The 231,024-nt window shown below is 38.9% G+C and overlaps 1 protein-coding gene and 1 long non-coding RNA gene across 9 annotated transcripts; both read right to left on the reverse strand.

The window, feature by feature from the left end:
- Nucleotides 1-1,183: 1,183 nt before the first annotated feature.
- Nucleotides 1,184-53,617, reverse strand: LOC130921558 (uncharacterized). Its single transcript, XR_009064373.1, has 3 exons — nt 53,508-53,617; nt 52,858-52,914; nt 1,184-1,430 (listed from the first exon to the last, which is right to left on the reverse strand). It is a non-coding gene; the product is annotated as an uncharacterized LOC130921558 (long non-coding RNA).
- Nucleotides 53,618-56,024: 2,407 nt separating this feature from the next.
- chl1b (cell adhesion molecule L1-like b) lies at nt 56,025-159,314 on the reverse strand. Of its 8 annotated transcripts, XM_057845838.1 has the most exons (29): nt 159,020-159,314; nt 97,562-97,750; nt 92,353-92,461; nt 91,961-92,151; nt 89,580-89,702; nt 89,170-89,340; nt 88,957-88,986; nt 88,717-88,828; nt 88,372-88,553; nt 86,123-86,254; nt 85,282-85,422; nt 83,016-83,127; nt 81,315-81,481; nt 81,061-81,226; nt 80,816-80,940; nt 80,389-80,490; nt 79,922-80,119; nt 79,626-79,696; nt 77,225-77,447; nt 74,427-74,462; nt 74,035-74,150; nt 73,610-73,814; nt 73,339-73,461; nt 69,943-70,122; nt 68,270-68,341; nt 63,239-63,370; nt 62,352-62,424; nt 62,180-62,260; nt 57,676-57,813 (listed from the first exon to the last, which is right to left on the reverse strand). In XM_057845838.1, exons 2-28 carry the CDS (start codon nt 97,668-97,670, stop codon nt 62,200-62,202), a joined length of 3,462 nt encoding a protein of 1,153 aa, XP_057701821.1. In that variant the 5' UTR covers nt 97,671-97,750; nt 159,020-159,314; the 3' UTR covers nt 57,676-57,813; nt 62,180-62,199. The 8 variants fall into 8 exon arrangements, with proteins under 8 accessions (XP_057701816.1, XP_057701814.1, XP_057701815.1 ...); XM_057845831.1 differs by lacking the exon at nt 62,180-62,260 and having other exon boundaries at nt 56,026-57,813; nt 159,020-159,312; XM_057845832.1 differs by lacking the exons at nt 62,180-62,260; nt 159,020-159,314 and adding an exon at nt 114,639-115,179 and having other exon boundaries at nt 56,026-57,813.
- Between the last annotated feature and the right edge of the window lie 71,710 nt (nt 159,315-231,024).

The following is a 231,024-nucleotide window of genomic DNA, read 5'->3' on the forward strand; positions in this document are numbered from 1 at the left end:
AATGAGTAATGTGGAACTCCAACAGGGATCCATCTATTGCAATTTAATTCTGAAAGGCTAGTAGGTTTTCTCTTCACAGTAACTTTAAAGTGTTTTATTTTATTATAATATTTCTTATTATGTATTTTAATATTATTTGTGCATTAAAGTCAATTGACTGAATAGGGTTGCAAATGCAAGCTTTTTTTGGTGGGGGTGGGGATGAGGGTGGGGATTCGCTAATTTAACATTTCATAAAAATTTTTCCCCCAATTAAGTCCTGTACCCACATTGGAGTGTTCATAAATGTTTTCCTCTCTGCCAAAGCCAGTTAAAATGTAATGTTTCAGACCCATGTCAAGTGATGTGGTCACGGAGGTAGCATTTACAGAAGAAGGACACTTGCATAAGAATCCATTAATATAAAATAAGACCATGGGAAGTGGGAATTAATTTAAATTTGCCGATGCCATTTATTTACTTGCAGGCAACTGTATTTATGTGTGTGTGTGTGTGTGTGTGTGTGTGTGTGTGTGTGTGTGTGTGTGTGTGTGGGAGGGGGGGGGGTGTTTATATATGTGAACATTGTAGTTTTAATATATTGAATGTAGTCCAGTACACTTTCTTGTCTGAACATTGTAGATCTAAAAACCGGTTGGGAAACGTGTATGCTGAACTTGTATAATTGGATTTGGTAGCACTGGATGTGTCAACGACCTTTGCTGAGAGTCTTCTTGTTTAAACTGGATATACTCTAACCTTTGACACCTTTCAATGTCAAAAAGTATGATGACAGGTACAATAACTACCCCTTACAGGTTAGACTGGTTATTTTAGCTGTCGGCAAGTGAATGACCTCTGTCAGAAAGAAGGGTTTCTCTACACTATACACAGAAGTGTCTATAACTGGTCTATAGCCAAGTTTTACTTAAAAACATTTTAAAATTCTGGAAACATTTCTTATTTTGCACAGTTCTCAAACAGTAATAGCCAAAAAAAAAAATCAAAGCAGAGTAGATTTTACAAACCTAACTTTCTAATTATTAGATGAATAATTTGTCAAAAGGCAAAAGTTACCCACACTACAGTGGAAGTGCTAACATGTCCCAAAACACAGATATTCTAATACTGACAATAAAAAAAAAAAAAAAAAAAAAAGGTTTTCAATGTCTTTTTTGACAGCCATGAATAAATGTCTGCATGTCCTGCTCGTCTTTATATTAGAAAGTAAAATCAATATGCAGCAGCAAAGAAGCACCACTGAGGGTGGAGGCTCAGCTCAATGCTGTGATTGTCCACTCACACAAAGTAATGAGATCATCTCGGGTGAAGCGATGCCGAAAATGAATCTTCTCCTCTTAGTCTGACAGCACAATGGTCATTTTTCTCTTGAACCTTGTAGTCTAGCGCACATCACCTCAAGATGCTTCACTTGACACGCAACCCGAATCCTTCAAAAAAGGTGAGATGAAAGATACATGTAATAACAAATTTCTGCATTCTTACCTGCCCCTTCCCATGCGTGTACAATAACATTGAGTTTTACAACAGTAAACTATTGCAACCAAAGTCCAGATATACTGTACAGTAATACGTTGACAATCAATGAACACTAGATATGGGAAACATTCTCTCAAATCACAAATAGATCTCAATCACACACATTTTGCGCCTTCAACTTAGAAATTAGGAAATATATAATTCAAAGTCTGAACCTCAACATAATCAAAAAACCCCAGGTGAAGAAACATGAGGATTGAACGCAAAGCTTCAGAGTGTTCCCTATTAGAATCTTATGAAGAAATAGCAAATAATTTGGAGAGTTCTTTAAAAAGAAACAGAAAAAAAAAATGTTCTAGATCAAACAATTTTACAGCGAAAGACACTTTCCAAATGGCATTTTGCAAATTTTGTGACAGGTAGCAGACCCATAAACATTTTAGTAGGGACTTTTTTCTTGTTAGCGGAACGACCGTTAAACTTCAGATTTACCATAATTGAGATTTCCCATGTAAATAACTCCGGCCAAACGCATGTGCACTACACCTCATAGCTCCTCTTGCAGGCATGATGAATTAATACCGTTTCCAATCACATCTGGGAGCGAAATAATACTTTATTAACATGAGTGACATAAGGCTTGATTTGTTAAGGGAATAGTTACTTTTCTCGCACACACCATATAACTGTTTGCTTGACTCTAACACACTTAATACAATCAATCAGGGAATAGTACCATTTCTCATATGTACCGTAGGATTGTTTGTACTACTCTAACACACCTAAAATAAATAGCACACCATAGTTTAATGAAAAGAAGCAGAATAGATACACAACGCCATCTTATCACATAAGCCAAACGCGTGCGTCACGAGCAAGAATGACGCACCAACTCTTGCAATCAGTTCTCCCGGCCACTCCAAGGACAAAGAGCAGGGCGCTCTGTCCTAAAACAAGTAGCTTCTCGCCCAGCCTGGATAACAAGTTGATAGCGGGCGCTTGGGACATCAAGACTGGCGTCGGTCGCTGTGGCAACCACATCCCAGCCACGAAGGAGGACGCACGAACCTAACCGCCCAAAACCGACCACAGAAGGGATGATCCCAAAACAACACCCAGCCACACCTTCGGCCCGACCCACTCCACTGCAGCCTTCAAAAAGACTGGCCACTGAGATAAACGGTTCGCTGCTCAGAAACATTGCTATGTAGCCATTGTTTTGACCACCCTGGATCCAGAATTGTCCCTTCGTCATCTGTTTTTGCCTTGTTTTTTGACCATTGTCGACGAATAAATTGTCAACCGGTTTTCGGTGAGCCTTTTTCAAACTTTTGGAACATGGAGTCAGTACTAAGGGTTAACACAGGAAGGGAACGCGCGGAATGTCGGCCCCCACCTGTTGACTCACGGAGGCGGCATCAGCAGAGCGGCACTTGGCGGGGAGGCCGAATTCCTTCATTTGTTAGTGAAAAGAATATTCCAAATATCGATCAGTATAAACAAATAAACATTAATAGTGTACTGAATTAATAAAAATGTCCTGATTAAAAAAATGCAACAAGGCTGATTTTTGTTATAATGATAAAAAATAACGGTCAAAACACAAATACTTAAAAATACTGAAATAAAGATTTGATTATTCCTGATTTATTCCCACCACTAACCACCACCTTCTCACCATAAGCATAATTAACTAGAAACTTTGCAAATCATTACAGATCGATGTTGGCCCGTGTAATGTGTCTTCATTATATTTTCACAATTTAATTATTAAACTTGGCATACAGCCTTAGGCGCCTGACAGACACATTCACAAAATTTTAACCAAGATCAGTACCAATACACAATTACCATCAACCTAACATAGGCCCGTTATCATGCATCGACTGAGCATACTTACAGAACATGTGCAAATGTCATACCCACCCCCAAACAATTTTGAAACCCCTCTGTCCCTGGAAGTCATATTGTCTTGAAATCATTACTATTACTTATACTAACACTTTCTTGTTGCGAAATAGACTACATGTATTAGTCCAGATACAGAGGCTAAAATAATAAAGAAAAAAAAAATCAAATTTGGTGAAATTTTTACAAACATGTTTCCTGTTGAGAGTGTTACAAAAACAAAAGAACAGTCGTCCGAATAAAATAATGATGCATTCTCGCAGTCCTGAAATTAAAGGGAAACAGCAGTCGAAATCCATTAGCCGCTGCAAGATGCTTTCACGCGGCCAGTTCTTAATTTAAAACATATTGATGAAATTCTCCTTGGGGAGGTTGTTTACAAAAACACACACACACGCACAACAAAGGAAATAACGAGGTTCCATGTGGTGGTGAAGATAAATCTTAATCTATCACAACTCTGAGTACACGAAGAAAAGGTGTTTAAAGGTTTGAAATAATCAGAGATGACAAGTGCTATTTTCCTCAGTGTAAGAGTGAGTTGTCTTGGAAATATGATGTCTTGAGGAGCTGTTCAGTATTGTCAGAATAAGTCTGGGAGATATATTACAAGTCAAGGGGTCAGATGACTGACAGTCACACGAGATACAATGAACACAGTCTGCTAGAGGGAGAATCATTCGAGAGGACAAACAGGCCTGCAGATGACAAGGAGTAAGGATCACTATAAACAATTTAAAGATGCACTTGTCTTCAATTTATTTATTTTTTTTTTACATTATTTTTCAAAACATTAGATGTTATTTTACAAAGTTTGCACAAAAAATGCTCTGAAAGTGCCAAGGGTGTCATTTTTTCAAAAGCCAATTTAGTTGGTCCTTTTTGGACTCTTCTGCAAAATTGCAGATTCTTATTACTATGCGGCTGACTGGAGCTAATTTACATACTCTTCACTCTGATTGGGCGTCAGTGGAGGAGACTCGTTGTTTATGCTGAAGCTCGTGGGCAATGCGTGTGTGTGGTGATTGACACATCACGCAGACGTGATTACTTTTTGAAAATTACACCTTGATTCCCTATTTCACATTTACCGTATTTTTCGGACTACAAGTCGCACCTGAGTATAAGTCGCACCAGCCATAAAATGCCCAACGAAAAGAAAAAAAATACATATATATGTCGCACTGGAGCAGGGGTCGCGTTAAACGAATATTTTCCGTCGTTGACCGATTTTTTAAAACGGTGACGGAAAAAACTGAAGTCCATCTGTCAATTTGACAGGTTGCAATTCACACCCCAGACCACAGGGTGGCGAGTGAGCATATTGATTAGCTATTGTCTCTCTTGATGCATGACGTTTGTTGGCCTTACTCTGAAAAATGTCAAGGCAACTGAGTGTCCGAAGTTTCTTCAAAAAGCCCCAAGACGACGATGGTGTTGATAAAGAGGTGAAAAAAGAGGGACTGCACAAGCGGGCACGCAATTGAAGTCCATGCACACCAGGAGGAGAGTGTGAGAATGCGTTCAGGCCACAACAGGTGAACTGTTAATTTCATTGTTCCATATGTAGCCTAGCTACTAGGGCCACAGTCAGCTGTTTTTGTCAGTGCGGAGAAAAAGTTACATATTCATCTGCTTGATGTGTGATGGCACGGTGTGGATTCTCTGTTAAACTTGTTCGGACAGAATATTAATTTAAAATGAATGAAAACTACATACTATTGAATATGTTGAAGTGGTATGCAATGTTAAGAGTCTTGTTAGCTCGAATTGCTGTGTCCAGCCGCTGTAGCTCTGCTGCTCTCTATTCAAGCCGGAACGCGCGCGGCTCTTAAGTGTCTGTCACGTGACTGTGTCGTAGCCGGTAACGCGCTCGGCCAAATGGACACACAAGTACGGAAGGTGAATTATGCCAAACAAATGGTCACCACAATGTCATTATCATCATTTTAAAAATTTAAGTGACGGGTAAAAATAGATTATGACCGGATTTTTATGACCCTGTCAGTCAAAATGACAGACAACGAAAAAGTCTAGCGCAACCTCTGCACTGGAGTATAAGTCACATTTTTGGGGGAAATTTGCTTGATAAAATCCAACACATTGAACAGATATGTCATCTTGAAAGGCAATTTAATATAAAAATACAATAGAGAACAATATGCTGGATAAGTGCATGAACAACGAAATGCGAATATACTGTCCTCACCAGGACGCTACGGCTCGGTCCTGGCTATACAGCAAGCTAAACTCCCAAATGACAATGCTGGACGTCCGTATGATTTGCTGAATCAATTTTGTCCTCGATACCAAACAGGTTGGCATCAACGTAAATATATGATAACTAGGTGCTATTACAGCAATGACACAAACGGTAAGCATGCGTTCGCTAGCATTAGCACATCGCTCAAACAACCACACTATTGGCTCTAAGGCTACGTTCATACTACAGGTCTTAATGCACGAATCCGATTTTTTGTCATATGTTTTTTTGGGGTGCCCGTTCAGACTGCCTTTGTCCATTGAGACCATTCAAGTATTACGCATGCGCACTAATTCGCAGTCCGACAAGCGCGGAGCAAGACGACCCACATGCGCAGAAGAACCAAAACAAATGACCACACATGCTGGCTGTCATCTCCGTCATTCCAGGGATATCATATTTTGCTTTTTAAAAAGAGGAAACTAATAACAGACATAAATAATCCCAGTTTAGGCTTATATTCAAAGTATATGGATCAATAGCATGCACACACTGTCCATGCATGTCACACACACATACGCGCAGTTTGCCCCGACTCTCGGCCGTGTAAGCAATGTTGAAATATTGCTTATATGGAGCAGACAGAAAACCAATCATTCTCAGGCTTATCCTCAACCCATTTTTATTTTTTTTATGACTGTTGTCAAGTCCGACCCTTCCTAAAAAGCCGTGTTCAAGGCAAGCTAGGTGCTAATAATGCACAGCTGCACCGGTGGCGTCTCTCTCACTTTTTGATGATGTAATTGCTGCATGAATTCCGATTTGAGAGACTGGACAGTACAGACCGCCGCGACAGTCTGGAAAAATGTGGCCCAGATCGGATTTGAACCACATACGAAAGTGACCCAGATCGGATTTGAAATGGTCCAGTTCTATGCGACTTGTCACGTTCAGACCGTCAAGTTAATGCCTCACTCGAGTCGGAAAAACACGAAAAATCGGATTTGTGCATTAAGACCTGTAGTATGAACGTAGCCTAAGTGTCCGATCGCGGGTGGAAAACACACAACCAGGGTCCCCCCAGGATTGATAAATCTAAATTCAAGAATTTTAAGACCTTTTTTAATGCCATTTCAACTGAAAATTAATACTTTTCTCGCACCCATTATTTAGATTTTAGTAATATGATTCAATATTAAGCACTGAACATCAAATTAAACCTCAATTACTAAGTGTGTTTGACAAAAGAATGCACATTTATTGAAGATACAATTAAAGCAAATTTAAATATAAGGTCTTTCAGAATTTTTTTCCCCAGGATAAAATGGATTTTACACTAGTATTGTAAAGCAACTTCAGAAATTACATTTGCAATACAACAGGTTTCCCTTTTAAGAGGACCTAGTCAAGGTGGTAGGTAGGTGATTGTCCAGTTGGCCACCTTAACTGTAAAGTGCTTGCAATTGGCAGTGAAAGTTTAAAAAACAGCCACTAAATGGCAGCAGTTTACCATTAATTACCACAAAATAAAAAAGCTACACATGACCATTTCCCTTGGTAATTGTTTTTTTCTAATGACATTACAAGAAGTATAAAAAACACATGTTAATCCTTTGTTAGCTATTGAAGACATTTCTTTTAATCAGATAAAGAAAATCCATACTCTTATTTAATCAAGAAAAACATTTAAATATACCAGGTAGTGTTTTACCATCACCTACATCAGTGCTTCTCAATTATTTTCTGCTACGCCCCCCCAAGCAAGACGTAAATGTTTCGCGCCCCCCCAAACTCTCTGCCGCCACTGTAAATAGTATTATTTGTCTATAAAATTACTATTATAAATAAGCATCTGCCTAATATTGTGTCCTTTTTTTCTAATAAAGAAAAAAAGTAACATAGATCAACTTATAATAAAGTATAACTTTATTAACATTGTTTTGTTTGTAACAGAGAAGACTTGAACGTGCATCAATTTGCCTAAATTAAAAAAAAAAAAAAAAAAAGTCATATTCAAACTGTAAAAATACACTCAAGGTACATTTTTGACCATTTGATACAGAAAAATAAAATGTAATAAAATCAGTAAATAATAACAAATTCAAATTGATTAGAAACGTTCACTCATGAGGACAATATGCCAAAAAATTTGACCGAAAAAACAAAAATGAATAAAGGAAAAAAAGAGTGTCCTTGGACAGAAGGACAGTTTTTATTTTTGCTGCTCACACTCAGTATTACCTCCTTTGCAATGGTGTGGAGTCATTTTGCAATGAGCATGCTAACAATGCTCACTGGTTTACTGATATAACACTGACAAAGCAGGACGATTGTTGGCAACATTCGGCACGTTTTCGCTGAAAAACAATCAAGCGGCTTATCAATGAGATTGGGGTCGAATGTCTTTAAGTGGCGTCTTAATTGATTTGGCTTCTGGCGGTCCGCTATAATTATTTTTAGACACAGTAAACAGTCTTTCCTCATCACCCACAGTATTAAAAGTCAAAGCTAAAAGGCAAACGGCACGAACAAAGCGCATTCTCGGCGGCCGAGGTAGAACCGTAGGTGAGGGCGGTCGTCGTGACGATCCCAAGCCGAAAATGGCACTTATCGGGCGGCGGCGTGAGAACCGGACAAGACAGTGGGTCGCTGCGTGAGTGAGTCCGGTCGGAAAACGTCTTTCGAAAACGGCGGCGGCGCACTGCTCTTCATATTTGTTTTCTGTGTGATGAGTGCTCTTCCTTAGTTCAAAAATACTGCACACACTCTGAAAATGAGAGCGCCACTGCCACCCACTGAGTGGATGCGCAAGTACACTTTATTCCAGTACGGCAGAAAAAAAAAAAAAAAAAGCATGTTCCCCGAGGTCACACGCGCCCCCCCTGGCATCGCTCTGCGCCCCCCCAGGGGGGCGCGCCCCACTATTTGAGAAGTACTGACCTACATTATAATTTGCCTATCACCATGCCATGTTACTCAGATCAACGTTAGTACGTTACCCCGCACTCGTTCCAATAATAGACAGTGTCAACCGTGTTGTGTATCTTGAGAGTGATGGTGAATCTACGACTCCGGTTTATCCATGCTAAAGCTAGTGCACCTGCCAATACCCCATTGAACATGGCTAACTCTTGAGTTAAAACTGCGAAATTCACATTCATTCGAAAGGCAAACCGTGCAGAAATACATTATTGCATCTAACACATTTTAATTGGAGAAACTGGCAACTTACTTTGAAATGTTCAGCAGGTCCACTGCCTTCGCATGACCAATAAACTGTGACCCAAAGTATCTGGATGCGACTTGGTCGCCGATCCAATACCTCACATTCTGGTCCAACGGTTTGTACTCGGTTGTCTTGTTGAGGCTTTCGTCGAACATAACAACTAAGGCATCTGAGCAGTTCCTTGCGTTAGCACACAGTACTGTGCGATTGCCTGATGTTGTGATGCTAATGATGCTAACGACGCGCACGCACGAGGTGCAGCGCATCGTAAAAATTCTACGCGTCATCTTCGTTATGGATTAAAAAAAAAAAAAAATCGTCACGGATATAATTTAGGTTGCACTGAGATGTTCTTGAAAATTAAAACCACGGTGAAAAAATTACAGACTTATGACAGCTAATTTAATGCTTTTAATACCTTTAATAATGGAAAACTAAATTCAATGCTTTTTTAATACTTTTAATAACCCGCGGGTACCCTGACAACAACAACAACAGAAAAGATGATACACATGGGCGTTGCCTCTGTCGGCATATTTTACAAGCATAAACAATGAACGTAGGTTCGCAGCCGTGTTTCTCTTGCTATCTCACTCAGAGCTGCGTATCTGTCCGTCTTCTTCTGGCGTGTGAGCGCTCTTCTTCATGTAAACAAGTGCGAGTGCGCCCCCACGTGGGTGTGAAAGCGCCACAAACTAAAAGCATGCATTTCAATATAAAAAAGTCAATTGAACACACATTGGCAAAGGCAGAACGCAAACGTGGCCATAGCTATTAAGAGTTATTCAGATAACTATAGCATAAAGAACATGCTAACAAGTTTACAAAACCATCAGTGTCACTCAAAAACACCAAAATAACATGTGAAATGATATCATAATGTGTTAATAATTTCACACATAAGCCGCTCCTGAGTATAAGTCGCACCCCCAGCAAAACTATGAAAAAAACTGCGACTTGTAGTCCGAAAAATACGTTACACAAAATAAAATATTCACTCACTTTACACTCCAATGGAGTTCAATGGCGTTGTGTTCGTGCGTTTGGGCAAAGAGGTGTATTTGAGTCTGTAGGCAAGCTTTCCCTTGAGACTTCCTAGTTATAAAATCATTAATTCTAATTAAATAAAATATGCCAAAACACTCACACAGTGCGTGGAAGTCATTGTTGTCTTGCAAGTGTTGGGGGACAACGCACAGGAGTGGGTTAAAATCGATCAGGCAAATATGGTGACTTTTTATGGTGATGAAACCAGCAAAATGCCTCTCTTCAGCTAGGTTCAGACTAGGGGTTTGCCATCTTTGGCACCCCACGGTTCGATTACGATTCAGGGCACTACGATTCAATTGCTGAACGATGATCGCGATATTGACAGTAATCGCGATTAATCCAATTATCGATGCATCGTGCAGTACTGATTAATAAAGTAGCCAAACTTATGTCAATTATTTATTTAATATATACTTATGATTCAACAGGAAAGATGGAAACATGCCAATACAACAAAAAGCTGCCCTTAACGAGCATGCGACACGAGAAAAAAAGTCTTAAACGGCATCATTATGTGAATTAGAATCATATTTTGAGACGATTCGACTATATACAACAATTTAGCAAAGCACAGATGACGAGAAATTAGCCTTTTAATCTGCCGGTTAGCCACGCCTACCATTATAGACCCTACCCACGTGACTCCTTCCTCCTGACTGGTGCCGCCCAATTGTCCGTCAACACATCATGTTTCCCTGTTACGGCTACGTACATTCCTCCTATTTACGACGTGTTTTTCTGCTCGTTAACATTAATAATCAAAATGGTGAAGGCGTGTGTGGCTGTCGGTTGCAATAACAGAGAAGATAGACGGAGAAGACGGAGAGACTTGAAGTTCTACCGGATTCCGAGAGACCCGGAGAGAAGAGAGCGAGATGGGCTGCTGCAATTCGACGAGAAAACTGGGCTCCAAACGATTACCACAGATTATATAGTAGTCATTTTATATCTGGTAAGATGCATTTAATATATATTTAGAGGGTTTTGGGCTGACAACCACAATTAAGATCATTGCTAGGCTAATCGCCGACAACATACACATATGTATATAGTGAGAGTGCTATCGCTAAACCATATAAACATTAAAAGCCCTAACTCCATTGACAAACGACATGAAATACATTAGACTTGACAGTGGATGTTAGCAATAACAAAAGATTTTGAATTGAAAATTTCGTAACTCACCTTTCCAAGCACAAGATAGATTCCTGCCGAATTTTCGTGGACGAGGACCTGTTTCACCCAACCAGCAACGAAGTATTTATAAGCCTCCAAGCTCTTAAAGTTTTTCAAACTTTTGTGAGAATAGGCTGATTTTGTGTGGACAAGATAGTTGTACAGTTCAGGGTAGCTAGCAGATGTCAGGCAAATACGGCGGAGACAGCGGGTCGAAAAACATCGATTTAGGCATCAAATATGGATCTGGCGAATGGATAAACTGAAGCTTTTCCACATAACGCCTTTTATGCAACGCATCAAGTGAGTTTACGGCATCCGAAAGCACCGGGTCTTCCATGAAATGCATTATAAATTGCTCGATCAATTGAGACCATTGATAATACAGACACAAAATGACGGACAAGTGGACGGAACCATACAGCGAGCACGTGATTTTGTGACGTCGGTGGGTAGGGTCTATAGGGCTTTAGCGTCCCCAACAGGTGGATGACGTCAGCGGTAGACTGGGCTCATCGATTTTACTATTCAGCCCATTGAGGGGGAATTATTCAGAACGAGGAAAACGCGACGAAGAAAGCCGCAAAATGTCATTGTTTCAGTCTCTCTACTCCAATATTTTTACAGGATATTCTTTTTATCCAAGTATTTTTCCCCAATAGCAATATAAATGGCTTGAGAAGGACCAGTCAGCCCGTCGAGGGGGAACTATTCACAATGAGGAAAACGCGACGAAGAGAGCGGCAAAATGTCATTGTTTCTGTCTCTTTACTTCAATATTTTTACAGGATATTCTTTTTATCCAAGTATTTTCCCCAATTGCCAAATAAACGGCATGGTCATGACAAATAACAGTCTTGTGCTGAATGGAATATGAAATAATAAAAATGCATTTATTCAGGACGACATGGCAAAATTACTCCATATTGGTCAAAACTGTCGACTTCACCTTTACTGTCGCACCTCCCGAACTATATTTTATGACACCTAAATCGAACATATGTCATTTCCCTTCCCCGGCTTCGGAGAATGTAAACAAACTTTACTTTGTAATCGCTGTATTCGTATTTGACATAATACAAAACAAGATGTTTACTCACTTCCTCGTAAGTCCAATGGTCCCACAGTAAATATCCACGGTGAATGGGAACCTTCTGAAACTCCAAAAAGGCGCATACGCCTCTCCCTCATACAGAATGATTTTTCTGCAGCCGTTTGGCTGGCGTGATGCGAAAAATAAACATATTAATCCGCAAAATCAGCTGAATCCTTCGTCCCCATACACAACAGTACGCTGTATAGTGAAGAGGACGTCTTCTACCGTACACGTCACAGCGCCCTCCTCCTCAATGCAAGACCGAAGCCGGAAGTCACTCATTTTCCTGGCGCGGGATTAAAAAAACTAAATAAATATAGCGATCGCTTCCACACACATCCAAGCGGTCCATATCATTCAGGAGCATAAAATACCGCGTGTATTATGAAATAAACATACTTTTTCGTGTCACAGGCACTTTAAGCTGCCTTTTTTTTTTTTTTTTTTTTAAACAAGAAAGTGCAAAAATATTAACCATTTTAAAGGGAGTACTTAATTCTCTCAACAATACAATAAAATGTACACTGGTGGAATGAATTCCAAATTTTCTGGACACAAACAAAGTGTCTTTAGAAATTAGACTTATTTTAACCAATTTACTCTGTTTTCACAGTGTTACCTTTTGGATTGACCGGTGAAATCACAACTAGTCTTGACACCACCACAAACACACTCATTACAACGTGCACACTTTCTTCTCTCCCTCTCTCCCGCAACAACAAATTTATGTACTATTTCCCATGTTTGTAGTGTTACCGCTGTACTTAATCATGGTTTTGCATGCTCTGCATATGAAGTACACGTTCGTGAATTAGCTATTTAGCTTAGCGATCGGCGCTTACTATTAACATCTAAACAATAATAAACAACAAATAAACAACAATAAAGCCTAAACAGTACAAGAGCGTTCGTGTACTCACCTCTTATAGACACACACAGGTCTTAGCAACAGATTCAGGACTTTTTTCAATTGAAATGCCTTAAAACTACAGCTGGAAATCTGAAAGACAAGGAGCAACGAACCATCTCTCTTCCCCTCTCGCTCTAAAAAAATAACTGCCTATCTCATACACAAATTTACTTTCCAGTCTTTAAAAAAAGGAGTAAATCTCTCTCCCAGTAACTGGGAGCATCCATCATAACTAGGGTGACCATATTTTGATTTCTAAAAAAGAGGACACTCAGCCCAGCCTCAAGATATTTGAATTTTACTCGAAGTTCACTCAAAGATGCCTATATCACTTTAATATATTTAAAGTGTGCCCCCTCACTCTGGATGGAAAAATGCAGTTTGAAAAAAATAAATAAATAATGACTTAAAAAAACAAAAAAAAAATATATATATATATATATATATATATATATAATGCAGACCCATAGAAATGTAGTCCAGTCAATACACATACACACAGTAGGCTATGTGCCAACTAAACATTTTTATAAATTACTATCACGACAATTGTCCTTGACAAATTGTTATTCCCATTCAATTGATGTTCTCATTCAATGTTCTAGATTGCACACAAACAAAAACCGAAATAAACTGACAAACTATTCAATCAGCATGTTTCCAAACGTAGCAGTTCAAAACTACGTTTCCCATAATGCCTAGCGCGGTTTAGCTTACTGATAGCTAGCTGAGGCAAAAATCAAACTTTGCTATAAAAGTTTACAATCATCGGCAGCGCGCCGATGCGACACCAAACGGGATTTTACAGTCAAAGCTCCGACAGAAGTCAACAGTTGCCATTATATACGTATTTATCATTACAAATTTTTTTTTTTTTTTTAAACTTCAGGCATTGTGGCCAAATCGTCAACCCAGTAGATGGTGGTAATGCCTCATGATAGGGGTGAACTGCCAACAAAAACAAGAAAAACTGCTACTTCCCTCCATTCTCGTAGGAGCCATGTCAACTGCTGCCACCCAGCGGTCGGAGGGATTCTCTTCAAATTGGTCCCGTGAAAAATCAAAAAATCATAAAAACCGGACATTTTTATGAATTTATAAAACCCGCCCGGACCATGAGGACACTACGTGAAAGTAGGACTTGTCCGGGCAAAAGAGGACGTTTGGTCACCCTAATCATAACCAATGTTCCCTCTAATTTTTCATGTGTCTGAGCAAACACACAAGCTCCCTGAGCACAATGCGGCCCACGGTGAGCAACATCAGATGTGTACCGTATTTTTTGGACTATAAGTCACACCGGAGTATAAGTCGCACCAGCCAAAAAATGCGCAATGAAAAGGTAAAAACATATATAAGTCGCACAGGCGAATAAGTCGCATTTTTGGGAGAAATTTATTTGGTAGAATCCACTACCAAGAACAGACATGTCCTCTTGAAAGGCAATTTAGAATAAAAATACAATAGAGAACAACAGGCTGAATAAGTGTACGGTATGCTAATATTACCGGACTCATAAACAACGAACTGAGAACATGCCTGTGAATTAGTTCACACATAAGTCGCACCAGAGTATAAGACGCACCCTGTGCCAAACTATAAAAAAACTGCAATTTATAGTCCGAAAAATACGGTACATGGCGGCCACACACCAGCACCACGCCTCTTCACGCCGATTAGCATTTCTACTGCCTGTAAATTATCTAGTAGTAACAGCATTTTATGATATCCGTTATTAAAAAATCTTAATGTCTCCAAAATACACACCAATCTGACTTAAATTGTACCTTATTTTTCACGTTTAACATATAGGACTCGCATTTTGTGTATTGATATGTCAGTGCTCTCATCTACTATCAGTGTGTGCCAGGGTGCATTTTAAACACTGCACATAGTCTCATTCTCCACTATCTCATTGATTGAGTTTACAAATGCAAAGTCATAGTTTTTACTTCGCCAGCTTTTTGGTATACTCACATACTTTGCCATGTGATTGCGTATTTGTTGAACTGACACCATTAACGCATTCATTTTGATGGCAAGTAAAATATTGTCAATGAGAACTTCAACTTGCTCTGGGTCAGATTTTGTTTTGTGGGACAGTTCGTTTCTCTTCTGTCGGTCCTTTGCATTCTCCGGCAATAATGTACCAATCCCCTGTCCCATCTCGAGTCTTCGTAATTTTCAACAGCTTTCAAATGACTTTTCTGCTGAATATGACGCATGATGTAGTCCAACTTCCATTCAGTCCCTCTGAAAACTCACTTGGTACTTTGGCTTCGCTGCAAATATAACCCAATTTCACCGCTTGTTCGTCTATGTGCACATGCTCCGACAGCCACTCCATCTTAAATGAACCGCATTTCTTTTTTCCTTTGGCTTGGTGAGTGGATATGCCGTTGTCATATGACAGTCGCTTCCCGTTCGTTTCGCCATGATAAGGGGTTGGCCTTTGAGTCTCCGCCGCCGCACTCACGCACTGTCAGCTTGCTATTGCTAACCTACAACGCGCGTGTAGGCTGGGCAATACACAAGCAATGTCAATGCTATGATTGGCTGCGTAGCGGAAGTGAACCATATCGTATCATTGGCTGGACACCTGTCACTCACTGAGTTACAACGCAATTAATACGTTTCTGTTGATTTTTTTAAAAAATTTTTTTTATCGTGAGCAGCATTGAATTTCTTGTGCGCAGAGTATGTGCCAGCTGTGCGCGATTGCGCATGCGCGCAGCTTAGAGGGAACGTTGATCATAACGTTGTGCGTGTGTCCGTTAATGGTGTCTGGATGGCAGACGCGTCTTGAATTTCATTTCGCTACGAGTGGCTGTCATAAAGTTATGAGTGAAAATCATCGTTTTTTAATCTTTATGAATCGTTATCGAATTGTCACGTGTCGAATCGCGATGCATGTTATAATCGATTTTTTGGAACACCTCTAGTTCAGACCGCAGGTATTAATGCACAAATCCGATTTTTCGTGTTTTTCCGACTTGAGTCAGGCATTAATGTGAGTGTCTGAACGTGAGAAGTCGCATAGAAGTGGACCATTTCAAATCTGATCTGGGTCACTTTCGTATGTAGTTTAAATCTGATCCGGGCCACATTTTTCCAGAATGTGGCGGCGATCTGAACTGCCAAGTCTCCCAAATCAGAATTCATGCAGCAATTACGTCAGCAAAGAGCGAGAGCGGCAGGCAGGACAGCAGCGACGTAGCTGTGAATTAGCATTAGTGACTAGCTTGATCCCGGCTTTTACTTAGAACGCTGGCTTGACCACAGTCATAAAAAATAACGAAGAAAAGGATAAACCTGATAATGCTCTTTTTTTTGTGTGTGTGCCAAATACGCAAAATTTCAGTACTGCTTAAATGGCAGAGTCGGGGCAAACTGATGCACACACGTAAGACTTATATGCATGGGAGGATCTACTATTCAGGTGAAGTAGGCCTGCTTAGGCCTTAGGCCCCCAACCAGTAGGGGGACCCCAACCAGCTGCCCTTGCCCCAACGAGCAACAGCTTGGGCCACCGGAGCCAGCAGCACCCCCAACTATTCGTCATGCACAATTATGTCAGTATACCAAACAAACAAATAACAAAACAAAAAAAAAAGCCATTTGAATGCTGCAATTATATTATCTCTCCCCCACACACACGCACTACAATGCACTGTTCCACGACGACGGACAGAGTATCAGTCCTTAGCTTCATTTAGCGCCGTTTAGCTTCGCTTAGCTCCACTTATCTGTTCGTTAGCTTCACTTAGCTCTCCCGCGGTTTTCACGCCACTAACTCGGTAAGATGCCACGGCGGTGTGTGGCGATGTTCTTTTCTTACTCATACGAAAAGTTGTATGTGGCCAAAGGATAGCAGGGCACGTAAATGGACATCTTTCGTTCACACGAAGCGAATGAATTTCACGCCATCACCGAGTAGTGTTCTCTGCTGCAAACACTTCGAAGATGCCTGCTTCCTTAACCGGTCTGCTTATGATCAAGGATTTGCCAAAAAGTAAGTGTGATTTGTGGAGAGATGACTGATGACTTTGTCAAAGCAGAGCTGCCAACTGTTGTGGAATAAAATGTATAAGCTAGCGACGTTAGCCGAAAGTTAACTCGTGGCAATCCCCGATCATAGTTGTTGTTGTGTTCGCTAGGTTAAGCATGTTTAAATTGTGCGTCATCTACGATCTTGTCCGAAAGGGTTAATCCACTGTCAATCGGAAAAGTGGTGTGAATGTGCATATAAGCGGGTCGGCGTCGCGGTAATTCACGGTCACGTTGCAGTAAGAGACACACCGCCGGTGAGTTTGTGCACATTTAATTGTATTTGTATTATGTATTTCCACCTTCATGCATCAACCATTGCATTGCATTTGTACGGTTCGGCGTTTCTTTCGCGGTGATCGCTTGATAGCCTTCTAGTTTGTGTTTTACTGTACGAGAGCCGTTGACAGGTGACCCCCAACAAGCGTGTGTCAGCGAATCAGCGAGCGCGCAGGTCACGCAGTGAATCATGGGAAATGTAGTCTCGGGACAACACTGAAGTGGTGCTTTGTAATCTGTTCGCTTGTGTGAAAAAACTACATTTCCTCATGCCATTAGACGCCACTTCCTCCCGAGAGCCCCGAGCTGTGTTGTACTGTTAGCTCCATGTGTTAATAAAGAAACAAAGTTGTCAGCACGTCGTGTGTTCGATACATTTGTAAAGAAAAAGCTCATAACAAGACACTATGCACGATCCGTTTAAGAGACGCTGGAGTAGTAGGAGGCGAGGAGGAGATCAGCGAGTAGCAAAAACTTAGCGGTCGAATGTGGCGGCAGTCTGCTATTATTTTGTTTTCTTATTATTGCCACAATAAAGTGGAGAAAGCCATCAACGACTCATCTTCTTTCCCCCCAATGTTTTTATATTATTATTTTATATGCACGAGAGCTGCCGGATCTGCCAAAATGAACATAAAGTCTGATTTTTTTTTTTTTTTTAACAATGTCATCAGATAGACAAAAACATAAAATTATGTGCAAATGCCTGCATCTTCAAATCATGAAAATAATAACAGCCTATATCTTACCAATCTTGTAATCTCGATGGGTCTTGTATCCATTCCATTTCAGGTAGTCTAGACACATTGTTTGCATCCTGATTAGCGTCTGGCTAATACATGTTAGGTCCAACATAAAATTCCAAGCTCCTCTTCTTCCCCCAACTCTTCAAAAACTTTGATCACCTCCCTTGCGCTCGATCTATCGCTTATATCGCTGTTTGAATCATTGTTTGAAGGGCTTTGTATGGCGGCTGTATGTATGGAGCTGCCATCACTGTTCCCGGTGTGACGTATCACTTCCGAGTTCATCCCCTTTCAGGCTCGAACTTCTGAAACGCGGTTATTTTGTCAAATATACAACATATAAATTATTTTTTCATGCTTTATTTGTTGGACAATGTTTAATTACTTTAATTGTGACCCTATTTGGCATGTTATGAAATTACTTCACATTACTGCTTTAAGTGTTCCAAAATAGTTTTGTGAATAAATAAGCGTCAACAAAAATTTCATTGCTAAATTAGTAAAAAAAAAAATTATTAGATTAGTCGATTAATCGTAAAACTGGTCGGCTGACTAACGAACATTTGTCGATTAGGACAGCCCTAGTGGACCAGAACATATTTCCTCCACACTCCTCTCACCTTTTTAACCCCTGACCCATTAAGAGGGCCCCTGGATATGTTCGCCTTAGGCCCCAAAATTGCCAGGTCCGCCACTGCTTGTATGCATCCTGCGCGCACAGTGTGTGCATGCGTTCTGTCAATCCATATAAACTTTGGGGGTGGCAAAGACAGGAACTGGTCGTTCAATGAACGTATTGCACTAAACCACAGCAATTGCACCTGTATAAATTTAAATAATATATTTATTATTGTCACACTGTGGTGAGATTTGTCTTGTCACGGTCATTTCCTGCTTTATTCTGTAAGTCTTTTCCGCCTTGTTTCAGAGCACTTGCCCTTCCTCATGTCCTCCCTAATCACCAATTAGTTCCACCTGTTCCCCATTACCTTATGTGTGTATATATAGTCAGTCTCCCCTTTGTCTTGTGCCAGAGTGTCATCGTCTGCCGTCGTGTCACCCGAGCCAACGTTTGTCCACAGCCATAGATCGTGAATCTTGTGTAAGCATTTTAGAGTTTGTTTGCTACTTTGTGTTTATGATAATATTTTTGCCTTCCACAGTGAAGTGACCTTTTGTTGTGCTATATTGTCCAAACCAGAATCCATTGTAAGCATTTTTGAATATTTTGCTATTTTGTTTTTGGTAAATGTGTTTGCCTTCCTTTGTGAAGTGATTTTTTTTTTATTTTATTTATTTTATTTTTTTTAAACAACCTGCCTTGTTTGTTTTTTTTTACCTTGAGAGAGACATTGTTAAATAAATCTTTTTGAAAACTGTGCATTTGAGTCCTGCCTTGAGTCCAGCCTGGCATATATACCGTATACAGGAAGTGGCAACATCCAGACGGCTCTGTGCTCTTGATAATCGTGGGCGTGAAACATGAAGAGGGCGCGTATTTGCAGAAGTTTCTTAAGTGTGACAACTTCAGACAATTTCAAATCCTAGCATCTGCAGGAGGATTTAATTTTCCCAATGTGATTGCTAAAAAATTATATCTATAATGGGGGAAAACACTCAGGTGACTTGAAGTTCCGCTCTGAGACCCCTAATTTGGCCAAAATTCAAAATTGTCCGATATGCATGTGTGATACATCATTGGAAAGCTAAAATTTCAAGAAACATTTTAAACGGGAGGGCATTTAAATTTTTTTGTTTTTAAACAGCAAAACCCTAACTGGAGGTGAGAGCATGAAAGAGAAGAATTAAAGACGCCATGATTTTAACAAGATATCGCGTACTTACCTTGTTTCGATCCAAAAACTCCATGTTGCATGTATCACTGAGTGTCAAGCCACAGCTGTGACTGGAGACAGCTGAATTTTGGGGGGATTTTATGGGTGAAACATAACAAGGTTCGTTGATGCAGAAATCGCAGACATCAAGAAGTGGTCAAGATTCTTTTTCATACATTTCCCTTTTAAACTTTTTTTTCTTTGTTTGGATCGATTATTTATCATCTAACATATCAGAGAAAATGCGAAAGTAACACAAAAAATACAATTAAGCGATAGTTATGAGGTAAATATCCGTGACTTTTTTACAGACACCATTTTTTTCATTGTGACGTAATTTGTTTAAAGATTAAAATCTGTGTGAATAATTTTTTAATCTTTTTTTTTTTTTTAATAAATATTAGACATCAATTAATGATTCGAAGCTAAAATTGTCAGAAATGTTCAATAATATAATTAATTGCCTTCGTTTTATGGCTTGGTTGAAACAAAAGTGGTTGCGCGACGTCTGAAAACGGGGGTTTCCAGGGAAAAACAGACACATTAAAAACAGTTTGGGGGCTTAATGTGGCATGAATCTGCAATGGCAGCATATAGACATATTGTTCGATCAAACACAACAGTTGTTTTGGCTTAAAATACAGCAGTTTACTTTAAAGAGGAGTGCAAGAGCAGAAACTACTTTTTCAGTCTTGTCTGTGTTTTCCGCTATACATACATATATATATATATACACATACACACACAACCCATGCGTAACCCAATTCATCCAAGGGCACACTTCCATTTCAACCGATCTTATGCCCGAAACAATTCAAAATATTAGAAACATAAAAGAAGAATAAAGTGTCTTTAAAAATGTCTATGACAAAACGATGACTACATCCACAATGGGATGGATAAATGTTAAAATGTATAATCATATACCGTATTTTTCGAACAATAAGTCACAATTTTTTTTCATAGTTTGGCTGGTGGACTTATACTCAGGAGTGACTTATGTGTGAAATTATTAACACATTATTATTTAATTTCACATGTTATTTTGGTGTTTTGGAGTGACACTGATGGTTTGGTAAACTTGTTAGCATATTCTTTATGCTATAGTTATCTGAATAACTATTGATAGCTATGTTAGGTAAACATAACAGCCACGTTCACATTTGGTTGTTCATGCATCACGTAACATTATCATACTGTACACTTATTCAGCATGTTGTTCTCTATTGTATTTTTATTTTAAATTGCCTTTCAAGATGACATATCTGTTCTATGTGGTGGATTTTACCAAGTAAATTTCCCCCAAAAATGGGACTTATACTCAGACTTATGTGTTTTTCCTCTTCGTTGGGCATTTTATGGCTGGTGCGACTTATACTCAGGTGCATATTATAGTCCGAAAAATACGGTAGTCAATAACAAACATCATCCAAACTAATCAATTGCGTAAGGATCAACGCAAAGGAAGTGATAAATTGTTCAAATTCAGTATGTATTTGTCCAGTTTTTGAAAAATACAATGAATGCATGAACTTTTTTTTTTTTTTTTTTTTTTTTTTTTTTTTTAAATAAAATGTGATATTTTCATCTTCCTGACACGGTGTAAATAAAGAAATGGAGGTGAATTGTAGACAGAAGTCCTGGCTACTTCTACTTTTTACATCTGAAGGGGCCTATAAAGATGACAAAGAAATACATTCGGAGAAGGTAGCGCATGATGTGGAAGGGGAGACAACGAGAAGGCAAGCTGCCATGCATGTGCTCAGAAAGCATGGGTATACTGAATGGATTTCTCCATCCTTATAACGATTGTGTTTATATATATACCACCTGTTTACTTTTTTGAACGCTTTCATGAAATATTTATATTCTGTTGTGACAGCAGGTAATTCAGTGTGACAAGCAGAGATAATCACGTCCCCGCCCACTTCCCAACTGGCTCTAACCCAGCAGACACACACACACGCAAACATGCAATATTTTGGTTGCACATTTGCTGCTTTTTTATTATGTTAGTGATACGGCTGCAACTAACAATTATTTTTATAATCGAATAATGGTACAATTAATTAATCAATCGTTTAATCGGATAAATGGCACTTTTTCCAGTTACCTTCACTGTTTCATTTGACATTGTTTTAGTCATGTTGTAAGTAACAACTAAGACAAAATGGATGACTATTTCCTTCAAAATTAATATTTTATTAGAGCTTCCTGATTTAGCTGTAGTCTACAACTGCACTTTTTCAAGTACAGTGGTACCTCGACATACGATCGCTTCGACACACAATCTTTATGACATCAGACGTAAAATTTGACTCGCCATTTGTTTTTACATCTGATGACATGCTCGAAATTCGATGATTTATGACAGCCCGGCAGTGTCTTTGTTTTGCCACAAAACGGACGCACGCTGGATTTACTTGTGAGAGAAATCAACATGGGTTCCAACAATGTTAGTGCAGCTGGTGGAAAAAAAAAAAGGAAAAAGGTGAGGCTTACCATTGAAATGATAGGGAAATTTGAGCGTGCTGTCTGTGCACGGAAACTGGCTTGACAATACGGCCGCAGAATGGCTACGATCTCGGCGGTCCTCCTCCGTTCACCAGTCTTTATAAGTTAAGGTGACACTTATTATTATTGTAACATCACCAAATAAATTGCCAGCTTCCTCAGGTTTTTAATTATTTATTTCAGAACTTGCCTTCACAAAATGCCTACTGTCCCTTGCAGCTGACGCCCAACAACAGAACATGAAAAGTGAAAGTAAAAACTAATACACTCTTTCTCTGTCAGCCACGCGGAGCATTCAGGTACACCACAGAAAATACATCCACCACATTAAAACCCTATTCTTTGCATTATTAATACTATAATAATATTATTCCCATTTTTATTCATAACTTATTTGTTTTGCTCCTTGTAATTGCTATTTGAAATAGTGACAGCCGTATTTAAGGATTTAGTGTTGTAGGTTTTTGGGCTGTGGAACAAATTAATGGAATTATAATGTATTCTTATGGGAAAATCCTGCTCGACATACGACCATTTCAACTTACAAACAAGGTCTTTGAATGAATTAAGTTCATATGTATGATGACAGACATTTTTTTGTTGTTGTTGTGGGCAAAGCACTGATAAAAATTGTGTCACTGAATCGTTTTCTTAAACCAGACAATGAAATCGAATAAGGAGGAGGCAAACTGTAATGAACAGTTGTTCATCAATACACTCCAAATCCATTTTCAAAGCACACTCTCGTTTCACAATTTACAGTTTGAATGGGACTTTGATTGACTTTGAGCTGTTACATGAATGGGTTTATGTGTGTGGTTTATTTATAAAAGGAAATGAGAGCTTTACTATCTAACAATAACTCAAGTGCTAATATGCTTCTCCAAAACAATACAAACAGACACTTAAGACACTGATTAGCATGATCGCTAACTAGCTTAGCACTCTGTGCTATGTAGTCACGTCTCAGCAACAAGAATACAGACAATACAAGTGGCTTCATTTAATGACCTTTGATGGAGGTAAACTGGATCCAACAACACAATAGACAATTCAACTCGTGACACTTAATATTATTGATTCAGCGACCAAACCGTAGGGGATCAGTGAACTCTCTAAGGCTACGTTCATACTACAGGTCTTAATGCACAAATCCGATTTTTCGTGTTTTTCCGACTCAAGTGAGGCATTAACTTGACGGTCTGAACGTGACAAGTCTCATAGAACTGGACTATTTCAAATCCGATCTGAGTCACTTTCGTATGTGGTTCAAATCCGATCTGGGCCACATTTTTCCAGGCTGTCGCGGCGGCCTGTACTGTCCATTCTCTCAAATCGGAATTCATGCAGCAATTACGTCATCAAAAAGCGAGAGAGACGCCACAGTAGCGGTGCCGCTGTGCGTTATTAGCGCTTAGCTTGCCTTGAACACGGCTTTTAAGGAAGAGTCAGACTTGACAAGTCATTAAAAAAATAAAAATGGGTTGAGGATAAGCCTGAGAATGATCGGTTTTCTGTCTGCTCCATATAAGCAATATTTCAACATTGCTTACACGGCCGAAAGTCGGGGCAAACTGCGCGTATGTGTGTGTGACATGCACGGACAGTGCGTGCATGCTATCGATCCATATACTTTGAATATAAACCTAAACTGGGATTATTTATGTCTGTTATTTGTGTCCTCTTTTTAAAAAGCAAAATATGATATCCGTGGAATGACGGATGACAGCCAGCATGTGTGGTCATTTGTTTTGATGCTTCTGCGCATGCGGGTCGTCTTGCTCAGCGCTTGTCGGACTGCGAATTAGTGCGCATGCGTAATACTTGAATGATCTCAATGGACAAAGGCAGTCTGAACATGTCACAGTCAAAAACATGACAAAAAATCGGATTCGTGCATTAAGACCTGTAGTATGAACGTAGCCTAACTCTCTTGCTCTAATCACTGCCTCGCGCACATTACACAGAAACGAAAATCGATAATCAAACTCGTTGCCAACAATCTATTGGCTATCCTAATGAACAATTTAAAGGTTTAAGTAAAAAAAAAAAAAAAACGTGAGTGGGAGTAATTTTGAACAGGACTGGGAGTGATCGGTGTATTCCGTGACGGCACCCCCTGTCGTGCCTATATGCTCAATTGCTGCTCAATGTGTAGTTGCGCCACTGGAGACTGGCTCAATTCCGCCTTTTCTATATCCATGCAAAATACCCACCTTATTTTCTCTATGTTATTAGTATATCCATGTATTTTAAGACACTGATCATGTTAATTTTGTATCAGTATCATCAGCAATGTTTACTGTATAACCATATCGATCTTAGTGCTGATGTCATAACCTTATCTATCCTAGGATGTTTGTGTTTCTGAAGTAAGATTCTTTATAGTCACATGAATGAGCCTACGGTGGAGTTATTTGCTATGCAAATTCACACAAAGAGCCATGGTACTGTTGAGGTAGCAGCTTATTGGCAAAGTAAGAAGCTCATCAGACGATTGGTTCATTGCAAATCAATTCAGTGCACAGTGCATTAATCATGTTGCAGGCTGCCAGAGCTCACCACCGTTGCTCCTCAGTGGATTAAAAGGTGGTGTAATAGAAAGAATCTCTGTTTGTGCTTGTGCTATTCATTCATTTTCCTAATGTTGCACGCAATATTAAGGAAGTGCAGTTTGCAAATTGAATTGGAATTGTAGCCTTTAGTATGATCCAAACATGGGTATGTGCATTTTATAGTTTCACTTTGCAGAGGAGGTTAAAACGCCAAACCATTATTCTTAATCTTACCTCGACTTCAAATGTTTTCTTACTCTTTTGACTTCCTGTTGAAGAGGCCCTGTGAGTTTGGACTCATTTCTGACGTTCAACTAGTGGAATAGAGTGTATATTACGTTACATAAAAGGTCAAATGAATTAACCTCACCTTTGAAAATAGAACACAAAAGTACCTAGCCTTTGCCTGCTGCTTTGTAACACAACCTGAGCATATCAGTGCTTCCATTCTCATGTAGAGTACATCGATGATTTTGTCCAATCAGATTTCATCTTGTATTGCAATGTCAATGTAATCTGCCTAGGGCTTTCCAAATCCTAAGTGTGGCTTGAAACATACACACATAATAAAGTGTTTCTTTTTTCAACCAATTATATTTTAAATTGACCAAACTTACACTTTTGGACTGAGATTGGTTAGTGTATTATTTTTGATGTGCTATGATTGTTTGAACCAAATGTGTGCATAAAATATTTAGTCATACGGAAGGACTATGTTAAACATTGTTACCTTGGTCTTTCCAAGGGAAAGAACAAGGTTATGTTGTTGTACAACTTTATTGTACTTTTTATTATTATTATTACCTTGGTCTTTCCAAAGGAAAGAACAAGGTAATGATATTCTACAACTTTATTGTACTTATTATTATTACCTTGGTCTTTCTGAAAGAAAGAACAAGGTATTGTTATTGTGCAACTTTATTACCTTGGTCTTTCTGAAGGAAAGAACAAGGTTATGTTGTTGTGCAACTTTATTACCTTGGTCTTTCTGAAAGAAAGAACAAGGTATTGTTATTGTGCAACTTTATTGTACTTATTATTTATTCATCTTATTCTCCGCGTTTTTTTGAGCCAACGCACAGCCCAAACCGTAGCACCGATCGGCACAGTTCAAGTATCGGCACGACCGGAATTTTCGCGTGACGATGGGAATTTTTCAAACCGCCACGAAAAATTTTCCGTTCGCCCGTAAACGGCAATTTTCCGAAAAATAAAAAAAGTTTCAAAATGTATCTAGTCCTACAATTTTTGACCAAATCACATAATTTGGGCATCAAAAATTCCGGGACGGTGAGGGGCATAAAAGTTGTATACAGAATTTGGCAAAAATTTACGGTTCCCCGGAAATTTGCCAAAAACTTTCCTATTCATTTTGAATGGAAAAAAAACGCGCGCTTCACAGCCCGAACCGTTAGACCGATCGGCACCGTTCAAGTATCGGCACGACCGGAATTTTCGCGTGACACAGGAAACTTTACAAATGGCCCCGAAAATTTTTCCGTTCGTCCGTAAACGGCAATTTTCCGTGAAAAAAAAAAAAGTTTCAAAATGTATCTAGTCCTACAATTTTTGACCAAATCACATAATTTGGGCATCAAAAATTCCGGGACGGTGAGGGGCATAAAAGTTGTATACAGAATTTGGAAAAAAATTACGCTTCCTCGGAAATTTGCCAAAAACTATCCCATTCATTTCACATGGGAAAAGTTCCATTCACTTCCAATGGGATTTCCAATGGAATTTACATTGCATTGATGCCATTGACGGCCATGCATGTCAAATCTACTGATGCCAATGTACTTGGATTCAATTGATTATATGGATGTCGATGCCATTGACTGCCATGGACGTCCAAAATTTTTCCCATTCATTTTCAATGGGGAAAAAACAAAATTACCCCAAATCAACAGAAAATGACCAGATATCAATAGGACGTGTCCCCCAAACTTCCCCAATTCCATTGACGCTTATGAAGAGTGCCGCCATTGACTTACATGGACGTCCAAAATTTTTCCCATTCATTTTCAATGGGGAAAAAACTACATTTCTCCAAATCAACAGAAAATGACCAGATATCAATAGGACGTATACCCCAAACGTCCCCAACTCCATTGACGCTTATGGGGGTGCTGCCATTGACGTCCATGGACGTCCAAAATTTTTCCCATTCATTTTCAATGGGAATTTTTTTTTTTTCCCCAAATCAACAGAAAATGACTAGATATCAATAGGACGTGTCCCCCAAATGTCCCCGATTGCATTGCCGCTTATGGAGGGTGATGCCATTGACGTCCATGGACGTCCAAACTTCCCATTAATTTCCAATGGCATTTCTTCATGTTTGTTCATTCTATTGATGCCAATGTACTTGGATTCCATTGACGCTTATGTAAGTTGATACCATTGACGTCCATGGACGTCCAAAATTTTTCCCATTCATTTTCAATGGGAATTTTTTTTTTTTCCACAAATCAACAGAAAATGACTAGATATCAATAGGACGTGTCCCCCAAATGTCTCCGATTGCATTAACAATTATGAAGGGTGCCGCCATTGACGTCCATGGACGTCCAATTCTCCAGTTCATTTTTTCTAATGGCTTTTTGTTTTGTGCCAATGACTGGCATTATCATCCATTCTATTGATAGACCTGAGTGGGGCTAAGATCTGTATCTCCACAGAGGAAAGACCAAGGTGTGTAATTTCTCCCGAAATTGCAGTTTCTAGTTGTACTTATTATTTATTCATCTTATTCTCCGCGTTTTTTTGAGCCAACGCACAGCCCAAACCGTAGCACCGATCGGCACAGTTCAAGTATCGGCACGACCGGAATTTTCGCGTGACGATGGGAATTTTTCAAGCCGCCACGAAAAATTTTCCGTTCGCCCGTAAACGGCAATTTTCCGAAAAACAAAAAAAGTTTCAAAATGTATCTAGTCCTACAATTTTTGACCAAATCACATAATTTGGGCATCAAAAATTCCGGGACGGTGAGGGGCATAAAAGTTGTATACAGAATTTGGCAAAAATTTACGGTTCCCCGGAAATTTGCCAAAAACTTTCCTATTCATTTTGAATGGAAAAAAAACGCGCGCTTCACAGCCCGAACCGTTAGACCGATCGGCACCGTTCAAGTATCGGCACGACCGGAATTTTAGCGTGACACAGGAAACTTTACAAATGGCCCCGAAAATTTTTCCGTTCGTCCGTAAACGGCAATTTTCCGTGAAAAAAAAAAAACTTTCAAAATGTATCTAGTCCTACAATTTTTGACCAAATCACATAATTTGGGCATCAAAAATTCCGGGACGGTGAGGGGCATAAAAGTTGTATACAGAATTTGGAAAAAAATTACGCTTCCTCGGAAATTTGCCAAAAACTATCCCATTCATTTCGAATGGGAAAAGTTCCCATTCACTTCCAATGGGATTTCCAATGGAATTTACATTGCATTGATGCCATTGACGGCCATGCATGTCGAATCTACTGATGCCAATGTACTTGGATTCAATTGACTATATGGATGTCGATGCCATTGACGGCCATGGACGTCCAAAATTTTTCCCATTCATTTTCAATGGGGAAAAAACAAAATTTCCCCAAATCAACAGAAAATGACCAGATATCAATAGGACGTGTCCCCCAAACTTCCCCAATTCCATTGACGCTTATGAAGGGTGCCACCATTGACTTCCATGGACGTCCAAAAATTTTCCCATTCATTTTCAATGGGGAAAAAACTAAATTTCTCCAAATCAACAGAAAATGACCAGATATCAATAGGACGTATATCCCAAACGTCCCCAACTCCATTGACGCTTATGGAGGGTGCTGCCATTGACGTCCATGGACGTCCAAAATTTTTCCCATTCATTTTCAATGGGAAATTTTTTTTTTTCCCCATATCAACAGAAAATGACTAGATATCAATAGGACGTGTCCCCCAAATGTCCCCGATTGCATTGCTGCTTATGGAGGGTGATGCCATTGACGTCCAGGGACGTCCAAACTTCCCATTCATTTCCAATGGCATTTCTTCATGTTTGTTCATTCTTTTGATGCCAATGTACTTGGATTCCATTGACGCTTAAGTAAGTTGACACCATTGACGTCCATGGACGTCCAAAATTTTTCCCATTCATTTTCAATGGGAAATTTTTTTTTTCCCCCAAATCAACAGAAAATGACTAGATATCAATAGGACGTTTCCCCCAAAATGTGCCCGATTGCATTGCTGCTTATGGAGGGTGATGCCATTGACGTCCACGGACGTCCAAACTTCCCATTAATTTCCAATGGCATTTCTTCATGTTTGTTCATTCTATTGATGCCAATGTACTTGGATTCCATTGACGCTTATGTAAGTTGATACCATTGACGTCCATGGACGTCCAAAATTTTTCCCATTCATTTTCAATGGGAAATTTTTTTTTTCCCCAAATCAACAGAAAATGACTAGATATCATTAGGACGTGTCCCCCAAATGTCCCCGATTGCATTGCCGCTTATGGGGGGTGATGCCATTGACGTCCATGGACGTCCAAACTTCCCATTCATTTCCAAAGGCATTTCTTCATGTTTGTTCATTCTATTGATGCCAATGTACTTGGATTCCATTGACGCTTATGTAAGTTGATACCATTGACGTCCATGGACGTCAAAAATTTTTCCCATTCATTTTCAATGGGATTTTTTTTTTTTTTCCCAAATCAACAGAAAATGACTAGATATCATTAGGACGTGTCCCCCAAATGTCCCCGATTGCATTGCCGCTTATGGAGGGTGATGCCATTGACGTTCATGGACGTCCAAACTTCCCATTCATTTCCAATGGCATTTCTTCATGTTTGTTCATTTTATTGATGCCAATGTACTTGGATTCCATTGACGCTTATGTCAGTTGATACCATTGACGTCCATGGACGTCCAAAATTTTTCCCATTCATATTCAATGGGAATTTTTTTTTTTTCCCCAAATCAACAGAAAATGACTAGATATCATTAGGACGTGTCCCCCAAATGTCCCCGATTGCATTGCCGCTTATGGAGGGTGATGCCATTGACGTTCATGGACGTCCAAACTTCCCATTCATTTCCAATGGCATTTCTTCATGTTTGTTCATTTTATTGATGCCAATGTACTTGGATTCCATTGACGCTTATGTCAGTTGATACCATTGACGTCCATGGACGTCCAAAATTTTTCCCATTCATATTCAATGGGAATTTTTTTTTTTTCCCAAATCAACAGAAAATGACTAAATATCATTAGGACGTGTCCCCCAAATGTCCCTGATTGGATTGCCGCTTATGGAGGGTGATGCCATTGACGGCCATGGACGTCCAATTCTCCCAATCTTTTCTAATGGCTTTTACTTTGTTTAGTGCCATTGACTGGCATTATGGTCCATTCTATTGATAGACCTGAGTGGGGCTAAGATTTGTATCTCCACAGAGGAAAGACCAAGGTGTGTAATTTCTCCCGAAATTGCAGTTTCTAGTTGTACTTATTATTTATTCATCTTATTCTCCGCGTTTTTTTGAGCCAACGCACAGCCCAAACCGTAGCACCGATCGGCACAGTTCAAGTATCGGCACGACCGGAATTTTCGCGTGACGATGGGAATTTTTCAAACCGCCACGAAAAATTTTCCGTTCGCCCGTAAACGGCAATTTTCCGAAAAATAAAAAAAGTTTCAAAATGTATCTAGTCCTACAATTTTTGACCAAATCACATAATTTGGGCATCAAAAATTCCGGGACGGTGAGGGGCATAAAAGTTGTATACAGAATTTGGCAAAAATTTACGGTTCCCCGGAAATTTGCCAAAAACTTTCCTATTCATTTTGAATGGAAAAAAAACGCGCGCTTCACAGCCCGAACCGTTAGACCGATCGGCACCGTTCAAGTATCGGCACGACCGGAATTTTCGCGTGACACAGGAAACTTTACAAATGGCCCCGAAAAATTTTCCGTTCGTCCGTAAACGGCAATTTTCCGTGAAAAAAAAAAAAGTTTCAAAATGTATCTAGTCCTACAATTTTTGACCAAATCACATAATTTGGGCATCAAAAATTCCGGGACGGTGAGGGGCATAAAAGTTGTATACAGAATTTGGAAAAAAATTACGCTTCCTCGGAAATTTGCCAAAAACTATCCCATTCATTTCGAATGGGAAAAGTTCCCATTCACTTAATGGGAAAAGTCCCATTCACTTCCAATGGGATTTCCCATGGAATTTACATTGCATTGATGCCATTGACGGACATGCATGTCGAATCTACTGATGCCAATGTACTTGGATTCAATTGACTATATTGATGTCAATGCCATTGACTGCCATGGACGTCCAAAATTTTTCCCATTCATTTTCAATGGGATTTTTTTTTTTTTTTCCCAAATCAACAGAAAATGACTAGATATCATTAGGACGTGTCCCCCAAATGTCCCCGATTGCATTGCCGCTTATGGAGGGTGATGCCATTGACGTTCATGGACGTCCAATTCTCCCAATCTTTTCTAATGGCTTTAACTTTGTTTAGTGCCAATGACTGGCATTATGGTCCATTCTATTGATAGACCTGAGTGGGGCTAAGATTTGTATCTCCACAGAGGAAAGACCAAGGTGTGTAATTTCTCCCGAAATTGCAGTTTCTAGTTTATTCATCTTATTCTCCGCGTTTTTTTGAGCCAACGCACAGCCCAAACCGTAGCACCGATCGGCACAGTTCAAGTATCGGCACGACCGGAATTTTCGCGTGACGATGGGAATTTTTCAAGCCGCCACGAAAAATTTTCCGTTCGCCCGTAAACGGCAATTTTCCGAAAAACAAAAAAAGTTTCAAAATGTATCTAGTCCTACAATTTTTGACCAAATCACATAATTTGGGCATCAAAAATTCCGGGACGGTGAGGGGCATAAAAGTTGTATACAGAATTTGGCAAAAATTTACGGTTCCCCGGAAATTTGCCAAAAACTTTCCTATTCATTTTGAATGGAAAAAAAACGCGCGCTTCACAGCCCGAACCGTTAGACCGATCGGCACCGTTCAAGTATCGGCACGACCGGAATTTTAGCGTGACACAGGAAACTTTACAAATGGCCCCGAAAATTTTTCCGTTCGTCCGTAAACGGCAATTTTCCGTGAAAAAAAAAAAACTTTCAAAATGTATCTAGTCCTACAATTTTTGACCAAATCACATAATTTGGCCATCAAAAATTCCGGGACGGTGAGGGGCATAAAAGTTGTATACAGAATTTGGAAAAAAATTACGCTTCCTCGGAAATTTGCCAAAAACTATCCCATTCATTTCGAATGGGAAAAGTTCCCATTCACTTCCAATGGGATTTCCAATGGAATTTACATTGCATTGATGCCATTGACGGCCATGCATGTCGAATCTACTGATGCCAATGTACTTGGATTCAATTGACTATATGGATGTCGATGCCATTGACGGCCATGGACGTCCAAAATTTTTCCCATTCATTTTCAATGGGGAAAAAACAAAATTTCCCCAAATCAACAGAAAATGACCAGATATCAATAGGACGTGTCCCCCAAACTTCCCCAATTCCATTGACGCTTATGAAGGGTGCCACCATTGACTTCCATGGACGTCCAAAAATTTTCCCATTCATTTTCAATGGGGAAAAAACTAAATTTCTCCAAATCAACAGAAAATGACCAGATATCAATAGGACGTATATCCCAAACGTCCCCAACTCCATTGACGCTTATGGAGGGTGCTGCCATTGACGTCCATGGACGTCCAAAATTTTTCCCATTCATTTTCAATGGGAAATTTTTTTTTTCCCCATATCAACAGAAAATGACTAGATATCAATAGGACGTGTCCCCCAAATGTCCCCGATTGCATTGCTGCTTATGGAGGGTGATGCCATTGACGTCCAGGGACGTCCAAACTTCCCATTCATTTCCAATGGCATTTCTTCATGTTTGTTCATTCTTTTGATGCCAATGTACTTGGATTCCATTGACGCTTAAGTAAGTTGACACCATTGACGTCCATGGACGTCCAAAATTTTTCCCATTCATTTTCAATGGGAAATTTTTTTTTTCCCCCAAATCAACAGAAAATGACTAGATATCAATAGGACGTTTCCCCCAAAATGTGCCCGATTGCATTGCTGCTTATGGAGGGTGATGCCATTGACGTCCACGGACGTCCAAACTTCCCATTAATTTCCAATGGCATTTCTTCATGTTTGTTCATTCTATTGATGCCAATGTACTTGGATTCCATTGACGCTTATGTAAGTTGATACCATTGACGTCCATGGACGTCCAAAATTTTTCCCATTCATTTTCAATGGGAAATTTTTTTTTTCCCCAAATCAACAGAAAATGACTAGATATCATTAGGACGTGTCCCCCAAATGTCCCCGATTGCATTGCCGCTTATGGGGGGTGATGCCATTGACGTCCATGGACGTCCAAACTTCCCATTCATTTCCAAAGGCATTTCTTCATGTTTGTTCATTCTATTGATGCCAATGTACTTGGATTCCATTGACGCTTATGTAAGTTGATACCATTGACGTCCATGGACGTCAAAAATTTTTCCCATTCATTTTCAATGGGATTTTTTTTTTTTTTCCCAAATCAACAGAAAATGACTAGATATCATTAGGACGTGTCCCCCAAATGTCCCCGATTGCATTGCCGCTTATGGAGGGTGATGCCATTGACGTTCATGGACGTCCAAACTTCCCATTCATTTCCAATGGCATTTCTTCATGTTTGTTCATTTTATTGATGCCAATGTACTTGGATTCCATTGACGCTTATGTCAGTTGATACCATTGACGTCCATGGACGTCCAAAATTTTTCCCATTCATATTCAATGGGAATTTTTTTTTTTTCCCCAAATCAACTGAAAATGACTAGATATCATTAGGACGTGTCCCCCAAATGTCCCCGATTGCATTGCCGCTTATGGAGGGTGATGCCATTGACGTTCATGGACGTCCAAACTTCCCATTAATTCCAATGGCATTTCTTCATGTTTGTTCATTCTATTGATGCCAATGTACTTGGATTCCATTGACGCTTATGTAAGTTGATACCATTGACGTCCATGGACGTCCAAAATTTTTCCCATTCATTTTCAATGGGATTTTTTTTTTTTTTTCCCAAATCAACAGAAAATGACTAAATATCATTAGGACGTGTCCCCCAAATGTCCCTGATTGGATTGCCGCTTATGGAGGGTGATGCCATTGACGGCCATGGACGTCCAATTCTCCCAATCTTTTCTAATGGCTTTAACTTTGTTTAGTGCCAATGACTGGCATTATGGTCCATTCTATTGATAGACCTGAGTGGGGCTAAGATTTGTACCTCCACAGAGGAAAGACCAAGGTGTGTAATTTCTCCCGAAATTGCAGTTTCTAGTTATTATTATTATTTATTCATCTTATTCTCCGCGTTTTTTTGAGCCAACGCACAGCCCAAACCGTAGCCCCGATCGGCACCGTTCAAGTATCGGCATGACCGGAATTATCGCGTGACGATGGGAATTTTTCAAAACGCCACGAAAAATTTTCCGTTCGCCCGTAAACGGCAATTTTCCGAAAAAAAAAAAAAGTTTAAAAATGTATCTAGTCCTACAATTTTTGACCAAATCACATAATTTTGGTATCAAAAATTCCGGGACGGTGAGGGGCATAAAAGTTGTATACAGAATTTGGAAAAAATTTACGGTTCCCCGGAAATTTGCCAAAAACTCTCCCATTCATTTCTAATGGGAAAAGTTCCCATTCACTTCAATGGGATTTCAATGGAATTTACATTGCATTGATGCCATTGACGGCCATGCATGTCGAATCTATTGATGCCAATGTACTTGGATTCAATTGGCTATATGGATGTCGATGCCATTGACGGCCATGGACGTCCAAAATTTTTCCCATTCATTTTCAATGGGGAAAAAACTACATTTCCCCAAATCAACAGAAAATGACCTGATATCAATAGGACGTGTCCCCCAAACGTCCCCAACTCAATTGACGCTTATAGGGGGTGCTGCCATTGACGTCCATGGACGTCCAAAATTTTTCCCATTCATTTTCAATGGGAATTTTTTTTTTTCCCCCAAATCAACAGAAAATGACAAGATATCAATAGGACGTGTCCCCCAAACTTCCCCGATTCCATTAACAATTATGAAAGGTGCCGCCATTGACGTCCATGGACGTCCAATTCTCCCATTCATTTCTAACGGCTTTTACTTTGTTTTTTGCCAATGACTGGCATTATGATCCATTCTATTGATAGACCTGAGTGGGGCTAAGATCTGTATCTCCACAGAGGAAAGACCAAGGTGTGTAATTTCTCCCGAAATTGCAGTTTCTAGTTATTATTATTATTATTCAATAATTGTCGACGTTTTTTTCGGCGCGCCGCGCAGCCCGAACCGTACCTCCGATCGGTACCGTTCAAGTATCGGCACGACCGGAATTTTCGCGCGACGATGGGAATTTTTCAAACGGCCCCGAAAAATTTTCCGTTCGCCCGTAAACGGCAATTTTCCGGAAAAAAAAAAAAGTTTCAAAATGTATCTAGTCCTACAATTTTGGACCAAATCACATAATTTGGGCATCAAAAATTCCAGGACATTGAGGGGCATAAAAGTTGTATACAGAATTTGGCAAAACTTTACGGTTCCCCGGAAATTTGCCAAAAACTTTCCTATTCATTTTGAATGGAAAAAAAACGCGCGCTTCACAGCCCGAACCGTTAGACCGATCGGCACCGTTCAAGTATCGGCACGACCGGAATTTTCGCGTGACACAGGAAACTTTACAAATGGCCCCGAAAATTTTTCCGTTCGTCCGTAAACGGCAATTTTCCGTGGAAAAAAAAAAAGTTTCAAAATGTATCTAGTCCTACAATTTTTGACCAAATCACATAATTTGGGCATCAAAAATTCCGGGACGGTGAGGGGCATAAAAGTTGTATACAGAATTTGGAAAAAAATTACGCTTCCTCGGAAATTTGCCAAAAACTATCCCATTCATTTCGAATGGGAAAAGTCCCATTCACTTCCAATGGGATTTCCAATGGAATTTACATTGCATTGATGCCATTGACGGCCATGCATGTCGAATCTACTGATGCCAATGTACTTGGATTCAATTGATTATATGGATGTCGATGCCATTGACTGCCATGGACGTCCAAAATTTTTCCCATTCATTTTCAATGGGGAAAAAACAAAATTACCCCAAATCAACAGAAAATGACCAGATATCAATAGGACGTGTCCCCCAAACTTCCCCAATTCCATTGACGCTTATGAAGGGTGCCGCCATTGACTTACATGGACGTCCAAAATTTTTCCCATTCATTTTCAATGGGGAAAAAACTACATTTCTCCAAATCAACAGAAAATGACCAGATATCAATAGGACGTATACCCCAAACGTCCCCAACTCCATTGACGCTTATGGGGGGTGCTGCCATTGACGTCCATGGACGTCCAAAATTTTACCCATTCATTTTCAATGGGAATTTTTTTTTTTTCCCCAAATCAACAGTAAATGACTAGATATCAATAGGACGTGTCCCCCAAATGTCCCCAATTGCATTGCTGCTTATGGAGGGTGATGCCATTGACGTCCAGGGACGTCCAAACTTCCCATTCATTTCCAATGGCATTTCTTCATGTTTGTTCATTCTATTGATGCCAATGTACTTGGATTCCATTGACGCTTATGTAAGTTGATACCAGTGACGTCCATGGACGTCCAAAATTTTTCCCATTCATTTTCAATGGGAAATTTTTTTTTCCCCCCAAATCAACAGAAAATGACTAGATATCAATAGGACGTTTCCCCCAAATGTGCCCGATTGCATTGCTGCTTATGGAGGGTGATGCCATTGACGTCCACGGACGTCCAAACTTCCCATTCATTTCCAATGGCATTTCTTAATGATTGTTCATTCTATTGATGCCAATATACTTGGATTCCATTGACGCTTATGTAAGTTGATACCATTGACGTCCATGGACGTCCAAAATTTTTCCCATTCATTTTCAATGGGATTTTTTTTTTTTTCCCCAAATCAACAGAAAATGACTAGATATCAATAGGACGTTTCCCCCAAATGTGCCCCATTGCATTGCTGCTTATGGAGGGTGATGCCATTGACGTCCACGGACGTCCAAACTTCCCATTAATTCCAATGGCATTTCTTCATGTTTGTTCATTCTATTGATGCCAATGTACTTGGATTCCATTGACGCCTATGTAAGTTGATACCATTGACGTCCATGGACGTCCAAAATTTTTCCCATTCATTTTCAATGGGAAATTTTTTTTTTTCCCCAAATCAACAGAAAATGACTAGATATCATTAGGACGTGTCCCCCAAATGTCCCCGATTGGATTGCTGCATATGGAGGGTGATGCCATTGACGTCCATGGACGTCCAAACTTCCCATTTATTTCCAATGGCATTTCTTCATGTTTGTTCATTCTATTGATGCCAATGTACTTGGATTCCATTGACACTTATGTAAGTTGATACCATTGACGTCCATGGACGTCCAAAATTTTTCCCATTCATTTTCAATGGGAATTTTTTTTTTTTTCCCCAAATCAACAGAAAATGACTAGATATCAATAGGACGTTTCCCCCAAATGTGCCCCATTGCATTGCTGCTTATGGAGGGTGATGCCATTGACGTCCACGGACGTCCAAACTTCCCATTAATTCCAATGGCATTTCTTCATGTTTGTTCATTCTATTGATGCCAATGTACTTGGATTCCATTGACGCTTATGTAAGTTGATACCATTGACGTCCATGGACGTCCAAAATTTTTCCCATTCATTTTCAATGGGAAATTTTTTTTTTTCCCCAAATCAACAGAAAATGACTAGATATCATTAGGACGTGTCCCCCAAATGTCCCCGATTGGATTGCTGCATATGGAGGGTGATGCCATTGACGTCCATGGACGTCCAAACTTCCCATTTATTTCCAATGGCATTTCTTCATGTTTGTTCATTCTATTGATGCCAATGTACTTGGATTCCATTGACGCTTATGTAAGTTGATACCATTGACGTCCATGGACGTCCAAAATTTTTCCCATTCATTTTCAATGGGAATTTTTTTTTTTTCCCCAAATCAACAGAAAATGACTAGATATCATTAGGACGTGTCCCCCAAATGTCCCCGATTGCATTGCCGCTTATGGAGGGTGATGCCATTGGCGTTCATGGACGTCCAAACTTCCCATTAAATCCCAATGGCATTTCTTCATGTTTGTTCATTCTATTGATGCCAATGTACTTGGATTCCATTGACGCTTATGTAAGTTGATACCATTGACGTCCATGGACGTCCAAAAATTTTCCCATTCATTTTCAATGGGAATTTTTTTTTTTCCCCCAAATCAACAGAAAATGACTAGATATCAATAGGACGTGTCCCCCAAATGTCCCCGATTGCATTGCCTCTTATGGAGGGTGATGCCATATACGTCCACGGACGTCCAAACTTCCCATTTATTTCCAATGGCATTTCTTCATGTTTGTTCATTCTATTGATGCCAATGTACTTGGATTCCATTGACGCTTATGTAAGTTGATACCATTGACGTCCATGGACGTCCAAAATTTTTCCCATTCATTTTCAATGGGAATTTTTTTTTTCTTCCCCAAATCAACAGAAAATGACTAGATATCATTAGGACGTGTCCCCCAAATGTCCCCGATTGCATTGCCGCTTATGGAGGGTGATGCCATTGACGTTCATGGACGTCCAAACTTCCCATTAAATCCCAATGGCATTTTTTCATGTTTGTTCATTCTATTGATGCCAATGTACTTGGATTCCATTGACGCTTATGTAAGTTGATACCATTGACGTCCATGGACGTCCAAATTTTTCCCATTCATTTTCAATGGGAAATTTTTTTTTTTCCCCAAATCTACAGAAAATGACTAGACATCATTAGGACGTGTCCCCCAAATGTCCCCGATTGCATTGCTGCTTATGGAGGGTGATGCCATTGACGTTCATGGACGTCCAAACTTCCCATTCATTTCCAATGGCATTTCTTCATGTTTGTTCATTCTATTGATGCCAATGTACTTGGATTCCATTGACGCTTATGTAAGTTGATACCATTGACGTCCATGGACGTCAAAAATTTTTCCCATTCATTTTCAATGGGAATTTTTTTTTTTTCCCCAAATCAACAAAAAATGACCAGATATCAATAGGACGTGTCCCCCAAACTTCTCCAATTCCATTGACGCTTATGAAGGGTGCCGCCATTGACGGCCATGGACGTCCAATTCTCCCAATCTTTTCTAATGGCTTTTACTTTGTTTAGTGCCATTGACTGGCATTATGGTCCATTCTATTGATAGACCTGAGTGGGGCTAAGATTTGTATCTCCACAGAGGAAAGACCAAGGTGTAATTTCTCCCGAAATTGCAGTTTCTAGTTATAAATGCAATTTCATTTTTGGAAACACTCATGTCTGACAATAATGGTGGCACTTCAAGCCAAACTACCCTAAAACACTACTCCAGTTTTTAAGGGATGACGGTCCAGTCCGGCAACAGTTATGCTATAGCATCTACAATTTGTGGTTCATTTTTACTTAAATGTTCCAACATTGTTGGCAAGAAGTACATGTATTGTATGTATTCAGGCCTTTGTTCTTTCTTAACCCCATCAGACATAAGCATGCTTCTGAAGGACATGACGCTTTCACGTCTCTAAACAATAAATACACTGAATTTAGTTGCTATTGCCACTTGTGGGAGATGATTGGATGAAGTTTTACCCATCGAAATCAAACTATGAGGTTTGGCACACCCTTTTTACTATTTTTGTCTCTTTGAAAATGGCTGACCAAATGCAACTTAAAAAACGATAACATAAAGTGCTCATTTCTCATTAAAAATACATTAACATTTAAAATAACCAGTAAAAGCATGAAATATCCCCAACCCCAAAAAATCACTTTTTTCTGGTGTTTGAGTAAAAATCAGCGCAATTTTTTTTTTTTTTTTTTTTGCCTTGCAGAAAAAAAGCAGGTCCGAATGGTTAATTTGAAACAAACCACTTCATGATTAAAATCTCTGCTTGTATCCACCTGTCACTTCAACATGTAAGATTTCTAAATCCCAAACACAAGAGGAGCCGTCTCGGAGCAGTATTACACAATCAGACAGCTGATCCCAACTAGACAACAATGACCTCTGTGTGTTCACCCACACAGTCCTCTCCATGCATCATTGTTATCTCTTTTGCCCCTTCAGGGATTTAAGCTCAGTCCATAGCCTTTAGAGCAACAAATACATGGTGTTGGCAGAGTGTAAGAAATACAAACACAGTACAGGCTTTCCTTTCAAGAGGTGTCTATGACTGGTCTTCTCTTTGATTGTACATTATTATCTTAGGTGGATGACGAAGAAATCAGAAAATATTTAAGCTATTAAACAGAAAAAAACATTGGCAAATCTTTATGTTTTATTTTTAACTTTCTTAGTCTTATTTTTAGGAATGCCTTGAGCTGAATTGGCTTTGAAATACGATTGATGAAAAATGGTCCAGGCACGAGCCCCTTTCCTATTTTCACTCATCTAAGTCAATAACTGGTTAATCTTTGAAGATATACCTGTTTAATGGTGAACACACCACAGTATTGTAATACGCTAATTCAATTTGAGTAAAAAGTGTGTATGGATTTGTCAACTTTTTGAAAAATAAAATGAATGCATGAACCTTTTTTTCTTTTTTAAAGAAAAACAGTGTAACCACTGATCCATGCCTCATTCTTGAGACCTTGGCCTCAGCAGTAAAGCAGCAGAGAAGTCATTATCATTACAGATAATAACTCAAGCGGCCATTCATGTAAGGGCAAATCCCAGAGGATGGTACGCCTGCAGTATGAACATCATTATCAATATAGGACTCCCAAGTGAAAACCCACCCCCAGAAATAGAAAGGATGCAGCAAGGGTAGATTTCAATTTCATGATCTGTGAAGTATGTGCTTGGGATCCAGGAATACAAACTATACCAAGGGCAAATATGCAGTTATCAGAAGCATCTACTTAATTAGGGTATTCATTTCATATAATTACTGCTAATCCAGTGGGACACCAAGTGTTACGTTCTGAACTTCCTGATATTGAACAACCAGGGTAAGTGTTGAAGAGCCCAGTAATACTAGATGGATTCAATAATTTGGGGTGAAACTGTGGTATTTACGCTCTGTGTTTGTCATTGCCTGTCAGTTATCGTTTCCAGTGGGATAGGATCAATTCCTGTATACTTGGAAGAAAGGGAATCTCACACCCCCACACACACACACAAAAACAAAAGCTGAAGGAGGAGTGGAATGCATAAAATAATCCAGTCGAAATTTAAAAAAATAAAGAGGGCAGTTACTCCTTAGGAATGTTACAGAGTGATCTTTCTATCTACAGTGGTATGAAAAAATATCTGAGCCTTTTGGAATTTTTTTTACATTTCTGCATAAAATCACCATCAAATGTGATCTGATCTTTGTCAAAATCACACAGATGTAAAAATAGTGTCTGCTTTAACTAAATCCACCCAAACATTTATAGGTTTTCATATTTTAATGAGGACCGCACGCAAACAATGACAGAAGAGGGAAAAATAAGTGAACCCTCTCCTTAAGGAGACTTCAAGAGCAATTGAAACCATTTTTTACCAAACAATCTAAGTCAGGTGTGTGCCCAATAACTGATGAGTGGTATAAAGCTGCCCTGCCCATTATAAAACATACAACTGGTAAGAATTGTCTTGATGAGAAGCATTGTCTGATGTGCATCATGGCTCGGTCAAAAGAGTTGTCTGAAGACCTGCGATCAAGGATTGTTGATTTGTATTAAGCTGGGAAAGGATACCAAACCATCTCTAAAAGTCTGGATGTTCATCAATGGACAGCCAGAGACGTTGTCTACAAACGGAGAGAGTTTGGCACTGTTGCTTCTCTCCGAAGGAGTGGCCATCCACCAAAGATGACGCCAAGAGTTCAGCGCAGAATACTCAGGGAGGTAAAAAAAGAACCCCACAGTGTCTGCTAAAGACTTAAAGAAATCAGTGGCACAGTCCAATATCTCTTACACATCAACTATATGTAAAAAAAACTATGGCCAAGAATGGTGTTCATGGGAGGACTCCACGGGGGAAGCCACTTCTGTCCAATAATAATAAATAAATAAATGAATAAATAAACCAAACATTGTTGCTCATTTAGTGTTAGCAAAAAAGCACTTGGACACTCCACAGTTTTGGCAAAATATTTTGTGGACTGATGAAACCAAAGTTGAATTGTTTGAGAGTAAAAATGGAACAGCTTACCAACATCAGCACCTCATCCCCACCATGAAGCATGGTGGAGCATCATGATTTGGGGCTGTTTTGCTACCTCAGGACCTGGACAACTTGCAATCATTAATGGAAGACTGAATTTAAAAGTTTATCAGGATGTTTCGCAGGAAAACCTGAGGCCATCTGTCAAATAGTTGAAGCTGAAAAGAGGATGGTTGCTGCAATAAGACAACGATCCAAAATACAGAAGTAAATCAACTTCAGAATGGTTTCAGAAGAACAAAATACACGTTCTGGAGTGCCCAAGTCAAAGTCCAGACTCAGCACTTGATGGAGGAAACAATGTTTTATTTGCTTTATTTAATTGTTCAAAATTATAGATTGGTGACGTTTGACAGCTGACGTTCTCTGATGATAATAGGAAATTGCAATTCATTCATAAGATGTACAATACTTGACAGGCTTGTGTGTTTGTAATGACTATTTACAATCCCTTACTGAGTGTCTTTCTTGTGAGTGTAACAATTCAGAACCCAGACAAGACATTCTTTTTATAGCCATGCTTTTCAACCAGGATATGACCTGTTTGTGACATTAGTGACACCCTAGCCTGGCTGTGTAATTTATGAGCTGTCTCAATAAATTGCTTCACGGGGAACCAATAAAAAGCCTTTCATTTTCTGGCAAAAGACACCTTTGGCGATGGAGCCTTAATTCTCATGCTTTTCCCTTATGATTTGGTGTCTGCATTTACTTAATCAAAATTGGAAAAAAAACGCCCATGTGAATTTGCTTTGTTTATACAGATAAATAAGAGCACCTTTCCAAATTATCACCAAAATCATTTTGCCTTAAACCACTCCATTTGACCAAACATCATAATGTGGGGTGATAACCCTGAAAATGGGCATATTTTGTGCATTTGATTGCATCACCAAAATGGTAGTCAGTTTGTACATCATAGGTTATAAGGAATACAATTTTTTGGGAGGGGAAAATAATGTTTTTTTTTAATTATTTCATTTGAAAATGCCATAACATGATAAAATGACATTGCACTGTACTACAGTCATACTTAGACCATTTATTGATATGCCTCTTGTAGGCACTGCTGTTACCTCATGTCTCACTTTGGTCTTATTAAGTCTCTGAAAGTGTGTTTGCTTGTTGAAACAACATAGATTTTTCCATCTAATTGTCTCTTTGGGGAGAGAATTCTCCATGTGAGTTGTAAGAAGGACTGAGCTGCAGGCCACACAAAACAAAATTAAACCATAAGACTTGGAAGGTTGTCTTCAACTCTTTTATTCTAAAAGACCTTGAAATGCTCCTTTATAATGTACAACATGCACTGTATTGCACAACTTCCTGTGCATTTATTGCAGGTCCAAACCTCACGTGGTGCCCCAGATTCAAAGTGTATACATGATCAAAAATTGAAATCAAGCAATTTTAGGGAACCAATACGTTTGTTGTGAGCGTGTGTGGGACAGACTCATGCTGCATGTTTTATTTGTGCGACCTGCTTTTAAATTCCCCCCATCTGATCTTTGCAGAAACGTGGGTGCCTATAATAAAAAAGAAGTATATGCCATGCTAGAGAATCCAGGATGACAGAGAAGGGAACACAGTGGCTCATTAACAGCAGCCGCTTGGACTGATCCCAGGACTCAGCCAAGGGAGTTAGAGCCAACTCGATCTATTACCAGGAAGTGAGACACTTCTAAAGGGCATGACCATCTGGAACATGCTTCACAAGCTTTTTCTAAACTGCATTTGGGTGGGGAGGAAATTCCCAGACTCCTTATGCGAGTTGATAATTGGGTGACACAGAACTTTTTATTCATGTTAGTCTGAATTGTCAAATATGTTCCACATAAAACATTACCAGCCAATGGAATGGATTAAACACAACACTCTCCGAAACAATTTGTTGTAGTGAACTGTTTTTCTTTTAACTTTTCCATAACTTAGGGAAATAAGTGTATATTTACATACAGTCAATAGCTCCTGTCGTAATTGGGTTTTCAGCAATCAGCTAAAGGCATTTAGTGGCAACATTTAGAATCCTTTTCATAGTTGGTGTTCTTGGCAGCCACCCGGATATACAAGGCCATATAGACACAAAACCACAAATATGCTGATAAAATATTACACTTTTAAAAAGCCGACCCCCCCCAGGTCAACTCCTCTCTATATGGAATGTCTGGACAGGTAAGTCCACTACAGCAGGGGTCAGCAACTCGCGGCTCTTGAGCCGCATGCGGCTGTTTAGTGCTGCCCAGGTGGCTTTCTAGAGCATTTTCAAAAATGCTTGAAAATGGAAAAAGATGGGGGAGGGAAATATATTTTTTTGTTTTAATATGGTTTCTGCTGGAGGAAAAAAATGATTCAAATTCATTAATATTGTAATGCCACCACCCATCAAATTTGACACAAAAATGGCATTTATTCATGGATAAGCCGCACTGGACTATAAGCCGCAGCTGTCCTCACTTCCCCACTGTATTATGGGATATTTACACACAAAATTTAAAAAATGTTTTTAAAATTTTATTCGACAGTGGCAAGACTGTCTAAGAACAAATGAACCACCATCAATTCATTTGGCCATCACTGCTCCAGTCAGTCAACCTCTGCTGCCACCTGCTTTCAACACTGTTGTCATCCAAATGCCTCCTAGCATGCATTGCAGTGCTACAGATGTAAATATCAAAATGTTCTGTGCTAATTATTTCTTCAGTTACTGTTTCATAAATTCCTAGCTATGGTATTTGGTAACACTTTTTTTGACATTGGCGCCATAAAACAGTCATAATAAGACCATCATATATATCTCATTACACTGCCATAATTAGTGAATGCTTATGACAGCTATCATTTTGTGTCATCCGGCAAATTATCTCACTTTTGAATGGATGTAAAAGATCCGAGCTGGAGTTAGTGACATAATTTGATGGATGAAATTTAATTACATCAGTCATAAGCACTTATTAATGCCCATGATAGTGTCATGTCATGGTTATTATCTAATGGCAGTCTTATGACGCCGCCGTAAAATAAAGTGTTACCTCTTGACCCAAATAAATCAACAAATAAGCCGCACTGGACTGTAAGCCGCAGGATTCAAAATGAGGGGGAAAATGTAGCGGCTTATAGTTCGGAAATTACGGTAGTCATGTGGTGTATCATTCCTTGTAGGATGCACTGCAGGTAAAATAAACATTTAATCATAAAGGCTCATTATCTATTTGTAGTCAACTTACTGGTAATCATTTTCATAAGTGGGTAATATAGCTACATACAGCATGTGTTGCCTTCATTATAAGGCTTTTAATTTTTTGCGGCTCCAGACATATTTGTTTTTTGATTTTTGTCGTCCAATATGGCTCTTTCAACATTTTGGGTTGCCGACCCCTGCACTACTGGAAGAAGTTGTTACTGTCTAGTACTGACACCAAGCACTGTTAAGAAAACTCACGACTTCATTGTTTATTTTAAAGAATTGAGCCTTACATATTTTATTAGCAATAGAAAGTATGTGTACACCAAGATTAAAAAAAAAAAAAAAAAAAAAAGCGAGCTGAAATTTACGCGTTCACTGGATCCGACGGAATGCATATATGGCATGGATCGAGACTCCTCTTAGGCTATGTTCAGACTGCATGTCTTAATGCACTAATCCGATTTTTTCGTGTTTTTCCCGACTGGAGTGATGCACTAACTTGACAGTCTAAATGTAACAAGTCGCATAAAACTGGACCATTTCAACTCCGATCTGGGTCACTTGTATGTGGTTTAAATTCGATCTGGACCACATCTTTCCAGAATGTGGCGATGGTGTGAACTCTCAAGTCTCCCAAATCAGAATTCATGCAGCAATTACGTCAGCAAAGAGTGAGAACGGCAGGCAGGACGACAGAAATGTAGCGGTGCATTAGAGCCTAGCTTGAAATAGGCTTTTACGCAGGAGGCGGGCTCGACCACAGTCATTAAAAAAATAATAATAATAAAATGAAGAAAAGTATACTGTAAGCCTGATAATGCTTGGTTTTCTTTCTGTGCGCCAAAATAACCAATATTTCAGTATTGCTTACATGGTCGAGCCGGGGCAAATTGACGCACACACATCAGGTTATGTATGTGTGCGTCATGGCGTACACTATCAATCCATATAAATTTAAGACTAAATGGGGATGATTAATGTCTGTTATTTGTGTCCCCTTTTGTAAAACAAAATATGATCAATCACTCTGGAATTAAGTAACGCCAGCGTGTGTGACCATTTGTTTTGATGCTGCTGTGCATCCCGGTCAGTTTGCACAGCGCGTGTCAGACTGCTAATTAGTGCGCATGCGTAATGCTTGAACGGGCTCAAGGGACAAAGGCAGTCTGAACGGGCAGGCCAAAAGATACAGATATTACAAAAAAATCGTAATTGTGCATTAGGACCTGCAGTAGTGCAATATGAACTTAGCCTTAGTGTGATGAAAAAGCTATGTGAAAATAATTCTGTTAGATTTACAATCCTGCTCGGTTGCCCATACAAGCAGATGATTCCAAATGTATTTATGTATGTATATCTTTTTTAAAAAAAAAATTGAATATTCACCATAACCCAAATTTTGTCTGCATATAAACATAGCCCATCCGATCAAAGTAAGACTGACAAAGTATTGCAACATATTTTCACTGTTCAGGAAATGTCAGAAGAATGTCATAAGGACAGGTGAAAACCTATTCTCCAGTGTTGAGATTACACCCCCCAAAGGACAAATGGCTGGATATAAAAATTAATAGGCAGGAAATAGACTCTTGTTCCAATACAGAGTGATCCTATAACCATGTGACATGTGCAGTAGGGATCCAAACTATAGCTTTATAATTTACACAAATAAATCCATCACTAAACCGCCATACGGTATCAAAAACTGGACACAAATCAAACAAGTTTTGGCTTGATTAAGGGAACTTCCAGAACAAAACTAATGAGGACAGGCACGGAGAGTGATGAGCCCTGAGGCTGGTTTGCTCTTGCTGCGCAAGTTCTCCCCTAATTAAAAATACAAGATGAATAAATATACGTGCCAAATTCTTGGAGTCTGGTTGAATTATTACACATTGCGTCAATAATGTATCTATACAATAGGCTTCTGAAATCAAAAAGCATTAAAGTCTGACAAAATAAACTTGCTATTACGTGGAACTGTGCGGCTGTTGTCAGATCCGTGCTTAAGGCAGATACATAGATAATCAAAGTATGACAGAAGGTTTTACATTTCAAATAACCCAGGGTGCATTATCAGCATTTATTTACAGCGTAAGCACTGCTCATTAATTTTTAAACGAGGCCTTACTGTCTGGCTGACAGGCAAAGCTACAGCAAGCCAAAGCAAAAGAATGAGCTGTTGTTTTTTCACTCCCAATGTGAAACCCAGTAATGGCAGTGGGCAAAGTGCTGCTGAATGCATTATTAATGAACTGATGTTGTAATATGTAAAGGTCAAGGCCGTCTCAAAGCAGAGTAATTTGTCATACAAGTGTTTGTTCAGTTGTATACTGAACAATTTTGCATGACAATGACGTTTTATATTAATGATTATATACAATAATGTTAACATTCAAATATCTGCACAAACTACTACTGATGCAGCTGACTTTTTTCAAAGCAAACAAAGTTTGGCATTTGTTGTTTTCTCTTACCTGAACCTGATGACTAATATGGGTCAGTCCAGGTATTACAAATTAAAATATATCAGTGTCATTTCTTCATGTACTGTATGCTTTCGTTCTTTTTTACATTATCCATATAATATGTAAAAAACATAATTTCTTCTCTGGCAAGGTAATGTGGCAAAGTGCAAATGGCTGCCTTTTAGGATTTTCTTGTGCAGGTTTGTAAACACATAACCCATGTCTCATTAATTGCTCGTATTGCTCAGTACCCCACGACCCATGCTGCCACAGTCCTCTAGAGACTGCATGCCAGACCAAGGCCTCAAAACAAAGAAGCAGGTGAAGTTAAAATGATAGCCTGTGGAGCAGTCACAAATCATTGATGAGGGTCAGACAATTTTAAACTTTTAGTGTATTTCTGTTTTCATTCACTCTTATCAAAACTGACATGAGAGAATTTAAGAAGCAACTGTGTTGATTCTGGTATCCTAGCACATTCCCTTGTTTCAGTGAAATATTTGTCTGCTGTGTGAATAATGTGACATTAATGTCATACAGCAAGAAAGCATCCAATTTGCCAGTCAATTAAATTGGAAGAATAACATGACACAGTAGTTATAGGGTACACGTTATGGAAAATTGACTTTTTAATTGCTTGGATACAAATAGTTGGCTGAAAACCTAGTATGTTCTTGAGACTGGGCCGGATGTATGGGAGGGGTTGGGCACTGCCCACCTAGATGTGAGTCGTGCCCACCCAATCAAAATGTCGGGAATATCTATTGTAGCATTGCACTGGATATAGAGAACGCACGGAGAGTCGGTCTCACCTACTTTTTTATTGCAGGATTAACAGTTACTGTTGGCCGCAACCACGCTGAACAAGCAATCACCAAAACAAGCTGTTTTTCCAACCTCGTTTGTTATCCGCGCACTTCCTCCCTCTCCTCCAGACACATTCTTGCAGTCAGACATCCAGGCATTAATGACGTCACCAGCCACAACAAAGCGTCGCCATTTGAAATGGGGGCAAAACACGAATCACAAGCAGTTGCTCTGTCGTGCATTGTAGTACAAATGCGTTGAACTTTTGTCTTATTTTCGGTCTTTTTTTCTGTCGGAATGACTAAAAGTTGCCGTGTTGCGGGATGTTACACAAGGAAGAGTTCGGAGCCGCATTTGAAGTTCTTCATTCTTCCTCGTGAGAAGAAAAGGACAAGCAAATGGCTGAAAGCAATCAATTGAGGAACAGTAAAAGGAGACTGTTCCGTGGACCATACTCGCCAGTGGGAACCTAAATCAAGGCACATTTACGTTTGCAGCCGACATTTTATTACGGGTGAGTAAACTTTAAATCAATTTTTTTTTTTTTTGCCCCAATTAGCTGCTAGGATTCAATACACTAGGCAGTTGTTATTATTACCGTAACCGACAACTCGCAAAGCGTTATTTTTCTTTTGCCGTGAACTGCTCTGATCGGTCAATCGGTATATTATTGGCCTGGTGGGAATTGGTTATTTTGCCGTGACGTGTTCACGGCTAAATAGCGCTTGGAGGCGAATTACCTGTTACGGCAGAAATAATCACTCCGTATATACTACCAGTTTTCTTAGTTCAACACAGTACATATTCCACGTAATTGATAAAGGTCAACTTACTGGGTGACTAAATGAGGTAGTTGTAGATGTTTCCGAACTTGTATGGGCAGATTTGCAGGCCAATACATGCTTATTTTTAGTTGTACCGCCTCCTCGCGTCTGTGGCCAGTGACTCGTGATAATAATACGTTATGTTTAAGACGTTTTTATGAAAAAAAAAACAAAAAAAAACGCAAAACAGCTGAAATATATGAATTTCAGACAACGTTTGTCTACGGATGTTTGCCTGTGCGTGCCCCCATCTCAAAATGGCGACATGTTGCTATGCGAGATGATGTCATCGTGACATCACGCTGACTGCAAGAATAAGTAGATAGATGAATGGAAAAAAATAAAATAAACCCCCCAAAAATTAATGCAGCCTCAACGGGACACAAGCCAGTGTCCTTCTTGCGCCGGTCCCAAGCCCGGAGAAATGCAGAGGGTAAAAAAAGCCTGCATTGGGGGTGCCCCCTCAAGATTTCTTAGTGCCCACTCTGGTGGATAAACCTAGATCCGGGCCTGTTTTAAGATTTACTGTTCAGAAATGCAGGCAAGAATTTTCATGTTATTATTTGCTGATGTTTTTGCTGGTATATTGGTGACTTGTCTCACTGATGGTGTTGTGGTATACTTGCCTAACTTGGGTGCAGGCAGCATCCCTAGGTTCTAAATTTGTTTGCAAATTACACACAAATTTGAGGAAGACCATTGATGAAACACATACTCACACGATTTAAGCACAAATTAGGGCATATGCGTTCATTGTGAATGAGGGCTATTGTCCTGGCTTTGACATCCTTTGTACGCAACAAGCATGCGTGCTTTCAGAAGGCTTGTGCTGACACCTTAGAAAAATACAGAGTGATACCAAATTATCATTTAAATGAGAAGCTGTTGTGTTTTTCCCTTTTTTTGTAGAAACATCATTATCACCTAACTCGCCAGGCATAAAATTGCAATACAATGATTTCGGCTCAAACTATAATTAGAATGAAACCGATACAGGCGTATTTGTTGCTGACCGAGGATGGAGATTGAATGAGTCGTTTCATACAATACAAAGCTGGCATGACTAATATTATGGATGCTGAATTGTTCGATTGTCGTTATTGTCACAATTATCTAAAAGGCAGAGGTTGCAGTGTTAAAACTGCTAGGAAGATTCTAAAATAACCACTTCAGTAAGCCTTCCACCTTTGAGTCTTTGACTGAAGCCTACTTATCTGCACTGCAAACAAGCCTACGTTAGGTAAATCTGATAAGCCAGTCGTATGATTATTATTATTTATAAAAGTTGCAATAACACGAGGGGTTCCATTTTTATCATGTATGATTTTGTCATGTTGGGCCTTGAGAAGTATGTAGATTTGCTTAAGCATGCACATTTTTAAAAGGATGTTTGAGGTTGTTGTAGAAAAAAAAATAATTCACTGATCCATTCACAGACAACAGCTAGTCACCGTCTTATCCCTTTAAACATGGCACTCTAGGGGAACACAGCTAGTCCTCTCTACTATATATCAGAGAATAAACTAATCGACTGCAGTCCAGGAGGTCGAAAAGCATAAAGTATGAACATATTTAATAGCAGCAGATGGTTATGAAAGCCAATGAACTTCAAACAATCAGACCAATTCAAACCCTGTTAGGTAGAAGGTACTAGTCACATAATCACATATTTAATACAATACAGTGGCTAATGGAATAGATGATCTCTTCCTTTGGGGAGATGATTTTGAAGTTACAGGATCACAAGTGTGAGTATACCACTCGCATTTCTGCAGATATTTTAAATATCTTTTCATGGGACAACACTTACAAAATGACACTTTGACATAATGAAAAGTAGCCTATGTGCAGCTTACTGTATATAATAGATTTAATTTATTTTCCCCTCAGAATAATTCCAAATTTAGCCATTAATATCCAAACCCCTGGCAACAAAAGTGAGTACACCGCATGGGAACTACGTACATCCCTAAATGTCCAAATTGAGTACTGCTTGTCATTTTCCCGCCAAAATGTCATGTGACCCGTTACAGGAGTGCTGTCAGCGTTGCTGCAGAGATTGGGGGGGGGTGCTCATTCCCACTACCATGCTTGACTGTAGGCATGACACACTTGTCTTTGTACTCCTCACCTGGTCGCCGCCACACATGCTTGAGACCATCAGAACCAAACAAATTAATCTTCGTCTCATCAGACTATAGGACATGGTTCCAGTAATCCATGTGCTTTGTTGACATGTCTTCAGCAAACTGTTTGTGGGCTTTCTTCTGTACCGTCTTCATGGCTATATTTTGAGTTATTTTGAGGGAAAAATAAATTAACTATTCTAAAGGCTGCACACAGACTACTTTTCATTGAGGCAAAGTGTCATTTTGTCAGTTGTCCCATGAAAAGATATACTTAAATATCTGCAAAAATACGAGGGGTGTACTCAACTTTGTGATACACTGTATTTGAAACATTTTAGAAGGCAATTAAGTGGTTCAACAGCAAGTTATGGCAATATCTAACAATGTAAATTCAAATAATGCAAATATACAAAGCAAATTTTTGCAAATTATTAGCTGGTTCACTTATTTGTGGCATGGAAAGTTACTCTGATCTTTAAAGCTCCCAGAAATTACTTACATATGCATTTCCTACCTGCAATGACCGATCAGTAGGGTGACCAAACATCCTCTTTTTCCCCAGATACGTCCACTTTTTTTTTTTTTTAATGTATTTATTTTTTCTAAATTCATTGAGGATAGTGTTTGGTTTTACTTTGGTGTGTGTGCAAGAATAAATAATCAAGAAACAAATGCTACTGCTCGTAGCAATAACCAAGATTTGGAAACAATATATGAACAAGGTTATGATTACTTGTGTGTGGAAAAACATCTCTACATTTGGTAAAAACAAAATAAAGCATCTCTTACTGTATTTTTAAGACTTTCATTCCCTCCTAACTATAAGTTGTAGCAGCCAAAAAATGCATTATAAAGAAGGGGAAAACAATTTGCACTGGACTATAAATCATACTTGTGGGGGAAAATGTACAGTATCAGATCAAATCCGACACCAACAACAAACATTTCAGATTGAAAGGCATTTTAAGATAATGTGGCCAGCGACATGGAAAAAAAGAGCAGAGAAACAAAAGACTTACCTCTCACTTGCTGCTCTTGTGCCTCACACTGCATGGCTCCAGGTTGTGGCGCATTTACTGAACACAGCACACATGCAGGTCATTACTTAAAAACACTACTCTCAGTAACGGTGCTCAAACCAATTACCCATCAACCTTTGCGGACGGATAGACTAATGAGAACAGTCATTACAAACAGTCACTAAAATTAAAATAGAGTACAATAGGCTGAATATGTGTATGGTATGCCAATGTAGCACATTCAGCTAATAGTACATGATGCGTAAACATCTGAGAAAAGATCTACAAACACAACTGGCCTCCACTATACACATCATTATCCTATCAATGAGATGGAACAGTTTAGATTTTTCTAAGAGGAAATTGATCACTTAACGTAATTTTTGTATTTAGTTCAGTTGAATTTTAAAAGTCCATGCAACATGTTGGTAGACTTGAATATCATAGTTGAAGACTGTGCCTCCACTGGTTAGCATTTCAAAATGAAAGTTCAAAAGACACAGAAATACACGCAATGCCTGACATTGATTTACAGACTGCAGATCAAGTTAAGACATGTGAGATCTGTAGACAGAAAACAAAAGCGGCAGGATTCCGGTCAGTTGGACAATGAAATCAGATCATCTGCAATAACATCAAGTAAGCATCACCTGTTGTCTTCCTTCACCCCTGCTCATGGAGATAAGATCAATGTAAAGGTCATCAATTTATGAGACGAATGTCTAAAAACATTCTCCTACATGAGTGGGCAAACCAGTCCTCGACGGCTGCAGTGTGTCCTGGTCTTTAATCTAACTGAATCAGCACAGAAAGTTTAACTAATGAGGTTTCATCTGAAACAAAAAGCACCTGACTTCAATCAAGTGATTGGACTTGTAAGAAACCAGATTGGTGAAAGGCTGTCCTCATGATGGGTTTGAACAAAAACCTGCACCCACTGCAGCCCTCTGTGGAAAAGTTTGCCCACCCCTGCTCTGCCAGAATTAGGTATTACATTGTAAGGGCAGTATTGATATTTTGAAGTTATAACTATTAGACTCCGAATCCTCAAATCATCTTTTGTCTGATGCCTAAATATTATTTTCACTTGTCCATGATCTTGTCAGAAATGTGTCTATGTCTATGACAAAGAGCTCATCTTTCCAATTTTAAAAAATAGCAATATATGCTGAAAACATAGGTTTTCAACTCTGTGAGCTGTTCAAGACAAAGTTGTCGAGTCACTTAAATGCCAAAGCAAAGTCTAGTCATTCAAAAGTTTTAGCAAGTACTAAAAATGATGACTCAACTCATATGACACACACAATATTCCTCAGGCTTAAGGAACCTTTGCAAGTGTTTTGAGGTATTAGCCACCATGAGTCCCAATATTTAATTTACCCATCAATTTCTAATTTTTGAAGAGACATTGAATTTTGACTAAGCCATCATACAGGGTGTTCAAAAATGGTTGACTCCATTCTAAATGCCCATATCTTGGAAACTACTTGATGGATCTTAATGAAACTAGATACACTTTATGTTGAAGGTCATAAGTTTTATTGGTTAAATTTACAAAGAAAAGTACAAATATTTGTTGGTTCTATGACAGATTTTCATAAATATTTAATATGAGCGCCGTCTGTGACTCTGCACACGTCTAGTCTTTATTCGAGCTCGCGCCAAACTTGCTGAACTTTCTTGAAATTTTTGGTGCCAAGTCCTAATTTGTTTTGTAGTTTGTGCCTTCTTTGCAAAATTTGTGAAGAAGGCACGCTGCACTGTCTTCGGCGACTGAGTCTGAGAGTACTCTAACATGCAAAATGCCTTTTCTTTTCAAGTGAACGGCATTTCTTAACCTGAAAAGATAGAAATGCCAAACGTTACACACAAAAATTTGAAACGTTTCTTCACAAGCTGTGAAAATTTGAGGTAATTCCAACAAAAATTGTCAAAGTTATTGGCCTACGAAACGGGGTCAAACATTTTGGAACACCCTGTATATTTCAGTTCAGTTCAAATCAGTTTTACCTTCTAAAATGACAGACAAATATTTACAATGTATTCACAATACTGCAATTATATGAGATGCACAGGCACCTGTACTTTAAATGTAAGTGGCAAGCCTTGGGCTCTGAATGTGTGCATGGGCTTGTTTCACCCTATCACAGATCCCGCTCTAGACAGGTGGAGCAACGGCAGGTGTCAGATAATATCATCACCCAGCTATTTAAGCCAGCCAGAGCGCTGCTATGTTGCTTCATCTTGATTGGCTTCTGTTTTGCTCTTGTCTGTTGTTTGCATGCCTGGGAATTACCTTTTGTACTTTTCATCCAAAGCCTTTCCCCTGGCCTGACTCCACACCTTGTACCTCAGCCCTGGTGTTTGAATTCTACAAATTCAATATTCACACCTCTATAACCATCCTGCTCACCTCACACCTTGGACCTCAGCTGGCATCTTCCACACATTATTCTTCAAGTTCAATGAATTGATACTTCGGTTTACCCGCTCCACACTTGTCTGAATCTGGGTCCTCTACCCCACTGTCCCTAACAGTAAGATGCGGACACGAAAGAACACTATATGGCTCTATTTTACTCTTTTTATTTTACTCTATATTGCTGGCAATTGGCTTTTTCATTGTCTCAATCAAATTCTGTTGAATAAATGCTATGCTATGGTAATTTTGACAGGAGTCTTGAGTCAACTTTATGTAAGAGTTTTAAGGCCAATTTTTATATAATTTAAATGTCAGCTTTAGAAAAAGTCAACATTTTTCTTGCAGTGGTTGTCTGGACCTCAGATATATCAATCACTCGGTGAATGCCTATGTCTGTTGCAATTTTGTGCCATTGTAACATAACATAAAAAAAACTTATAACTAGGTACTTGGAAATATTTTTCAAATTGGCCAAAGTATGATTTAAATGATTCCATAAACTGCAGATGAATTTATATAGTATCACCCTACCACAAATGTGTCAATCTGCTTCAGAGCTAATTCAATTTTAGTGGTGCATACAACACTCCATTTATTACAGTGGACAAAAGAAACCAGTTTGTGATCAATTTTCACTATTTTTCAAAATGCAGTTTTTCTCATGGTACATAAGCTGTCAGCAGGTGCCAGACAAGGATGATTTTTTAAAAAAATCTCTCTCGAATAACAACTTGATTCCTTTCCATCAATTTGACATAATTACAGCTAACTCTCTGTTTCATTGCCTTTGACTTCTTATGGAGTGCTTCAAATGTTCCAACAATATATTTAACTCCTACCCTATGAAGGGTTTGGCTAGAGTCACAAGGAAGATAGGAAGAGTCAGCTTCTTTCAATTTGAAAAATAATTATCTTATGTGTATTAATTTTTGTGTGGTTTACCAGCGAGTCTTAGCAGATTTTTATATTGTCTTTTAATGATGCTTTTTGGGTTGCTACCTGTATGTACTGCACCTAAACAACTTTTAACCCAAGAGATGAGTCAACATGCAAGCAAGTCATTTAAAAAATGTAGGAAAAAAGCAATTTATTACATCAATATGGACAAATTAATATTCTGAACATGCAAAATGGTATTTTTTTTTTTTTTTTTTTAAATAAAACAATGCAGTGATTATGGCGCTAGGTTTTAAGTCAAATAAAATGGATGCGTCATTTGTGATCAAATGTTTATATTTGTAAAACTAATTGTTTTCATACGTTGATACATTTAAATTATGCAATTTGAACAAATATATGTTCCGATTTTCAGTGTCACAAAATTGTACCTATTCTATACATTCATGGGGTTTTGTAAACTGGGCCGTTATAGCAAACAATCAATAATCCCTACAGTTCCTATGAGGCATAATGACAATATTTTAACTTCAAACATCACCATGAGAAATGGGACTCAAAAATACTTATGTCCAATAAAATATCACTGGCAAATAAGTTAATAGGTAACATTTTACAGACATATTAGATCTTATTTTTCATGTGTCCCAAATACATATAAACAATCACAAATTTGCTTGACAAAAAAATACATTGACTTCATAAATTTGCGTTCATTAAAAAAAAAAAAAAAAAAAAAATTGCCGCTGGGAGGGGAACTTTGTGTAAAACCAACAACACCAACAATGACAATTAAAAACAAGCCCACTACATTTTATTGTAGTAATAATGATAAAAGCATGTTCTTCATATACAGCATATGACTGATGTGTGCATATACACACACACGCACCCCCCCTATACAGTTGTGTTTAAAATTATTCAAACCTATTGCAGTATAGTATTGCAGTATGACATCTATGTTTAATCTTATTCATGTTTAAAATTATTCAACCCTATTGCAGTATAGTATTGCAGTATGACATACAATATATGTTTAATCTTATTGATAATCAATTTAAAACTTAGTCCTATTTCTATTATAAGTCCTATTTCTGATCTGTTTAGAGATAATATTTTTAAAAAAATGAAAACTCTAGATTTGCTACAACACTATAGAGCAGTGGGGGTTGAATAATTTTGAACACAACTGTATATTTGTATACCGACAGTATGTTCATATATACAATATTACCAATGGTCACTAGACTGTTGCAACCAAACAAACAAGGGCATTAGAAAATGAGGATGACAGTACCAATGTGAATGGTGCCATCGTATTTGACACAAAACGTGTGCCCTGAATCACTAACGTGTTCACTGCCATTTGTCCCTCTGAGTAGGTTTAATGAAAACAGTGTGCATGGTTGAAGATGGATGGAAGTCAGGCTGCTCATGCCGGGCTCTGAGCAGTGGCTTTGATCTCAGATGAAACTTTCTTCTCCTTACGGCCTGCATATTCGCCTATGAAGGAGCCATCTTCGTTGAAGTGAGTATCTTCTTCAGTATAGTCTACCAGGCTGTCGCCGCTGTCCCCTGCTTTGATCTCTCTGCTCAGAGAGCACTGACTGCCTTTTAGTGGCTTCTCATCATTGTCGCTGTTGGAAAAGCACAGTTTACTGTAGTTACAACTCTGCCATGATTGGATGCATGTTAAGTTTGTGTGTTTGACAAAATGTTGAATGGTTACCGTTTTAAAGGAAAATACAACACATTTATAATGCCCATCTCGGTAAAAACGTATAATTTTATTTTGTGATGTGTAATAGTGGTTAAAAAGGTCAATAAAATCCACTATGCAGCCACAATGCAGCAAACCAAAACACAGCTACGGACATTTTATCAAGGGTGATACTGTTTTAGCCATTCAAATGTGAGTATCCCAAATTGCTTCCCTTTCCTCGTGACATCATTAGTCACAATGACCAGTGTCAGTGTGTACTTGTGAATATGACGGACAAAATGGCGGCACTAGTGAATTGTGTTGGTCTTGTGTATAAAAAAATATTTTCTGCATGATTAGAGGTCTAAAAAAATAATGATTTGCATACATCAAAAATAAGTATACAATTTAATTATTTAGATAGTTGCTGTATTAGAAAGCGGTTGAATATTTGCATACACACATATATATGTATATTAGGGCTGTCGAAATTATCGCGTTAACAGGCGTTAATTAATTTTTTAAATTAATCACGTTAAAATATTTGATGCAATTAACGCATGCACTGAATGACCCGCTCGCATATTGCCTCAAACAGATTACAATGAGGCCGTTTATGGACATTAAGAGTGAAGAGAATGCCACCGGCCGCTTGGGGGCAGCGCCGTTTCATACTCATGTTATTTCTTCTAAACGTGGGAGAATTAGTAGTTGTGAGACGTTTATGCTGCATTCACAATGCAATGCAAATTGCTATTTGTGCTCCACACATATTTCGGTAAGTTTTCTTTCTTTTAGTGGCAATTATGTGTCTCTTGTTGTATTTTGGGTAAGATATGTACATATATATGTTATACAGTAAAGGCGAGTGGACACAGGCGTTCTTTCGACCGTGCCGTTTATTGACATAAGCTTCGGCAACTCCTTCACAACAAACTTAAGTATCGTTTACTGAAAGCACAACAAAAATAATATCCTATCTCTCCAAAAAAAAAAGATAATGTTCACAAAAAGAAAAGCACTTCAGTCTATAGTAATGAGGCCCTATTCTGACACACAGTTAAACAACAATGCAAAATGAACTGGCATTCCATATCAAAATAGCTATGCAAAATACACGTAAAACTTAGACTTTGGTCACTCTATTTTTATTATTGTTATTTTTATTCTTCTTATTATTATTATATTAACTCTACTTTTGATTGAAAATTTTACAAATTTTATTAAAACGAAAACATGAAGAGGAGTTTTAATATAAAAATACTATAACCTTTAACTATAACATTTATCGTTTAAGAACTACAAGTCTTTCTATCCATGGATCACTTTAACAGAAAGAATGTTAATAATGCCATTTGTGGATTTATTTTTACAATAAACAAATACAGTATTTATGTACAGTATGTTGTATGTTTATATCCGTCGTGTGTCTTATCTTTCATATTTTAGAGATGGTTTGAAATTGCGATTAATTACGATTAATTACAATTAATTAATTTTTAAGCAGTAATTAACTCGATTAAAAATTTTAATCATTTGACAGCCCTAATATATATATATATATATATATATATATATATATATATATATATATATATATATATATATATATATATATAATTTAAAAAATTAAGTATGAAGAAAATTTCAGAAAAGTAGTAGTTAGACTAAATCAGAAAAGTGGTAGTTAGAATAAATAGGGAATAGAGTGCACTTTTTTCATGGTTCTATGTTTTGTTTAGCATTGTTTTTTTCCCCTTTTTGTCATGCAGTAGAAGTGAAAATTTAGTCACACCAAGATACAATTTGCTTTTGCTTTTATTTTGTTGGTTTTTGCTTTTTAGATAGCAATGACTGGATAATTATAAAACTATATCACAACCCATGCAGTGTAGTAGTACTCTGTTTTGAGTTGGACCACTACAGGATTAATGAAACGTGCCCACATAATATGCCCCAGAGAAGAGCTGCTTTCAAACACTGATTGCTTTCAGCTTCCAGCTGTGTACTGGGCAGTCAGTGCCCAGTGCCGTCAGAATGGGGTAAGGCAGCATTTCACCACTGAAACAGCTCCCTTCAGGAAGCAATGTCTGATAAAACAACAACAAAAAAGAAAAGAAAATACACTCACCATACTATAGGCGCTTTGTGACCAGAGAAACTTTTTACAGTTTGAGGTTTGAGTTTGCGCTTGCATGTGTGCAGTAAAAACTAAGGTCGGTGCTTTTTGCACAATCACCCTGTTTCCACCAAGCAGAACTGATCGGTTTAGCCACAGTTTACAAAGCTATGCACTGCCAATCCTTTTTTCTTGTGCTTTCAAGTAAATTGTCATGCAGAACACAAAAGGTTGTATTTCCTTTAATGTTGCTATTTGTTTACTGTGTCATACTTTGGTATCATGTCACACTATTTTTGTTGCTGCTGCAATTGTTATACAGGGTGTCCAGAAAGTCTCTTTACCATTTAAAAAAATTATTAAAAATGAAAGTGATTAGATATTTTATTTAGATTTGTTCTATTGTATTCAGTGTTTATTTAAGTTTTTTATTATACTGTGTTTCATGGTTTATTGAAACAAAATCGGATAGGCAGACTCAGCGAAACTACAGAACTAAGTAAGGAAGAGATCAACCATCACGTCCGTCAATTCGTGCATGGCACAAGAAATTTATCGAGACAGGAACAGTGTTAGATAAAAAAAGGAGTGGGCGATCAAAAACGTCTAATGTAAAACATCGAACGTGTAAGACAATCATTTTCTCGTGTTCTCACAAAGTCCATCCATACTGCTGCCACACATTTACAGCTACCGTGTTCAACAGGTAGCACGAGGTCCTACACAAGAACTTGTGATTGTACGCTTACAAACATTTTCTTCATCGAGACATCAATTTCTGCAAATGTTTACGTTGACCTTTTAATTGAATATGTGGCACCAGAACTGACTGACCTTCAACCAATTATCATTTTCAGCAAGATGGTGCACCACCACATTGGGGGCTGCATGTTCGTGGGTTCCTCAATCAAACATTTCCAGACTGATGGATTGGAAGGGATGGGCCAATTCCTTGGCCGTCACGTTCACCAGATACATATCACTCCCCTGGACTTCTTTCTATGGGGCTATGTTAAAGATATCGTGTATCGAAAAAAGATAAGGGACATTACTGACCTTAAGCGAAGGATTACTGATGCCGTTGCCACAATTGATGAGGCTATGCTACAGCGAAAATGGAAAGAAATCGAGTACCGTCTTGATGTGCTTCGTGCAACTAATGGTGCCCATGTAGAAGTGTATTAAAAGAGGTAAAAAAGAAAAATCAATAAACGCTGAATACAATGGAACATATCTGAATAAAATATCTAATCAATTGCATTTTTAATACATTTTTGAAATGGTAAAGAGACTTTATGGACACCCTGTACTGTTAACATTCTTCCTACAATATTCTCTATAAAAGTCCATTAATAAAGATCAGTATTTATCATGTCAATTGTTAACCTTACGATAGTGAGGGTACGTAATCTGTACACTGCAAATTTATAAATGTATAATCAGATCATTTTTCTTAAATCTAGTCAAATAATTTTCTCCATCTTGTTTTGAGTGTTAAAGATTAGTCAAAAGATTAATCAGATTATTCCACTTTAAATAAATATCGGTTCTTATTTAGCGCATACATCTAAAAGTTTGTGATTTTGTTTACGTACATCAATTGCTTTTAAATAATGTTTTGAACCACACTTATTCTGGAATTAAGAACATTTCGACATTTCAAAGCTTTTTGGTGGGGATTAAATGTACTAATTAATTGCTTATAATAAGTCTGTGAAGCTTATTTTTGGGCTAGCTATTTTTCTTATTGTAAGATATCTAAGAGAGTAACATTTACTTGAAGCACTGGCAGATAATTTCACTTATTTCTAGTAGATTTTAACTGAAAACAAGGGAATTTAACTAGTTTTCAGGAGGTGTGTTTTGCAGTGTACAGGTTGGTGGAATTATGGCCCTTGGATTTGAGGCATCCTTCATCTTGATGACACCTGATGACGCCAATTCATTATTTAGTTTACTTGTGAATGCAATCAAAACTATTATCTAAATGTTTGTCTTTGGAAACATTAAACAGCGTGCTATATTGTTTCAACAACTGCATAGCCTACAGTTCTTTTTTTTTTTAAATCTCAATGGTCAGAAACCACCTTCTATCTAGTGATATACAATAGCTACAATGAAACTACTACTGCAACAACACATGGGAAAACAGCACACATAACTACTGCTGCTTATCACATACGTTCAAGTTCACCAACACCATCAAATTTCTCCCACAGAAGAAGTATGAGGCTCCGTGTCAACCTCGTGAGTGTTGCATTCTCTTAGCAGCAATAGGGAGAAATAAAGAGTGGGACTGAGCGAGGAGGAAAGAGACTTTAATAGTCAAGTACTGCTCCAAGGGTGTCACTTACCTGTATTCACAAAATGTGTCGTCATTCATTCCCTGGGACTCCACGTCAGGATGAAGGTCCTCTTTTTCTTTTACTGCTCACAAAAACAGGAGACAATAGCAGACAAATGCTCAAGAGAGCTGCATATGAAAACCATCTTCAATGACTTTACTTTTCAGTCTGTTTTATAAGTTACAGTCAAACTCCTGCATATTCAGATTGGATTGAAATTTAAAACAAGATTTAATACAGATCAGAAAGAGATGTATTCTCAGTAAAAAAAATTCTATTTAACTTCGGTGTAATAATTACAATTAAACGATTTAGACCTTAGACAAGGGCCAGTTAGTTTTACCACAAATACTAATTTGAGACAACAATAATGGGGACTTAATGAGGGAACAAAGAACTAAACTGTGTATCCTTTTTGTTTTCATGATGGGTGAATGCTACCCAGGCACCAACCTGATGGCCATTAGCTGTGAATAATAAAGGCAATTACGGACTTTGGAGATCCCACTAGGAGAAAAAACTGTGAGATAACCATAAAGCTTATGTCATCATTAACAGCACAAGCAATGCGCGGAATTGCCCCTTGTCGCACTGTGGGTTCAACATTGTTTCGAATGCTGTTGGAAAATCTGATTGTGTAAATTATCCAACAATTAATTGGAGGCGAGAAAAACAAATTCCCTATCATTGCACAACCATATTAATTCATTTACTGTAGATTGTAATTGTTTTTTTGGGCTAATACTTGTTGTAAAAATCAATAACATAGTACTTTAAACATTTGGCTAATAACATCTATTGATTCTTTTTTTCATAGCAGTTTATGTAAATGGAAAGAATAATCAATGAATGGCGTGTTTATAAGAGGTTGTGTGTGCTTCTGGGTTAGCAAATACCTGAATACTTTCCTCCTTTATTTCTGTTGACAAAACATGCAATCAACACAATGAGTGTGAGTAGAGCAATGGCACACAGGAGGCCAATGAACCAGCCCTGGTTAGATATTCCTCCGTGGATGCTTGCAAGACCTGAAAAGAAGAAAACTCGGTGACTTTGACACGCCTTAACCTTTTTATCGGACGGCTTGATTGAATGTTTGCATCGACAACGCCTATTTGACGCCGAAGAGTAGGACAGTGATGGAAACCGTCCAAAATTAATATTAAACAGCTAATTCGCCTGTCTAATTAATCAAGTGTGGGCACTATACAAATGGAATTTTCTTAATCCATGCCGGCAAATTAAATCCTTCACCCAATGAAGGACCACGCACAGCAAGGATGCACTTGTAGTCAGTTAAAAAGGGGAGGTCATATCAGTCTGCTGCTTTGTGTTAGATTTTTTTTTTAAATCACATTCTTCCTTGCAACGAGTCAAGCAAACATGGTTAATTAAATCAAAGAAAGAATCAAAGAGAGAAAGTCGTTCATCTCAGGTTTGTCCACACACAGTAACCTAGACCTTTGCGATAGTCAGAAATAGTGAATTGGAAGAAAAGAAGAAATCATATCAGAGTACATCTATTGTTTGTGAAAAACTGATGCTTACAGTTACACAACTCGAGCCAGAAAACTCCATTTTCTATTATCTTTTTTTGACATATCATTCTAAAACAAAATGTTGACATTCTCAGCAACATTTCATATCATGTAAACATGGCCATTGAGTCATGTTTAGAGTACTGAATAAATGATAAGGGTGCCCTAAAGCTCTTATACCTGTAATTTGCCTTCTTAGGTTTAACTCAATTGGTATGGGTGTGTAAATAATTACATCAAAATGTTTCAACAAAAACTCTGTAATGTTAGTCTCATATTGTAGCAGTTACACTAATGTAAACACAATGTAGGTTTGTTGTACAGCAGGGGTCGGACCTTCAAAAATATGTTACAATAATATGTTTCAATTCAGTGCCCTTTGGTGGTCCTTCCGTCACAGATTGCACGGAGATGAGCGCTAGTACAGAATGAACTAGTACAGAAGCGCATCAAGTCTTCGCTCAGCCTGCAGCAGAGCTGGCCCTTCCCAACTCATTGAGCGAACTGGAGTTTATTAAAAATACGTGAACTTGGTACCCCAAGTCACAGAGGCGGGAGATCAGTTTTACTTACATGACTTTTTCACCTGTCAAATTCGCTACCACTTCCAAGAGAGCGAGACTCACAAAACGGCTGCCCTGAGAGGCTCCACCTGTCTTGGCCACTGTGATTCACCCCCCGTTTCCTCCTCCAGGAAACATACGCAACGCCACACAATGTTTCTATTTGTTCTTTTCCAGATAATGATTGTGCAACTGAGCAACAATTATAGCATCCCAAGCAACGATGTCAGGTTTTCATTGTTGTTTTCTAAAGATTTCTTTCAAGCACAACTTGGCGACTGCTCGTAAAAGCTGAGCGTGGCCTCACTCTCGCTCCGGCATGATGCGTTTAAATGCGCTCACGAAAAAAAAAACAGTGCTCACAAAACAGACTCGGACAAGCTGCCAACAGAACATACTGTATATATGTATGTATATATGTATGTTTTAGCTCTCTCAGTGAAAAAGGTTCCTGACCCCAATTATACAGCCTTACTAGTGATACTACAGTGGGGACAACAAGTATTTGATACACTTTCAATGGGTAAACCCATTGGCAGTGTATCAAATACTTGTTCTCCCCACTGTAAGTACAGCTACACAAATCACCAATTGGATCAAAACTCTTCTGTTGGTTGATCCTACTAGGCTAATAAACCTGCAAATAGCCAAGTGCACTTTGAAAGCACTATTGGAGCACATTGTCTTATTGGCTAAAGAGGGTGTGCTAATATCAGAAATTTATATGGGATGCTAACAGAAAACACACCTCACCAAAGACAAATAAGACTTTGATTAAATAACTACATGGTGCTCACGTGAAAGCAGTTGTAGATGCCGAACAAACTTTTGTAAAATGAATGGCACCTCTCGACAATGACTGAGTATACAGTAGTGATAATTACCATTATTTGTTTTCCGGTTGGGGTTTCCTCGTCCAGAAAACATGCGCAGCACCATACAACATTTCTATTTGTTATTTTCCAAGCAATGACTGCGCAGCTGAGCAGCAATTATAGCATCCCAAGCATCGATGTCAGGCTTTCGTTGTTGTTTTCTAAAGATTTCTTTCAATCACAACTCGGCGACTGCTCGTAAAAGCTGAGCGTGGCCTCACTCTCGCTCCGGCATGATGCGTTCAAATGCGCTCACGAAAAAAAATAACAGTGCTCACAAAACAGACTCGGACAAGCTGTCAACAGAACATACTGTATATATGTATGTATATATGTATGTTTTAGCTCTCTCGGTAAAAAAGGTTCCTGACCCGTATTATACAGCCTTGCTATTGATACTAAGTACAGCAACACAAATCAACAATTGGATCAAAACTCTTCCGTTGGTTGATTCTACTACGCTAATAAACCAGCAAATAGCCAAGTGCACTTTGAAAGCACTATTGGAGCACATTATTTTATTGGCTAAAAAGAGTGTGCTAATATCAGAAATCTATATGAGATGCTAACAGAAAACACACCTCACCATAAACAAATAAGACTTTGATTAAATAACTACATGGTGCTCATATGAAAGCAGTTGTAGATGCCGAACAAACTTTTATACAATGAATGGCACCTCTCGACAATGACTAAGTATACAGTTGCACTCCTCTTTAAAAGAAACTGCAGTATTTTGAGCCAAAAAAACTGTTGTGTTTGATAGAACAATATGTTTATATGCTGCCATAGCAGATTCATGGCGCATTAAGACCCCAAACTATTTTTAATTTGTCCGTTTTACCCGGAAACCCCCGTTTACACACGTTGCGATACCGCTTTTGTTTCAACCTAGCCATAAAAAGAAGGTAATTATATTTAATATTCAAAATGTCATTTTTAGCTTAGAATCATTAATTGATGTCTAATATTTAGTTTAAAAAAAAAAAAAAAAAAAAAAAAAAACGACTTTAAAAAATTATTCACTCGCATATTTTAACCTTTTATACAAATTACGTCACAATGAAAAATTTGGCGTCTGTAAAAAAGTCACGGATATTTACCTTATAACTATCACTTCATTGTATTCTTTTTGTTACTGTCACATTTTCCCTAAATAATGGATCCAAACAAAGAAAAATTGAAAAATAACGTTTAAGAGGGTAACTATATGAAAAAGAAAATCTGAACCATTCCTTCTTGTCTGCGATTTCTGCATCGCGACCCTTGTTATATCACCATGTTTCACCCATAAAATACAAAAAAAAAAATCTGGCTGTGGCCATCTCACCCATAAAATAAAAAAAAATCTGGCTGTGGCCATTCACAGCTGTGTCTTGACACTCGGTGATACATGCTACATGGAGTTTTTGGATCGAAACAAGGTAAGTACGCGATAATACCTCGTTAAAATGGTGGCGTCTTTAATTCTGCTCTCGCGTGCTCTCGCCTCCAGTTAGGGTTTTGCTGTTTAATTTTTTTTTTTTTTTCAAAACATGCCCTCCTGTTCAAAGTTTTTCTTCCCCTCGAAAATTGAGATTTTAAGCTTTCCAATGATGTATCACACATGCATTTCGGACAATTTTGAAAGTTGGCCAAATTGGGGGTCTCTTAGCGGAACTTCAATTCACCTGAGTGTTTTACTATATAACAGTTAATTGAAATGCATGTTTTTTTTTTTTTAACACACAATTACTGCTTTAAAATGTATAAATGTAGAAAATGGCGGATTAACAGTAAATTTGTTAATCACGTTCAGTTGCTTTACAGTAAAATATTAGGTTTATTATACTTCACAAATGAATAACCCCCCCCACCCCACCCTCTATCTTCTTTAATTCGCATCATCAAATTTAGACATGCCAAATAACTTGGCCTTTTGCTAGTTAACCTTAGGAGGAGCACTATCTAATAATGTAGTGAATGATGTGCATCATTAGTATTCCTGGACAGCTGCTGTCTGAGCAGGCTGACATCAATCCACTTCATTTCCCCACGGCAAACATGCAAATCTTCTGTTGTGCCTTCAGCTCAGGTGCTTTATTTACTCAGGTGATAATTCAGCATAGAGTAGACGGACACCTGCGTCGGTGTTGCCCATATCAACCTATACGAATGTCACGCTTTGACTAATTTTGATGGATTAGTCCGCTACTATGGTAATTCCAGTCATTTAGACTTGCACAATTAGTTTGAACTTAACCTGGTCTAAAAATATCCCCAGGCTGCCTCCGTTTTTTTTTTTTTTTTTGAATAAGATAATTGCTTTATAAGGTCAAGATAAGAGTGACTTTTGGATAAGGATGGATAAGAGGACACCACAACATATTCTATCCTATAAATATCATCCTACCCAGTATGTCCTCACAAGTCCCTGATATAGTCCCGGAGGACATTTATCCTCTTTTTCTGTCAATTCAGACAACTTTCTTGTCTCATTGTGGTACTGCTGCTTAGCCAGTTGAGGATAATATGGAAATGTCAGGTGACTGTTGGGTCAATACACTGCCGTGTAGAGTGGGGACCAGGGCCCAACAAATCAATCACTGACAATTAGATGTGTTTGTCCCATTCAAGTGATGTTACTCTGCAGCTACACTGTCTGGCTAGAATATAGATCTTGTATCTTTTAATCCCCATGATACAACAGGGAAATTAAAACTGTATTAGGACCAACTGATTTGTTGGCAGTATCACTTATAACTCTTTTTATAATTAGTATCAGCAATGAATCTAGCACAGACACTCATTACCATGTGGATGTTAATTAATTATATATCGACATAAATTAGATAATAAAAACAAAAACGTCCAGTGAATTTGTAATCCCAGTTTTTCAAAATGTTTTGACAAGAATCATGTAACATTTTTGGGTTTATGGTCTTGATGCCTTCTTGTGTCAGAGGTTCTACCTATGGTGGATTGAGTGGATTTGGTCAAAGGGGACTTGGGAGTGCTTGAAGGTGAGGGAGAAGCTGATTTTCCTGAAAAGAAACATAGACCTAAGGTTATTAATTGTGATAGGGCTGATATTATTACTCTCTAGTCTTGGCACCCATGCTTTTTAACTACGAAGTTGCTTCTAACTAGATTAGTAACTATCCATGCTGCTACAGTGGAAAACATAATTGAAATTATACACCTTGGAGTCTGGGTAAAAAATAGCATTGCATGTCTATGTATCACTGGAGCAACAAGGGTAATATTATCACAATAGAATGATTTATCTTCTAAATATAATATTTCTTAATGAGGCAATTACAGCTACGAAGAACATATTATTCTTTTCATCATAACAAAACACATCAGATGCTTACTGCTGATGGCAAGGACAAACAGTACACGTAGCCAATTATCTATCCAAAAATTATGTTCAAAATAAACTTCTTCAAAATCATACATTTTTATTATGTACGCCCTTGAATAAGGCAGAGCATGTTTTTTTAACATCTATGAAAGTCCCCAAAGTCATGGATTACAATTAGTATGATAATCAGATGCCACACTGCGTGTGATTGGGGTGTGTGTGGGTATGTGTGAAGTGCTATGTATCTACACTGTTCTACATACTGAGGCCATCAGTGGGAACCAGATTGGGAGCTGTAGGGGTGGAAAAAAACAAAAAGGGACAAGCGAATACATTGCATGCACATACTGTACATTAGACTCTGCATGATCAAAGATTCCACTTGAAGCGATGTAAATTTGAGCAGAACGACAGTGAGCGGACAACGAAAGACACTGACGTTTCACAAGGTGGTAATGAATATGGAACTAATACCTTTAATACTTACTTTAAATTGTTACACATGAAAGGATGTAAAATAAATACATGAATGAATGATAAGAAACAAAGTAGTGGCAAGAAAACTATTGTAATCATTTATATTTTGCTTGAACAATCACAGAAAGAGATATGATTAGGTTTCTTTTCTCTACAGGATTAGCAGCCAAATAAAGATAAATTTCTTTTTGGCACAATGATAGTCAATTAATATCCCTATCTAGTCATCAAGGAGGCCTACGGACATTTTTTATTGAAACTTCACACCTTAGTCGAGTTCACAGATTGCCTTGACTAGAGGTGTACCATGTAATCCTCAACAAATGATATATCATCACAAAGAGACAATTACATGCTACAAACTGGATCATTATGCTGACTTACCCAGAGTCTCTTTCGTGATTGCACAATTCATTATCGGAACCTTCAGTTACTCCCTGCTCAGAGCAATTTTCTTTCTTAGCTGATTGTCTCATAACTTGCACTTTCAGTCCAATCAATAAGCACTTGCTCTGACAGTGACAAATGAAGAGCTACAGAACGGAGATATTAAATTGTTTGTGTACAAATAGAACTTACTAGGCCATAAGAAAAGCTTGACTGCCCTGATTTAAGCTCTTACTGTCTGAATGCTGTTTGGAAAACAAAAAATGGCTTTGTTTCGCACCTCACTAAGCTAGGATTATACTGAACCATTTCTGTGCCATAACTCTAATGTTGTTGTTGCCTCAGTGTGTAAGACCAATGCATAACATCTTATTCAATCCAGTATAAACTGTGTTGCTTCCCACCATTACTCACTTGCTTCAAGGGTGGTTGTGCTTTCTTCACTGATAATGGGTCCACAGCCTACTGTGGTGCAAGAACGCAAGTGGAACTTGTATTTGCTTAAAGGCTCCAAGTCCCGCAGAGTCCATTTGGTCGTGTCGGGTTTGCTGATGTCAATAGACTGCAGTTGTCCGACTTCCTCTGTGTTGTTAACTGCAGTCAATGATTAAGTTGGAAAAAAAAGTTACATTCTGAAATGGAATTTACTGATGAATCATAAAATACTTAATGTCCTACTTTAAAAAAAAAAAAAAAAAAAAAAAGAAAAACAGTTCTAGAAATGACTTTTTATACATTTGTTATTGTTCAAATGTACAACAATTTTTAGATTTGGAAATTATAAATGAAAATAAAAGCTGCTGATTATCATGGTTTATTATTATTATTATTTTTATACCGGATTTTAGAAGGACTTCTTGACATTGGCATTGTATTATATGCATGCCACTTTTCCTCCTAGGTGCAATGTTTGGTCCAGTGATTATAATGCCTTTGTGAATACTAAATGAACGAATGTGATTATTTGGGGCACTGAATTTTTGACTGAATCAGTTGTAAATGGAGCACAACAAATGTCTGATTGCTTACAAAAGAATGAACTCAGGTCTTTTTAGTAACGTGATTTCATACAGTATGTAAACTAGCCTTGCAGGTAGGCAGGTGGCATTTAGAAGTGCTGCAGTTGCTAAGGCGACCTTTTGAGAGCACTTCTCTCTAGTGGAAAGCAACAAAAACAGTGAAAATTCTTTGGTCCGACTCAATATAATGGGTTTCTTTGAAACACGGACATACATATGTTGAGATCGCAAATTACGCTCACATCCTCTAATAAGTCTTATGGTAGCAACAGAATTAATTTGAACCAAGGTCACTCAAAATAAGAATACATATACTTAGAACATAAGTAATGTAACACCTATCCTTTTAACTACAATATGCAAAATATGCAGTCACACTGCCTAATGCTCTTTTGCTTCCTTTTTTTTTTAATTGTTTTTTTTTTTTATTTTTTATTTTTTACAAAATTTTGTGTGTACATTTCGGTGACATAATAGCAACCAAGTGCGTATCTGACTTTTACTGTCTCCCCTTTTTGTAAATTTGTAATTTTTACCCGTTATGTTGGATTCAGTTTTATTAGAAAGTGAATATTTCTTTGTCTATTTGATTACCGTATTTTTCGAACTATAAGTCGCAGTTTTTTTCATAGTTTGGCTGGCGGTGTGACTTGTACTCAGGAGGGACTTATGTGTGAAATTATTATCACATTATGATATCATTTCACATGTTATTTTGGTGTTTTGGAGTGACACTGATGGTTTGGTAAACTTGTTAGCATGTTCTTTATGCTATAGTTATCTGAATAACTCTTAATAGCTATGGCCACGTTTGCGTTCTGCCTTTGGCAATGTGTGTTCAATCGTATTATTGACATTTTTATATTGAAATGCATGCTTTTAGTTTGTGGCACTTTCACGCCCAAGTGGGGGCGCACTCGCACTTGTTTACGCGAAGAAGAGCGCTCACACGCCAGAAGAGGATGGACAGCTACGGCGAGTGGGTGAGAGAGAGAGAGAGAGAGAGAGAGAGAGAGAGAGAGAGAGAAACATGGCTGCTAACCTACGTTCATTGTTTATGCTTGTAAAATATCTCTACAGAGGCAATGGCTGTGTGTATCATCTTTTCTGTTGTTGTTGTGTGTTTTCCAGCGATCGGACACTTACAGCCAGTTGCGTTGTTGTTCAAACGATGTGCTAATGCTAGCGAACACATGCTAACCGATGTGTCATTGCTGTAATAGCAGTTAATCATCATTTATTTACGTTGATGCGAAACTGTTTGGTATCTAGGACGAAATTGATTTGTATTATTTTTATTTTTAGTTTCACTCTTCAAATGATGTTGTCATAACGACAGCCAAAATAAAGTCAGCAAATAATATGGACGTCCAGCATCGTCATTTGGGAGTTTAGCTCGCTGTATAGCCAGGACCGAGCCCTAGCTTCCTGGTGAGGACAGTATATTTGCATTTCGTTGTTCATGCATCATGTAACATTATCATACTGCACACTTATTCAGCATGTTGTTCTCTATTGTATATTTATATTAAATTGCCTTTCATATCTGTTCTATGTATTGGATTTTATCAAGTAAATTTCCCCCCAAAAATGCGACTTATACTCCGGTGCGGCATATATGTTTTTTTCCTCTTCGTTGGGCATTTTATGGCTGGAGCGACTTATACTCAGGTGCGACTTATAATCAGAAAAATACGGTATGTCAAAACTGCTCTGAGAGGCAGAAAAAATTAGCTTCATTACTGTATACGTTTGGTGAGCCTTATAATAACAAAAAAGTACAATTTCTTTCGTCAGTGTCATAGTGGCACAATTGATACATGCTCAATTACTCTGTTGCATCTCATATGTAACAATTGAGAGACGCTAAGAGTTCCACATATAAAATGCTATTCTAGCAGACTTGCCATTGAAACTTGTCAGATGTAAACCTATTAAAGGATGGCAAGCAGGTGGGTGTAGCCCTGTAACAGCTGCTCCTCAGCTTGAAATTTCACTTGTGCCACTGATGGTTCCTTGGCAGCTGGTTGCATTACTCCCAACTTTTTACACATGGCCAACTTCAAGGGGACTTTAAAATAGTCACACTTCAATGAGTCCATCAGCTTTATCGCCGTGGCACACTGAAAGTGTCCCTTCCTGAAATACACTGTGACATTTGGCCCTCTTCTCCAGCTGCCAAATCAAACTCAATTAGCCAGGAAATGCGGCAATAAGATGATGCTGGGGTTACTCCTCAGCTTAAAATTTATTTTTGTTTGAGAAGAGCCGTGTGTGTCAACAAACAGAATGTGTTTAGTGATTGAATCCCATTGAGACTTGAGTGGTGATGGCACCTGCCAAAGGAACAGGGTCAGTAACACTACCACTAACCCTAACAGATTATGACATAGTAAACTTGCTCTGCATGAATCAAGAAATGATCATGACACACGGGCAACCAGACATTAACCTTGACATGTTTCCTGTACACACATTATGAACTCATTTTGAACTTTGCCCCATTTATCCAGCAGAATGGTTTGATATCTGTGATAGTGATCATGTGCTAAAAGACAATACACAGAAAGTGCTGCAAATATTGGAGGATATATGGTGGATGACAAGAAAGATTTTCTAATGCAGTGGTACAGTTTCCCAAAATTGCACATTTGTTATGTTAATTGCCTCCTTCTTAAAAGAATGCAAATAGCCCAAGGACTGTAACATTATTAATCAAAGGGAAAATACAATATTTTCTTGTGGTAAGTTTAAATCTAGGTCACTTAATATAATGAGAATTGATACATACTTAGCTGATACTCTAAAAGATATCCTGTCAGAATCCCATTTGGCTCTGAAGGTGGGGCCCAAGCCAGAGAGACAGCATGCCTCTGTGTATCTGTGATCCTGAAAACAGGATTTTTTTCCGGGACTGCAGGGTAAAAAAACAAGATGATAAATACAGTCAGTAGTTGAATTATGCAAAGTAATTTTCTTTGTTTTTTCATTTGGTATTGTGTTCACAAGTTGTATTTCAATATACAGTACAGTACTCCAAGTTTTTTTTTCTGCAATCTTACCTCCCTCTGGGGTTTTGAAATTAACAGGATGGCTGCCAGGACCATTGCCGCGACCATTAAAGGTCATGACGATGAGACTGTACTCGGAAAAGGGTTGTAGTCTTGGTATGACGGCATGGTTGCGGTCACCCGGTAATGTTAGTGTGTGTTTTTCTCCATGGCTTTTCTTCAAATCCACCAGACTTCGGAGACGCCACCAGTTTATCTACACAAAGAAAGAGTTTCTGAGTACATTGGTAAATATTCAACACCACTGTCCCTTTATCTGTACTGTATGTATGTGTAAAATAATGTTGTGGTGGGTATGAAGTAGAGAAAGTTAAAATTTCAGGAGATAGAAGAATGAAAGCATGAAACGTTTAGAGCAGCTCAGGGTCAACATTTTAAACTATGGCTAAAAACAAGGGTCTGTTTTGACGCATTACCCTGTAGCCTCCCAGATGTCCATGCAACTTGTCCTTGTTTACACGAGTCCAGCTGACCTTGACCACTGAGCTGTTCATCACCACCACAGCTACATCCTCAGGTGCAGCTGACGGAACTGCAAAAGCAAACACAATGGATTGTACCATTTAAGATGCTGTATGAATATAGGACAAGGGGAGCTACTACTCACAACACAAACAGCTATTGTGCCAAAAACCTGTTAATATGAATAGCTACTGTACCTCACATATGAAAATCAAACAATACAGGTACGCGCACCTTTACTGGGAATACACACAACTGCAAGGATCGAGGGGCTCTACCATCAGTAAGAGTGGTGTGTGTGTAAGTAACATAAAAGACAATTTATCATCTATCTAGAGGTCGTGACCTGTGCTGGTCTCCTGGGGACAAGTCCAAAAGAAAGCTGAACACAAAGATGCAACGTTGCTTTACTTCAAAAAAGTAAAAATCCTATAACCTTAAAAGGCAAACTTGTACTCAAATATCTGCGGTATACGAAATGTTAAAAGCTGAATGCTACTGCATAAAGGTAGGTTACTATAGTGAAGATGAAATAAAACACATTTATATCTAATCTTCTCTTTCTCATCCTTTCTTTTTATATTAAAACAATAGATCACAAACATACTGGTGACTCTAAAATTGACTGTTCAATATCTACAAACCATATGAGTTTATGTCAGTGAGGAAAGAATAGCTCTCAGAGGGTGGAAATTGATTAGGTTAAAATCCTTGCAACTTTTAAGATAGAACAAACTAAGAAAAATAATCAAAATGCCAGTTTGAGCAGCGTATGGTGACCTCAGAAACTAATATTTCATGCATTTTTTTTTTTTTTAAACACAAATCTCTTGTACAATAAGAATAAAGTACCTTGAATTTTAGTATTTTATATTGAATAATTCAAACATTTGAAGTCATAAATACAAAGGCTTTATTGTACTGTATACACTGCTGGCCAAAAGTATTGGCACCCCTGCAATTCTGTCAGATAATGCTCAATTTCTCCCAGAAAATGATTGCAATTACAAATGCTTTGGTGGTAATATCTTCATGTATTTTGCTTGCAATGAAAAAATACAAAAGAGAGAGAGAGAAAAATTAAATGGTTATCATTTTACACAACACTCCGAAAATGGGCTGGACAAAAGTATTGGCACCCTCAGCCTTGGTAGCACAAACTTTAGACAAAATAAGTGTGAACAACTGCTTCCGGTATTCATCACTGAGTTTCTTACAATGCTCTGCTGGAATTTTAGACCATTCTTCTTTGTCCAACTGCTCCAGGTCTCAGAGATTTGAAGGGTGCCTTCTCCAAGCTGCCATTTTCAAATCTCTCCACAGGTATTCTATAGGATTCAAGTCTGGACATTGCTGGTCACGTTATAAGTCTCCAGTGCTTTCTCGCAAACCTATTTCTAGTGCTTTTTGAGTCATTGTCCTGCTGGAAGACCCATGACCTCTGAGGGAGACCCAGCTTTCTCACAATGGGCCCTACATTATGCTGCAAAATTTGTTGGTCGTCTTCAGACTTCATAATACCATGCATACGGTCAAGCAGTCCAGTGCCAGAGGCAGCAGAGCAACCCCAACACATCAGGGAACCTCCGCCATGTTTCACTGTGGGGACCTTGTTCTTTTCTTTGAAGGCCTCGTTTTTTTTTTCGGTTGCCTTTTCCAAAAAAGCTCTACTTTTGTCTAATCTGACCAGAGAAAATTCTTCCAAAACATTTTTGGCTTTCTCAGGTAAAATTTGGCAAACTCCAACCTAGCGTTTTTATGTCTCTGGGTCAGAAGTGGGGTCTTCCTGGGTATCATACCATAGAGTCCCTTTTCATTCAGACGCCGACGGATAGGACGGGTTGACACTGTTGTACCCTCGGTCTGCTGGACAGCTGGAACTTGTTTGGATGTTAGTCGAGGTTCTTTATCTACCATCCGTAAAATATTTCGTTGAAATCTCTCCTCAATTTTTTATTGATGACACTGCGCACAGTAGACACAGGAACATTCAGGTCTTTGGAGAAAGACTTGAAGCCTTGAGATTGCCCATGCTTCCTCACAAGTTTGCTTCTCAAGTGCACATTCAGTTCTTTGGTCTTCTTTCTTAATGCTTGATGTGGTACACACAAGGACATAGGACAGGGGTTGAGTCAACTTTAATCCATTTTACTGGCTGCAAGTGTGATTTAGTTATTGCCACTACCTGTTATGTGCGACAGGTAAGTAACAGGTGCTGTTAATTACACAAATTAGAGAAGCATCACATGATTTTTCAAAGGGTGCCAATACTTTTGTCCGGCCCATTTTTTGGAGTTTTGTGTAAAATGATAATGATTAAATTTTTTTCCCACCCTCTTTTTGTATTTTTTCTTTGCAAGCAAAATAAATGATGATATTACTACCAAAGCGTTTGTGATTTAAATAATTTTCTCCAGGAAATTGAGCATTATCAGACAGAATTGCAGGGGTACCAATACCTTTGGCAAGCAGTGTATATAGAGGTACTGTATATACCAGTACAGTAATTATGAACATTTTGCTTTGTCATAGGTTTTATGACAAATGTGTTTTGATTTTACAAGTGAATAACATGAATAACACCCCCCCCCCCCTTCCCCATAAATAAATAAAAAGTGGCTTTATTGTTGTTGCCGTTTTTCCAGTACTTACTCATACTATCAAAGACAGCATTGGTAATGTCAGAAAATTGTCATCGAAATGGTAATTTCAGACAATCTCTCACCATAAATACTATGTTGAAAAGTACCATATTTAAAATCCATACTTACTTTTTGATGAAGTTGTTAAGCAATATATGTTACAATGCCCATATTTTATACAAAGAAACATTTATGAAAGTTTTTTTTTTTTAACTTTATTATAATTTTTTAAATTGAAGGGTGGGTGGTGGGTGCTAGGTTCATGAATAGCTCTCCCTAAAATTGTTTAAAATTGAAAGAGATGAGATGGAGAAAAAAAGTTTCAGTTTGCAGCTGTGAGAAATCAAAATAAACAGTAAAACCAAAACAATTTAAAGCCAATCTCCTTAAACATTATTGATTTTCTCCCATTCAGTAGCTCCACATGAGCTATAGCTGGCTGTGAAGAGTAAAAAACTAATTAGTACAAGTTTCAAATCAAATTAAAAGAGTGGATACTCACAATCTTCACCAGAGTATCCAGTCACAACCTTTGGCTCTGGGCCCCAACCCTGGTTGTTCTTTGCTTGGATCTTAATCTCATAGGGCACAAATGTGGGTGTTTTCTTTACCACAAATGAGTGTCTCTTCACGATTTGTTCCTTCCAGTCCTCCTCCAAGTCCTGACGTCTGTAGCTTACTTTGTACTCAAGACCTGGCGCATTGTGTTCAATTGGCAACAGTGGCTAGATATAGAGGAAAGCAAAAGAGACAACGGTTTTACACTTGGATTGTACAGAACGATGGTTGTCTTTCTTTGTCTCACAATGGCACATCTTCCATTTCAATAAAATGACAATCCAATACTGGGGATTAGTAGTGTTTTTTTAATCTTACGATCTATTAAAACAGGGGGCAGATTATCCTGCTTTCATGGAGCTTTTTTTAAATGTATATAATCTGGTTAGAAAATAATATTATTAGTGGTGAACAGTCTGCAAGAAAAGCATGAGATACTGTATTCAACAATGGTACATGTGAGTTTCAAAAGATTTGCATGAAGATTAAAGTGCCTACGACAGCAAAAAGCATGTTTTTTTTTTTTTTTTTTCGTATTTTCCGCGGTATTTTATGCTCCTTAATGAAATGGACCGCTTGGATGTGTGTGGACGCGATCACTATATTTACTTCGTTTTTTTAATCCCGCGCCATGAAAATGAGTGACTTCCGGCTCCAGTCTCAAGTTGAGAAAGAGGACGCTGTGACGTCTACGGTAGAAGGAGTCCTCTTCACTGTCCAGCCGTACTGCTGTATGAGAAGGACTAAGGATTCAGCTGATTTTGCGGATTAATTTGTTTATTTTTTGCATCACGCCAGCCAAACGGCTGCAGAAAAAAATTGCTGCACCACGGAGCAAATTCACCGGTGGATATTGGCCAAAACAAGCCCTACTACTGTGGGACCACTGGACTTACGAGGCAGTGAGTAAACATCGTGTTTTGTGTTATGTCAAATACTGGGATCATTTTAATACGTAGTTGGCTTGTTTTTTCTGGCTGACATGCTCCTTGTCGACTCGGCCGACGACACCGGCGGCTTGTCATCCCCCCGCCGGGAGAGCACTTTACTCGGTTTATTGCCCTCTTCATGTGCCCGATGTTCTGTCATATTGTCAACCCCATCAGAAATTGCAACTTTGTGTTAAAAATGTCAGCGAATACAGCAATTACAAAGTAACACTACAAACTTTTTTTTAAATAAAGGACTATTATGTTTCATCATGGATGGGCAGGTAGAAAAGACCTCCTCTGTCTGTCATGTTAGCTGCACAACAACTGCGCGCCGCTCTTTGTTTATGTCGTCGCCGTGTAGTAAAGCAATATTTTTCATTATATTCGTGTTGACCATGTGGCAGCTACACGTTCCTCCGACGTCGGCGGGTTTGTCCGGCGGTACTCTCCAGCTGCTTCCCCGGCGAGCTCTCCTGTCCGTAGTAGCAGGGGAATGAGCTGTAACTTGCTCTCCGCCGGGCGGGTTGCTGATCGGCGAAGACAATCGACGATCCCACGGCAGTGTGATATGATCCGGGCTAGTTTGATTTTTTTGAGTGTGATTTTTCGCTTCGAAAGCGAAACTAAGACTTTGAGACGTCACTCGGTTATGGTTAGCATGCCGGCTAGCTGTCACGCCTCTTGGTTTGTTTACATTCTCCGAAGCCAGGGGGCAGGGAAATGTCAAAAGCCTGACTTACTACGACGGCATAATATAGCGATCGGGAGGTGCGACAGTAAAGGTGAAGTCGACAGTTTTTACCATTTTGGAGTAATTTTGCCATGTCGTACTGAATAAATGCATCTTTATTATTTCATATTCCATTCAGCACAAGATTGTTATTTGTCATGACCATACCATTTATCTAGCAATTGGGGAAAAATACTAAGATAAAAAGAATATCCTTTAAAAATATTGAAGTAGAGAGACTGAAACAATGACATTTTGCTGCTCTCTTCGTCACATTTTCCTCGTTATGAATAATTCCCCCTCAATGGGCTGCATACTAAATCAGATGAAACCATCCTCCCACTGACGTAATCCACCTGTTGGGGACACTACAGCCCTATAATGGTAGGCGTGGCTAGATGGCGGATTTATACACTAATTTCTCGTCATCTCCGCTTTACCAAAATGTTGTATATAGTCGAATCGTCTTAAAATATGATTCTAACTCACATAATAATGCTATTTATGGCTTTTTTATCCTCTGATACGCACTTTAAAATGTAAATAAAACAATTCACAATTATTTATTTATTTTTAATTAAAACCTTAGTGGTGATTCAGTTTGTCCAAGCAACAAATTTTTCTGTGAAGTAATGTTAACAATCACAAAAATAAATAAATAAATAAATAAAACATTTTATTACCTCCCAGTTGATGTCCATTTCATGTGGCAAAGTACCTTCAATTTTGATATTTTCCGGGTTCTTGTCAGGAGCTGTGCAATGAGTATAGATTCGGTCAGAATTGCTAGTGTGAAAGAAATCTCAATTCAAATAGGCACACAAAAGAAGATTCTCAACAAGAGTGGAATCAATTATGTCACAGCTCTTAGACTGTGTGAAGTTCACACAGAGCACAGTGTTGGCAGCTTTAGTGGCCTCAGGCTCCTTATCCAAAAAGTATAAAACATAATAAACAATACACATAGGATGCATTAGACCTGTTGGAGGGGTTTTGTATCTCTCTGTGGGCTCACTGGGAGGACCCCTCCCAACACTGTTAACAGCAGCCACACGGAAACGATAGTCGACATGACCGTGGAGTTTGAGGATGGACGAAATGTGATTCCCAGGTACCCTGAGCAGCTCCTTCCAATTTCCAGGCTCCCACTGGCTCTCCTCGTATTGAATAATAAACTCTGTTGAAAAGCAGAGAGACAATCAGCCCCTGACTGCTATGGTTCTTGCCAAAGAATTGCTTATCTAACCACAGGCTGTGCAGAGCTTTTCCCGCTTTCTGCTCTGGGCTTGTAGACTCCACAGAGACACAGATCACAATTCATGCTTGACTGGATCAATAATTAATATATGTTGTGTATTGTGGTAAACATAACACATGCACTGAATTAAAACGAAAAATATGCATGTCTTTATGAACACCAGACTGCAGCATAGTTGTTCTTTTTACCTGTGGTAGAGCTGTTGTGATCATTCCCTGGGGTCCATTTCAGTTTCACACTTTTAGTCTTGTGTTCTGACAGTACCAAGTGCTGAGGTGCATCAGGGACATCTGAAAATCATGACATAGCCATGGAAAAAAAATCACTTACACATCAATCACAGTAGGAAAGAAGGTCGAGGGAACAACTTCACATCAAATCATGACAATCCTGATAAGGTGTACATAGAGTAGCCTGCTTCACCGAATTGGCTTTTGATGATGTCAAAAATATTGCTTATTTATGTTATGTAGCAAAGTAGTGGGTCTCATTTAAGGTCGTGCTTTGCTGTTTTGATTTGGTAACATATTGATCTGCTCTCAAATGTCATACATTCATGTTTTATCAGTGTCTGATACGGACTGGATCTGAAATAGTATTTCAATGTTAGCTCACCTAAAACCATGAGCAATGCAGAGGCACTGTCCTGATCCACTGGAGTTCTACCCACACATGTGTACACACCCTGATCCCTGTGGCTTACATTGAATATTTGAAGGATACCATCCTCCACAAAGTATCTGTTGACAAGAAGATGGAGACATAATATTGATTGACCAAATACAGCACTAAAATGACTTTCCAGCTGGGAATACACTAGGTCCATAATACAATGCAAAAGTCCCAGCAGCATACCTTACCTTGAATTCTCTGTATAATTGTAACCTATGTCCATATCGTCTTTTTCCCACAGGAGCTCAAAGTCGTTGCTGAAGGACTTGTCGTATTCTGCCAGGCATGAGAGCTGGGCTGTGGTGCCTATTAGGATCTGCTGGTCTTCTGGGGCAACTGTTATTCTTGTAGGATCTGTAAAAGCAGGACACTAGTTTCCTTCAAGAGGAGGGCACAAGTGATAATACAAATGCATCAGGTACAACTGTACAACATACTATACCTTTTACATAAAGTGAAGCTTCAATGGCAGATGATCCCTCTGTATTTTTGGCATAACATGTATATTGTCCTGTATCTTCTTTTTCTGTAGTGTAGATCTCCAATGATCCATTGTCATGGACAGTATATCTTGGACCCACCAAAGATTGAGAGGAATCATCTTTGTTCCTGTGAACAATATAGACAATTACCGTATTGGCCCGAATATAAGACGATGTTTTTTGCACTGAAATAAGATTGAAAAAGAGGAGGTCGTCTTATAACTGCGGCCTAAAAAAAAAAAAAAAAAAAAAAAAAAAAACTGCGGCCTAGACATATACCCATTCACGACGCTGGATGGCGCCAGTCATCAATGAATCGAATGCTGAACGCGACTCGGGCGGCCAAAGCGAACCCCTGACACGAAGAAGAAAGTGGTAAGAAGGAAAAGAGAAGAAAATACCGGTAATAGAAGAGATAACCAAAAATGGAGAAACTTCGCGACACTTTGGAGAAAAGTGGGTCGAAGATTGGCCAGATTAACAGGTGTTCGGCCATTCCTTACTACGCGGCGAAACGTCCTACACAATGCTCAGGGCGCTTGCGTATGCATTCACACGCATGCGCACATCGGTTGGAAGCGGTGAGTACTCACTATTTTTGTTTTTATTTAGTTATTTAGAACCTTTTCACAGCCTCAAAGATACTTTTTGCATGTATTACCCTCTCATACTTTTAACCATTGTGTTTTTTTGTGTTAGCTTTGAAGCAGTTGACCACATTAGTCACGTAGCGTATTTAAACCGTCCTTATTTGATATAACTACATTTAAGTATTTTCTGCAGGCATTTCTTTAGTACGTTATTCCTGTATGCATCTAAACAAAACAAGTTTAGAGCGCACGGTAGTAATTTAGGTGTCAAATTCGACTAATGTAGCACGTTTCGCCGATGTAGCATATTTTGGCAGAACACCGGCAGCTGAGGAGAAGTTATGACGCAAACTTCAAGTTGATGGTGATAAATGAGGCGGTGTCTTCAAACAACTGCAAAGCGGCTGTGAAATATGGTGTCACAGAGTGTAATGTACGGAGATGGAGAGCTCAAAAAGATCGCCTAAAAAATGCTCACAGTCAGAGAAAAGCTTTCCGTGGTCGTTTCTGTATAAAAATTAATTTGGTGTTCAAAAAGTCTTTTTTCAAACTTGAGTCTTGAAAAAGAGGGGGTCGTCTTATAATCGGGGTCGTCTTATATTCGGGCCAATACGGTAAATACCTGGCTTGTCAATTTCACAACATTCTGTGGAACTGATCTTGAGGCAACATTTCTTTAATTATTTTAATTTAAAATCACACTGATATATGTATTTGGCCACTATCTGTCATCACTTACTCTAATGGTCTATTGCACTGTGCATGATTAAGGCACAAATATTTTTGTGAACTAAAAATGTATGTTCTTTGTGATATGAAGACATGATGATATGAAAGTGCAGATTTTATGATTGTAAATAGCGTAGCCATTGGTGTGGCTCTTAATCACACACTTTGTCTCTGTCAGCTATATCAATTTTATATTAAGGTCAAATATGACATTCTACAGATGAAATGGGAATCTATAAAAATACACTGGAAAGCAAGATTCTAAACACATATGCTGTATGCATTCGGTGATCTACTGCTCCCTGTTGTTGAAAGAAAGAATAACATGCCATGTCCACCCACCAAGTGATAGTAGATGGTGGAGAGCTGAAGACGTTGCAGTGCATCGTCACTCCTCTTCCTTCCACAGCAGAGTAATCCTCCCCTTCCTTTGTAAGAATCATTGGAGAGAGATCTGCAAAGGAGTAGATTTGAATGAGAACAAACACTCTGAGCTTGTGAAGAGACCAACGCTACGGTGTGAACAAAATGAGTTGTGACATTTAGCTGCAGCACCGTGGAGTCCGTAGAGACTGTAGCAGGGGTGGTAAAAGTTTTTTTTATGATGGGAAAAAAATGGGTTCTAAAAATTTGACATAGGGGCCAAGCCAGGACAGATGAACAGCAATTCTCTGAATATATCAAATGTGTTGGTCAGTTAATATTAATTTGTGACGTATGTATTGACATTTGTGTTGCTTAATATCTACTCCGATACAGAGCCTCGGTGTTGCTTCGCTAAGTGAATCATAAAAGTCATTCAGTTACAGAGACTTGAACCTGACATGGCATCAGATTGAAGAACAATCAGTTCAAAATGCACCTCTTGCGGTGCTGTTTTAGGGTGTCCTTGACAACCATAATTTCAGTAAAATCGACAAATACACAGACTAGTCATCCCAAGAGAATGCTCTGCAATTAACACAGAGGTTGGGCAGTAATTGTCAAATTAACAAAGGTCCACTAATTAAGTGCAAATTGGGTTTAATATGCACTTCTACAATTTTGTCTGGGACAGCATGCTTTTAATAAACAGTGGAATGGACGAAAACTTCTTAGCATTTAACTGGCAAGGGACATAACTTGTTGTACTTCTGGGAGTGCTAAAAGCTGCAATGAAGTGAGGCTCATGGACAGCTCTCCTCCCCTGAGCTCCTTTCAACATTATGGACATATGCCAAAATCAGCATAAACTCTGCAGGCACATCACTCAGCAATCTCAAAATGACTTAAAGCCAAACCTGGCATTTAATACAATAGTGTATTAGGCAGGGATGAAAGTGGCTAGAATTTCTTGCCGGAACTCCCCGACGTGAAGATCGCCACGGAGCCAGCAATTTTGTTTGTTTATTTATTTTCATTTGGGGTGGGGGGGTCAAACCTCCTAAAACTACTGAAATGCAAAGAAAACTGTTTTGGCACAGTTATTTCTATAACACATACAAAAACTGATTTTCATTCAAAATTTAATTTTTTCAATGATTTGTAAAATAAAACAAAAACACCAATAACCCCAACCTCCATCTCCTAATTTTTATTTTCCCCTCATTTCCTCACATAGTAAATGCAAAATCTCAATTTTAACTACTTAAGAACATAGGATGTATATCAAAATTGAAGTTAACGTAAACTTCTACTTGTGCTTTCCTTTTTTTCAATAATAAAGATATAAGTAACATGCATTCAGAAAAATAAGTACAAATGACTTATATTATGCTGAGTGAAATGGAATATATTTTGAAGATTGCGCAAACACTGACTTTTTAAATCATAAGGAAATGAATAAGTAGCCTAACATAAATGAAAAATATAAGTCCAAACTGCACATTGACAGCTAAGATGTTCTGAACCTCCCCATCAGAACAAATAAAACTAAATATGATAAATAAGCCTCTTCAACTCTTTCCTTGCTCTTAAAGATTTGATCCATTTTCTGTTGCATTGCCCTTTTTTGTCACATCAATTCAACAAATTTTTTTTTTTTTGCTGTTCCAGAAAACATGCACATTTGAACCAATCAGAGCTAACTATATTTGCTGATCACATTAATGAGTCCAGGCGTTTTGCTTTGCTGCATGCATTGGGGTGACTCATCATCGTCAGACTCAGATAACTGCAGCACCTGGAGAAACCTCCATGCCGTCCGTGGAATAAAATAAATAATAGATATCGGTGGAAACGGATTACGCTACACAAGCACTTTATTATGCTTGTTATTAACACTTGTGTATGTAAATCTTATGTTGGTAAATTGTTTTCTTCTTGGAGATGAAATGCATGTGTGGCAGCTTAGCATTTTTTTTTTTTTTTTACATAGCGTTTTTACAGTTGCCTTCATATTTTTAGAATCAAAGCACCTTGTACCGGAACAGCGTTCCGGCCTTGAATCTTATACCAGAACTGCATTCCTGACCTGAATCTTATACCGGAACTGTGTTTATGACCGTTCTGGCCCACTTTCACCCCTGGTATTAGGTTAAGGTAAACCTTGCAAATTGAATTTTACAAGCTGAATTTGAGCTAGAATACCTTAAAACAAAACATGCTATGTAAAGTAAAATTTACTTACTCATAACCATGATGTTTGCATTAGCAAGTAGGGTACCATGTCTGTTGGATGCTTGGCACTGATAGACTGCACTGTCTGATGCTTGGGCATTGTGCAAAATGATGGTGTCATCAAACACTCTCCTGTTTGTTGCTGGGGCTTCTGCAAGATAAGATTTAATATTAAGTAACGACACACCAGCACTTTGTTTAGAAAGGAGAATAAACGGGACTATTTGGGCATAATAAGGGCCCTTCTCAAATTCTTTATGTCTTATTCAGTATGGTTTTTAATAACATTGCGAATGCCCCTGCTAATATTTTGTCTTCACCTAATAAATGAAAACTTCTTTATAATTGCACAATTAAACTCAATATTGACATCAGCATACAAATAGTTGAATGTTTTCCATTTATCTCAATAATTTCTCTCTACCATCCTGTTTATGCTGTCAAAAACATTTAACAATATATACATTATGACATCATCTTCTCTCCTATATTGTATCACTTTCAACATCACTCCCACAGTCCATCATAGTAGCAACACGGTGCAAAATATTTTTACTTCATTTTTGATATCATTTTTGTATCCCAGTAGAGAGATTTCAATTTGATGACTTCAGAATTGGTGACAGCTCAGGACCAAACTCAAGTTATTTCAAAGTAGATTCCCCTCATCCGCTGAGCTTTTGAGAGTTCACTACCATTCCAAGCAGCTTTTAAGCATCCTCCTCCTTACTTCATCATGCACCAAGTTGCGGGAAGTGAAAGAAGAGTGACTCATAACGGTTGACGATTTGTAAATCAAGTTCATTTAGGTCCAACACACAGCAATTGTCAAAAAGACGTGTGGGACTAACCATGCAAAGGCAGACCATTCACTCTCCAAGTTATAGTTGGCTGGGGAGTCCCTGTCGCTGAGCACTTGATGAGCACATTGGAGCCAATCATACTAAGCTGACTCTCAGGCTCCAGCACCCACTCTGGAGGCTCTGGGAAGACACGCAATCAGGTTGATTTTGATCCAACAGAATGCAGCACAGATATTAAACAGTTACAAAGGGAGAAGAGAGGCACAGTTAGAATACATTTCATTCAGTACAAGCGCTACTTTGGCAGCAAAGAAAAAGGTTATATTTGGAAACTGAGAGATAATATTGTTATTACAAAACTTGTTTATGCAGCCTTACTATATTGTACCTGAAAGGCCCTCTCTATCATTATAGACATTAGACCAGGGGTGTCCAAACTTTTTGCAAAGGGGGCCAGATTTGGTGTGGTAAAAATGTGGGGGGCTGATCTTGGCTGACGTCCCTTACGTAGAACAATATATTTAGGCAAATTTTAGCAGGCCATTCTGTGTGTCACATTTGCCTTTTTTTTTTTTTTTACTTAATAATATCAACAATCTCGCAATTAGCCTTTGTGGCGTTCTATTTCGACTCTGCGAAATAATGCTGCTGTGAAATTAAACTAGCTTCAAGTTGCTTCAATTTCTTGCTGCCTATCTTCCCTGTAATGTTATCATACATGTTAGCGTGTCTTGTTTGGTAATATCGCCTCACATTGAACTCTTTAAAAACAGCAACTGTCTCTTTGCAAATGAGGCAGACACAGTTGTTGCGTATTTAAGTGAAGAAATAGTCCTATTTCCACCTATCCTTGAAGCGTCGGCTGTCGCAGTCAACTTTTTTTGTTGATTGTCACTGTTTTAGAAAATTGGAAGTAAAGGGTCACACGGGGTAATGTTGCTTAGAGTGCTGCTGCCTTTTAATGGGTAAATGAGGAGCAGCATTTAGTGTGTAAGCTACTTCATAGGCTGGTAGCAGTACTGCTGACCAATTAAGTCTGTGTGACGTTATTGATTTTATGACAGGGGCTGGGGGCCGGATGAAATCTGACCATGGGCCACATTTGGCCCCCGGGCCGGACTTTGGAAATGCTGCATTAGACTATTTTCTGAACTTAACAGTGAAAGACAGAGAATAGGATTTTCATTGACTAGTCACAACAAAATGTCTAAATGTAAAATTACCAGTAATTGTGTCCAATCATAACGGTATCAAATATTTAGTCTTCGCAACAAAATATATATAACCTATTGAGTATAAGAAGATATGGTAACACTTTACAATAAGGGTCCCTTAATTAGCATTAGTTAATGCATTTTTAGACAACTCATTTTTAAGTAACATGACAATAATTCATTTAATCCCTTTTCTAACATGTATTAATATATTGATTAACATGAGTTAATGCAATAAGTTAATGCACTAGTTAATGCATTTTAAGACAATAACTAATGTTTAAGAAACATTACAATAATTCATATGATCCCTTATTTAACATTTAGTAATATATTAATTAACATTAGTTATTGCATTAGTTAATGCATAACCGGACTTATGAGGTACATTCACGTGAAATAATACCATACTTAAGGTTAGGTTATAATATATAATAAATAGAATACATTACTTAACATTAATTCACATATACATTAGTGCATTTATAAATAGTTGTTAATCTATACTGGTACCATTAAGTGATTGTGTTATTTTAAAATGAGAAACATTGCTCTGTGAGTCCTTGGGTGCTGCTAACCTAACCTTAAGTATGGTATTATTTCATGTGAATCTACCTCATAAGTATTACTTAACCTTTATTAACCATTACTGAAAGCTTTTTGGACCCTTATTGTAAAGTGTAGCACATGTGTCCCTTAACTAATTAGAATTATAAATAAATGCTTACGTTAATAAACCCTAACCAACCATTAGTTACTGTCTGGTTATGCATTAACTAATGCATTAGCTAATGCTTTAACTCATGGTAATATACTAATAAATGTTAGATAAGCAATTATATTAATTATTGTAATGTTACTTAAAAATGCATTAACTAATGTTAATTAAGGGACCTTATTGTAAAGTGTTACCAAAGACATATTAAGATATATTGTCTTTAATAACATTTGGCACAAATGACTACTAATAATTAATCTGGTTACTTTATTAAACCGTGTTATATCACTTTAAGTACGAAGAGTGTTTTTTTTTTTCCAGATGGAATGCAAATTTTCCACATCATCATTGCGCATTTTAATTACCTTCAATGTTTATTGTGAAGTAGTGGACTACTTCTCCAAGTCTGTTCTTAGCCTTGCACATATACTTTCCGCTGTCTTCTTGCTCAACACTTGGTACAATTAGCAATTTTCCATGACTTTCCACTTTGGCTTTAACTGGAAGCTTATGACCCATTTTGACCCATTCAACCTGTGGGGTTGGACTTCAGGAGAATAACCGAAAATTAGGCATACATGAGAAATGATGACCATACTCTAAAAACAATATACTTTGGTTCACGTTAATAATACACTTAATTGCAGTCAAATTATAACTTCATTTTTGTTTTATAGACATATATGATTTATTGAATAACTCATACTTACAAGCCCTCAGGAATGCATTCCAGTCTTAAATCCTCTCCTCTGACAAGATGTTTCTCTGTTTTGACACCAGAGGGCATCATAAGCAAGGGTCTCCGCTGCAGGATAGCGTTGGCTTATGGGGGTAAAAATCAAAGATAACAGATAGGTAGGTGTTAATTTTATTTTCAAGTCTTGCAGCTGTCATATACGTCTCCCCTGTACATGTAACACGAAAAAGGACAAAATACTATGAAAACTCACCAATTTCAGGACTCATGCCATGACCTTTTTCTGAAATGCAGGAGGATGACATGAAAAAAATATATATATATGTGCAAAAAATATGATCACTGAGAATCAAGGAAATAAATATGAAAGATAAGTATGGCAGAAATATGGCTGAATAATTTTGAATATGAATGTATACACACCACACAAATCATGCTGACTTAGGAGGAAATGAGTGACACCTACTTGTCTTGACAATGACTGACATGGCTGTCTTCTGAACAATGGTTCGTATTCTTGGGAAAGCAGCAAAGCAGCAATAATCTCTTCTGCTGTCCTTCTCCACCGCATGAGAAAAGTACAGATCTCCATTCAAGCCCATAGACACTCTCTCGTCTTGTTCTATATGTTGAAGGTCTGAGCATAATGTGCAAAATATGCATAAGTGACAACAGATATTTTTCTAATCACTCTTGAAAAGAGTATGGAAAGCCATTTGAGTATCCTTGAAATATCATTGATGTCAATCTACAATGCATGGACCTTAAGCGTGTGACATTTATGCACACAGCTTTCCATATGAGGACACAGTACTGTGAGCCATAATAATTATGAGATAACATTTGCAGTGCCTGCTAGGGTGGAGGATCACTTACTGATAGTCATCCAATAGATCTGCAGAGGCGGTATTCCTTTGGGTGGGTCACATTTTAAAGTAAAAGGCTGCCCTTCCTCAACCACAACAGGATCAAGTGTTTCCTTTGGAAACTTAGGGACATCTACAAGGGTAAGACAAATATTGCAGTATGTAAAATGGTGTCACATTTGTTGAAACCTTTAGCTGTGGACTTTTCAAGTCCACCCCATTTCCAAAGATATGACTATTACAAAATACTGTGTGTAATTTTCTAAACTTTGGACTTTGAAGTGTTTACTATGAACACAAATAGATACAGTGTTGCAAACAAATATTTAGTCAACCATCAATTGTGCAAGTTCTCCTACATGAAAAGATTAGAGAGGCCTGTAATTGTCAATATGGGTAAACCTCAACCATGAGAGACATAATGTGGAAAAAAAAAAACAGAAAATCACATTGTTTGATTTTTAAAGAATTTATTTCCATATTACAGTGGAAAATAAGTATTTGGTCACCTACAAACAAGCAAGATTTATGGCTGTCAAAGAGGTCTAACTTCTTCTAACGAGGTCTAACGAGGCTCCACTCGTTACCTGTAATAATGGCACCTGTTTTAACTCATTATCGGTATAAAACACACCTGTCCACAACCTCAGTCAGTCACACTCCAAACTCCACAATGGCCAAGACCAAAGAGCTGTCGAAGGACACCAGAGACAAAATTGTAGACCTGCACCAGGCTGGGAAGACTGAATCTGCAATAGGTAAAACGGTGGTGTAAAGAAATCAACTGTTGGAGCAATTATTAGAAAACGGAAGACATACAAGACCACTGATAATCTCCCTCGATCTGTGGCTCCATGCAAGATCTCACCCCGTGGCGTCAAAATGATAACAAGAACGGTGAGCAAAAATCCCAGAAACACACAGGGGGACGTAGTTAATGACCTACAGAGAGCTGGGACCACACTATTAAAGGCTACTATCAGTAACACAATGCGCCACCAGGGACTCAAATCCTGCACTGCCGGACGTGTCCCCCTGCTGAAGCCAGTACACGTCCAGGCCCGTCTGCGGTTCGCTAGAGAGCATTTGGATGCTCCAGAAAAAGGACTGGGAGAATGTGTTATGGTCAGATGAAACCAAAATAGAACTTTTTGGTAGAAACACAGGTTCTCGTGTTTGGAGGAGAAAGAATACTGAATTGCATCCGAAGAACACCATACCCACTGTGAAGTATGGGAGTGGAAACATCATGCTTTGGGGCTGTTTTTCTGCAAAGAGACCAGGACGATTGATCTGTGTAAAGTAAAGAATGAATGGGTCCATGTATCGAGAGATTTTGAGTGAAAATCTCCTTCCACCAGCAAGGGCATTGAAGATAAGACGTGGCTGGGTCTTTCAGCATGTGGGGAGCTGTGGGGAGATCTTGCATGGAGCCCCAGCTTGATGGAGATTATCAGTGGTCTTGTATGTCTTCCATTTTCTAATAATTGCTCCCACAGTTGATTTCTTTACACCAAGCGTTTTACCTATTGCAGATTCAGTCTTCCCAGCCTGGTGCAGGTCTACAGTTTTATCTCTGGTGTGCTTTGACAGCTCTTTGGTCTTGGCCATAGTGGAGTTTGGAGTGTGACTGACTGACTGAGGTTGTGGACAGGTGTGTTTTATACCGATAATGAGTTAAAACAGGTGCCATTAATAAAGGTAAAGAGTGGAGCCTCATTAGACGTTGTTAGAAGTTAGACCTCTTTGACAGCCAGAAATCTTGCTTGTTTGTAGGTCACCAAATACTTATTTTCCACTTTAATTTGGAAATAAATTATTTAAAAATCAAACAATGTGATTTTCTGTTTTTTTTTTTTCACATTCTGTCTCTCATGGTTGAGGTTTTCCCATGTTGACAATTACAGGCCTCTCTAATCTTTTCAAGTAGGAGAACTTGCACAATTGGTGGTTGACTAAAAACTTATTTGCCCCACTGTATGGCTCCGAAACTGACCTGGTTCAAAAAGAACCAGCCAATCTGAAACCTAAGATACAGAATGTGTGACCGAGAGTGTGTCAATCATTTTGATGCACATGCAGCTTTTGAGAATGTGATGAGTCCTTCATCTTTTTAATTAAATGTCAAATCTAAATTTAAAAAATATATCCCCTGTCAAACTGATAACATTCACTACTGTTGGATTATTTGTTTAAACTGCACACAAATAGGTCACTTTGTTGAATTCACAAACAATGGATGGGCCAGATGATAGTTACACAAGACTGTACTGAAATTACTTGATTCAAAAAGAGCTGGAACAGAGCAACCACCCTCACACACACACACACACACACACAGACAGACACAGGTGCAGTATACTGTACATGAATGAAATACGTATTACTCACGAGGAACAACAAATTCAATCTCCTTGGATGTGGCAGTCCCTAGTTTGTTTGAGGCATAACAAAGATAGGTTCCCTGGTACTCTGTAAGGTTCCCATTATTAGGTATCACAAAAGTCCCAGAATCCTCTTCTTTCATCAGGCGGGGGTCTAAAGAGGGATCAAATTCCTCGCCATTTTTCGTCCATCTGAATCTACACAAAGAAAGTAGTGAAATGGCAATGCTATCAGTTGAGATTGCAGTGTGCACATTTCATTTCTCAGTGTTTGTGCTGAGAAACACAGTAAATATTTATCACACTGTGGGCAAAGTGTTATTGTTTTCATTTGGCTGCTATCAAGTTTGTGTTCCTCTCTGTCCTTCGAGCTGAAGTGATGTAAAACGTGTTACTCACTCTGGCTCGGGATTTCCTTTGGCTTCACATGTCATGGAATAACTTTCATCAAATGGGAAGGCAATGAGGGAGCTTGGCGACTGGTCAGTGATGGTAGGCAGCTGCTCAACTGGGCGACAAACCAGAAAGCAAGAACATTTGAATAACTCATAAAGTTATACACAGTCATTCACAATTATTACTCAATGAATACAATTGAAACTGCGAGTTTTAGAGTTCCAGATTCACCTAGCAGTCATTCAGATGCAGTAACTGTTCACTGCATTGTCTTGTGCATGTAGTTACAAAACCTTTAATAGCATCAGTTGACTGGAGGAGTATTTTTTTTCTTCACTTTTTAGCGGAGGCCAATAAAGTCACAAATAGGCATTTTGGCCATGAAAATAAGCAGTGATAACAGCACAACTGAGATAGTACAATATTCCGATAAGATCAGAATATTGTTTTTCTGTATGTAGTGTTGTGCTTTGTTTTTAAATCTCATGATAAAATGTGTTCGTTTCACATTAGAATCTAAACACTGTACAACAAAGCTTTACTAGTGGGTTTTAAATGGGGGGGGGGGGGCACCATGGAATCAGCATATACAATGGGGATTAGGTTCTGAAAACACAAAGCTACAGCTCGCTAGAGCAAATTTACCATTTACATGACCTAAAACTAGAAAATTCACTTAGCAGTGGAAAGATAATAGAAAACAAACAATGCAAAAAGAGTGAGTAGCTTCAGATTTATTCATTTTTGTCAAATGCTATTCTCCCTACAGACAGAACTCAAAAAAGTTGCATTCATTTTTAGAAAAAGAACTGTTTGAAGCACTTTTTATCGAACCCTGAGAGACCGTCTTGAATAATTTAGCGAGATTTGATATGTGTTTCCAAGGAAACTCAAATACACATAGACACAAAAGATAGAAGAAACATGATTCGAGGGAGATAATAGCTGTAAATATATTCCATTCACATGGTGCTTGATGAAAATAAGCATACTCTTAATAATTCAACTGCTTTCGTTTTCAATGAGAATATGGTTTTCTTTTCCCTCTGTACATGACTTTAAGCAAAAGAATTGTTGAGAATGTGAATAACCTTTTCTCCTGCAGTTTTGCATGTTTAGCACAGCTTCCTTACATCACAGGTTGAGGTGAAAGTTTGAAATAACATCAGTGAAAAAGGTGTTTTAAGTTTAGTTTTTGTCTATTGTCTCTCTGCTTGTGTGTGGGTTGTCTCCATAGTCTAACTTAGTCCCACAAGAAAGGCTTCATTGAAGGCTCTAAAATCTAAATTGCCTCTAGGTGTGAAGTTGGGTGTAGAAGGTTCTCTGTCTTGATCTGACAGCCCAGTAATTGGAAGGTGACAGCTGAGGGTTTAACCCACTTGGAGTAAAGTAGTCCACCAAATCTGAACTCAATAGTTTAATTTTGTGTTCGTAAGACTGTGCTCTTTTGATTTTGCTACAATGAATTTATGACGGCTGAGTTAATCATGTGCATCTTTTACAAGACTTTAAAATATTTTTTAATGTTAGAGTACATACATTCTTTGAGAGAGTCGTCTCATTCCTAGTGTGCAGCCAGTATCCTACAGCCAGGGGCGCCGTATGGGGGAGGGGGGATGGGGGGGGGGGGGGGGGTGAGACTAGAACATTAGGTAATCGTTTGCAAATTTAAATATTAATCATTATCATTTTAATAGGAATAAAACGAAGGGTTTCGTTTTCTTGTTTTGTTTTTGGCAAAAAGTAAACAACCAGAGAGCATATTTATTGCAAGCCCCCCCCAAATTTTCATTAAATGGTTTTGTCCGCTCTTCCTTCAATCAGACCGAGAGCATAGCGGTGCTCATTTACACCACTCAATGACTCGACCTGCGGCAGTACTGCAGAAATGTTTTCAAAACAAAAATGGGATTTTTAAAAGAGGAAAGAAAAGAAAGCAAAACAGGAGATGAGTAGAAAAGGCCAACAGGATGTGACAAAGTACTTCACAAAGGAAAGTTGGTGTCTTGTGGCAGTTTAGTGCTGAAAATTAACCTGTTATCTTAGCTCCGAAGCGAGGTCCCAGCTCAATCCGTAAGAAATACGGGATTTTCCCGGCCTCAATGAGCGACATGCACCTATTCAAAAACATGAATTCCAAATAATGACTGCATTTTTTGGTATCCTACAGATGTTGAAAGTTGGTGTGGAAATTTACTTTTTTAAAATCGGCTTGAATCCACTTTGTCAAGAATTTATTGAATTTAGTTTGTCATCAAATGAATTTAGTTTGTTAAAAAGCGACCTTGCTTCGGAGCTGTAGCCTATAGTGGAGATTGCAAATTTCCAGATGAGGCTAAGCCTACTCCATAATGAAATACTGTAATAGTTTGCTAGCTAGTGTTTGCTCCACTTTTAGCTAAAATTTCATCAATACAGCAGGCAAATCCATAGCAATATCTTCATACTAAAACAGTTGTATACTGTATACTGTAATGTATACTGTAGTATAGTTAAGTTCAAACAAAACATTTATTCTAAGTCATTCATTATGGGATTTGCTTTGAGAATATTTCTAATAAAAATATATTTGTAAAAGATGGCCTTCAGTAATATTTTTATAGATGATATCAGTCTATTCATTATTGCTCTACGCGCTGTATGTTTACTTAAAATATATTTTCATCTTACATTAATGCAGAAAATGTACAAAATAGTGTGTAAAATTCACCAGAATGCAGGAAATTACATAGTTAATACTCTAAATGTGTGTGTGTGTCCCGGCATTGGTGGTGGGGCCCAAAGTGATATCTTTTCATGGGGCCCAAAATCCCCGGCAGCGCCCCTGCATACAGCCTACCATTAAAAACATTACAATACTAATTTAAAAAAAAAAAAGTAGACAAGCTGTTGCACTCCAACCCTTCGGTTGGCAGTACTGTGCATGTAGTATAGTAGCGGATGTCAAATGCATCAACAACAGATTTATTTTCCAGTAAAGCTTCCACTGTTGGACCTGGTGGGTCACTGCTACATATGACTTCAATTAAAGTGTAAACAAAAGTATTTTCTCAGTGTACAAGAAAATTGGTCTGAGTCTTTTTTTTTTTTTTTTTAAACAGCACAGTAGCACCTTGCCTTAGATGCTTCATCCATTCCATAACAGTGTTTGCAGCAACAAACATTTGTATCCCAAATGATCTATCCCCATTGGAATTTATTTAAATGGATGCTGTGCTAATCCTTGGTCACGTTAGAATACAAACATTTAGTAGACATAAATTAAAGAAATGTAATGAAAATGGAAGAAAATGAATACTAGTATTAAGCCTGTCGCAATATGCAATAATTCCATTTATCGCGCGATATATAAAAAGCGATTTATCGCTTCGCGTGCACATGCGTGCACGCATGCGGCAGACGTGCTGTTAAAAGTTCGGATTCCTCGTTACCAACTGCACAAAATGCATATTCATTCCAGGTCCGGCAAAAACTAGCGCCGGAGCCAATCGTTCCCATTATATCCTATTGTTCAACGTATACCGGCTGCGTCAGTGCTCCGGAGTGACTGTGGACCATCTATGGCGCGCCGGTGTCGTTGACGTGTGGGCGCTCCCGTCAGGAGTAAAAGTTCACGCGGGGCGGCTATTTTTCGGCACAACGCCGGATATTTACAACGAAGTTCGCCAAAACATTGTTACCGACTTGGCTGCTACGAACAACCTCGCTTTGACAACGAACAGCTGCTTCAAACTCGTCCTGTTTATGAAAGTCGATTGTCATATGCTGGTGTGTAGTAATGAGCAGACGTGACTTCAGCGGCGGTTGCTAACTTGTCGCACACACTAGATATCATGAAATGGCAAACTAGATGTGCTACGTCCCATGCCATTGGCTACGTGAGCCCAGAGTGATTATGGGACACGTAGTCCATACTACATCGATGAATTCTAAACTGTCATGACTGAATGGAAATTAAGAAGGCCAAATCAATCCATACCAGTGACTATAGATAATGTTGCAAATATTTTTAATTCAGGACATGACACAGATGGATTTGGACCAGAAAATAGGATGTCTTGCTCATGTAGTAAATCTAGCTGCTAAGAGAGCTGTAGCAATCAACAGTGTGCCCTGCATCACTTTACAAACAGTAAAGATTGTTTTCAGCACTTGTATACACATTTTTTTCAGAATAGTAAGAAGTAAGCACATAAATATTGTGCACTAAAATGCATGTTTATATGATGGCAATTTAATTTTTGCTCATTAGCGTTAAAAAATAAATAAATAAATAAATAAAACATATACAAACATATAAAAACATATATATATATATTTTTTTTTTTTACACAGCATTAAATGTATTGAATCGGATCGAAAATCGTGTCCCCCGTATCAAAAATCGTACCGAACCATGACTTAATTGTATCGTTGCATCCCTATGGAACACCATTGCAGAAGCTATGACGGGAAAAGTTTTCATTTGCCTAAATCCTTAAGTTATTAAGTGCAATTTTTTTTTTTTTTTTAACACATTTTATTCTGTGTTTGTGTGGGGTATCAATATTGTTGTTTTTTACTTAAGAGGCATGGTCTATTGTTTTTAGATGTGATTTCTTAAAAAGTATTTTTGAATTTAAGAGTAAATATTTATCGCGTTTAAATGAGTGTACTTGATTTATTACTATATACTTCTCACTGTGTTATTGTAAATTGGTTAAAAAAAAAATTGGGGGGGGGGGGGCAATAATATCGCATATCGCAATAATTTATGAGAACAATTATCGCACACTAAAATTTGTTATCGCGACAGACCTAACTAGTATTAGTTGTTTTGAAATAGAGCAGAATGGCTGTTTTGTTTGTGTTTCAATATCTGTTGTGAAGTTTTATTAAAACAAAAACACAGGGTCTTGTCTATGATGTTTTGCATTGTATGTCGGCATGAAGCTTGTGGACTTTCATAAAGCAAAGTTCTGTATTTTAAAACACGCAACTTGTAATTCCTTATGTTTAGTTTTACAGTAAATTTCAAAGGTGACTGTCAATTAATAGCTTGACACAAACAAATTCTCCCTTTTTGTGACTTTTTTCCAAGCTGCTGTTTGATGTTTTGATCTTCTCTACAAACATCTAATTATCTAGAATCTGAAGTGCAATCATCCTTTGCTGCACAGGTTGTGTGGTGTGTGAGTTCATGTGTATGAGAAGAGTAAAAGGTATCACTAACCTTCCAGGGGGATGTCAATAGCTGAAGTTGTGTGAAAGGCACAGATAAAGGTGACTGATGCAAGAATGCCACTTATTCTCAATCTTCTCTGTCGTGTCATGGTTTTCATTGTTGGTATTAGATGTCAAGAAACAGGTCCTTTCCAATGATCCCTCAGTTTTTGTCTCTGGTGTACTGAAAATGTGGTACCTGTGAATGTAGAGCAGATGGAGAATCCCCATGAATCCACCCACGTGGTAGCAAAGGAAAGGCAAACCTCAGACACAACAAATCCCCCGTGACTGAGGGCTCGGCTGCTCTCTCTTGTCAGTCATGCATAACCCGGCACACCAAACGTGTTAATTTTTTGCAACTAGGACTTGACGCAACATGTAAATTTCCATGAAATGTTCACATTTAAATATTCTGCTACCCACTCAAGTCAACTCCCCCGTTTGATGTCTATACCTGGATAAAGTGCATTTCCCGTAGGACAATAGAAAATAACAATAATAACAATAGAGCTTATTGATTTAATGATGCCTGTCCAAGGTTCAACTTAGGTGTTAAAGTTAACCTTATATTAATATAAATTATGGTGTCACTGATGGTGTAGGAGTCATTAACTTCAGTACAGTCCCTGCAGGTTCAGCTCTCACTGAGTCTGAATGTGAGAGTGACACCTTGTTTAAGGCCATGTCCACACGTAGCAGGGTATTTGGCAAAAAGAAGATATTTGTCTACGGACGGGCGTATCATCCACACGCACACGCACACACAGTTTTTAAGAACGACGAGGAAAGTGAAGAAGTGCGAATTCTGCGTCTGTGGCTCCATCATGTGGACACTGACGTATTAGGGCAGAATCCTCGTTTTTAAAAAACCCTGCTACGTGTGGACATGGCCTAACTCTACTGGTGTCTAGTCTGGGATTGGCACGTGCTCCCTGTAACCTTGAACAGTATAACCAGTACAGAACATTAATGGATGAATGGATGCAATTTAAACTTCAATGGAACCTCGGACTTAAAGACTTGTAGGCTCTAATTAGCCACAAATGTTCTCTTTTACTAAAATATGTTATTAGAAGCACATAAAACATTGCCATTGATTTAAAAATCTATGATATTTTTATATATTTGTATATTTTGACCTACAGAGGGCGCCATGTTTTAGGCGCGCAATGAACGCTCGGGTTGATGATGTAGATCAGGGGTCCCCATCTGCCGGGCCGGTCCGTGGCGCATTTGCTACTGGGCCGCACAGAAATAATAATTTAACAACGACGGCATTCTGACCGAATTAACCCTGTGCCCCTGCTTAACACACCAATATCCCTGTCTACTCTAGATATAATACTACGGGATAGATTAGAATTTTGTCATAGAAATCCATTGATTGGACTGCTAGCAGTACATCTTGTTTGTGTATATAATATATCTATGTGCGCTTGTCCTCGATAATAACCTTATTACTAGGCCGCGGGCGCAGCACATTTGATCACGGAAATAATTAGCCCCCACACGAGCGAATATGACCGGAAAACAGACGTTTTTGGAGATATTTTTACGGCGAAAAGGGCACCTGACGAGCCTACAACCTCGAAGACCCACGAACAGCAAAGGAGTGGATTCGTGACCCGTTTGTGAATAAACCGAGTGATTCGAGCATGTCTGTGCAACAGGAGGATCAACTTGTAGAGATCGCAAATGACGGCGACCTTATTAAACGTACATTTGAGACAACAACTCTACCAGGTTCTGGATTAAAGTCATTCCGGAATATCCTGACATCGCTACGAGAGCATTGAAAACCTAGCTAAAATTTCCAACATTGTATCTTTGTGAAGCGGGCCTCTTAATTAATGCTTAACGATAGTGTTGCACCGATACCATTTTTTGGGCCCGATACTGATACAGATACCTGGCTGTGCAGTATCGGCCGATACCGATACCATTCCGATACCACTCTATTTGCAAAAAAAAAAAAAAAAAACATACATAAATATATATATATATATATATATATGTATGTACGTACAGTACAAGGGATGCAACAATACAGTTAAGTCACGGTTCGGTACGATTTTCGATACAATTCAATAAATTTAATGCTCTGAAACAGAAAATATAACTTTTTATTATTTGCTAACAAGCAAAAATAACAGTGCCATCATATAAACAAGCATTTTAGTGCATAATATTTATGTGCCAACTTCTTACTGATCTGAAGAAATTTTGTATATAAGTGCTGAGAACAATCTTTACTGTTTGTAAAGTGGGGCACACTGTTGATTGCTGCAGCTCTCTTAGCAGCTATATTTACCATATAAGTAAAACATCCTATTTGTGGTCCGGGTCCATCTGTAACATGTACTGAATTAACAGTATTTGCAGCATTATCTATAGTCACTTGTATGGATTGATTTGGCCTGCTTAACTTCCATTCAGTCATGGCGGTTTCTATTTCATCAATGTCGTCGTCGTCGGCGGCTTTTATATGGACTACGCGTCGCTCTGGGCTCACGCAGCTAATGGCATGGGATTTAATGTAGCGCATCTAGGATGCTATTTGATGATATCTAGTGTGTGCGCGCGAGAGTTAGCATGGGATCTAACACAGGACATCTAGGTTGCTATTTGATGATATCTAGTGTGCGCGCTGCGTCGCTTGAGTGTTTTCTGGCCACAGAAGTCACTTCTGCTCAATACTGCACAACATATGACAATCGACTTTCATAAACAGGACGATTTTGAAGTACGGCGCTCTTAATTTGCCACTCATTGTTCATCATGAAACCATGAGTTTGCTTAGTCTCCCACGGTCTTAATCTTTCTAATCCCATCAGCGCTACAATAGCAAGCGTTGGCTTACGCATGCTAATTGTTTGTGAATGCCATGTTTGATAAGCAGCAAAACATCGCGGATATGCGTTGTAGTGTACATCCGTAATATTGAAGACAAAGATGTAAATTTCCTTTGGCACTGTCGAGACAAAGACTTACAGATGTAATGATTTGGGAAGTTAGCTCACATTGGGAGGACAGTATATTTGCGTTCAAGTTATGCCAGTAGATGGTATCGGCGCCCTAAATGTTGGTACTCGTCGATACCGATACCACCAATTCGGGCAGGATCGGCACCCCCTGCCGATACTGGTATCGGTATCGGTGCAACTTTACTTAACGACAAGGCGAAGTCGTTAATGGTGAGAGGGGTGTGCAGTTGTTGTGTGCAGCTAACATGGCAGGATGTATCTGTGGACAACTTTTCTACAAGTCCTTCCATGATCAAACGTAAGTAAATATTCCTTTGATGGGTTGCAAAATTTGTCAGAACACCGGTCCGTGAAAAAAAGACCCAAATAACACCGGTCCGTGGTGCAAAAAAGGTTGGGGACCCCTGATGTAGATTGTCACTGTCACGCGATGAATACAACCAGGTTACTGCTAGTCCTTCTCCACGGCTAGATGTCCAGCACATGCGCTCATCGGTTAAAAGCGGCGAGTACTTACTATTTGTGTATTTATTTAGTCTTTTATTACCTTTTCATTCCCTTAAAAAAACTTTATACATGTGTTTCTCTCTCATACTTTTAAGCATTGTGTTTTCTTGTGGCAGCTTTAAAGCAGATTGTTGCTATATTGACCACATCAGTCACATAGCATGTTTAAATCACTCCTATTTGATATTACTACGTTTAAGTATTTTCTTAAGGTATCTTTAGTATATTCTGTTGGTATGCATCTAAACAAAACAAGTTTAAAACGTACGGTAGTACATTGGGTGCCAAATTTGCCTCTTGTAGCACTTTTCACCCGTGTAGCACACTTAGGTAGACCTCCGTTTTTTTCCCCCTACTTTTGTCTCGTCTCATCCCGTGTTTTCTGTTCATTTTGCTTTTGCTGCTCATTTTGTGAAATATTAATATTGCTGTCATGCTTATTAACGTTCCGCTCAGGTTCAAATTGAAAGGGTTGAACAGATTACATGTATTTGTTGTCAGATTCATACTCTTGAAGCCCGGCAGGGTAACCATGGGACGTCACCGCCCTGCGACGTCAACAACAATGGCGAACTACTATTTAACTAATTTTACAAATTGTATAAAAACGAAAATGTCAAGAGGGGTTTCAATATCAAATTATTTTAACTCATAATAACGTTTATCTTTTAAGAACTACAAGTCTATCTATCTGTGGATCCCTTTAAAATCAACATCAATCAAAGACTAACCATTAATTTTCCATATTGCTTATGCTCTTTAGCATGTAAATTAGCGCCTATTCCAGATGACTGGGCCAGAGACAAACAATAAACTAGATTGGTAGTCAATGAATTAAACTTTTAAATCTGCATCAAATTTCATTGTCGGTTTTGGTGGTTTAATCAGAGCGCTGTTTGAGGCCCTACACACCTGATGATTAAGCTTTTAACACACAGTAACACCCGCAGTATTGGATTAAGTACTACTGCCTGATGGAGGTGCGATACAGTAAAACCTTTGTTATACAATTCCGATTCAAAGTATCTGCCTGCACTCATGTACTTCAATATCTTTCCAACTAAGGCTGGGTTCATACTGCAGGTCTTAATACGAATCCGATTTTTTTGTGTTTTTCTGACTCGAGCGAGGCATTAACTTGACGGTCTGAATGGGACAAGTTGCATAGAACTGGACCATTTCAAATCTGATCCGGGTCACTTTCGTATGTGGTTTAAATCCGATCTGGGCCACATTTTTCCAGAACGTCGCGGTGGTCTGAACTGTCATGTCTCACAAATCGGAATTCATGCAGCAATTACGTCATCAAAGAGCAATAGCGACAGGGCGCTCCGGTAGCAGTGCAGCTATGCGATATCGCCTAGTTTGCTTTGAACATGGTTTTTGGGAAGGGTTGGGCTTGAAAACAGCCATAAAAAATAAAAATGGGTTGAGGATAAGCCTGAGAATGCTCGGTTTTCTCTCTGATCTATATGAACAATATTTCAAGATTGCTTACACGGCCGAGAGTCGGGGCGAACTGTCTATCTGTATGTGTGTGTGTCATGCACGAACAGTGCGTGCATGCCATCGATCCATATAAACTTTGAATATAAGCCTAAACAGGGATTATTTATGTCTGTTATTTGTGTCCTTTTTTTGGAAATCAAAATATAATCTCCCAGGAATGACGGATGACAGCCAGCATGTGTAGTCATTTGTTTTGATACTTGTGCGCATGCGGGTCTTCTTGTTCAGCGCATTTCGGACTGCGAATTAGTGCGCATGCGTAATACTTGAACAGGCTCAATCGACAAAAGCAGCCTGAACGGGCATGCCAAAAAAAACAGATATGACAAAAATCAGATTTGTGCATGAAGACCTGCGGTATGAACCTAGCCTAAGAGAGTGCATGAAGACCTGCGGTATGAACCTAGCCTAAGAGAACTGAGTATTAACCCAAATATATGCCTATAAGAAAGAGTAGTAAGAGTGAACTCTCCTCAAGTATTGAGTTTTATTATGCACCTTTAGTCAAGATGACCAGGTGAGACACACAAATGTAACTTTTTCATTCATACATTAAACTTTTAAGATACAAATAATTCAAAATGTTTTGGAGGCCTAATAAGTTTTATTGGATTATTCTACTAAAGTTACACTCAAATAAGTACTATGTCATCATTTAATCCATTAAGAATAACATTGCCTTTACATCAACAGGGTCTTTGTGTTTATTGTTCACATTGGTTATCGCATTTAGAGCCATGTCTTTCCAAATTTGTAAATACCATGGGAGCAGACTGCTATAGAAAAAAAAACAACATACCAAAGAGCAAATTGGAATTAATTTTGTACGTTTTTCAATTGAACGTGCACTCTGAACTTAACGATTCTTCAACTTAATGGTATTAACTAGGGGCCTCTTGGGTCAATACTAGTATCCAAACCAGCTTGTGACCTCAGCTCCACCCATATATATCAGCAAAGGAGTACCAGGCTGTAGGTTAGCATTATATACACCGCACTCAATCACAATTGAGTGCTATTGACCTTATCTGGAGGTGAGGATTGGTGTTTCAGTGTTATAAGTCACCCTGAAAATGCCTGAGGCGTTCTTTTGTTCAAACCCTTCCCACACAATTTGATTTATGTTGCTAAATGCTGAATGAAATCAAAGATAGAGGCTTGTTGTAAATGGCTCGTGCTTTGTTCATGGTCAGCATGGTTAAAATGGGAGGGATGGAGGAGGAGTTTCAATGCCCCAAAGCTATTGTTTTCCTAATGTCCACATTTGCCTCTCCCCACCTAACACTACTTCACATGGATTACATTTTGTTCAAACTGCGCTTGATGATTTGCCTTCTGATTTAATTTGTTCCCCCCCTATTAAACATTTATTGAGAACTAACACTGCCATCTGGTAGTGGGAGGTTCAGTAAGGACTTCACTGTGGTGAGTAATAATGTCTACATTGAAGTCATGGCTATGCAACCTATTTCACATATATGATGCACACGAGGGGCCCCCTAAAGCTCGCCTGATTTAAAGACCCCAGGGTTTTCTTAATCCCCACCCCATTCAACAGTGATCAGACCAGCCGGAGATTGATGAATTTGGCAGGAGGTTAAAAGCTACTCACTGTGGGAAGGCCAATATGAACCCTAAGTTTCGTTTGCCAAGACTCAGAGGTGACAGACACACTGCAGTGTAGGGGGCAAGAAGAGGGAACTTGCCAGAGGCAAATGAAATCAGTTTCACTACTTTGAAGTCTTTTTAGTGTGATGTTTGTTCTTGAAATGATTGTCAAGGGTGAAGATGAGGAACAGAACAAAGACATTTACATCAAATTAAATTATATTTATTTTTCAGTAAAACAGCTTTGAACATAAGAATGCAAAAGATATACAACTGTCTTCTTTAACGTATTGAAATGGCATTTACCTTTAGATCTGCATAATTTAAAGGTTTCATGGAATTATTTGGCCATCCAATTTGTAGCGATATGTAGTAGCATAATAGAAGACTCATTTATGCAATAGTAGACCTTTAATGTCAGTCATTGTGTTCATTAGGCAAGATTATCTTCAAACAAAGTTAATTGAAAACAATAATTGCTATCAGCTTATTGATTTATGTTGTGTGTCTTCAAAACAGCATGGTTAAAATGGCTCTAAAGAAGAAATACAGCGCCTACTGTAAATACTGTAAACTGTATACGCACGGATGTAATTTATCAGGGGGTAGGTGGGGGAGTGTGCAACTCACTCAATAATCCAAACCATTCACAACAAACCCTCAATATATCATTACTATTTAAAATGACTAATAGGTATTTGTTACGGCCCTGGCCGTCTAATAGTTAATTTTCTGAGATTCTTCCAGTCAGCTGATCGTCGCCTCCACCAGCTGGCTGCTTCCCCTCCCACTGTGACGACAGCTGACCGACGCAGGACGGACCGACGACGTCACCGCCACTGATTGGCCACGGAAAAAGGCGCCAAGCTTCTTAAACCTGCCGCTGTCAACGTTCTAGGAGGTCGCATTTGAGAGCATTCTGCCGCGGTCCTCCTCGCCAGCTCTTTGCTCGCCATTCACGCTCGTTTGCATTTGATCGCTAGTCTGATACACTCACGCTTTTTCGGTGAGGTCTTTTGTGTTTATTCGTTATTGGATCGTTTTTGTTCACCACTGTAAATAAGAGCACTGAAGCAAGTAAGGGTAAATCGCCATTTCTGTTCAACCCGTTTTCTCCTGTTTTGTATAGAGTAGCAAGTTAGGTTAGAAGCTGTCTTTTCTTTGTTCCTTTTACATGATCAGGGTTTAGTTAGCGGGTGGGGTTTAAGTGTAGTTCCTTTTGTTTGTTGTTTTGGCCTGGGCTTACCCTGGAGTCACACATCGTCGGCATTCTGTACAAATTGATTGCGAGTTTGATTGTTGTGTAAATAAATTTGTGTCCACTCGTACATTTGTGTGGCTTGTTTTATGTTACGCCCTTCGCGAGCCGTCTTTGGCGCGTAACAGTATTATAAACATGACAATGTGGTAGATTTTCTCAATAACCGTCAAAAATAGTGACATTGTTCTGACACCCCCTTCCGTACTGAGATTTAGTTTTACCCAACATGGACTCGTGCGTCCCTCTGTGTGTGACACATTCATGGTGGTATAATGAAAAGATCAGCACAACCAACAATTTTAAATTTTAAATTCTTGGCTTGGGAAAAGAATGAAAACATCTCCCCAACAGGATGTAGGATATGGCTAGTGCTCCAGAGAGAGAGAGCTGGGACCACAGTAACAAAGGCTACTATCAGTAACATAATGCGCTGCCAGGGGCTCAAATCCTGCACTGCCGGACGTGTCCCCCTGCCGAAGCCAGTACACATCTGCGGTTCGCTAGAGAGCATTTGGATGATCCAGAAGAGGACTGGGAGAATGCGTTATGGTCCGATGAAACCAAAATAGAACTTTTTGGTAGAAACACAGGTTCTCGTGTTTGGAGGAGAAAGAATACTGAATTGCATCCGAAGAATACTATACCCAATGTGAAGCATGGGGCTGAAAAAAATCATGCTTTGGGGCTGTTTTTCTGCATAGGGACCAGGATGACTGATCTGTGTAAAGGAAAGAATGAATGGGGCCATGTATCGAGAGATTTTGAGTGAAAATCTCCTTCCATCAGCAAGGGCATTGAAGATGAGACGTGGCTGGGTCTTTCAGCATGACAATCATCCCAAACACACAGCCAGGGCAACAAAGGAGTGGCTTCATAAGATGCATTTCATGGTCTTGGAGTGGCCTAGCCAGTCTCCAGATCTCAACCCCATAGAAAATCTGTGGAGGGAGTTGAAAGTCCGTGTTGCCCAATGACAGCCCCAAAGCATCACTGCTCAAGAGGAGATCTGCATGGAGGAATGGGCCAAAAAATCAGCAATAGTGTGTGAAAAGCTTGTGAATAGTTACCGAAAATGTTTCCGTTATTGCCAACAGAGGGTACATAACAAAGTATTGAGATGAACTTTTGGTATTGACCAAATACTTATTTTCCACCATGGTTTGCAAATACATTGTTTGATTTTTAAAGAATTTAATTTTCTGGTGTTTTTTTTTTTCCACATTCTGTCTGTCATGGTTTAGTTTTAACCATGTTGACAATTACAGGCCTCGCTAATATTTTCAAGTGGGAGAACTTCCACAGCTCGGGTCCTCTACCAGAGGCCTGGGAGCTTGAGGGTCCTGCGCAGGATCTTAGCTGTCCCTAGGATTGCGCTCTTCTGAATGGAGATGTCGGACGTTGTTCCTGGTATCTGTTGGAGCCATGCACCCAGCTTGGGGTTACTGCCCCTAGTGTCCCGATCACTGCTGGCACCACTCTTGCCTTCACTCCCCACATTTTCTCCAACTCTTCCTTCAACCTTTGATATTTCTCCAGCATGTTCTTTTTTCCTGATGTTGCTATCGCTCGGGATTGCTACATCTATCACTACTGCTGTCTTCTGATGTTTATCCACTACCACTATGTCAGGCTGGTTGGCCATCACCAGCTTGTCTGTCTGGATCTGGAAGTAACACAGGATCTTGGCTCGGTTGTTTTCGACCACCTTCGGAGGTGTCCCCTACCTTGACTCTGGGGTCTCCAGTCCGTACTTGGCACAGATGTTCACTATGTACACTATGCCTGCTACCTGGTTATGTCATTCCATGTATGCATATATATATTATATATATATATATATATATACAGTATGTATGTATATGTATGTATGTATGTATATATATATATATATATATATTACATATATATATATTAGGGCTGTCAAACAATTAAAAAATTTTAATCGAGTTAATTACAGCTTAAAAATTAATTAATCGTAATTAATCGCAATTCAAACCATCTATAAAATATGCCATATTTATTTTTTCACCACCAATGGGAGTGTCGTGTTGGCGTATTGAACGCACCAATAGAAGCATCAGGGTGCTGTATCGAACGCACCATCACAGCGGCGCCGACAGTTGAACTTGTTGTGATGCTGTATCCAATGCACCAATAGGACTGTCGCACATACACATCAATGCCACGCTGACAGTGATGCTATAATATGTTTCTGTTTAATTTTATCTTGTGCGCTGCATAGATTTTCTTGTGCACTGAATATGTGCAAGCAGTGCGTGATTGCGCACACACAAAGCTTAGAGGGAACATTGGTGGTTGAAGTATGGCAGTTTTTTTTTTTTTTTTACTAGGGCTGTCAAACGATTAAAATTTTTAATAGAGTTAATCATAGCTTAAAAATTAATTAATCGTAATTAATCGCAATTCAAACCATCTATAAAATATGCCATATTTTTCTGTAAATTATTGTTGGAATGGAACGATAAGACACAAGACGAATAGATACATTCAACATACTGTATATAAGTACTGTATTTGTTTATTATAACAATAAATCAACAAGATGGCATTAACATTATTAATATTCTGTTAAAGCAATGCTTGGATAGAAAGACTTGTATTTCTTAAAAGATAAATGTTAGTACAACTTATAGAAATTTTATATTAAAACCCCTCTTAATGTTTTCGTTTTAATAAAGATTGTAAAATTTTCAATCAAAAAATGAACTAGTAGCTCGCCATTGTTGATGCCAATAATAATTATGGTGCTTATACCCATAAAATCAGTCGCACCCAAGCGCCAGAAGAGGGCGGCAAAACACCAAAAAACAGAAGTAACAAGTGGAAATGACACATTGCTGTCATTTTAATCTGTTTGAACGGGGCATGTGCGTTAAATGCATCAAATATTTTAACGTGATTAATTTAAAAAAGTTGAAGCCTGGGACCGTGTGTATTTTTGTGTGAGACCAAGATTGAGCTTTTTGGCAACAAACACTCTAAGTGGGTCTGGCGTGCCACGAAAGATGCGCATGCTGAAAAGCACCTCATACCCACTGTGAAGTATGGGGGTGGGTCAGTGATGCTGTCGGGCTGTTTCGCTTCTAAAGGCTCTGGGAACCTTGTTAGGGTGCATGGCATTATGAATGCTTTGAAATACCAGGACATTTTAAAGAAAATCTGTTGCCCTCTGCCCGAAAGCTGAAGATGGGTCGTCACTGGGTCTTTCAGCAAGACAATGACCTTAAACATATGGCCAAATCTGACAGAAATGGTTCACCAGACACAAAATCAAGCTCCTCCCATGGCCATCTCAGTCCCCAGACCTTGTTTTGTTGGCAAAAGGGGGTTGTGCAAAGTATTAACACCAGGGGTGCTAATAATTGTGACACACATTATTTGATGTCAAATAATTTTTTCTTTATGAGGGATTTTCTTCCCCACTGAATGAATGCACTTGTATTGAAGGTTGGATTTTTCTCTTTTTTTCCATTAAGGTCCCATATTATTTGAATAAAAAATATATATATTAGAAGCTAACAAACACATCTTTTTCAGGGGTGCCAATAATTATGGAGGGCACAGTATATATATTATATAACTATATTATATAACTATATAAATATGCTCATGCAGATAATGTCCTCGGACCTGCTTCAGGTGGAAATCTCAACCTCCATCATTGTTCAAGTCGAAGTTACACTCTTGGGTAAACAAATGATGCTTTCAGTAATCTGTTACAGTAGCGTACATGGTTTATTCATTAATTGCAATAAAGAGATAACACTTTTTTTCAAAAGTAAGGTAAACTGCCATTAACGACTTCATTCATCAAATGCATGCATTTGGCATTAAAGTGCCTGTGACACGAAAAAGCATGTTTATTTCATAATACACGCGGTATTTTATGCCCCTGAATGATATGGACCGCTTGGATGTGTGTGGAAGCGATCGCTATATTTATTTAGTTTTTTGAATCCCGCGCCATGAAAATGAGTGACTTCCGGCTTCGGTCTTGCATTGAGGAGGAGGGCGCTGTGACGTGTACGGTAGAAGACGTTCTCTTCACTATACAGTGTACTGTTGTGTATGAGGACGAAGGATTCAGCTGATTTTGCGGATTAATACTTTTATTTTTTGCATCACGCCAGCCAAACGGCTGCAGAAAAATCATTCTGTATGCGGGAGAGGCGTATGCGCCTTTTTGGAGTTTCAAAAGGTTCCCATTCACCGTGGATATTTACTGTGGGACCATTGGACTTACAAGGAAGTGAGTAAACATCTTGTTTTGTATTATGTCAAATACGAATACAGTGATTACAAAGTAAACACTATAAAATTCCTTTAAATAAAGGACTACTTACGTTTGATCATTGATAGGCATGTAAAAAGCTATCCTCATGCTCATTAGCAGTTAGCTGTTAGCGCGTTAGCTACACAACAACTCCAGCCACCCTCCTCCAGGGAACGAACTGTAAATTGCTCTCCGCCGGGCGGTTTGCCGATCCGCAAAGAAACTCGACAACCGGGTCGTCATGTCAAATAATCCAGGCTAGTTATGTGTGATTTTCCACTTCGAAGACTTTGAAACATCCCTCGGTTCGGGTTAGCATGTCGGCTAGCTGTCACTGCTTCTGGTCTGTTTACATTCTCCAAAGCCGGGGAAGGGAAATTACATATGTCCGATTTAGGTGTCATAAAATATCGTTCGGGAGGTGTGACAGTAAAGGTGAAGTCGACTGTTTTGACCATTATGGAGTAATTTTGCCATTTCGTCTTGAATAAATGGATTTTTATTGTTTTATATTCCATTTAGCACAAGATTGTTATTTGTCATGACCATGCCATTTATTTAGCAATTGGGGAAAGTACTTGGGTAAAAAGAATATCCTGTAAAAATATTGAAGTAAAGAGACAGAAACAATGACATTTTGCCGCTCTCTTCGTCGCGTTTTCCTCATTGTGAATAGTTCCCCCTCGACGGGCTGACTGGTCCTTCTCAAGCCATTTATATAGCTATTGGGGAAAAATACTTGGATAAAAAGAATATCCTGTAAAAATATTGGGAGTAGAGAGACTGAAACAATGACATTTTGCAGCTCTCTTCGTCGCGTTTTCCTCGTTCTGAACAATTCCCCCTCAATGGGCTGAATAGTAAAACCGATGAGCCTAGTCTACCGCTGACGTCATCCACCTGTTGGGGACGCTAAAGCCCTCTAATGGTAGGCGTGGCTAACCGGCAGATTAAAAGACTAATTTCTCGTCATCTGCGCTTTGCTAAATTGTTGTATATAGTCGAATTGTCTCAAAATATGATTCTAATTTACATAATAATGCCATTTAAGACTTTTTTTCTGGTGTCATATGCTCTTTAACGAAGATCTGCCACAGCTCCACAGTGATTTTTAAACTTGGGAAGTTTTTTTCTACTATCGGCAGAAAGTTTAGTCTGTTTACATGTGTGAACGGAGGAACCACATTTTGGTAAACTAAACCTCAGTTAGAATGGCTGCCACAAATATAGGGCAATAAGGTAATGAGCCGGAGGGAAAAAACTGATGATGATGATATTGAAGTTGGTATGATCTTGTTCTATCGCAAATATAAATATGCTGTAGTGGTTTCATGCCATTTTAACTTGATGACAATATGTTCACAAACAATTGTTTATTCATTTTTTCATTCGTATTATGTGAACTTTTCATTGAATAGATACACTGAGATGAGATTGAGGTTTTTCTCGCTACTACTTTTTTCTGTTTATTTTTAGTTGTGTACGGGGGAAAAAAGCCATCACACTTTAACCATTCACGTTGGCCACAAATTCTTTATCACTATGATGATCTCCACCCAATGACATACTGTTGGGGGTAGAAGGCAAACCTGTTCAAAATTTTTGGCACTCTCCACCATCATATTCCAACCATCTGGCCTGGCCTTGCATCTTGGCTTTGACCCTCAAGCTCCTTCACCATTAGAAATTCATAGTACAGTACATATATTCAATATAAGGGGAAACAACACCAACAGGTTTTTGCTAGGGAATGTCGGACATTTGAGGATATGTTGTCAAGCATAGTGTTGGGTCTAAGAGAAACCATGCAAAGTTCAGTACAGTGGTCTCTATTGCTGGGACCATCTGCTGCTTTCTTACACAAAGACAACAGACCGGCACGTGTGGACCTAGTGTAGTTTACTGTGAAAGCCTGTAATAGGATTAAGTAGCTCGTCGTCTTGTCAGATTGGATTAAAATATAGCTTTGCTTAAAACCAGTGATAGAGCTCCACACACCTCAGATATTTATAATAATGCTTACACACTAATTTAATTAAGCTCCACAAAAGCCATCAATTTTCATATGTATTGTACATTGTGTCTGTTTCCCACAAGGTTTAAAACAAACAAGCAAGTAAGAAAAAAAAATAATTTCAGTGTTTCCACACTTTCTTCACAAACCAGTCTCATTTGGCAATCATAAGTGCATTCAATTTGCTACTACAACCCTGGCCATGCAAGTCATCTATTATTGAAAACATTATTGGTAGGACAAAATCTGAAACAAGACACTAAATGAGATTGGGAAGTGGGAGCAGTATTAGATAATTTGCTCCTGTAATTGTTCAATTTTGCTGCAATTCTGAAGCGTGACAGGTCAATTATGCCAACATTAATTTTTCAGAGGTGTGTGGTATTAGCAGGCTGAAGGGGACTTAGAGAACTGTCAGAGGAGGATGAAAGAGGAAGTGATAAAGATAAGAGCAAAGAAATGGGCTCAGTTGGAGTCAGCTGTAGAGGGGATCTGCTGAACTGAAGGACTGGGATCTCTGACCTGTGTGCTCTGTATGACCTAATAAAGAGCGAGCTACACTAATACATGAACCCTATTAGACAGTGGCAGTTTACAGAGGTGTCACAAAACAGCAACAAAGCACCAAGTGCAGAAGATTAATATCTCTATTCTCTACCATTTGTGTTCAATCATTGCCAAAGGAATTAAAACACCAAAACAGAGATGCTAATTAGCCTTAACACTTAGATTGCAAACTGAAAGCCTAAGCTATGCTTTTGTTTTAAATACACAAGGTGTTGTTGTTTTCTGATTAGATTGACAGTAAACCTCAACTTGGAGTGGTAATCAACAGGCTTTTTGAAGTGCATTGTAAATTTCTGGGGACCGCAATCTATTCCAATAGCTAACAAAAAACAACAAATAATTACCTCTCGACTCTAGTGCAAAATGTTTTGCAGGTGGGCATATCACATTCAAGCAACATACAATTATGATAGCCTAGCATTTATGCACTTTTCTCCACATTAGCAAACCCTTTTCAAATTAATCTGTTATTTGAGCACGCTGGATGTACATCAAAACAAAGCCAAAACTATCCTCTCTCCGAACCTGTTAAAATGTTTTAATGTTTAGGCTAAAAGAAACGCATGCTGCACCTGTTTGTATCCAACCGTACAGCTTTTGCATCATGCTGCTTCTGACCTGCTTTCTTTGAAGCCCACAGGAGTCCCCAGTCTAGGACAGTAATCACATTAGTGTGGGGGCCTTGCCCAGTGACCAGCAGAGAGATGGATTCACAAACATGACTGAACCGACTGGAGTAATATTTTGTAGGCACAAGCACAGCTTTCCCCTTTCTACATTCATTCACTTGGTCTGACGAATGCTGGCAATTTCTCCTAATGTTTTTATGTCACAGCAGGACGTGATTAATGGCATTTGGATCACAAATCTTTCGCCACAAAATCCAAACATAAAAAAAAATGTATTTCCTTCAACCACACTAAACAGCTGATTTAAGTCGGGACAAAAAAGAAGAAAATATATGCTTGAATGAGATGTCTGTTTAAAGTCATAGCACACCAGTTAAACAAGAGGTTCGGTGTTATAATTCAGGGCTTGAATTTCCTGTTCTGGTTCTGAGCAGTGACATCTGGATAATACTAAAGTGGGTTCCCTTTGTAATACAGCTACAGTTGTGTTGAACATTATTCAACCCCCACTTCTGTGCAGTGTTGTAGTATGACGATTTTTATCTTGTTAATATTCAGAACAAATTCAAGCTTGTAAAATTGACAATTGCATTTGTCTGTACTACACATTAGTCCTTATTTGATCGGCTTATGAAATATGAATACAACTTTTTAAAAAAAAAAGTTTTTTAAGTTTACAGATATAATATATACACAGTACAGGCCAAAGGTTTGGACACACCTTCTCATTCGTGCGTTTTCTTTATTTTTATGACTATTTACATTGTAAATTCTCACTGATGTGTGGAATTATGTACTTAGTAAAAAAAAAAAGTGAAATAATTAAAAACATGTATAATATTCTTGAATCTTCAAAGTGACCACCCTTTGCTCTGATTACTTTTTTGCACACTCTTGCCATTCTCTTGATGAGCTTATAGAGGGATTCATCTAAAATGGTTTTTGACTTTGTAGGTATGCCTTTTCAGGGTTGATTAGTGGAATTTATTGCTTTATCAATGGGTCGGAACCTTAATTTGTGTTGCATTGAATGAGGTGTGTCCAAACCTTTGGCCTGTACTGTATATACGTATTTTTTTTTTTATATTCACACATACTTGCTACACCACTATACAGCAGTGGGGGTTGAATCAGTTTGAACACAACTGTATAAGATGAGTGGCCCACTTCTCGTCATAGGGTCAATCTGAGGTTATGTTTAAACAAATCCAATGGAATGATTACAAGGCCAGTCTCTGAAGATTTACACCAGTGTCAATATTTATACTTCTATATAAATAAATATACTAAAACCTTATATTTTGCAAACCATGCCCATTTTGGCCATGAACACCTAGATTTGGTTGTTACAGAATATGAACATTGTTTTCAGGTAACAGTAAAATTATCAACTAAAATACACTGAATATGTGTGAATGTGTTTCTATTGTTTTAAAAGGGTAAAACAATTAATTACTCTGTATTTGTATATTCCATACTTTTTCTTGAGAGGGTTGTCTGAAACCTTGCTTCTGCTTTTAATTATATATATTTACAATACATTTCAATCTTTGTCACTTTCATGCAGCAAACCTGCTTTTTAACATGAATATCATATGACACACATCTGATATATAGACAAAGAAAGCTATATCTTAGTGTGACATCAAACAGAAAATATCTCAATAGACATGAACATAAACCCAGTTTGGCATTTATAAATCTTACTTACAACACGTGACATCTTCCTTTGCTCTGATCCCCATAAACAGGGTATATATTCCCTTTAATGGCAACAACATCCAGAAAAAAACAGAATGTTTTTGTTAGTAAACTAGCAGAAAATGTAAAGTGCTGAGCTGGCTTTGTGTTGTGTCATGCTGGCTTGATATAGAGGAACACAAGCACTGTGGTCACATATGTTGCCTAAAGCCTCTGGCTTGGTTAAGACGCTCATTAAGCCTTTGACAATCAATCCCACAAAGCCCCATGTAAAAGGCTATTCACATGGAGTATACAAAGGAGTGGTGGAATGCAATTTCCACTCCCCAATCTCATCTCGTTGCACGCAACTTGAGATAAAATGTATAACGTTTCATCACTATTAGGGTCAACAAAATAATTAGTTATCAGTATTGTAATATATCAAAAACAAAATATGGAAATAATAATAATAAAATCCCCACCAAAAATATTTTCTTTTGCTGAGAAATGAAGATTTCGATTTTAATTTGCATTTCTATTCATTTACTGTATATCTGCACTTGATACAATATTTTGGCAATGGATTTGATTGACTTCCCAGCTTTAAAATTACTTCATTTTCATCAGGTAGCTCTTTGATTTTCATATCAGTTGAACCTACAACTGTAATCTGGACATGAAAAAATTAAAGTCTTTACATTCAGCAAAATATTCTTAAGAATAGTCACATTAATGGCACAAACCTGAGGGAAAACAAAACAAAACACACCCGTCAGTTACATGTTCCTGGGAAATGGGGTAGAGGCAAATTAAAAAAAAAAAAACTGTTAAGTGGTTTATCAGATACTGATAAAATCCCCATAAAGGGAGACACTGAAATAGTCAATTTCTATTTGATCTACTGTACATATTCATTTATTTGATGTCAAAATAAAACATTTTACAGAAAACAAAATAAAGGCTTTACTGTTACTTCGGGAGAGGAATTTATGTGACTGCTAACATGCCCTGGTGTTTTAATTTTGGGCTCTCACCACGAGGTTAACAAAAGATTTTCAATAATTCATTCATCATCGGTATCATTTATCAAATATAAATTTTCTATTGACAATTTCCTAACCATTCATACTCTTGGAGCAAAGTGTTTGTTGCACAACTAGGACATTCGGTTGAGGAACAAATGAACTAATCAACCGGTTTAGACTTTTGGCATTAGACAGAACTTGATTGTTCTACTCTGATGAACAGGGAACTCGACTCTATGGCTATACGAACAGACTGAGACTGAGGGACATGTCAACTGAGAGCTTGGTGAAGTGCTAAGACTGTTGATAAGAACCTTCCACCAAAAGCACAAGCTCCCTCCCACAGCATAAGGGGGTGGGGGTAGGAGAGGGGCATGAAGCTCGCGCAGTCTGGATGATGTATGATGGAGGGACTGGTCTTAGACTTGGGTTTTACTAAAGAGAAAGGCAGAAATGAAAAGGGGGAGGGTGGTCATGCGTGAATTATGCTGATGTGAGTTGTAACCACAGTGGAAAACCAACCAAAGCTTGGTTGCCACACCAGAACTAGAGGCACAAAAAAGGTAATTATTTCTTGGCCTATAATAATGATTGATCATTTCGAATACTGAGCAACAACATGATTTAATAATGCCTAATTGATGATTGTTGTTTTTTGTTTTGTTTTGTTTTTTCATTTTTCCTCAATGGTAGAATCGTGTTTTATCATGTAATATTCATGTTACTATGTCAAACTAAGTATCTGAGAAAAATCAGACCCTTCATTTCACTTTTTTTTTTTTTCTTGGGGTCGGGGGGAGATTGAGTGCAGTCAGCCAAAGTCAGTAATTGAGAACACTCTTATCCCTATGCAATGCCAGTGCCAGATCTTCTGTCCACGAGCACTCATTAGGCCACAACAGGATGGAGCAGCCATTAAGCCCATACAAACACAGGGAAGCCTTGTGAACTCAAACAAATGCTTAATGCTCTAGGGCTGAACTGAACTGGAAGCTGAGTGAGACCGGGGTGACGACAAGGACAGACAGTTCCGAAACTTTCAGTGCTCATGTATTTATCGCAGGCAAACCTGACATTGTCTTGGACACAACCCCAAGAGAAAATCCCCCATTTTGCTCTTAATGTTTATTTATTTATTTAGTAACAACTCACAAGAAGGTAGGAAAAATGTATACTGGACTGTCTCAGGAAATTAGAATACAGAATATTCTAATTTTTTGAGACAGTCCTGTGTATATATACAGGACTGTCTCAGGAAATTAGAATACACAATATTCTAATTTCCTGAGACAGTCAGGAAATTAGAATATTGTGTATTCTAATTTCCTGAGACAGTCCTGTATATATACACAGGACTGTCTCAAAAAATTAGAATATTGTGTATTCTAATTTTCTGAGACAGTCCAGTATAATTCCCAGCAAAAAAATAGCAATCTTGTAGCCATCTACTTAACCTTCCTTGAAGATCTAACTCAATAAGCTGTTTTTTTTTTTCCATTAGAAATGAGTTTATCTTCTGTTGCCACCCTCACAATCACACTTCCACATGCCATGGTTTAAAGTAATCTTTCAAAAAAATAATCTGAGTTGCCGGAATAAAATGCTTACAACATCCTTAATTTGTTACACACTTCTTATCTCCCTCAAGCAGCTATCACTAAATTTTATCAGACTGCTACAAGATGGAAGTCTGCAGGTGTAATGTTTAGGGGAAATTACAGTAATGCTCAACCTGCTGTCCCTCCAAGTCCAAATAACAATGACAAAAATAATAATGACAAATTTAGACCTGAAGCCATTTTTGTACCAGTTTTGGAAACATACTACGCTTGAAATTCATGGCACAATTAATTGAAAGCGGCCATATGTAAGCACACTGAAATGGTCGTTCAACCTGTCCACGAATGATAAACGTTAAAGGGGATTTCAAAAATGACTCAGGGTTCAGCAATTAATATCCCTGAGGACTGCTGAGGTAGGGAACACTTTCTCCCCCTTTACATCATCTGGAAAATGTGCTAGCTACACACAGTGTTAGGCTTTCAAATGAGCTCTGGGCGATCAAACCATTCCACCAAGAACTTGTCTGTTACTCAGTTTATCAAAAACATTGATAAGCCTCGAATCTGGCACTTGCAGACAAAAGGGCTGATCTGCCTCAGGCTGATAAAATATGTTATATTCCTTCTAAGGTAAATACAGAAGTCTTCCCAGATAGCGAACAGACGTTAAAAAGATATTGGATTAACATTCCGTTGTCGATTTTATATTGTTGAATTAACGTCAATTTTGCACCCTCAGTTAATGCTGTTTCAGGGTTGAAATCCTTACAAAACCTAAGCGTCATTTCGATTATTAATAATATTGGAACAACGTTGAATCAATGTTATGTTTTCGACCAAAACGCCCGCTCATCCATAATTCAATGACTTTTCAATCATATTTCCTGGTCAATCATAAATCAACTATTTGTCAACATTAGTTTGTCAACTATGAAACAATGTTAACCCAACCATCGCCTGACATGCCATAGAAAAATGTTGTTTCAATGTCACTTGACATCGAAAATTTTGATGTCAACCATACTGATGATTTTGATGGAAAATTAATGTTTATTCAATGTCGGTCTGCTATCTGGGTTACATTTTTCACATGCAGACTTACTCTGTGCCGTACAGTGTAGGTGATTCAATATCTTTGCTTCACTCTAGTAAGCAGGAAAGAAAATTTATATGAGTTATTATCAGTGTTGGTGATCTTACTTTAAAAAATTAATTAGTTACAGTGACAAGTGACTTCACCCAAAAAGTAATTGAATTAGTAACTCAGTTACTCAGTAGGTAAGAGTAGTTACTCAGCATGTTAACTGACCTTACTGTTCATATTCAACACGTTATTACATTATACATTCTATGACACTTCCACATAAAAGATGTTTATATTAACTGATATTTTAAAAAAGTTTACCTAAACCTGCACGGAACCGTGACCCCTGTACCAAGGTATGTACTGAACCGTGACTTGTGTGTATCGTCACACCCCTAATATACCGCAATTTTCTAACTTTAAACCGCTACTTTTTTCCCTCCTTTTGAATCCTGCTGCTTTTACTCCTGTGCAGCTTATTTGTGGATTTATTTGGGTTAATAGGTAACACTTTCTTTGACAGCGGATGGGCATTAATGACATTATGAATTATGTCAGTAACTCCATTTACTGTATGTCCAGCTCGAATCTTTAGATCCATTCAAAAGTGAGATAATTTGCCAGATGACACAAAATGCAGTTTCATGTCATAATTATGATCGTCTTTTGGCAGTCGTATGCCGCCATTGTCAAATAAAGTGTTACCAAACACCATAACTATCAATAATGAAACAACTGGAACAGTAAATTAGCACAGAACATGAATTTTGATTGTTATTTACATCTGCAGTGCTGCAATGCATGTTAGGAGGCATGTTAGGTTACAACAGTGTTGACATCAGGTGGCAGAAGAGGTTGATTGTCTCCCCCAAGGGAGCAGTGATGACCAAATGAAGTTTCTTGAAGCAATCATGGTGGTTAATTTTGATCTTATGACAATCTTATGATGCCACTGTCAAATACTGTATAGTGGTACCGGTTAATATCTTTGTAAATATCCTATTATACAGTCAGGACAGCTGCGGTTTATAGTCCAGTCCTTATCTATGAACAAATGCTGTGTTCGTGTCACATTTGGTGGGTCGCGGCATCTTGTGCGCCTTATGGCCTCTGAATCTCCTGCCTCTCCTATCTTTGCTCTAGTTGTTTTGAATAAAGGTTAATGGATATGTCATTCAAGAAAGGTTTAGGGCAAGTGACAATTTTTGGTAATAATAATTTTTAAAAAAAACATATACTGGACTGTCTCAGAAAATTAGAATACACAATATTCTAATTTTTTGAGACAGTCCTGTGTATATATACAGGACTGTCTCAGGAAATTAGAATACACAATATTCTAATTTCCTGACTGTCTCAGGAAATTAGAATATTGTGTATTCTAATTTCCTGAGACAGTCCTGTATATATACACAGGACTGTCTCAAAAAATTAGAATATTCTGTATTCTAATTTCCTGAGACAGTCCAGTATATTTATATACAGTGTATCGCAAAAGTGAGTACACCCCTCGCATTTCTGCAGATATTTAAGTATATCTTTTCATGGGACAACACTGACAAAATGACACTTTGACAAAATGAAAAGTAGATTGTGTGCAGCTTATATAATAAAGTTCATTTATTTTTCCCTCAAAATAACTCAAATTTTAGCCATCAATATCTAAAACCCTGGCAACAAAAGTGAGTACACCACATGGGAACTACAAAATGTCATGTGACTCGTTACAGGAGTGCTGTCAGCATTGCAGCCGAGACTGAAGATGTGCGTGTGTGTGGGGGGGGGGGGTATCAGCCTGTTTCTGCTCAGACCATACGTCGCACTCTACATCATATTGGTGTGCATGGCTGTCACCCCAGGAGGAAGCCTCTTCTGAAGGCAGTACACAAGAAAGCCCGCCCATCTCATCAGACCATAGGACATGGTTCCAGTAATCCATGTGCTTTGTTGACATGTCTTCAGCAAACTGTTTGCGGGCTTTCTTGCGAATGCTTTGCCAACGTTCCGAGCCACCTAACATATCAGTGTTGCACCGATACCATTTTTTGGGCCCGATACCGATACCTGGCTGTGCAGTATCGGTCGATACCGATACCATTCTGATACCACTCTGTTTGCAAAAAAAAAAAAAAAAAACATATATATATATATATATATATATACACACACACATACAGTACGTATAAGGGATGCAACGATACAGTTAAGTCACGGTTCGGTACGATTTTCGATACAATTCAATACATTTAATGCTCTGAAACAGAAAATACAACTGTTATTATTATTATTTTATTTGCTAACAAGCAAAAATAATGATGCCATCATACAAACAAGCATTTTAGTGCATAATATCTATGTGCTTACTTATTACTGATCTGAAGAAATTTTGTATATAAGTGCTGAGAACAATCTTTACTGTTTGTAAAGTGGGCACACTGTTGACTGCTGCAGCTCTCTTAGCAGCTATATTTACCATATAAGCAAAACATCCTATTTGTGGTCCGAGTCCATCTGTAACATGTGCTGAATTAACAGTATTTGCAGCATTATCTATAGTCACTGGTATGGCTTGATTTGGCCTGCTTAACTTCCATTCAGTCATGGCGGTTTCTAATTCATCAATGTAGTATATGGACTCGCTCTGGGCTCACGCAGCTAATGGCGTGGGGTCTAAAAATCACATCTAGGTTGCTATTTGATGATATCTAGTGTGTGCGCGCGAGAGTTAGCATGGGATCTAACAGAGGACATCTAGGTTGCTATTTGATGATATCTAGTGTGCGCGCTGCGCCGCTTGAGTGTTTTCTGGCCACAGAAGTCACTTCTGCTCATTACTGCACAACACCAGCATATGAAAATCGACTTTCATAAACAGGACGAGTTTGAAGAATTTGCCACTCATTGTTCATCATGAAACCATGAGTTTGCTTAGTCTCTCACGGTCTTAACCTTTCTGATCCTATTGGCTCTTAAACAGCCGGCGTTGAGTCACGCATGCTGATCGGTAGTAAATGTAATGTTAAAAAAGCAGTGTATCATCATACTATAGCGTTGTTATAAGCATCCTTAATATTTAAGGCGAAAATAGTATTGTCATTTAGTAATTTCGAGGCAAACACATGCAGATGCCATGCATCAGGATTTGGGACATTTGTTCACGTGGGGAGGACAGGTCAATTGCGCTCAAGTGATGCCAGTAGATGGAATCGGCGACCCAAATGATGGTACTCGTCGATACCGATACCACCAATTCGGGCCGAATCGGCACCCCCTGCCGACACTGGTATCGGTACCGGTGCAACTTTATAACATATCATCATTGAGTTTGCAATGGCATCACCCACCCCATCCTTCCTCCCTCCTACTGTTATGATATCTCCCAGGCAGCAGTGATAAAATCAGACAACTTGCGCCTAACTCAGCCAAATTGTAGTAACACGCCCCTTTACATCCTCAGTAACGGTAACGGCATTGCAAAGATCGGAAAAGTAATTAATTAGATTACTCACTACCAGTGTTGGGAGTAACGCCGTTATAAATAACGCCGTTACGTAATGGCGTTATTTTTCAGTAACGGGGTAATCTAATTACTTTTTCCGCCGTTACAACGCCATTACCGTTACTGACGGTCAAAAGCGGAGCGTTACTTACTCTGAATAAACTGAAGAAACTACCAGCCGTGTCGAGTCGACTCTCTGCTCTGTTGATTTGTCATCCAAGACTTGGGGTGCGTTCAGGTTCGAGAATAGCGCACTTACTTCTGACTCCAAGCTGTTTGTCCCTGCTCATTCAATTAGACAATGCTTTCCAAAGTTTGGTAACGTTTCTCTATTTGCTACACCTGATGCTAGCCTCGTTCCCATCTCCCACTGTCAGCCAGCAATAATTCTGCTTCCATCTTGAGGACGGCAGGCGCTTTGAAGGTGACGTGAATTGTCGGGAAACGAGCCTACCTAAATGCAGCCCCTCGAGAGATGCGATGGAAGTGATTGTGATTGGCTGAGGGTTAGAGTCATGTGTCGTGTGAAGCCAATCAGAGCCGGTGATTTCACAAGCAAACCGGAACAGCGCGTGCGGCAAACACACATACGCAAAACAGATGCACAGGGTCGGGATGGCAGAGCATTCAGAAGAAAAATTGTCCTTTAAGAGGTGGAGATATAGACACTATTTCAAGTTTGTCGCAATTAAAGGAAAGAACCTGCATGTAATGTGTAATTTATGTCCCAGGGCAAAGCTTTTGTCGACATCTGTGGTAAGCAATTGAAATCTGCTGGAGCACCTAACAAGTTAACTACCTGTCTGTTCTTCTCTATTCCACTGACTCGAATACTGCTCAGAAAATTTCAAATTCTTTGACATACAACAAGTTCTTTTTAAAGTAACCACCACTGGTTATCATATTTACATTTATACATGTTTTGGTGTCTAGAATGTGTTTGAAGGGTGTTGGTAGGGTGATTTGGAGATTAAACTATTTGAAAATAATACGTACATTTTGAAATCTAACTCCCATGAAAGAAGTGGCATTACTCCAAAGTAAATGTAATTGTCTGGTGATGTTTTCCATTTGCCATAACCTAACACCCATTTCATTTTTCATTCTGATCACTGATCATACTAAAAAGGTTCAACTGTTTTGCTGGCACCTGCCGTGTTTTTGCAACATAAACCTGTGTGAAATAGTTGGGGAAATTACTAAACTGTTCCGCTTTTGATTAGTGTGGTCTTCTTAATGGTTTGTGACTGCAAATGAGAAACAGGCAGAATTTACATTGTCCACATTTGTTTAAAATGTGTTCCCCCCTTATCTGTGATGCTTTCATCATATGATTTTTTTTCCAGAACTGTGTTGACAGTGGATTTATTCAGCAGACAACTACAAACATTCAGATCAAACGAAAATGTCTCTTAAAAGCCTGATCAAACAGCCTGCACACATTTTACAATGGTTCAGTTGTTGTACATGTTTGGTTTTTTAGTGGAAGTTAAGCTTAGCACAGATTTAGAGCACATGTTGAGAAGTTCCAAGCTTTAAGTATAACGGCAAAGACCTGACACCAGTCAAATAGGACAGACAATTTTCCAGTTTTCTAGTACATTGTTAAATCATCAGTTATTAAATGCTTGGTGATTGTAGTCGTAATTGGCAGTCGTTATTTGCATACCGACTGAGCACTTGCTTAATGTCTTACAGCACAAAACTACACTAAAGTAGTATTGCTGATATTACTGTAGATGGATAGGAATATTTGGTGCAGCTGTGGTTGTTGTCAAAGTGTTATATAAACCAAAATTATTTGAGCATGAGTATCTAATTCTGCACCTGGTTGCTTTTTAAACTCTGTAAAGCACTACACATCTGCCGTGTGTATGAAATGTGCTGTACAAATACACTTGTCTTGCTTTAGAACTCAATTTCAATCAATATGCTAATATGTTTTTTGGGTCACGGAGGTTACTTTCACTTGGAAAAGGTCTCTGCGGTACAACTATTTGAAATGTGTACACAGCTGACAAAGAATATAGAGACAAACATGAGCTTTAAAATGACTTCATTAAGATAAATGCAATGTTATGTAGGAAAGCGCGGAGGCATGGTAACTGCATTTGCTGTGCTTGAGATTAACAATAACAGTGGAACAGCTTTAATTCAGAGGGATCCATATGTGCAGAAGAGAATTAGAATGCAAACCACTTACAGGGATGGATTCGTTACCTTCTCTGGGGGAGACTCCTGATTTACCTTTACTTCTCAAAATAAGACAGCACGTTGGAATATCAGGGTGTGATTAAATTTGGTTTTCTCTGTGCCTTCGTGAACTTTGATCATACTATCTATACACTACTTCGCCTGTTTAAGGTTTTTGAGGAAACATTCAAACCATTGGCAAGTTAATCCTGTTACGGCAACAAGGTTTAATTATATCCAGAAAATAAGCTTTTTCCTTCTTATGGTCTTATAACAAAGAGTAACAGAGATGACCATTCACTTGGTCTCTCCCTCGTAATAAGCAGCAAGGATCTAATAGCCTTTTAAGGAGTGTCCTTCTGGCCACTTGCTCCCACACACATCTTGGGTCAACCCTTGTGGACAATTTGGGATAAGAGGCCTGTCACAGTACACAGCTAATCCTGCAGTGGAAAATGTCGCTGGAATCTGTCTCACATGAGCACACAGCAAAAGATGAAGGGGAAACCAATATTTGAGACGATTGTGCAATTGTGTGTGGAGGGTGGTGGGTGCGGCCATGTCTTTGTTTGATTTTTCACAGACAGATTGTCAAAAGACAGCCTGGCCAACTTTTCATGCTTCATTCTCATTTCCTTTTATTGGCTACATAAAGGCGACCCAAGGCGGTCTATTTTAAATACAACATCATATTGCAATGTTTATAATCATTGATTGCATTTATTTTAATTGACAGGACTAAATTTGAAGCTTTGTTGACAACTCATTGATTGTCTGTGCTTTTCACAAATTAATGAATGTGGGAACCCTGTAACTCTATTCTTCTCAAAGCATCTCTTGATAGCCAATTACTCATATGCCTCATGGCCTAAAGGCACATTTATATTAAATGCCAGTAACCAAACTAGGATTTTATTTTCTTTGTCCTGTATTTATTTTTAGCAGTGACACATGAATGGTTATTGTCTTTTTAAATATAAATATATTACAGTACGGCCCCAAATGTAAATTAACCAAAGAATTGCAAAAAATAAACAGGTATATTATAAAAATAAGTTGGACAATTGCATTTTCAATCATAAAGCTGAATTTTCAATCTGAAATCAGTATGTTTCGTAGTTAAGATGTAATTAACTACTTTACAAACTGTAAATCCGTCTGCTAATTCCCATTAGCAGTCCTGGTGCATCCTGTCTATCAGTCCTGGGAGTGGATCTCTCCTGACTGTGGTACTCCCCAAGGTTTCTCATTTCTCCCAAAGAGTTTTGGAGTTTTTCCTTGCCGACATGGAGAGTCTAAGGATGGGGGATGCCCAGGACTTGATCTTTATTTATTTCATCTCTTTATTTCATCTGCTGTTTTTGACTGTATCATACTGCTTCTGCAAAGCCCTTTGAGACAACCTTGTTGTGATTTAGGCCTATACTGTACAAATAAAATTGAATTGAATTAAGTTTTCCTTTTTTTTTTTTTTTTTTTTTTTTTTGTGTCACCAATACAGTACTTCAATGCAGATGAAACAGCGGTGATCGCCAAACTTTATCCTACACCGCACAGTAAGGAAATTTGAACCACCACTATATCGCTGATTGTGAGTCGAGTTGGATAATACCATAATTTCCTGAATATAACGCGCACTTTTTCCCCCCACAATCAACTTGTAAAATCATGGTGCACATTATAAGCGGGTGCATGGATGGAGACAGAAATACAGATTTTATTTTTTTTTTGACACGGCCATGTTCTGTTGAAGAAATGTATGCGGCGATCCGTTGCCGACCATTACGGTACGTGATGTCACCATTTTGTTTCGGTAATACTTCACTCTGATCGGCCGAATGATTTCGTCCGTGTTAAATTCAGCTTTTTTCACTCTTCATAAAGCAAAGAATTTAGTTTCTTGAACTCATTTGAGTCAACGTTTATTGCAGCTCCGCAACTCAGACCATAACAAACGTACCAACACAGACTTCCTGTGTCCTCGGGAAACTCAAACCCAAATAACAATAACTCCTATTGTTACTGTCGTGTCGACAGCGATGAGCTCTCTCGGTTTTTCGACTTACGTTCTCACTTTCATTTTACCGTATCCATGGAGGAAACATTTATTCATCATGATGAAACCAGCAAGTTATACAGCAGCCTTTAAAAGAAAAGTCACATCTGTTTTGTTTTCTTCTGGATTCTGGTAAGTTCAAGAAGTTATCAGATCATATTCTTACCGTACATATTGTCAGTTTACGGTAATGTTTTGAACAACCAATGTGCTATGCTTGTGCTGTGTTTCACCAGTCAGTAAAATGACATTTCTGTATCTGTACACGAGCTCTGTTTTCTTGTATTCTTCTATTTATTGGTGCTAAAATTAGGGTGTGCGTTATACACCGGTACAATAATTTCCCCCTTGATTTTACATGTAAATTTGGGGTGCGACTTATACACGGGTGCGCCTTATATTCGGGAATTACGGTACATTGCTCAGTTCACTTAGCTGTCAGCACTCTCTTTAAAGGTTACAGGCAGTGAGATTTTCTTAACCTACTGTTACAAAGTCAACATGTCAACTCTTTTTCACTCGAAAAAATATGTACAGTGGTACCTCTACATACGAAGTTAATCCGTTCCAGGACCTTGATTGTAAGTCGAAATGGTCGTATGTCGAGCAGGCTTTTCCCATAGGAATACATTGTAATTCAATTAATTCGTTCCACAGCCCAAAAACCCAACCTAATCCATTATAAATACTGCTGGTACTATTACAAATAGCAATTAAACAAAGCAAAACAAATAACTTATGAATAAAAGTCGTAATAATAATAATAATAATAATAACAACAATCAGTGGTTTGAAAAAAGCATTTTTATTGTCACCTTAACGTAAAAGCGGTGAATGGAGGCGAAGCAGACAGCGCATGTTGCAGGAGGACACGGCGAGCCCGTGCTGTAATTTAACACATTAAATTAGACACATGTAAAACGAAAATTCGTTTTAAAAAAAAATTAGCCTTTTTTTTCACCTTGATTTAGAGTGGTGAACGAGACAGCGGGTGTTGCAGGAGGAGGGAATACGGCGAGCCGAGGGAGGATGCGGCGAGCCACGTTCTACTTTAACAAACACATTAGACACATGTAAAACGAAAATTAGTTTAAAAAACATTAAAAAAAAAAAAAAAAAAAAAAAGGTTTCTTTTATTGTCACCTTAACTTAGGGTGCATGGCGAACGGAGGCGGCCGAGACAGCTCCACGTAGCCTCCTTCCTCCACGATGTTTTCAAAATGCTGAACAAATTCCTTGGCAGTCTCCACGTCACAACTTGCAGCCTCCCCGTGACGAACAACAGAATGAATACCTGTCCGTTTCTTGAACTTTTCGAACCAACCGTGAGAAGCCTTGAATTCTTCCTCGGCGGCGAGATGGCTCTCCACTTCCGCGTTCCCTTCAGGTGCGGTCTTTAAGTCATTATAAACAGCGCACGCTTTCTGACAGATTATTGCTTCAGTGACTGAATCACCAGCGATCTCTTTATCCTTAATCCAAATGAGTAAAAGGCGTTCCATCTCCTCCAAAATAACGCCACGACGTTTCGACAGGATAGTAGTCCCTTTGGAGGCGTTTACCTTCTTTATAGCTTCCGCCTGCTTGATGACCGTCGAAATTGTTGACATATTCCGGCCATATTGTCGAGCCAACTCGCTAACGCGTGCACCCTGCTCATATTTTTCAATCATCTCTTTCTTAATTTCAATTGTAAGCATCTCCTTTTTCCTTTTCCCCTCACTTTTACCAACGACCTTGGGACCCATGTTGATTTTTTTAAAAAAGAAAACCCGCCGTGCTGCGGTATTCAGCGAAACCAATTCAATCACGACGCTGCCGTAAATCGTCGTATTTCGAGCAACTCGTCGGATGTAGAAACAAATGGCGGCTCAAATTTTACGTCGGATGTCGAAAAGATCGTGTGTCGAAGTGATCATATGTAGAGGTACCACTGTATATAGCTTGTCACTTCATTGCACAGGCATTACAAATTCAGTCTTCGTTAGCCTGGTTATTTTACTGCTAAACATGTATGCATCGGCAAATAAGTCTGTTTTGGTTCAATAAGCCCACATTTGTCTTATCAACATTCATGTAATGACATTGTGATATGTTCCACAGGTTGGCCAGATAGTCATTGGGGAATAATTTCCTTTTGAGTGCTTGACATAACATCAATCTCAATAAGTTTAAAGCCAGACTTTGCAAGCTGCTTTTCACTACACATACATATAAGAAATAATTACTTTGCCTTGCAATCACTAAAACATGTCTACCCTTTCAGAATTTTCACTCATTAGTTAATTTACCTATGACTGAAGCATAGTTATAATACAGGATGTAGGGGGTTACAAAGTCCTAATTTCCCATTATCCATTTAGGATCCGTCCCCTTCAGATTGAAATGTATACAAAACTATGATGTTCAAACAAGGCCTTCAAGGTATGTGATGACCCAAACAAAACATTTAGAATTTAAAGTAAAAATGTATTAATCCATTTCATTTAGTCCCAACTAATGCCCCAAACACACTGTCCTTCCTTGATCCAAACATTATATCACATGATTCAAATCATTACTAAATATAAAAAAATGTCGTGCAAACTCAGTAATAAACAAAAACTTGGGCTGAGGTCAGAGATTTCTTCTTCTAACCAATGACTAGAAGCCGAGGATAGCAGTTTGTGTACAAATGTCAAAAAGAAGACGTTAAAAAAAAATCATTCAAGAGAAAAATAACACACATTTTTGCTGTAGGTAGTTTTGGTGTTGGATCTCAAGAATACAACAAGCATAGGAATATTATTGGAATAGTTCACACCAAGAATGGAAGATAAGAGGTTATGCTATGGCTGCAAAGTTACTGGGCTAATTTTGTATGAATATATTTATGAAAGAAGACACTGACAGCACCTTTTCCATCAGTCATTTCATCAATTTACAATTGTGATTACGACACTTGATTAAACACTTGCAATTTCAGATGGGGAAAGTAACATTTAACTGAAGCAGATGTTTCATTGACAAAAGACAAATCCAAGTTTTCAATGGAGCCATCCATGCTTGCGTGCATGTTTGAAAGAGGAAGAACCAGGGTGAAATGCCTGGAAACCATCTGCCTTGTTTCCATATTTCTCATGTTGAGTAATATGTCTGTCTTTAATGCAGTCCCAAGCCAACATCAGTTTGTGTGGCCTATTCTATGTCACGAAACGTGAAGTCTTATAAATGTGTTAAAAATCGGCAGCAGCGGCATTTGCATTTTGGACATAAATGAATAGAAGCTTTTGTTCCTATGTCTGCTGAAAGACGCTATTAATGGGAGGTTTAGAAATTCCTCTTTTTTGAACTTAGCGAAGTTTGCGATCAACAGTGAGAACAATGGACAAAAACGTTGACAGAATAATTTTTTCATAAAAATATGTTCATTGGCTTACTATTTTACACTTTGTTAATTCATCAAGGTATTTAAATAAGGAATATTGAGGCTTTGTTTACTTTTTGTCAAACAAAATACATTTCTAGCAGTCCATCTGTACTGAGAATGTTTAGCAAACTCAAATGACCAACTTGCTTCAAGCCCCAAGTGGATGCTCTGATTCTGACCCCTACTCTACATGGGTGACTTGTCTCATTTACGATGAGTATTGATCTGCATCAGATGGGACAGAACACAGCCACTGGGCTGATCAGAATCATTGATGCTCTATTTACCACAATATCAATTCAATAGGTAAAGCATGCAACCTGATTAATAGTATCTGAGGATAAATTAATGCTGTTATTTCTGTGAATACATATTTTTTTCTTGTGGCACCTCGTCTTTTTCGTCTTGCTGGAAGGACTGTTGCCTTAATGTCTTCATGTGTCTTTATGGATGGACTGTTAAGTTGGTTGTTACTTTGGTTAGATCAGTTGGTTGGTTGGCATCATGGTCCTCCTGGAAGTGAGATCCCTCCCTCCTGGAGTCCCTTCTCACCGTTTGTTATTTTTCCCTTTTATACTTTGTGTGTGTGTGTGTGTGTGTGTGTGTGGGGGGGGGGGGGGGGTTGTATACGGTATATAATAATATTTTAATATATATACAGTATATATGTATATATGTTAGGGCTGTCAAAATTATAGCGTTAACGGGTGGTAATTAATTTTTAAAAATTAATCACGTTAAAATATTTGACGCAATTAACGCACATGTCCCGCTCAGACAGTATTCTGCCTTTTGGTAAGTTTTACAGCAAGGCTTTTTGTGCTGTCTAACAGCGAACTCTTGTGGTCGCTTTGCGACATGGTTTATTGTTTTCTTGCCAGTTCAATATGGCTGCACGACGTCTCGGGCTGACGCCTACGTTGTAATGTTGTGCTTATATGATCCTTGGACAAGATTTGTCCGTAAGTATGGTTGTTGTAAAGAATGTACATATTATGTTAGTAAGCGAAATGTTATATTTTTTGTATGACACGCTTTTTGTTTGTTTAGTGAACCTGTATAGCGTGCTAAGCTAAAGTTGTTGCTAATGCAATGCTTGTGTACTTTTTTTTGTAGTTTTATGACGGTCTAAAGAGGACAATGGTTTGAGGCCATTTTATTAATAAATCAGATGAAAAAAGGAAGAAGTCTGATTATTAAGGCGTCGTTCACTAGCTGTCTAGCTTTGGAAAAAGTAGACGCTTCGGAGTGAGGACAGCATAGAAAGATTTAAATGACAGTAGAGTGAAATGACTAATATATATATATATATTAAGGCTGTCAAACGATTAAATTTTTTAATCGAGTTAATCACAGCTTAAAAATTAATCAATCTTAATTAATCACAATTCAAACCATCTCTAAAATATGCCATTTTTTTCAGTAAATTATTGTTGGAATGGAAAGATAAGACACAAGACGGACATAAACATTCAACATACTGTACATAAGTACTGTATTTGTTTATTATAACAAATCCACAAGTTGGCATTAAGATTATTAACATTTATGTGTATTTTGCATAGCTATTTGATTGGGAATGCCAGTTGTCTTTGCATTGAGCGGTTTTCTTTTCTTTTTTTTTTTTTGAGAGATAGGAATATTATTTTTGTTGTGCTTTCACTAAACGATACTGTAGCGACTTAACCGTTCGGCCCAAATGCATGATGGTAAGTCGGGCAACCATGACTGTCAGTGGTAGCTGCAAATGGTATAAGTATGTTCTGCGTTGTTTTTAAATAAGCAGGTTGAGAAAAAGAACGTCTCCTGCTCCGCCCAAATTCACGATGGGAAGGTGGGCAACCATGACTGTCAGTGGTGGCTGCAAATGGTATACAGTATGTTCTGCATTGTGTTCAATTAGGCGTGTTAAGAAAAAGATCGTCTCCTGCTCCGCCCAAATGCATGATGGGAAGTTGGGCAACCATGACTGTTAGTAGTGACTGCTTATGCCGATAAAAGGCGGGGTTCAATGAACGCCCGTATCCACACGCATTTCTCTGCCTTTTCGGTCTCAATGTATTAAAACGAGGCACGATGGCTGAGTGGTTAGCACGTCCGCATCACAGTTCTGAGATCAAGGTTTCAATCCCGGACTTCGGCCTTCCTGTGTGGAGTTTGCATGTTCTCCCCCTGCCAGTTCAGGGTGTACCCTGCCTACTGCCCGTAGTTAGCTGGGATAGGCTCCAGCACCTCCGTGACCCTCGTGAGGAAAAGCAGCATGGAAAATGAATGAATGTGTTAACGGCGTCATTGTAAACTGTTTGAGTCAACGCATGAACGGGTCATTCCGCGTCAAATATTTTATTCATTCATTCATTTTCCATGCCGCTTTTCCTCACGAGGGTCGTGGAGGTGCTGGAGCCTATCCCAGCTAACCACGGGCAGTAGGCAGGGGACACCCCGAACTGGTTGCCAGCCAATCGCAGGGCACAAGGACACATACAACCATTCACGCAGACACTAATACCTACGGACAATTTAGAGTGTTCAATCAGCCTACCATGCATGTTTTTGGGATGTGGGAGGAAACCGGAGTTCCCGGAGGAAACCCACGCAGGCACGGGGAGAACATGCAAACTCCACACACGAAGGCCGAAGCCCGAGATTGAACCCTTGATCTCAGAACTGTGAGGCAGATGTGCTAACCACTCAGCCACCGTGCCGCCGTCAAATACTTTAACGTGATTAATTTAAAAAATTAATTACCGTCCGTTAACGCAATAAATTTGACAGCCCTAATATATATATTGTATTATATGTATATTCACACATATGCAGGTAGTCCCCGGGATACAAATGAGTTCCGTTCCTACGCTGGTGGCGTAACCCAAATTTCTGTGTAAATCGGACTTAACGCTTTAAGTACCCTCAAATATCCCCCCCAAATCTCAAAATGTATTACCATATTAATAAAGTAAAAAATAAGATACAGTGGTACCTCAACATATGATCGCTTCAACACACGATATTTTCAAAATCCGATGTAAAATTTGACTCGCCATTTTTTTTTTCAATACATCCAAGGCATGCTCAAAATATGACGATTTATGACAGCGCCGCAGTTTCTTTGTTTAGACACACGACGGACGCACGGCAGATTTTCTTGTGAGAGAAATTAACACGGGTTCCAAAAAGGTTAGTGCAGGTGGTGAAAAAAAAAGAAAAAGGTGACACTTACAATTGAAATGAAGATGGAAATGGTAGAAAGATATGAGCGTGCGTCCGTGAGCTGGCTCGACAATACGGCCGTAGAATGTCTACTATCTCGACAGTCCTCCTCCAACCTCTGTTTGCCAGTCTTTGTAAATTAAGGTGATAATTATTATTGTGGTGAAATCGCCAGCTTTGTCAGGTTTTTCATTATTTCATTTATTTTAGAACTTGTGCAACACTGCACGCCTACTGTCCAGTTGATGCCAAAAACAAAACATTAAAAGAGAAAGTAAAATCCCTACTGCAATTTTCTTACTCTGTCATTTCAGCCACACAGTGCATTCAGATACAGCACAAAAAACACGTCCGTCACATTAGAACCTGATTCATTACAATATTACAGGAATTATTATTATTATGATTTTTATTTATAATTTATCTATTTTTGCTATGTGTTTAATTGCCATTTGTAATAGTACCAGCAGTATTTATTAAGGATTTAGTGTAGGTTTTCGGCCTGATGGACGAATTAATGGAATTATAATGTATCCTTATGGGAAAATCCTACTCAACATACGACCATTTCGACTTACAAACAAGGTTCTGGAATGGATTAATTTCGTATATAGAGGTACCACTGGACTGTGAAGTATGCTGTGTTATATTCAATGACTATTTGGGGAGGCGAGAGAGGGGCGTATCCTGGCCGCTCATGTCACCAGCGTCGCTTCTGTCAGCGCGGGCTCGCCGAACTCAAAAACACAACTGGAGACAAAATGGTGGACGAAACTCCGCCGTCGTAAAGTCGAAATCACAAGTCGGGTAAGTCGTAACCCATGGGACTACCTGTATGTAAGACTTTGTTTGCAGGCTGAAATGTCATCTTTAATTGCATGAATTGGTTGTTGTCATTGTTCCTTTTTCAGATATTTACTTTAAGATTTATTTTTCGGTATTGTGTTTTTTTTTTTTTATATATATATTCTATGTTTTCTGTTTGGTATCTGGTATTTGTCTGTAAAGCCTCTGGGGATCTATTTGATCATTTATGGCTATATATAAATTTTGACTCAAATGCATGGTAGCTTTTGCTGACTAAATACATGTTTATCTACAAAATACACTGGAAAAGACTCAATAGAAGAAAAATCAAGGTTCAAAGAAAAATATTACTGGGAATACATTAACTTCAAAGGGGGACACTGCATGTATCATACTATACATATATATATATATATATATATATATATATATATATATATATATATATATATATATATATATATATATACATATATATATATATATATATATATATATATATATATATATATATATATATATATATATATATATATATATATATACTGGACTGTCTCAGGAAATTAGAATACAGAATATTCTAATTTTTTGAGACAGTCCTGTGTATATATACAGGACTGTCTCAGGAAATTAGAATACACAATATTCTAATTTCCTGAGACAGTCAGGAAATTAGAATATTGTGTATTCTAATTTCCTGAGACAGTCCTGTATATATACACAGGACTGTCTCAAAAAATTAGAATATTGTGTATTCTAATTTTCTGAGACAGTCCAGTATATATATACATATATATATATATACATATATATATACATATATATATATATATATATATATATATATATATATATATATATATATATATATATATATATATATATACATATATATACATATATATATATATATATATATATATATACATATATATATACATATACAGTGCTGCTCAAAAGTTTGTGAACCCCCTCAACATTTTGGAATTTTCTATTATTTCAACCTGATTTCCTAATCAATCAATTCAGTAGTTTTTTTTTGTTTTTTTAACAGTTGTGTTGTCGAGACTAAATTAAAAAGAGTTTTCATCAACTGATGTAGGTGCAAAATTGAACTGTTTGGTCACAACCAAAACCGCCATGTCTGGCGAAAAGTCAACACTGCATACCACCAAAAGAACCTTCTCCCAACAGTGAAGCATGGAGGTGGGAATGTCAAGATCTGGGCTTGCTTTTCATCCTCAGGACCTGGACAACTCCACATAGTCCAGGGAATCATGAATTCTGAGGAATATTGTCAAATCCTAGAACATAACCTGACGCCATCTGTTTTGAAGTTAAAGCTTGGCAGAAGGTGGATCATGCAACATGATAATGATCCAAAGCATTCCAGCAATACAACCAAGGAATGGCTGAAAAAGAAGAAGATTCGTGTTCTGGACTGGCCCAGTCAAAGTCCTGACCTAAATCCCATTGAAATGCTGTGGCGGGACCTGAAGCGAGCAGTTCATGCCAGACGCCCATCAAACCTCTCTCAACTGACTGCGTTCTGCAAGGAAGAATGGGCAAAAATCCCCCAAAGTAGATGTGAGAGGCTGATTAGTCACTACAGAAACCGTTTGGTTGAGGTAATCTCTGCAAAAGGAGGCGCAATATCCTATTAACTGAAGGGGTTCACATACTTTTGCACACATGATATCTGAGTTTTTCTTAAATCAACCACTTTTGTTAAATAAAGAATGACAATATAACTATTTCTTTTGTTTCAGTCCATTATTTGGAATGTCAGTATTGTGGATTTGGGTATAACTTAACATTTAATAAGGTTATTTTAGTTTTTTTTACAAAAAATCTGACCATCGCTGTGGGGTTCACAAACTTTCGAGCAGCACTGTATATATATATATATATATATATATATATATATATATATATATATATATATATATATATATATATATATATATATATATATATATATACATATATATATATATACATATATACACACATATACATATACATATATATATATATATATATATATATATATATATATATATATATATATATATATATATATATATATATATATATATACATATATATATATATATACATATATACACACATATACATATATATATATATACATATATATATATATATATATATATATATATATATATATATATATATATATATATATATATATATATATATATATATATATATCATGACTAACTACAAAACTGGACAAGTCAGCAAAGACCACTTGGACAAGAAAGGAAAGCTGATTGGTAAACAGAGGGGAAGGACTGAAAAGAATACGTGGAAATCAAAACATAAACAGCAGAAAGTTCAGGGAGTCCTCTGGTTACGATTTTGTCGACCTTCAACATTTTGACGTAACGACGCCCGTGCCTCATCTGCTATTTAGTCCCCAGCACTATAGTTTCTGCTTAGCTAGTTTATCGTGCTTGTCTGTGTTTGTGCGTCGGGACTCAGGAGTATGTATTTTATTTATTTATTTATTTATTTATTTATTTTTTACATTATGGCCCCAAAGAAGAAAGCTGGGTCTTCTAGGTCCAGCCATAATAAAACCAATTACCATGGGAACGAAGCTTAAGATCATAAACGGAGAAAGGACAGACTCTAACATTGGTAAAAATATGCTGCCTTCAGACCAAAGTTAAACAGTCACGTGAAAACGCCTTGCTCGTCCCCAAATTAAGTTTTGTGTTTACATCACACATCAGTGTTTACTACAGACTTTACATCGCCAACAGTCAAAGTCCGCGAAACCAAATAACTTCCAGTTTACGTAACCTAAAAATAAGGACGGTAATATAATAAGTCGGGTTGCATGTTTGCTTCAGGTTGCAATGTTGATATGTTGAGTGTTGGGGTGAGAGAGGGAGGGATAGACAAGTTGGCGAGTTGGTTTTGCTTTTGTTTTTGTTGTTTTGTGTCGGCTACGGCCTACAGTAGTCATTTTCCGAGCTTTCGGTTGCAAATAAACCACTGAAAACCCTCCATCCACCTAGTAATAGGTACAGCATATTTGAGTTTTTAAAAATGTATTTTACTTTTTTATATGAAGTATTTTGATGTAAAGTTAACATATTTTTTTTTCTGTTTAATTTAAATTAAAAAATTTTACAAACTTTAATTAAACGGAAATTCATGTTATGTCGCCAGCGTAGGAACGGAACTCGTTTGTAACTTGAGGACTCCAAGTAAGACACATCAAGAAACAACTAAATGTAAAACCAAACCAAAAGAAAAATTCTGTGAAGAAATGGGGTTTACAAAATATGAGAAAAAACCACCTCACTTTGCAGTTATTTTTCTGTGTGACTATTATGTGGCATAGAATAGCCACACTGTTTTGTAGCAGTAAAGTCTCCCAAGGGCAGATTGAGTTAAGTAGTTTGAAAGCATATCGATTAAAAAGCAGTAGCTTTAGAGACAAGACCAAAGTACTTAGAAATCAGCCAGGAAAAATGCTCCAGGCTCATATAGAAAGAGTTCATATGAATGGCTGAAAATATCTGGTGTCTTCTTAAACAAAGGGCATATAATATACAATATATGAATACTTACAGTAACGGGGATAAACATGGCCATGTAGGGCTTTTCACACTGTCAGAATAAATGAACAAATATGATGAATGTGATTGTCCAAACCCTGTATTGATTTTCCAAATATTGCTTTTTCCTACCATTGAAAGGAAAATAGGCAATCCATCTTTATGAAATACAGTTTCACACATTTGACTTCACACCATTAAATGCAGAAATATTTCATATCAGAGGCACTTGATAAGGCTGTTTTAAATCTAAAACACAATTCAGAGTCACTGACTTTGCATCCACCGCTCATCAATTTTACCAGGCCCATCCCCCTTTAACACTGCTTTCTGTTTCCTCCTATCTACCCCTTACTCATTCAGAAAACACAAATGTTTTCCATCTCTTAAAACATCAATAAAGACATATTCACAAATTTAATTCCGTTTGTTGATTTTGAGTAGTTTTGTGAGGCTGTTGTACCTGTTTTTCTTGTACATATGTCTACTGCACACCACAGCTTTCTATGAAATGTGAATCTGCTTCAATGATTTCATGTGTTCACACCATAAAGTCTCAGTTGAGCCATCTGAATGTGCCGAGGCAGCAGTACAGGGACAGCCATTAGTGTCCAAAGCAGTGAAGTTCTAATGATGATGGCTGTGGATTTGCTGTGGTCTGCATTATAGGTACCAGAGACTCTGACATTGGTCAGAGGCTTTGTTCCTCAGAATGCTCTTTGCAGATGCATTTACTGATCCAAAGCACAGATCAAATGGTATCAAATGGCTTTTACTTATATGAACAGAATAAATTCACTTTCAATAAAAACTGATTCGACTTGATGACTTTCAAGTTGTTATTACTTGTAGCGACAAGGTGGCAATCTGTGATTTTCACAACTGCATTTTACGACTAAAAGTACTTATGTGATAGAACAGAAATATGTAGAGCAGTTACTATAATTAGAGATGTCCCGATCGGGTCCGATCACGTCATTTTCAAAGTATCGGAATAGGCAAAAAAATATCGGCCATGCCTTTTTTAAATATATATACTGTATATCTTTGAATGAAATCGTTTTCTAATTGCTTTTAACGTTACAAACATAATATGTTACACTCATCCAGAGTCTTTAGTTTAGGCTTAAGGTAGGGTTATCAAATGTATCCCGATAATGGCGGTAATGAATTTTTAAAAAATGTATCACGTTAAAATATTTAACGCAATTAATGCATGCGCTGCACGACCCACTCATGCATTGTCACGCTCAATCTGAAATGGCGCCGTTTTACCTATATAGAGAGATAAAAGGCAGCGTAAAATGAGTAGAGTGAATTTTGGCAGCCTTTGGAGCCCTTTTTTAATTGGCTAAAGCCTTGCAATCCCTCTCCCTACGATTAGAAATATCATGGGAAGCAATGTGGGGAAGCAAGGTAGCAATTGATCTTTTTCTTAACACCTTATGTTATTTCCCAACGCAGAGAAGAAATATCATTTGGTAGCACTACGCACAGTCATGGTTCCACTTCCCATCATGCATTTGGGTATGGCTACAGTATCATTTACTGAAAGCTCAACAAATACACTAGATGGCAATATTTAGTCACAATATACTAAGTCACAAGTCTTGAGGATTTATTGTCATAATAAACAAATACAGTACTTATGTACTGTATGTTGAATGTATATATTCGTCCGAGTTTTATTCATGTTTTTCTTAATGCATTGCCAAAACGTATATGACCGGGGAAAATTATCGGGAATGATTGGAATTGAATCGGGAGCAAAAAAAAAACAAAAAAAAAAAAACAATCGGATCGGGAAATATCGGGATCGGCAGATATTCAAACTAAAACGATCGGGATCGGATCGCAAGCAAAAAAAACATGATCGGAACAACCCTAACTATAATGATAAAAAAATAATAATAATAAATCACATTTTTGTCACTTTTTCTTTCGTGACCTCTACACACCCTTCGTCAGTCATGGGGGTCACTTTTCTTCTCCCCACTTTGTTTCCTATTAGATTTTTTTTTTTGCTGTGTTCAGTGTTGTTTTCGTCAACGATGACGATAACGAAAATATTTCGAAAATGAAAATGTGTCTTGGGAGACTAAATCATAACGAGATGAAAATTCGCCATTGTTTCCGTCATAAATTCACAATGTGTGATAATATCCTATTGTATGTGTAGTTAGCACGCATTGAGCAGTGTTTGGTCGTGTCACTCATGTGATGTGCTGGACCTCCCCCCGCCCTACACTCACGCTGTGCCCATTCCAGCCTCCATTTGCGAAACACATTTGTCAGGTGCCGCTTGGTAGGTTTTGTGTTCTTATCTTGGTTTTGCCATGTTGTATTAGCCTTTAAAGATCTTAGCTGAGTGACCATCACACACTACACTAACTTGTAGCATTAGCCTAGCGTTCACGTTAGCTTGTTTTTCTGCTGAGTGTGTATTATCTTCATGAAAATGTTGATGTAGACTCGACAGTTATGTGCTCGTACGTCATGTTCATTCGAAATTGTTGGAAATCTTTTATTTATTTATTCATGGATTAAAACTTTTGAAGCTTATAGACGAAAAAAATTTGAGAATTGTCGACTAAGACTAGACGAAATTTGTCTTAACTTTCATTGACTAAAACTAGACGCAGACGAAGACATTTTGAAATGACTAAAATATGACTAAGCCTAATAAGTACTTTTGTCCAAAAGACTAAGACTAAGACAAAAATTTAAATGGCTGCCAAAAAAACACTGACTGTGTTCTGTGTGTTGGCTCCAGACACTTACAACACAACGGTGTCCTCCAGCATTGACATACCGTGTGAATGATTTGGGTGTCAAGCGAATTAATGTTTTGTTCAAGTAGCAGTAAGGAAGATATTTTGAAAGCAGGAAGTCTTTGAGAAAGCTAGCCTCCTGACCAATATACGCCTCTCTACACATGTGCGGAGTGTCAAATGAGTAAATATTTATGTTTAATTATGAAATTAAAGCTTTGTGCTATTGAATAGCGATTGCATATTATGTGTCTCCGCAGTGTCAGTCACCATACTCATTGCCAACGCCCACAAACTTCCCAGCAACACACCCACTCACTGATGCTCGATCAGAGCAAAGAGTTGAAATTCAAATATTAAAAATTCAGATTGGATCTAATCAGTGACATTTAATGAACAGCAGGATTTTGCAGAAACAAAAAGAAAACACAAACCGTTGTGCAAACCTGGTAAAATGCCATTCAAGGTTAATAAAAAAATGATGCCATAAATAAACACTTTAGTGACATTTTAAATTAAATTCTTTGCAATACAATGGTATATCTAAAATTTTGGTTTCATTGTTATTGTTAGTATGAGATTTCATTAGCATAGTTTTTAAGTAAAACACTTCTTTTGAAGAAAAAAAAACAGTTATGCTCTAAGACAATGCCAATTCCATTTAGACAACCCACATAAAATGCGTAAAAATAAATGTTTTCCCTCTATTTCAGCCCACGGCATGCATTAAATGAAAGGAAACTAAGTTGTTTATTTCGGTAATGAGATAACATAAGAAATGCCTGAAAGCACACATTTCCATCAGACCAGCCTTGGAAAATGAGGGTTTTGTAACAGTTCATGTTTGACAAATGTTCAGTCGCAGGAATGCAGTCTGTATGTTACGAGCAGAAGGAGAGCTCAGTCCTTACTTGGCCTTTGCAGAATGCCACATTACACAGGGTTAATAGTGAAGCTTTTGCCACACTTTCAAGTCTTGCTTGATCCATCCACACAGCGGGTGGTAAAGAAAAAGAGGAGCTAAAGTACTCAAGAGGCCTCCATGTGGTATTAATGACACTGGGCTCTAAACAGCAGAGACAGACTTGTAACGGCCACCACACCTCCTCCACTGGTGACCCACAGGAAGACGTACAGCCATCTGTAAATTTGCTTGGGGCAACTGGGAATGCTTTCTGCTTGTGGACACGATGCTAATGTTTCAAAAGCCGGAGAGTTATACCACACAGCACAGCTAAGGGGCCTATAAAGCACTAGCCCAACAAGAATACACACCCTGTGGGAGTTAAATCTGTGACCAGAACCTCATGTTTTGGCAAATGTCTACCCCTCACACTCTATAGAGTATAATCGTAATTCCATGGCAAAGGGTGCAAATAGTGGGTTCAGATAGGGGCAACCAAGTTTTAGAAAGGGTTTATTGAGGTGTAAAATGGTTTTTAAAAGCAGGTATGCATTTGTTGTTTATTGAAGAGGCCAGACAGCCCATGAATTCAACAGCTGTCAGAAAAGTGACAGGCCTCAACATTACCACCATCAATTATTTTTTTTTAGCTTTCAAAAAGCTTTCAGAAAACAGAGCTGAACTGTCAGTCAAAGAGCTCTCTGTCCCGACTAATTTATTATGACCCCCGCTAAGACTATTTTTTTGTTTTCAGCAACTGAATGCATTACAGATGACATCAATGTCACAGAAACGTGTGACTACCCATTCAGTGACAGTACATTTTTTTCACATCTGGCAGCACTTTGCATCTCAAAGATTGCTGAAGCTTAGATTTCACATCCTTCCATCAAATTGGTAACATAAGAGGTGAAACTCATTAAATAAGTGTTTATTATGAGACTGCTTGAGTAATCAAATTAAATATCTGCCAGTTCACCATTGACAGCTAATGTAGATACTAAAAGCTAAGCTATGATTGGGAATAATATCGACAGTCTTATACAGTAGAGTATTTAATGAGTTTGTGGTGGTTGGTGAGTGTATTTTCCTCTATTAGGTAAGGTGTATGTATGGTTTATTATTCCACCATACATCACATGTCAACAATGTTGATATGTGGTTCTTAAGAAACTTAAATCTTAGACAAACCTTGCCACTCTGTTGTTTTTTGTTTTCATTTTTGTTCATGCATGACTAAGTAAAACTAAATCTACAGCTCTGAGAAAAGTTCTCAATCTAGGTTTCCATAGTTTTATTTTGCTATGACAAAAAGTTTTGCTAACTATTTAATGAATATTAATCCATCTTCTGTTATCATGCAGGAGAATTAGAGGCAAAGTCACTTTTAAATCTGTCACTTTCTGAAGAAGTCAATCAGGGAGCCATGAAGTCAATTTAAATGCAAATGTGACACCAAACTTTCACGGAGGTGTTGCGCTCCTCTGTGAAGCACTGCTTCAATGTCCATGCCAGGAAGATGAAACACCGTATGTTGGATCACACAACTGCTGAAACTGCAAGGGTCATATAGAAGCTTGAAGATGGCAACATCATTACAGAAATAACATTGTGTGTTACAAGTAACAAAAACACTGAGGTAAGTATATCCAAGTTGGACCTCATTCAGATAACGTGTTAACTTCAAGCCATAAAAAGTAGAAAAATAGTTCAAAACCCAACAATAGTAGCAGGCTGTTTTTTGTGGGGTAAATAATTACAGTGAAACCCCAGTTTACAAATGAGCCAGCAATTACACATATTCCAAATAAAGCTTTGTGTACCCTATGCAAAAGATAAAACATTGATTTGCTAAAAATGACACCACGTTATCTTTAGATGGTGAAATTCATTTTCAAATATTGCTGTATTATAAGATATTTCCTTTTAACAACAAATTGATAATATTAAAGGTGTGGTACGAAGTTTGTCACTTTTTTACTTGAGACTGCCACTTCCGACCTAAAGCATAACTACAGCCTCTGTGTTAAGCTCGTGCATGGCGCGCACGGCGCGCACACCTGTACGAGTTGTACTGGGGCATTGCTGGAAGCCAGTTTCTTCTTATTGTTTGCAGAATCCATAGGTATATTTCATATAGTACCTTGAAGGTAAATAACTCTGGGGGCTGGAATTAATATTTTGCATTTCCATTAATATCAATAGTAAACATTATTTCAGATTCACCAACATTTCAATTTGTGAACAGCCGTGTTGTTATTAACTTATTGTTGTCTGAGGACTTTTTAACGAGCAATGTAACGCGTTCATTTTTCCAAACCAATAATCTGATTAAAGTCAGTTTCCTTCGTATCTGTGCGATGCTATTTTGTTATTGCCTCATACTGTATGTAGAGTGAAAAATAATTGTGGTAATGTACGGAGAGCATTTTGAATAGAAATGTTGCTCTTGAGTTGGAGGACAAAAAAAGCTGGTCACGTGTATTACCACGCTGTGCGAGCGCTGAGAATCTGCAGCCAAAACAACGTAGCCTAGCTACCTTGCCAGGACGTGAACAATGAAAGAGGCAGGAGAGATACCACAAACGGCTGCATTTGCTCACTGGAAATACAGACATTACTTCACATTTTTGTCCAGTAAAGTTGACAAAAATATCTTCGCGCTTGCAAACTTTGCGCTGCCTCAAAAACAGTGTCACCCGCTGAAAACTCCACATCCAATTCAAGGAACATCTTGGAATTACAGCACAGCACTATACAACTCAAAGCAGACTTCTACAGTTTGTAACCAGCCTTTACGTACATTTTATAGTTACAATTTGTAACCATAGGGGCAGTTTGACTTTTGTGTTGGGGGGGGCAAAACACGCACACCTCCTCATTTGTGCATTTTCTATATTTTCACTACTATTTACATTGTACCTTCTCACTGAATATATCAAAACTATGAATGAACATGTGGAATTATGCACTTGGCAATAAAGAGACATAACCGCAAGCAGGTTTTACAGTATATTCTACTTTCTTCAATGTATCCACCCTTTGTTCCTTTTTTCCCCACTTTCCCACTTTTGGCACTCTCTCAATGAGCATCAAGATGCAGGTTTTCACTTCACAGGTATGCCTTATCAGGGTTAATAAGTGGAACTTATTTACTTTTCAATGGGTTGGGGCTATCATTTGTAATGCGATACATCATTGGAAAGCTTAAAATTTCAATTTTCTGGGGGAAGAAAAATTTTGAACAGGAGGGCATTTAAAAATAAATAAATAAATAAATAAATACATAAATAAATAAACAGCCAAACCCTATTTGGAGGTGAGAGCATGAAAGAGCAGAATTAAAGACGCTATGACTTTGACAAGATATCATCACATACTTACCTTGTTTCGATCCAAAAACTTCACGTACCATGTATATCTGATACCCCTTTCCCACTGGCCAAAAAACCCGTGTCAACCCACTAACAATCGGCTTTTGGTGGCAGTGGGAAAGGTGCAGCGACCCTCCTCGACCCGTGTCAATCAACCCGCCAAGCGACCCGCGTTAAAATCACCTCGGCTCTGATCGCCATGCAGTGTGAAAGCAAAACCCCGGGTCAACAGTCAACACCCTAATCTACGTGGTGACGTAGGCTAGTACGTGATGCGTCATAACAAAGAACAAAAACCATGTGCTCTAGCCCGGATCCACATACGGTGAACAATCGGTGTAGCAGCGTTAGCAATAGCCATAACAGACGAAACAAAGGCTCTTCTCCTCCTCCTGTGACGTACACGACTCCTTTCAATTTCAAGCCAAAATTCACGTCGCCTACATTGCCTCAGCACAAGCAGAGTGTTGATCCTTTGCTGCATTTCGACCATTTTGAGGACAGTAAAAAGCATGAAAACAGAGAACACAAACGGAAAGGAGGCTTCTATGTTGCTTTGTATTGTTTACTTCCTTGAACTGAATGAATTCGGTCGCACTTGTCGAAGCGCATCTTAGCGTGGTGACGTCACGAACCTTACGCACGGCTGAGGAGGGGTGGGGGGTTAGACGGGTGAAAAAAAAGGGTGGAAAAAAAAAAAAAAAGACGGCTTTTTTTTGTCAATGGGAAAGGTGCCAAATGCCACCTGCTAGTGGGTTGCATCGGCTTGGAAAAACGCGCGTTGACCCACTAGTTTCAATGGGAAAGGGGCATGAGTGTCAAGACACAGCTGTGAATGGCCACAGCTGGATTTTTGGGGGATTTTACGGGCGAAACATGGTAATATAACAAGGGTCGTGATGCAGAAATCGCAGACATCAAGGAGTGGTTGAGATTTTCTTTTTCATAAATTTACCCTTTTAAACGTTGTTTTTCAATTTTTCTTTGTTTGGATCGATTATTTATTATTATTTTATTATTATTTATCCAAGAAAATGCGACAGTAACAAAAAAAAAAAAAAAATTTAATTAAGTGATAGTTATGAGGTAGATATCCACGACTTTTTTGCAGACACCATTTTTTTCATTGTGATGTAATTTGTTTAAAAGTTTAAAATGTGTAAGTGAATAATTTTTTTAAGTCGTTTTTTTTTTTTTTTTTTTAAACAAATTATTAGACATCAATAAATGATTCTAAACTAAAAATGACAGACATTTTGAATAGTAAATATAATCAATTACCTTTGTTTTATGGCTGGGTTGAAACAAAAGCGGGTGCGTGATTTCTGTAAACGGGGGTTTCCAGGGTAAAACGGACAAATTAAAAGTTAGTTCGGGGGCTTAATGCGCCATGAATCTGCTATGGCAGCATATAGATATATTGTTCTATCAAACACAACAGTTCTTTTGGCTTAAAATACAGCATGCTTATTTTAAAGAGGAGTGCAAGAGCAGAAAATGCTTTTTCAATCTTGTCTGTGTTTTCCGCCATAATATATACGTAAATATACATACATACATCTTGACACTGTGTTCAATCCGCGGTTCAACCTCAGTTGTTGTTGAAGCTTTTGGAAGCTTCGGTTTAAAGAAATTCTAAATATCCATCTTGCCACCTCAGCTGTAGTTTTGGCTAAGCAAAGCAAAGACCATCTCTAAGGTGCTAGTCACATGATTGGCTCGAAAGATAATTTTGATGCATTATTAAATACTTTGTAGAATTCTTGTTCATTTCATTCATTTTTGTTGTTTGTTTTATTTAGGGCTGTCAAACGATTAAAATTTTTAATCGAGTTAATTACAGCTTAAAAATTAATTAATCGTAATTAATCGCAATTAATCGCAATTCAAACCATCTATAAAATATGCCATATTTTTCTGTAAATTATATATATATATTCTGTAAAATAATTTGTTGGAATGGAAAGATAAGACACAAGATGGATATATACATTCAACATACGGTACATAAGGACTGTAGTGGGCATTTCACTCTACTGTGATTTAAATCTGTCTATGCTGTCCTCACTCCGAAGCGTCTACTTTTTCCAAAGCTAGACAGCTAGTGAACGATTTCAATCAACAATCAGACTTCTTCCTTTTTCATCTGATTTATTAATAAAATGGCCTCAAACCACTGTCCTCTTTAGACCGTAGTGAAACTACAAAAAAAAGTACACAAGCATTGCATTAGCAACAACGTTAGCTTAGCACGCTATACAGGTTCACTAAACATAAACAAAAAGCGTCTCATACAAAAAATATAACATTTCGCTTACTAACATAATATGTACATTCTTTACAACAACCATACTTACGGACAAATCTTGTCCAAGGATCATATAAGCACAACATCACAACGTAGGCGTCAGCCCGAGACATCGTGCAGCCATATTGAACTGGCAAGAAAGCAATAAACCATGTCGCAAAGTGACCACAAGAGTTCGCTGTTAGACAGCACAAAAAACCTTGCTGTAAAACTTACCAAAAGGCAGAATACTGACTGAGCGGGACATGTGCGTTAATTGCATCAAATATTTTAATGTGATTAATTAAAAAAAATTAATTACCGCGCGTTGACGCGATAATTTTGACAGCCCTAGTTTTATTACTTTACAACTTTTATAGACATCATTTTAATGGCTAGGTCTATATTTTAAAGGGGAATTTCAGAATGTTTGACATTAGTCTTAATCTTTGAGTTAGTGGATGTTAATTAGTAGGTGGACTTGATTTCAACAAATTCCATGCAGTTTGTCAGTTATTTGTTAGTTTCGGGGCTATGGAGTGGCCAAGCTAGGCCAAGACAATGGTGGTTCAAATCAACTCCATTGACTAATTAAAATCCCGCTAACGCGAAGATTAGGCCTCATGTGAAAAATTTGTATCTTTCCCCGTTAAATTCAATTATCGGAAAGTCAATTACATGCCATGACGTGTTTCTGTTGTCATTCTTATGTTCAGGCAGCAAAGGGAGAAAAATGGGTAAAAAGTAACCGATAAATTACTATTAAACGTAGTTACTTTGATAAATAAGTAATCAGTAAAGTAACTACATTACTTTTTGAGGCGTAATAAGTAATCAATAATTAAATTAGTTTTTCAAGTAATCTGTGACAACACTAGTGAACAGAGTCACAGAAGGGATTAAATTAGAAAACCAAAATTCTGCTGTATTTCAAAATAAACAAGCAAAAAGTTCAGGTTAAATGTAAACATACAGTTTTCAGCTCATTTAATTTGAATACTAATTAATTAATCGAAACAAAAGGTTCTTTCAACGAACATTCAAGGGTAGTAGCCCTCTTCTAATTAATCATCAGAGGCAATCGGTGGCTTTAGCCTCACGGTGAATAGTGGACATAATTATAGTGTAATTTTTGGTTAATCTGACATATTACAATGCACTAATCATTACTTAGCTAAAATGCAATTAAACCTTATCCACAAAGCACTGATAGCATATTGATAATGAGTTAATATTAAAAGATTTATAACCACCAACTATATTAATAAGGGTTTATCAGTTCACAATATTAATAAGATGACTTGAAAAAAACCCATACAATTAATATTCCATAATAAGCATAGGGCCTATTTACAATATTCCTCGAAAGAATCCACTCACACAAAACTAATGAGGTTACACCAAGCTTTGGAGGGGGTTGGGGGTTACACTTGAAGTGATGAAGAGAGACACTCTGCTAAGAAGAATTCATTTGGATATGAACCAACTTGGCACGACAGTTTCATTCATCAATTGTTTGATGTAGGAGGGAAGTACACTAACCAAGAGACAAGATGAAGTCTAGCGCTTAGCAGGAAATTGTTGAAAATACCAAATGACTTGGGGATGCTTATCTTCCACACCACTTAAATACAGTTCAATAAAAGTGCAAAACGGTAAAAACATACAGTATTACTGGACAGTAGGCACTAAATTGACAGAACCCTTTTTGTTGTTAGTAAGCTTTATACAATCCTTTATGTCCATTAGGATGAAGAGATTAGGCAATTTGTTGTTCCTGAATTCTCCAATAAATTAAATGAGTCAATGGGACTGCTGTTACGGAAAACAAATACGGATTAAAGACCCAGTTCAGGTGGTAGCCCAATTAGAAAATTGGCCAGTCAGCAGGTCAGCCTTTGCTTTCATGAGTCTAATCAAGTCTAATCAAGCTTGATTTGCTCTCTAATCTTCACGATGGAAAGCACTATTGTGTTAGACTTGCAGGTAACAATGGGCCAATAAACAGCCACTTATTATGCAGAGCAGATGCCGGGACTTGCAAGTTCACACCAAATCAACATGGCCGACACGGGTCTGTGCTTGCGTGGAGCTCACGGCCATCTTCTTACAAGGCCCATGAGAGCATCACCACGTATTAATGAGATCCCAGGGGAATTATCTGGACGCACGGCCGATCCTGTCATATGGACACCTATTATACACCTCATTTTAGGCCTATTGTCACGGCACCTTCAGAATGACATGACAAGTTTGCAACCTGTGATACAATGTAATTCAAATGAATGTTACCCAGAGCTGGATGGTACATTTCAGATAAGGGTTTTTTAGTGGGAAGTGACCCAAATACAACCACTACCATTTTGTAAATTAATACATGAGAATGCAATATCCAGGAACATTAATGCACAGCCATAAAGTGGGAGAGTGGTATTTGACAATTTGAGCATGAAAATAATTATCATTAAAGTAAACAGTTAAGCCTTTATCATCCAATATGTACACATTTAAGCTGCTGCACAATATAGCAGTTCAGGATCAATATTTACCATAATGTGTCTAACAGCGTGCAAAAAAAAACATACAAAGATGCTTATTATTCAATGAAGGAATTTATCCTCTTCTATTCACCATAGTTGTATTGGATAGTCACATCTTTATGGCTTTAACCAGCCAACATCCATATTGACTGACCTATCCTCACAGTGTTTGAAGGGTTTTTCTGAGAATTATTTTTAATCAACCACAACATGATCCTGCCTTGTAAATGAGTGTTTGGTGTACTGTACATACAGTATGTAGATCAACCTATCAAAAGGAAGTTGATTTTGACTTTAGATCGTATTTCATGTCATGTCATTTGACAATTTTTGCAAGTCAATCACATCAAAAGAGACTGTATTTTACGATACTATGCTATGCTATACAATACAGAAAATGAATGAGCAGAAAATTAAGATGTAACAATACCGCTACACGTTGAAATTATTTCATTTTGACAAAGGTGTCTCTAATGCCATCCATCCATCCATCCATCCATCCATCCATCCATCCATCCATCCATCCATCCATCCATCCATCCATCCATCCATCCATCCATCCATCCATCCATCCATCCATCCATCCATCCATCCATCCATCCATCCATCCTCTTCCGTTTGCTCCGGGGTCGGGTCGCTGGGGCCCCAGCTTTAACAGGGAAGCCCAGACTTCCCTCTCCCCAGCCACTTCAACCAGCTGTTCCGGCAGGATCTCAAGGCATTCCCAGGCCAGCCGAGAGACATAGTCCCTCCAGCGTGTCATGGGTCGTCCCCAGGGCCTCCGGCCTTTAGGACATGCCCAGAACACCTCTCCCGGGAGGCATCCAGGAGGCATCTGAACCAGATAACCCGAGCCACCTCAGCTGGCTCCCCTCAACGCGGAGGAGTAGCGGCTCGATGCAGAGTCCCTCTCGAATGACAGCGCTTTCACCCTATCTCTAAGGGAGAGCCTGGACACCCTGCGGAGGAAACTCATTTCAGCTGCTTGTATCCGGGATCTTGTTCTTTCGGTCATGACCCACAGCTGGTGACCATAGGTGAGAATAAGAAAGTAGATCGACTGGTAAATCCGTCTTCACCACTACGGACTGGTGCAAAGTCCGCATTGCTGCAGACACTGCACCGATCCGCCTGTCGATCTCCTGCTCCTTCCTACCCTCAGCTGTGAACAAGACCCCAAGATACTTGAACGCCTCCACTTGGGGCAGGATCTCATCCCCGACCCTGAGAGGGCACTCCACCCTTTTCCAACTGATGACCATGGTCTCGGATTTGGAGGTGCTGATCTTCATATCAACCGCTTCACACTTGAATGCAAACCGCTCTAGTGAGAGTTGGAGGTCATGGCTTGATGAAGCCAACAGCACCACATCAACTGCAAAAAGCAGAGATGCAATGCTGAGGTCACCAAACCGGAGCACCTGGACGCTTCGGCTGCGCCTAGAAATTCTGTCCATAATTTCTGTCCATTCTGTTTTTAATGAATGTGAAAAATTCTATGCATTTTAGAGTTTTTTTTTTCTTTCTAGATTACTTTGAAATTCCATTTTATGATGATAATGAGCAATTTCTTCACAAGAATCTGAGAATGAAAAAGGCGTGTTTAACTTTGACCCAAGTTCATCCTCCATGCCCTGTCAGTGACATGTGTCCTCCCTCAACCTAGGTACCCTTCACTTCCATGTCCCAGGGGTCCCCTTGGATCCTTATCCGAGCAGCCACACACAATACCCTTCACGCAACACAAAGCTCGTAAGACGTTGCTCCTCATTTCTATTCTTTACATTTGTCACTTTTATTCCAATGCTTTTTGTTCACCTTACCTCTGTATGCATGATATTTCCCAAAGTGACATGGGAATAAAAATTGAGTTTTTTTTTTCTTTTCTTTTTTTAACCACTGAGTTAAGGGAAATCTCTTCTTAGCATTTGGACATACAGTAACAGTCATGTTTGTTGTACCTTGGAGAGTTTGGTGGCAGTATTTTTTCAACTTAACCATTTAATTTTATGTATATATGCGCAGTGCTATCAAAGTTCTGAGATGAGCAAGTTGACAGCAACCTGTGCACAGTGGTATCTGAAGAAGTGAAGTTCTGATTTCAGTAATCATTAACTTTTGTTTCATACTATTTCTTATTGTTTTTAATTAGGCATAAGTCAATGTAATTAATTTTAGACTAATGGGTCAATTCTGAATGGAGCACAGATTTTGCAGTGTAGTGAGTTCACAAACATAAATTACAATGCAACTTACTTCATTAACAAAATTGTTAATGAACTAAAGCAAATGTTTCCCATTGAACTAAAAAAAAGAATCAATATGTTCCACCATGAGCAACTTCACGCATGGCCAGTGTTGATATCAGGCTAACCTGCCCTGTCGGGTATGGTGAACATCTTGCTAGATGACCCTCCTGCAATGCTTCTCGAAACGCGAGCAGGGTTTTCTTTCACGGGGTTTATATTATAAGAATGTGCTTCACCATACTGCAGCATTTACAGCGCCTTAGAAGAAACAATTCAACCATAATATTAGGCGACGGCATGCTCCCAACTCCATAAGATAGAGTTTAATGGAAGCAGTCAGAAGTGTAGTACATGACTGACAGAATTTACCAATAGCTCAATCACATGCACTTCTTGAGTGCCACACTGACGGCAGCAAAAAAACAATAGCTGAAATAAATGATGCACTGAACAAATGTTTTTACGGAGTGTCAGCACAAAGAAAATATTGGATGCTGTGACTGGTTACAAACTGGAACATAGTTGGTTCAGGTAGTGGTACCTCGACATACGATCCTTTCGACATCCGACGTGAAATTAGACTCGTCATTTGTCTTGACATATGACAATCTGCTTGAAATACGACGATTTATGACAGCGTCACAATTTTATTGTTTTGCCACAAGACACATGCAGGGCGGATTTTCTTGTGAAACAAATCAACATGGGTCTCAAGAAGTATAGAGCAGGTGGTGAAAGAAGGAAAAAGGTGACGCTTAGCATTGAAAATAACTCATTCACTCCCAGCCATTTTCAACAGAGTAAGGCCCTTCGCTCCCGGCCGTTTTACTGGATTTTGCAAGGCCCACAGAAAATTCTGTTCTATTGCTATATAAACATGGAACCCACCAAAAGAAAGATTAGACTCTCTTATTTCAGCAGGAAAAAAAAGTTAGAGCATATCTTTTTCCATTCTTTAGACATCAGCATTAGAAAATAGCTTTGTTTGAGCAATTTTCCAATTTCTGTTGAAAAAACGGAGAAATTGAGCTTTTTATGAAAGCATATATTTCAAACATAACTTTGACTTATACACAGCTATTTTTTTGCTTTAGTTACATCCCAAACATCTGAATAATGTTTTCCTTTCACAAAATATATTAAACAACAAGACAAATAGAGCTTTTGATCGCAAAGTAACAATTTATTTACACATAACTAAACTATTGAACTGTTGAACTATTCGCACACAAAACAACGGGGAAGGCTCTCGGCTGTTCCCGTGGCTAATCTGATGAATCCAGATCAAGATCAATCTCACTTTTTTCATCATCTTCATCACCTTCATCGTTGGTTTCAACCTCGGGCTAAGGAGTAACGCAACGTGAGCTCCGTAGAACGCGTGTGGAACCTGACACTGTTGTGGACGTCACCGTCAGTCTCATCAAGATAGATTTTTTTGAATCCTTCTTTGACGATGGTTTTGTTTTCTTTTCAAAACACTCCTCCAGTGTCGTTTGCCTTTTTTTCCCCCCGATCGTTCTCCACATTTTTCTCAAATTCTCATGCGTCTTCACAAGATCCCTCCAACTTCCGTTTCCTGACTATCTTTCTTCACTTCCTTTCTTGGCCCGAGATGAGTTCTTACCAAATCCGCTACTGACCTCCAGTGGCCAGTTTTATTGCTTTAAAATGGGTTTTGAGCTTCGTGCATTATATTTTAGATTGATCGGAACATAGATGCCTCTTGTAAAAAAAAAAAAAAAAAAAAAAAAAACGCAAAAGACTTATAAATACATTTTTGGGACACTGAAGCAACGTTTTTGGGACACTGAAGCAATTAAAAATAGAACGTATTCATACGTTTTTGGGTGCAAATGAGTTAAGAAGGAAATAAGAGAAAAATATGAGCATGATGTGCGCGTCAGTAACCTGCTTCAACAATATGGCCAGAATATGTCCATGATCTCGAGGACGACTGTTATCATTATTATTATTATTATTATCATTATAACAACGGCTTCATCAGGTTTTCAATCATTTATTTCAGAACTTGTGCAACACAACACAGCTATTGTCTGCCGTAGCTGACACCAACAACAACAGAACACGAAAAGAAAAAGTGACCTCTCTCACTCTGTCGGCAGTCACACGGTGCGTTCAGGGACTGCATGCAAAACACAACCACCACATTTCAACCTGATTCGTTAAATCATTATTATCCAATATGTATTTATTATTTGTTTTGTGATGTGTAATTGATATTTTTAATTGTATCAGCAGTATTTATTAACGATTTAGCAAAGGTTTGATTGTGAGGGATTTATGACTTCAATTGCTTCATTTCTGCAAACCATACTATGTTGACATCGTTCGTTTTTCGACAGCATAATATTACTGCATTTTTTAAACAGTAATTAGCGTTTGAAAATATTAGGATAGGCAAAACCAGTCAAACAATAAGATTCCAATCAGAATCTTTGAAAAACAACTATAAACAGATATGGGTAAATGTTGAATGTGAAATGTGGTCATTATGACGCCTGTACAAAAGTATGAAGAAATATTGTTTCCTGATGGACTTGACTTGTGGTAAACTGCAAGATGTTTAAAATGATGTGAGAATATTCTCAGTACCCCACATGTAGGACTATAACAGTTCAAACGTTGCCTCAAGCAGATGTGCATTCACATGAAGATGGCAATCCACTAACTTTTCATGTTATTTCAACTTGGAGCAAGAAGTGCTAAGAAAAAAAATATACCATTGGACTGACTGCCAGTGCTTTCTTTAGAAGTAACTGCACTCATTGTGCATGTCGTGCAAGAACCATTCTTCATACCCATCCAGTTGCCACAATTATACATTGTTACATAAACCTAAACCTTACTGCAGATTGTAAGCACCTCCGAACCCTCACTCCGTTGCACCCCATTCTGAAAAAAAAAAAAAAAAGTAACATTTTCCTACACCTTTTGAGTTCTTTTTTGACCCACTCCAGTATGAAAGAGTAGATAAATATGCGCATTGCTGGCAAGAAGTAAGGGATATTAATATTTCATCCTACCAAAACCGCTTCCAGGTAAACCAGTCCATTGCGGATGTGGTTTGTAACTATCATGAAAGGAGAGAGCTCTTATCTAGTATTGCAAGGCACTGAAGCACTCCAGGCCTGCAGCTTGGAGCATGGGTCACCACTATAATTGCTTGCAGCTCTGGAGCCTGAACTGAACGTCAATTAGTGTCTGGGTGCTACCTGGGACCACCTGGTTTCAGTGCTATGTGGTCTGCAATAATTTAAAATTCATATCACTAGTGTTACTGTCACTCCTCAACTCATAGGGCTCCCTACATTGTAGTATCCTGATTTTTTTGCAAGTGTAAGCGATGGCGATGGGACAATTGTAACCCTTCTGGTGGCAGAAAGAGGGTTACGCCTACCTCAGATCAAATATAAATGCTGCAGCTGTTGTTTTAACACAATTTTGGTGAATTTAAAAGAGAAACATATTCTGAGGTACTGTGTTAAATTCTTAAATATGTGAATAGCCAGCATCATATGGTCTGAATCAATGTTGAAAAGCAATTAATTAAACGCCTTATCATCATCATTATTATACTTACAAAAAACAACAAAAAACAAAAATCCTCCGACTGGCTGCACAGCTATTGGTAGCAGAGAAGTGCGATACAGTCATGTTGATAATATGGTGCACAATTAAAGGCAACTTTCATAGGCCATGAGTGAGTTTGCCTGTGACCACCCCCACCGCCCCTCCTCTAGCACACAGGCCAGGTTGTGCTCATCTATGAAATTGCCAACACTGGGTCTAACCTGCTCCTGTGTGGAGATACACCATTCACTATGCAGGATTCGCACAGGCCACGAAAACAGAGCCCTTACTGTGATATTTCAAATAAGTAACTGATAGCTCACTGATGTCAATGCAGGGCTTCTAATATCTGCTGTAGTGATAGTCCTGATTCTATTTGAAATATACTGTACTATTACAAATTACAATTAAACTGTCAATGACAAACAAAGTGGTACCTCTACATACGAAGTTAATTCGTTCTAGGACCTTGTTTGTAAGTCGAAATGGTCGTATGTCGAGCAGGATTTTCCCATAGGAATACATGATATAATTCCATTAATTCGTTCCACAACCCAAAAACCTACACTAAATCCTTACTAGATACTGCTGGTACGATTACAAATGGCAATTACACATAGGAAAACAAACAATTAATTCATAAAAACCGGAATTAAAAAAAAAAAAATAAATAAAAATAATTCCTGTAATAATGTAGCTTATCAGGTTCTAATGTGGCGGCAGTGTTTTGCGAGCTGTACCTGAACGCACCACGTTGTTGAGGTGACAGAGAAAGTTTACTTTCACTTTTAATGTTTTGTTGAGAACACCCTCAACTGCGGGGGACAGTAAGCGTGTTGTGTTGGACAAGTTCTGAAATAAAAGATAAAAACTAGGGCTGTCAAAATTATCGCGTTAACGGGCGGTAATTATTTGTTTGAACTAATCACGTTAAAATATTTGACGCATTTAACGCACATGCCCTGCTCTAACAGATAAAAATGACAGCACAGTATAATGTCCACTTGTTACTTTTTTGTTGTTGTTTTTTTTTTGGTGTTTTGTCACCCTCTGCTGACGCTTGGGTGCGACTGATTTTATGGGTTTCATGAGCATTCCATGAGCATTGTGTAATTATTGACATCAACAATGGAGAGCTACTAGTTTATTTTTTGATTGAAAATTTTACAAATTTTATTAAAATGAAGACATTAAGAGGGGTTTTAATATAAAATTTCTATAACTTGTACTAACATTTCAAGTCTTTCTATCTATGGATCGCTTTAACAGAATGTTAATAATGTTAATGCCATCTTGTTGATTTATTGTTATAATAAACAAATACAGTACTTATGTACCGTATGTTGAATGTATATATCCGTCTTGTGTCTTATCTTTCCATTCCAACAATAATTTAAAGAAAAATATGGCATATTTTATAGATGGTTTGAATTGCGATTAATTATGATTATTATTTTTTAAGCTGTAATGAACTCGATTAAAATTTTTAATAGTTTGACAGCCCTAATAAAAACCTGACGAAGCTGGCAATTTCTTTGGCGATGTTACCATCGTAATAATTGTCACCTTAACTTATAAAGACTAGCGAACGGAGGTCGAAGGAGGACCGTGGAGATCGTAGACATTCTACAGCTGTATTGTTGAGCCAGTTCACGGATGTGCACACCGACGCTCATATTTCATTTCATTTGCATCTTTCATTTCAATGGTAGACATAACCTTTTTCCTTGTTTCACTACCTGTACCAACCTTTTGAAACCTGTGTTGATTTCTCCCACAAGAAAATCCGTCGCGCCTCCATCTGCGGCGCTGTCATGTTGTCGTATTTCGAGCATGTTGTCGGATGTAGAAACAAATGGCGAGTCAAATTTTACATCGGATGTCGAAAAGATCGTGTGTTGAAGTGATCATATGTCGAGGTACTACTGTACATTTTACCACATGGTGGTGTTGAACAAGACACCCACCCTTTTATTAGTAATGTGTTTTTATATCAATTATCATGCAAACACTGATGTTTTAGATTTACTTGAAACAGTAACAATTTGAGACCTCATGCAGGTAGGTTGGCCAACAATCTTTTACCCATCATCAATTTTACAAGTGTGTTATTCATTATTAAACCACTTGATAGTAAACATCTGTTTTAGAATTCAAGGTCAAATTAAAATGGAATGTTTCAAAACAAAATCAGAACCTTATGAAATCAAAACAATCATTGCACATTATAAGCCATTCAAAGATTTTGCTTATGGGTGAGTAATGCTATACCAAACACTAGGGATGTCCACACTAGGTAGGTGATTCAGTGTTGCCATGGTAATGACAGAGACATGCAACTCTCCTCTTAATACAAACCAATGTACTATCCACATCACACTGAAGCTATCATTCTTCAGTAACATTACTATGTTGTTGATTTTTACTGTGCATGTGTATCACTTAAAGCTTTGGATACATAGCCTGCTCAAAGAGAAGGGAAATATCTGTTTATTTGTGCTGTTAATTCCTTCATACTCTGAACACAATTCAATGCGGCAGGCCATACAGAGGGAAATAAAGCGTGCACACAAAGTAATCACAGGTGGGCCTGTTGTAAGGTAAACACTATGTGAACAGGTGAAGCTGCTTTTATCTCCCATCTTCAATGCACATTCAGCTTTGGAAGCCGTCTGTGAAGTTGCGCAGCAACAAAAACGAGAAAGTAAAGCACATTTTGGAACTGAAGTCTGTGTTTGTGTTTTATTCGAGGAGGACTAAAAGAGAACTGATGTTGTAGGAAGTTACAGCTGTAAAACAGTGTTTCCTGATGTCGAAGGAAACATTTGATGTGAATTCACAGTCAACTGAGTGCGCCCACTGCTAAGATATGAAAAAAAGGAGCTTGTATTCCATCACAAAGGATGTTCTGTTTGCTGCATTTTGTGATCTAACTGATTAAAAGCATGAAAAGGTCCATGAAATGCATCAGGTTGGAGCTGCATATTAAGAAGCTGGGGACTGGCTGACATGGGCATGTTGGGAGATGGTGGACACTTTGCTTGTCCAATTACTGGCTCTTGCTCAAATTGTTTGGTGAGAAACATTCGACCTACTTCTGGACACAAAGCACCACTGCCCTGAATAGTGAGAGGCTGTGGACCATGTGTCATGACAAGTGCTATTACAAGCTCTTGTCTTTGGACTGATAATTAAATTCCAGGAAGCAACCAGGTAATTATTCTGAATGTGTTCTTTTCTTTGTTTGTGGTGACCAAAAATGGGATTTGCTCCACTCCAAGAGCAGATTGAGATGATTACATTAATTAATGTCACTCTGACCTTCAGAATGTCTACACATTAAATAATTGAGCCATATGGAGTGTGATTATATTAGCTATATTAATTTTCTTAAAATTTGCATTTCATGAAAGGAAAATATAAAAATAAATTATTTCAGACATTGAGAACCAGACAGCTTGTGTCACAAACAACAACAAATGATAAGCATAAACAATAATCAAAACTTAAAAAAATATTGGGCTTTCTTGAAAGGGACCATAAGCAATGAGCAACCAACCCAAAATACAAACAAACAAACAAAAAAACAAACACTGGCAATATTAAATTATGTGTTTTTTCACGTCGACCAAGTGAGATACATCTGGTCTATAAATTCATCAAGGGCACAAGCTTAGTGCACAACAGCAACTCTCAGCCCCATCAATTACAGCAAGCTATAAGCAACAACCACTGCACCAATCTGTTATAATGTGTTTTTAATCACACTCACTATGGACCCATCAGTCATTGTAATACTGCGTCACACATTACACTTGTAGCACTGCAGGCAATAGAGAAATACAGTATACTAATAAATGTAAATGCATATTTATTCGTATTTACGTTAACATAATCATAATTGTGATGTTGAAACTTTATTTAAACTATTATATTTACCCATTCAAATGGCAATATGAAAGTTATGCTGTTAAGAGCTGGAGTTACTCAACTATGTGATCATGCCTGTCATTAGTATAAGGAGTGATGTGATCCGCATGCAAGATTCTGTAAATTCGGTTGATATCTCTGCTCAGAACTGTATTGTACATAAATTTACTATTATCCCTATTCATCCCGCCACATGATGATAAGAGGAAGTCACAGCTTTAAGTTCATTAACAATAGTAACTTACAGTTTTAAAAACTAGAGTTTTAAAAACATGATCAGTGTCATTGTCTTTGGAAAATAATATTTATGGAAACTAACCTTCAGGTGCAACATAAGGCAGTTCCTCCACCAAGTTGGCTAAAATTCCCCAAGCCAAGGAGAGCAGATGGATATGCAGCGGCGCTTCGCCCGGGCTCGCAGTGAGTGAGTCTGAGTGGTGGACCAACCTCCCCTCCTCCTCTCATGGATGCTGCTTGTGTCACTCCCTCCCGCCTCTGGAAGAAAAAAAGTAATCACGGTTTCTTCCTCCGCCTCCACAAAGACTGACTCAAATAAAAGCGGGGACCCTGACGCAGTCAATAGGTTTTAGAAAAACCCCATGGCAACGCAGAAAAAGCAGTGGGCAACTTCCCCATGTCGTGACCGGGTTAAAGTGCCTCCCTTGCCCCCCAAAATACAGTGACAGCGGCGTTATTCTCTACGCGTGAGCTCCAGAATGACCAGTTTTTATTGGCTGAAGCTGCAATGAGAGGAGTGATAAATTCAATGGATGATGATGCTGTTCATTCTTGGATGGGATTAAACATCATTTATGAATGAACGAATAAATACCTGCATTTACAACACTTGCTAAATGATATCAACCCCACCTGATTCAGAGCTTTTTGTTATTTGTGAATAGACATTTGTTATGTTTGCAAGATTAAGTAAGACAATTTCACATAAGAATCTTTTCAGTGTGTAAAGATGTGTCCATTGTGGAATGTAAACTTTGTGTTCAACCCACTTTAAACGCATGAATTACCTGAATGAACCATTTTTACGTTACTCAAAATATAACATTTGTCAAAATGAAATGGTAAGTAATAGCTAATGTTGGACCACACTTTATGGCTGCTTTCTCAACTGTAGTATTGTCCTAGTCACTAATTTAGAAGTTGCCATGGTGATCTTATCTCCTTCTAAGCACTTACAGTAGATCCTCATATCTGATCAAAATCAGTTAATTAAAGCTTTTTAGATAATCAGCTAAGATCAGCTCCTTCGACTGACTGTCAAAGTCAATAATTATTTATCAAAAACATGGCGTTTTTATCAGAGCGGCCACAAGTCTTTCCCATAGACATTTCCACGGAAAAGGGTCCATAACACTGGGGATGTTTGTGGGGATAAGCTGTAGTGAATGGATGGATGTCAGGTTTGATATGAAAAGATGAATTGTAACTTAAAGTGTTTATGATAGCAAAAAGCATGTTTATTTCATATTTCACTTGGTATTTTATGCTCCTGAATAAAATGGACCACTTAGATGTGTGTGGGAGCGGTCAATTTATACATAAAAATAGGTGACTTCCTGGATTGAGGAGGAATGCTAATGTGACGTCACCCGGGTCAGCATCTCACAATACAGCATTGCTTTATAGCATGCAGATGGACTGCGGATTCAGCTTATTTTGCGGAAGAATTTGTTTATTTTTCACATCACGCCAGCCAAATGTGCTGCAGGGTTTTGTTGCTGCACCAGGGAGAGGCGTGTAACCCTTTTTGGGTTACAAAAATTCCCGTTCACTGCGAAGATTGGCCAAAACAAGTCTGACAACTGTGGCACCATTGGACTTACGAGGAAGTGAGTAAACATCATGTTTTGTATTATGTCAAATACTGGGATCATTGCACACTTTTTAATAAGGAGGTGGCTTGCATTTTGTGGGTGACAATACTTCCTGTCCACCGAGAAGGCCACATGGCCGACGACCGGCAGCTTGTCGCACACACCCCGGTCCTCTTCGCATGCCCGCCGGGAGAGCGCTATACTTGGTTTATGCTCGCGCGGTTCTCCATATCGTCCAGACTTCCAGCCCCGTCTGCCCTCTTCGTGTGTCCGGCAACAGACCACTATCCTCGGGTTGGGCTCGGGCAGCTACGCGCTCCTCCGGCGTCGGCCGGTTTGTCCGGCGGTCATTCTCCAGCTGCTTCCATAGCAAACGAGCTCTCTTGTCCACAACAGCGGAACGACGAGCTTTAACTTGTTCGCCGAAAGGGGTGGTTGCCGATTGGTGAAGACAGTTGACCACCCCACCGTCATGTGATATGATCCAGGTTAGTTTTGTGTGATTTTTCGCTTCGAAAGGCGAGAATAAGACTTGGAAACGCCGCTCGATTCAGGTTAGCTTGTCGGCTGTCACACCTCTTGGTTTGTTTACGCTCTCCAAAACTGGGGCAGGAAAATGACAAAAGTCGGACTAACTCCAGTGGCATAAAATATCACTCAGGAGGTGCAAGAAGTTAACAGTTTTGACCATAATGGAGAAATTTTGCCATGTCGTACTGAATAAATGCATTTTTAATATTTCATATTCCGTGTAGCACAAGCAATTGTGAAAAATACTTAGATAAAAAAAATATCCTGTAAAAATATTGGAGTAGAGAGATTGAAACAATGACATGTTGCTGCTCTCTTCGTTGCATTTTCCTTGTTCTGAATAATTCCCCCTCAATGGGCTGAATCCTAAATCAGATGAATTCGTGACCCTGCAGACGTTATCCTCCAGCTGGGGGCGCTAGAGCGCTATAGTGACAAGCAGGGCTAAACGGCAGATTAAATGACTACTTTCTCATCATCTGTGCTTTGCAAAATTGTTGTCAAATCGTCTCAAAATATGATTGTAATTAATATAATAATACTATTTAAGATTTTTTTTTCATGCTTTCATTTATTTTGTTTTTTTTTCTGATTTCTGATAGAAAAATTAGGAAGGCAATACTACTTGTTACAAAACACCAGGTATTCAGGCGTTTAGTGGAGAAGTTGAACACTGCACAAGTATACTGAAGCTCATCCATCCTTATCCATAATGCTTAACCACACTTGGTTTGCGGGTATGCTGCAGTGAATATATTGGCCACAATCAATGTATGTGTACAGACATTGATTTGTTATAAATTTTATCCTTGCATATATATTGATTTTCATTTGTTTGTTGTTTAAATTCAGGTAACAGGAAGGACAGAGTTGGCTTTTCATTTATTCACTGCTTTCTTTTTTAACTGGACAACAATGAATTCACATAAAGTATGTTAAACATGTTACCTCGTTGCCTGTATACGGTTGTGTTCTAGCATTTCATCATAACACCTGACTATCGTATTGTCAACTAATAGTCTCTGTGGGGATGTTTGATTGCAGCATCTCTGACCGCACCGGATCATTAAAGACTTCGTATCAGAGGAGCAGTAGGAAAAAGGGCGGAAAGAAATCAATTCACCCAATGACCTCAGACCCTCCGAGAAATTCAGCTGATTTCCAACCGAAAAATGATGTAATGGGTGAATCTTATCACCATTGCTAGTAATAAAAGGCTCACTCAATGAGTCACTGTGTTGATTACCAGTACAGTACATGATTGGGGGAAGAGTGTGAGACTATCACAGGGATTATTTGGCTGCATTGAAAGAAATGTACGTGACCGTAGCATTTTTTTAATCAAACATTTAATTTGGAAAACAAATAATAGACTGGAGAACCAAAGCAGATCTAAACATATCTAGCATATCTCATATAAAGTATTTGCTTAAACATTCAGTGTGAATGACAGAGGATGTGAGAGCTGAATTTTCCCGTAAAGCAATAAGAATAGGCAGTGTTGTCATAGCAACAAAGTTTGTAGGCATCAATCCCCTGACGGCAGCTTTCAAATATGACTTTAAAGAGCACCAAAATGACACCATTGGCATTTCTTCCAGTAAAGGTTAACAATACATATGAAATATGAAATCCATGTATGGGATATATGTATAGATGTAATTACATTGCCTCTCATACTGGTTTCATCCTTGGCATCATAAAGAGGAAAGATGATGCTCTCGTTCTTCTACAAAGAAATGGATACAGAGCAGATTGGATTCTAAAACCTGATTATGGTTATCATATTCACATTGAAAAGATCACACAATGGATGGAATGATACCTACAGTATGTAAAAAGATACTTTTGAGAACGTTTCTGAACTACATTGAGTGCTCTCATCACCTCAAATTGGATTTGAGGAGCATCTGTTTCCTCTTTTTTCCCAGAAGGAACTCGGTCATGTTTGGTGATAAATGTTTTTATGAGCCTGTGGTTGTCTTTCAACTAGCTGACAAAACTGTTTGGGCAATAATATTAGCAGATATATTAAAATAATAATAAACTTAAATCAATAAATACGAGTCTAATAATAGAACATGACATAAAGTAAACAAAAATACACAAAATTTACAGGAACCTTTACCTCTACAAACCTCTACAAGGACTTCATTATGACGAGAGATTCTTGTTGTGTTATGGATGCTGCACACTCTTTTTTTCTTTTAAATGAATGTCTCAGACAACATCTTGCTCCCAAACAGATAACGATAATGTCAGCGATTAAATCTAACTTTGAAACTTCATTAATGGGTCAAAGCATGTCTGATGATTCTCCTCTGTGGCAAGGCCCCAGGGGTCGATGAGATTTGCCCGGAGTTCCTAAAGGCTCTGGATGTAGTGGGGCTGTCGTGGCTGACACGCCTCAACAACATCGCGTGGACATCGGGGACAGTGCCTCTGGATTGGCAGACCGGGGTGGTGGTTCCCCTTTTTAAGAAGGGGGACCAGAGGGTGTGTTCTAATTACAGAGGGATCACACTCCTCAGCCTCCCCGGTAAAGTCTATTCAGAGGTGCTACAGAGGAGGGTCCGTCGGGAAGTCGAATCTCGGATTAAGGAGGAGCAGTGTGGTTTTCGTCCCGGCCGTGGAACAGTGAACGAGCTCTACACCCTCGGCAAGGTCCTCGAGGATGCATGGGAGTTCACCCAACCAGTCTACATGTGTTTTGTGGATTTGGAGAAGGCGTTTGACCGTGTGCCTCGGGGAGTCCTGTGGGGGGTGTTCCGAGAGTATGGGGTACCGAACCCCTTGGTAAGGGCTGTTCGAGTTTGGTCCGTATTTCCTGCAGTAAGTCCAATTTGTTCCTAGTGAGGGCTTGACTCTGCCAATACTGCCCTTTGTCATCGATTCTATTCATAATTTTTAAGGACAGAATTTCTAGATACAGCCGAAGCGTTGAGGGGGTCAGCATTGCATTGCATTTCTGCTTTTTGCAGATGATGTGGTGCTGTTGGCTTCATCAAGCCGTGACCTCCAACTCTACTGGAGCGTTTCACAGCCAAATGTGAAGCGGTCGGGATGAAGATCAGCACCTCCTCATCTGAGACCATGCTCCTTGGTCGGAAAAGGGTGGCGTGTCCCGTCCGGGTTTGGGATAAGATTCTGCCCCAAGTGGAGGACTTCAAGTATCTTGGGCTCTTGTTCACAAGTAAGAGTAGAAGGAAGCGGGAGATTAGCGTCTGCAGTGAAGCGTACTCTGCACCGGTCCGTAGTGGTGAAGAAGGAGCTGAGCCGAAAGGCGAATTTCGACTCAGCTCTCGATTTACCAGTCGATCTATGTTCCTACCTTCACCTATTGTCACATGCTGTGGGTCGTGACAGAAAGAACAAAATCCAGGATAGAAGCGGCCGAAATCAATTCCTCCGCAGGGTGGCTGTGCCCTCCCTTAGAGATGGGACTCGGTGTCGAGCCACTACTCCTCCGCGTTGAGAGGAGCCCGTTGAGGTGGGTCGGGCATCTGATTCAGATGCCTCCTGGACGCCTTCCTGGAGAGGTGTTCTGGGCATGTCCCACTGGCAGGAGGCCCTGGGGACGACCCACGACACACTGGAGAGACTATGTCCCACGGCTGGCCTTGGAACGCCTTGGGATCCCGCCAGAGGAGCTGGTTGAAGTGGCTGGGGAGAGGGGAGTCCGGGCTTCCTTGCTAAAGCTGCTGACCCCGTGACCCAACCCCGGATTAAGCAGTAGATGATGGATTGCTGGAGCATGTGTGATGAAGAAAACAGTTCTTACTGTGTAACTGGCTCAAACTGCTCAGTGAAAATTGTATATGATACAGCATATTCCTCTATTGGTCCTTAGTTTATAGTTCTCTGGAGACTCTGGACCTATGATTTTAGGTCATCATGGATGGCGTAAAGGTAGGATGTTGTTTTTTTTCCCTATTTTTCATTTTACCTATTTGATAATCATGACCCAAATGTGCTTTTCAAACATTGTTACAGTATATTTTCTATTTGATTTCACTTAATCGAAGTTATTATTTTTTATCTGGGAAGAAAAGAACATTAGTTATTAACCAACAATCAAGCCTTAATTATAAATGACCAGTAACAGTAATACAGCAATGTTTTTTTATTTATTTATTTATATATATATTTTTGCTGATGATGACTCAACAATGTCCCAGAGTGCTGCGTCAATGGAATATAGCACTTTTACAGCCATAGAAACGGCTATAAAGCCATGTCAGTTTAAACCGGCATTGAGGGGGATGAAATGGACGAAGAGGGGGCCTGGCGCGCTCAGGAAGAGAGGAATGTGCAACGAACTTGTTAACTAGCGAAAGGTCACACAGCTTAGGACTGAGCTATTATAGACACATCGATATATTTCTCTCTAGTTTCTCTATGGAAACAATTCATTCTGTTTGAGATAATAACATGCTCCTGTTTAACATGCACTAATTCCCAAATAGCAGTCTATAGTATACATGCTAAGTCTAAGCGTATGAATGAGCCTAATATATGTAACACATCTAAGGTTTTATTGGCCATTGTGTAAAGCAAAAATATTGTACATGGCAAACATCTAGTTGCTCTAACCTAATCAAACTAAGTGGAACACACATTCATCCCAAATATTATAATATATGTTTCCTTACTCTCATTTGTTACACTTTTTGATATGTGTTCACCTTCTCTGGCTTCGCAGTCAATGTTAATGGTGCTATAATAACTTCTTTTTTTCCATCGCATCATCTGTCCGAATTGTTCTCGTCAAGCTGTTGTTAGAAGAGAACGTCTTTAATGTCGTAAATGCTTCAGTCACTCCTTTTGACCATTCTCTTTTGCAAAGTTCCTCTTCATACCCCTGTGAGCCGAGCATAATAAAGAGAAATCCCACTTCGAGGAACCTTTCCACACATGCCCTTTCTGCATGAATGTTCTCCAGTTTTTTGTTCATTGACAATAGAAAAAGACAAACACCATCGGCTATGACATTACTACATCCTCTAGTGAAACAAAATCTTGGCATTTTCACAAGAAATCTACCTGGACCACCATGGTCACCACATGTAATACAATGTGACCAGGCTACCTCATTGCTGTAATTTTAGTCCCGTGTGATATCACAGTTAATTCCGCCCAGAAAGCTGAGGGCGGTCTTAAAAAGCAGTATCTCTAAAAATAATTGAATACAGCGAGGCTATGAAGTCTTCATGGGTTTTGTCTAAAATACATTTCTTCACAATTAGCGTGTTTTTGGATTTGGGATAGCAGCCCTATAACTAGGGTTGTAGGTGAGACTGGAGCCCATCCAAACTGAAATAAACCCTTGTTCACTTACCATGGACTAAATTTTCAAGATGCATTTGGCACATGTGACCTTTACAATACAGAATAATACTGTAGTGATGTTGAACTTAGAAAGATCTAAACTACTTGGAATCATAGCACCAAACCCTAGACATGGCCGGCTGAGAAGAAATGTATAAACTGGTGCAATCAAATAGCCGGAAAACAGAGGGCAATTCTGTCAAAGGTGTCAAAGTTCACATGAAAAGAATGAATGCACCCCCATGGGTTTGTTTCCTTTCACTTGTTCACTTTCTGTCTCTCTCTCTCTGTCTCTCTTGCCCTCTCTCTCTGTGGATCTCTCTCTCCCTCTATATCACTGAATCACTATGGAGCAGAAATCCCCCCGTTGATGTCTGCTGGGTAGCATAATGAGAATAAATGAGCTGGAAGTAAATAAGCCGTCTGTGTGTTGCTCAACACTCCATACCAGTCATATATAGCCTTTCATCAAGAACGAAGATGGATTATGTTGGCAACGGATAATAACAGTAGTGGTGTGTTCTTTGAGGGAACATAAAGAACAACAACTCCAAAGTCTTTTAAAATTGCATAATTTTATACAAATGTTGATATTTTGCTGATTTTGTTTGATTTTCATATTTCCTTACTACTACAGAAGCAAGCTCAAGTGATGTGAAATATCACTCACTGTATCTGGAAGGAAAAGTATAGTTGGGCTATCCTTCACACAACTTTAACTGGTAGATGAGAACTGTCAAGTGGGGAGGTGAGCCTGACAATTGCAAGCTCCAAGCACCAACAGCAGCCCAAAGTATCCTCCTGGATTCCAGGGAATATGCCGTTCAAATTGAGTCCAATAGACCCCAATCGCCAACGTCACACAATCACGTGATCGCTGTATTGTGCCGCCATATTGTCTGTCATTGTGTGTCGTATTGTCAATGATCGTAGTTTGTAAAGGTGGATTCACTTGCAAATTATGGAAGCCCCGGTGCTTTCAGACGCTATAAACTCATTGGATGAGTTGCATAAAAGCCGTTATTTGGAAAAGCTTCGGTCGATCCAGTCGCCAGATCCATATTTGATGCCCAAACAGATGTTTCCTCCCGTCCGGTCCCGTCCCGTGCGTCAGAGCTCGTCCTGAGACCACAAAATTTCCTATCATACTCCAGTTTATGTCACGATGAGGAGTCGGGTACCCAAAATCGTCACCGGCCCGGATATAAACAGACATTTGGTCAGCTGAGCGTCACCGTTGTCACGATTGTAAAACGAAATTTGATCGACAACGGGCCGGAGTGTGCCGAAAAATAGCTGCCCCACGTGAAACGTTCCTCCTGCCAGGAACGCTTTTATATATAACGCTTTATTGACGTGGACGCATTAAAGTAATGGATTTACGACAGTTAGATCGGTTTTAAATAATTAAATTACACAAAATATTAGTACTGTATTTTAGTAACAAATCGTGGACTGGGCCACATAACCATCTTTGAACAGAAATGTATTAGTCTACAGGTTTTCACGACCATATCCCAATGACAATAACACAGGTATGACATTTATTAGTTCAAGCAGAGTAAAATAATACATTTTCACGGTACAAGAAAGCCGTTTCCGTGTGGGCGCTCCCGTTAGGGGGGACATTTCATGCAGGGCGGCTATTTTTCGGCACAACACCTGTTGTTGCGCTCACCTTCTTGCTGCGCGAATGTGGCGACGAGCTTCGTAGTCGCCGTCTGATCGTGTAGGCATCATATTGATGTTTTCGCCGCTGTCTGGACCGAGATAAACAAACCGTGCTACTTTCAAGATTTGCCCTTTTAACAATGGGCACACAGCAACTACTAAAATGACCGTTTATCTTCTCTGTTACTGCAACCAACCGCCACACATCCCTTCCCCCATTCTGATTAATCAATGTTAACGATTGTCAGGAAGGTTTTTGGGTTCTTTTACTAGGCTGTGATTCCTTAGACAAGCAGAAAAACATGCAGTAATAGGAGGAATGTACGTAGCGGTAATGTGTAAACACGATGAGCTGACGGACAATATGGCGGCACCAGTCAGGGGGGTGGAGTTGTGACGTCAAGTGATTGGGGTCTATTGTATGTAACCATGTTTAGTTGTAATTTGGGAAACTATTGTGAAAAATAGCAAATCATATGGCCATATTCATCATTTATCTATGCTGCCATTCTTCCTTTCATTCACAAATCCAGCACTGCTGCTCTTAGATTTATGAGTCGATGAGTTGAGAAAGAAGCAAGTATTAAAGATGAGTGATGGCAGAACGTCTACTTATGGTTTAATTGAGTGGACAACTAATTACCATGATCATCATTTTTTTAAGGCATCTTACTTACAGCTTACAGTAAGCACTTATTTTTCTTAAAACAACACTAGGGAACTTTTCAACCTTTGTGTAATATTTTCATAACATTTGTGATGATATATCGACTGACAACTACTGACACCTCTGTTATGGCCTGAGGTTGGCTGTATCGCTTTCACCTGCACTAATTAACTTTGAGGAGGGTGGCAAGAAACACTGAAACACTGCCAACAAAAAAACTACAAATGTGCTGACTATTTTAAAGGATACGTCACTTCCCTATTTCCCCATTCATATGATTTTCTTCAGCCACAACTGGATTCATTACCTCATCATTATTAATCCTTCACACAGCCGCTGGAAACAGAAATGTCGTTCAATCCAACTGCAGGCGACCGAGAGATCAGGATTTTACGACGCTGTGCGCTGGTCCTCATGTGAAATGCAATCTTCCTTAAAGTGCGTACGACAGGAGAAAAAAAGTCTTAAATAGCATTATTATGTGAATTAGAATCATATTTTGAGACGATTTGACTATATACAACAATTTGGCAAAGCGCAGATGACGAGAAATTAGTCTTTTAATCTGCCGGTTAGCCACGCCTACTATTATAGGGCTCTAGCGTCCCCAACAGATAGATGACGTCAGCGGGAGAATGGTCTCATCTGTTTTACAATTCAGCCCATTGAGGGGGAATTATTCTGAACAAGGAAAATGCGACAAAGGGAGCCGCAAAATGTCCTTGTTTCAGTCTCTACTCCAATATTTTTACAGGATATTCTTTTTATCCAAGTATTTTTTTCCCCAATAGCTAAATAAATGGTATGGTTATGACAAATAACAGTCTTGTGCTAAATGGAATATGAAATAATAAAAATGAATTTATTCAGTATGAGATGGCAAAATTACTCCATAATGGTAAAAACTGTCGATTTCACCTTTACTGTCGCACCTCTCGAACGATATTTTATGCCACCTAAGTCGGGTTTTTGTCATTTTCCTTCCCCGGCTTCGGAAAATGTAGACAAACCAAGAGGCATGACATCTAGCCGACATGCTAACCCGATCCGAGTGATGTTTCAAAGTCTATTCTCGGCTTTCCAAGCTAAAAATCACTCAAAACTACCCGGGATCATGTCACACGACGGCTGGGTTGTTGATGGTCTTTGCCGATCGGCAACCCGCCCGGCGGCGAGCAGGTTACAGCTCATCGTCCCCCTGCGGAGGGCAGATGGCTGGTTTGCGGGGAAGCAGCGGGACAATGACTGCCGGACATACCGGCGGTTGTCGGAGGAGCATGTAGCTGCCAAATTGTCAACAAGAATATGGCAAAATAATGCTTTAATACACAGCGAAGTCGTAAAAAGCACTGAATGATCCCTTCGCACAGGCGCAGTGCGAGTATTAATACCAAAGAAGTCACCTGTGACCCCAGGTTGACCCCCTGCCAGGGTATAAGTTCCGGCATCAACCTAGTACCAGCCCCTTTTTTCTTCTTGCTTGGCAGTTGCTATTTGACTTGGTGTCGGAGCTGCGGTTTCGCCCTCCGAAGGCTGCGTCACTTTATTGGCAATCGGGAAGTCTAGGGCTTTTGCTTTTTGTTTTTTTCCCGGACTTGGGACTACTGACGACCCGTGCCGGTGACGGCTTCGTGCGCAATCCCTATCCCGGCCGGCGGCGTCTGTGTTGGGTGAGTGATCCCGGCTGGCTCGCTGTTTGCGTGGCCGCCGGCTCTGTTCGCCCGTTTGGTTTTTCCCGCTGGCGTGCTGCTGGTGTCAGCGCTCACGACCGCTGCGTCGGTTTCCGTGCCGCCTTGTTTGGTTGTGCGCGGGCCTTCGGCGTATGGCGTCGGTTTTCCGCCACTTGTGGGCGATCGGTGGCTGGCCTTCTTGTGGTCTGCCTTTTCGCTGGCCTAACTGTGGTTGGCCTCTTTGCTAGCATACCTGGGGTTAGCTTTTTTCGCTAGCCTACCTGTGGTTAGCCTTTTCGCTAGCCTGCCTGCAATTCGCCTTTTCCGCTAGCTTGCCTGCGCTTGCCGTGTAGGTGGCGTTCGCGCCACCTTCCCTCGGCTCGCTGTGTATGGAGGGCTCTCACTGCTGTGTTGCCTGCGGTTCCCTCCTTGGGCCGTCCGACACCCTGGACCGGTGTGCGGCTTGCCGTGGCCTGTCTGACGCTCCATGCGGGGGGTTTGCGGATGTTTCCCCCCGTGGTCCTTCGGCTCCTCTGTCCGGCCCACGTCCGAAGAAAGCGAAGGTTGACCAGCTGCTTGCCTCTGATGTTGAGCGGCTGCGCAGGGAGGTGGTGGAGTTGAGGTCTCTTTTGGGTGACCGTTCCCTGGGTGCCTCGGCGGCTGTTTTTGACCCACGTTCACCTGGCATGCCCGACCTCGACCTGGAGGCCGATGCCGTATTGCTGGCGGCTTCTGCTTCCCTGTTCCACGATGTCGTGGGTGAGTCGGCGTTTGTGTCTCATTGGGTCGTGGATACTATTTCTCACTCCTATCAGATGGCTCGGCGCCCCCTGCCGTCGGGGGTGCTCTGTCACTCTACCAGGGGCGTTGCCACGTCCTGGGCTGCCTTGAAGGGGGTGCCTCTGGAGGACATCTGTGCCGCTGCCTCATGGTCGGCGCCTGGCACCTTCTTCAGGTTTTACTGTTTGGATGTCACCTCTCCCCACCCGCTGGGTGCGATCTTCGGCTCTGCGGGGGCTTCCCTGTGAGGCTTGTGTCTGGTTCTTCGTGACCCCGCTGGTATTGGTCATTCAGTGCTTTCAGCACCGCCTCTGGCAGTCAGCAAGGATGAAATAGAACGAAAGTTACGTATGTAACTACGGTTCTATGAATCCCGAATGACCGCCAGAGCATTCTGTCACTCAGAATCCTCGTGCCACTCGCGAGAAGGTTCTGTAGGGGCTGGTACTAGGTTGACGCCGGAACTTATACCCTGGCAGGGGGTCAACCTGGGGTCACAGGTGACTTCTTTGGTATTAATACTCGCACTGCGCATGCGCGAAGGGATCATTCAGTGCTTTCAGCACCGCCTCTGGCGGCCATTCGGGATTCATAGAACCGTAGTTACATACATAACTTTCGTTTTTGTTTATTTAGCTTTGTGTGGCTCCATCCGACATTACAGCATCTTATGTATTAGTCTTTGGAATGTAAAAAGAATCAATTAGGCTACCCATCAAAAATAATGTTCCTATGATTTTTGGCTGAGAGTTCAAGCATCAACCCAACCAGATTTTTGTGCGTGGGTAAAATAGTTGAATGCTATACTGCTTGAATGCATTTGTGTTTAGACATTTTGAATAATGCGTTAGCATAGAATCTGCTATTTAGCACACTGTGGCTCATTGCTGCAAAAATACTTGGAAAGAACAGATTTAATAAGGATTATCTATCCATTTCATCCATAGGAATGTGAAATTAGCTTCCCTGCTGCTCATGTGAGTTTTCTTGTATCCTCCCCCTTGCATCCATTAGGAGCATGTACCAGAACTATGCTTTCAGTACGTAATTCATAGCAGCAGCAGGTAGGATGGGGGTGTTTTACTTCAGCAGATTGTGCCATGTGTAGGTGCTCTCTCTGAAGACAGTGTTCAGCTCTGCTGATAGTTACCTTTGTAGAATCATTTTCTTTTATGAGAGCAACAAGAAGCATCCCCATGGTAGATATTGGTTTGGAGTTTCAGTCTTGAGGAAGGCAGGTGGGGGGGCTCACTGTATTGAATATGTTACCATAGCAATCCACATATTACCATCGTAAAATGTGAGCTCATTGGAGACTTGTGCCAGTGTCTGTCAGTCATTTTATGAATAAAAACATGGGCAACACGGTACCACTGTCCAATAGCAATATAACTGTCAGGATCTATGATAAAGATGAAGTGCTCTCATTAGATTTGTGCATTTGTGTTTGGCAGAGTTGTCTTGTATGGCATAGCACATTGTTAGGAGATAATTTATTCAGTAGTGCATAGATCCCCTTTGCAAATGTGTTGTTATTGTAGAGAATCAAGAGACAAATAAGTACAATAGAGGCCGGCTTCATTTCACCATCATACATAATTTAACAGCAAGAACACGATCGACCACCTTTTATTTCATGCAAGCGGTGCCTTATCTAAACTTAAAGATTCAATCATTTCATGAATGCAATTGACCATGTTATGAAAGACATGAATGAGAAAAGATATCAGGCTTTCTTCTAGTATGAAACAGATTTGAACATTAGATAACATTTCAATGGATTGGGTGAACACAATGGTGGTCTGATCATGCACATAATTGTTTTCCCCCTTTTATTCAAATGAGTGGGTCTGCAGGGTCCCGTTTCTGTGAGTATATACTGTATGAAAGATCTCCCAATCAGATTTAGCTATTTAGAATTGCATAATTATGTTTATCAGTTATTTGATTGAGACAGCACGTCGGCTGACTGGTTAGCATGATGCCTCATATTTATAAGATTGGGAGTACAATCCTCAGCTCAGACTTTTTTTTATGGTGGCTGCGTGTTTACCCTGTGCCCGCCTGAGTTTTGTGTGGATACTCCAGTTTCTTCCAATATCCCCAAAACGTGCATAATAGGTTGATTGAGCACTCCAAATTCCCGATAGGTGTGCAATTGTGTGGCAACCACTTCAGGCTCTCACCCATCTCCTGCCCATACCCAGCTAGTATGGGTTCAAGCAAACCTGTGACCCCCATGACGATAACCAGTGTGGAAGAAAATGAATTATTTTAATGACTGGTTGATGAAGAACACAATTAGAAAGCCATAAACATCGCCATTACATGTGTCCCGTGCACTGGGCAACATGCCAGACTATGGAGAATTTTATTAAGGTTTCAATGAGAAATTATGCAACAGTAGAAAGGGGAGAGGAAGGGTACATTTGCAATGTTATTTTACCCCCGGAAGAATAGCGTTTGTTATTTGTCTGTTTCATGGATGTCTTCAGGAGGCTTTAAAGGGCGACTAAAACATTTGGTAACCACACAACCATTGCTCACAGGGGAAACAAAGGGATCAATTGATGATAACCGGAAGAGTGGCTGTAAGTTCACCAATGTCTCAATCATTTACGATACAGGGCAAAGACAAGCCCTGGAGCTATTAAGAAAAGGAAAATTGGAATTGACATAAATAATCACTTGTAACTGATTTAAGTTTTTTGTTTTGTGCCGTTTTCTCTTGGAAAGAGTGAATCTCATTGTCTATTATTTGATTGTGCGCCAGATGTGTTGTCCTCGTAGGTTTGGTGTGAAAAGCAGATGTGGTTAAACAGACCGCAATCAAATAATCAAATAAAATTATTCACTGGCATATTTTAAACTTTTAAACAAATTACGTCAAAAATAGTGTCTGTAAACAGGTCACAGATATCTGCAGTACCTCGTAACTATCACTTTATTGTATTTTTTTTGTTGCTGTCACATTTTTTTCTGATATTTAAGATGATAAATAATCTATCAAAAAAAAAAAAAAAAAAAGTTTCAAAGGGTAAATATTTGAAAAACAAAATCTTGACCACTCCTTGTTGTCTACGATTTCTGCATTGCAACCCTTGTTGTATCACTTTGTTCCACCCATAAAATCCCCCAAAAGTCCGGCTGTGGCCATTCACAGCTATGTCTGACACTTGGTGAGACATGCTACATAGAGTTTTTGGATGAAAACAATTAGGTACGCGGTAATATCTCTTTAAAATCATGGTGTCTTTAATTATGTTCTTTCATGTTTACCTCAAGTTAGGGTTTAGGGGTTTAAGTTATTATTATTTTTTTTTTCTAGTGCCCTCTTGTTCAAACATTTTCTTCCCCCAGAAAATTGAGATTTTAAGCATTCCAATGATTAGCGCACATGCATATAGGACAATTTTGAAATTTGGCCAAATTGGGGGTCTCAGAGCGGAGCTTCAAGTCACCTGAGTAATGTTACCACAATAATAATTGCCACCTTAACTTATAAAGACTGGCGAACGGAGGTGGACCACCGAGATAGACAGTCTACAGCTACAGTGGGGCAAATAAGTATTTAGTCAACCACCAATTGTGCAAGTTCTCCTGCTTGAAAAGATTAGAGAGGCTTGTAATTGTCCACATGGGTGAACCTCAACCATGAGAGACAGAATGTGGAAAAAAAACCAGAAAATCACATTGTTTGATTTTTAAAGAGTTTATTTCCAAATTAGAATGGGAAAAAAGTATTTGGTCACCTACAAACAAGCAAGATTTCTGGCTGTCAAAGAGGTCTAACTTCTTCTAACGAGGTCTAAAGAGGCTCCACTCATTACCTGTATTAATGGCACCTGTTTTAACTCATTATCGGTATAAAAGACACCTGTCCACAACCTCAGTCAGTCACACTCCAAACTCCACTATGGCCAAGACCAAAGAGCTGTCGAAGGACACCAGAGACAAAATTGTAGACCTGCACCAGGCTGGGAAGACTGAATCTGCAATAGGTAAAACGGTTGGTGTAAAGAAATCAACTGTGGGAGCAATTATTAGAAAATGGAAGACATACAAGACTACTGATAATCTTCCTCGATCTGGGACTCCATGCAAGATATCACTCCATGGCGTCAAAATGATAACAAGAACGGTGAGCAAAAATCCCAGAACCACATGGGGGTACCTAGTGAATGACCTAAAGAGAGCTGGGACCACAATAACAAAGGCTACTATCAGCAACACAATGCGCCGCCAGGGACTCAAATCCTGCACTGCCAGACGTTTCCCCCTGCTGAAGAAAGTACACGTCCAGGCCTGTCTGCGGTTCGCTAGAGAGCATTTGGATGATCCAGAAGAGGACTGGGAGAATGTGTTATGGTCAGATGAAACCAAAATAGAACTTTTTGGTAGAAACACAGGTTCTCGTGTTTGGAGGAGAAAGAATACTGAATTGCATCCGAAGAACACCATACCCACTGTGAAGCATGGGGGTGGAAACATCATGCTTTGGGGCTGTTTTTCTGCAAAGGGACCAGGACGATTGATCTGTGTAAAGGAAAGAATGAATGGGGCCATGTATCGAGAGATTTTGAGTGAAAATCTCTTTCCATCAGCAAGGGCATTGAAGATAAGACTTGGCTGGGTCTTACAGCATGACAATGATCCCAAGCACACAGCCAGGGCAACAAAGGAGTGGCTTCTTAGGAGGCATTTCAAGGTCCTGGAGTGGCCTAGCCAGTCTCCAGATCTCAACCCCATAGAAAATCTGTGGAGGGAGTTGAAAGTCCATGCTGCCCAACGACAATCCCAAAACATCACTGTTCTAGAGGAGATCTGCATGGAGGAATGGGCCAAAATACCAGCAACAGTGTGTGAAAAGCTTGTGAAGAGTTACAGAAAACATTTGGCCTCCGTTATTGCCAACAAAGGGTACATAACAAAGTATTGAGATGAACTTTTGGTATTGACCAAATACTTATTTTCCACCATGATTTGCAAATAAATTCTTTAAAAATCAAACAATGTGATTTTCTGTTTTTTTTCCCCACATTCTGTCTCTCATGTTTGAGGTGTACCCATGTTGACAATTACAGGCCTCTCTAATATTTTCAAGTGGGAGAACTTGCACAATTCCTGGTTAACTAAATACTTATTTGCCCCACTGTATATTGTTGAGTCATATCACGGATGTGCACCCAACGTTCATATTTTTCTATCATATCATATCATATCTATCTTAATGTCATTGGTAAGCATCACCTTTTTCTTTTATTTCACCACCTCCACTACCATTGTTAGAACCCATGTTGATTTTTCTCACAAGAAAATATGCCGTGCGTCCGTCTTGCGGGATAGGAAACTGCGATGCTGTCATAGATCGTCATATTTAGAGAATGTCGTCAGATGTAGAAACAAATAGCGAGTCAAATTTTACGTCGGATGTAGAAGAGATCGTGTGTCGAAGTGATCGTATGTCGAGCTACCACTGTATGTTTTAATGTTTCTTGTAATGTTTTCGGTTATCAAAGTTAATATAATAATAAAATTTAAAAAAAAACTTTTCAAAGTTCACTTTTATTTTGTAGAGGTAAAAAAAACGTTTAAAAATGTGATAGTTGAAGAAATGTGTCACACTCAGACAAGACGTAGAGGACTCAGATGCAGAATTCAGTCTTTTAATAACAAATGGTCAGAGGTAGGTACAAACTGAGGGCGCTCCAGCAGGAAGAAATAACGGGCTATGAAACAAAAAATAATACAAACGACAAACAAGAGACCCAGGCAAAATGGACTGGAGTTTACAACTACAACAAAGGGCTATGCATGAGGCACAAAATAACAAAGAGCTATGGCAAAATACTATGATCAAATTAGAATATCTTTGGCTATGGACTGGCTTTGGTGGCAACGAAGGGCGAAAACACTTTGGCACGAGACTAGGGAATGACAAACAATTTAAGCACATGAGGAATGGGGCACAGGTGGGAACAATAGGTAATCATAATCAGAGACAGGTGAGACAGCAGGAAGGGTGAGTGGTGGAAACAGGAGGGTGAAGCAGGATAACAAAGCAGGAAGAGAAGAGACAGTATACACAGACGTGACAAACCTCTCCCAGGCGTGACAAAATGCTTTTTACAAAATCGCTGGAAAACTTTCGACTTTTAAAAAAAATGTGTCTTTATTTTTTGTGTCTTATGTGTTTTCTTGTGCGAATTTACTGCTGGTTCTTTAGCAGACCATTTCCCGTTCATGCATTTACATGAAATATCCTGGATCTTGTTACCCGTCAAAAGTGAACACGTGACTTGATCTACCGGGGTTGGGGGGGTCAACGTGTCACTGAGGAAGAGGAAATCTCACATTTTCCGTCAAGGAGACGAGCAGCAGTGATTCAGCCTTGACTGATGTCACTTTGACAGAGAACAGAAAGGACTGTGTTGTTGTCAGCAGGGAGCCAGACAGACCAACATGCCATGATCTTCCGTCTTCTACACTATCAGCTATTAATAGCGGACAGTGTACGAGAGTGGTACATCTTTCCTATATAATTTGTGTGCATGGATAACACCGTATTATTTAAATAAGTTTTAACTGGAACATTAAAATATCAATTTACCATTCAGAGGAGAGAAAAGAAGAGACTGAATAGAAACCTCACACGCAGCAAAAGAGTAAAGTCAATCAACAACAAAAACTTTCCATAGGCGTGTGAAACAGGTTGACGGCTGCTTTTGTTGCCATGGAGATAAAGCTTAGATGGAACTCAGGAAGTCAATTAGCAATCTGGCCGCATCTCATTAAATGTTGTATGGTAGAACAGAGGCTGGCAGTTTAAGCAATTGAGGCCTGCCACCAGTGGGAAGGTTAAACTCTTAGCTCCCTTTAAATGCTTAATGGAACTTTTGTTCATCTTAAATGGGGTAAAATCAGGACAGACCGCGTGTTATTGTCGTCACTCTCTTTGCTGTGTGTAAAAATGTGTTGGAAGCTGGGGACTGACACAAAAGAACCCACTGATAAATCTGTCAGTGCAGCTATTCCTCAGAAGACGCCCCCACCCTAACACACACTCACCCCCGCACACACACACCCACGCAAACTTGATTTGCATGAACCCCCAGAAATATACAGAAGTTGCTTGATGCTCGGTCTTGCACTCGTGTTGTGTCTCTGGGGTTTCAGGGTGGAGCACGAACACTGAACAACACCACTTGAAGTAACCTCCCAGATGCATCTTCCCCCATGATACTTCCCTTTGGATTCCAAATAGCATCTAACCCTTTCAGATAAAAATATGGATCCATTAAATTGGTAAATGATCTTATCGGGGCAGTGTATATCACGGAGCGCACTGCAGGTACATCGGAAAATGCAAATGTACTCTGTTCATTACTTACATTGACCAGTTTCATTGTAGGACCTGATGAGTCCGTCAGTAGCATCCATTCAACAGCGTAGCTTCCTGTCATCGTGTGTGACAAGCAGATGACATCAACGTGCCCCTGGGCAGCTGCGCTGGGAATTTTCCTCATCACACAAAATAAAGGGGGACTCTGATGGTATCATCTCTGAATCACCACCCCCCAACAACACACACACACACACACACACACACACCAAACACTCATTGTCACAATACAGGACACTTTCATTTCCTCAATAATTGAGTTTCTGTCTGGCCTCTTGTGTTCAAAAGAAGTGCAGGTGAGTTAGCCTTTCACCAAACAACACCCTACCTCTTGAAATATAATACCACCTCCTAACATTGTTTGTGTCGAGCCCTCCTATCCCACTTAAGTAAACAAGGAATACAACAAAGGCAATCAATAGTAGACATTTGGTTTTATAATGATTTCATTTACTCTGTGGTTCAAAGCGCATTTTAGATGAGGGTCTTCACTCCGTGACAATCAATTCAGTGAATAAATGGAAGGATGGATTGACTTTCCCTGCCAAAGCCCCTCGTTGAAAAAATTAAAAACTTTCAATCTAAAACTGTAGTTAGAAATGGAAGCAAACTGGTAGCCACTCTGCCTGGTGACCAAAACCTATTTTAAAATGCCGTCTATTTCTAGAGCAGACTGTCCAATCACACAAAAAGGCCTAAATTGGCTGGGATAGGCTCCAGCTCACGTCTTGCCTAAATGGGGAAGATGGATGGATGTAGTTGACTCTACCCAAAATGAGCCTTGTTCATCCAGAGCACAATATGCAAGAAAGAAACAAACTTGAGTTTTAATGTTGAAGATTATGTTCTGCTGCTCTCTGTTGGTAAAATTAAGAGTTACAGTCTCGGGACCCCCCAAAAAATCAAAACTAGAATTTATGTTGTCTCAGTCGCCCTCTGCAGACCATATGGGTTCCTACATATTACACCAAAGAAGGCATCCAGAATAAATACAAATAAAAAATTGTACTCTTATTCCTGGTAGGCTACTGTATGCGTGTTTGTCACTGCAAATGGTCCCCACTATGATCATTCTAACAAAATATCGAGAACAAGTGTGTAATTCACCCTTTTTTTTTTTTTTTTTTTTTTAAATGTCTTCTCACAAACCCAATAGAGATGACTTCCTCCACAAAAATACTGGACGTTCTTGACTGTCTTGTTGTGTTCATAGATTGCCTTGACTTTGAGCTCCCCTTGCCACTGGGGTATTGCATTATTTCTTGGAAAAAAAAAATCTTGAATATAATTAAAGTCCTCTTTTCTCCTCTGTCAGCAGGGGATATTCTGCCGGGTCAATAGACCACTGATTTAACAGCAGGAAGATGAATCTAGGGAGCACCTCATGTTCATACCCTTGAGCAAAGTGCTTGTTCTTACAAATGTAATTGCCCCTGCAGCAAGACTCAGTTGTTCTACGTGTATTAAAAATAAATAAATAAATACATAAAACTTTAAAAAATAAATAAATAATATGCACACACACAGGCCTACCAGTATATACTGTACCAAGAAGATTTATGGATTGCGGTTCTTAATGAAGTCTACCAAGCATTAAAATGGTACACAGAAACATACTATTTTTTGATGATTGTTTTCATTTTTTAATGAGAATAATAAAAGTAAAGTCATGAAATTCTTTACCTATTTTGGATATACAGTATGCATACAAACATACATTACATAAATAAATATTCTATACTCTATATTATATATATATATATATATATATATATATATATATATATACTCATATTCTATACTCTCTTCCATGCCTCCCGCTGACGTTCATGAATATTATTTTTACGTCCCACTGTCAGTCCACGGCATCTTCACAGTAACACAGCCTCCTGCCATGTGTCAGTGCCAGTCTAATCATACACCCCACACCATCTGCCGCAGACCTCTATAGTGAGGAGCTAATCATGCCTTGCACGCCTCTACATACAGTAATTAGCTGGTTAACCTTAAGTGGACTGGCACATGCGAGTTATTATCATGGCACAAATAGTGGTCAAATACTAAAAAGAGTCCATCAATAAAGCTTCTTCACAATTCTCTTCACATTTAACAAAGTCTTTCTGTTCCCCGAATTACTTACACTAAGTAAAAAAAAAATGAAAGATGTTTTTGCCCTTTTTAGTTGGCAAGATTACACACACACACACACACACACACACACACACAAAAAACAATACTGTCTGATGTATTGGAACATTCTCGGAAGAACCCATGGAAATGTTGGGTCTTTGAGTTTTTAATCCCCAGCCTTATGAAACATTGTTCTCGTCTACACTAAATCTGCTTATTACCACTTAAAAAATATAGCCAGAATTAATGGGCTTCTGACTCAACAAGACATAGAAAAAATTATGGATGCATTCATTTTCAGCAGATTGGACTATTGCAACGGTATATTTACAGGGATTTATAAAAAATCAGCCAGGAAGCTGCAGCTAGTACAGAATGAGTCCTCACAAATGCAAGGAAACTGGAACACATTACACCGGTTTTGAAATTGTTACACTGGCTTCCAGTGAGTCAAAGGATAGACTATAAAATACTACTGCTCGTCTACAACACACTTCTTGGACCAAAATACATGCTTGATTTGTTAAATTCCTATGAAACATCTAGACCCCTAAGGTCGTCTGGAACCGGTCTTCTGTATGTTCCAAGAACAAGAACCAAGCAGGGTGAGGCAGCATTTAGTTATTAAGCTCCTCACCTCTGGAATAAGTTACCTGAAGGTCTGAAGTATGCTCAGACTGTTAGCTCCTTTAAATCAGGGCTAAAAACACTTTTGTTTGCTTTCTATTCCTCTTGTGCTTATCTCCATTTCTGATGTCAATTATTATTAGTAGTAGTAGTAGTATTTGTTTTATTTTTTTAAATTTATTAATTAATTATTTTTTTCTATTCGTGATTAAATGCGATTTTTATGTATAATTTTATTGCCTATTTCGATTGTCTTTGTTTTTATGTTCTATTGATTTTAACGTGATTTTTATGATCTTTTTGTGATGTAAAGCACTTTGAACTTCCTTGTGTTGAATAGTGCTATATAAATAACTTTTCCTTTGGCTTACATCAGTGATGCCAATCTTACTATAAAAAAGTAATTCATTACAGTTACAAATTGTAAATTGTACTTGTAACTCAGTTACCTCAACGTAAGAGTGAGTAGTTACTCGGCAAAGTAACTGACGTTACTTTTAATGTTCTACACGTTATTACATGATCAATTCTATAATGTCTTTCACATTAAATGTTTATAATAATTGATTGAATTGAACTGTCTTTTTCATTTAAAAACAAAAAAAACATACATCACCCTTTTTACATTCATTAAAAATGTCACCTATATAAGAGTGTATTGGTATACAAAATTTACCTTTTAAATGCTGTGAGAAAAAAAGCCTTTTTCCTGTTGTACTAAACCGTGACTTGTGTGTCACACCCCTAATACATATGGCAGAAAACACAGACGACTGAAAAAGCAGTTTTTGGTCTTGCACCCCTCTTTAAAATAAACTGCTGTATTTTAAGCCAAAAGAACTGTTGTGTTTGAGAGAACAATATGTCTATATGCTGCTATAGCAGATTCACGGTGCATTAAGCCCCTGAACTATTTTTTATTTGTCAGTTTTACGCTGGAAACCCCCGTTTACAGACGTTGCACAACCACTTTTGTTTCAACCCAGCCATAAAAACAAGGTAAGTAATTATATTTATTATTCAAAATGTCTGTCATTTTTAGCTTAGAATCATTAATTGATGTCTAATATATCATTTAAAAAAAAAAAAAGACTTTAAAAAAATTATTCACTCGCATATTTTAAACTTTTAAACAAATTATGTCACAGTGACAAAAATGGCGTTCATGAATAAGTCACGGATATATATCTACCTCATACCTATCGCTTAATTGTATTTATTTTTTTTGTCACTGTCGCATTTTTCCTGATATGTTGGATGATAAATAATCGATCCAAACAAAGAAAAATGAAAAAAAAAAAAAAAAACAAGTTTAAAAGGGTAAATATATGAAAAAGAACATCTCAACCACTCCTTGAGGTCTACGATTTCTGTATCGCTACCCTTGTTATATTACCACGTTTCACCCATAAAATCCCCCAAAAAATCCAACTGTGGCCATTCATAGCTGTGTCTTGACACTCGGTGATACATGCTACATGGAGTTTTTGGATCGAAACAAGGTAAGTACACAACAATATCTCATTAAAATCATGGCGTCTTTAATTTTGCTCATTCATGCTCTCACCTCTAGTTAGGGTTTTGCTGTTTAATTTTTTTTTCCAAATACCCTCCTGTTCAAAATGTTTCTTCCCCCAGAAAATAGAGATTTTGATGTATCATACATGCACATCGGACAGTTTTGAAATTTGGCCAAATTGGGGGGTCTCAGAGCGGAAGTCAATTGAGTGTTTTCCGCCATATAGATATTATTTTTCAATGTGCAGGTGAGGCTTGAATGTCTTCCCTCTTCTATCTTTGCTCTACGTGTTTGATTAAAAAAGTCACACACGGTTTATGGATATGTCATTCAAGAAAAGTTTAAGGCAAGTGACTATTTTTGGTAATAAAAAACAAAAACAAATTATTATTATATTGTAGCATCTACAAGGACAACGCCCACTTGGTGATGATAATGCATACTGAACAGGAAAACAGTCCATTATTTTCTATTAATTTTACCCATGTGATCGCCACAAACTGTATGTAAAATGTTTCCTGAGCGTTTAACATGACGCTCGCCACGTTCAATGCTAATGCTAGTGAGAATGTGAATGCTATGCTAACGCTCCGAGCCACATAGCACCGTGTTGGCAATGGCGTCACAACCTCCTTCCCCTCCTCCCCTCTCCTGCTCTGCTCGCTCCGTGTCTCTCAGACATTTCTCACGTCTTTCAACCAACGTAGTGACACATTGTAACGCACGTCTTTACATCCTCAGTAACGGAAACTGCTTTGCAGAGAAAGTAATTCATTAAAATACTCAGTACTGACAAAAATAACGCCGTTATACTCTAACACCGTTATTAAGAACACTGGTCTACACTAGACTCTACTTTAATAGAATGCCTACTAAAGACGTCATTCATACTTGCCTACCAGTCCGGAGGTCATGTTACTGGCTTTCCCGTGTGGTTTGCATGTTCACCTTGTACCTGCATGGGGTTTCTGCCATTACTACCAATCCTAACCTCTATCCATATTCCAAAAAATGTGCATGGTAAGGTAGGATAAATGATGACTATAAATTCTCCATTGGTCTGCATGTCAGTTTGTATGGTTGTTTGTCCATATATGCCTTGCAACTGTCTGGCGACCAATCCAGGTGTACCCTCTATGCTGCCTAAAGTCAGCCGGTGACCATAGTGAGGGATCGGATAAGCAGTACAAAGAATGCATTTTTGACAGAACTGAAACAAAATGTGGGATTATTCAACCAACCAGTTAGCTGTTGCTTAGGAAGTAGTCTCACCTATCAGAGGCAGCAAGGTAGAAATAATGAAGAAACCCATGAAGGCAACACTTGTTTTAGCATAAGCCAATACTTTTTTTGTTTGTTTTTTTAGCTGTACATAAAAGTCTTATTTCTCTCAAATGCTGTTTACAAGTCTGTCCAAAAATTTCTTAGTGTGCATTTTTTCTTTGCACAGAAAGTTCATGTATGTATATCGCGGCACGAGATCAATATGCTGATTAGTCAACATGATTACTGCACACTTAATGCATAAGTGTACACTGACACAATAATACTCCGCTCTAAAATGTGCAGTTTTAACAAACAGTATAAAAGCAGATATTGCATTTTTTTTTTTTTTTGCAGCTATGGAGCCACATGTAATCATGCAAAAATGTCCACCAGAGCAGAGCAGTTAGTTTTTTTTTTTTTGTTTGTTTGTAAATTTGTTATATTTTTTGATAAGACAGGTTCAGTGGTGTTTCTAAATATCTTACAAAATAACTGGCCCAACAATCACAGCCCTTGATGTCCATATCTTGACATCAGGCACCTTGATCTGTTTGTTTGTACTGTCTGAGTCCAACCACCTGGAGACTACTGCCATAACAGTTCTGCATAACCATGAATTTCTGTCAGAATCCATCTGAGGGAAACTTATTGGGAATTTTTTTTGTTCTTTATTGGTATCTGAACCTGTCTTCAAGTCGTCATCACAACCAACTTGAGTGGGCAAAATGCTCACATTCAATGACGTCTGGCACTTGGGCGAGTGTTCTCTTCACGGATGGAAGACAGCGTGAATGGCATTGCGTGGGTGAACGGTTTGCTGATGGTACTCTGGAGCTGGAATCCCATGCCAATCCGTCAGCTGCCGATTGCAAGCTGCGGTACTGGACAAGGCAACACATGTACACCTCCTGACACGATGGGCCAGAGATTGAAAGAGACAATGGTCACATCTGTCTCCCGTAGCTGCAGGGGAACCCCTATGTGTCGTAATCTGTATACTGTTTTGAATGGTGACACGCAGTACCACTCGTGGGCATGTTGTGAGTGTATTCAAACCGGGGAGGTAGGAGGACCAGGCAGAGGTCCCAAGTGCATTTAAATCTTAAGAGCATCTGTCACCCCAGTCAATACTGTGAAATACTGTATTCTGGGTGATTTATTTTAGAGTTCAAGTAAACATTTTCTAGAAAAGTCTTCTGTCTCAGATTGAACATAACCTAAGGTAACCTCCCTTCACTCTCTACCAAACAAAATAGCAAAGAAAGTGTTTGAAAATTTTCTACAAGTTGTGGTCTGTCACAAAAAGTTGACCCTTCCAGTTTTGTACAAAATCCTTGGGATGTAATGGGACAACGATGTGCTCCTTACGTACAGTAGTATGCATAAATTGATGCTGCTGCAAATATTTAATGACAGTGTGGATGAATACTGGCCACCATACTTTATGCTTGCTAATAAGGCCAGTAGAGGTCCCAGTCATTACATTATCAAGCCCAAGTCTCAAGGGCTGCAATCTTGTGTGCAGAAAGCAACACAGCCTAACTGGAGACACACTAGGGGAGGTTGTTGACAATCCCCAACCTCATTAGTGGGCTAGTCCAAGGCTTTTTTTGCAGTGCAGTCTTGTAGAATGTGTCTCCACACAGGAAGGGCTCTGAAGCCTACTGGTGCGTTGTAACCATGTCAGGCTGGGGGTGAAGCCAAAGTCTGCTTGTAGCACTGCACTGTTTTGACATTAATTGTCCTTCCGCAGCAAACACACTGAAGCTCATTGCCTGCAACTGAGATTTTATTTAATGCTAATGTTTTTAATTGCAACTTTTGTGGGGAAATATCTGCGGGAAAATGACCCCAATATGTAATAATTAAATTTCAGTATCTATTTGTGAAGTCACAGTCCATTTTCTCTTCGTTCTATGATAATTTTGCTAATTTGTCAAAATAATGTGTTTCATTCTGATGGTCCTAGGTTCCCGAGGCAATAACTAGGTCCTACATTGGTCATATGGACCCTAAGACTGTATGTAGATGCTGATGTCAAATATGAAGAAGCATTGTCTACAGTGGAATTCTTCCGTTCCAGAATTTATAACTCATGTGCTCCCTTTAAGTTATCCCCTGCAACATTTCATGGCTTGATTAAACTTTTTTCCTCCAATTTGCTTTGGTGAAGGAATGCTGCTGCCTCGCAACAAGAAGGCCCCTAGTTTAATTTCACTTCACAAAGCCTATAACACCTGACTCTGGGTCTTTTCCATGAGGAGTTTGCAAACTATCCTCCTGTCAGCACAGGTTTTCTCCAATTCCTCCGCTTTTATGCTACCAATAAAAATTGGTGTAATTTTCAGCCATTTCCCTTCCCCAAGGTGATTACACAAGATCAGGGGTCCACAAATCACAGTGTTGATCCTCAAGGATGGTTTATGTAAAAACGAACACACGCATGCAAATCATGTAAATTTTAAATAGTGCGGTTCAGTCCATTTACCGTAGCATTTTTAATCGAAAGATACATGCATGTTCTCCCCATGTGTGCGTGGGTTTTCTCCAGATACTGTGGTTTCCTCCCACAGGCTGATTGACCATTCAAAATTGTCCATATGAGTGAGTGCATGAATGGTTGTGCTTTGCAATTGGCTGGCAACCAGTCCAGAGTGTACCCTGCCAAATGAGCATAGTAAACTAGGATAGGCTCAAGCATCGCCACGGTCAATATGAGGATAAGCGGCACAGAAGATGAATAAATGAATTGTTACTGTTACGTCCCATGGACGGCTCGCTAAGGGCGTAACATAAAACGAGCCACGCAAGTTCACAAGTGGCACAAATTTATTTACACAGTCATACTCGCAATGGACAACATATACAAAATGTGGAAGAAGCACGGCTTCAGGGTAAGCCCAGGCCAAAACAACAAACAAAAGGAATCTACACATCAACCCCACCCGCTAACTAAACCCTGATCATAAAAGGGCAAGAACAAAAAGACAGCCACTACCCTAGCTTCCTAATCTAAACAAAACAGGAGAAAACGGGTTGAACATAAATGGCAGCTTACCCCTACTGTTTCAGTGCTCTTATTTACAGTGGTGAACAAAAACGATCCAATATTGGCAAAACACAAAAGACTTTACCGAAAAAGTGTAACAAAGTAGCGGTCAAACGCACACGATAGTGAATGGCGAGCAAACAGCTGGCGAGGAGGACTGCGGCACGAATGCTGTAGAATGCGACCTCCCAGAGTTTATGAAGCTTGGCGCCCTTTCGTCATGGCCAATCATCAGCGGCGACGTTGTCGGTCCGTCCGGCGTCGATCAGCTTTCGTCCCAGTGAGAGGAGACAGCCAGCTGGCGGAGGTGACGATCAGCTGACTGGAGGCTTCTCAAAATAAAACAGTTAAACGGCCAGAGCCGTCACATAGTTTAAAATATACTGTATTTGATCCCTAATGACTTTTTTAATTCTTGTCTTTGAATTTCTCTCACTAAAAAAAAACACAACAAAACAAAAAAACACAGGATCTGATATTATTGACTGGAAATACACATATAAGTCCGTGCCTTGCGTGATACAATTTAAAAGTATTTTGCATAGATGTGTGTTTCATAGCAACACATGTAGAACAGCTTTTTACTCTCTACCTGATTTACTGAGCCACGAAATTCAAGGAGAACCAAAGGGGAAAAAAATGAGTCTCCAGGACACTTGATAGCCCACATCAATGTTTGAATTGGCTTTCCCTTTGACAGGCAGAATGGGAAGCCCTGCCAAGAGTGACTCTAGAGTGAGACAGTGCATCACTGCACTGCACTGCAGTGAACAAAGAGACTCGGATATGAGACTTACTGTACTGTACATACCACACTCAGGCAAGAATTATGCTCTAGAGCAGTGTCAATGTCCCATGATGCTCTTGGCCTAGTTCTCATTAATGCAAAAATCAGTATCATAAGTAATATTATCAATTATTTCTACAGCACAGGGCTCGTGAAACCACTGTAATGTTCAATTAGCTAAAAGGACGCACAGTAAAATGCAACGTTGTCGTTTGGTGAACAATACTCCACACTTTCAGAAAAAGTAAAGATGTGTTCATCCTCGTCAGATCATGTTATTTTGTTGTTCTTCCCATGGTCGGTGGTGCAATCATCGTGTCAAGCCCTTCGCCCTTTGGGTGCAGTGGAGAAGTCATATGAGCCTGCTGAAGGGGTTGCATTGCCAGCTGCAAACACACAATTAAAATGGCATTCAGCTTTCAGCTCACTTCCCTTTTACAATACACACGCTCCGCAGCACTCCAACTCCCAGTGAGGGGAAGTTCAAGGGAGAAATCCCCTGATCCCTTGGAGAGAGCTGAAGCAATAATAATGACCTTCCAACACATCTCATTCAATAAGAAGCCAGAATGATTGGACATTATATCATACTACAGAACTCCAATGATCTCATAAAGATTCAGTAATGTAAAATCATGTACATATAATAAAACGGGACCAGAATATTTACTATCATGGCAAAAAAACGCAATTTTACTTTGAGATCACTAGCCTTGTGCCATTTCAACTGTAAAAAAAAAAAAGTCATGACATCTCTTAAATGTTTTGGACTTTAATATCACATTGATGCTGAGAATGAACTAAACTAACCATTAAAACTTACACTATATTTTGCTTTACAGCTAGCACAATGAAACGCGTACAAAGCCATTTCTTATTTAGCAGGCAGTTCTAGCGGGATTGTTTATGGGGGTTAGCGGGGTCTAATAGCTAATAGAATCCATAATCATGCAAAGGTTACAACATAATGCTTCTTCACTGGTCTGGCAGTGCGGCCACTATGTCTGCTTATCCTTCGATTTTATGCTCATAACTTATTTAATGTGCCACATTTATTGTAAATTACACACAAAAAAAGGATATTCCCGTTTTATAGCTGAGTAACCTCAGGGTCTATTGGAGGTCTCTGTTCCTCACCTCATATTTTTGTTTCAGCTTTCTGGATGAATTCCAATGTGATAGCAAAGACCTTTTAGTTAGCAATGGATATAAAATCTATCGAAATTACCTTAAAACATGTGACGCTCATGTGAAATCTTTTAATGGCTGATATGACAAAACTTTACATAAAGGGGCTATATGCAAATTATGTGTTATTGTTCTATCATAATGCATTCATTAATCTTTTGTACCGCTTATTATCATCCAAGTCAGAGGGTGCTGAAGCCCATTCTAGCTGGGCATGGGCAGGAGACATGGTACACCCTTTACTGGTAGCCAGCCAATTGCAGGGCTGATTCTATCTTTGTTTAACCTTTTAACACCGAACGTGTCGGTAGCAACGCGTTTACGCATATCGTCTTTGAATCTTCGTCACGCTGTAATTACGTCACCCACGTGCCACAGGTTGGTCTCATTTGAAAGTGCGGAAGTTGATGTCCACACCAGTTTTTATTTGAAGTCAATCGACCAAGAAAAACGGGAGATAATGTCATTTGAGTTTTATAATTTTATTGCACTCATAAATATGCATTAAAACGCTGCATGGACCACGTATCTATCTCCATATTTCCATCATTTCTTGTCCTTTTTCAAAACCGAAAGCAGCACAAAAGATTACATAACATATCCCAAGAGCCGTTGGGTTGTCAAGAAGGACGAACCGAATTTGATCATTTTTAATAAATTTCCGAGCGAGGCGCCAACTAATGAAAGGGAGGCATGTGAAGCAAGCAACGGCCGGTTGGTTTGAGCGAGCGACTTTGAAACGTGCAGAATGAATCTAAAACTACATTTAGCGCAAGCTAATGCATTATTCATTAACTCAAGGAAGAAGATGAGTCGTATTTGTCGTTGTTTTCTTTGGATGAGTTGGGGTCTCGGCGAGTAGAAGTGACAGTAGCGCGCAAATGGCGAAAGACTAGGCTGTGTGACGTTGTGTGTGACGCAGTTCCGTGACTTGTTCAAGAAGAAGCTTTATTGAGTGCACAAAAAATAAAAAAAAAACTTTATTGGGTCGCATGCCTGAAAAATTTGAATTGAACTGAACTACTTGTCAAAATTTTTTTTTAATACTTTTTTTCAATTTTATATATATTTTTTCTTCACTATAATATTTTCAATTTTTATGTAGATGTGTGTTCGAGAAGCTTGATTGCATGTACGTATATACTTTTGATAAGGTGATGGGTACAACACCTAACTTCACAAAGAGATATCCTCCAAACCCTTTTTGTATTAGATGATATATATAATTTTTTTTCTCCCTATTTTGCACTGTATATAACCTGTTTTGACCATAGTATGTGTAAAGGCCAAAAACGCCTATGACCATACCTGCTGTTTGTGTTGAATTGTCATACACAAAACTATTAAATCTTATTTTTTTCGATTGAATGTTTATCCTAACAAGTTGAATAAATATTATCAAGCTTCAAAACGGTTGGTCGAGCATGTTTGGTTGTCAATGGGACATCAACATTACAAATTTTGAAAAAAGACTTTGGGATTTTTTTGTCTTTTTGGGTCCAAAATGTGGATTATACAGTAATTGGTCAGTGAAGAAAACAACAGTTTGGACATGAAGTTCAACGTGTCTTGAAAAAAGGGACCCAACTTGGCCATTGTAATGATTTTTTTCTTTGAAATATAAAGGCAACCTCAAATGCATGCAAATTCGGCCAAAATAGGCTTAGGTGTTAAAGGGTTAAATGTGTAGACCATTTAAACGATAAAACTGTTCCAAGACTTAAACACATTCAGATCTATAATTCTGCATGTCCAAACAAGCAGCTACAGTCAACTGGGCATGTTGAGGGGGGAAAAAAAAGAGGGTGACCCAAAAAGATGCGTACCCATGAAAATTTCAATTGTGACTTTGATTAAAAAGCTATTTATTTCAAATTACAACCACACATTATTCAGTTTATGGAAGACCATTCACCAGAGTTTCAGCTATTTCTGTCAATTTTTAGTCAATTTATGGCTTTCCCAAAATGTGTTCCAAATGTCCACCATTCCGTTGCAAGCAAACCTGTACTCGTCTGACAAAGTTGTCAATCACTTTTACACACTCCTCTTTCGGGTTGGGAAGGGTTGTGAGAGCTTCACAATGGTTTCAGCAAGACGGGGCACCACCTCATACAGCCAACGAAACCATTGCTTGGTTGAGGCAGAGGTTCGAAGAGAGACTCATAAGCAGAAGATGCGATGTGGAATGGGCCCCGCACTCACCAGATCTTAACCCCCCAGATTTTTATCTGTGGGGTTTCCTCAAAGACAATGTATACCAGGGAGATACACAAACAATTGAGGAACTGAAAACTGCCATCACAGCAAAAATAAGAGCCATCCCGAAAGAAGAGTGTGTAAAAGTGATTGACAACTTTGTCAGACGAGTACAGGTTTGCTTGCAACGGAATGGTGGACATTTGGAACACATCTTGGGAAAGCCATAAATTGACTAAAAATTGACAGAAATAGCTGAAACTCTGGTGAATGGTCTTCCATAAACTGAATAATGTGTGGTTGTAATTTGAAATAAATAGCTTTTTAATCAAAGTCACAATTATATATATATATATATATATATATATATATATATATATATATATATATATATATATATATATATATATATATATATATATATATAACATAAAAAGCTGGAGAAATATCAAGGGTTGAAGGAAGAGTTGGAGGAAGAGTTGGAGAAAATGTGGGGGGTGAAGGTGCCAGAGTGGTGCCAGTAGTGATTGGGACACTAGGGGCAGTAACCCCCAAGCTGAGTGCATGGCTCCAACAGATACCAGTAACAACGTCCGACGTCGCCATTCAGAAGAGCGCAATCCTAGGGACAGCTAAGATCCTGGGCAGGACCCTCAAGCTCCCAGGCCTCTGGCAGAGGACCCGAGTTTGAAAGGAGAGACCATACCGCCCGAGTGGGCTAGTAAATCTTTCAAATTGATTTGAATTTTTGCAGGCAGTGTGGAATCGATTCCTATTCAGTGGTGGTGTGATTGTGAGTGTGATTATTTGTCTGTCTCCGTGTGCACCCTATGACTGTGCGGCAAGTGGTTTAGTGTGTAGTTTTCCTTTCACCCAAAGTAATCTGGTATAGGCAACAGCACCTCATGACCCTAATGCCCAAATTATAACGGACGCGTCTGCGGTACGGATCCGCTAATCGCTTTGTTGACTGCGTGCTTTGCAGTACGTCAAAAATAGACAAAACATACCAGAGCGCACAACTGCAGTCCGGCAGCTCCATCCCGTCGTGAGCTCACACGTGATCGCACTCGACAATGTGGCATTAAAAACAACAACAAACACACGGAATCTGTACTCAACATAGAAGCAGAGAGAGAGGTGAACTTAATTTGACTGAACATTTTTTCCCCGATTTTGATTATTATTATTATTTTTTTTGCTATGGGTTTGTGACACCATGACCACATCAACAACCCGTTCTCTACTATTTTAATTACCGTTTTAAATGACATAACTTACATACCTCACCGTCCATCCTCATAACTTATGCTATGGCGTTCCATGCAGATTCCTTTTCAAACTTTGTGACTTTTCACCTCCAAATGAATCATTGTCCATGTTTGCTGGTGTTTAAAACGTGAATAAGCACCTGGCCTGTTGACTGCAGGCCTGGCTCCACCCATTTTGACTGATGCGTCTTTAGCAAAAATAGAAAATAGCCAAAACCATCCGGCAGGCTCATGCTCGTCAGACATGGTCTGCAGTCAATCCGTAGCGCTTATGCGACCGGTATAATTTGAACAATATGATAGAATAGAAACGGATTGGCTGCGCCGCTATATCTTGGCGGATCCGTACCGCAGACGCGTCCGGTATAATTTGACCTTAACAAGAATAAATGGTGTTGAAAATGGACAGATTTGAATTTCCATCTCAAGTCTGAGTAAAACTCAAACCACTGTTTTTTGAAGCTAGCCTCAAGGTGAGTCACACCTTTTTGGTGGGTGCGCAGAAATTCCCAGGTTACAACAGTGGATTTTTCAGAAGTCTGGCTGGATGAATATGTGTAGGTGAAAGGTGCGTAAGCCTGGTGTTAGAAAATATAACTTGACCAGTGAAGCGATGTGCAAAAGGCAGACAGCTGACAGGTGTGGTGGACAAAGGCAAAACAGACGGATGATGTAAATAATAACATTGAAACCAACCACTTCATCACCTCTGCTGGTGACCATGAGGCGGGCCCTTATAAATGGATGGCTAAAAGTGCCGCTAACTCGTAGTCAATGGTGAGCAAAAATTTGGCCTATAAGACAGGATAACACACAAAATGTGATTAGAAAATGCAATAGGAAGGGAAAAATATTTGGAAACTCAAAATACATATCAATCTTAAAAGAATTACTCCATAGAAAACAAAAGAAAAAGATAAAAGTGTTAATATGAAGGAGGTTTGGACTGAATAACAAGTACAAGCAAAGGAATTAAAAAAAAAAAAAAAAAGAAAGAAAAAAGATGAATTACAAATACTAAGTAGGATGTACCTGAAGGACAGCGAAAACCAATGCATTGATTTTGATGACTATTTGAAAATATACGACAGCCATTTTCTTCCAGTCAGCTCATTTTGTAATTTCTGTCTTAACATGAATAGAGGCAAGGGACCCAGATGAAGAAAATAAGTGATGATGCTGAAAGGAAACTTATTTACCGAAATTCAAGAATGCATTCTAGCAATCAAAAATTTTGAATTGTTGGCAATGGAATGAAATCAAACTGGGTTACTTCGCGTCCTCACTGTGTCACTGGCACCAGACCAAAGAAGGATCAGCTGGGGAACTTCAAATGAGGCCTGTGGTGAGAGAAGAGGAGGCCAGTGCAACAGGCATGGATTGGGTCTGTGTCTATTCACCGAAGAGGTTGGTCCAGGACACCAGATGGAAGATTACAGAATTAGAGTTATATTCCCAAAGACCATTCAATCATTTGGGAGGAATCAACCTGCTGGGCTTTGAAAAAACATTGTGAATCTTCAGCCCTCTGTGACTGCACCAGAAAAAAATCAAAACATGGTCTTCCAGATGGAGAGGCAGACTATGCACAATATGTCCTGGTACAGATGCTGTCACAGACTCATCCCTGTTACCAGTGAAGCATCATATACACAATAATACCTTGTGCATTTCCTCTTTTAGACTGTTTAAATCTAATCATGCCCAGTTAAAAATCTACTTGGATGCCAGGATTTATGAAATATAAAATTGTAGTCACACTGAGATCATGGTGACCTCTTGAAGAGAGCGCTTTGAGAAGCGCAAAAATTAATTCTGCTTAACACTTTAACGGAGTGTGCAGTCCTAATATTATGCTGAGAATTGCAGATGCCTCTTGCAGTACATGTCACCATCTAGTCAAGGGTAGGGTGCACCACAGTGACATGCTTTGTATCTGTGTGTGTGTGCTCATGTGTGAATGGTTTGGTGGCCCAGATTTAACGAGGCACGTCTGGCCCTCATGCATAATGGAAAAGAAGATTACACGTTAATTTAATGGCCTGGGAGTCTGACGTGATGTCAAGCACCTGTAGAGGTCTTTACCTGTTGAATATAATATGAAAGCTAACATTCAATTTCAACCATAGGAGGAAATACCTCATACGTATATGCAGGGGTGAAAGTGGTTAGAATTTCTGGTCAGAAATCACTGACATGAAGGTCGCAATGGAGCTGGCACCCCCCTTTTTTTATGGAGGGGGGGGGGGGGGGGGTCGTCAAACCTCCTGTTTTCTTTAAATACTAAAGATATAAGTTCCATACAGTACATGCCAAAAAGTTGGACACACCTCATTCAATGCAACACAAATGAAGGTCCCAACGCCACTGATAAAGCAATAAATTCTACTAATCAACCCTGAAAAGGCATACCTGTGAAAAACCATTGTCGGTGACTCCCTCTTGAAGCTCAAGAGAATGGCAAGAGGTTACAAAAAAGTAATCAGAGCAAAGGGAGGCTCCTTTGAAGATACAAGAATATTATACATGTTTTAGTCATTGCACCTGTTTTTGCTAAGTACATAGTTCCACTCATGTTCATACATAGTTCTTTTACCTTCAGCGAGAATTTACAATGACACTTGATGAGTCTAAATAAATGATGGACAGTCGATAAAATAAATACGCAGCTTCATCTCTTTCCGTTCTCTAAAAGAGCTGATCAATTTTCTGTTGCATTGCCCTTTTTTAACGCATCGATTCAACAAGCTTTTTTTTTTTTTTTTTTTTTTTTTCAACATAGTGTTCAGTCCTCACTAAATGTGAATTTGTTTAGGTTGACAGACAGAAAAACAAGGCAATAGTGGATTCTTTAATTTGAAGCTTTTAATTCTTCACTTTTGACAAATCATGTTAAAAATGACACCCATATTAACAAAAAACATTTTACACAAAACATTTGATCAAACGTTCCTCCAGTAGAATCAATGCGTAAATTTAGTAAATCAAATCAGCCTAATCAACATAATAAAGTCCGCTAGCTTAGATGCTACAAATGCTAACGTATTCACACTTCTCCCATACCAAATCGGTAAACATAACTAAACAAACAGTATTTCCAAACCAAAACACAAATACCTATGCCATCATACATCAACTGAAACAACTTACAGCCTTGTGTGGGCCAAACCAGAGCGTAGACGTCCCTTAGCCATGTTAGACACGTCTGCTTCTCAGTCATAAGAGGCAAGAGTTCAGTCACACCCATCGCTGCCACTAGAGGGCATCATTTGACAAAATACAATACTTTAAACAAACCATCACACATAGGGTTTTAACAGTTGCCGTCATATTTTTGGGATCAAAGCACCGTATGCCGGAATGGCGTTCCGGCACCAAATCTCATGTCGGTACGGAGTTCCGGCTCGTTCCGGCCCACTTTCACCCCTGCGTATATGCAGGCTAAAGACGACACTAATGTCTGTCTAATTAAAAGCTAGTTTAATCATTATCATTTAAAAATCAAAAAGTACTTTGAATTCCGATTTTCACTGCAAAGACTATTGACTGTACAAACGGAATGTGAGGGAAACTTTGTCTCAGGTTTGGCTGTGGGGATTGGGGGGGGGTGGCTGATATTAGCGTGCTGTAGTCTCCCCAGCCTCAACTCAAACTAATAATTGTATCTACGAGCAACCGTTTGAGCCTATGCAAGCATGCTCTGAGGGTGCTGTGCCACAATAGCAAACGCCTACTGACATTCCAAAGGACTCATTATGTGCTTTTCCTGAAAGGAGATTCTTTGGAATATTGCTTAGGCTGTGATGAACTAGAAATACTCAAGACAGAGTGGTTTGTCATAAAGCAAATGTTTATTTTGACAAAGGCTATTTGGGTTTTCTGCATGTGGCTGCAAATTTTCCCTCTGTAAGCTTCATTCATAGCTACTGTATTTCAGAAGAAGTTTACAGGTACTGTCACATATAGTTTATTGATCAGCTCCACATTCATATTTGCCAATTAACTGTTTAGGTTTACCCTTGAAGCAAACCAAATGGTCATACAAACATTGACTTCTTGCCTGCTGTCAGTTGGATGACTGAACATGAGGCAGGTATAATTTGGAATGCAAGTTCCGAACTTAACAAGACAAGCTCCGAACAAGGAAGTCAGGTCTTCCTTTGTGGAAGCAATTCATTAACTGTGAGAGGACAGGTGTTAACAATGCTGATTTGGAGCATCTGGCACACTGTCGAGTTGGGAGGAGGTGTCAACTAATAAGTCCCATAGTTTGTTTTTTTTTCTTCCAGGAGAAGTTTAGACAGAGAAAAAAAAACTTGTTTTAACTAATGTGTGATTAAGGTGCCTCATTTATTAACAAAAATAGCAAGAGTAAAACTTAAAGGACTGACATAAACACATTTTGACAGAATATATTAAAAACAACGCTCATAATAATCATCTTTCATTTACCTTTGCATCATAACAAATTTACACTTTCATTTTAGGTATTTATTGTATATCTGGATCTGCTGCACAACTTAAAAAATAGTCCCTTTCATTTGAATCCACCAAGGTAGTAAATTTTATTACTGACAGTTTTTTTCTCAAATGCACCCATTACATTGATATTGATTAAAAAAATAATGTGGGGATTTGTTATAACATCAACTATCATGTAATGTTATTTTAAGACAGAATTTTAATTGTTATCGACTACAAATGCATTTGCTAATCTAAAATTGTGGTGTTTGATTGTGAATAATAATATGCTGAAGTTGTATTCTGTCAAATCCCAATTTGAGAGTTCCTGTTTTGGAAGTAATGGGTTAAAAACTGGGCAACCACTCTACCCTACAGAAATTTGATACAACATCTGCAACTGCAGTACTTCTATGGTCTCTCCGACCTCCCCTCCATGTAATTTAACAAATTATATAGATATTACATTGGCCCACAGCATCACAATTAATCATCATATAACCTAATTCAGAAGGTCATTAGCACACCAATGTTTACTTCACCCTGATTAACTTTATGTTGCCGAAGAATGTAGAGAGAAGGGGCAAGAAAAAAGATGGGAAACCTTTACAATGACCTTTGAGACTACACAGTGGAATCACTGCCATGGCATTTCAACTAAGCCAAATTATATTTTGAAATGAAATGACTAATTGCAAGAGAGAGCTTCAATTCCCAAACCTCATTATTTATTTTTTGCAAAATAATTATTTAAAATAAAATATTAATTGAGAATGCATCGTCATTTTTCCTTGTCTCAGATACAGCTTCTCTAATTTATTTGCCATTGTAGTTGGATATTATTTCATTAATTGCTCCAATGATGTTCCTTTTTCTTCTGCTTGCCTCATTGTACTATATATGGCAGAGTGAGTGACTAGTGCATTTTTAACCATCTCAGCATACTAGTTGCTTTTCAGGCTTTTTGCAAGGATAATATTTTTTTTATGATGCTTTTGGTAGTAACCCTTAATGGTTTTGAAAGCATAGAACGGAAAAAAAGCTTTCTTTACTGTTGCTTTTTTGTGCCTTTGTCTCACTAATGTGTATGTCCCACTTCCCAGCCTGGAACCTTTGAAACTTGTGCCTGGCAATTGTGCTGCCAACACATCCTTGCAAAACAAACCTCACGTTGATGAATGAATGATAAGTTTTCATACAAAATTCTTGTGGTTGAAAACCATTAAACCTCTGGGAATAATATGAGTTATTCGGCATTCAGTTTCAGACTTCACACCTTTACAGTGGTACCTTGACATAAGATCACTTCGAAACTAGGGCTGTCAAATTTATCGCGCTAACGGGCGGTAATTCATTTTCTTTAATTAATCACGTTAAAATATTTGACGCAATTGATGCATGCACGGAATGACCCATTCATGCGTTGCTTCAAACAGTTTACAATGACACCGTTTTAGCACAGTGAGAGGGAAAAGGCACGGAAATGCGAGGGAAAAATGAAAGGAGCCATCTTTTTCTTGACACGCTTAATTGAACACAACGCAAAACATACTGTATACCATTTGCAGCCACTACTGACAGTCATGGTTGCCCAACTTCTCACCATGCATTTGGGCGGAGCACGAGATGATATTTTTCTTAAAGTGATCCTCTACCTTAAATACATGTAGGCTCTAATAAACCACAATTGTTCTCTTGTACTAAAATATGTTGTTGACCGATAGTTGGCGCCATGTTTTGCGGGCTCGCAGTGATGACGTAAATTGGATGTTTCCAAATGTGTAGCGTGTACAACAATTGCGTATTGCTGCCTAAACTCGCTAAGTAAAATACCACGATGTGCTGCTTTTGGATGCAATTTCCAGTCAAATGGTAACAAATGGAGTGACGTGAGTGGTCAAGGTGGAATTATTATTTTTTTGTGAATAAATGTGCATAAGTGGAAGCCTCGCCCCTTTTTGGTCCCTGTATGCTCGGATCCTACCTACCACGCGTTACAACTGGCGCCCGAACATTTTTCTGGACCCTCAGTCAAGTAAGGGATCTGTCTAATTTCTGGATCTGACGGTCCCACCGCGTTCGCAATATTGGTTACGGATCCGTCTAGTTTCTGGATTAGTCGGTCCCACAGCGGCTTTTGGGATCAGTCTATTTTGTGGATTCGATGGCCTGATAGCGGTTGCGACATTGCCATGAGATTGGTCTAATTCCTGGATCTTCGAGTGAGTGAAAAAACGCGGATTTGGATTATTATTGCTATCTTTTTTGTTGACTATTCTTCATGGGAGTTTTCCCCAAATCATACCAAATAATTAAAGCACTATGGCACGCTACAGTGACGACAGTGACTCTGACATGGACCTTACTTTTATGTTGGGAGTTCGTCTGGGAACGCGTGTGTGCGTACCGCTGAGCTCCCAAGTGACGAGTGGTCAACGTGAAAATATTTTTTTGTGTGAATAAATGTGCATAAATGGAAACTTCTCCCCTTTTTGGTACTTTTATGCACGTATCCCACCTACCACGCGTTACAATGTACAAAACATGGATTACACTCGATTCCAGGATTTGTTCCCGTCAAACTGTTGGCTTGTACTGTATGTAAAGCATATGACAGCTCTGGACACTAACAATCTACATAATTATACTGGGATATGTTTGAAAACGCAATATCTTACCATGAAGATCTGCCAACAAAAACCGGAGTTCTCAACAGCATACACTCTCTGCTCCGTTATTATTGAGACGCACTTGCAGCGAGTACATCACCAGTTTTGCCCAATTCTTTTCTTATTAGGTAATGTATTTCCTGTTTTCATTTTGCCTTTGCTGCTCGTCTTGTGAACGACCGACAGTGCTGTCCTGCTCTTCACTTTTCCGGTCTGGTTCTAATTGGAAGGGCAGAACCGACGACATGTTGGGGTAGCTAAGAGTGACACGCTGGAGGTTCGGCCCAGTGACGTCACACACTGCGACGTAACAAGAATGGCGACCTATCACTTAAAATAATTTTACAAATTTTATTAAAACGAAAACATTAAGAGGGGTTTTAATATCAAATTATTATAACTCATACTAATATTTATCTTTTAAGAATTACTTGTCTTAAAGATCGAGGATCACTTTAACAGCTCAATTGAACACAATGCAGAACATACTGTATACCATTTGCAGCCACCACTGACAGTCATGGTCGCCCAACTTACTATGATGCATTTGGACGGAACAGTTAAGTCGCTACAGTATCATTTAGTGAAAGCACAACAAAAATAATATTCCTATCTCTCAAAAAAAATAATGTTCACAAAAAGAAAAGCACTCAATGCAAAGAGAGCTGGCATTTCTAATCAAAATAGCTATGCAAAATACTCATACAACTTATTCAGACTTTGCCTCTGATCTCTAATTAATTTAAAACTCGCCATTGACACCTTGTGGTGTATTTCAATCACTACCTTACGTAGTTAAAGACCCTGTGGAAGAACGGCAGGGAGCCCATAGGACGTTCCGCTCGGCAACGTCGACAATGGCGAGCTATTAGTTTATTTTTTGATTGAAAATGTTAAACAAAATGAAAACATTAAGAGGGGTTTTAATATAAAATTACTATAACTTGAACTCAAATTTATTGTACTCAATTTTTTCTTTTAAGAACTACAAGTTTTTCGATCAGTGGATCCCTTTAACAGAAAGAATGTTAATGCCATTTTGTGGATTTATTGTTATAATAAACAAATACAGAACTTATGTACAGTATGTTGAATGTTTATGTCCGTCTTGTGTCTTATCTTTCCATTCCAACAATAATTTACAGAAAAATATGGCATATTTTAGAGATGGTTTGAATTGCGATTAATGAGGAATAATTTTTAAACTGTGATTAACTCAATTAAAAATATTAATCGTTTGACAGCCCTATTCGAAACATGATCTTTTCGACATCCAACGTAAAATTTGACTCGCCATTTGGTTCTACGTCTGACGACATGCTCTAAATTCGGCAATTTATTACAGTTTTTGCAGTTTTTTTGTTTTTCCACAAGACGGACGCACGGCGGATTTTCTTGTGAGAGAAATCCACATGGGTTCCAAGAAATTTAGTGCAGGTGGTGAAAAAAGGAAAAAGGTGAGGCTTCCCACTGAAATGACGATGGAAATGATAGAAAAATATGAGCGTGGTGTGCGCGTCCGTGAACTGCCTCAACAATACTGTAGAATGTCTAAGGTCTCGACGGTCCTCTTCCGACCTCCGTTCGCTAGTCTTTATAAGTTAAGGTGACAATTATTATTATTTTTAACATCGCCAAAGAAATCGCCAGCGTCGTCAGGTTTTTAAACATTTTTTTCAGAACTTGTGCAACACAATATGCCTACTGTCCACCACAGCTGATGCCAACAACAGAACATGTTTGGATAATTGCAATATGTCCGGGTTTTCTTTGGGTAATAATAATGACAATAACAATATGAGGGCAAGTCAATCAGTATCTGTACTTTTGTTATAATTGCTTGTACAGTATATTGGCTGTAGGGGTATGACCAAATATCGGAATGGTGATATATCGTGATACTTTGCATCCTAAAAGGTTATCGATAAACATGGCCAAGAATCGAGATATCTTTTTAAAAAAAGTTACAATTAAAAAAAAAAAAAATCAAATAAGGATCCAACAAGATGCTACCAAAAACATCCGCCATAACAGTGTCTCAGTTAACGCTATGGTTGCCGTTTATGGCGTTCGACGTAATCCGTTAAGACTGGGAAGGGCGAATGAACGGTCATTCATTCGAAACCAGAACATTCAGTTTTTCAGTCAGATTTTCGTGTTATTTACAGGTCACTTTCTGTTCATTTTAGGACATTTAAAGTTCATTTTCTGTTGAGTCTGAATCGCTGCCTATTCAATCCTAGGTCATTTCCTGGTCCATAACCCAAAATCAACAGGAAGTGACTCATAAAATGTCCCAAAATCAACAGGAAGTGACTGAAAATCAACAGGTGTACCTGTTGAATCTGAAATGGCCTAAAATGTTGCTTGGCATTGGCTGCCACTGATGACCATAGTAGCGAGAAGGGCCCATTTGAAGAGGAAGGGATTCATATGCTGTCCCCCTCCCAGTTCAAATGGATTGGACATCTACTAGTGATGAACTTACAGCAGAAGGATGAAGAGAGCTTGTTTTTCTGTTTATTAGTAGTTTTGTAGACTGATTTCTTTATCAATGTATCGATAATCTTTGTATCACCATTTCGTGAGATTATTATTATAGTAAGCTTTGTATCGCAAATTCTATCGTATCGTGAGGTACCAAGAGGTTCCCACCCCTAGTTAGCTGTATGCCTTTCCATGCTACAGTATGTCTGCTTCTACATGACGCCACATTTTTGCTAAATTTCTACGTTATCATCTCAGTGTGTATTGCGTTGTTGGGAAGTAAAGCTGGCTGCACCACTCTTCATCTGCACCACAGAAGAACAGCGATCTGTAATACATTTCTTGTGGTCGAAAGGTGTACCATTCAAAGAAGACTTTCATTCAGTACAGTACAGGGGCAATGTTTTACCACGGCGTAGGGTTTAGTAGTGGATTGAACAGTTCAAAGTTTAAACATGCTTTAAGGGGCTGACATTTTGCCATTGATCAACAGGTGAAGAAGGTGGTACATAGGTGGCTGAATTGGATGTTCATTGGAGAGTAAGAGCCATAGATTTTGACTGAGCCAAGAGACATTTCAGAGCATGTTTTGGTAATTTCCTGTACATGTTCAAGCCTTGAAAAAGTGCCACATAGCTATACTGTTAGCCTCAAATAGCAACAAACATAATGCAAGTATATCACATAACGTGTTAAAATCTAAGCACCAATATAACCACCAAGACTTCATTGTTCATTGTTGTGTGACAATTGTTACACTAAATGCCTCCCAAAATGTCCCCCACGTCAATCTTAGACAGTTTAGCCTCTTGGACTATGCCACTTTAACAGAAATGGTGTCAAAATTAAAGCCCACAACATGCTGCCTTGACATCCTTCCTTCAAACTTTTTCAAAACTGTTTTTCATTGCATAGCCCCAGACATACTTCAGATTATAAATACTTCTCTCCAAACAGGAGAGTTTCCACAGACTTTAAAAACTGCAGTAATAAAACCTCTCCTAAAAAAAACCTAATCTGGATGCCTCAACCATTAGCAATTACAGGCCAATATCAAATCTGACATTCCTGGGGAAAATTATCGAAAGGGTTGTGTTCGAACAGATCCAGACTTTTATGATGCAAAATAATGTTTTTAATTCATTTCAGTCTGGATTTCGGCCACAACACAGCACCAAGACCGTGCTTATCAAAGTCCTAAATGATATTCCTCGGAATACCGATGCAGGCAAATCATCTGTTCTGTTACTATTGGATCTCAGCGCCGCATTCGACTCGGTTGATCACAACATACTACTCAGCAGATTGGAACAGTGGGAAGGGCCTACTGACACTATTCTACAGTGGTTCACATCTTATTTACATGATAGGGATTTCTTTGTGTCAGTCGGAAACTATCAGTCAGAACGAACCAAATTCACGTGTGGAGTCCCTCAAGGGTCAATTCTTGGACCACTCTTATTTAACATCTATATGCTTCCGTTAGCTCAGATAATGGGACAGTATAACATCTCCTATCACGCCTATGCAGATGACACACAACTGTACATTTCTGTGTCCCCACATGATTATAGTCCCTTAGTCTCCCTGAGTAAATGCATTCATCAAATCAATGAATGGATGTGCCAGAATTTTCTCCAGTTAAATGTGGAGAAGACAGAGGTGATCATTTTTGGGCCAAAAAAGGAAAGGTCAAAGATAAGCAGCCATCTTAGCACAATGTCACTTACAGCTACAAATCAAGTCAGAAACCTTGCCGTAATTATTGACTCAGACCTAAAATTTGATAGCCATCTATAGTCCGTCACTAAATCCGCTTATTACCACCTGAAAAATATAACCAGAATTAAGGGGCTTCTGACTCAATAAGACATGGAAAAACTTATGCATGCATTCATTTTCAGCAGATTGGACTATTGCAACGGTATATTTACAGGTCTTGATAAAAAATCAGTCAGGAAGCTGCAGCTAGTACAGAATGCTGCAGCCAGAGTCCTCACAAATACAAGGAAGCTGGACCACATTACACCGGTTTTGAAATCGCTACACTGGCTTCCAGTGAGTCAAAGGATAGACTATAAAATACTACTGCTCGTCTACAACACACTTAATGGCCTTGGACCAAAATACATGCTTGATTTGTTAAATTCCTATGAAACATCTAGACCCCTAAGGTCGTCTGGAACCGGTCTTCTGCATGTTCCAAGAACAAGAACCAAGCAGGGTGAGGCAGCATTTAGTTATTATGCTCCTCACCTCTGGAACAAGTTACCTGAACGTCTGAAGTATGCTCAAACTGTTAGCTCTTTTAAATCAGGGCTAAAAACGCTTTTGTTTAGCACTGCATATCCATAACTGGTTATATATTTCAATCTACCTGCTTTCTATTCCTCTTGTGCTTATCTCCATTGCTGATTTCAATTATTATTAGAAGCAGTAGTAGTTTTTGTATTATTTTTATTTCTGTTTTATTTTTATTTATTTATTTTTATTCTATTTGTGATTAAATGCGATCTTTTGTCTTGGTTTTTACGTTGTATCGATTTAAATGTGATTTTTATGATCTTCATGTGATGTAAAGCACTTTGAATTGCCTTGTGTTGAATTGTGCTATATAAATAAATTTGCCTTGCCTTGCCTTGCCATTGTTAGATCTAAAAACTTGATCAGAAGTGTGTGGGCTATGAAAGGTTTACTTGGAATTTTGTGTGGGTGTGATTTCTTAAAATCGCAAAGCCAAGGTTTGTAGTATGCATGTGATTCATTCCTAGGAGGCATTTTAGTCAAACATGTCGAGTCAGGCTGTTTCATTCAAATGATACAATAAGTCTTGAAAATGTGAAACAGTATTTAACCATCATGAACCTGCCATGTGTGTCAGTGAAATAGATTTGGCTCGAGGAAAAAGCACTACGAGTGTTGAATTTTTCACGAGTTGTGTCTGACCTGAACTATGCATATTGTATGGGCTGTGCCAGGTAATAAAATTTCTATCTGAACAACTTTGTCAAATGATTGATACAGCAGATCTGGTGATGATATGTGTAAAATGAGGGAGGTAAAAGAACATTCACACCCTGAATGGAATATAGGGATATTCCTTTTAGATCATAGCCTTTGCAGCTTCTCCCCACCTTTTCTTCAATTTTGCTCTGCAGTCTTGGAGTGTGTGTGTGGGTGTATGTCAACACTTTCCTAAAATACTGCTTAAATGACATGCATTTTTTCTCTTTTTTTCTAATTTACTTATACTGCAAATGCTTGTGTATCCAAAGTCTCCCCTGCTTTGGCTTGTAAGAGGTGAAAATGTTGCACACTCCTGCCGATTTAATTCAGGCCATGCTACCTTTCTGCATGGAGAGAATAATGATCAGATTCCTCAATCCTGATAGTTCATGTAAGTGTGTCAGTGGCCAATTTCCACTTGATATTTGCCGTGTTGGACCTCAAGTCAATACATTTTTTGTGCACTTAGACAAATTTGACTTCCCACATTGCTTTTTTTGTGATGTATTGACGTATTTCAATAAATCAATTAATCAAATTGAAAAAATCTTATATTACCTTCCAGTAACAGTAATAAAACAGAAGCAAAAGTAATACACATGCATACGTGTGTGCAAGTGAGATGCGTGAGCCTGACGAGGATGTGTACTGAACATGATTGATAGTATTGTTATTGCAAAGGGCAGTCTTCCGACAGCCCCCAGGGTCCTTTCCAATCCATCCACTGCCTGTTTGGAGTACAACTCATAATTTTCACTGCCTATGTTAGAATCTACTGGGAGCTTAAACAATTCATTTACTGATAAATGTGTTACATATGGCAAATAATTTCATATCAGACTGGCAATGCACGTTTTAACATTCAGGAAAAATGTGTTTATTAAGATATGCTGACATTTGTACATGTCTGATGAAAATGCTTTGACATAACCTCTTATTTCCTCAGTGTTGGCCCCATTGAGTGATGCAGACCAAACTTTAGAAATGTTCTTTTGAACCTATGTATACATTAATCTATTTAAGCCAGGAACAGCTTAACCCAAAAAATGAATACAATGAAAATGAGAAAAACAGTGTTGCTCATCTACAAATAGTCAGATATCAGATTAATTAAAAAAACGGTAAACATCTGATGGCAATACAGGTGGAGCAATTTTCTCTCATAATTGTAAGCAGAAGAAAACGGTTATTGCCACTTCAACACAGACAGCGACAAATAATAGCATATTATGATGTCATTCAAACTCTCGTTGTCATATCAAAACTAAAATGATCACACAACAACAAATTACAGTAAATATCATAACTAGTGAGTAATGGAACAACTGAAACAGTAACTGAAGAATTAACACAGAAAATGTACGTTATTTTACGTCCGTAGCGCCGCACTGCATACTGGGAGGCATGAAGCATTACTTGCAACGCTACAATTAGACGGCAACACAGATAAAATCTACAGCGTTCCTCACCTCAAATCGACGGTTTATTTTTTGAGAAGCATGAAAAGATAGATAAAAGTAGTGATGGCCAAAGAAAACTTGAAGCAGTGAAGCTTTGCAGCCATTTGGTTTGCACATTTATACTTGTACTACTTTAATCTCATACTAATAGTACAACTTTTTTTCTCATACTAAAAGTACTTTTTTCCTGACTAATAGTATGACTTTACTCTCGTAGTCCTATTTTTTTTCTTCTTCTTTATTTCACTCTAATACTGTAATACACTGTAACAATGAACATCAACATGGGAAAAACTAGTAAGGGATAAAAAGTTGTCCATATTTTCCCTTCAACAGGTAAAACATGGCAAAATGCGAGTCAAACAGTAGCAGTTACAACAAAGGGTATCATGTTTGAGGTGTTGAGAACATTATTTAAAGGGGTGTACTAGCTGAAGCTTTTTTTTTTTTTTGCCAGGGACCACTGTGACCTTGGTATCTCACAAGCATTGCACCTGTGAACACAATAGAGGGAAATTAAAAAGAATATCAGTACAGCTATTAATCTGAAAAAAAAAAGATGAAATAAAATAATAATAATAATAAAGCATCAGATTCCATTTTTATAAGTTGACAAACCTGGAGCATGCATATTATGTACATACAGTGTTCGCAGTCCACCTCAACCATTTATGGATGACTAAATACATCTAACTGCAAATGATTGTGTGTCAATTGAACATGGAGATGGAGATGAAGTCATTAATTTTGTGTTTCTAAGCAGAAAATGAAATATTTGTCTCAATAAATACTGTAATGTTTATAAAATGTATCACATTTGTGGCATCACAAGTTTTTATTTATTTATTTTTGATAATATTTGCTACAGTTATGTTTCCCTGGTGATGCCTCAATTTCAGGGGTTTGATATTACATTTTTCTACTGAGGATATTATATGCAACAATATGCAATGCACTTACCCAAAGGATAAATACCCAAATCATACACCTTTCATTGTGTTCAAATGTTCAAAGTATCTGGTTTAAATCTTGTACCATTTAAATACAAATGTCAAACAACGGTCATACAAATTTTGTAAGATTTATGTATATTCCTTCCATATGAGTTGTTCCAATTCAATTACCACATTCTGCAGAATGCACTGTAAAAAGGGGTGAAACTGGCTAGAATTTCTTGCCGGAACTCCCCGATATGAAAGTCAACACGGAGCCAGAAATTTTATTTATTTATTTTATTTATTTGGGGGGTCAAACCTCCAAAAACTACTGAAATGCAAAGAAAACTGTTTTGGCAGATACAGATACAAAAACTGATTTTCATTCAAAATTGTATTGTTTTAATGATTTGCAAAATAAAAGTTAACAAAAACAGCAATAACCCCAACCTTCATACCCCTAATTTTTATTTTCCCTCATTTCCTCTCATGCTAAATGCCAAATCTTAATTTTAACTACTTAAGAACATAGGATGTATATTAAAATTGAAGTTAACGTAAACATTTACTTTTTTTTTTTTTTTTTGTAATAAGATATAAGTAACATACATTCAGAAAAATAAGTACAAATGATAATACTGCATGATACAAATATTATGCAGAGTGAAATGGAATATATTTTGAAGATCAAGCAAACATTTAGACTTTTTAAATCATAAGGAAATGAATAAGTAGCCTAACATAAATGAACAAACATAAGTCCAAAGTGCACATTGACAGCTAAGATGTTCTGAACCTCCCCATCAGAGCAAATAAAACTAAATATGATGAATAAACCTCCTCAACTCTTTCGTTGCTCTAAAAGATTTTTTTTTTTTTTTTTTTTTGCTGTTCCAGAAAACATGCACAGCATTTCTGCTGATCACATGTCAGTATGTCAGCCAATTGAACGGATAAATGAGTCCAGGCATTTTGCTTTGCTGCGTGCATTTGCACATTGACGTGACTCATCGTCAGACTCAGATAACTGCAGCAGCTGGGGAAACCTCCATGCCGTCCGTGGAATAAAATAAATAATAAATAGTGGGGGAAACGGATTACGCCACACAAGCACTTTATTATGCTTGTTGTTAACACTTGTGTATGTAAATCTGATGTTGGTAGATTGTTTTCTTCTTGGAGATGAAATGCTTGTGTGGCAGCTTAGCATTTTTTTTTTGTTTTGTTTTGTTTTTTTTTTACATAGCATTTTGACAGCTGCCGTCATATTTTCGGAATCAAAGCATCGTGTACCAGAACAGCATTCCGGGCTTGAATCTTATACCGGAACTGCGTTCTGGCCCTGAATCTTATACCGGAACTGCGTTCCTGACCGTTCTGGCCCACTTTCACCCCTGACTGTGAATCTTGTCGAGTTTGAAGTACAAAAATGCGACAGGTGAATGAATTGGCTTACTATTCACAAGTCTCCACACTCCAAATGTTGATTCAGGTTTTTGTGAGCACTGGGACATCCATATCCCAATTTTTGCAAATGCAAAAGCATATTTTACCATATTTAGTTTTTCCTGAAAACTTGGTGTAGCTGGAATGTACAAAGTTCTTATTGGTCCTTGTGAATTGGAGGCAACTTTCCAAATCCCTGTTGAGAAAGCTTTACCAAAACACTGCCGATTCTCCCTAGTCATTGCCTGCTTACCTGAAGGGTTTGAAAAACTATAGCTGCACCTCCAGTTAGGGTTTTTGAGAAACTTGATTTGCAAAAGAAGCCCCATAAAGACACAAACTGAATGTTCATTTTTTTTATTATGTTTTCCATTGTATAGGTTCATTGATAGTGTAAACAAAAACAAATAGGGTATTCTACCAAAGTGACCACTTGCGATGCCACTTTAATATATAGCTGGATCTAATATATTGGATTAGATGGGTTACAATAATAGGAATGCGCTACTAACCTACAAAGAGGAATTCATATAGGTTATCAGTGAGATCACCGGTGTGTGTGTGTGTTTTTAAAGAATAAATATTGTAAGAAAAAAAAAATTCTCATCATGATCAATTCAAATTTCCGTTGACTCAACCATGGGATGAGGAAATGGAATGCTGAAATATTTATGAGATCATTGCATATTCATCGAGGGATCCTTTGTACGTGCTATTGTGATCTTTCACAACATGTTCAAAAATTAAATATTAATGCAGTCAAATAAAAAGGCCAGGTCTGCTTGAGTGCACGTGTATTTGTGTCTAGTTAGTGCGTGCACGTAAGGAGAGAAGTGAAATGTGTGCTATCTGGATGACTGGTGTGGAATCTTAAGGTTGTTGGGGGGATAGAGAGAGTTGAGCCTGTCAGAATGGAGACATGAGAATCATCATATTTACTCATCTACAGAGTTCTGAATCTACCACAGGAAACTCAACATGTATAAATATTTTGGATTGTTTTTAATTTCAGATGAGCGGGATTAATAGTAGTTTTATAGTTCGTGATGAGTTTCACTTTCACCCATGCACTTTCAGTCAGGTGTGCACATATCAGTTTGACATGAGGAGTTGACCCTCTTAAATGTAATAGCTGTGGCCATGATGGCTAGTTAGATGTACTTTTTTTTTTTTTAAATCATGGAAACAGCCAATGGTAATGTTTTGAATGTTTTGTTTTGTCTCAATTGCAGAAATGTAATGCTACACGTAATATACTGTATATTGCCATGAAAAAAATACTAACATCTCTGACTCTGTTTTTATTCTATTTAAACCATCGGTAATCGTTGTATTCACAAATGCTGAACTGCAAATATGTGTGGCTCCCCTCTACATCACTGTAACCAATGTTATGTTAACCAATACTTTCCTTATGAATAAAGTTTACTTCACAGATTGGGGATTTTTATTCCTCATCCTGAAAATGAACAGTAAAATTACTGTGGACATGGTTAGCCAGGAGAGAGACGATAGACTTTCTGAGAAGGGTAGTTTCGTAACAGCTTTGTCTTGAAAATGCAGTGCCAGTTAAAGGTTAATGGAGCATTGATGATAAGTTTCATCCATCCCCTCTCTTCTGGAATAATGAAACTCCACTAGCATTGTGACATCTTTTAGATAGGATGGATATTTGGGACTTGAAATACGGCACAAAGGCTCCCTGAGCGGCCGATAAATGTCCCTGCATGAAAATGACAGACATTTTTTGAGATAAAATTTGCTACTCAAAGTGTCTGTATTCTCAGCTCAACCGACACGTCAGTCAATGTTAATGCTTGAAGTGGTACATCTAAGACAATCTGCCATGTTTAGAATGCTGTGTGTGAGCAATGCTTTAGGCAGTAGCGTGAGGTGTGGCAGTACAGAGAAGTGGCCTTGTTGACATGAAAAAAGCAAAGAACCGTTGTTTACACGATTCCAGTAGGCCACATATACCGTAATTTTCGGACTATAAGCCGCTACTTTTTTCCCTTGTTTTGAATCCTGCGGTTTATAGTCCAGTGCGGCTTATTTTTTTATTTATTCGAGTGAATAGGTAACACTTTATTTGACAGCGGCGTCATAAGACTGCCATAAGAGTAAGACCATCATAATTATGACATGACATTATCATGGCCATTAATGAATGATTATGACAGATGTCTTTAAGTGTCATCCGGCAAATTATGTCACTAACTCCATTTATTTCCACATCGGATCTTTGCCGGATGACACAAATTACATCCATCAAAAGCATTCATTAATGCTCCTGGCAGTGTCATGTCATAATTATGATGGTCTTATGACAGTCTGATGGCGCCACTGTAAAATAAAGTGTTACCAAATTCCATAACTAGCAATTAATGAAAAAACTAGAACGGTAAATGAAGAAACAATTAACACAGAACATTTTGATTTGTTATTTACATCTACAGTGCTGCAATGCATGCTAGGAGGGGTGTTGGATGACACCAGTGTTGAAAGCAGGTGGCAGCAGAGGTTGACTGTCTCCACCCAAGAAAACATTGATGGCTAAATGAAGCTTTATAACCAATTGGCTGCAAAGGTGGTTCATTTGGTCTCATGACAGTCTTTTGATGCCGCTGTCAAATAAAGTGTTACCGGTTGATATTATTTTGTGTAAATATCCCATAATACAGCGAAGACAGCTGCGGCTTATAGTCCAGTGCGGCTTATCTATGGACAAATGGCATTTTCCTGTCAAATTTTGTGGGTAGCGGCTTATGGTCAGGTGCACCTTATAGTGTGAAAATTATGGTAATAACAAAAAGATCTAAACATTACAATAACTTGCAAAATCTGCCCACAACTGAGGGTATGCCAAGACAAAATATGAATGAACTCATACAGCTAGGTGAAAAGTCAAAGTAGGTTTTTACATGTTCAACATGTAAATGTAATGTCTTGTCTGTACATTATGTGAATGAGTAAAATCATCAATAACACTTGATCGGTGCAGCACTTTCCAGATGTAAAATGGTACTGAAATTGCTTTAGATAAAATGAAACTAAGCTGTACCAGTTCTTATCCTCAAGGACGATAACACAAATGTTTTTTAATTATTAAAAAAAAAAACAATTTTGCAATTTCAGCACTGATCCATACCTGATTACCATGTTGCTTTATCAAGTAATTATTTCACCAAAAATATTGAAAATCGGTGCGATGTAAGAAATCTATTGATGAGCATACAGATGCATATTATGGGGTCTCACGATTGTTAGGTTAACAAGGTGGCTCAGTTGATACAAATCCCTTTTTTTATCCAATGAAGGGTCATCTGACCCTAATCAGCATATCATTTGTGAGCATTAAGGTCTTCATTAGTCATTCCCATTCACACTCACAAAACCACACGGTTGGATTGCTCCAATTAGCATCTTGGGTGTTTGCTGGGCAGGGCTAGCTTGGCTTTGTCGGACAGTGGACTGTTCAGACAGGCAATCGTGCAGACAACTTTTTTACAGTTTTCAAAAGCTGCAGTTTGCCTGCAAGGAATGGAGCAATAAAAAAAATAAATAAAAATTAAAATAAATAAATAAATAAATTTGTGTGGTGACATATGACACTTCGCCCTTTTCCCGGGGCTAGGTGTTGGAGGTTGCTGCCGAAGCAATTTTTTTCTTCTGCGCCTTCTTTCCGCCCACATGACAGTGAGACAATTCCTTTGCAAGACCCACCAAGGAGTCCACCCGTCTCTCTTGCCTTCCAGTGCACGCCTGATATAACACATATGCATTCAGTGCTGCCGTGTCAATCATATTGTAGAAATGGCGAGTGGCCATCTCCATGTTCCTCTGTGTTTGACAAAGCCAAGGGAGCCCTGGGTTTGCAAATATTTAAGATGCTAATTGCAGCTATCCAGAGTGAAACCCCCCCTTTACACTTAGGCAGCGACTCCACTGGAGTAAGTAGGGGGGTTGTCTGCTTGATTGCTTGTTTGAGTGGTCTATTGTTTGACGAAGCCAAGTAGTCAGTTTGGTATCGCGGTCATTTGACGGCTTTCTGGTCTTCCTTTATAGCCAGAAAAAAACCCCAGGACTTCCAGTGTTAAAAGGACACTAAAGTAGATTCAGAGAAAGATAGCTAAGTTCAGTCCATTTAATCACAAAAGGTTCAGTACACACGATGTAAAAAAAAAAAAAAAACAGGCAGAGGTGCAATGCTAGCGGTGGAGGGGGACTCATCAGAAAACCAGTCAAAAGTAACGCATACAAGACAGAATCACACAAAGGATTCTGAGTGAGTGACTTAAACACACAAGGAAAGGCCAAGCAGTCAGTGAGCACCGGGTGCAATCAGTGCAGGTGACAAGCCTGATGCTGATTTAGCCAGGGAAAGCAAGAAGGAGTGTTCTACCTTTAAGTTGTGACGCAAAGTCAGATATGGTTACAAAGCTGCCTAGTGTACAGTACATTGTTGTGTGGAATGCTTAACGGTGGGAACTCTAACGACCTATTTCACAATGTAAAGTTCTCGGGCATAGTCAAGGCCTAAAAGCAAAAGTGGCTTAGTCAGCAGTGGAGCAGTGGAGCGTGTCTGAAAGGAACACAGCACTCAGTCCCCGCTACATTTACCATTGGTGCACTTCTTGACAGAAGCAGCAAACAAAATAATGTAGGCCTACTGTTTAATCATTTCAACAAGGTATCTCATAGCACGTATACCGTATATGGTATTAATTTAGATTGCCAAGTAATTTTAATAACCAAGGCCAAAAATTATACATGGGATACATGTTCATTGTTGCGACTCACACATTCTTATTCTTTCTATATTTTTTGTAGAAAAAATAAGTTTTGAGATTCTAACAACTAGTGTTGTTGAACGGACTGCTTTACACTGTCAATGTGACATTTTCATTTTGAAATCTCTCCTTAAATTGTCGTGACAGCCATTCAAATCCATGTTAGAAAGTCATCAAATGGAATGGATTTTTACCACTGTTCCCCGCCTCCACACTGAACTGAAAGGGGCATGACATAGTTCCACTCTAGTGGTGTGTGGGCCTGCATTCTGCCAAACAACAAAAACTGCAACTTGGCAGAGTTATGCAATAGAACAACAGACATTTCATGTCTTATCATCCGCTCAACTATTAGTTTGACTTCTACAAGATGCTTTTACTCTATAGAGTGATCACACAGCTGCTTATTGGGCCTAACGATGAAGTAAATCACAGAAATTAATAGAGGTGTGCAAAATTTCCGATTCTTAGTTTATTCGCGATTCGGCCGTGGAAGATTCGAGAACGATTCACAAACATCCAAATTCCGATTATTGAAATATGCCAAGTAAAGCGGAAGTACAACACACTCAGCGTGCCGCGCGGTCTTTGGGGCGCAACGAGGAAGAACGCAGCGAGAGTAGCTAAACATCATGCTTCTCATTACCCAACCCCTCGGGTAATGCCAATGCTCAACTCACGGCTCTAGCTCAACTCATGCCACGAGATAAAAAAACACAACAACATACCTGACTGCTGCCGAAAAGCTGCTACAAAGTACGTCATCCACATAATGTAATGGTAGATATCATTTATATAGGACTAGATACAACATTGATTCGGTAGCGTGAGCAGCAGATCTACAAAAAGCTAGATGCGGCCGTTAGTAAACGGCCGCCATCTTAAAGCAGTACACTTCCCTGCAAGGCTGTTGTAGCGAACCTTCCAAGCAAACCTAATCAACTTTTTATCTCAAATACTCCTAAATCGGTAAAATATTGACTTGAATCTATCTTTAAAATAGTTTTAAAACTTTCACATGTTGAAAGTAGACAAAAGGGAAATTATGGAATAATGGGAGCAATTTTAACAACTTTAACATTAAATTAATTGAATGTAGTTTAAAGCTGCTGTTACAGAATGGGGACTGGAGTTTTTTATTTACTGTTATTTTTGTATATTTATTTACTGCTATATGTTAACTTGATACTGAAAAAGTAGTTTGGTTTAGCCTGAGAGGATTTTTGAACAATTTTGGAACTAATGTACAAAACATTTAATTTAAAAAAAAAAAAAAAAAAAAAAAAAAAAAAAAAAAAAAAAAAAGAGGGGGGGTGCATCAATAATCGTTTTATAATCGAATCGGAGCCTCTGAATCATAATCGTAATCGAATCGTTAGGTGCCCAAATATTCTCAGCTCTAGAAATTAATGTGGTCATGATTCATTCTTCCCAACAGATTCAAACGAATATAGCTTTCATCAATATCACTGTATTGACATCTGCAAAAGAGGGGTCTGGTGGTGTAATATTGTTTTCCTTTTTTTCACCCAGGATTAGACTTCATATTTTATCTAACAATTCTTAATAATGTGACATAGAGTAGTCCTGTGAAACCAGACACTCTTGTAAGCCATTAGTTGGTAAATGTTTTTCCAAAGTGTACCTTATATTCTTTTTTTTTTTTTTTTTTTTTTTTTTTTTAACTGTGTGATTAGGTCTCAAATGATGGGGGCCTGTGCGGGCCTGAATGTGCAGGCCTGTGACCCTTGGGAGCATGCTTTTTTAGTTGGCCGCAGACCCATGCGGCTCATAAGGTGAGCGAGGCAAATGCTAGGGGGGTCGCAGCATCCAATAGGGCGTCAAGAAAAAATGTTTCAAATAATATTTGATGATAGCAGTATTCAAAAAAAATATACAAGTCAATAAAACAAAAGACTTAGTCTTTAAATAATAATGAAATATTTTATTTCTAATGCGCCTTCTGCCCGTTTTACTGTTTCCTGTGATGCGGTAATGTCACCACAGTCTCTAATCTCACTCACCCCCCGCAGACCAGAGAGCTACCTGTGTTATTTCCATGCAATCCTCCGCAATTGAGCAACGTCATGAGAAGACAAAAGCCCTCCGGGTTCCATTTTAGAAAGAAGATAAAAGAAGAGGAGCATAAACGTGAAAAAGACTGAGGTTTCTTGTGATGAAAAAAACCTTTTTTTAATTGCATAAACACGTATACTTAGCGCAATTGCAAGCATGCGGAGAGTTTAGATGACAAACTGCTAAAGCTAAATTATACTGTATCATTAGCCAGGTCTGTTGTTTTTATTTCCAATATTCAGCAAGGTGTGGATTAGTGTCAGTTAAAATTTTCTCCCCCTCCCATTTTAGATAAAGTTGGACAAAGTGTATGGGGGACTAAACTTGTGTCTGGCTGAATTTCTTGTGATGTGAAGCACTTTCATCTTGTGTTAAATTGTGCTATTCAAATAAATTTGCCTTGCCTAAAAGTGCCACGGTTAATTAAATAAATACAGCATTAAATAAGCAATTAATAATTTTATACTTCTTTGGTATAGGGGACTAAAAGTGCCATGGATTTAAAGGCAAAACTTTGTTGTTAAATGTATCATTAATTCATTATGATGGCAATTCCATTCATTATTTTTTTAAATGATCATATATTATTTAATTCATAATTAGTGGATGGTCCTGTGTAGTTGCAGTGCTTCATGAATTTACTTTATTTTTCAACCTCGCCCGTGAAAGTTAGTGGCCGGATCCGAACACATGATTGAGCCAGGTACAGTAGGCTGCTAAAGTTAGGCGCTATGGTTATGTCATGCTGGTTTCACAATCAACAACTATTTGACTAATATAATGTAACATCCCACTTTCTTCTCTTAGTAGATGCTCTCCTGAAATATTTTTCTTTCACCTCTGTACATCCCGGGCCGTCTTTTACAGCCACCTTATCCACATCAGCACCAAGTCCAAGCCCGCCAAGTCCAGTACCTTCCCACACACAAACTGCCAGTGGAGAAAGAAGTACAGTGTGAGTGTGAGTGTTTATATATTTGCAATGAAAATAGCTTTTGTTGCAGGGACGAAATTGATTAGGAACAGCCCTGGTTGGCCATAATAGAATTGCACATCCACTGCAGTTGGTGACAGTGGCTCTATTTTCGTTACGATTTAGGGCTTTTTTGCACCAAGCGAACAATTTAAAGACAACAAACAAACCCTCAACCGACAACGTTTTGAACATGGATGAAAAGTAAGAGACGGCGATAAATAGACAAAAGAAAGACAATTAAATGCTAAGAAGTAATGAAGAAGCGTATGTGGCTTACAATTTGGAAAGGGATTTTTTTTTTCATGAATATTTCATGGTATTGATTACCAATGTGTGTTAACAAAGTTATTCTTTGTTGTAAATTGAGCTATGTTTCTTTTTTTCTGCTTTTCTTTAATGGTAATGAGGATACAGTGTTATGCAGTGGTGCACTAATGACAATTTTATATATATACGATACTATTTATAGTCACATGGGGAGATCGTGGCGAAATGTTTTCTTCTTGCTTTGCAAAACAGAAAATAATTTAGAAGCATTGAATAGGGGAAAGTTGGCCACATTCTTTTCTGATTGCTGTCAAGTACATTGTCTGGTGTTCCCCATACCTAACAATATATCTTGTTCCATTTTACTTGGGCCACATATACACAGTGGACCAACGAAACATAAAAATAAATGAAAAGCTATTCTTGCCTGTAGATGTAGTTATATTCTCAAACTTGAGAGAACTGGCAGTAACAACAATGAAAGAAGTACAGTACGTTGCCAAGCCTGAAGCAATAAATAAATAAATAAAAATCTCACACAGTCTCTCAGTCAAAGCTGTATCTCACAGGAGAGAGCACTGCACAGCTTCAGGTGAATTTCCTCTTTCTGATCACTGCACCTGCCTTCTTCCACTCCTCTTACAGTTTAAAAAAAAAATATATATATATATATATATATATATATATATATATATATATATATATATATATATATATATATATATATATATATATATATATATATATACGTATACATATATACATATATATACATATATACGTATACATATATACATATATATACATGTATACGTATACATATATATGTATACACATATACATATACATATATATGTATACACATATACATATAGATATATATGTATACACATATACATATATATGTATACACATATACATATATATATATATATACACATATATACACAGTGGGGAGAATGGGAAAACCCATTGGCAGTGTATCAAATACTTGTTCTCCCCACTGTATTTATAAAGAGCAAGTTCAAATCACAGTATCGATAGTTGTATGCAATTCTATTACCATATATAAGGCATGACTTGGCCAAGTACGACTTATTCAATGGATATTTTAAAATCACATACAGGCCACTTTTTGTATGTGGTTTTAAATCTGACATGAGACGGATTTTTCAGAATGTGACAGCGGCCTGAAAAGTCCAGTGAACAAAAATTTACAGTAAGTGGCAATGAATCCGCAACAACATGAATAGTGGGAGGACTGCATACGTAGATGGAGGTGAGGAGTGGATGGACAGCAAAGTGTTACAGTTAATAAGTATATGGGGTGATCAAACATTTCAAAGGCAAACTGAAGAATATACAGTAGGTTCTGCCAACTTGATTGGTCGCAGTGGAAAAAAATTGGACAGAAGAGTCACATAAAAAGATCGGATATGACACCAAAAATAAAACAAATTAATCCTTAAAGCAATAATAATATTTTAGTGTATATGGCCTTGGTGTGAAAGGTGCTTCTTCAAAGACATTAATTAATGCAAATCAGGTATTTTTTTACAACTATGATAAAAAAGAAAAAAATATATATATATGTTTAATGGGTTCGATACACCGGAGGCGACGTTGCACGCATTCAATACAATAACTGCGAAAAAAGTCAACCCTCTGTGGCGATGCGACACGGAACGTTCATGCACATGAAATTTTGCATTCGTAGTCCCACTGACACGATACAAGAAAATAGGAAAAAGTTCTATTTCTGTCGCCTGGCACATCAACCAATCAGCACTGAATTTATTGATGGACAAATCACCTTCGATGACGCTGGCAAACCTGAAAATCCACACTTTGTAAACATGGAGCTTATCATTTTAGTAGTGTTACATTTGTTTCTCAAGGTTAAAATCAGTCTCTCCGTTAATTCTAGCAAAAGCTTCTGCCTCCGTATGATTGCAAACGGAAAAGACCGGAAATTTTAAAATTCCCTTCAAATTCATGGCCGTTCAGAGACGAGCGATGACGCAAAGGCAGAGGGTGGTGCGTGTCGCTGTCTCTTGCCGCTGCAGTCGCATCGCGTGCCGTGTGTTGGCTTTCAGCTCATCGGCGATGACTTTCGCATTTTGCCGTCGCTCATCCCTTCCTGTGTGTCAAGCCCTTAACACAAACAATGAGGGGGCTGAGATTTTGGGACGAATTTGACGTTAAATCCTTGCAGGTTCCTTTGTGCCTGACGTAAATTATAGACTGCCAGCCAGCATGTCAGAATCAGTTTAGTCAAATGGAGTTCCTCAGTTGGAGCCATAAGACTTTGTCTAAAACATGTATCAAAAGGCAGTGCGGCCGCAGGCTGAAGTCTATCCACGTCTAAAGATCTTTTAGAATATAAAAGCACAGCAAAGTCTAAGATAAAATTTAAAAATGTTATATTCCACTGGTAACAGATCACAAGTAGGCAAAATTTGTTGCCTTAATCCACATCTCATGGAGGACATGATAAAGAACTCTTAGATACAGTAATTGTTTTAACAGCATAATCCCAATCAGAGTGTGTTCATCAAAGACTGACAATCCAACAATTATTGGGAGAAGTAAATTGTAACTGTAATTAATTACTTTTTAAAAGTAAGATTAACAACACTGGTAATAAAGATGAAATCTGCAGAATGAAAAGTGACGAAAGCGGAGATTTTATTCTGCCAATTTTTTTTTTTTTTTTTTTTTTTTTTTTTTTTTTTTTTTTTTTTTTTTTTTAAACCTGTCCTGTTCAGCTGTTTGACACAGAGAATGGAAGTCTAAGTGCCCGGATTCTGAACAGTTTTAATGTTTCACATTGAGAGTCTGACATACTCCCATTGTGATAATTCAAAATACCTTTTTATTATGACAAAGCAGCGAACAGGAAGGGATTATGGGGGGACAGAAGAAAAGAAATACAAGAGAAGAAAGAAAAGAAACACATACACAAACAACAACAAGAAATACATTGAACATCTAAACTAGTTACTAATATGCTGGTGCTATCGTCAGCGAGATGTATTTCCGGTTTACACCATGTGGGGGCCTATTGGCCAGTGAAAGAGGAGAATGGGGGTGGGGGTGTCTATAAGACTATAAACTAAGTGATTGAAAGGGGTAGAGTGTACACAAATCAGTTCTGTGATCTAGAACCCAGTAATCGTGTGAATCTCTTATGAGTGAAAGCCCGTTGGCGACCAACCCTACGCCGCCGCATCGCCAATCCCGGCACCGGAACCCCCAACCCGAGCATGCCCTACCACATCCAGCAGCACGCAAGCCCCACCGGGCGCGCGACAGCCACGCAGACGGGCGGAGAGACCGCGCGGGCACCAACCCAGGGCCACGGCCCACACCCAGCCAGCCCGGGGAGGGAGGGCGGGCGGGGGGGTGGGGGGATCCATGCGCAGCCCATCCCTCCTCCAACCGCCCAGCAAAGGAGCCACCGTCACCCCCCCCCGGGACCCAGGGTGGTCCCCCGGGCCACCCGCGCGCCCATCAACCGGCCTTCAGGGATGGCAGGAGGGGACGCATCACCAACCCCCACGCCTACACCCACCCCCGCCCGCCCACCCGGACCACGAGCCACAGCCCCCCAACCGGCACGGCACGCCACGGGACCCCCAGCGGCCCACCAAGCCCCAGGCAAGGCAGGGCCCCCCGCCGGTGCAGGCGATACCCCGCTGATACACCGGCGCCCAGCCAGCGACCCGCGACGGAGCGCAGGGCGGACGCCCAGCCAGAGAAGAGAGGGGAAGGCGGAGGCAGGAGAACGCCCAGGGACTGCCATGGGGCGACGCAAGATCGGAGACCCGACCCCCCAACCCACTCCCGCGGCCGGCAGCCGAGGCAGAGGGGAGGCCACACCCCGGGAGCCACGCCATATAGAAAAAGTGTGGGACCCACCTACCACCCTATTACTGTGGCTGCCAGGTTCCCGACTGGCAGCCATCACCCAGCACCGTGATGGGGGTGTGAGGGGAGGGTAGTGCAATGTATGCATTAAAATAGGAGAGCTTGGCTTGGGGCAGTGGGACCGCAGCATGGAGTTTCTGTCCAGCCGCCCGTCCCACCGCCCTTTGCCAGAGCTCTCCTGTGGAGTATGATGTGTGTGGTGCATTTAAAAAAGGTGCAGGGATGGCGGGGCCTGTGGTGAGGAGGCAGCCGTGAGGCCCCCCCCCCCCCCAGCAGGTCCCAACCATCCCACAACCTTGGTGTGTGGTGCATTAAAAACAGGGGGGAGTCGGGCTGGGACTGTAAAGCCCCGTCCCAACTCTCCCCGGAGAAATGTATGAGCATGTAAGTGCCAGGGTGAAAAATATTTACAGTGCCGAAGTGAGAAGTGCGTGAGTTAAGAGGCAGGCTCCCGCGGGCGTGGCCCCGTCCACCAGAACCACCGGCCCCAGGGCGGAAGAAGCGTCAGGGCCCCGATCAATCCCCGCCCCAGAACACCCACGGCGCCTCCGCGACCGCCCACCCCCCTCCCACCCACCGAGCACCCACCCCGCACCCCGAGCAGGCGCCACACCAAGCGCCGGCGACCAGGGGGCGTCCACCCCACCGGCAAGGGACAACAAGCCTCACCCTAGGCCCCGCGGGCCCCAAGAGGCCCCGCTAACGACCCCGCCGGCCGGGGGGCAGCCGCGGCCGCCGCGGCCCAGGGAGGCAGACAGGGCCGGAAACAGACCAAGGGGAGAGAAGCGCACCCCCCACAACCCACCCCCGGGCCAAGAGGGGCGCGCGGTATGGCACCAGAGGGCACCTCCCCGGCACCCGGTACAGGGAGACGCGGCTCCGGCCGGGCGGACCTGGGAGGGAACCATGGCTGCCGCATACACCCCCCGGCCCCCACCCCAACCCCAACCCGGCCGGCCGGGGAAGGGCCGCGGCCCCGGACCGGCACCCGCACGGCCCCCCCACCCGCCCACGACACCAGCGCGCGCCCGACGGGACCCCCCGCACAGCCAGACGCAACCGGACAAGCCCCGGCCGAAAATCCCGGGGGCCAAGACCGGCGGCGGGACGGCCCAGGGCAGGACGCCAACAAACTCCACCTGTAAAGCTGATAGAAGAAGAGGTTTATCAAACACCATTAGATGTATGCCAAGGACCAGTGAAGTGTATTATTTACGCATAGTTCCTTAATTGTTCCAAAGATCTTTTAGAATATAAAAGCACAGCAAAGTCTAAGATAAAATTTAAAAATGTTATATTCCACTGGTAACAGATCACAAGTAGGCAAAATTTGTTGCCTTAATCCACATCTCATGGAGGACATGATAAAGAACTCTCAGATACAGTAATTGTTTTAACAGCATAATCCCAATCAGAGTGTGTTCATCAAAGACTGACAATCCAACAATTATTGGGAGAAGTAAATTGTAACTGTAATTAATTACTTTTTAAAAGTAAGATTAACAACACTGGTAATAAAGATGAAGTCTGCAGAATGAAAAGTGACGAAAGCGGAGATTTTATTCTGCCAATTTGTTGCCGAACACAATTTGCCTGCAACTATTGCTGATCACTTCTCAGAATTAGGAAAAGAAATGTTCCCTGACTCAAAGATTGCATCGGTAAGTTAATTTTATCAATTGACCTTTTTAATTTATAATTGGACACACTAACGAACTACCTTCAAGTCAAACTGAATTGTGAGCTGAAGTGCCATGAAGTGCAGCCATCAAGACATGATAGAAATTGCCAAAAGTGCTACATACAATTATAACAAAAGTCGCTGTTAAATTTTAGTAATCATGATGTAGCTGAAGATATTGTTCTTTGATTGCACCAGGTTATATGTTACAATAATACCAATAAATTCATATTATTTTAAAAATTGAGTTTTATTTTTGTTTCATATTGCACGCTAGATACAACGTTGTAAGATTAGTCACCAATTTGTAAGGGCATACGTCAATATTTGTAAGATTGCCAACGGCCCCGGGTTGACAGGTATGCATATATAATATCATGGGATTCACTGACTGTGACTGGCAGAATGTGACTGGCTGACTGAATGGCCATCAGAATGTCTGGCTGCGATTGGTTATCAAGATGTCCGTCAAGATGGACTGTGACAAAAGTATTGTTGGTTGTTTAATTGAGATGTTAGAGCAACATTGATTTCTATGGTTTCATATTTCACACTTATTCCTGGAAATCATACAAGGACTAAAATAAAGTCAGTTTAAAAAATACATTTTGTGTGTACCATTTCCCATGTTGATGCTCAATACGGTACTGGCCAATTGCAACTTATTTGGGGGTGGGAACCAAAGTATATTGTTGAGAGGAATGGTGAAGGAAATGTTTTGTATTCATAAATGTGTCCTCAGTTGATGTTGAAATAATGTTCCTATTGCTTGTTATTATTGACATATTATCTTTTCGCCACAAGATGGCAGGATGGGACTTAATTGTCTAAAGTGCTACATTTATTACTTCTTTGTGTTTGACTTTGATGACTTTGATTTGTGGGATTGCCTGTGAAGACAGCAATGAGAGAGGATGTATCCGCATGTCAATGGAAATTAAATACGCCGAGTTTTGGCTAAAAGACAACTTATTCTCCGTCCTTTCTTCCTACGAATGCAACGTTGAGCTGCAACCACCTCAACAGGTTATGGGCCCAGGAGTCATTCGAAGGTAAAGTCAGTTTCCACCGTGTAGAAGGTCGCGAAGGACAGCGTGCTCACAGACTGTTGATTAGCGGAAAAAGCTAACAAGCAACATGGATCCACGAGGAACAAGTAGGTTACCTCGACTGGCATTTGACGGAGATGAAGCTAAATATGAACTCTGGGAAACTAAAATGTTGGGACATTTTCATCTAATCGGGCTAAAGAAGACAGTGCTGGTAGGACCAACCACTGAAGCAGAGAGAGAAAATGATTAAATGAAAAATGCGGACGCGTATGCTGAAATGATACAACTTCTTGATGATAAAAGCCTTTCATTAATAATGAGAGATGCGCCAAATGACGGAAGAAAAACTCTGAAAATATTAAGAGAATATTATGCTGGGAAGGGAAAACCCAGGATTATAAACTTGTACACCATGCTAACATCTCTTCAAAAGGGAAAAGAAGAAAGCATAGTGGACTACATAATAAGAGCTGAGACCGCCATCACAGCATTGCGAAATGCAGGTGAAACATTGGGAGATTGTCTACTTATTGCAATGGTCTTGAAGGGGCTGCCAGAAAGTTACAAGCCATTTACAATTCATGTGGCGCATACTGATGAGAACATGACATTTGTAGAATTCAAAACCAAACTCCGAAGTTTTGAAGAAACGGAAAAATTAAATGCAGCAGAATCAAGCAACAGAGTGATGAAGACTCAAGCAAGAGCTTCAAAGCAAGCCACAAAAGCAAACGCTCGTGACCGGATCAAAGATGACACAGAGTTGGTGTGCTTCAAATGTGGGATCAAAGGCCACCGTGCAAAATCATGTCAACAAAAGACATGGTGTAGTCGGTGCAAAACGGACACGCACAAAGACACCACTTGCAGACGCAAGGAAACACCGGACGGAGCGAGAAAAATTGCTGAAGATGGAGATCCTGACTTCGTGTTCAAGGTGAGAGATGAACAGCCCGACACCAGGCGGCAGGATACACACAGCATCCGGGAACGAGGTCTGATGGTGGACACAGGAGCGACATCTCATATCATCACTGACGAGACCAAATTCAAAAGCTTACAGGAGACGTTCAAACCAGAGAACCACAGTGTCGAGTTGGCAGATGGTACCCGGTGCAGTGGAGTTGCATTCAAAAGAGCATATGCGGTGTGCTACCTGATTGACAACGGATGACATGATAGCTGATATCATGACAAAACCTGTAACAAAGTTAAAATTGAAGAAGTTTGACAGTGTTATTTTTGGAATTTGAAATGTAAAATTTCATTTGGTTGTTAAAAAGGCATCAACATGAGAACAAGTGGGGGTGTTGAGAGAAATGGTGAAGGAAATGTTTTGTATTCATAAATGTGTCCTCAGTTGATGTTGAAATAATGTTCCTATTGCTTGTTATTATTGACATATTATCTTTCCGCCACAAGACGGCAGGATGGGACTTAATTGTCTAAAGTGCTACATTTATTACTTCTTTGTGTTTGACTTTGATGACTTTGATTTGTGGGATTGCCTGTGAAGACAGCAATGAGAGAGGATGTATCCGCATGTCAATGGAAATTAAATACGCAGAGTTTTGGCTAAAAGACAACTTATTCTCCGTCAATTCTTCCTACGAATGCAACGTTGAGCTGCAACCACCTCAACATGTATGCTTATGTGTCGATGACAGGGCTAACCGGTGTTATGGTGGTGGTATCTGTCATTCTAACGCCCAAAAATATACACATTTATTATGCAAGTCATTTTATTCTCACGGCATTTCATTGAACACAGCTGGGCTGTTTTCATTGTTTTATAGACGTTTCACTTCTCATCGGAGCAGGCACGAGTAGTAAGGACAGCACTAACCCGGGTGTTGATGAGTAACCCAAACTATCCTCCAGGCTAGCAGCACACCCCAAAACCAAAAAATGGTATCGCTCTACAGGGATGCAGAACCACATAGTAATTATCAGTGTTGTTAATAACGGCGTTAGAATATAACGGCGTTACTAACGGCGTTATTTTTTTCCAGTAATGAGTAATCTAATTAATTACTTTTCTCATCTTGGCAACGCCGTTACCGTTACTGAGGCGGGAAAGGCGTGCTTTACTATGCGTCACTAAGTTGGTTGAATAAAAAAAAGTCTGAGAGAAACAGACTCACGGAGACGAGAGGGCAGAGCAGGAGTGGGGAAGACGCCGTTGCAACCGCGATGCTAGGTGGCTCCAATAATACCTAACTGTAGCCATAGCCGACAAACTACGCCCAAATGACACGGTAGATATCATATTATAGAAATAGACGCAAATGACAGACAAGCTGCATTGGCAACATGTTTTAAGGACTACATGCGTTAGTAAACAGCCGCCATCTTAAAGCAGTAGACCTCTCAGAAAGGCTCTGGTGTAGAGATACTTCCTAGCGAACCTAAGTAACTTTTTTTTTTTTTTTTTTAATCTAAAATGCTCCTAAATCGACAAAATCTTAACTTAAATCTATCTTTAAATGATGAAACAGTTTTAAAACTTACACATGTTTAAAGTAGACAGAAGGGAACTAATGCAATAATGGGAGCAATTTTAACAACTTTAACGGTTCATTCACAACTTTAAATGACTTCCACACATAACAAAGGTTACTATCTAGTTATCGCAATACCTTTGTGTCTAGTTAAGTGGAGGGTAAAGAATTGGGCTAGGGCCAATTGTCCCCAAAACCCTTTAAACTTCACATTGCGTGACCTGTTTTTTTTTAGAAAAAAAAAAAAGAAAATTATCACTAGTTACTTTGCCAAGTAACTAACTACTCTTACATTCAGGTAACTGAGTTACTAACGCAATTACTTTTTGGGAGAAGTAATTTGTAACTGTAATTAATTACTTTTTCAAAGTAAAATTAACAACACTGGTAATTACATGATGCCTTGTAAAGACAACCATGCCTGTCAACAGCAAACTCACATCAATATTCACTTCAGTTGCAAAAGAAAGTGATGCAGCTTTTTCGGGGCCCATTAAGGCCGTGATATTTGTTAGTGACTGAATAAGTGAGTTGCTTTGGAAGGGAGTAAAGGATGGCTTGTATTTGGGAAAAAGGCTGTGGCTCCTCTGTTTAGAGATTGTCTTCGGACCTTAATGAAGATAGGCCACGTCTTCATGCTCTACAAAATATTATTGGTTTTTCTTTGAGCTTGTTTATTCTGTTTTGCCACGCAACTGCTCAGTGAAGTGGCTAGAGAGAGGGAAGTCTGGGCTTCCCTGGTAAAGCTGCTGCCCCCGCCCGACCCCGAGCAAGCAGAACATGATGGACGGACGGACGGACGGACGGACGGACTCACTGCACTTTGTAAGGCAGAGATAATGGACAAGTTTCCGAGGTACTTCTGCTATACTTCCGCATGTCTGCTATTAACTTCAGTTTTAGAATTTCTTTAACCCAAACAACAGTGGAGCTGGAGTGACATTACTCATCAAAATCCCTTAAAAAAGACAATTTGGAAATATCGCGTCTATCTGCCAACATCACGACAGGGGAGGACAACATGTTCATGAAGGCAGATGTGGAAAAAGCTCGTGCCACCACAAATACCTATCCCTGCATTTTCATGTGCCCTGTGCTCATAAAATACTAAAGCTAAAGTCTTGCGCATGAAACGACTTCTTGCCTTTGATATTGTTATTACGATGATGATTGTAATTATGATGATCTTTAATACTATTTACTACAACTACTGTATCTGCTGCTTGCCTGTTGCTAATCAGTACTTGTAGCATGGCACAATTATGTCAACGCATAAATGCAAGTGTTACAATTTTTTCATTAGGTGGTTTACAGGAGGAAAACACTGTTAGGCTCGGGAAGATAATTTGATGTGCCTCACAGCAACACTTATTGTACATTGATGAACATATATCGCGACTATGTCGTTCTACCCAAGGGCGGCCGAGAGGCTGGGGCTGGAGGCGGTGGCTTGCCTTGCGGTGGATCGTCAGCTCGATCCCGAGCTCAAACTACGAGCTTTTTAACTGCAGCAATTTAAAGATATGCTATTGGAGCTGGAATCAACGAGGACAGCGGGAGAAAGCCCGTCTGGAGGCCGTAATGTTGGGTGAAAGTTTGTCTGTCTGTCTGATATCACATTCTCGTATACTATTTTTCCAATAAATGTATACGTTGTGAATTATTGACCTGTTTTGCACATGCACCAATCGTTTTAAATGAAATAAGAAATGGAATCATGTTGTCCAAATGTTTTAATACGATTAATATCTGCAAAAAAAAAGCATGACATCGTATTTTTGTTTATATGTAAATACCTTGTAGTATTTCCTTGTAACAAAAAAGTCCATGTCAGCCCTTCTGCATTCCGCAAATGTAATATAATTTGTAATTTCACCTCATTTTGGACACTCAAGTGGCCGGCGTATCAATCTATAGACCCTACCCACCGACGTCACAAAATTACGTGCTCGCTGTATGGTTCCGCCCCCTTGTCCGTCATTTTGTGTCTGTATTATCAATGGTCTCAATTGATCGAGCAATTTATAATGCATTTCATGGAAGACCCGGTGCTTTCGGATGCCGTAAACTCACTTGATGCGTTGCATAAAAGGCGTTATGTGGAAAAGCTTCAGTTTATCCATTCACCAGATCCATATTTGATGCCTAAATCGATGTTTTTCGACCCGCTGTCTCCGCCGTATTTGCCTGACATCTGCTAGCTACCCTGATATGTACAACTGTCTTGTCCACACAAAATCAGCCTATTCTCACGAAAGTTTGAAAAACTTTTAAGAGCTTGGAGGCTTATAAATACTTCGTTGCTGGTTGGGTGAAACAGGTCCTCGTCCACGAAAATTCGGTAGGAATCTATCTTGTGCTTGGAAAGGTGAGTTACGAAATTTTCAATTCAAAATCTTTTGTTATTGCTAACATCCACTATCAAGCCTAATGTATTTCATGTCGTTTGTCAATGGAGTTAGGGCTTTTAATGTTTATATGGTTTAGCGATAGCACTCTCACTACATACATACGTGTATGTTGTCGGCGATTAGCCTAGCAATGATCTTAATTGTGGTTGTCAGCCCAAAATCCTCTAAATATATATTAAATGCATCTTACCAGATATAAAATGACTACTACATAATCTGTGGTAATCGTTTGGAGCCCAGTTTTCTCGTCGAATTGCAGCAGCCCATCTCGCTCTCTTCTCTCCGGGTCTCTCGGAATCCGGTAGAACTTCAAGTCTCTCCGTCTTCTCCATCTATCTTCTCTGTTATTGCAACCGACCGCCACACACGTCTTCACCATTTTGATTATTAATGTTAACGAGCAGAAAAACACGTAAATAGGATGAATGTACGTAGCCGTAACAGGTAAACATGATGTGTTGACGGACAAATGGGCGGCACCAGTCAGGAGGAAGGAGTTGTGACGTCACGTGGGTAGGGTCTATACCTCACGTCAGCACAGGCTGACAGGTTGTTATAATTTTGTCCACGAATGATCAACGAAGTGATAAGAACAATCATACATTCTCATTTATGTCTCATCTACGTTGTGCTGAATCAATTTTTTGGAGATTCTGTGGGTTCCTCCTGCTTGATTTTGCAATTTAACTTTTTCAACATCCTGCTTACTTCAACCGCAATTCATGTTGTTCTTTCTAAACCGGAAGTTTGGAGCAGACATTTTCCAAGATGGTGTCGCCCATATTTCGCTCAGGAAACATATATATAGGCAAGTATAATTTTCTCACTAATTGTTTAATCCAGTTTGCACACTGCAGTTGACTTGACAAACCAGATTGGTTTTCAGGGTATTCAGTGTCTGGTCTGTGGGGTGGACCAGCCTTTGTCTACCAGAATGTTGTGTAAGTATAAAAATCATTCTGAGCTCCTCAGATAACTCTGACATACAGTATATGATAATGGAATGACAACATTTTTGCATATTCGACTCATCTTTCTCATCCACTTTGCTCTCACTCTTCTGAAGTTAGACGAATTCATCATAAACAACAAGATGAAGTAACCATAGGTTTTGAAGGCCATGCTCAAGTGCCAATTCTCTTTTTCTTTGGAACGGTCGGCTGCTCGGAATACTACTCTGTTGTAGGATTATAATAAACCTCAAATTGTATTACAGGATTCTGAATAACCTTAAAATGTGTTCCAATAGGTTGTGTGAGTGAAAACCTAATTATTGGACAGTGTTTGTTGGTTTTCGATAAACACCATCACAGAGGCCTACAATATGGACATCACAGTCCAAAAAGAGCAATTTAGTCCTTGAAATGAATGTTCTCTTAAAAGGCTTGAGCTTTTTAGCTTCTGATTTTAATATGTTTCATCCACATATCAATGCCAAAGACTCAGAGCTGTTTCTTTTAAGAAGCCATTCTTTCCATGTCCCTCATCTCCATCTATTCTTACTGGGATTGATGAAAATGCACACTGGACAGATTCATTGCTCTCTTCACATCCTTCATCAACTATGAATTAAGGTATTTTATCTGTAAAGTTAGTGCATTGATGGTGTGGCATAGGTCCACTGACCTTTTAATTCTCATTTGACATAATTCTCCATTATCTGGCATCATTAACTTTCTTAATGTCCTTTCATAATATTTAACCACCTCTGGTGTTTCTCTGTGGTAACAATAATTAAATATAAATAGCTTCATAAGATTAATACTCAATTCTAGCAACGACAGATAAAAATAACAGCAGTAGTCATTATCTACAGAGTGATTTCTGATGATTAACAGAAATTTGAGTCTGAATGTATGTGACAGTTTAGCCTAATTTGAAGAACATTATAATACAGCAGTGGGTGTTGTGTGAATCTAGTAGAGTGGAGAGACATATTATCAGCAGCTTCCGCTGGGGTTCGAAGGGACCTGGCTGCCAAACAATTGCAAGTTTGAGATTTTTTAATACTAGGTAAAGTGGGAAAAATAAGTATTTAGTCAACCACCAAGTGTGCAAGTTCTCCTACTTGAAAAGATTAGAGAGGCTTGTTATTGTCAACATGGGTAAACCTCAACCATGAGCGACAGAATGTGGAAAAAAAAAACAGAAAATCACATTGTTTGATTTTTAAAGAATTTACTTGCAATTCATGGTGGAAAATAAGTATCTGGTCACCTACAAACAAGCAAGATTTCTTGCTTTCAAATAGGTCTAACT

The sequence above is a fragment of the Corythoichthys intestinalis genome, chromosome 9, assembly GCF_030265065.1.
Source record: "Corythoichthys intestinalis isolate RoL2023-P3 chromosome 9, ASM3026506v1, whole genome shotgun sequence".
NCBI classification, from domain to species: domain Eukaryota; kingdom Metazoa; phylum Chordata; class Actinopteri; order Syngnathiformes; family Syngnathidae; genus Corythoichthys; species Corythoichthys intestinalis.

Bases quoted from the DNA above. Each gene is read 5' to 3' on its own strand.
- chl1b (XM_057845831.1), bottom strand. From the start codon at position 97,670: ATGAAAACCATGACACGACAGAGAAGATTGAGAATAAGTGGCATTCTT. The intron at 88,554-88,716 runs GTAAGTATGAGT...ATTCTCCTGAAG, and splicing joins GAATGCATTCCTGAGGGCTT to TCCAACCCCACAGGTTGAAT. The intron at 83,128-85,281 runs GTAAGTAAATTT...ACTCCTTTGCAG, and splicing joins TGCAAACATCATGGTTATGA to ATCTCTCTCCAATGATTCTT.